Source organism: Mesoplodon densirostris, chromosome X (genome assembly GCF_025265405.1).
Source record: "Mesoplodon densirostris isolate mMesDen1 chromosome X, mMesDen1 primary haplotype, whole genome shotgun sequence".
Taxonomy (NCBI): Eukaryota; Metazoa; Chordata; class Mammalia; order Artiodactyla; family Ziphiidae; genus Mesoplodon; species Mesoplodon densirostris.
Window position 1 is genome coordinate 74,875,785 of NC_082681.1, and position 288,358 is coordinate 75,164,142.

The 288,358-nt window shown below is 37.9% G+C and overlaps 2 protein-coding genes, 1 non-coding gene and 3 pseudogenes across 3 annotated transcripts; 4 read left to right on the forward strand and 2 right to left on the reverse strand.

Moving 5' to 3' along the window:
* The first annotated feature begins 22,137 nt into the window (after positions 1-22,137).
* On the forward strand, positions 22,138-171,737 carry ABCB7 (ATP binding cassette subfamily B member 7). The gene is made up of 16 exons (XM_060086627.1): positions 22,138-22,315; positions 73,494-73,571; positions 75,584-75,670; positions 91,624-91,743; positions 125,276-125,408; positions 126,287-126,555; positions 127,171-127,259; positions 127,352-127,439; positions 128,281-128,455; positions 129,368-129,525; positions 130,086-130,249; positions 130,408-130,537; positions 151,718-151,889; positions 154,605-154,708; positions 163,211-163,318; positions 170,495-171,737. Exons 1-16 carry the CDS (start codon positions 22,148-22,150, stop codon positions 170,708-170,710), a joined length of 2,259 nt encoding a protein of 752 aa, XP_059942610.1. The 5' UTR covers positions 22,138-22,147; the 3' UTR covers positions 170,711-171,737.
* TRNAE-CUC (transfer RNA glutamic acid (anticodon CUC)) lies at positions 53,743-53,815 on the reverse strand. The gene has a single exon. It is a non-coding gene; the product is annotated as a tRNA-Glu (tRNA).
* LOC132482353 (translocation protein SEC63 homolog) lies at positions 143,087-145,777 on the forward strand. The gene is given in 3 exon segments (XM_060087624.1): positions 143,087-144,716; positions 144,718-145,168; positions 145,171-145,777. Coding segments are annotated over 3 exon segments (2,277 nt in total). The 5' UTR covers positions 143,087-143,138; the 3' UTR covers positions 145,419-145,777.
* Positions 171,738-179,420: 7,683 nt separating the features above from the next.
* LOC132481794 (tropomyosin alpha-4 chain-like) lies at positions 179,421-181,572 on the forward strand (annotated as a pseudogene).
* On the forward strand, positions 180,029-180,997 carry LOC132482578 (regulator of microtubule dynamics protein 1-like; annotated as a pseudogene).
* Positions 181,573-241,907: 60,335 nt separating the features above from the next.
* On the reverse strand, positions 241,908-243,329 carry LOC132481636 (ferritin light chain-like; annotated as a pseudogene).
* Between the last annotated feature and the right edge of the window lie 45,029 nt (positions 243,330-288,358).

The following is a 288,358-nucleotide window of genomic DNA, read 5'->3' on the forward strand; positions in this document are numbered from 1 at the left end:
TTATGTGAAGTAGATCTCAATAAGAATAAACTGCTATAAGAAAAGAAAAACCTAGTATGTGTGAAACTCAGATTTCTTGCCTAGTATGAGGATTAATTTGTGGTGTGTAAAGACATTATTAGTTTACTTAGAAAATCTGTTTTACTATATCATGTCTACATTATTTCATTTCTTTCTTTTTAATTATTTTTTATTGGAGTATAGTTGATTTACAATGTTGTGTTAGTTTCTGCTGTACAGCAAAGTGAGTCAGTTATACATATACATATATCCACACTTTTTTTATATTCTATTCCCATATAGGTCATTACAGAGTATTGAACAGAGTATTTTATTTATATATAAAATAATATATAGTAGTGTGTATATGTCAATCCCAATCTCCCAATTTACCCCTGCCCCCCTTCCCCCTTGGTAACCATAAATTTGTTTTCTACATCTGTGTCTCTATTTCTGTTTTGTAAATAGGTGCATTTGTACCATTTTTTAAAGATTCCACATATAAGCAATATCATGTGATATTTGTCTTTGTCTGACGTACTTCACTCAGCATGACAATCTCTAGGTCCATCCATATTCCTGAAAATGGCCTTATTTTGTTCTTTTTTATGGCCCAGAAATATTCCATTGCATATATGTACCACATCTTTTTTTTTTTGGCGTATAGTTGCTTTACAACAGTGTGTTAGTTTACACTGTACAACAAAGTGAATCAGCTATTTGTATACATATATCCCCTACTTTTTGGATTTCCTTCTCATTTTGGTCACCACAGAGCACTGAGTAGAGTTCCCTGTTCTATACAGTAGGTTCTAATTACTTATCTATTTTATGCATTGTATCAATAGTGTATATACATCAACTCCAATCTCCCAATTCCTCCCATCCCCCCTTCCCCCTTGGTATCCATACGTTTGTTCTCTACATCTGTGTCTCTATTTCTGCTTTGTAAATGAGATCATCTATACCAATTTTTTTTCAGATTCCACATATATACATTAATATACGATATTTTTTTTCTCTTTCTGACTTACTTCACTCTGTATGGCAGTCTCTAGGCCCATACATGTCTCTACAAATGACCCAATTTCATTCCTTTATATAGCTGAGTAATATTCCATTGTATATATGTACCACATCTTCTTTATCCATTCATCTCTTGATGGACACTTAGGTTGCTTCCATGTCCTGTCTATTGTAAATAGTGCTGCAATTAACATTGTGGTACATGACTCTTTTTGAATTATGGTTTTCTCAGAGTATATGCCCAGTAGTGGGATTGCTGGGTCATATGGTAGTTCTATTTTTAGTTTTTTAAGGAACCTCCATACTGTTCCCCATATTGGCTGTATCAATATACATTCCCACCAACAGTGCAAGAGGGTTCCCTTTTCTCCACACCCTCTCAAGCACTTACTGTTTCTAGATTTTTTTAAATAAATTTATTTATTTATTTATTTTTGGCTGTGTTGGGTCTTCGTTGCTACGTGTGGGCTTTCTCTAGTTGTGGCGAGTGGGGGCTACTCTTTGTTGCAGTGCATGAGCTTCTCATTGCAGTGGCTTGTCCTTGTTGCAGATCATGGGCTCTAGGTGCGCAGGCTCAGTAGTTGTGGTATGCAGGCTCTAGGACACAGGCTCATTAGTTGTGGCACACGGGCTTAGTTGTTTTGTGGCATACGGGATCTTCCCAGACCAGGGCTCAAACCCATGTCCCCTGCATTGGCAGGTGGATTCTTTACCACTGTGCCACCAGGGAAGTCCATATTTGTAGGTTTTTTGATGATGGTCATTCCAACCAGTGTGAGGTGATACCTTATTGTAGTTTTGATTTGCATTTCTCTAATAATTAGTGATGTTGAACATCTTTTCATGTGCCTCTTGGCCAGTTGTATGTCTTTTTTTTGGATAAATGTCTACTTAGATCTTCTGCCTATTTTTTTATTGGGTTGTTTGTTTTTTTTCTATTGAGCTGTATGAGCTGTTTGTATCATTTCTTTCTTGATCATTAGAATTCTCCACAGACTTAATTCACCTGTCATGTCTTATCTCAGTAATGGTCACTTAATTTTCTCAAATTTGTTGTATGTTATTTGATTTAGGTGGTCTGCCTTTATGTTGTATTGAATAAAATCAGACATCTTCAATAGCTATGTATAGGTTTCCTAGACAAGGCATTGTAGTAAGGATTGTGAGGCAACGTTTCTCAAGTGATACTTTGCTTTCATAATTACCAAATATTTTAAGAAGAAAAGCTTTTAAAGAAGCCATGGAAATATTAAAATCCAAACTCGACATTATCAATACCATCACCAACATTTGAGGGGCTGTATCAGGCACTAAGAATTTTACTGTAGATTATATAACACTGAATTCAACCGCTTGGACACAACTTGCAACTAATGAATGTTGGGCCCTTTATATAGTGGCAGTTATGACATAGTAGCTCTTCATGATTTAAAATGCCAAGTAAAATGAATGAGTTGTTACCCTGACTTAAATGGAAAAGGTTATGATTGAAACTTTGCAGTCTCAATTGTTTATGATTAAAGAGCTTTGAAATAGTCACTTTACTTCAGATGACAATTTCTATCTGTAGTCTCTTCTAAGACCTCAAATTCAACATGTCCTAGACCGCACTCATTACCTTCTTCAATCCCACTCTTCATAATGCACCCCAAGACCTATAACTCTGTGTTCCCTCTCTTGTTTAAATGGACCATCATCTTCCCAATCATCATGATTAGAAATCCTCTTGCTTTTTTAACAGTTCCTCTCTGAGCAGTCACCAAGGCTGTCCAATCTACTTACACAATATTAAATCTGTCCCTTCTCACTTCTTCTACCACTACCTATTACAGTCCCTCATCATCTTTCAACTAAACTATCGCCATAGCCTACTAACTTGTTTCCTTGTCTAGTCTCTCTCCCTTCCAATCCATCCTTCTCACTGTTGCCAGTTTGCTTCCTAACACAAGTTGAATTATATTTAGTCCCCTCCTCAAATGGCCTCCAACTGCTCACAAAATAAATTCCAAAATCTTTAAGTTGTAGAGCCTAGTGGTTAAGAGCACAGGCCTGTGAATAAAGTAGATTTGGTTTTGAATCTTTGTGGACCATTTCCTTGTTGTTAAACCTGAAGATGTTTACTTAATGTCTCTGAACTTAAATTTCCTCACGAATGAAATGGGACTACGAGTTAGTACCTATCCCATTAGAGTTAATGTGATGGCTGATGAAATCATACTATATGCTTAGTATAACATAAGAGCTCAGTAAATGTTAGCTTTTATTAATATTGTTGCTAGACCTCTATAATCTTACCTGTCCTACTTCTATAACTTCATCTGCTACTACATTCCTCTGACTATATTGTAATACATAGTGTATACTCTCACCTCTGTTGGTTCGTTAAGCCGAAATACTCTCCACTCCACCTTTGCTTCTGCTGAAATTCTATCCTTCAAAACTCAGTTCAAATGTTTTTTATTGTGAGACATTTTCTCTAGTCCATGCCCCTTCTCAGTCAAAATTATTTTTTCCCTTTTACACCAACATAATTTTCCTCGTGCTTCTATTTGGTAATTCTACTTTGCATTTGTTACTTGTTTACATTTCAATGTCCTTTGCTAGATTATGAGCTCCTTCAATTAAAGGACAAAGACCCATTTTTGTGGCATTTAACTTTTCACCTATTACAATGCTTTTATAATGCCACCGTGCTTTGTTATAGAAATGTTGAGTGAATTAAAGAACACATAATGTGCATTACGGAAAAAAATGAGTATTTAGATTTCCCTGTTCTTTTCCTGTTGGAGCTTTATGCTGTCTCATAATATCAGATGTTTAGAAAACCACTATGTGACACTGTCAGCCAACCTCCAAGAGGAGTGTATTGCATAATTGCTGGGTATCAAGGTCACACACACAAAAAAAGAGTCTGGTATGGAAGGTCAAGGGGAAAAAATAAAGAATAACAAGGCTAACTTTGTTGCTGTATTAGTAAACAGAAGGAGGTAGGGAGAAAATGTGTGAAATATAGAGAAGGGAGTTGAAAGACAAAGTTTTAAAAAGTCATATTAATTTTAATTATAGCACATCATGAGTACAAAAGAGAAAAAAAAGGATAAGAACCTCATTCTGGGCAAAATGATTTTAAGGCTAAACTACAGTGACTAACTATCCCACTTTGCCCAGGGCTGGCCTGGCTTTAGTATTGAAAGTCCCACAACCTAGGCAACTGTTAGTTTGTTCACACCAGGAGGTTGATCACCTTAGAACATCTATCGTTTTAATATCATAGTTAATATCAACATGAGCCCTTTATTAATTTGTTAGACTTATGTAGTTCTTGATGGAAATGACATTTTATTTCAGCTGTGGTTTATGTATTGTTTCTTCTTGTCCTTTCAGTTAAGGACCTAATCTTTACAGACCCAGAGCCATTGTGCACCTGAAGACTTAGACAATTCCTCTTTCAATTTTAGTGGAAACAATCTGTTGCATAGTAATATATGAAAACTATCTTTGAAATTATAATATTGAATGTATATGCAAAGTTGAGCATAGCATTTAAAAACTATGCAGAAGTCAATTTACCATATTTTTAAACTATTTAACTAAAATATTACTTGAACCCCTATGATAGGTGAAATAGAGAGACATATATGGTCCAGGCCATGAATCTATTAAAGAGCAATTATAAATTTGAATGCCAGAAGCTCTTCATATAATTTTAGGAGATTCAGTGTGGGAGAAGTTTTTGTAAAACATATAACCAATAAAGAACTTATAGCAGAATACCTAAACATGCTTACAAATAAAAAATACATTAAAATGAGCAGGGGTCTTGAACAAACATTTCACAAAGGAAGGCATCCCAATTGCTGATAAAAATGAAAAAAACATTCAATTTCATTGTCATAGGGAAAATGAAAATTACATAAAGAAAATATAAATCAAATTTATAATGATATCACTACACATCAACAGAATGTCTAAAATGAAAAAGAGGTACAATATTAAGTATTAGTGGAGATACATGACTCAACAATTCTGCTTCTCAGTATATTCACAGCAGAAATACAAGCAAATATACACCAAAGGACATACATAAGAATGTTTATAGCAGCATTACTCATAATGACCCCAAACTGGAAACAATCCAAATACCCACCAACAAGAGAGTAGATGAACACATTGTGGCATATTCATAGAATGGAATACTATGCACTAATAAAAATAAATTATACAGCTACATGCAACATAAATGTATCTTGCAAACAAAATGTTGAGTAAAAATACCAATTGAAGAAAATCACTATGTGATTCCATTAAATAAAATTGAAAACAAGGTAAAACTAACCAAAGTAAGGATTTATTAGTTTTCTTTTGAGGGGAAGGGAAGGTTTGTGATTGGGGGCTTCTAGGAATTTGGCAATGTTCTATTTCTTCACCTGAGTGGTAGCTACTTCCACTTTTAAAGGTATTCACCTTTAAAAGAATTCACAGAACTAGTCATTTACCTTTTGTACATTTTTATTTAAATTATTATTTTTCATAAAAAAAGAAAAAAATAGGACTGGAAAGAAGGCTATTTGGTGAGTAGAGAATCTGAGCAGAGGAATTTGAATGGCCTTAAGGAATACAAACATCAGGATATAATAATCTCCCAAAATAGGGCTTCCGTGTTGGCGCAGTGGTTAAGAATCCTCCTGCCAATGCAAGAGACATGGGTTCGAGCCCTGGTCCGGGAAGATCCCACATCCATGGAGCAACAAAGCCTGTGTGACACAACTACTGAGCCTGTGCTCTGGAGCCCACAAGCCACAACTACTGAAGCCCATGTGCCTAGAGCCCATGCTCCACAACAAGAGAAGCCACCACAATGAGAAGCCTGTGCACCACAATGAAGAGTAGTCCCTGCTCACTGCAACTAGAAAAAGCCTGCACACAGCAACGAAGACTCAACACAGCCAAAAATAAATAAATAAAAAAATTTAAAATATTAAAAATATATATCATAATCTCCCCAAATAAACAACCTAACTCTATGCCTTAAGGAATTAGAAAAAGAAGAACAAACGGAGCCCAAAGTTAGCAAAAAGAAGGAAATAATAAAGAAGGGAGCAGAAATAATGAAATAGAGAACAGAAAAACAGTAGAAAAGCTTAACTTAAACTAAGAGTCTTTTCTTTGAAAAGATGAACAAAATTTACCAACCCTTAGCTATACTAACTAAGGAAAAAAGAGAAAGGACCCAAATGAATGAAATTATAAATGAAAAAGAAGACATTAGAACTGATACCACAGAAATCCAAGGGCTCATAAAAGGCTACTATGAACAATTATATGCCAACAAACTGTACAATTTAGAAGAAATGGAAAAATTCTTTACAACCTACAATCTACCAAGACTGAAAAAGGAAGAAATAGAAAGTCAGAATAGACTAATGACTAGTAAGGAGATTGAATCAGTAATCAAAACTCTCTCAATGAAGTAAAGCCCATGACCAGATGGCTTCACTGGTGAACTTTACCAAATATTTAAACAATTAATACCAATACTTATCAAACTATTGCAGAAAAATCAAAGAGGAAGGAACAATCCAGAACTCACTTTACAAGGCCAGCATTATCCTGATCCCAAAACCAGAGAAGGACACTACTAGAAAAGAAAACTACAGACCAATATCCCTGATGAATATAGATGAAAAAGTTCTCAACAAAATTCAGCAGCACATTAAAAGGATCATTCATTATTATCAACTGGGATTTATCTCTGGGATGCAAGGATGCAAAGATGCAGGATGGTTCAACATACACAAATCAATCAATGTGATATATCACATTAATAAAATGAAAGTAAAGAATCATATGATCACCTCAATAGGTTCAGCAAAACTATGTGACAAAATTAACATCTGTTCATGATAAAAACACTTAACAAATTACTCATAAAAGGAACAGATCACAACATAATAAAGGCCATATATGACAAGCCCACAGCTAACATCATACTCAAAGGCAAAAGGTTGAATGCTTTCCTGCTAAGATCAGGAACAATTCAAGGATGCCTACTCTCACCACTCCTACTCAACATAAAACTGGAAGTCCTAGCTAGAGCAATCAGACAAGAAAAAGAAATAAAAGGCATAAGAATTGGAAAGGAAGAAGAAAAATTGTTTCTATTTGCAGATGACATGATTTTATATGTAGAAAATCCTAAAGACTCAACAAAAAAACTGTTAGAACTAATCAACAAATTCAATAAAGTTGCAGGATACAAAAGTATCATACAAAAATCATCAGTGTTGAGCAGAAGCAAGAAGAACAACAATCCTGCAGCCTGTGGAACAACAATGACATTCATAGAAAGATAGACAAGATGAAAATGTAGAGGGCTATGTACCAGATGAAGGAACAACATAAAACCCCAGAAAAAAACTACATGAAGTGGAGACAGGCACCCTTCCAGAAAAAAATTCAGAATAATGATAGTGAAGATGATGCAGGACCTCAGAAAAAGAATGAAGACAAAGATCGAGAAGATGCAAAAAGTGATTAAGAAAGACCTAGAAGAATTAAAGAACAAACAAACAGAGATGAACAATACAATAACTAAAATGAAAAATAAACCAGAAGGAATCAGTAGCAGAATAACTGAGGCAGAAGAAAGGATAAGTGACCTGGAAGACAGAATAGCGGAATTCACTGCTGCAGAACAGAATAAAGAAAAACGAATGAAAAGAAAGGAAGACAACCTAAGAAACGTCTGGGGCAACATTAAACGCAACAACATTCTCATCAGAGGCATCCCAGAAGGAGAAGAGAGAGAGAAAGGACCCGAGAAAATATGTGAAGAGATTATAGTCGAAAACTTCCCTAACATGGGAAAGGAAATAGCCACCCAAGTCCAGGAAATGCAGACAGTCCCATACAGCATAAACCCAAGGAGAAACATGCTGAGACACATAGTAATCAATTGGCAAAAATTAAAGACAAAGTAAAATTTTTGAAAGCAACAAGGGAAAAATGACAAACAACATACAAGGGAACTCCCATAAGGTTAACAGCTGATTTCTCAGCAGAAACTCTACAAGCCAGAAGGGAGTGGCATGACATATTTCAAGTGACGAAAGGGAAGAACCTAGAATGAAGATTACTCTACCCAGCAAGGATTTCATTTAGATTCGATGGAGAAGTCAAAAGATTTACAGACAAGCAAAAGATAAAACAATTCAGCACCACCAAACCAGCTCTACAACAAATGAGAAAGGAACTTCTCTAAGTGGGAAACACAAGAGAAGAAAAGGACCTACAAAACAAACCCAAAACAATGAAGATAATGGGAAAAGGAACATAAATATCAATAATTAGCTTAAACGTGAATGGATTAAATGCTCCAACCAAAACACACAGGCTTGCTGAATGGATACAAAAACAAGACCCATATATATGCTGTCTACAACAGACACACTTCAGACATAGGGACACATACAGACTAAAAGTGAGGGGATGGAAAAAGATATTCCAGGAAAATGGAAATCAAAAGAAAGCTGGAGTAGCTATACTCATATCAGATAAAATTGACTTTAAAATAAAGAATGTTACAAGAGCCAAGGAAGGATACTACATAATGATCAAGGGATCAATCCAAGAAGAAGATATAACAATTATAAATATATATGCACCAACATAGGAGCACCTCAATACATAAGGCAACTGCTAACAGCTATAAAAGAGGAAATCAACAGTAACACAGTATTAGTGGGGTACTTTAACACCTCACTTACACCAATGGACAGATTATCCAAACAGAAAATTAATAAGGAAACACAAGCTTTAAATGACACAATAGACCAGATAGATTTAATTGATATTTGTAGAAAATTCCATCCAAAAACAGCAGATTACATTTTCTTCTCAAGTGTGCATGGAACATTCTCCAGGATAGATCACAGCTTGGGTCACAAATCAAACCTCAGTAAATTTAAGAAAACTGAAATCATATCAAGCATCTTTCCCGACCACAATGCCATGAGATTGGAAATCAATTACAGGGAAAAAATGTAAAATCACAAACACATGTAGGCTAAACAATACCTTACTAAATAACCAAGAGATCACTGAAGAAATCAAAGAGGAAATCAAAAAATATCTAGAGACAAATGGCAAAGAAAACACAACAATCCAAAACCTATGGGATGCAGCAAAAGCAGTTCTAAGAGGGAAGTTTATAGCAATACAAGCCTACCTCAAGAAACAAGAAAAATCTCAAATAAACCATCTAACCTTACACTAAAGGAACTGGAGAAAGAAGAACAAACAAAACCCAAAGTTAGCAGAAGGAAAGTAATCATAAAGATCAGAGCAGAAATAAATGAAATAGAAACAAAGAAAACAATAGCAAAGATCAATAAAACTAAATACTGGTTCTTTGAGAAGATAAACAAAATCGATAAACCATTAGCCAGACTCATCAAGAAAAAGAGGGAGAGGACTGAAATCAATAAAATTGGAAATGAAAAAGGAGAAGTTACAACAGAAACCACAGAAATACAAAGCACCCTAAGAGACTACTACAAGCAACACTCTGCCAATAAAATGGACAACCTGGAAAAATTGGACAAATTCTTAGAAAGGTATAACCTTCCAAGACTGAACCAGGAAGAGATAGAAGACATGAACAGACCAATCACAAGCACTGAAATTGAAACTGTGATTAAAAATCATCCAACAAACAAAAGTCCAGGACCAGATGGCTTCACAGGTGAATTCTATCAAACATTTAGAGAAGAGCTAACACCCATCATTCTCAAACTCTTCCAAAAATTGCAGAGGAAGGAACATTCCCAAACTCATTCTATGAGGACAGCATCACCCTGATACCAAAACCAGACAAAGATACTACAAAAAAAGAAAATTACAGACTAATAAAGAAAAAAAATCATTAGTGTTTCTATACACTAACAATGAATTTTCTGAAAAAGGAATGAAAGAGATTCAATTTACAATAGCATGAAAAACAATAAAATACTTAGGAATAAATTTAACCAAAGAGGTGAAAGATGTCTACTCTCAAAACTACAAGATATTAATGAAAGAAATCCAAGAAGATGTAAATAAATGGAAAAGTATACCAATTTCAAGGATTAGAAGAATTAATATTGTTAAAATGTCAGCACTACCAGAAGCCATCTGTAGATTCAATGCAATCCCTATCAAGTGTCCAGTGGCATTTTTTACAGAAATAGAAAAACTTTCTGAGAATTTATATGGAACCACAAAGAACCCCAGGTAGTCAAAGAAATGCTGAGAAAGAAGACCAAAGCAGGAGGCGTCACACTTCTGATTTCAGGCTATCCTATGAAGCTATAGTAAATAAAACAGTATGGTAATGGCACAAAATCTAGACATATAGACCAATGGAACAGAACCGAGGACCCAAAACCTGAAGCTATGAAACTCCTAGAAGAAATCATAGGAAAAATTTCTCCTTGACATGAGTCCATCCATGTTGCTGCAAGTGGCATTATTTCATTGATTTTTATGTTTGAGTAATATTCCATTGTACATATGAACCATATCTTCTTTATCCTTTCCTCTGTCGATGGACATTTAGGTTGCTTCCATGTCTTGCCTATTGTAAATAGTGCTGCAATGAATGCTGGGGTAAATGTATCTTTTCACATTATGATTTTCTCCAGATATATGCCTGGAGTGGGATTGCTGGATCATATGGCAGTTCTATTTTTTAGGTTTTTAAGGAACCTCCATAGTATTCTGCATAGTGGTTGTACCAATTTACATTCCTACCAACAGTGTAAGAGGGAAGGAAACAACTTTAAAACTTTAGTTTTCCCCTTTAAATATGCAGGCTTCTTAGAATCTGCTTCTATAAATCACTACATTTTTTGATGGCTTCACATGCACAAGATTTGACTGTGTATTGACTTAGAATTTGTCAATTGACAGCACTGACTTAGAATTTGAAAAAGGAAGAGCTATCTTTCATTTCTTAGCCAGTTGAGTCTGCTTCTCTATGTATTGCTCAGAAACATTACATGATATATACTTGACAATGGAAGTATTGATAATTAGAACAATTTTTTTCTTTCTAAGTCATTATAGCAAATGGAGTCTGTGTTGAAAGCTCAACTGATTGGAACTGAGACCTTGGAAGGGGAGTAGGGAAACAGAAATAAGATTAAGGTAGGGCCAGTTAAAGAAATAGTATGAGTGTCATTTTGAATAATTTGAATTTAGTAGTGAGCAATACTGTGAGATACTGATCAGGAAAATCAGGTTTAAAAAGTAAGATTAATCCATCAGTAATGCACAGGAACCATTAAATGGAGGGAAGTAATCATGGAAGGAATTTTTGAGCCTAAGAAACTGTTTCTGAACCAAACTTGGATTTGCTTATCAGACATCAGCAAAGCCAATGTACTAACACCAGGCTGTGGTGAAGGAAAGTACAGCATTTATTGCAAGGTGCTCAATGTTGGGCCAAGCAAGGAAAATGGGCAGCTCATGCTCAGAAGACCCAAACTCTCCAGTGGATTTCAGGGAAGGGTTTTTAAAGACAGTGTGAGGGAGAGGGTTATGGGGTGCATGATCAGCTCATGTACATCCTTCTGATTGTTTGGTGGTGAGGTAACAGGGTGGTGTTTTGGGAGTTAACAACATCAACCTTCCAGTTCTATCCAGTCTGGGGTCTATGTACTTGTGGTCAGCAAGCAGTTAACTTCTTCTACCTGGTGGGGGTTTTAGTATCTGCAAAACAATTCAAGATTATGGTTCAGGATATTATCTACAGCCCTTGATGAGGAACTAAAGGTCCTTGACTGTGTTTTATGGCTAAACTATTATTATTTTGTCTTGCTTGACTCTTCTCCTTTGTTTCTGCATTTTCTTACTTCTCTGATTAAATTTGCTCCTTTGAACTTGAGGAAAGCCTAGGAGGCTAAAGCTTTTCTACAAACAAGAGGCAGGGGACACAGGGTGGGGGCTGGTGTTGGGAGCAGGCTCTGTCCTTGGGAATGCCCTGCAGAGTCCTGCTCAGTTTCAAAACCACTGATATTACCCTAACCCGAAATTAGAGGCATCATGAAGGAAGAACTGGCATAATTTCATGATTTACTACACTGAGATGAGTAAGGTTGGGAATTGGGGAATGGGGGATAGTTTTTTCTCTTATTAAAACTTCCCCAGCCTCTAAGTAGGACATCATGTTATCTTAAAACTTCTCATTAATATATACTTAATTATCTAGAGTGGCCATGCATATTAATAGGCATAAAAATTACTGGTATTAGTTCTAATGGAAAGCAACAATGAATCTACTGGGTATAATTAATGTACCAGACTACAAATGACCTAAGGGACTAGTGAAATGCATTCAGTACCTTAGTTTCAATTCCACAAACTGCTGAAAGTCTGATTCCTCTTCCCAGTTCCCTTTGGCTTCATTGACCTTTACTATTATTTCCTTAATGAATTTCCTGAATTTGACTCACAATTTACCTCAAAATAGATTTGTAAATTAGAGCACTTGGGTGCAAATTCTCCAGCAGCTGTGTTTGGGCAAGTCAGCTCATCTATGAGCTCAAATTCTTCTTAGTTGTTGTGAGGTAAAATAAACTCAGGTGGACATATTCTGTAAATATGTCCATTTAGTATTTTTTATTTTTAATTGTAGCAGCAGAAGCTCAGAATTTTATTATTTTTAAATAATCATAGATATATTAGTTGTTTAATTTTTGTTATGGTAGCAGAAGATACTAATATTATTATTTTTAAATAATCATGGACAAGGCAAAAATTCAGATTCCTCAGATAAGTTAAGACTTCGTAAGTTCTCTGTAATGATTTATGATACTTTCTTAAACCTTGTATTTGGTGTCACAAGTGATGAGACATTAGGATAATGATTTGAAAGTTCTCTTTTGATACGATCTTTCAAAATGTCTAAGAAAATCTCATTATGCTTGCCCTCCCTGCACCATTTTTATGAGTATGCCTCATGTCCACTGTGAATGCAGTTGAAGTTTAGATGACTTTACAGTGTGCTTTGTATCCTGTTTAAATGCTAACTTTAACATGTCTTTTATTGGTTATGGGCTCAGTTGATAATTTTTCACTTTGATCTTACTAATAATGTCTCCAGAATCACACTATAGAATGACTTATATTTCAGGAACTCTCCATGATATGAGAATACTTCCTTATTTTACATTATATTTATTATTTTTAAAACAGAAAACAATATTAGAGAACTTAAAAAAATTTGACTAATCAAAAAATTGACCAACTAGCTGTTTCCACTTTTCAAATTTTCTCTACATGAATATACTACATCTACTATTTTTTTTAAACTTAGCCTTTCCCTTTAGCATTATATTGCAAGCATTTTAACATGTCATTGACATGCCTGTCAACTTTTTCCTCTGTGATTTCATCTGCTACTTCAAACCAGATAATTGTAATCTTTGTATTCATCTTAGTTTCAACCAAAGAAAATGTTGCCTCCAGGCCCTGTTCTCTTATCCTTTCCATGACCTTTGCTTTAAACATCATTTGTTGTAGATAGACCTCAAGGCAGATCTTACTTTTAAGACTGCAGCCCTTATTTATCTCCTACATATAAAAGGATCAGAAGAGGGGCAATGGTATTTTAATTTGTGAGGATTCATGAGTAAGGGTTAAAGAAATTGTGCCTATTTAGCTTTGAAACTGAATTAGCTTACTGGTATGGGTGAGAAGATTGAGGAATTTTAAATAAAAGACTTCAAGTAGATGAAAGGAGAGGTAGTATTGAGCAACTGTTCTCCATTACTGTTAAGAATAAAAGGAAACGTACATACGAGGGCAAGAAGGATTTAGCTCTGGAAATATAGAATTGAGACCCAGCTATAAGAATTATTATATTGAGTGCTATTATGAAGACAGACTGAAAAAAGAATTAAATTGATTTGCCTTGATTGCAGAGTAACAGACTACATAATAATGATTTTTAAAAATTGTATAGCATTTTGCAATTTACAAAACAATTCCCCATAATTATATCATTTGATCCTCACAGCAACCTTGTAAAGTAAGCGTTACACCCACTGAAGGATGAGGAAACTGGGTTTAAATTCCTGAATTTCGAAGAAGTTATCAAGTAATACAACTTGATCTTGTATTAGCAGCTTTATTGAGATATAATTCATATACCATCTAATTCACCTTTATCAGGAATATAATTCAATAGCTTTTAGTTTATTCATAGAGTTATGCAACCATCACCAGTCAATTTTAGAACACTTTATCATCTCAGAAAAAAAACCCCATACCCATTAGAAGCCACTCCAGCACTTACCCCTAAACCCCATAGTTTTAGGCAGCCACTAGTCTACATTCTGTCTCTGTAGATGTCCTTATTCTGGGAATGTCATATAAATAGAGCCTTACAATATGTGGTGTTTTGAATTTTTTCACTTAGCATAAAGTTTTCAAGGTCTGTCCATGTTGTAACATATCAATACTTCATTCCTTTGTATGGTCAAATAATATTCCATTGTGTGGATATATCATACTTTGTTTATCCAGTCACTAGTTGATGAGCAGTTGAGTTGTTTTCAGTTTTTGGCTATTATGAGTAATGTTGCTATGAACATTCATCTATATGTTTTTGTGCGGACATATGTATTCATTTACAACTTGATCTTGAACCTCAGTTTTCATCATAGGCAAAGTTTAAAGATGGCCCCTAAGATTCTTGCCCCCTAGTGTACATGCCCTGTATAACACCTTCCCACTGAGTATGGGAAGAATTGGTGAATATGATGGGCTATCACTCTCTTGATTTGGTTATATTTTATGGCAAAGGTGAAGGAATTTGCAGATGTAGTTAAGGTCCCTAATCACTTGACTTTAAGTTAATCAAAAGGGAGATTATTCAGACTGGGCCTCACATAATCAGGCAAGCCCTTTAAAAGGGGATTCAGGCCTTTCCTGAAGAAAGAGTCAAAGTAAAATGGTGGTCAAATGGTACAAATTTCCAGTTATAAGATAAATAAGTCCTGGGGATGTAATATACAGCATGGTGACTATAGTTAACTATACTGTGTTGGATATTTATTTGGAAGTTACTAAGAGAGTAGATCTTTTTTTTTTTTAAACATCCTTATTGGAGTATAATTACTCTACAATGGTGTGTTAGTTTCTGCTTTATAACAAAGTTAATTAGTTATACATGTACATATATCCCCATATCTCTTCCCTCTTGCGTCTCCCTCCCTCCCACCCTCCCTATCCCACCCCTCTAGGTGGTCACAAAGCACCGAGCTGATCTCCCTGTGCTATGCGGCTACTTCCCACTAGCTATGTATTTTACATTTGGTAGTCTATATATGTCCATGGCACTGTCTCGCTTTGTCCCAGCTTACCCTTCCCCCTCCCCATATCCTCAAGTCCATTCTCTAGTAGGTCTGTGTCTTTATTTCCGTCCTGCCCCTAGGTTCTTCATGACCATTTTTTTTTCTTAGATTCTATATATATGTGTTAGCATATGGTATTTGTTTTTCTCTTTCTGACTTACTTCAGTCTGTATGACAGACTCTAGATCCATCCACCTCACTACAAATAACTCAATTTCATTTATTTTTTATAGCTGAGTAATATTCCATTGTATATATGTGCCACATCTTCTGTATCCATTCATGTGTTGATGGAAACTTAGGTTGCTTCCATGTACTGACTATTGTAAACAGAGCTGCAGTGAACATTGTGATACATGACTCTTTTTGAATTATGGTTTTCTCAGGGCATATTCCCAGCAGTGGGATTGCTGGGTCGTATGGTAGTTCTATTTTTAGTTTTAAAGGAACCTCCATACTGTTTGCCATAGTGGCTGTATCAATTTACATTCCCACCAACAGTGCAAGAGGGTTCCCTTTTCTCCACACCCTCTCCAGCATTTACTATTTGTAGTTTTTTTGATAATGGGCATCCTGACTGGTGTGAGATGATATCTCATTGTAGTTTTGATTTGCATTTCTCTAAAGATTAATGATGTTGAGCATTCTTTCATGTGTTTGTTGGCAATCGCTGATAAACATAGATGCAAAAATCCTCAACAAAATACTGGCAAACAGAATCCAACAGCACATTAAAAGGATCATACACCATGATCAAGTGGGGTTTATTCCAGGAATGCAAGGATTCTTCAGTATACGCAAATCAATCAATGTGATTCACCATATGAACAAATTGAAGGAGAAAAACCATATGATCATCTCAATAGATGCAGAGAAAGCTTTCGACAAAATTCAACACCCATTTATGATAAAAACCCTCCAGAAAGTAGGCATGGAGGGAACTTACATCAACATAATAAAGGCCATATATGACAAACCCACAGCCAACATCGTCCTCAAAGGTGAAAAACTGAAACCATTTCCACTAAGATCAGGAACAAGACAAGGTTGCCCACTCTCACCAGTATTATTCAACATAGTTTTGGAAGTTTTAGTCACAGCAATCAGAGAAGAAAAAGAAATAAAAGGAATCCAAATCAGAAAAGAAGAAGTAAAGCTGTCACTGTTTGCAGGTGACATGATACTATACATAGAGAATCCTAAAGATGCTACCAGAAAACTACTAGAGCTAATCAATGAATTTGGTAGAGTAGCAGGATACAAAATTAATGCACAGAAATCTCTGGCATTCCTATACACTAATGATGAAAAATCTGAAAGTGAAATTAAGAGAACACTCCCATTTACCATTGCAACAAAAAGAATAAAATATCGGGCTTCCCTGGTGGTGCAGTGGTTGAGAGTCTGCCTGCCGATGCAGGGGACACGGGTTCGAGCCCTGGTCTGGGAGGATCCCACATGCCGTGGAGCGGCTGGGCCCGTGAGCCACAACTACTGAGCCTGCGCGTCTGGAGCCTGTGCTCCGCAGCGGGAGGGGCCGCGACGGTGAGAGGCCCGCGCACCGCGATGAAGAGTGGCCCCCGCTTGCCACAGCTAGAGATAGCCCTTGCGCAGGGGCAAGGACCCAGCACAGCAAAGATAAATTAATTAATTAATAAACTCCTACCCCCAACGTCTAAAAAAAAAAGGAATAAAATATCTAGGAATAAACCTACCTAAGGAGACAAAAGACCTGTATGAGGAAAATTATAAGACACTGATGAAAGAAATTAAAGATGATACAAATAGATGGAGAGATATACCATGGTCTTGGATTGGAAGAATCAACATTGTGAAAATGACTCTACTACCCAAAGCAATCTACAGATTTAATGTAATCCCTATCAAACTACCACTGGCATGTTTCACAGAACTAGAACAAAAATCTCACAATTTGTATGGAAACACAAAAGACCCCGAATAGTGAAAGCAATGTTGAGAAAGAAAAACCGAGCTGGAAGAATCAGGCTCCCTGACTTCAGACTATACTACAAAGCGACAGCAATCAAGACAGTATGGTACTGGCACCAAAACAGAAATATAGATCAATGGAACAGGATAGAAATCACAGAGATAAACCCACGCACACATGGTCACCTTATCTTTGATAAAGGAGGCAAGAATATACAGTGGAGAAAAGAGAGTAGATCTTAAAAGTGCTCATCACAAGAAAAGAATTAGTAACTATGTGGGGTGATGGATGCTAACTAAACTTAGTGTGGGAATCATTTTATATATATATATATATATATATATATATATATATATATATGATCATTTTGTTGTACACCTAAAACTAATACAATGTTATACACCAATTTTATCTCAATTAAAAATGAGCAAAAGAGATTCTCTTGCTGGCCCTGAAGAAGCAACCAAGTTCATTGCCTATCAAGGGGCTCACCTGGAAAGAAACTGAGGATGCTTCTAGAAGCTGAGAGCAGTTCCCAGCCAACATCCAGCAAGAAAACAATGCATTCAGTCCGACAACAGCAAGGAAGTGATTTTTGCCAGCAACCAGGGAGCAGGGAAGAGGTATCCCACACCTCAGGTGAGATTGCCGACCTGACTGACACCTTGATTTTATCTTGGTAAGGCTCTGAGCAGAAGATGCACCTGATTTGTAACAATATTCCTGACCCACAGAAATTGTGAAATAATAAATGTATGTTGTTTTAAGCTGCCAAGTGTGTGCTAACTTTTTATGTAACAACAGGAAGTGAATACAATGTCATATAGACCCTTTTTTATCATACCATTCAGTACTGCCTCCATGTACCTGTGTTCCCTTCCTTCTCCATGATTATTAATACTGTGTCATAATTATTGCAGTTGCCTAGATAATAATAGATCTTTCTAAAAATCCAATTTTGCTAGAAAGCCTCACTCAAAATAAGGAAAGTAATGATTTTCTGCTTAGCAAGAAATCACATAATCATGGGTTTTTATAGCCAGAGGAATCTTAAAGATGTTACATCAGTAGTCTGAAAAGAATATTCATCAGGCTCAGCCTAAAGATTGATGTCATACTCAAGCCTATTAACCCCTTTGTAACCTGCCTCATTGAAATAATTTCCCAGATAACCCTCTCTGATCTTTCTATTCTCATTTTCTCACTCCACTCTGCTGGCCTTTGGATCATCTTGTTGAAATCACCACCTTCTTTTAAGGGACAGTTTAAGGTGAAAACTGAAGTGAGCTCTGAAAGATTAAAAACATCATGCTGCATACAGCTTCATCATGGACCTACATGGCACACAGAGAAGAAGACATGTTTTCACAGTTTACTGGCTCCTTCACATCAGAGTAAAACCATGGAGATATGAAACAGCTAGCTAATTAGATTTTCAAGGAGCTTGAAATCATGGTATATCTAGCAACATTTCTAAGGGATCCACTTGATTACTTTCTGAGCAATGGTATGCATAGTTCTCAGAAAGAGAATGATTCTTATTGTGCCATCTGCATGGAGTCCCACAGTCAAAGGAAAATTTCTACAAGATCATTCATTGCCAAGAAAAGTTTGGTTGCTGCTTTACAACACACAGGATTGCCCACAGTATTAGGGAGTGAAAACAGCTTTGGTATGCTCCTTAAACTCTATGGGCCTTGTTGAGAAATACATGAGGAGGCATTACAGTTTAGGTTGACAGCACAGACTTTAGGGTCAGGACTTAAGTTTGAGTTATGGCTCTGCTGCTTAATAGGTAAGTACCCTTGGGCAAGTATAGATATAATTATTGCATAAACAAAGTGTTGTCATGTGATCTGTGTCTGCAACAGCTATTTATAGCAGCTTTTATGTGTGCTCCTCTGTCTCTCTAACTTATTTCCAACACTTATGTGTCAAGTTGCTGCAGGCCAATTTGGCCTGTTGCTTCAGTTCTCCCCCAGTACACAACTCTCATTATACTTCATGTTCTATTTCTGGGTGCACTGGAAATTTTCTTTGGCTTATTTGGCTCATGTTCGACTCATTTTAGCTCATCATAGAGTAAGTACTTTGTTATTCCAACGTTATTCACATTTCTTGATCAGAGGAGTTGACTTACAATGAGACTACTTTGGTAAAAATGCTTTGATTCCCGTCCAAGACCTCACAACTGTTGTTCCATGCCAATAATGCCTGTAGGTGATTCTAATGAAACTCCTCAAAACTCCTGAGAAATCATCTGTAGGGTCAGATGTTTCAGAATTCTGAGAGCTCGCCTGATTTAAAATCTTATAATTCTATATGGCCAGTAGAGACTTTCAATTAAATCTTGTATCTGAGTGCGGGTAACATCTTTAGTGTAAAGAACAGTGGAATAGCAGCCAGAATACCATGGTTCTAGTTCTGACTCTGTCACCACATGGACCTTGGCTCTTCGAACATGAGCCAAATAAGGAACAAGGAATACACCCAAAACGCTGTGATTAAGATCCAGCAAGATAATGTGTGTGAGTGTTTCTGAAAGTATAAAAATTTAAGATATTATTTTGTCGCATTATATCTGATAGTCTCTCACAAAATATATATTGTATAGGTTCCTACATTAAAAAAAATATTTTGTCTGCCCTGTGCAGCATTTGGGATCTTAATTCCCCGACCAGGGATTGAACCCGTGCCCCCTGAAGTGGAAGCATGGAGCCCTAACCACTGGACTGCCAGGGAACTCCCAGGCTCCTACATTAAAAACAAATTAGAGCATTACTGGACACTACTTTACCTGGGTAGAAAGATTCAGTGGCAATACTCAGCCCTAATAGAAATCATTGGTAGAGTCTAGGGTTTCTCTAGTGTAAAGTGTGATAATACAGAATAGATGCTGAGTAAATATTTACTGATGATGATATAGGTAGGCATTAATGAAAGAGACCATTATTGATTTGTCAACTAGACAATAATAAGCCAGAAACATCCAATCAATCACTAAGTTCTGTCAATTCTATCTCCATAATATCTCTGGAATTGATCTACTGCCATTGCTACTGCCAGGTTCAGGCCTTTATTTTATGACTATGGCATTAAATTCATGACTCCAATCTGAACTCCTTCCAGTCCAACCTTACTACTTAAGCCAGAGTGGTTTAATGAACATACAGATCTGATCATGTTACTTTCATGATTAAAACCATTCACTTGGTACAGAATCAAGCATTAACTTCTTAAAATGAAATACAAGCCCCTTCACCATCAGGCCTCTGCTCACCCAGGCTCATCTCTTCTCTGCCATACACTCCCTAGACTCCCGAACCTGGAAATATTTTCTTTCGACTCCTTGCTGTTAAAAATGCCATTTCCTTCACATGGAATTCCCTTCAACTGGAAACATTATTCTTCTGTAAATAATTCCTTTCAAGCATCCTCTTACCCTGGAAACCTGGGGTGTAATATGAATCCTGAAACAAAGTAAAGCTAACTGCATGGGCCATGCATATCCTTTGTCTTCATCAGACTTATCATTAGTCCACGGTGCCTCTACATAAGGAGTTAATAATTATTTGCCTGTCTTGTGTGAAAGTTTGAGAACGCAGCAATGAATAGAAATTGCAAACGCATTACTGTCGCCAGGGCTTCAGGTTACATTTACACTTGGAAATGTAGTTTCCTAGATAACTGTAAACATATTTCAACATTATTTTGTTGGATGATAGTGGTGACAAAAGAATATAAACCTGTCTTTAAACATGGACTTCTCTGCATACATTTTCATTTTACGGTCCTTCAGCGAATCCAGCTGTTTTGCAATAATTAGATGCTGCAGAAACCAAAGGGAAGAGGTAGAAAGGCAAATTAGCAGAGTAAAGGGGTGTGTGTGTGTGTGTTTAAAACTCTTCCAAGAGCAAAAGACCAAAGGAAAACTGCTCCAAAGTTTGTGCAAAAAAGAACAATCAGCCAAACGAAAGCACTTACAACACAGCAAGTGACTCTCACAGGCAGTGAATCTCACAGATGAAGCCTTCTTCCTGGGGAAATCAATATCTGTAGTTTAATCTGCCCTAAGCGTTAGTACACAGGAGAGTGATAATATTCACAGGGAAAATGGAGAGAGTGGATTTTGGCACTGAGTTGGAGGCGGCAGGAGAAGAGTGAAATGATTGACAAGATAGGGTTGCCAGATTTAGCAAATGCAATATTTGGGACATAATTATACTAAGAAATGATTCATTGTTTATCTGAAATTCAAATTTAACTGTGCATCCTGTGTTTTACCTGACAAATCTAGGAAAAGAGAGAAAGACAATGTTACTCCGTTATTCCCTGCTGTGTAAATAGATAGCTAGTGGGAAGCAGCCGCATAGCACAGGGAGATCAGCTCGGTGCTTTGTGATCACTTAGAGGGCTGGGATAGGGAGGGTGGGATAGGGAGGGTGGGAGGGAGGGAGGCGCAAGAGGAAAGAGATATGAGAACATATGTATATGTATAACTGATTCACTTTGTTATAAAGCAGAAACTAACACACCATTGTAAAGCAATTATACTCCAATAAAGATGTTAAAAACAAAACAAAACAATAAAAACACTCAAAGACCGGCCCTAGAAGAAAAAAATGCAGTCGCGCTAATGCGCCCGAATCTTCAGAGAGAAGCTATTTCCGCTCTCCTCCAGGGAGTGGGGTGGGGTGAGGAGGATTAAGGTAGCGAGTTCGGACCGCCAGCGTCCCACAATCCTCTGCTCTCGGTTCCTCTCTCCTCGCTCAAGATGGCGCTGCTCGCGATACCTTCCTGGAGCTGGGCAGCTGCGGCGGTTGCTTTCGAAAAGCGTCGGCACTCTGTGATACCAATACGGCCCCTAGTCTCTGTCTGGGGCCCAGGTCCGCAATGGAGGTCACGTCAGCTCGGCGGCTCGGGAACTGCTGGAATCTCCCAGGTGAGATGCCGTTCACTTGGAAGTGTAGCGTGAAGGACAAGGGGACCTATAGGGAAAAGGTTGCCCTTGTGTCTTCAGGTCAGAGCCAGTACATAGAAGAAAGGTTGTCAGGGCTAACTTGGAGCAGCAGTAAGTGAAGGAAGTTAGGGTTGGGAATTTGAGGAAGGGGTGAAGAAAATCTTTGAGGTACAGTAAATGGGAACGGGACGGAAGGTCCCGGGCAGAGGGCACCTGGAGCGCTGGTGACTCTCGCAGGATTTAGTTTTTTTCTCTTAGTTTAGGAGGCAGGGTAGACACCATTCCCATACTGCTTTCTTTTCTAAACGCTAGGAGAACTGGGCTACTTTCCAAAGTTAGTAATGGAATTTGGGACCAGTTTGCCAATGGTTAAGATTTTACTCAGTCGGAATTAGCAATTTGGAGGGCATTGGAAGAAACAAGCTGCCTGTTAACAAGCGGCAAATTGAGTTAGCACCAGTTAGCTTCCTTGCTGACAGCGCTCCTTGATAGGCCCAAACCGTAATTATCTATGTCTCCAAAACATAGACCGCCCTAAATTCACATGTAAACACGATTATCCCTTGATCTGAAAAACAGTGTTCTTTTGTGTACACAGGTCACTTTGGAAGCCATAAGGCTACTTGTCTTTAATGAATGTAGCTTTGGCTACAGTGCATCTTAGTATTTGTGTTCATTATTATCTCTCACTTAAGAATACTGTTTTATTGTTATTTGTATTCGTACTTAAGTATATCTTTTTATTGCCTATAATTGACAAAAAGCTTAATTGGCACCCCTTGTTCGTCTTTATCGCTAAAGTGTTGTCAGCTTCATAGGAGAAACAACCTCTCAAATTTTGATTCTTTGTCAACTAATGTTTAATGTCTGCTATCTACATAGTGCTATGCTAGGTAATGCAGTACCAAGAGAAACACAGTAATATCTTCAAGCTGGACAATTTAGTTAATGAGATTGGATCTATGCATTACAAGAATAACTAAAAAACAACGTAATAGATTAAATATCAAATGAATAGTATGAATAATAAGGGCTGTAGGCATCCAGAGGAAATAGCGATAATTAAGAACTAGATTATAGAGAGGATCTCATGCTGGTGATAGAACTGGGGAGAACATTCCAAGCAGGGAGTATGACACTAGGCATGTGGAATGCTGAAGGAATTATATCCATATGTTCATTCCGTAATTATTGAACATCTTTACATCAGTGAACAGTACAAAATATACACCCTGTCCTTAAAGGGTTTAAAATCTAGTAGGGGAAATAGATAAATAAACAGGCAATTAATACAGTAGTGCAATGATGGGGAAGGTACAAAGTACTGGAAGAATATACATGAGAGGCATCAAGACTAATCTTGAGGTGGAGAAAATTGACTTGAGTAACTGATATGTAAACCAAGACCTGAAAAATTAGAAGTTAGCTAAAGAGGAAATAGGATGTACAAAGGCCCACAGGTAAGAGAGAGCATGAAACTTTTGTAGAACTGCTTATAGTTTAGACTAGTGAGGATTTCATGATAGGAGATGGCAGATTAGGGTAGAGAAGCAAATCCAGATCCTTTTATTAAGGTTTTTTAAAAGCACTTTGTAGTTGAAATTTGTAACATGTGATCTCTTGGGAGCCAGTCTTATTCTGTAGTCCTCTAATAAGCCAGATGAAGTTAAAATAAAATTTGAAGGAAATGCAAAAAAGAGGGGATGTATGTATATGTATAGCTGATTCACTTTGCTGTACAGTAGAAACTAAAACAACATTGTAAAGCAACTATACTCCAGTAAAAATTAATTTAAAACAAGATAAAATTTGTAGGACTTTCAGGCTCGAAGAATGAGAGGGAAGGAGACGTCATTAGGAGATTCAGTGGAGGTGATGACAATAAAAAGTTAGCTTTCTCTCTTTACATGAACACTATCTCCACAATTTCCTTCACTCTCTCCTACATATCCTGCCATTTCTTTGGTTACCATTTCTGAAGTATGAAAAACAAGGAAAAGATGTTACCTTTGTTTTCTACTTCTTAAAGACATGCAACTCTTTCCTCTTTTTTAAAAATGTTGATTTAACAGGGAGATTAAGGAATGATTATAAGGCTTTTAAAGTAGAACCTGGTACAACCTGAGGCAAATTTTCAGATTAATTAGTTACTTGTGGTTAAGATTACAAAATAAATAATGAATGCATACTTTCAGGACAGTCATTAGTATTTATAGCATATTTTAGAGCTGAAAGGAACCTTAGTGCAGTGTTATGAAATCACGTTAGTGGGTTGGATCCGCACTTTGTTTTAGATGAAATTTAGTAGAATAGGAAAGAAAATATCAATGCTTTTTATGTATTAAGGGAAGTATTGTTTTACGAATACATATATATACATTACCATGTGTATGCGGTTACTGGAATGCATTGTGAAATGTGTTTTTCACACAGGATTTTGCCCTAGAGCTATGCTGTGCAGTGTGGTAGTCACTAGCTTCCTGTGACTGTTTAAATTTACATTAAATTAAAAATTTAATTCCTCAGTTGCATTAGTCACATTTTAAGGGCTGAATAGCCATATAGATGTGGAACATTTCCATCATTGCAGAAATTTCTATTGAACACTACTACTTTAGAAAAGATCAGGGACTTCCCTGGTGGCACAGTGGTTAAGAATCCACCTGCCAATGCCAGGGACACGGATTCCATCCCTGGTCCGGGAAGACCCCACATGCCACGGAGCAACTAAGCCCGTGTGCCACACAACTACTGAGCCTGCACTCTAGAGCCCGCGAGCCACAACTACTGAAGCCCGCCCACCTAGAGCCCATGCTCCGCAGCAAGAGAAGCCACCGCAGTGAGAAGCTCGCGCACTGCATCGAAGAGTAGGCCCCACTCGCCGCAACTAGAGAAAGCCCACGTGCAGCAACAAAGGTCCAAAGCAGCCAAAAAAAAAAAAATAATAAATAAATAAAAATAAAGTACTCCACAAAGTTTTTTTTTTAAAGATCATATCCAGCCCTTCTAATTTTGCAGATGAGGAGAGTAAGTTCTAGTATAGATAAATGACAGCCATTAAGGCCATTCATTTGTTTATTGCCTTCTGTGTGTTAGATATTTATATAAGGGTAATTAAGACTGTGACAGACCCTAATCACACAGTGAATGTTTGTTGAATTCTAAAGATACTTATCTAATAATTACTAGACCACTATTCATAGAGGGAAACACCTAAAACAGTTTTTTCTTAAAATGGGAAGATTTCATATGATAAGACATAAATTGTAATGATTATTATATAGTTGCCTCTCTACTATACTAATTAATATTGAAAGGACTTATGAATTTTGAATGATAGAATTTTGGATTTATTTCATTAATATTGATATGGTAGAAACTGAGGCATCATATACTTAATCCATAGTGCCTTTTTTATCTCTGTTTAACAAGTCCTTGACTCTTGATCCTGACACTGGTCATATATTTTCTTCATTTTTTATATTTAAATTCTGGACATTTTACATAAATGGAATCATATAATATTTGGTCTTGAGTCTGGCTTCTTTCACTTAGCATTATGTTTTCAAGGTTCATGCATGTTATGGCATGCATATTTTGGCTATTATGAATAATGCTGCTATAAACATTCATGTACAAGTTTTATATGGACATGAGTTTTCATTTCCCTTGGGTGTATACCTAAGAGTAGAATTGTTGTGTCATATGGTAATTCTGTTTAGTTCTTTAAGGAACTGCCAGACTGGTTTTCAAAGTGACTACAACATTTTACATTAGTATTAGAAGTATACAGGGTTCCAGTTTCTCCATATCCTAGCTAATTGTTGTTATCTGACTTTTTTTAGTCTAGCCATCTTGGTGGGTGTGAAGCCATGTATCCTTGTGGTTTTGATTTGTATTTCCTTGAGGACTAAAGATGTTGAGCATCTATCCATGTGCTTATTGCCCATTTGTATATATTCTTTGGAGAAATGTCAGTTCAGATCCTTTGCCCAATTTTTAATTAGATTATTGGTCTTTTTATTTTTGAGATATGAGTCTATTCTAGATTCAAGTCCCTTATATATATGATTTGCAAATATTTTCTCCCATTCTGTGGGTTGTCTTTTTCTTTCTTGATAGTGTCCTTTGAAGCACAAAAATTTTTCATTTTGTTGAAGCCAAGTTTATTTATTTTTTTTCTTTTGTTGGTCATACTTTTGGTGTTATAGCTAAAAATCCATTGCCATATCTGAGGTCATGAAGATTTACCCTTATGTTTTCTTCTAAGAATTTTATAACTTAATTCTAGTGAGATATAGAAACATTACTTTTGCATAGTTCTAGTTCCTTACCCTGCATTGTTGTTTTACTTTTATAGATATTACATCTATAAATGTTAAAATCCTAGCAATACATTGTCATAATTATGACTTTATATAATTTTATGACTTTTAAAGAGGTTGAGAGAAGAAAGGAAGGTAAGTAAATATTTATGACTTTTTTATATTAACCTTCATATTTATCATTTCTGGTTCTCTTCATTTGTGCTCTTGTGTTTGAGTTACCATCTGGAGTCATTTCCTTATCCCAATATAGCTGTGCTCCCATCCATCTCCTTTGTGCTGTTATTGGCAAGTATACTGCATCTCTATATGTTATAGGCTTAATCATACATTATATAAATATTACTTTATACAATTGCTTTTTTTTTTTTTTTTTTTTTTTGCGGTACGCAGGCCTCTCACTGTTGTGGCCTCTCCTGTTGCGGAGCACAGGCTCCGGACGCGCAGGCTTAGCGGCCATGGCTTACAGGCCTAGCCGCTCTGTGGCATGTGGGATCTTCCCGGACCGGGGCACGAACCCCTGTCCCCTGCATCGGCAGGCGGACTCTCAACCACTGCGCCACCAGGGAAGCCCTATACAATTGCTTTTGAAATTAGTACAAAGAAGAAAGTAGAAAAGTATGCATTTATACAGTCTTTTATAATAACACAATTACCTTTTGCTCTTGTTTTTTGTGTGTGTGTGGATTTGAATTACAGTCTGAGGTCACTTTCTTTCAGGCTAAAGAACTTACATTAGTATTTCTTGTAAGGTAGTTCGGCTAGTAACAGATTCTCTCAATTTTTGTTTGTCTGGGAATGTCTTTATTTTGCCTTTATTTTTGAACAACAGCTTTCCTGGATATAGGATTCCTCCTTGGCAGTTTTTTTCTTTGAGTCCTTTGAATATGGTATCCTACTGGCTTACAACCTGTACTAGTTTCTGCTAAGGAATTAGCTGTTAGTTTTATTGGGGATCTCTTATTAGTGAGGGGTCTTTTTTCTCTTGTTACTTTCAAGATTTTCCCCTTGTTTTTGGCTTTCAGTATTTTTACTATAATGTGTCTGTGGATCTCTTTGCATGTTTCCTATTTGGAATTTGTTGAGCTTCCTGGATGGGTAAATGTTTTTTCTTTTTAATAAGCTTTGGAGGCTTTCAGCCATTATTTCATTGAGCAGGTTTTCTTCCCCTTTATCTCTCTCCTTTCTTTCTGGTACAGTCATTATATATGTATATATATATATATATATATATGCACTTAATAATGTCCTACATTTCTCTGAGAATCTGTTTATTTTTTTTCACTCTTTTTAAATCTCTGTTCTTCATATTGCATGATTTCTATTGCTCATCTTTTTTTTTTTTTTTTTTTTGGTATGCGGGCCTCTCACTGTTGTGGCCTCTACCGTTGTGGAGAACAGGCTCCGGACGTGCAGGCTCAGCGGCCATGGCTCACAGGCCCAGCTGCTCCTTGGCACGTGGGATCTTCCCGGACTGGGGCACGAACCCGTGTCCCCTGCATTGGCAGGCAGACTCTCAACCACTGCGCCACCAGGGAAGCCCTCTATTGCTCATCTATGAGTTCATTAATTCTTTGTTCTGTCAGTTCACATCTACTGTTGAGCACCTGTACTTAATTTTTCATTTCAGTTATTGTAATTTTCAACTCTAGGATTTCCATTTGGTTCTTTTTTTTATAATTCCTATACATATCAATACATTCCTATTGATACTATACCTGTGATGTGACATTGTCATCACACCTTCCTTTATTTCTTTTTTTTTGATTTTTTTTTTTTTTTTTGCGGTAAGTGGGCCTCTCACTGTTGTGGCCTCTCCTGTTGTGGAGCACAGGCTCCGGACGCGCAGGCTCAGTGGCCATGGCTCACGAGCCTAGCCGCTCCGTGGCATGTGGGATCTTCCCAGACTGGGGCACAAACCCCTGTCCCCTGCATCAGCAGGCGGACTCTCAACCACTGTGCCACCAGGGAAGGCCTTGTTGAATTTTTGAATTTTATTTTTTTATACAGCAGGTTCTTATTAGTCATCCATTTTATACACATCAGTGTATACATGTCAATCCCAATTTCCCAGTTCATCACACCACCACCCCCACCCGCTGCTGCTTTCCCCCCTTGGTGTCCATATGTCTGTTCTCTACATCTGTGTCTCAATTTCTGCCCTGCAGACTGGTTCATCTGTACCATTTTTCTAGGTTCCACATATATGCGTTAATATGCGATATTTGTTTTTCTTTTTCTGACTTACTTCACTCTGTATGAGAGTCTCTAGATTCATCCATATCTCTACAAATGACCCAATTTCGTTCCTTCTTATGGCTGAGTAATATTCCATTGTATATATGTACCACATCTTCTTTATCCATTCGTCTGTCGATGGGCATTTAAGTTGCTTCCATGGCCTGGCTATTGTAAATAGTGCTGCAATGAACACTGTGGTACATGGCTCCTCTTGAATTACGGTTTTCTCAGTGTATATGCCCAGTAGTGGGATTGCTGGGTCATATGGTAATTCTATTTTTAGATTTTTAAGGAACCTCCATACTGTTCATCATAGTGGCTGTATCAATTTACATTCCCACCAGCAGTGCAAGAGGGTTCCCTTTTCTCCACACCCTATCCAGCATTTGTTGTTTGTAGATTTTCTGATGATGTCCATTCTAACTGGTGTGAGGTGATACCTCATTGTAGTTTAGATATGCATTTCTCTAAAAATTAGTGATGTTGAGCAGCTTTTTATGTGCTTCTTGGCCATCTGTATGTTCTCTTTGGGGAAATGTATATTTAGGTCTTCTGCCCATTTAATGATTGGGTTGTTTGTTTTTTTAATATTGAGCTGCATGAACTGTTTATACATTTTGGAGATTAATCCTTTGTCCACTGATTTGTTTGAAAATATTTTTTACCATTCTGAGGGTTGTCTTTTCGTCTTGTTTGTAGTTTCCTTTGCGTTACAGAAGCTTTTAAGTTTCATTAGGTCCCATTTGTTTATTTTTGTTTTTATTTCCATTACTCTAGGAGGTGGATCAAAAAAGATCTTGCTGTGATTTATGTCAAAGAGTGTTCTTCCTATGTTTTCCTCTAAGAGTTTTATAGTGTCCAGTCTTACATTTAGGTCTCTAATCCATTTTGAGTTTATTTTGTGTGTGGTGTTAGGGAATGTTCTAATTTCATTCCTTTACAAGTAGCTGTCCCGTTTTCCCAGCACCACTTATTGAAGAGACCGTCTTTTCTCCATTGTATATCCTTGCTTCCTTTGTCATAGATTAGTTGACCGTAGGTGTGTGGGTTTATCTCTGGGCTTTCTATCGTGTTCCATTGATCTATATTTCTGTTTTTGTGCCAGTACCGTATTGTCTTGATTACTGTAGCTTTGTAATGTAGTCTGAAGTCAGGGAGTCTGATTCCTCCAGCTCCGTTTTTTTCCCTCAAGACTTCTTTGGCTGTTCGGGGTCTTTAGTGTCTCCGTACAAATTTTAAGATTTTTTGTTCTAGTTCTGTAAAAATGCCATTGGAAATTTGATAGGGATTGCATTGAATCTGTAGATTGCTTTGGGTATTACAGTCATTTTCACAGTATTGATTCTTCCAATCCAAGAACATGGTATATCTCTCCATCTGTTGGTATCATCTTTAATTTCTTTCAACAGTGTCTTATAGTTTTCTGCATACAGGTCTTTTGTCTCCTTAGGTAGGTTTATCCCTAGGCACTTTATTCTTTTTGTTGCAGTGGTAAATGGGAATGTTTCCCTAATTTCTCTTTCAGAGTTTTCATCATTAGTGTATAGGAATGCAAGAGATTTCTGTGCATTAATTTTGTATCCTGCAATTTTACCAAATTCATTGATTAGCTCTAGTAGTTTTCTGGTGGCATCTTTAGGATTCTCTGTGTATAGTATCATGTCATCTGCAGACAGTGACAGTTTTACTTCTTGTTTTCCAATTTGTATTCCTTTTATTTCCTTTTTTTCTCTGATTGCCATGGCTAGGACTTTCAAAACTGTGTTGAATAATAGTGGCGAGAGTGGACATCCTTGTGTTGTTCCTGATCTTAGAGGAAATGCTTTCAGTTTTTCACCATTGAGAATGATGTTTGCTGTGGGTTTGTCATATATGGCCTTTATTATGTTGAGGTAGGTTCCCTTTATGCCCACTCTCTCGAGAGTTTTTATCATAAATGGGTGTTGAATTTTGTCAAAAGCTTTTTCTGCATCTGTTGAGACGATCATATGATTTTTATTCTTCAATTTGTTAATATGGTTTATCACATTGATTGATTTGCGTATATTGAAGAATCCTTGTGTCCCTGGGATAAATCCCACTTGATCATGGTGTGTGATCCTTTTAATGTGTTATTGGATTCTGTTTGCTACTATTTTGTTGAGGATTTTTGCATCTATATTCTTCTGTGATATTGGTCTGTAAGTTTCATTTTTTTGTGGTATCTTTGGGTTTGGTATCAGGGTGATGGTGGCATCATAGAATGAGTTTGGGAGTGTTCCTTCCTCTGCAATTTTTTGGAAGAGTTTGAGAAGGTTGGGTGTTAGCTCTTCTCTAAATGTTTGATAGAATTCACCTGTGAAGCCATCTGGTCATGGACTTTTGTTTGTTGGAAGATTTTTAATAACAGTTTCAATTTCATTACTTGTGATTGGTCTGTTCATATTTTCTGTTTCTTCCTGGCTCAGTCTGGAAGGTTATACCTTTCTAAGAATTTGTCCATTTCTTCCAGGTTGTCCATTTTATTGGCATAGAGTTGCTTGTAGTAGTCTCTTAGGATGCTTTGTAAGTCTGTGGTGTCTGTTGTAACTTCTTCTTTTTCATTTCTAATTTTATTGATTTCAGTCCTCTCCCTCTTTTTCTTGATGAGTCTGGCTAATGGTTTATCAATTTTGTTTATCTTCTCAAAGAACCAGCATTTAGTTTTATTGATTTTTGCTATTGTTTTCTTTGTTTCTATTTCATTTACTTCTGTTCTGATCTTTATGATTTCTTTCCTTCTGCTAACTTTGGGTTTTGTTTGTTCTTCTTTCTCCAGTTCCTTTAGGTGTAAGTTTAGATTGTTTATTTGAGATTTTTCTTGTTTCTTGAGGTAGGCTTGTATAGCTATACACTTCTCTGATAAATTTGGTTTTGCTGCATCCGATAGGTTTTGGATCCTCTTGTTTTCATCATCATTTATCTCTAGGTAGTTTTTTGATTTCCTCTTTGATTTCTTCAGTGATCTCTTGGTTATTTAGTAATGTTTAGCCTACATGTGTTTACGTTTTTTTACGTTTTTTTCCTCTGTAATTGATTTCTAATCTCCCAGTGTTGTGGTCAGAAAACATGCTTGATGTGATTTCAATTTTCTTAAATTTACTGTGGCTTGATTTCTGACCCAAGATGTGATCTGTCCTTGAGAATGTTCCATGCACACTGGAAAAGAAAGTGTAGTCTTCTGTTTTTGGATGGAATGTCCTATAAATATCAATTAAATTTGTCTGGTCTGTTGTGTCATTTAAAGCTTGTATTTCTTTATTAATTTTCTGTTTGGATGATTTGTCCATTGGTGTATGTGAGGTGTTAAAGCCCCCCACTATTATTGTGTTACTGTCAATTTCCTCTTTTATAGCTGTTAGCAGTTGCCTTATGTATTGAGGTGCTCCTATGTTGGGTGCATATATATTTATAATTGTTATATCTTCTTCTTTGATTGATCCTTTGATCATTATGTAGTGTCCTTCCTTGTCTCTTGTAACATTTTTTATTTTAAAGTCTCTTTTATCTGTTATGAGTATTGCTACTCCAGCTTTCTTTTGATTTCCATTTTCCTGGAATATCTTTTTCCATCCCCTCACTTTCAGTCTGTATGTGTCCCTAGGTCTGAAAAGTGTCTGTTGTAGACAGCATATATATGGGTCTGGTTTTTGTATCCATTCAGCAAGCCTGTGTGTTTTGGTTGGAGCATTTAATCCATTCACGTTTAAGGTAATTATTGATATGTATGTTCCTATTCCAATTTTCTTAACTGTTTTGGGTTTGTTTTTGTAGGTCCTTTTCTTCTCTTGTGTTTCCCACTTAGAGAAGTTCCTTTAGCATTTGTTGTAGAGCTGGTTTGGTGGTGCTGAATTCTCTTAGCTTTTGCTTGTCTGTAAAGCTTTTGATTTCTCCATGGAATCTGAATGAGATCCCTTCCTGGTAGAGTAATCTTGGTTGTAGTTTCTTCCCTTTCATCACTTTAAGTATATCATGCCACTCCCTTCTGTTTCTGCTGAGAAATCAGCTGTTAACCTTATGGGAGTTCCCTTGTCCGTTATTTGTCATTTTTCCCTTGCTGCTTTTAATAATTTTTCTTTGTCTTCAATTTTTGCCAATTAATTACTATATGTCTCAGTGTGTTTCTCTTTGGGTTTATCCTGTTGGGACTCTCTGCACTTCCTCGACTTGGGTGTCTGGTTCCTTTCCCATGTTAGGGAAGTTTTTGACTATAATCTCTTCAAATATTTTCTCAGGTCCTTTCTCTCTCTGTTCTCCTTCTGGGACCCGTATAATGCGAATGTTGTTGCATTTAATGTTGTCCCAGAGGTCTCTTAGGCTGTCGTCATTTCTTTTCATTCTTTTTTCTTTATTCTGTTCCGCAGCAGTGAATTCCACCATTCTGTATTCCAGGTCACTTATCCGTTCTTCTGCCTCAATTATTCTGCTGTTGATTCCTTCTAGTGCATTTTTCATTTCAGTTATTGTGTTGTACAGCTCTGCTTGTTTTTTCTTTAATTCTTCTAGTTCTTTGTTAAACATTTCTTGCATCTTCTCGATCTTTGCTTCCATTCTTTTTCCGAGGTGCTGGATCATCCTCACTATCATCATTCTGAATTCTTTTTCTGGAATTTTGCCTATCTCCACTTTATTTAGTTGCTTTTCTGGGGTTTTATCTTGTTACTTCATCTGGTACATAGCCATGTGGCTTTTCATCTTGTCTATCTTTCTGTGAATGTGCTTTTTTCCCCACAGGCTGCAGGACTGTAGTTCTTTTTGCTCCTGCTGTCTGCCCTCTGGTGGATGAGACTATCTAAGAGCCTTGTGCAAGTTTCCTGATGGAAGGGACTGGTTGTGGGTAGAGCTGGCTGTTGCTCTGTTGGGCAGAGCTCAGTAAAACTTTAGTGTGCTTGACTGCTGATGGGTGTGGCTGGGTTCCCTCCCTGTTGGTTGTTTGGCCTGAGGCGACCCAGCACTGGACCCTGCCGGGCTCTTTGGTGGGGCCAATGGCGGACTCTGGGAAGGCTCACGCCAAGGAGTACTTCCCAGAACTTCTGCTGCCAGTGTCCTTGTGCTCACAGTGAGCCACAGCCACCCCCCGCCTCTGCAGGAGACCCTCCAACACTAGCAAGTCGGTCTGCTTCAGTCTCCTGTGGGGTCACCACTCCTTACCCTGGGTCCCAATGCACACACTACTTTGTGTGTGCCCTCCAAGAGTGGAGTCTGTTTCTCCCAGTCCTGTCAAAGTCCTGCAATCAAATCCCGCTAGCCTTCAAAGTCTTATTCTCTAGGAATTCCTCCTCCTGTTGCTGGACTCCCAGGTTGGGAAGCCTCACGTGGGGCTCAGAACCTTCACTCCAGTGTGGGGACTTCTGTAGTATAATGTTTTCCAGTTTGTGAGTCACCCACCCAGCAGTTAAGGGATTTGATTTTATTGTGATTGTGCCCCTCCTACTGTCTCATTATGGCTTCTCCTTTGTCTTTGGATGTGGGGTATATTTTTTGGTGAGTTCCAGTGTCTTCCTGTCGATGATTGTTCAGCGGTGAGTTGTGATTCTGGTGTTCTTGCAAGAGGGAGTGAGAGCACGTCCTTCTTCTCTGCCATCTTGAACCAATCTTTTATTTCTTTAACAGGGTTTCCTTTAGTCCTTGAACATATTTATAATGACAACTTTGAAGGTTTTTTCTCTTCAGTCTGACATCTGGTCAAAACCGTAGGCAGTTTCTTTTTCCTGCTTTTTTCCTCAGTGTATAGGTTGTAGTTTCATGTTTCTTTGTGTGTCTTGCAATTTTTTGGAAACTGGACATTTTAGATAGTCCAGATAGTCCAGTAGTAACTCTAGGTACTGGTGCCCTCCCTCCCAGGGCTTATTAGTGTTATTTACTTGTTTGTTTGTTTATTTAGGAACTGGCTGGATTTTAGTGCTGTCTCTCTCCACCCTCCCCTTGCTCCCCACCTCACAGTGTTAGTGCCTCTGATGTTGCCTCTTAAGCAACATAGCCTTACCAGCATAGCCTGGCATATGCCCACAGTCACCCTGAGAGGGCAGTGGTTTTGCTGAGGCTCTCTCTGTCTCTTTTCCAGTTATGCTCCAATTGTTGCTGGGAGATCAGCACTGTTTTTTCCAACAGTGCCCTGGGGCAGAAATTGTTTCACCGACTAAAGCCATCAGATTGGGTTCCTTTGAAGTGAAAGTTGTTGAGGTCAGTGTTTGAGGTTTTTTCTGACCCTAGGCAGTCTCCTCCTGTACATTTCCCTCCTTGATTTTCTGGTTCTCTGGGGCAAACCAGCTGAAATACAGTTCAGCCTCTATGTCCAGTGATTCCACTAGTCTCCTCCTACTTGCCTTTCACCTCAACCTCTACTATATTTGAGAGTAGCCTTGGGCTTGAACTAATCCACGTCTAGTTGTATGAAGTCACTTCCTCTGGGAAGAGATTAGGAGCTATCTGCTTCAGGGCCTTCTCTGTCCAGGCAAAATCTCCCAGCCACAGCTCTGGAGCTGGGCATAGGGGACAATGGTGGCTTCTCTGTGAGTGATATCCCCACTTTAGGAGTTGAGCACTAGATGGAGTTTGGGGAGCAGTAGCCTCAGGTCTTTTTGCCTTTCCTCTCTTGGTATGCAACTACCCTCTTATGAGTCAGGGCCAGGGTGACTGGGGCTTCAGTATTCTCAGTGGCATCACACCCAAGGTAGAGCCTCTGTCCCTCTAGTGGGGGTGTGTGGAAGAAGGGAGACCCTACCTCTTGGCCATGTTAGCCCAGAACTTAGCTTCAGCAACAGGTTGTTGAGGGGAAGGATGAGCAATGCTGATGTCCTGCCTTTCCCAGGAAGATAGTCTTTTGACTAGGAGCTCAGGGGGCAGAGGGAACACTGAGAGCAGAGGGAGCTCAGGGGGCAGAGGGAGCATTGGGAGCACCAATCTCAAGTGGAGTTTCCATATGGCTGAACTGGGAGTCGGGAGGCAGGGAGTGTGTCCTGGTTCAAACACCACAGACTCTTGCCATTCTTACTGAGCTCTAATAGATTTTCTTGAGTAAATGATATTTCATTTGCTATATGCCTCCAGGACCATTTCTAGGGACTTCAAATGGTAATACTTTATAAATTTCACCAGTTTTGTTGGAGAGTGAGTCTAAGGAGCTCCTTATGTTATCATGTCAGAAGTGGCACTCTTTTCATTTGTTTTTGATGGGTTCATGTTCTTTGGCTTACTGTGTGCAGCAAAGCAGTCTGTCCTTTCTCTTTGGTTTGTAGGAGATATTATCAGTGAGGTACTTACCTTGTATGTTCCATTTAGTAGTTCTTTTGGATAGGTACTGTTTTGTTTTCATTTATTGGCTCTGACATCATGGACAAAGGATGGGAACTTTAATTTCTTCCAGTAGTGTGTAAGTTCCCTCTTCCTACCCTCCCACTGGTGACTAGCTGCTGATAATTAACAAAGTAGATAAAAGTTAAGAGACTTCTGGCCTTCATAATAACTGAAGTGGGAATATAATAACACTAGGGAAATAATCCTCCTACTCTGCTTTTTAGAGATCCTAAAGTTTTAAGATTTAAGTTTCATAACATAAGATGCATGTCAAGAAATTACAGTGAATACTGAGGAGACACAAAATGTAATAAGAAAATGAAAAACAACTTAACAGGAAAAAATTAAGGATGTTTTCAAGTGGATTATTTTTCATGGAACTGAAGAGGGTGAGAGGTGATTCAGTTATGTTTAAAGTATCTGAAGGATAATTATTTTTTAAAAAATTAAAAGCTGTCCTTATAATAGTTCAGTGATACCTGAACGTACCTGGAATATGAGTTTATAATACAGAAATATAGACTTCAGTTGAAGGAAGAGGGATTTCATGTGCATATTAGAAGAAATTTCTTAAATAAATAATCCTTTTATTGGGATAAAAAAACAACTTTATAAATGATGTTCTAAGAGGCAGAATAAATAACCATTAATCATAACTTAAATAGATATCTTCTTAAAGATAGAACTGACTTAAAGTTATATCCTTCAGGATCACAACTCACTTTATTTTTTAAAACATTTTATTTATTTATTTATTTATTTATTTAGGCTGTGCTGGGTCTTAGTTGCAGTGTGTAGGATCTTCATTGTGGCATGTGGACTCTTAGTTGCAGCATGCGAACTCTTTAGTTGTGGCAGGCATACGGGATCTAGTTCCCCGACCAGGGATCGAACCCGGGCCCCCTTCATTGGGAGCGTGGAGTCTTACCCACTGGACCACCAGGCAAGTCCCCACAGCTCACTTTAAAGAGGATAATCTAGCAGAAAGAATATTGGTAAACCAACAATCAGAAGAGTTGGATTCTAGTTTTGGCTTTTGTGTTAGAAGACACTAGAGCAAATCATTAGGCAATAATTTGCTATCATTAGAAGAATATAAGCTATTAGGAAGCAGTCAGCTTGGTTTTGAGAAGAATAAGACATACCAAACCAATTCAGTTCTTCATATAAGAGAGTGACAGTGTACTCAGATGTACAGTTGACCTTGATTTCATTAAGGCTCAATTCCTGTCCCTTGTATCATTCTCTCTCAACAAGCCAGGAAGGAATGATATTGCATATATTAAGGAGTCTTGAGGTAGTAGTAAGTATAGCTTACTGGAGAAAATACAGACAATTTGAAGGATTTTGATTTCTAAATATTGAAGAGAATAAACAACTGGTGTACAAAGGACATAACATGCCGTGGTGGAATGAACGTTGGACCAGGACAGCTGACCATTTGAGCTCTGTTTCTACTCTAATTATCTTGGACAGATCACTTGTTCCTTTGGACCTCAGTTTCTGTAAAATAAGATTCAGCTACTTGATCTTTAAGGTTTCTTCCACTTCTGTAGTTTCCTGACTTTGATCTGTTGGGACTAGCCCTTTGAATATATACTATTGGGTTGGCCAAAAAGTTCGTTTGGGATTTTCCAGATGTTTCAAAAATGCTGAGCGAACTTTTTGGCCAACCCAATACCTCTAGTTTGAGAGCCTAGTTTATTACTGGTAGTGGTTTGCCAGGAGCAACATAGGCTACATTTCAGTTCACATGAATTTTTTAAAAAACATTTATTTATTTGGCTACACCAGGTCCCAGTTGTGACATGCGGGATCTTCAGTTGCAGCATGCAGGATCTTTAGTTGCAGCATGCAGGCTCCTAGCTGCAGCATGCAGGATCCAGTTCGCTGACCAGGGATCGAACCTGGGCCCCCTGCATTGGGAGCACAGAGTCTCAACCACTGGACCACCAGGGAAATCCCACATGAATTTTTAATGGAGCAAATTTGTATTGTTGTCTCTTATACTACTTATTGATCTTAGTGTAGGAGTAGAAGAACTGAGATTGATGGTGAGTTTAGTATTTGCTAGTGTTGGGGAGATGGAATTAGAGTGGAGGAAATGTAAGCTAGGTTCTAAAATCATCTAGGAAGGTAGAAAAGATTCTAAGGAGGTGGTGGAGAGTAGCGGCATTACTATAAATTTTTTTATAAATTAAAGATGAAGCTTACATGGGCTATAAATGGTAAGGAATGGAAATAAAAAGGTCTTAGAAACTTTTTACGTCTAAAGGTCTTCTGCCACTTGCAGAAGTGGCACTGGGGATTGAGAAGAGGAATTCAGAGGGCCCCTCATTCAGAAATGGTTGAATAAATAACATTCTCTAAACCATTGACATATTGATTTGAGTTGGTTATTGAGATTAATAGGAGGGGGAGAAAAGTTCATAATAGTGGTTCTAAACTTTCATTTCATTTAGAACAATAGGCCCTTTGAGATTCTGATAAAAGCTATGAACTTTCCCCCTAGAAAAATGCACATACACATATGCTTCATTTTGCATGCAATATCAGGGGTATCAGAGAATCCCCGATAAATATTGCAGGCTGGTGGGTTTCTAATGTAGTTTCTAAGTAGCCAGTGGCAGAGTAAAGGGCCCTTGTCACTGGGCAGTGGGGGTCGAAATGGAACGGAAACCTGTTTTGCTCATATCAAACTTTTTATTAAATGAAAAATGCAGTAACACATCAATATTCAATGTTGTGATGTTAAAGTTGTTGGTTTTTCAAAGGAGTGTGTACTTTCCATGTTGTAAAATATACAGTAGAGGTGAAATTGCCTGTTCTGTATGTGATTCTTATAGTTTTCCTTTTTTATTTTATTTATACATTTCTCTTTAATTGTATAAAATCACATCTAATAAACATGAGAAAAATACCCACAATTTCACCTCTTAAATAATTTTCCATTTTCCCCCTGAATTTCAGTTCTTATATGTACATAATTTTTACGTTGCTGAGATAATTTTAAATCCTGTTTCTTTTTACTTATAAGCACTCTTTTACTTAGTACTCAGTCTTTACCAAAATTAGGTCTTTTAATTATTTAATATTTTAGTAATTTTAATAGGTATATATTTAGCTGCCTGCAAAAGGACATTTTTGTTGTTTTGATTTTTTTCTTCCCGTTTTTAAAATCTCTCTCCCTAAAGTCCTCATTTGTGCTCTTGACACTCTTGTAAAGTTTGTCACTAGTGAGTAAATAAACTTTTCAGATCTTTTATTATGTCGTTTGATCTTTACAGTAGCCCTGTGAGGTAGGTGAACATTTCATTGTAGTAGCAATGGCCTATTCTGTCCTTTTCAGTCCCTCAACTTCTGCCCTAGTTTTAGGCCCTTGTAACTTTACGCATGACTTTTCTCACTGCCTCAGGTATTCACCCTTCCAACCCATCCCACACAAAACATCCAGATTATTCTTCCTAAAGCATAACTCTGATAAGTATGACTTTCCTGCTTGTGGACTTCAGTGGTCTCTACACCTTAGCCTGCTGTTCAAGGCCCTAAAGGATTTTCACTTAACTAGCTTGCTAGCCATATTATTAACTATTTCTCTATAAATTCCCTGCCCCTTCAGCCACCCTGGATTGCTCCCTGTTCCTTGGACATTGTGCTTTTTTGTTTTTGTTTCTTCATTTATACCATACACTCTGTCTGAAATGTCCTCTCTCTAACTCCTTTCTGTTTTTCAAATCTTAGCTCAAGGGCCAATTTATGTCACAGAACTGTTCCTTATAAGCTTATAAGACACTGATTTCTTCCTCCTCTGAATTCCTATAATACCTTTTTCTACAAGTACAGTTATCATGTGTCTTGTGGAGGAGGTAAGATTTTATGCACCTAAAAGGCAGATACATTCCAGTCATCTTTTTTATCTTCCGCATAGCTGGGCATGGTATCTCACATGTAGCAGACACTCAGAAAATATTTATAAAATGAGTGATTAAACCCTATAATCAAATCAAAACAAAGTCTAACATAAGAATAAATAATGTTTGCTTTTGTACTATACATTTGCAATAGAAGGCTCACTTTCTACATAAAGTGTATATTTCAGCAAAATCATAATCAGATTGTGGAATTATTAAGCTTGAGGGTAACCTCTTAAGTTTGTCCATTGCATTTCTGTCACTAGGTGGTACTATGGTGGGGTAGTGTCACTGAATGTCAGTTTTTGCTCAATAACCAAAGCATATATGCTTTTAAAATTTTTGAGTTACTTTATTAGTAGGCATCCTTTGCTTAAAATATGACTTATAAGATGGAGTTCTTTGAGGAATAAGATATATAAAATTTTAGTCCTTGTAGCAATTTTAACCGCAGGCTGTATTTTGGCTTATTTATTAGTTCTCTGATTAAGTTTCCTTTACCACATCCAGAGGTGAAAGAGGTGTTAGAGTGGAGAAACTATATCCTAAGAGTGTAGTTTCTCAGATACTGATGTTTTAGGAGAGTAGGCTTTTAAACTGTTAACTTATGCTTTTCAAAGCATACTAGAAAAGAGAAGTTGAGGCTTCTATTTTGGTTTACTTATCAGATTATTTTTTACTGATCTTGAGTAACTTGTATTGACTTGTCATTGTAATATATTCATATTTTTAAGTGTGTGAGTATTTGCCAAGTGTGAACTCTTTCTTCAACCATTCTTAACTATGATGACTTAACAGCTGTTTGTATGTGTGTGTGTGTGTATTAGTTTGCTAGGGTTACCATAACAAAGTACCATCGACTGGGTGGCTTAAACAACAGAAATTTATTTTCTTACAGTTCTGGAGGCTAGAAGTCTGAGATAAGGTGTTGGCAGGGTTGATTTCTTCTGAGACCTCTCTCCTTGGCTTGCAGATGGCTGTCTTCTCTGTCCTCACAAGGCCTTTTCTCTGTGCAAGTTTGTGTCTTAATCTCTTCTTATAAGTATACCAGTCATATTAGATAGGTCCCACCCTAATGACCTCGCTTAACCTTAATAAACATCTTTAAAGGCCCTATCTCCATATACAGCCACATTTGAGACACTGGGGGTTAGGACTTCAACATGAATTTGGAGGAGACACAATTCAGTCCATGCCAGTGTGTGTGTATGTAAATACATAGAAAACTGGAAGCATATACTGCAAACACGCCTCTGGAGAGGGGATGGGTTGGGAGGCCAGAGGACAGTAAAAATGAACTTTCACTTGTCATTCTAGTTTGGCATTGTTTGATATACTTGTTTTTATAATGAAAAAATTTCATATTTAAGCTTTTCAGTTGGTGGTCTGATCTTTTTGAATAGGTTGTATTAATATGTTCATTTATTGAACTCTGGTTTGTTTTGTCTACTAGTAATGCATTTTAGCATTCTTGCATATGACTTAATGATTATTTTTTGTAATGTAAAACAGTCTTTAACATGTTTAAGAAGCTTTCCTGGAAGTGTTCTGCAGCTTTTAGGTTTAGCCAGTTTTGGTTATCATTTTACTGGGGAATTGGGGGATTTTTGAAGATTGAGTCCCAGTATTTCCTCTTTATTTCAGTGGTTTCTTCAGTTTCTATGTAACATAGGTATTCTGCATATTTGATGCTGCCTAATAAAGATCTATACTCATGTTTCTTTTTTCAAAATCAAGTTCTTGTATTTACAAAAAATTTACCAAAACAGTACATACCAGCTACTGAAAGATTAGAAAACACTGAAAAGGAGAAAAGAACAAAAAGCAGTTATGCTCTAAAACTTTTTGTCTAATAAGTAAGTATAACCTATTTATTTATTCATTGGTTTTCACCAGGATCAGAAAAAAAAATAAATAAAGGCTTCCTATTGCTTAGAGCTATACTTTCAAATACAGTAGACATTAGCCACATGTGGCTATTTAAATTTCAATTAAAATTAAATAAAATTTGAAACTTAGTAGCTTAGTCACACTAGACATATTTTAAGTGCTCAATAGCCACATGTGTCTAAGTGGCTATTGTATTTGACCACACAGATACAAACATTTTCATAATCACAGAAAGTTCTACTGGACATGGCTGGCCTAGAATATAATTTTTAAGTAGGGATAATATTATCAAATTTGTTTTAGCAATATGATTCTGCCTGCAGCTTGAAGGATAGATTGGAAATAGGCAGGGATTGTAGATAGGGACATCAGTTAGGAGGATACTGAAGTAATATAGAAGAGAAGTGATAAGGGCCTGCACTTCCTGTCATGAGGAAGTGTTGTCAGGATTTGTCACCAATCAGTCTAATATCATGGAAAGATTTTGAAAGGTTTTGAATCAGGAGAGTATTACTTTGTTTTAGCTACTTTATCTTAATCTCGGTGTTTTTAGGCTATAAAATGGACATTTGAATAAGACCTATCTTCCACTATTCTGGGGAGGATCAAGAGAATGACAGATATGAAAGCAGTTTGTGAACTGTAAAGTGCTTTAAACTTTTGCCATTGCAATCTTGGTGTGTGGTTCTGTAGTAAAACACCATTTTTGGTAATGGATTTTGTGGGGTTTGCCGATAGAGCTCATGTGGTTAGGCTACTATCGTTGTTTCTGTTTTGAATACTTCTCAAGCAGTCCAGTTACATCCTAGCTAATCAGTGACAGAACTGACACTACGCCCCAGGTCCTTTCACTCATCTCTTTCCCCTTCATCTTGCTAGCTCTACTTTTTACAACTCTGATGAATTTTAGTTCTTATTTAGGATCTTTTGTGCAACTACAATCTATTGCTTTGATGAATAGCTAGAGGAAATCTATTTAAATAAACCTATTGTAAAATTATCTTTTAAATGAATTTTTATATATTACTAGCTTAGAATATGATCATAGATACAAAAGTAGCAAAATCATACTATACTTGTCTTTCTAGAGTTTACCACTGCCTGTCACAGCTTTACATTTACAAAAAGAACATGCCACCATCTTCAGCCAGTCTTTTAACAAACATTTATCAGTTACCTGCCATTTGGCAGACATTGTACTAGGTACTGGGGCTACAACCATGAACAAGGCATAGCCTTTGCCCTCCAGGGAATCACGATTTAGAGGAGAAAACAGGTAACCAACTATTCAAAATAAGGTGTGGTAAGTGCTTTAGTAGATATGTGTGCAGGGTTTTTGAGGGGAACCACCCTCAGTCTAGAGAGGTCATGGAAAACTTTCCAAACAAACAATTTATAGATGAATATTGAAGGATGTGTAGGTAGATACTGGTCTGGTGGATGAATGAGAAAAGGGCATTTTAGGGCACAAGGTATTAAATAACATGTGTTCTTTGGAAAAGCTGTAGTTTGGAGGGTGGATTGAAAGTGGACAAGATTGGAGGTAGGGAGACATTTGGTTTGAATGGAACATCAGAGAGTTTAATGGTAATATTGGTAAGAAGGGATGACAATCTCAACTAAGGCTATGACACTGATTATAGAGATATTTAGGAGGTAAAGTTGATAGGAGTTACTGAGTGGTTTGATAGAGGGTAAAGAAAAAATAAAGTGTGTAGTTCCTGGGTGTCTGGCTTAGGCAGCTGGGTGGATAGTGATGCTATTAACTAAGATGGGGAGGAACAAATTTGAGGAGTTGGAGAAGTTAGAGAAAATGGTGAGTTCAGCTTGGGATATGTGGAGTTTAAGCTATCTATGAGACATCATGATGAAAATGTCTAATGAACAGTTGTATGTATGGGGTAGGTACTCAAGAAAGAGATCTGGACTTGAGGTAAAGTTTGAGAATCATCGTGGAAGTAATTTTTTTTATAGTGGCCATGGATACCTTCTGGAGACTATTTAGAATGAGAAATAAATAGAGAACTAAGGAAGACACTCCTGAGACTGCCAAAATTTAAATGAAGTATAGTTCAAGAAGGAGAATATGCAGTGGCCAGAGAGGTTCAAGGAATAGGGATAGATAGATATCCTAGAAGCCAAGAGAGGAGAGGGTTTTAGAAAGGAAGGAATGGTTAATAGTATTATGCGACAGAGAGGGTATGTAAGATGAATACGCAAGATGTTATTGAATTTAGCAATTAGTTGCTCATTTAGTATTCCTGATAAAAAACAGAGTGGTGATATGGTGGTAGAAGCCATGTTACAGTGTCTTAAGCAGTAAAACATTAAGCTATGTCCTTTTCAGTGCATCATATCAGGGGGTACATAATGTTGATATGTCTTATTACTGGTGGTGTTAACCTCTATTGAATGGTTATGGTGGTATCTACTGGGTTTCTCCAGTGAAAAATACTATTTTCTCCTTTGTAATTAAAAAACACCTTGAGGGAGATTCTTTGAGTATATGCAAATGTCATGTTTCTCCTCAAACTTTCACCAGCTAATATTAGCATATCTACAACAGTTATTACTGTGGTGTTTGCCTGAATACATTTTTTTGTTTCCTTCATTCTGCATTTGTTAATGGGACTTCTGTAAAGAAGAGCTGTTGCCTTCTCCCTCATTTATATTTTTACTTATTTATTTATATCAGGCTGAACTCATAGATGTTAATGAACTATATTCTATGGACTACCATCTAATACTCTCAATTTTTATTTTCTTGTTCTAGTTGTCCTAGCTCTGGGCCACTGGAAGCTCCTTTAGATTGGCTCTTGTGTCCTTTGGACATGCCCCCATCCTTTTTCAGTACTTCCTTTCTTTCTGGCACCACACAGTGTTCCAGGTTCCTCTTATATTTTCCCTGACCTGGCCTTGAAATCATCCTTTTCTACAAGGAACCCTGTGCCTTTTATTGGAAAATGGTATGTAGACATGAAGATCTAGATGCTAGATGACTATACATTTTTAAAACATAATCAGTTCTAAGTTCTGGGGATTGCCAGTATCCACAAATAAATGTATTTACTGACTTTGCTAAGAAAATTTAATAAGCTTTTATCTAGGAATGCTAATTTCACATAAGACCAGCGAGGCCATTTAATTGTGATTATTATTTTATTTGATAAATTGTATTTTCAGAAATGTGCGTCCAACTTTTCATTTGTTCTGATTAAATGCCCTTGATATAATTCTGTAATAGATTACTTATTAAAAATTACTAGGTGAAATTTGTATAATATGAAAATAATAATTTTAAAGTCAACAATTCAGTGGCATTTAATATATTCACAATGTAGTGCAGCCATCATTCCAAAGCATTTCCATTGCTCCAAAGTGAAACTCCTTATCTGTTAAGCAGTTTCTCCCCATTCCTACCTTCCCCCAGCCCCCATCAGTTTGCATCCTGTCTCTGTGGATTTATCTGTTCTAGATATTTCATATGAATGGGATCATACAACACGTGACCTTTTGTGTCTGGCTTCTTTCACTTAGCATAATCTTTCCGAGGTTCATCTACATTGTAGAATGTATCAGTACTTCATCCCTTTAATGGTTGGATATTATTTCTTTGTATATGCATGTATATACCACAATTTTTAATCCATTCATCTGTTGAAGGCCTTTGGGCTGTTTCTACCTATTGGCTATTGTGAATCTTGCTGTTAAAAACAAGCATGTAAAGCTTTCGACAAAATTCAACACCCATTTATGATAAAAACCCTGCAGAAAGTAGGCATAGAGGGAACTTTCCTCAACATAATAAAGGCCATATATGACAAACCTACAGCCAACATTGTCCTCAATGGTGAAAAACTGAAACCATTTCCACTAAGATCAGGAACAAGACAAGGCTGCCCACCCTCACCACTCTTATTCAACATAGTTTTGGAAGTTTTAGCCACAGCAATCAGAGAAGAAAAGGAAATAAAAGGAATCCAAATTGGAAAAGAAGAAGTAAAGCTGTCACTGTTTGCAGATGACATGATACTATACATAGAGAATCCTAAAGATGCTACCGAAAAACTGCTAGAGCTAATCAATGGATTTGGTAAAGTAGCAGGATACAAAATTAATGTACAGAAATCTCTGGCATTCCTGTACACTAATGATGAAAAATCTGAAAATGAAATCAAGAAAACACTCCCATTTACCATTGCAACAAAAAGAATAAAATATCTAGGAATAAACCTACCTAAGGAGACAAAAGACCTGTATGCAGAAAATTATAAGACACTGATGAAAGAAATTAAAGATGATACAAATAGATGGAGAGATATACCATGCTCCTGGATTGGAAGAATCAATATTGTGAAAATGACTCTACTACCCAAAGCAATCTACAGATTCAATGGAATCCCTATCAAACTACCACTGGCATTTTTCACAGAACTAGAACAAAAAATTTCAAAATTTGTTTGGAAACACAAAAGACCCCGAATAGCTAAAGCAATCTTGAGAACGAAAAAAGGAGCTGGAGGAATCAGGCTCCCTGACTTCAGACTATACTACAAAGCTACAGTAATTAAGACAGTGTGGTACTGGCATAAAAACAGAAAGATAGATCAGTGGATCAGGATAGAAAGCCCAGAGATAAACCCACGGACATATGGTCACCTTATCTTTGATAAAGGAGGCAGGAATGTACAGTGGAGAAAGGACAGCCTCTTCAATAAGTGGTGCTGGGAAAACTGGACAGGGACATGTAAAAGTTTGAGATTAGATCATTCCCTAACACCATACACAAAAATAAGCTCAAAATGGATTAAAGACTTAAATGTAAGGCCAGAAACTATCAAACTCTTAGAGGAAAACATAGGCAGAACACTCTATGACATAAATCACAGCAAGATCCTTTTGGACCCACCTCCTAGAGAAATGGAAATAAAAACAAAGATAAACAAATGGGACCTAATGAAACTTCAAAGCTTTTGCACAGCAAAGGAAACCATAAACAAGACCAAAAGACAACCCTCAGAATGGGAGAAAATATTTGCAAATGAAGCAAGTGACAAAGGATTAATCTCCAAAATTTATAAACAGCTCATGCAGCTCAATAGCAAAAAAACAAACAACCCAATCCAAAAATGGGCAGAAGACTTAAATAGGCATTTCTCCAAAGAAGATATACAGACTGCCAACAAACACATGAAAGAATGCTCAACATCATTAATCATTAGAGAAATGCAAATCAAAACTACAATGAGATATCATCTCACACCAGTCAGAATGGCCATCATCAAGAAATCTAGAAACAATAAATGCTGGAGAGGGTGTGGAGAAAAGGGAACACTCTTGCACTGCTGGTGGGAATGTGAATCGGTACAGCCACTATGGAGAACAGTATGGAGGTTCCTTAAAAAACTAAAAATAGAACTACCATATGACCCAGCAATCCCACTACTAGGCATAATTCAAAACGAGACATGTACCAAAATGTTCATTGCAGCCGTATTCACAATAGCCCGAAGCTGGAAACAACCTAAGTGTCCATCATCGGATGAATGGATAAAGAAGATGTGGCACATATATACAATGGAATATTACTCAGCCATAAAAAGAAACGCAACTGAGCTATTTGTAATGAGGTGGATAGACCTAGAGTCTGTCATACAGAGTGAAGTAAGTCAGAAAGAGAAAGACAAATACCGTATGCTAACACATATATACGGAATTTAAAAAACAAATGTCATGAAGAACCTAGGGTTAAAACGGGAATAAAGACACAGACCTACTTGAGAATGGACTTGAGGATATGGGGAGGGGGAAGGGTAAGCTGTGACAAAGCGAAAGAGAGGCATGGACATATATACACTACCAAACGTAAGGTAGATAGATAGTGGGAAGCAGCCGCAGAGCACAGGGAGATCAGCTCGGTGCTTTGTGACTGCCTGGAGGGGTGGGATGGGGAGGGTGGGAGGGAGGGAGATGCATGAGGGAAGGGATGTGGGAACAGATGTATATGTATGACTGATTCACTTTGTTATAAAGCAGAAACTAATTAAAAAAAAAACCCAAGGAAAAGTTAAGAAAGAAAAACCCTTCCCCAACACTAATCTAAATATGAATGACAACCTCATATCTCATTGTTTTCCAAAAATGAACAAAATAGACAGGAAGGAAGGAAGGGAAAAGGAGAAAGAACAAAGAGACAAAGGAACAAAGGAATGAAGGGAGGGAGGAAGAAAAGCCGAATGTTTTGTCACTAAAAACTTTATTAAATATATGCACAAATTTTACTGAATATGTATGGAAAGAATTGTTATTTTAACATTAACACTTCTGAATATATTATCAAACAATCTTATTTTTTGTTTTGGGTGTGTGTCATTTTTATTAAAAAAATACATGCTTCTAGCTTTATAAAAAAAAAAAGAAACAAGCATGTACATGTAATATACTTGTTTGAGGACCTGTTTTCAATTTTTTTTTCTTTTTTTCCAGTTTTATTGAGATATGATTGACATATTATGTATTAATTTAAGGTATATAACATAATTATTTGATATATGTGTATATTGTGAAATGATTACCACAATTAGTTAACATCCATCACCTTACATAGTTACAGTGTTTTTTTCTTGTGATGAGAACTTTCAAAATTACTCTCTATGCAACCTTCAAATATACACTTGACCCTTGAACAATGTGGGGGCTGGGGGTGCCAACTCTCTGCACAGTTCAAAATCTGCATATAACTTATAGTTGGCCTTCTCTATAGGCAGTTCCTCCATATCCACAGTTTGGCATCTGTGGATTCAACCAACTGAAGATTGTGTAGTACTGTAGTATTTACTGTTGAAAAAAATTCTCATATAAGTGTACCCTAACAATTCAAACCCTTGTTCTTCAAGTTAATACTGTAAAATACAGTATTATTATCTATAGTCACCATACTGTAATTTTTGTTTCTTCCTGATCAGTCTTGGTAGATCTTATGTTTCTAGGAATTTATCCATTATTCTAGGTTGTCCAATTTGTTAGTCTCCTATGATCTTTTGTATTTCTGTGATATCAGTTGTAATGTCTCTTCTTTCATTTCTGATTTTATTTATTTGGGGCCTCAGTTTTTCTTGGCTAGTCTAGCTAAAGGTTTGTCACTTTTGTTTTGTCTTTTTAAAGATCCAACTTTTGGTTTTGTTAATCTTTCCTGTTCTCTTGCTCTCTAATTTTCCTCTAATCTGTATTATTTCCTTCCTTCTGCTAACTTTGGGCTTTGTTTTTATTTTTTTATTTCCTTGAGGTGTAAAGTCAGGTTGTTTATTTCAAGTGTTTCTTTTTCCTCAATGTGTATTACTATAAACTTCCCTCTTAGAACTACTTTTGCTGCAGCCCATAAGTTCTTAGAACTACTTTTGCTGCAGCCCATAGGTTCTAGTATGTTGTGTTTTCACTTTTGTCTCAAGGTATTTTTAAATTTCCCTTTTAATTTTTTTCTTTTGATCCATTGGTTGTTCAGGAATATTTTGTTTAATTTCCATGTATTTGTGAATTTTCCAGTTGTCCTCTTGTTATTGATTTCTGGTTTCATACCATTGTGGTGTGAGAAGATACTTGGTATGATTTCAGTCTTCTTAAATCTGCTAAGACTAATTTTGTGGCCTAACATATGATCTATCCTAGAAAATGTTCTCTGTGCACTTGAGAAGAATGCCTGTTCTGCTGCTGTTAGATGGAGTGTTCTATTTATGTCTTTTAGGTCCATTGGGCCTATCGTGTTGTTCACATCTGCTATTTCCTTATTGATTCTCTGTCTGGATGATCTACCTGTTATCAGGAGTAGGTATTAAAGTCTCCAACTATTGTTTTATTTCTCCTTTTAGTTCTGTTAGTATTTGCTCTATATATTGAGGTGGTCCTGTTTTCAATTCTTTTGATTATATATCCAGGAGTGGAATTACAGGATCATATGGTAATTCTGTGTTTAACTTTTTTAGGATGTGCAAGACTGTTTTCCACAGCAGCGTTTTGTATTCCTACGAGCAGTGTATGAAGTTTCCAGTTTCTTCATATCCCTTCTAACGTGTCTTATTTTCTGGTCTTTTTTTGAGGGGGGGCATTTTTGATATAGCCATCCAAGTGAATGTGAAGTGGAACCATATTGTGGTTTTTATTTGCTTTTCCTTAATGACTAATGAGATTGAGAAACTTTTCATGTGTTTGTTGGCCACTCGTATATCTATTGCCAAATCTGAGGTAATGAGGATTTCCCTCTATGTTTTCTTCTAAGAGTTTTATGGTTTTAGCTCTTCTTTTTATATATGATTTGAGGTAGGGGTCCAGGATCATTCTTTTGAATGTGGATATCCAGTTGTTACTGTATCATTTGTTGAAGAGACTTTTTTCCCCCATGGAATGGACTTGGCACCCTTGTCAAAAATCAGTTGCTGGGCTTCCCTGGTGGCGCAGTGGTTGAGCGTCTGCCTGCCGATGCAGGGGACATGGGTTTGTGCCCCGGTCCGGGAAGATCCCACATGCCGCGGAGTGGCTAGGCCCGTGAGTCATGGCCCCTGAGCCTGCGCGTCTGGAGCCCATGCTCTGCAACAGGAGAGGCCACAACAGTGAGAGGCCCACGTACTGCAAAAAAAAAAAAAAAAAAATCAGTTGCCATCACTGTGTGGGTTTATTTCTGCACTATGAATTCTATTCCACTAGTCTCTATGTCTATCCTTATGTCAGTACTGCACTTTCAATTATTGTAGCTTTGCAGGTGACATTGAAATCAGTAAGTATGTGTCCTCTAACTTCCCTCCTCCCCAACCACCTTCTTTTTCTTTCCTAATTGCTCTGGTTAGAACTTCCAGTACAGTATTGAGTAGCAGTAGTTAAAAGCTGTTGTCCATGTCTTAAGGGGAACACGTTCAGTTTTTCACCACTGAATATTATGTTAGCTGTGGTTTTTACGTGGTCTATCATGTTGAAGAAGTTTCCTTCTATTCTCAGTTCTCTGAGGGTTTTTATCACAAAAAGGTGTTGGGTTTGTCAAGTGCTTTTTCTGTATCAATTGAGATGATCAAGTGGGGTTTTTCCCCTTTATTCTATTACTGTTGTGTATTATATTAATTGATTTTCTTATGTTGAACCGCTGTGCCTTTCCTGGGGTAAATCCCACCTGATCATGGTATATAATCCTTTTAACATACTTCTTGATTCAGTTTGCTAGTATTTTGTCAAGAGTATTTACATCTATGTTCATAAGGGATTTTGGTATTTAGTTTTCTTCTAATGTCTTTATCTTTGGTATCTGAGTAATGCTAGCCTTATAGAATGAGATAGGAAGTGTTCCTTCCCTTTCAATTTTTGGGAAAGAGTTTGAGAAAGATTTAAGTTATTTCTTTTCAAAATGCTTGATAGAAATCACCAGTGAAGCCATATGGTCAAGGACTTTGTTGGGAAGTTTTGTATTGCTGATTCAATGTCTTTATATGTTGTGGGTCTGTTCAGATTTTCTATGTCTTCTTGAAATAACTTAAGTTTGGTAATTTTTATTATAATAAGAATTTGTCCTTATTATCTAGGTCATCTAATGTATTGCCATACAATTGTTTATCCTTGTTATTTCTGTAGGGCCTGTAGTAATGTTTCTCCTTTCATTTCTGATTTTAGTTATTTGTGTCTGTCATTCTAACTAAAAGTTTGTCAATTTTGTTGGTGTTTTCCAAGAACCAACTTTTGCTTTTGTTGATTGCCGTTATTGTTCTTTTCTTCTCTATTTCATTTATCTCCACTCAAATTGTTATTATTTCCTTCTTTCTGGTATCTTTAGGTTTAGTTTACTCTTCTTTTTATAGTTACTTAAGATGTAACGTTAGGTTATTTATTTGAGATCTTTGTTCATTTTTAATGTGGGTATTTAGTGCTGTAACTTTCTGAGCGCTGTTTTCACTGCATCCTATACATTCTGTTTTTTTAAATTTGGTTATTTTTATTGTACTTAAACATATGTAACATAAAATTTACCACTGTGACCATATTGAAGTGTACAGTTCTGTTGCATTAAGTATATTCACATTGTCATGCAGTGATTACCACCATCCATCTCCAGAACTTTTTCAGCTTCCCCAACTGATACTCTGTACCCACTAACTACAAACTAATTTCCCTATTAGTTTGTAGTTTGTAGAATAGGAAATATCCCTATTCCCCCGCTTTTCCTACCTCTGGCAACTACCATTCTACAGGCATACCTTGAAGATATTGCAGGTTTGGTTCCAGACCACCACAATAAAGCAAGTATCACAAAGCTAGTCACATGAATTTTTTGGCTTCTCAGTGCATATAAAAGTTATATTTACACTATACAGTAGTCTGTTAAGTGTGCAATAGCATTATGTGTAAAAAACGTATATGCCTTAATTAAAAAAATACTTTATCGCTCAAAAATCCTAACCATCATCTGAGCCTTCAGTGAGTCATAATCTTTTTTCTGGTGGAGAGTTTGAAATATTGTGAGAATTACCAAAATGTGACACAGAGAAACGAAGTGAGCAAATGCTGTTGGAAAAAATGTTGCTGATAGAGTTGCTCAATGCAGGATTGCCACAAACCTTCAGTTTGTTAAAAAACAAAACAAAACAAAAACTCTTCTGTGAAGCTCAGTAAAATGACGTGTCTGTGCTTTCTGTCTCTAAATTTGACTACTCTAGGTACCTCATATAAGTAGAATCATACAATATTTATATTGTCTTCCTGTGACTGGTATTTTTCACTTAGTATAATGTCTTTATGATTTATCCATGTTGTAGCATGTGTCAGAATTTCCTTCCTTTTTAAGGCTGAATAACACTCAATTTTATGCATATACTACATTTTGTTTATCCATTCATCTGTTAGTGGACACTCGGGTTGCTTCCACCATTTGGCTATTGTGAATAATGCTGCTGTAAACATGGATGTACAGATGCCTGAGTCCCTGCTTTGAATTGTTTTAGTTATACACCCAAAAGTGGAACAGCTGGATTACATAGTAACCCTGTTCTTAGTTTTTTGAGGAACTGCCATAGCATTTTCTACAGTGACTGCACCATTTGATACTCTCACCAACAATGCACAAGGATTCCAATCTCTCATTATCCTTCCAACTCTGGTTATTTTCTGTTTTGTTTGTTTGTTTTGTTTGCTTTTTTTTTTTTTTTTTTTTTCTTTTTGCGGTATGTGGGCTTCTCACTGTTGTGGCCTCTCCCGTTGCGGAGCACAGGCTCCGGATGCGCAGGCCCAGCGGCCATGGCTCACGGGCCCAGCCGCTCCGCGGCATATGGGATCCTCCCAGACCGGGGCATGAACCCGCATCCCCTGCATCGGCAGGCGGACTCTTAACCACTGCGCCACCAGGGAGGCCCCTGTTTTGTTTGCTTTTTGATGATAGCCACCCTAAGAGGTGTGAGGTGGTATCTCATTTTGATTTTCATTTACATTCCTCTCATATTTCATGATGTTGAGCATCTATTCATATGCTTATTGCCCATTATATATCTTCTTTGAAGAAATGTCTGTTGAAATCTTTTACTTAGTTTTTGATTGAGTTGTTTGGTTTTGTTGTTGTTGTTGCTAAGTTGTAGGAGTTCTTCATTCAGGATATTAATCCTTATCAGACATATGATTTACAAGTATTTTCTCAGTTTGTTGATTTTTTTTCCTATTGTTTTTATTTTTATTTGGCCACACTGTGTGGCTTGTGGTATTTTAGTTCCCCAACCAGGGATCGAACCTGGGTCCCTGGTAGTGAGAGCACCAAGTCCTAACCACTGGACCACCGGGGAATTCCCTCTATTGTTTCTATATCCTCTATTTGATTTATTTCTGCTCTAGTCTTTATTATTTCGTTCCTTCTGCTATTTTTGGGTTTAGTTTGTTCTTTGTCTACCCTTGAGGTGAAAAGTAAGGTTGTTTATTTGAGATTGTCTAAGTTCAGGCTGCTCCAATAAAATACCATAGATTGGTGGCTTATAAACAACAGAAATTTATTTTTCACACTTCTGAAGGCTGGGAAGTCTTAAGATCAAGGTGCCAGGAAATTCAGTGTCTGTTGAGGACCCACTTCCTGATTCATGGGCAGCTGTTTTCTCACTGTATCCTTATATGGTGGATAGGCTGAGGGATTCCTCTGGGGTCTTTTTCATAAGGATACTAATTCTGTTAATGAGCACCTGTATCTGAGCAATCACCATATCAGTGTTTATTAATCCCTTCATATTAACTTTCATACTTTAATATTTTAAGTTGGCACGTATGATAGAGAAACTGAAGAGCAAGTGATTTTTTTTTTTAGAGCTGGTGTGGTTTTTAAATGAGTATTCAGAGCACATACTATCATATAATATAACATACTAATATACTTAATTTCATTACGTGGTCTAAAAACATGTATAATTATGTAATGTAGTTGTCTTTTAATAAGTTTACTTTCGATTTTGATTTATTACTGTTTGAAATTGCGTAAGAACTTTGTGTGAGATTTTTCACTTTATAAAATTTCTGTGAATCAAAGATTTCACTCATAGTCATATGGGAAGGCCAGATATTGTATTCTATCCAAATTTCATTTAAGTAAACTTTATTTACTTTTGGATGACATTTCAAATGGCTGTTAGCTAATGTTTTAATTGCCAGCAAAGGCAGTTGCTTTTTTAAGTACATGAAGTGATTACACATGAATCATAGATTCATTGGATGTTAGCATTCAAATAGCCTTTAGGGGTAATCTTCTCCATTTTGCGAATCTTACAAATGAGAAACTGAAGAATCATATGCCTGGTAGCATAAAGAGATAATGAATGAATCAGACTTAAAACCAAAATCTCTTAATTTCTAGAATAATGTTTGTCTTACTACATCTTATGTGTTTAACACTTACTCACCTCTTTCAGGGATTCTGATGTAAGGACTCCTGAGAGAGGAAAATCAGGAAAAACACAGGGATAGATAAAGCTGTCATTTTCTCTTTTTTCCTGGGCTTCTCTGTCATCAGGACATTGAAAACCAGCTGAAATATTTTTTTAATTGAAGTATAATTGGCATACAATATTATGCCAGTTTTTTAAAAAATTGAAGTATAATTGGCATACAATATTATATTAGTTTCAGATCTACATCATAGTGATTTGATTTATATACATTTTGAAATGGTCACCATGATAAATCTAGTTATCTCTCACCATACAGTTATTACACTATTATGGACTGTATTCCCTATGCTGTGTATTACATCCCCGTAACTTATTTATTTTGTAACTGGAAGTTTATACCTCTTAATAATCCTGTTCAAATATTTTGCCCACCACCCAACCCCACTTTCCCCTGGCAAACACCAGTTTGTTTTCATGAATCTATGAGTATGTTTTTACTTTGTTCATTCACTTGTTTGTTTTTTAGATTTCACATATAAGTGAAATCATATGGTAATTGTCTTTCTCTAACTTATTTCACTTAGCATAATTCTAAGTCCAATCCATGTTGTCACAAGTGGCAAGATTTCATTCTTCTTTTGTGGCTGAATAACATTCTGTTGTGTATAGATATAAAACACATTTTCTTTACTTGTTCTTCTATTGATGGATACTTAGGTTGTTTCCATATCTTGGCTATTGAAAATAATACTGCAGTTAACATAGGGGTACGTATATCTTTTCTAAGTAGTGTTTTCTTTGGATAAATACCCAGGAGTGGAATTGCTGGATCATATGGTAGTTCTATTTTTAATTTTTTGAGGAACCCCAATACTGTTTTCTATAGTGGCTGTACCAATTTACATTCCCACCAATATTGCATGAGGGTTCCCTTTTCTCCCCATCCTTGCCAACACTTGTTATTTTTTTGTCTTTTTGATAATAGCCATTCTGACGGGTATGAGACAGTATTTCATTGTGGTTTTGATTTGCATTTCCCCGATAATTAGTGATGTCAAGAATCCTTTTTGTGCCTGTTGGCCATGTATATATCTTTGGAAAAATGTCTCTTCATGTGTTCTGCTGATTTTTAAGTTAAGTTGTTTGCTTTTTTGATATTAAGTTGTATACGTTTTTCATGAATTTTTTGGATATTAACCCCTTATCAGATAAATGATTTGGAAATATCTTCTCCCATTCAGTAGGTTGCTTTTTTTTTTATGGTTTCCTTCACTGTGCAAAAACTCTTTAGTTTGATGTAGTTCCATTTATTTATTTTTGCTTTTGTTGCCTTTGCCTGAGGAGATAAGACCAAAAACATATTGCTAAGACTGACGTCAGAGAGCTTACTGCCTATGCTTTCTTCTAGGAGTTTTATGGCTTCAGTTCTTACATTCAAATCTTTAATCCATTTCAAGTCAATTTTTTTGGACGTTGTAAAAAAGGGATCCAGTTTCATTCTTTTGCATGTACCTGTCCAGTTTTCCCAACACTTTTTATTGGAGAGACTGTCTTTTCTCCATTATATGCTCTTTCCTCCTTTGTCATAGATTAATTGGCCATATATGCATGGGTTTGTTTCTGGGTTCTTTATTTTGTTCCAATGATCTATGTGTCTGTTCTTATGCCAGTACCGTACACTTTTAATTACTATGGCTTTATAGTATAGTTTCAAGTCTGGGAGCATGATGCCTCAGGATTGTTCTTCTTTCTCAAGATTGCTTTGGCTATTCTGGGTCTTTTGTCATTCCTTACAGATTTTAGGATTATTTGTTTTAGTTCTGTGAAAAATACCATTGGTATTTTAATAGGGATTGCATTGAATCTATAGATCAGTTTTGGTAATATGGACATTTTAGCAATATTAATTTTTCCAATTCATGAGAATGATATATCTTTTCATTTATTTGTTCCTTCTTCAGTTTTGTTTCATCAGTGTCTTACAGTTTTCAGAGTACAAGTCTTTCACCTCCTTGGTTAAATTTATTCCTAGGTATTTTATTCTTTTTGATGCAGTTGTAAATGGGATTGTTTTCTCTTTCTGATAACTCATTATTAGTGTATATAGAAACACAACTGATTTCTATCTATTATTTTTGTATCCTGCAACTTTGCTGAACTCATTTATTCTAACAGGTTTTTGGAGGAGTCTTTAGGGTTTTCTATACAGTAAGTCCCCTACATATGAACGAGTTCCATTCCAAGAGTGCGTTTGTAAGTCCAATTTGTTTGTAAGTCCAACAAAGTTAGCCTGGGTACCCAGCTAACACAATCGGCTATATAGTACTGTACCGTAATGGCTTTATAATACTTCTCACACAAATAATACATAAAAAACAAACAAACACAAAAGAGGAAGAAAACATTTTTAATCTTACAGTACAATACCTTGAAAAGTACAGTAGTACAGTACAACAGCTGGCATACAAGGGCTGGCATCAAGTGAACAGGCAAGAAGAGTTACTGGCTGGAGGAGGGAGAGGAGGTTGGAGATGGTAGAGCTGAAGGATCCTCAGCAATAGGAGACGGAGGGCAAGCTGCAATTTCACTCACACCTGACGTTGATGGCACAGGTTCTGCTTCCTTGCTGGAACCAGATACACGTTAGTATCTTTGAAAGTTTGCAACTTGAAGGTTCATATGTAGGGCACTTACTGTATATAATGGCTTGTCATCTGCAGATGGTAGCAGTTTTACTTCTTCCTTTCCAAATTGGAATCCTTTTTTTTCTTTTTGTTGCCTAATTGCTGTAGCTAGGACTTCCAATACTGTGTTCAATAAAAGTGATGATAGTGTGCATCCTTATCTTGTTCTGATCTGAGAGAAAAAGCTTTCAGCTTTTCTCCACTGAGTATGATGTTAGCTGTGGGTATGTTATAGATGGCTTTTATTATGTTGAGGTATATTCTGCTATACCTACTGTGTTGAGAATTTTTTTTTTTTTTTTTTTTTGCGGTACGCGGGTCTCTCACTGTTGTGGCCTCTCCCGTTGCGGAGCACAGGCTCCGGACATGCAGGCTCAGCAGCCACGGCTCACGGGCCCAGCTGCTCCGCGGCATGTGGGATCTTCCCGGACCGGGGCATGAACCCCTGCCTCGGCAGGCGGACTCTCAACCACTGCGCCACCAGGGAAGCCCCTGTTGAGAATTTTTATCATAAATGCATGTTGCATTTTGTCAAATGCTTTTTCTGTGTCTATTGAGATGATCATATGAGTTTTATCCCTTGTCTAGTTAATGTGTATTATGTTGCTTGATTTGCCCAGAAATAAACCCAGGCATGTATGGTCAACTACTGTTCAACAAAGGCACCAGAAATACAAAATGGGGAAAGGATGATGTCTTTAGTAAATGATGTTGGGAAAACTGTATATTCACATGCAAAAGAATGAATTTAGGACCCTTATCTTACACCATACACAATATTCAACTCAAAATGGATTAAACATAATAAATAACATCATAAAATTCCTAGATGAACACAGGAAAAAGCTTGTTGACATTGCTCTTGACAAAAAGTTTTTGAATGTGACACCAAAAGCACAGGCAACAAAAGCAAAAACTAAAAATTGTCCTATATATGTTTTTTCTAAGAATTTTATAGTTCATATTCTTATAATTTGGTAATCAATCCATTTTGAGGTTTGTGTGTGTGTGTGTGTGTGTGTATGTCATTTGTGTACAGCTAAGGAAGTGGTCCAATTCATTCTTTTGCATGTGGGTATCCAGTTGCTTCAAGACCATTTGTTGAAGAGTATTTTTTCTCCCATTTGTTTTTCTTGACACCCTTGTCAAAAATAAACCAACAGTAAATTTATTGGTTTATTTCTGACTTTCAGTTCTGTTCTGTTGAACTATATTTCTGTCTCTATGCCAGTACCACCTTGTCTTTTTTTTTGTAGTTTTGTTAATTTGTTTTTACCTTGTCTTAATTACTATAGTTTTGTAGTAAATTTTGAAATCGAGAAATATGTTTTAATTTTCTTTTCAGGGACATCTGTTATTCATATGCTGGACCTTCTTTTCCTATATTCAGTTGTGTCACTTTTTCTTGAATCCTTTTGTCTCATTTATTTTGGGTTATTAATATTTTCTTCCTTTTCACCTTCTGCTTTTCTTAAGAAATTATTTGTTGTTTGTCCTTGTGTGTTTGCTCTTGTGTTCCTTTTAATTTGGGCTTTATTTCTGAAATTTAAAAAATTTCTAATTCTTTAGTTCTTATTAAATTCTCATCTTATTCCTGAGTTTGTCCAATTCTGATATATGTTCTTTCATATTTTGTGTCTGTTTCTCAAAAATTTTAGCATATTTTGAGATAATTTCTCGTTTTGATCTGTTTTACAAGCATATTTTTCTGTTGTGCTTTCCTTTTCTATAGCTGTGTCATTCTCATTCTTTTGTATTTTTTATGCTAATTTTGTATGGGGTTTGATCTTGATAGCTTTCTGTTGTTTGTTTTTATGTGAAGTTACTTTGCCTGAGCTTTTAGAAGGAAGTTTGGTTCAGCTAGGTTTTCTAACTACACAGAGCTCCATTTTGTGTTTTTTCACCTTTTTTTTCTGTGGTATCCTGTCTCCCTTCCCTACCCTTACTTTTGTCTGGGTCTTCTTTTTCTTTCTTTCTATTGTCCTTGTCCTGCCCAATTTTAATTACACTTAAAGCAGTTTGTCCTCATGGTGTCTTAAAAAGGAGCCTTTGTTAGTCAATTTTGAGAGTTCATGGGATTAGACTGCTCCAGCTCCTTTAGAACTTATTATCCCAGACTGCTTGCATTCATCCACTATTGGAATTGACAAAAGCCCTTCCAATTTCACCTACTGTTCCTAATTTGGCCACTGTGTTTTCCAGTGAGTACTATGTGTTTATTTCCTGTTCTCAGGTCTGCATATGGTATCTGCTTATTACCATAGAATTGCTGTTACCATGCAGATCATGTTGCTGTTGGTGGTTTATCTCCTTGTGGTTGTATTATGAGGTTCAAGTGGGACTTCTTATGTCTTAGTTTTGTTGTATATTTTGTTCATAAGTTCTGTTCTTTGTTTTTTATAGTTATCCTATCTGTTTGTAATGTGAGAATTCAAGATGAAAATATTATGCTTCTACTGCCCTGTTATCTCCTCCATCATGTTTTTAAACTATTTTTTCCTCTATTGTGGTTGTAAAAACACATAGCCTGAGATCCACCCTCTTAACAAATTTTTAAGTGTGCAGTACAATACTGTTAATTTTAAGCACAAAGTTTTATGAGAAATCTCCAAGACTTTTTCATTTTGCATAACTGAAACTTTATGCATGTTATCAGCTTTCCATTTCTTCCTTCTCCCTGTCCATGGCAACCACCACTTTACTTTCTGCTTCTGTGAGTTTGACTAGTTTAGATACCTCATATAAGTGGCATTATGCAGTGTTAGTCCTTCTGTGACTGGCTTATTTCACTTAGCATGATATCTTCCAGGTTTATTCATGTCACCACATATGACAAGATTTCTTTTTTCTTTTTTTGCCATGCTCTGTGGCTTGTGGGATCTTAGTTCCTCGACCAAGGATTGAACCTGGACACTCAGCAGTGAAAGCATGGAGTCCTAACCACTGGACTGCCAGGGAATTTCCAAGATTTCTTTTTTTTTTTTTCTTATGCAGCCACCATGGCTTTCTTTTTTTTTTTTAATTAATTAATTAATTAATTTATGGCTGTGTTGGGTCTTCGTTTCTGTGCGAGGGCTTTCTCTAGTTGTGGCAAGCGGGGGCCACTCTTCATCGCGGTGCGCGGGCCTCTTACTATCGCAGCCTCTCCTGTTGTGGAGCACAGGCTCCAGGTGCGCAGGCTCAGCGGCCATGGCTCACGGGCCCAGTTGCTCCGCGGCATGTGGGATCCTCCCAGACCAGGGCTCGAACCCGTGTCTCCTGCATCGGCAGGCGGACTCCCAACCACTGCGCCACCAGGGAAGCCCCAAGATTTCTTTTTTAAGGGTGAAAAATATTCCATTGTTTGGATGTATCATCCCTTCTTTATCTAGTTATCCATTGATGAACAATTAGGTTGCTTCCTGAATTTTGGCTATCCCAAGTAATGCTGCAGTGAATATGGGCATGCAAATATTTCTTCAGGTACCTGATTTCAATTCTTTTGGATAAATACTCAGATCTGGGATTGGTGGATCATGTGGTAGTTTTATTTTGAATTTTTTGAGGAACCTTCATATAGTTTTCTGTAGCAGCTGCACCAATTTACATTCCTACCAACAGTGTACAGGGTTCCAGTTCCTCCATATCTTCACCAACACTTGGTTTTTTGTTTGTTTGGTTGGTTATTTCATAATGGCCATCCTAAGAAGTGTTAAGTGATATTTTACTGTGGTCCAATTTGTATTTTTTTCCTTCTCCTTTTAATTTCTAATTTCAGTCTGTTTAGGTCAGAGAAGATACTTTGTATGATTTTAATCTTCTTAAATTTGTTAAGATCTGTTTTAACAAAACAGATGACCTAATTGGTGATTTATCTTGGAGAATGTTCTTTGTGCTGTTGAGAAGAATGTGTATTCTGGTGCTGTTACATGGAACATTTTCATTTGTCTGTTAGGTCTGTTAGGTCCATTTGGTCTGTAGTGTTGTTCAGGTTCTCTCATTTTGTTGAATGCATATATGTTTTATCAATTATTGAAAGTGGGGTATTGAAGTCTCCTGTTATTAATGTGTTACTATGTATTTCTCCCTTCATTTCTGTCAAATGTTGCTTTATATATATTAGGTGCTCTGATGTTGGGTACATATATATTTATAACTGTTACATCTTCCTGGTGAATTGAAACTTTTATCATTATATTATGTCCTATTTTGTCTCTTGTGACCGTTCGTTTTTGAGTTAAAGTCTATTTGGTCTGATATGGTTACCATTTTCATGGAATATATTTTTCTATCCTTTTCACTTTTAGCCTATGTGTGTCTTTAAGTCTAAAGTGAGTTTCTTGTAAGACAGCATGTAGTTAGATACTGGTATTTTGACACATTTAGCTATTCTTTGTCTTTTGGTTGGAGAATGTGTCCATTAAAATTTGAAGTAATTATTGATAGATAAGGATTTAGCTATTGCCATTTTCGTTAATTGTGTTCTGTCTTATAGCTCTTTTGTCCCACTTTTTTTGCTTCCTTTGTGTTTGGTTGTTGTTGGATTTTTTTGTAGTGGTATTCTTTAATTCTTTTCGTTTTCTTTTGTGTATCTTTTATAGGCACAGGCTCCCAGGAGGTGAGGTGTTGATAGTGACCTGTGCTTGCACACAGGCTTTTCGGTTGCTGCAGCAGCAGCCTTAGCATCTCATGCCTGTCTCTGGGGTCTGCTCTGATAGCCACGGCTCCCACCTGTCTCTGGAGCTCCTTTAAGCAGTGCTCTTAATCCCCTCTTCTCGCGCACCAGGAAACAAAGAGGCAAGAAACAGTCTCTTGTCTCTTAGGCAGCTCCAGATTTTTTCCCTGACTCCCTCCTGGCTAGCCGTGGCACACTAGCCCCCTTCAGGCTGTGTTCACACAGCCAATTCCAGTCCTCTCCCTGCGATCTGACTGAAGCCCGAGCCTCAGCTCCCAGCCCCCACTGCCCCGGTGGGTGAGCAGACAAGCCTCTCGGGCTGGTGAGTGCTGGTCGGCACTGATCCTCTGCGGGAATCTCTTTGCTTTGCCCTCTGCACCTCTGTTGCTGCACTCTCCTCCGTGGCTCCACAGCTTCCCCCCTCCACCACCCGCAGTCTCCGCCCACGAAGGGGCTTCTTAGTGTGTGGAAACCTTTCCTCCTTCACAGCTCCCTCCCACTGGTGCAGGTCCCGTCCCTATTTTTTTGTCTCTGTGTTTTATTTTTTCTTTTGCCCTACCCAGGTACGTGGGGAGTTTCTTGCCATTTGGGAGGTCAGAGGTCTTCTGCCAGCATTCAGTAGGTGCTCTGTAGGAGTTGTTCCACAGGTAGATGTATTACTGATGTATTTGTGGGGAGGAAGGTGATCTCTGCATCTTACTCTTCCGCCAACTTGAAGCTTCTCCCTGATTCGTTTTGCTTTATGTTATTTGGGTTTTTTTGGATTCGTTTAGAATATGTTCTTTTAGTTTGATATTCCTAAGTTTGATAGTGAATATGACGAGATGGTAGATTTTTATTTTTCCTTTTGGCACTCTGTGTACTCTTGTAATATGAGATCTTTCATCTTTAATCTTGGTGTATTTAACCTTATTTTTTAAAATATTTTTTTCTCAACATTTTATTTTTTCTTAGCATCATATTAAATAGATGTTAATATACTTTCATGTTTATTTATCTTTTGTTACATTAAAAATATAATATTGCTACTCTTTTAAAAATCCTTATTCTATGATGTACCTCCTGCCCCAGACTCTTCCTTCCTAGACTTTTATTCTTTTTTTTTAACATCTTTATCGGAGTATAATTGCTTTACAGTGGTGTGTTAGTTTCTGCTGTATAACAGAGTAAATCAGCTATACATATACATTTAACCCCATTTCTCCTCCCTCTTGCATCTCCCTCCCACCCTCCCTATCCCACCCCTCTAGGTGGACACAAAGCACTGATCAGATCTCCCTGTGCCACACGGCTGTTTCCCACTAGCTGTGTGTTTTACATTTGGTAGTGTATATATGTCCATGCCACTGTCTCACTTTGTCCCAGCTTACCCTTCTCCCTCCCCGTGTCCTCAAGTCCATTCTCTACATCTGGGTCTTTATTCCTGTCCTGCCCCTAGGTTCTTCAGAACCTTTTTTGTTGTTGTTTAGATTCCATATATGTGTGTTAGCCTACAGTATTTGTTTTTCTCTTTCTGACTTGTTTCACTCTGTATGACAGTCTCTAGGTCCATCCACCTCACTGCAGATAACTCAGTTTCATGTCTTCTTATGGCTGAGTAATATTCCATTGTATATATGTGCCACATCTTCTTTATCCATTCATCTGTCGATGGACACTTAGGTTGCTTCCATATCCTGGCTATTATAAATAGTACTGCAATGAGCATTGTGGTACATGACTCTTTGAATTATGGTTTTCTCAGGATATATGCCCAGTAGTGGGATTGCTGGGTCATATGGTAGTTCTAGTTTTAGTTTTTTAATGAACCTCCATACTGTTAGACTTTTATTCTGTCTCCTGCTTGCCCCATTAGCTGTTGCTCCAGGCATGTGCAGGTAGTATATGTACTTTATATACTTTATGTAGTTTATATACTTCCAACAAACAACACCGAACACAGCTTCATCCTGAAGAGAGTTCTGAACGTTGCAAAACGAGGTAAGCCCCTGAGCCAGGTGTTCAGGAAGCTGCCAGACAAGTCAGAAGACACAATCACAATTCTTTGAGAACAAGGCTTACATTTCCCCCTCTGGTAGCAGCCAGCCATACCAGGAATGAGAGATACCATCTATCCCCATAGCTACCTCTGATCTGGGGAATGGGATATGAGAGGTGAGTATGCACAAATGTCGTAATGCTCTCTGCTGAAATTTAGCAATTTCTTTCCTCTTTATGTACTCCCTGGTTGTTATATGTTTTTTTATTAGATTCCAGAGTTCTAAAAATTGTTTTTGTCAGTTTTTTACAGCTTAATGATTGTTTTAGTGGAGGTACACTTTTTTGGAGTTTCATACTCTGCTGCTTTTGGTGATGTCACTGTTTGTATTTAACATCACAATTGCGTTGATACTTTTACCAAAAACAAACAAACAAACAAACAACACCACGTCTTCCTTGTTAATAACAGAAAAAATTAACCTAGGCATTTCAAGTTTATCAATCAGGAAGAGTAAAATCACTAGGTCCAGTGACATTGTTCGTATTGTTAGTATTGATAATGTTAGAAATGTCCATCTCCATTCCACCGTTTACTAGCTGTATGAACTTGAGCAAGGCAGCCTCTCTGAGCCTCAGTATCTAGTTTGTAAAATGGGAATAATAATAATAGTAGATACGTTGTAGGATTGTAGTGAGAATGAAATAAGATAATGTTGTGTTGGGCAGAAGGCCAGCCAAATAATGATTGCTTAGTGAACGGTAACTGCTGTGGTTCTTACTAAAAATGATTATAGTATAGCTGCTTCTAATCCATGTTGCATCATAATGCAAAAATACCTTAGCAAACTAAGATCCAAATTAAAATATGAAAAGTGGATAAAATATTGATACTAAACTACCCTGGCCTTCAGTGAATCTGCTATTCTGTTCTGGGCTAAGCATCTCCAGAGATGAACTAAAATTGAATGGTATTTTTGGGTGGATGATGGTAGGAAGGCCGTTAAGCTATATCTTACCTTTGCATTTGCCTTGCTGTGATATTTATGCCTGCATCTGTTAGCTTTGGACTATAAACTCCTAAAACGTGAGGAACACTTATTTAATTTTTTTTGTTGTGTGCACTATGTAAGTTAAAAACCTTTTTATATTTCAACAGTGTATCCAATTTGAGAAGGTTGATATGGCAATTTAGAGCAAGGTTTGTTTACTCTTGAAACATTCTTAGCGTGACTTTAAGGCTCTAGGTGCTTCTCTTGAAGGCATTTAGAAAAAAATATACTGCTCATAAAATACTTCTAAGAGAGCTGTCAAGTTTCTTCCCAGGATTATTTGAAAACAACTGTTCTAGTCATTGTATGAATTATGGTCACCTTATGAATTTTCAAAGTGCAGTTGAAAAGAAGAGTGGATATTTTTAGAAAAAACTCGACAGGTTTTCAGGGCTCAAATAGATAAATGAGAGGCAGCAAAATTAAGACATTTTTGTGTATATATTTTTGAAGGGGCGCAATATCTTTTGAAAAGTTTCCTTTTGTTTTCATTTGAGAAACTAAGTCAATTGTTTTGGACAATAATTGTGTTACCAGAAATACACATTTGTGTTCTATATCTTGTCTCTGTTCAATAAGACCATGAGGAGATAATGGAGTAGAGGTTAGCAGCCTTCTCAGGTTTGAGTGCCATTAGCAGTACTAAACTAACAAAAAAAAAGGCAGAAGAGAAAGAGAAATCTACGAACACATAAGAAGAGAGCAAAAGGGGGTAGCAAAGAGATAAAGAGGAGTTACCCATGTTGAGGGGAGTGGCACATTGCTATCAGCCTGAAATGTGCGTGTTTACCTACCTCTGCAGCAGAAATTAACTTATAGCATGCTAGAAAGAGACTATGGATAAGCCAAAAGGAATTTAAAATGCACAAAACCAAATACCTTCTTCAAAATACCTTTTCCATCTAGTGCTCAGCAGGAACTCATTAGGTATCATTTGTAAGCCCTGGAGTTGAGTTTATGTTTATATTAGTACTTTCAGTATGTACCTGTGTTAATAAGCAAATATTATGTCACATATTTCCTACCAAAGGACTGCCTGTTACTAGATTTTGTTGGAGTGCATATAAAGAAAGCTAAAGTATTTTGAATATGACCTGCATAGGTGAGCCTTGCAGAATGACCCAAGTAAATGAAAATCCTATCTTGTACGAGTTTAGGGTAATTTTCCAGGTAATTTGGTCATCAGTGGCAATCTGATACATCTGTAAAAGGCAACAAACATAAATGAGAGCATTTACAGAAAAGTATAACTAAACAAAGTGGCAGGTCTGCTACTGATTCAAATGGTCCAGCTATGGAACTTAAAATTAGGAAATGTGCTTGAGAGTTTTCTTCTACGTCCATATTAATAAACATAAAGACTGAAAGTTGAAACTGTAAAGTAGGAAAAAAAAATAGGTCCAATTCCACTTTCTCAACTTCTTTCACATTATCTCAGCATTCCAGCTGCAGTGTGAAATGTATGGTAATGTCTCCATTCTGTGCACAAACACAATAGGGCTAGGAATCTTAGAAGCACTGAGAGATTCATACCAATTTCGTAAAGTTCTAATAAACGAGCGCAGTGAAATAATTCACTATTAAATGTGTCTAAAATATGCCCTTGGTGAATTACTCTTAGTGTGATAAGGTTCTCTTTATGCGTTTCCCCCCTAATATCATGATTTAAAATGAAATGGTTCTGAAAGATTTTTTTTTTTTTTTTTTGCTGTACGTGGGCCTCTCACTGTCGTGGCCTCTCCCGTTGCAGAGCACAGGCTCCGGACGCGCCGGCTCAGCGGCTATGGCTCACGGGTCCAGCCGCTCCGCGGCATGTGGGATCTTCCCAGACCGGGGCATGAACCTGTGTCCCCTGCATCAGCAGGTGGACTCTCAACCACTGTGCCACCAGGGAAGCCCTCTGAAGGTTTTTGTTGTTGTTTTTCTTTCTTTTGTTTTTTTTTTTTACATTTTTATTGGAGTATAATTGCTTTAAAAAGGTGTGTTAGTTTCCGCTTTATAACAAAGTGAATCAATTATACATACGTTCCCATATGTCTTCCCTCTTGCATCTCCGTCCCTCCCACCCTCCCTATCCCACCCCTCTAAGTGGTCACATCTCCGGACTATTGTAAATAGAGCTACAATGAACATTTTGGTACATGACTCTTTTTGAATTATGGTTTTCTCAGGGTATATGCCCAGTAGTGGGATTGCTGGGTCATAAGGTAGTTCTATTTGTAGTTTTTTAAGGAACCTCCATACTGTTCTCCATAGTGGCTGTACCAATTCACATTCCCACCAGCAGTGCAAGAGTGTTCCCTTTTCTCCACACCCTCTCCAGCATTTATTGTTTCTAGACTTTTTGATGATGGCCATTCTGACTGGTGTGAGATGATATCTCATTGTACTTTTGATTTGCATTTCTCTAATGATTAATGATGTTGAGCATTCTTTCATGTGTTTGTTGGCAGTCAGTATATCTTCTTTGGAGAAATGTCTGTTTAGGTCTTCTGCCCATTTTTGGATTGGGTTGTTTGTTTTTTTGCTATTGAGCTGCATGAGCTGCTTATAAATTTTGGAGATTAATCCTTTGTCAGTTGCTTCATTTGCAGATATTTTCTCCCATTCTGAGGGTTTGTGGCACATATATACAATGGAATATTACTCAGCCATAAAAATAAACAAAATTGAGATATTTGTAATGAGGTGGATAGACCTAGAGACTGTCATACAGAGTGAAGTAAGTCAGAAAGAGTAAGACAAATACCGTATGCTAACATATATATATGGAATTTAAGAAAAAAATCATGAAGAACCTAGGGGTAAGACAGGAATAAAGACACAGACCTACTAGAGAATGGACTTGAGGATATGGGGAGGGGGAAGGGTAAGCTGTGACAAAGCGAGAGAGAGGCATGGACATATATACACTACCAAACGTAAGGTAGATAGCTAGTGGGAAGCAGCCGCATAGCACAGGGAGATCAGATCGGTGCTTTGTGACTGCCTGGAGGGGTGGGATAGGGAGTGTGGGAGGGAGGGAGACGCAAGAGGGAAGGGACATGGGAACAGATGCATATGTATAACTGATTCACTTTGTTATAAAGCAGAAACTAATACACCGTTGTGAAGCAATTATACTCCAATAAAGTTGTTTAAAAAAATCAGAAAAATAAGTGGTCACAAAGCAACGAGCTGATCTCCCTGTGCTATGCGGCTGCTTCCCACTAGCTGTCTGTTTTACATTTGGTAGTGTATATATGTCCATGCCACTCTCACTCTGTCACAGCCTCTCCCTCCCCCTCCCCATATCTCCAACTCCACTCTCCAGTAGGTCTGTGTCTTTATTCTCGTCCCACCCCTAGGTTCTTCATGACATGTTTTTTTCTTAAATTCCATATATATGTGTTAGCATACAGTATTTGTCTTTCTTTCTGACTTACTTCACTCTGTATGACAAACTCTAGGTCCATCCACCTCCTTTCTTTTTTAATACTTTTTAACATTGTCATTAGTTTTTATTGCCCTGAATTTGGCAAATGCCTTGTAATTCTTTGTTACTTTATTATCAAACAGCATGGAATTTCACACCACTTAGATGAAACAAATGAAGCAGAGCACAGGTTTCATGATGACAAAAATGTGATGATAAATGAGTTTCTTATATGAATGGGGAACAAGGTCTAAACTTTCTTCACAGAAGTTGCCTAAACAAACATAAAAATTATGAAGAGTTTTTGCACAAACTGCTAAATAGGCCTTGCTGCTGGTGTTATGCCCTCAGAGATGTAAAAATTTGGTAGATTAAAGGAAAACTGGTTGAGGAGGGGGGGAATTCTGTGGATAATTTTTGTTCATGAGTTGATTTTCTATGATGGTGATGGTGGTGATTTTTTTGTGGAGGTGTTTTGTTTTGCTATGGCGTTCTCTGAATCCTTAAAGGCTGCAGGGATTTTAGAAATCATCCAGAGCAGGAGGTGGCTGTAGGGAATTTTAGAAATCATCTAGAGCAGGAATCAGCAGTCTGTGGCCATTGAACCAAATTCAGTATGCCACCTATGTTTGCAAGGCCTCTGTGCTAAGAATTTTTTTTACATTTGTTAATGGTTGGGAAAACAATCAAAAGAAGAATATTTTTTTGTGACAGATGACAATATGAAATTCAAATTTTAGTGTCTGTAAATAAAGGGTTTTTTTGGTTTGTTTGTTTGTTTTGCGGTACGCGGGCCTCTCACTGTTGTGGCCTCTCCCGTTGCGGAGCACAGGCTCCGGACGTGCAGGCTCAGCGGCCATGGCTCATGGGCCTAGCCGCTCTGCGGCATGTGGGATCTTCTCGGACTGGGGCACGAACCCGTGTCCCCTGCATCAGGAGGCAGACTCTCAACCACTGCGCCACCAGGGAAGCCCTGTAAATAAAGTTCTATTTGAGCACAGCCACACTCATTCATTTGTGTGGCACAAAAACAGCTGTGGCTGTTTTTGTGCCACAGTGACAGAGTTGAGTAGTTGTGACACAGATTATATGCCTGCAAACTCTAAATTATTTGCTTTCTGGCCCTTTAGAGAAAAAAAATTGCCATTCCCTGTTCTGGAGGCATCTAATTTTGTAGCAATGTAGTTCAACCTGATGGTTTTGTAGTTTAATGAATGAATACTTAGGTGATGCGAGCTGCCCAACATCCTTAAGCTATTTATTCATTTATTCATTCATTCAACACACATTTATTGAATATCTAACACAATTAAAGAAATCCTTTTATCCTTCAACTTACAGTTGAGAAATATAATTGCAAAACCTAAGAAGTCAGTCTAACGTTTTCTCTCCTCTCCCTCTACCCCTCTTACCCCTCAGGTCCCCCACCCACCTCACCCCTTACTTCCTCTCCTTTTCTCCATACCCCTCCCCCCACAGCTAGTTTCTAAGAAGTTGGGAAGAAAACCAAGTTTAAATAACATTTATTTCAGACTTTTAAACTTTTAAAGTAAGTTAAATGTAATTTTAAATTATAAGTTTCTCTTTAAAAATGTATCAAGAAGGGGCTTCCCTGGTGGCGCAGTGGTTGAGAGTCCGCCTGCTGATGCAGGGGTCGCGGGTTCGTGCCCCGGTCTGGGAGGATCCCACATGCCGCGGAGTGGCTAGGTCTGTGAGCCATGGCCGCTGAGCCTGCGCGTCCAGAGCCTGTGCTCCGCAACGGGAGAGGCTACAACAGTGAGAGGCCAGCGTACTGGAAAAAAAAAATATATATATATATATATATATATATAATAAAAATGTATCAAGAGCTTAATTTTAAATGTTTTAGGTTTATAATGATCAGATGATAACAATATTCATGCATGACTTGTTTGATACTGTTAAGCATTACATGCATCATGGATGGATAATTGTAAACTTAGTTCTGTTTCCAAAGCCTCAGGAATGCAGAATATATAATTGACTGCAAAATCCCTGATGGGTTGACAATTTATAAATTGCACTTTAATCTCTGTTTATTATTAGGTAATTCTTCAAGTGTCATAAACACTGAACATAACTTGTATTATGAAAGCTAACTGTTCTAAAAAAGGATGCAATCATATTTAGTAATCACTAAAGAGTTATTTAATAGGATTATTTTTAGTAAAATTGAATTTTTACCTTAAAGGAAAAATGCAATTGTAATGGAATAGGTTTTGATTTTATTAGCCTCTGATGCTTGAATCTTAGTCTCATTTACGTGGAGGTAGTTCTGTCTGCTAGATTGATGGTTTTAGTGCTGATAAAATTTTTGTAAATAGTAATTGAATGTTTACACAAAGCAAGATATTGTACCTATGCAATTGTCTGTTGAGGATTAATATTTTTATTAATTAGTGGACAGATAGTTCTGTTCTAGATAAGAGCATACATTATTATGCTTGGATGCCACAGATGACTTTTAGGTTCTTCCAGAATTTCTTCTTTTTTTAGGTAAAATAAACATGACTCTCCAGTGTTTTAACTTACATGCCTCTTCAAATGGACTGGCAGATTGTCATTTTCAGAATACTGCATTTGTATGGTATCTGAACAGTAGTCATGTCTGTTATTTTCAGTAATATATGTTTTATTTCTGTGTGTGTCTTTGGAGGGATGGTGTTATAAATAAATTCAGAGGCTAGATTTATTGAAGAAATAAACACAAGCTTCTCAGTTAAGATTTTTAAAATCCAATTAATAACTGCAGCATTTTCATTTTATTCCATAAAAATCACAGAATTTTAGAGTTGAAAGGGACCTTAGAGAGCATCTAGGCCAACCCTCTAATTTTAAAATCAAGTTTCAAAGAATTAATCATCTTGTTTTCCCTTGTTGCCCTCTTCCATTTAAGTTTTTTGTTGTTTTTGCTATAAACCCCTTCCTTCAGAGTTTTAAAAGTAGAGTTAATCCCTAACTTACAAATATATTGTGTTTCAGAAGTGTTTGTAAGTCTGTTGTTTAGAAGTCAGAACATTTTTCTCCATAGAAACAATATTTTAATTAGTGGTGGGACTAGCCCTCAAAAGGAGTTAACACATTATGTGACTGTTGTTTTTGTTTTTGCTTTTGCAATGAAAGATGTTTTAAATAATCAATGCTGATTTTCTCTGGGGAACAGGAAGGAGATTGCATTGTAGAGGAGCATGTCAGGGGCTTTCTTTTTATCTGTTATTTCTTAGGTGGGGTAGCGAATACATACTGTGTTCATTATATTGTTTTCTGAACTTTTTATATGCCTGATATAGTTCATAATTTTACCATGCTATCTTAGTAATAGAAGTTCAGTTTGAGTGTGAACATTTAAAAATTATTTATCTTGAATCCTGATGCATAATGGAAACCTGGTTTGATTAGAGAAGGATAAAGAGATAGCTAGAAATTTTGAAGGGGTTTTATGAGTACTTTCAAGTGCTTAGATTTTTTGATAAATTATCTTTATTTTGACCAATATCATTTTAGAAAGTATGTTTATGCTGTTAATTTAAGTGTGTCACCAACATTTATCTTTTACCTATTGGCCATATATAGGCAACGTTTCGAGAGAGAATAAAGCCAGGTGGATAGTCATTGTGAGATAACTGGGTAAATTTTGAAAGGCAAAGAAGATTAAATTGCATATGCATGTGCAGACATGTGCGAGATCTTGCTTGAAATATAGTTACTTGAACTGGGGGCTTATGAAAAATAGGAAAATGAGGGAGTAAAGCTTGTATGAGGTCTGAGTAGGGTGAAAGGCAGTGAGGAAAACAATTGAGTTAAGCACCAGAAAGGTATCATTGACAGTAGAAGGCTTATAGAGGTTTGAGGGTACATGGCATGTTGTAGGAGCTTGGGTTTGGCAAGACAGTGTGCAAATAGCTATTAGTATTTTTGAAATTTTTATAATTGAGGGAATGCCTTATGTATTTACAAGTATACGTAAACAGAAACCGCTACCATTCATTACATTCTAGAAAGCAACTGAGTTAATTTTCTCAGTAATTTGGTTAGCTTTTTGGTGTGTATGGAGGTTGTTTTTTGGTTGATTTAATTTTTGCTCTTTTGCAGTATGCAACATTGACTTTTATATAATGACATTAATCCATTTGTACAACTCATGTATAGCTTAGGGAAAACCTAAGTACTACCTGCCTTTTGAGAGATTCTTGACCTAAGAAGCAAATTTTTTTTCACTAAATTGATGGTGCATTTTAGAAGGATGTGTGTCCATTCTACAGATGTCTATTTTTTATTCTGCTTTCTTTCAACTCTACTTCTGGAATATTATCAAGGCAAAAAATTGGCCCAAGAATCCATCACCTGGTTACAAACCTTGGTGAAAGTGATCTTGTGACCAGTGTCTAAATTTAGCATTCACATTAAGACTAAAGAGGGAGCACACACAAGGTAGAACATAATAAAATACAGTAAAGAGAAGAGTGTTTGGAAAGAGCATAAAGCCATTTAAGAAAGAAATGGGGTTAAAGACTTCATCGGAGGCTTTCAGAAACAAAGAGAAACCTATAGAGAAAGAGGGCAAAAAGAAAGTACAATTTGACACTTTTAATGGGTAATATAATTTACTTTATATCTGGACCACACATTTTATTTTTTACCTTTTCAGGTATGTATTAGAAACATAACCATCTTTCTAATATTGGCTATGGTTTTACTTTTATATATGTTTATGGACAATAAAAGAAATCTATGAACATTAACTGTCCACTCTGAAACTTCTTCCCTCATTTTTTTTTCTCTTCTGCAGGTCTCAGAGTCATTAAGACAAACCACATGGCAGAGACTAGGAAAAGGCAATTCAAGACAGTTATTAGACGCTACAAGGGTAAGATGAAGCAGACACTTCTACATATAGCTAGGAAAAAGGTGTAAGCCCTTAGAGCATTTTCCAATTTATACTACATATTTTATATTTTCCAAATAATTTCCCTTTTTATTTTTTTTCTAAGTACTGGCAAGATGAATAAGAAGATATGTTTTTGCTACTGGAAATGGAGAAAGAAATCTTGATATTTTTCTACTCCTGAAGAAATCTGTCTGAATCTCTTGAGATCAATGCCAACTAGAGTAATGTTTTTAGAAAGCTTTTATAAATGTAATGGCAGCTTGTTGACGCTTAAATTTATCCTGGTAGTTTGTATGTGATATATGGAATGCTGTACATTTTTCAAGTGATTAAAGTTTCTTTACCTTAGAAGATGTTCAAATATCAGAATATCAAGGGACCGTAAGTTTATTAGAGCCTGTGGGGTAAAGTCATGTGAGTTTACATGTTGATTAGGGTTATTTTTCATTGCTAATGTAAGTGAAAGATGCCTTTAAAAATTCTCAGTGCTTTAAAATGAGACAAATAAATCTCCAAGATAGAAAGACTAGAAAATTAGAAGACAGTCTAAGTCCTGAGTACTTCCTTTATTTTTTCTTTTTGATTAACAGTTATTTGCCATTAAGGTACAAAGCATTGTTCTAATTTTTGCAGAAGCTGTAGAAATGAATTAGATTTTCCATTATTTAATTAAAGTTTTAAGTTAAGGTGCTCCATCTTCTCATTGTTTATAACACCACTGTATATTTATATTTTAATCTTTTGCTGTGTTGAAGACCTCATTATCTTTTGTGTTATTTACTAGACCCCTTGATGTAACATTGCTCAGTCTTTTAGAGGGAAAAAAATGTCACAAAGTGACATTGTCACACTAAATATTACCTTTTGATGTTTTCCCTTTCAACATGCTTTAAGATTGTTGATCCAAAAATCAGTAACCCATTTATGGCAATTACTTTTTTGGGTCTCAACTGGTGAGAACAAGAAGGCACTTTTGCTTTCTGTAATTCCATTTTCATAGCTTGGTCCAGAGCTGATAACTCTTAGGATTCAGTATTGATACACGTTTGTGTTTGTAAAAAACTATGCCCTTGTTCATTAATTATTGATTATTACGGCTACTGAAGAAGCATTATTATATCCATGTAGTTAAGTAATTTTTGAGGAAACACTTTAAAATTAGCAAGCCTAAATTTTAAGTCTAATCTTTACTATCTTTTCAACTATTATATTTTCTCAAATGATTTACTTTTTATATTTTTCTAACCTGAGCAGTAATCTAGGGCCTTTAAAAAATTATAATAGGCAAGATATTTGCATATTTTCAAGACTAGTTGGGAAATTTATAGATAGCTTTGTTTTATAAGCTAATTCAACAAGCCCATGTACAAGACACTGTGGTATGGGCCATGGGAGATACAAGGATAAAAGAGACTGTCCCTAATCTTAAGAATTTACCATATAGTAGTAAAGACAAAACATGTATGCAGATTACTCTAGCATAAGATAGACTGTGAAGAAGTAAATTGTACTTTGTTTCTAAATATATATATTTGTAAGCCAGAATAATAAGAAAAAGAATCAGTTATGTAAGAACTATATTAAATTGTAAAGCAAAAATGTTATACACATGGAAAACAAGTGGGATAGAATTAATTAACTGTATTATATACTTGCCAATGTTAGAGTTACGGCCTACACAGTACCTTAGTAGCAAATGACGGTAAGAAAGCTGGTATAAGTCAAATAGAAGTATATTACAAGTTAAATCTTTTAAACATTAATTTCAAAAACTATTTAGAGAAAGTAACTTCTGTATGAGTAATTTGTTATATCTCAATATTCTTTGTATAAATGTATCTGTAAGTTTATTATGAAGGTGTTTTACTTAGCTATGCTAGGCTCAAAGGTATGCCTCTGAATTTGTTGGGGGGGACATTCATTAGATCAGATTTTTAAAGATCTGAAATTGTTTAATAGCTAATGGATGGCTTGGTATCATCTTCAACTAGGTTCTTCAGGTATGGCCACTGATAGAAAAGAGGACATGTTGGCATGGTCATGCAGGAGGAGGACTCCACACAGACCCGAAAGAAGGGGTAAGAGACAATAACAAGTACCTGGAAATTCTTATAGCTGATTGGAAGATAGATAAAGATTGTTATATTACAGAATATTTTGATTGACTCATGTAACTGCAGGTTTTCTAATATAAAACCATATGAATTGACAATGGTTATATAGATGAGATTTTCTCAAGCTTAAGACAAAAAATATTGTGATTGACTAAAAAAGAAGAAAAGTTAGTTACCAACCTAAATATTTTAGTTCTTTATTTTAAATAGCATTGGTTGCGGTTATTTGTTATATAATCTAGCATTATATATAGATAAATTACATTTAGCTCTTACAAGTAATGTGTATGTGTGTTAAGGTTAATGTTTTCCCTTCTATACTCTTGGTTTAAAGAGATTCTAGAATGTCCCCTAGCTTCATGGTAAATCCTCCATTTACCTGATCCATTTATTTAATTATCCATATTCTTTATGATTATCATTATACAGACAAGCTAAACAGTAGGGCCACTGAAATCAAAAGATTTAATTGCACTACACTTTTTCTAAGTGAGTGAAACTGTCATTGGAATACTGTTATACAATTCTCCATCTGGCCCTCTTTCTCTAAGCTTGCCTTTATTTTCTTCCTCTAACTTCACCCAACCAGTATATGCATGGTATCTCTAAGTAGAAATGATATTTTCAGGTTTATTGGCAAGTGAACAAATTTTATGTAAAAGTGCTCTCTAAATTGTAGAGAGATAAATAAATTTTATTTTATTGGTGCGAGGTGATTGGTAAGAAAACCTTTCCGGGGCTTTTCTCCCTGTTTCTTTAATCCCCCATGTAGCTTCTTTCACAGAACTCAAAACACATCACATTCATGTTTCTATCCCATTTTTACATATTAACATTTGTCCTGGTTGTCTTTAGAAACAACAAAGTATTATAAAATAGAATTTTAAAAAATTAATACAAATACTGAAATTTGTTTATCCATATATTATGGATATATGGATATGGCATGATATCATATCGTTAGCATGATATTTGTCAGCTTTCAGGATTGTCACGAAGGCCTCTTAAGGATAGTTTGTAAGTAATGCTCTAAACAGACCAAAAATATGTTGACTAATACAGGAAAAGCAGTCTTATACTCAAGCAATATAAACTTCAAGTTAGATTCTTTATTCTCCAGTAAAATAAAAACAAAGCAAAAACCACTGTAAATCTTTATATTTGATCTCTTCTTTATCGTTTGTTCCCTGCCATCTTTGTGTTACTTTAGCCTCATTAGCTAAAAAGAATCATAGAATAATAGAGCATGAAGGCTACACCAGAAAAGAGGCAATATGGAGTTGAAGTTAAAAGCCTGAGCTCTGGAGCCAGACTGTCTAGATTTGAATCTTGGCTCCATCATTTCCTACTGGAATGACCATGAGCAAGATACTTAATCTCTGTATGTATCAGTTTCTTCATCTTTAAAATGGGGCTGATAATCATAGCAAAGGGGATTTGAATGAGTTAACTCTTCACACCATGCAAAGCTCTTGAATAGTGCCTGTCACACAGTAAGCAGTAAATATTAGCTGCTATTACTGTAATGTGAGATTGTTAAGTCCTATACTCTGCTCTTGTCCATTCATTTTATTTTATTTTTATTTTATTTTTTTTATTTTATTTTTTTTATTAGTTTCTGCTTTATAACAAAGTGAATCAGTCATACATATACATCTGTTCCCACATCCCTTCCCTCATGCATCTCCCTCCCTCCCACCCTCCCCATCCCACCCCTCCAGGCGGTCACAAAGCACCGAGCTGATCTCCCTGTGCTCTGCGGCTGCTTCCCACTATCTATCTACCTTACGTTTGGTAGTGTATATATGTCCATGCCTCTCTTTCGCTTTGTCACAGCTTACCATTCATTTTAAAAGTATGTATTATTGAATACCTGCGTTGTGCATAACTCTATGTTAAGTAACTGGAGATACAGTAATGAGCAAGACACAGTCCCTGCTCTTCAGAAACTTAACAGTTTAGATGACAGAATATCTAAACTACCATGTAGAAATTTTATCACTCTGACAAGTTATAGATTTTACCTTACAACCAACTGAAACTTTTACCACTTTACTTGCTATGCATTTCTACTTGTATGTTCTTAAGCATTAATAATGCTACTCAGAAGGTATTTAAATCATTTGTTTATCCAGTGTGGCTATAGTAAAGGGGTTGTGGAAAAAGAGTGGCAGTTTCAATATTTGGAAGCTCCTGTTGTTAAAATAGATGAGTTAAAATAAAGTCTTACTTGTTTTATAACAGAATCTTCAGATTTTTTAAGGATTTTGGAACTTTGCTCCTGCATTTAAACTTTATTATGTGCCTCCTTGGGAGAAGCATCTGTTAGTAAATTTAGATAATCCTGTGCTCATAATAAAAACACGAATAATGCAGAGCTTAATATAAGGACTGCTTCCTAGACTTGCTTGACATACTCTTTTTTTAATGTTAGAAACATATCCTCATTGATTAAATATTGCCAGAAGCTAGTAGTATTGAAAGAGAGATTAGCATTTACTAGAGCAATCAGAGGCTTTGATATAAATATTGATATAATCAAAGAAGTGAAACAGCAACTTAGAGTATTAAAAAAATGGAGGATTGGAGAGAAAATGGAATAATAAGCCTCCAGGCTTGTTAAAATGAGTGGACACACAGACCAGTGGACAAGAATACCTGTATGACATGGAGAGGCCATTTTTCAGCTCCGATTACATCCATCATCAAGCAGCCTTATGATCTTTATTTGATTTCTCAAATTGACTTCCCTTTGAGATAGAGAATTCACTGAGTGGCCAATGTGAATATCAGTCAACTTGGTAGTTTTTTTAATTATAAATTATTAAATTGACTGTTGGGTTCAAATCCATCTCATATATAGAATAAGCCATTTTTTCCTAGGGCCTTTTCACTGCCAGATAAGCTTTTCATTGCAGTTTCAGACCAACAGAGCTTAGAAAACAAACTTCGAGGTATAGAAAAAGCAACAATAATTGCAAAGCTTTTCCTGACAATTAATATATCTTTCCTTTCCCACCCATAAACTCATTATGCTTATATCCCCAATAATGTGGGGAAAGTTTTTCACTTACTTTCTAGATTTTTCCATTAGATATCTACTCACATTTCTTATCTTTTGACCTAGCTTTTATCAAGCCACTGTTATCCCTAACAGTATTGAAGTAGTGGTTAAAATTATTCCTTTAATTGCAGTTAGTTATCTTTAGCTTGGATTGAAGAGACAGTTCTTTGGATGGTTTGCGTATCCTTGAAATTGTGGGCATTTCCAAAGTCTCTGCTAAATTAGTTCTTTAGAGAGAAAACATTCAGCCTATAGCCCACATTTATACAAAACAAATAGCATCCAAAATTTTTTGGTATATTTTTTTTCTTCATCTCCATAAGTTTTGCCCCCAAGTAGTTTCCTTCTAAACCAATCCCTTGATTCTGTGAGTTAGAACATTTCTTGCTAGTGAAATTTAGAATGTCTCTAAAACCAGAATTCTTATATAAATTCACCTTGCAAGAAAAGGTGATTCTGCTACCTTTATCAAAAATCTTTTTTTTTTCTTACACTTTCATTTTCCTATCGAAGCCCAGTGGGCTCCACTCCCTTGAAATGAGTGGATTTTTGGTAGAAAAAATTGTTCTTGCTTTAGTGCTAAATAGCCAGTGCTAAACAGCCTTTTCTGGTGAGAAATATGAAATCACTGACTTGAGAAGCAAAATGTATTCAGTTTATCAATATACAGTTATCTTTAATATCTGAGAATTCTACCAGGTGAGCTGCTCCAGGTATGTTTTAATTTTTTACTTGTCCTTTTTGTGCCCTGTCCACATGGTTATTAGCTATAGGTATTCACTTAGAGTACTTATGACTATGAGCAACTGCATCTTTCCCTCAGGTCATGCTGTTGAATTGAGCAGTGCTGCATATAAGCAGTACAGTTTGTGGCTTTCCAGTTATACACTATTGGGTCAGGTACTTCCAGTGTTACTTTCGTGTTTGTTTTAGGCCTACTGTGCTGTTTCAGTTCCCTGTGTACAAGTAGATATTCCTTTCATTATTTTTTCTTACCTGCCCAGCCTCATAAAGCTTATTAAGCTATATATTAATACCAAATAAATAAATATTTAAAAATCCATGTAAAGTTGTGGTGACTTAATAAATCAAGCATTTAGGTGTTCCTCCTGGAACTTGTCCTCATGTGTTTAAGGATAGTTAATTCATTAATTGAATAAATATTTATTGGGCATTGTTTCTAGTATCAATCAAGTTTCTTCTCTGGTACCTGCTGTTTTCTTTTTGTCCAGCTTGTTTTCACTTACTTTCATCTCTTCTATGACAGCTCTCTGATGTCTCCAAACCTTTTCTTCCAAACTCATTTCTAGGGGGAAAAAAATTCAGTACAATTTTGTTATCATTCAGAGATCTTAGTGAGCCAATTTGAATTCCTTCTTTTGTTACTCTTGTGATTTTATTCTGAATCTAATTGCTTTCCTTTATTATGGCTAGCTAATTCCAGTATATAGTTGAGACCTTTCTAAAAACTTTTATTCCTCATACTAACGTAGTAGTAGTTTTACAGTGTAATGGGGCTTAAAATATCAGTTTCATGGTTTGAACTTGAGGCTATCTAGCTACAGCAAGAAGGCCACATTGTATATGATAGCAGAGGAGGAAAGTAGATTGACTCCTACTTTTACAGGCTTTTTAATATTTCTGTAGTGTTCATTTTAGAGAACTTTTGTTATCATGATGTAGTAATCACAGTTATGTTTTTAAAACAACTTCTAAATTCTATGTACTGTGAAAATTATAAAAGTTAAAGAATTTCATAAAATTTCATATTTTCTGTTTATGTGTAAGCAAGGCTTAAAGAAAAACTACTATGATATCAACTGTTGATTACTTCAGGAATTTTGACCCTTGAGAAAGGACTTTCTTTTCTTAAATCATTGGGTTTTCCCCCCCTATACTATAATATAATTACTCCTTACATAGTGTGTTTTCAAATAATTCAATTTCTTGTCATCCTCCTTGATCATTTCCTACATTTCTCACCTTTTCTTTAAGAATGTGATCTTAAAATGGTGTATATGCTATTTGTATTGCTTAGCCTGAAATGGAAAGATGAGTTGATGTGAAGATGATATCTGATTCAGTCTCAAGCTGCGACTGGTCTCTTTTCAGCTTTAGATAAGTCTTTTGTCTTTCAGGATTACCATTGGGTGTCCAGTATGAATTAACTGTGGTGATTTTGAAAGGGGGTATATTATCTTTGAGGATCTGTATTGAGGCCTTCAATTTTACTTTACTCTTGTGCAGCAGGAATAAGTTGGTTTAAAATACTTTAAAAATGTGCCTCAGCCTCTGAAATGCCTCTTGATTTGGCCTGCTCTTTAAAAAAGACGTTGTTTTTCAAACTTTGTAGTTTATCTAAACTATAACTGAAAGACATGTACTTTACAGACTAATGGACTCATAATGCATGATTACACAACTTTAGAACCCATTTTGTTAAATGAGGTGGTGACATTTTATGCACTATTAAGCCACCTAGAATAATTTTCTTGCTCTTAGCCATAACTTCTCTGTGTCCTTATTGAAGAAATTTTGGGGTGTGTTGTAGAAGGTTTTTGACAAGAGAGAGTGTTTCTAAAGATATGTGGAAACAGGGCCTTTTTGCTATTATTCCATCAAGAAAAATAAGACAGACGAAACTTGTGAAGTGGGGACGTAGTTGAAATGTCGCAGTTTGTGTTATAACATATCAAATTATATTTGTTTAGTATTAGTTCAATTGGAAAAGTGAATTTTAAAATTACAGCTTTATTCCCTTTTTAAAGATACCCTACCAGTTATGAGAGCTCATATGTGTGAGTGTATGTGTGTATAAAATAAAGCATTAAGAGCTATACTTTCAGCATTTCATATTTTTGCAATCCAGTGTATTTAAAGCAGCTCAAGAAGGTAGTCCTGTTTTCAGTACAATATGAACAGTTTTATTTCTGTTACTGTTGACTCAGTAAACTGAATAAAAGAGACTAGAAAATAGTTTGCTGAGCCTTGGATGGAATAGCTATAATATAAAAGCTACCCTGTATAATATAATGTGTTGTCCTGGGTTACTTATATGTTGACAGTTTCCCCCCATTCTTTGCTGTGCAAATCTACTTGAAATTGTCTAACTTTTCCCCCCAAAATAAATTAAATTTTCTTCTTATTATATGTGAACTACAGAAAACAAGAAAGCAAAAAGAATATAAAAAATCATCAATGATTCCATCTATTCACAGCTACTGATGTTAACACTTTGGGGGTATTGCTTTCCAGATCCATTTGTATGCATGTGTAAACTCATACACACATAACATTTTTTTCTACAAAAAATGTTTTGTACTCTGCTTTTTTCACTTAACATGTTTCTGTGTCACTGCATATATTTCTGAATGGCTATATTTTGCTGTATGCATTCACTGTAACTTGTTTACATGATTTTCCACTGTTGATCATTTAGCCTAAACCCAATTTTTCCCCTATTAAAACAGCATGGGAATAAACATCCTTATGGCTAAATTTTTCATCCCTTTATTCAATAAATATTCGTTATTCGTTGAGTACCTTTACTGTGTGTCAGCCATTGTGTTTGGTATTGGGTTACAACAGTGAGCACAAAACACAAAGTTACTACTCATGTGGAACTTAAATTCTAGCAGGAGAGCAGTTGTTAATCAGATAATCACATTGTTGAATATGTAGTTTATAACTGAAATGGATTCTCTGAAAGAAAAGGAATACTGTTCTGTGATAGAATATAGCCAAGAATCCTGACTGGGTTTAGGGAAGACCTCATTGAGGAAGTGCTGCTTGAGCTGGCAGTTAACTAATTGGAAGAAGTTGAGGGCAGGTTGGTGTTTCAGAGAGAGAGATTATTCCAGACAAAGTGAAAGGTATTGTGCAAAGGCCTTGTGGCAGGAGGGATTATAGTCTACTTGAGGAGCTGAAAGAAAGGTAGTGAGGCATGAACACTGAAAGCAGTAGTGTAAGACATGACTAGAGAGGAAGCTAGGGGCCAGGGCAAGCAGAGCCTCATAAGCCATGCTATGGACTTTGATCTTTATCCTAAGAGTGATAGGATGCCATTGAAGGGTTTTTCTGTTTGTTTGTTTGTTTACTTCAATTTATATTTTTATTAATTAAAATTGTATTAATTTTTTAAAAGGTAACACACTCACATGGTTCAAAATTCAAAAGGAACAAAAGGATACAGAATTAAAAAAAAAATCTTCCCCCTACCCTGTTCCCCTTCCCAGAGGCAAACATTATTACCAGTTTCTTTGGTATCTTTCCAGAGATGATCTTTGAATATAAAAACAAATATTTGGGAGTGCCCATCTCTTAACAGTTTCACCATAACAAAGCATTATCTTTGCTAATCTGATTGGATAAAAAATATATCAGAGTCGTTTTAATTTGCATTTTTTATTTTTATGAGTAAAGTTGAGTATCTTTTTATATTCAGGGCCATGTATATATATATATATATATATATATATATTAGCAATGCTTTATTTTTATTTTTACTTTTTTTGAATTTTATTTATTTTTTTATCCAACAGGTTCTTATTATCTATTTTATGCATATTATATGCATTGAAGGATTTTAAACTGAGTAATATGTGATTGCAGGCTGAACTAATTGGACCAGGAGCAGAGCAGATGCAAGGAGATCAGTTAGGAGATTGTTGCAGTGGTTTATGTGAGAAAGATGATAGCTTGGATTACGTTTGTGGTGGAAACAGAAAGAAGTAGACAAATTCAGGAGATTTTTAGGAAGTAAAATTGATTCAACTTGGAGAATATTCATATATTTATTTAAAGCATTAAGTTCCCAGAAGTGGAATTCTCAACACAAAGGGCAGAATTATTTTAAAAGCTTATGGCAGATATCAAATTGCTTTCCAGAAGGATTATTTCAGTGCACTCTCCCATTAGCAGTGTATTAGAGTACCTATTTCCATATACCTTCACCAACAATGTGCATTAACTTTCTTCTTATTTTTAATACCTTTTACAGAAATTGGTTAGATACTTCAATTTTTAAAACACATTTATTTATTTATTTAATTTATTTTTGGCCGCACTGGGTCTTCGTTGCTGCACGCGGGCTTTTCTCTAGTTGCAGTGAGCGGAGGCTACTCTTCGTTGTGATGCGTGGGCTTATTGCTGTGGCTTCTCTTGTTGCGGAGCATGGGCTCTAGGCACGTGGCTGCAGCAGTTGTGGCTTGTGGGCTCTAGAGTGAAGGCTCAGTAGTTGTGGCACACAGGCTTAGTTGCTCTGTGGCATCTTGGATCTTCCCGGACCAGGGCTCGAACCCGTGTCTCCTGCATTGGCAGGCGGACTCTCAACCACTACACCACCAGGGAAGCCCAGATACTTCAATTTTTAAAATGGGGATTATTTCACCAACTAAAATAATATAGTAGACTTCCGGGTAAGATGGCGGAAGAGTAAGACGCGGAGATCACCTTCCTCCCCACAGATACACCAGAAATACAGCTACACGTGGAACAACTCCTACAGAACACCTACTGAACGCTGGCAGAAGACCCCAGACCTCCCAAAAGGCAAGAAACTCCCCACATACCTGGGTAGGGCAAAGCAGAGAGATTCCCGCACAGAGGAGCGGTGCCGAGCGGCACTCACCAGCCGGAGAGGATTGTCTGCTCCCCCGCCGGGGCGGGCGGCGCTGGAGCTGAGGCTCGGGCTTCGGTCAGAGCGCAGGGAGAGGACTGGGGCTGGCGGCGAGAACTCAGCCTGAAGGGGGCTAATGTGCCACAGCTAGCCGGGAGGTAGTCCGGGAAAACTCTGGAGCTGCCGAAGAGGCAGGAGACTTTTTCTTCCCTCTTGGTTTCCTGGTGCGCGAGGAGAGGGGATTAAGAGCACCGCGTAAAAGAGCTCCAGAGACGGGTGCGAGTCGCGGCTGAAAGCGCGGAGCCCAGAGACGGGCGTGGGACGCTGGGGCTGCTGCTGCCTCCGCCAAGAAGCCTGTGTGCGAGCGCAGGTCACTGTCCACACCACCCTTCCGGGAGCCTGTGCAGCCTGCCACTGCCGGGGTCCCGGGATCCAGGGGCGGCTTCCCTGGGAGAACGCACGGCGCGCCTCGGGCTGGTGCAACGTCACGCCGACCTCTGCCGCTGCAGGCTCGCCCCGCACTCCGTGCCCCTCCCTCCCGCCCGGCCTAAGTGAGCCAGAGTCCCCGAAGAGGCTGCTCCTTTAACCCTGTCCTGTCTGAGCGAAGAACAGACGCCCTCCGGCGACCTACACACAGAGGCGGGGCCAAATCCAAAGCTGAGACCCAGGAGCTGTGAGAACAAAGAAGAGAAAGGGAAACCTCTCCCAGCAGCCTCAGAAGCAGCGGATTAAAGCTCCACAATCAACTTCATGTACCCTGCATCTGTGGAATACATGAATAGACAACAAATCATCCCAAATTGAGGAGCCAGGAGTCAGTGCTGTGCCTCTGAGGTGGGAGAGCGAACTTCAGGACACTGGTCCACAAGAGACCTCCCAGCTCCACATAATATCAAACGGCGAAAATCTTCCAGAGATCTCCATCTCAATACCAGCACCCAGCTTCACTCAACGACCAGCAAGCTACAGTGCTGGACACCCTATGCCAAACAACTAGCAAGACAGGAACACAACGCCACCCATTAGCAGAGAGGCTGCCTCAAATCATAAAAAGTCCGCAAACACCCCAAAACACACCACCAGACGTGGACCTGCCCACCAGAAAGACAAGATCCAGCCTCATCCACCAGAACACAGGCAGTAGTCCCCTCCACCAAGAAGCCTACACAACCCAATAAACCAACCTTAGCCACTGGGGACAGACACCAAAAACAACGGGAACTACGAACCTGCAGCCTGCAAAAAGGAGACCCCAAACACAGTAACATAAGCAAAATGAGAAGACAGAAAAACACACAGCAGGAGAAGGAGCAAGATAAAAACCCACCAGACCTAACAAATGAAGAGGTAATAGGCAGTCTACCTGAAAAAGAATTCAGAATAATGATGGTAAAGATGATCCAAAATCTTGGAAATAGAATAGACAAAATGCAAGAAACAGTTAACAAGGACCTAGAAGAACTAAAGACGAATCAAGCATCGATTAAAAACACAATAAATGAAATAAAAAATACTCTAGATGGGATCAATAGCAGAATAACTGAGGCAGAAGAACGGATAAGTGAGGTGGAAGATAAAATACTGGAAATAACTGCTGCACAGCAAAATAAAGAAAAAAGAATGAAAAGAACAGAGGACAGTCTCAGAGACCTCTGGGACAACATTAAACGCACCAACATTCGAATTATAGGGGTTCCAGAAGAAGAAGAGAAAAAGAAAGGGACTGAGAAAATATTTGAAGAGATTATAGTTGAAAACTTCCCTAATATGGGAAAGGAAATAGTTAATCAAGTCCAGGAGGCACAGAGAGTCCCATACAGAATAAATCCAAGGAGAAATACACCAAGACACATATTAATCAAACTGTCAAAAATTAAACACAAAGAAATCATATTAAAAGCAGCAAGGCAAAAACAACAAATAACACACAAGGGAATCCCCATCAGGATAACAGCTGATCTCTCAGCAGAAACTCTACAAGCCAGAAGGGAGTGGCAGGACATACTTAAAGTGATGAAGGAGAAAAACCTGCAACCAAGATTACTCTACCCAGCAAGGATCTCATTCAGATTTGATGGAGAAATTAAAACGTTTACAGACAAGCAAAAGCTGAGAGAGTTCAGCACCACCAAACCAGCTTTACAACAAATGCTAAAGGAACTTCTCTAGGCAAGAAACACAACAGAAGGAAAAGAACTACAATAACGAACCCAAAACAATTAAGAAAATGGGAATAGGAACATACATATCAATAATTACCTTAAATGTAAATGGACTAAATGCTCCCACCAAAAGACACAGACTGGCTGAATGGATACAAAAACAAGACCCATATATATGCTGTCTACAAGAGACCCACTTCAGACCTAGAGACACATACAGACTGAAAGTAAGGGGATGGAAAAAGATATTCCATGCAAATGGAAACCAAAAGAAAGCTGGAGTAGCAATTCTCATATCAGACAAAATAGACTTTAAAATAAAGACTACTAGAAGAGACAAAGAAGGACACTACATAATGATCAAGGGATCAATCCAAGAAGAAGATATAACAATTGTAAATATTTATGCACCAAACATAGGAGCACCTCAATACATAAGGGAAATATTAACAGCCATAAAAGGAGAAATCGACAGTAACACAATCATAGTAGGTGACTTTAACACCCCACTTTCACCAATGGACAGGTCATCCAAAATGAAAATAAATAAGGAAACACAAGCTTTAAATGATACATTAAACAAGATGGACTTAATTGATATTTATAGGACATTCCATCCAAAAACAACAGAATACACATTTTTCTCAAGTGCTCATGGAACATTCTCCAACATAGATCATATCTTGGGTCACAAATCAAGCTTTGGTAAATTTAAGAAAATTGAAATTGTATCAAGTATCTTTTCCGACCACAATGCTGTGAGACTAGATATCAATTACAGGAAAAGAGCTGTAAAACATACAAACACATGGAGGCTAAACAATACACTACTTAATAACGAAGTGATCACTGAAGAAATCAAAGAGGAGATTAAAAAATACCTAGAAACAAATGACAATGGAGACACGATGACCCAAAACCTATGGGATGCAGCAAAAGCAGTTCTAAGAGGGAAGTTTATGGCAATACAATCCCACCTTAAGAAACAGGAAATATCTCGAATAAACAACCTAACCTTGCACCTAAAGCAATTAGAGAAAGAAGAACAAAAACATCCCAAAGTTAGCAGAAGGAAAGAAATCATAAAAATCAGATCAGAAATAAATGAAAAAGAAATGAAGGAAACGATAGCAAAGATCAATAAAACTAAAAGCTGGTTCTTTGAGAAGATAAACAAAGTTGATAAACCATTAGCCAGACTCATCAAGAAAAAAAGGGAGAAGACTCAAATCAATAGAATTAGAAATGAAAAAGGAGAAGTAACAACTGACACTGCAGAAATACAAAAGATCATGAGAGATTACTATAAGCAACTCTATGCCAATAAAATGGACAACCTGGAAGAAATGGACAAATTCTTAGAAATGCACAACCTGCCAAGACTGAATCAGGAAGAAATAGAAAATATGAACAGACCAATCACAAGCACTGAAATTGAAACTGTGATTAAAAATCTTCCCACAAACAAAAGCCCAGGACCAGATGGCTTCACAGGCGAATTCTATCAAGCATTTAGAGAAGAGCTAACACCTATCCTTCTCAAACTCTTCCAAAATATAGCAGAGGGAGGAACACTCCCAAACTCATTCTACGAGGCCACCATCACCTTGATACCAAAACCAGACAAGGATGTCACAAAGAAAGAAAACTACAGGCCAATATCACTGATGAACATAGATGCAAAAATCCTCAACAAAATACTAGCAAACAGAATCCAACAGCACATTAAAAGGATCATACACCATGATCAAGTGGGGTTTATTCCAGGAATGCAAGGATTCTTCAATATACGCAAATCAATCAATGTGATACACCATATTAACAAACTGAAGGAGAAAAACCATATGATCATCTCAATAGATGCAGAGAAAGCTTTTGACAAAATTCAACACCCATTTATGATAAAAACCCTGCAGAAAGTAGGCATAGAGGGAACTTTCCTCAACATAATAAAGGCCATATATGACAAACCCACAGCCAGCATCGTCCTCAATGGTGAAAAACTGAAACCATTTCCACTAAGATCAGGAACAAGACAAGGTTGCCCACTCTCACCACTCTTATTCAACATAGTTTTGGAAGTTTTAGCCACAGCAATCAGAGAAGAAAAGGAAATAAAAGGAATCCAAATGGGAAAAGAAGAAGTAAAGCTGTCACTGTTTGCAGATGACATGATACTATACATAGAGAATCCTAAAGATGCTACCAGAAAACTACTAGAGCTAATCAATGAATTTGGTAAAGTTGCAGGATACAAAATTAATGCACAGAAATCTCTGGCATTCCTATATACTAATGATGAAAAATCTGAAAGTGAAATCAAGGAAACACTCCCATTTACCATTGCAACAAAAAGAATAAAATATCTAGGAATAAACCTACCTAAGGAGACAAAAGACCTGTATGCAGAAAATTATAAGACACTGATGAAAGAAATTAAAGATGATACAAATAGATGGAGAGATGTACCATGTTCTTGGATTGGAAGAATCAACATTGTGAAAATGACTCTACTACCCAAAGCAATCTACAGATTCAATGCAATACCTATCAAACTACCAATGGCATTTTTCACAGAACTAGAACAAAAAATTTCACAATTTGTATGGAAACACAAAAGACCCCGAATAGCCAAAGCAATCTTGAGAACGAAAAACGTAGCTGGAGGAATCAGGCTCCCTGACTTCAGACTATACTACAAAGCTACAGTAATCAAGACAGTATGGTACTGGCACAAAAACAGAAAGATAGATCAATGGAACAGGATAGAAAGCCCAGAGATAAACCCACGCACATATGGTCACCTTATCTTTGATAAAGGAGGCAGGAATGTACAGTGGAGAAAGGACAGTCTCTTCAATAAGTGGTGCTGGGAAAACTGGACAGGGACATGTAAAAGTATGAGATTAGATCACTCCCTAACACCATACACAAAAATTAGCTCAAAATGGATTAAAGACCTAAATGTAAGGCCAGACACTATCAAACTCCTAGAGGAAAACATAGGCAGAACACTCTATGACATAAATCACAGCAAGATCCTTTTTGACCCACCTCCTAGAGAAATGGAAATAAAGACAAAAATAAACACATGGGACCTAATGAAACTTCAAAGCTTTTGCACAGCAAAGGAAACCATAAACAAGACCAAAAGACAACCCTCAGAATGGGAGAAAATATTTGCAAATGAAGCAACTGACAAAGAATTAATCTCCAAAATTTATAAGCAGCTCATGCAGCTCAATAGCAAAAAAACAAACAACCCAATCCAAAAATGGGCAGAAGACCTAAATAGACATTTCTCCACAAAAGATATACAGACAGCCAACAAACACATGAAAGGATGCTCAACATCTTTACTCATTAGAGAAATGCAAATCAAAACTACAATGAGATATCATCTCACACCAGTCAGAATGGCCATCATCAAAAAATCTAGAAACAATAAATGCTGGAGAGGGTGTGGAAAAAAGGGAACACTCTTGCACTGCTGGTGGGAATGTGAATTGGTACAGCCACTATGGAGAACGATATGGAGGTTCCTTAGAAAACTACAAATAGAACTACCATATGACCCAGCAATCCCACTACTGGGCATATACCCTGAGAAAACCATAATTCAAAAAGAGACATGTACCAAAATGTTCATAGCAGCCCTATTTACAATAGCCCGGAGATGGAAACAACCTAAGTGTCCATCATCAGATGAATGGATAAAGAAGATGTGGCACATATATACAATGGAATATTACTCAGCCATAAAAAGAAATGAAATTGAGCTATTTGTAATGAGGTGGATGCACGTAGAGTCTGTCATACAGAGTGAAGTATGTCAGAAAGAGAAAGACAAATACTGTATGCTGACACATATATATGGAATTTAAGAAAAAAATGTCATCAAGAACATAGGGGTAAGACAGGAATAAAGACACAGACCTACTAGAGCATGGACTTGAGGATATGGGGAGGGGGAAGGGTAAGCTGTGACAAAGTGAAAGAGCGGCATGGACATATATACACTACCAAACGTAAGGTAGATAGCTAGTGGGAAGCAGCCGCATAGCACAGGGAGATCAGCTCGGTTCTTTGTGACCGCCTGGAGGGGTGGGATAGGGAGGGTGGGAGGGAGACGCAAAAGGGAGGGGATATGGGAACATATGTATATGTATAACTGATTAAATTTGTAAAAAAAAAAAAGAAAAAAAAGAAAAATATTCGGAAACCAAAAGAGTAGAGATAGCTGCACAACTCTGAAAATATCATAAAAACCATTTAACAATACACTTTAAAGAAGTGTACACTTTAAAAAGTAAAATAAAAATATGAAACTATTAAAAAAAATAAGTAAAAAATAAAATAATATAGTAGTTTGGGAATGTGTGTATATATTCTTATTTTGGCTTTAGAAAGTGTAGGTTTCATTCTTAATATTCTGTTTCTAAAAGCTGAAACTAAAACAGAAAGATTTAATTCCCGGGAATGTTGCCTCAGGAACTTGGGCAAAAGAAAAATGTAGATTTAATTTAAGTTAGATTAAGTATGACTGGAAAGTTATGTTTTTGTTGAAATTTTTGATAACCCAGCTTCTGTTGTACATAGTCAATGCCAAGACTCATACTTTCCTAAACACTGTATTGTAACTGTGCTCTGTCATGAGGTTGGACATAGGGTTCCAAAATATCTTACATAACCATACTGATAGAGGCCAAACGTATGTAAAGATTTTGACCACAAAGATGGAAATATGGAAATGTTTCTTAAGTTTTATGTAATATTTTGATAGCTTAATAGATAAGAAATAAATGTATAGATTACTTCAAATAAATGTATGGGTAACTTTTTGACAATATGAAGATGGCTATAGCTGAAAGTAAGAAATTTAGAGAAATAAGTAGCTTTTAAAAACTACTGAAATAGTTTGAGTTTAAAAGATATTGACCTTAGATTCAGAATAAAAGTTATGTTTGTAATGTTTTCATATTTTCCTCAAATACTTACATAATTCTACACTATTGAACTATATTTATTTTTGAAATGACATGTTACTCACTGCTTTTGTTCTCTCTTTCAACAGTTAAAAGATGTTGATACTCAGAAAATCATAAAAGCAATGCTGTCTTATGTGTGGCCCAGAGACAGGCCAGATCTACGAGCTAGGGTTGCCATTTCCTTGGGATTTTTGGGTGGAGCAAAGGTAAGAATAAGAGAAATTATGTATTGTTTGTTGCTATAACTAGGAAATACTATGACATTTTCTGGTAAAGAAACTTAGGCTGATATAAGTCACTTTGGGGAGTACTGTCAACATTTAGGGCCCTCGTTTATGTAACTCTCCTATGCAGTCAGCAGAAATTATATGATAATGCCTGATTTATCTATGTATCAGACTTATAACAGCCTCAACCTAATGGAATTCTTCCTGAAACCAGTGTAAGATACAGGATCTTGGGTTGTAACAAAGCATAAGGAACTTGTAAAAGAAGCTCCTCAGAGTCCTGTTGGCTTTTATTTAATACATATTTCTGGTAAGCTTAGTTTTCAGTTCCTAGTAAATTGAAAAGAGGATGAAGACATTTTAGGTACATTAATAATCATAAGTGGTAAACAGCAGTGTGACATGAAGGGAAAAATAAAACAGGAAAACTTAAAAAAAAAAAAGCCAAAAAGCTGGGCATTTTGGTACATTCAGTATAGGGACCCTCTACATCTTAGCAGCCTCCTCAGTTCATCACTATACTGTAACGCATCTTAATAAGGCAAAGTTATGATAATGACTCTGGGCTTTCAAGAAGAACTCCTTTCAATTTATTCAGATTTTAAAGTCAGTGAATTCTATTCTCTTTAGGTACAATATACAGTCATAGTACGTATTATAGTCTCAAGTCAGCCTTCCTGGGCTCTGCCTCTTACTAACCTTGTAACCTTGGGTAAATTGCTTACTCTCCGTTCCTTGGTTTCCCAATTTGTAAAATAAGGTAAAATAGGGTTGTCATAAGAATTAAATAAATTAACATATAAAAGACTTAGAACAGTACCTGGCACATAGTAAAACACTATATACGTGTTAAAATAAAAATAGATTTGGATTTCCATCAGAAATATAGTAAAAAAAATGTCTGTTCAAAAGTATAAATGAGATTTGGCTATAATTTGGTTATCATTCTATGTATAAGGGTTAATACATTGTTTTAGAACCCAGGTCTTATCACTTATTTCTTCTCTGTCTCCTGTGTGTTCCCTTTTATTTACTCATTCTTTACCCTATCCTAAAAATATTTACTGAGAACTTGTCATACAAGTATGGTTCTTGGCCCTGCAGGGTATTCAAATATGAATAAAGCACATTTTTTTCTCAAATTATAAGGATAAGACAAGTTTTACTTATGGTCATAATACAACATAGGTCATAAATGATTGAAAAGAAGTACCATTCAAGTATTGGAGGACTTCAAAGGAAAGAACCACCAATATGGGGAGTCAGGAAAGGTCTCACAGAGGAGGTGATGTCTGAGATAGGCCTGGATTGATGAGTAGGATTGTTACAGGTATAGGAATAACATGGACAAGATGAGAGAGATCATATAGTGTGAGTGGAGAAGTGAGTAGTCCAGTTTTGCTCTAATGAGGAGATAATGTTTCAGAGGAATTAGAAGTAATCTTGGAAAGGTAAATAGAATCCCTACTGTGAAATACCTTAACTGTAAAACTGTAAAATTTATTTAATCATGTTGGAAGTAGGAACCTCTATTTTGAGTAGAAGAGTAATAATGTTAGAGCTGTACTTTAGGGAATTAATTTGACTGTTGTATAAGATGAATTAGGGTGGTGAGAGACCTAAAGTAGGGATACCATTCATTCATTTTCATTTCATGCATTCATTCAGCAAACACCAGCCAGTTAGGAGGCTAATGTAGATGAGAAGTAATAGTAGTTTGTACTGGAGTGGATGATAGAGATGATAATATGGAGAGAAGAGATGCCAGGGATATTGTGAATTAAGGGAGGTAGAATCAACAAGACTTAACAATGGATGAGATATTAAAAGTAAAAAAAAGAATAGGATTCAAAGATGATGCCAAGGATGAGAGAATGATAATGCCTTTAACAGAAGTAGGTAGTAAGTCAGGAAGTCTTGTTTGGGAAGATGAAAATTTTGGTTTTGGGCATGTTAAGTTTGAGGTGCCAGTGGAACATCAAGTGGCTCATAATACAAAATGCAAGACAAGCTCAGGAAGGAGCCCAGGGCTAGAGATATTGAGGTGATAGTTGAAACAATGCAAATTAGTGAGTTCATCAAAGAAAAGAACAGAAATAGACGACAACTGCAGACGTCACTTGTGATAAATGTGTTCCTGTAGGGAAGTAAATAATAGTGGGAAAAGGGAAGGCATGATTAGAGAGTAAAACCAAAATAATTCAGTCAGACTCCATCTATTTTCTTGTCTCCTTTCTCATCTATGGGCTCTGGTGAGTACTCTCCCAGTGAACTTCCGGGGGAGAGAATTTAAATGAAGATTCTGAGCAACAAACCAAGAATCCATACTTTATTCTCTTTGTCAAGCCGAAAAGAGAGAACTGTATTACAAATCTAATTTTGTTAGCTAATGTTGAAAATTTTTAACTCATATTCATATTTAGAACAGTATTGGTTGCTGAATTGTCTTTTACCTACAAATTACTGAAGGATAAAGATTTTTCTGAGCTCCTGTTCAAGGCAGAATTAGCAAATTGCCCTTTATTCCTTCATGTGATTGTAAATACCTTGCTGACAAGTTAAAGGCAGATAGTTTTCTGGACTTTCTTTTGAATTGAAGATAGCAGATTAGAAGATGACCAAGCTAGTCAAAGGGAGGAGTCCTAAGTACTGACATTTGTTTTAGACTTTGTTTTTAGAGTGAATTTCAATCCTTCAAAATGTAAATTTTTGTTGCTTGGTGACAGGTCGATATCAGGTATAAAATGCAGACCAAGTTAACATCCATAAGGACTGAAATATTTTCAGAAGGCTAATATTTGATTCTCCTGTCAACAAATGCTGAGCACCCATAGAATGTAAAGTGCTGTACTAATCTGATATAAACTGATTACAAGTAAACAGAAATTAATATAGAGAAATAAGTTTTCCAAATGTATGTTTGATTTCTTTTGGATCAGGAAAAGGAGGAAATTGCCAGGTGTTATGATGCATGCTGGTACTTTTGGAGCATATATATTAAAAGTTTTCTTTCACTAGGTAGGAACTACACCATAGAGCAACTTTAGCAATGTAGAGCATAGTAGTAGCATTTAACCATTCCTAACACCATTTGTTCAGCTTCTATACTGTCCTCAGTTTAAAAATAATCACTCTCCCAAATCTTTAAAACCGAGTCATTATTTATTTATTTATTTAACACCTTTATTGGAGTATAATTGATTTACGGTGTTATGTTAGTTACCGCTGTATAACAAAGTGCATCAGCTATATGTATACATGTATGCCCATATCCCTTCCCTCTTGTGTCTCCCTCCCACCCTCCCTATCCCAGCCCTCTAGATGGATACAAAGCACCTAGCTGATCTCTCTGTGCTATGCGGCTGCTTCCTGCTAACTAGTTGTTTTACATTTGGTAGTGTATATATGTCCATGCCACTCTCTCACTTCTACCCAGCTTACCTTTCCCCCTCCCCATGTCCTCAAGTCCATTCTCTACGTCTGCGTCTTTATTCCTGTCCTGCCCCTAGGTTCTTCACAACCTTTTTTTTTTAGATTCCATATATATGTGTTAGCATACGGTATTTGTTTTTCTCTTTCTGACTTACTTCACTCTGTATGACAGTCTCTAGGTCCATCCACCTCACTACAAATAACTCAATTTCATTTCGTTTATGGCTGAGTAATATTCCATTGTATATATGTGCCACTTCTTCTTTATCCATTCATCTGTTGATGGACACTTAGGTTGGTTCCATGTCCTGGCTATTGTAAATAGAGGTGCAGTGAACATTGTGGTGCAGGACTCTTTTTGAATTATGGTTTTCTCAGGGTATATGCCCAGTAGTGGGATTGCTGGGTCGTATGCTAGTTCTATTTTTACTTTCTTAAGGAACCTCCATACTGTTCTCCATAGTGGCTGTATCAATTGACATTCCCACCAACAGTGCAAGAGGGTTCCCTTTTCTCCACACACTCTCCAGCATTAATTGTTTGTAGATTTTTTGATGATGGGCGTTCTGACTGGTGTGAGGTGATACCTCATTGTAGTTTTGATTTGCATTTCTCTAATAATTAACGATGTTGAGCATCCTTTCTTGTGTTTGTTGGCAATCTGTATACCTTCTTTGGAGAAATGTCAATTTACGTCTTCTGCCCATTTTTGGTTTGGATTGTTTGTTTTTTTGATATTGAGCTGAATGAGCTGCTTCTATATTTTGGAGATTAATCTTCTGTCAGTTACTTTGTTTGCAAATGTTTTCTGCCTTTCTGAGGGTTCTCTTTTCCTTTGCTTATGGTTTCCATTGCTGTGCAAAAGCTTTTAGATTTCATTAGGTTTATTTTTGTTTCTATTTCCCTTTCTCTAGGAGGTGGGTCGAAAAGGATCTTGCTGTGATTTATGTCATAGAGTGTTCTGCCTGTGTTTTCCTCTAAGAGTTTGATAGTGTCTGGCCTTACATTTAGGTCTTTAATCCATTTTGAGTTTATTTTTGTGTATGGTGTTAGGGAGTGTTCTAATTTCATTTCTTTACATGTAGCTGTGCAGTTTTCCCAGCACCACTTATCGAAGAGGCTGTCTTTTCTCCATTGTATATTCCTGCCTCCTTTCTCAAAGATAAGGGGACCATATGTGCATGGGTTTATCTCTGGCCTTTCTATCCAGTTCCATTGATCTATATTTCTGTTTTTGTTCCAGTACCATACTCCCTTGATTACGGTAGCTCTATAGTATAGTCTGAAGACAGGGAGCCTGATTCCTCCAGCTCCATTTATCTTTCTCAAGATTGCTTTGGCTATTCAGGGTATTTCGTGTTTCTGTGCAAATTGTGAAATTTTTTGTTCTAGGTCTGTAAAACCTGCCATTGGTAGTTCGATAGGGATTGCATTGAATCTGTAGATTGCTTTGGGTAGTATATTCATTTACACAGTGTTGCTTCTTCCAATCCAAGAACATGGTATATCTCTCCATCTATTTGTATCATCTTCTCAGTGTCTTACAGTTTTCTGCATACAGGTCTTTGGTCTCCTTGGGTACATTTATTCCTAGGTATTTTATTCTTTTTGTTGCAGTGGTAAATGGGAGTGCTTCCTTAATTTCTCTTTCAGATTTTTCATCATTAGTGTATAGGAATACAATAGATTTCTGTGCATTAACTTTGTATCTTGCTACTTTACCAAATTCATTGATTAGCTCTAGTAGTTTTCTGCTAGCATCTTTAGGATTCTCTACGTACAGTTTCATGTCATCTACAAACAGTGACAGTTTTACTTCTTCTTTTCCGATTTGGATTCCTTTTATTTCTTTTTCTTCTCTGATTGCTGTGGCTAAGGCTTCCAAAACTATGTTGAATAATAGTGGTGAGAGTGGGCAACTTTGTCTCGTTCCTAATCTTAGTGGAAATGGTTTCACTTTTTCACAATTGAGAACAATGCTAGCTGTGGGTTTGTCATATGTGGCCCTTATTATGTAGAGATAAGTTCCCTCTATGCCTACTTTCTGGCGTGTTTTTGTCATAAATAGGTGTTGAATTTTATCAAAAGCTTTTTCTGCATCCGTTGAGATGATCATATGAATTTTATCCTTCAGTTTGTCAATATGGTTTATCACTTTGCCTAATTTGCGTATATTGAAAAATCCTTGCATTCCTGGGATCAACCCCACTTGATCATGGTGTATGATCCTTTTAATGTGCTGTTGGATTCTGTTTCCTAGTATTTTGTTGAGGATTTTTGCATCTATGTTCGTCAGTGATATTGACCTGTAGTTTTCATTTTCTTGTGACATCTTTGTTGGTTTTGGTATCAGGGTGATGTTGGCCTCATAGAATGAGTTTGGGAGTGTTCCTCCCTCTGCTATACTTTGGAAGAGTTTGAGAAGGATAGGTGTTAGCTCTTCTCTAAATGTTTGATAGAATTCGCCTGTGAAGCCATCTGGTCGTGGGCTTTTGTTTGTTGGAAGATTTTAAATCACAGTTTCAATTTCAGTGCTTGTGATTGGTCTGTTCATATTTTCTGTTTCTTCCTGTTTCAGTCTCGGAAGGTTGTGCTTTTCTAAGAATTTGTCCATTTCTTCCAGGTTGTCCATTTTATTGGCGTAGAGTTGCTTGTATTTGTCTCTCATGATCCTTTGTGTTTCTGCAGTGTCAGTGGTTACTTCTCCTTTTTCATTTCTAATTCTACTGATTTGAGTCTTCTCCCTTTTTTTTCTTCATGAGTCTGGCTAATGGTTTATCAATTTTGTTTATCTTCTCAAAGAACCAGCTTTTAGTTTTATTGATCTTTGTTATCATTTCCTTCATTTCTTTTTCATTTATTTCTTTTCTGTTCTTTATGATTTCTTTCTTTCTGCTGACTTTGGGGTTTTTTTATTCTTCTTTCTCTAATTGCTTTAGGTGTAAGGTTAGGTTATTTATTTGAGATGTTTCCTGTTTCTTAAGGTAGGATTGTATTGCTATAAACTTCCCTCTTAGAACTGCTTTTGCTGCATCTCATAGATTTTGGGTCATCGTGTCTCCATTGTCATTTGTTTCTAGGTATTTTCTGATATCATGTTTGATTTCTTCACTGATCTCTTGGTTATTTAGTAGTGTATTGTTTTGCCTCCATGTGTTTGTATTTTTTGCAGACTTTTTCCTTTAATTGATATCTAGTTCCATGTTGTTGTGGTCGAAAAGATGCTCAGTACGATTTCAATTTTATTAAATTTACCAAGGCTTGATTTGTGACCCAAGATATGATCTATCCTGGACGATGTTCCATGAGCACTTAAGAAGAAAGTGTGTTCCACTCTTTTTGGATGGAATGTCCTGTAAATATGTTAAGTCCATCTTGTTTAATGTATCATTTAAAGCTTTTGTTTCCTTACTGATTTTCCTTTTGGATGATCTGTCCATTGGTGAAAGTGGGGTGTTAAAGTCCCCTACTATGATTGTGTTACTGTCGATTTCCCCTTTTATGGCTGTTAGCATTTGCCTTATGTATTGAGGTGCTCCTGTGTTGGGTGCATAGACATTTACAATTGTTATATCTTCTTCCTGGCTCGATCCCTTGATCATTATATAGTGTCCTTCTTTGTCTCTTGTAATAATCTTTATTTTACAGTCCTATATTGTCTGATATGAGAACTGCTACTCCAGCTTTCTTTTGATTTCCATTTGCATGGAATATCTTTTTCCGTCCCCTAACTTTCAGTCTGTATGTGTCCCTAGGTCTGAAGTGGGTCTCTTGTACACAGCATATATACAGGGATTGTTTTTATATCCATTGAACCAGTCTGTATCTTTTGGTTGGAGCATTTAACCCATTTATGTCTAAGATAGTTATCAATATGTATGTTTCTATTACCATTTTCTTAATTGTTTTGAGTTTGTTATTGTAGGCCTTTTCCTTCTCTTGTGTTTCCTGCCTAGAGAAGTTCTCTTAGCATTTGTTGTAAAGCTGGTTTGGTGGTGCTGAATTCTCTTAGCTTTTGCTTGTCTGTAAAGATTTTAATTTCTCCGTCGAATCTGAATGAGATCCTTGCTGGGTAGAGTAATCTTGGTTGTAGGTTTTTCCCCTTTCATCACTTAAAATGTGTCCTGCCAGTCCCTTCTGCCTTGCAGAGTTTTTGCTGAAAGATCAGCTGTTAACCTTATTGGGGGTTCCCTTGTGTTTGTTGCTTTTCCCTTGGTGCTTTTAATATTTTTTCCTTGTATTTAATTTTTGATTGTTGGATTAATACATGTGTCTTAGCATGTTTCTCCTTGATTTTTTCCTGTATGAGACTCTCTGTACTTCCTGGACTTCATTGACTATTTCCTTTCCCATATTAGGGATGTTTACAACTATAATCTCTTCAAATATTTTCTCAGTCCCTTTTTTTTCCTCTTTTTCTTCTGGTACCCCTATAGTTCGAGTGTTGTTGCTTTTGATCTTGTTCCAGAGGTCTCTGAGAGTGTCTTCAATTCTTTTCATTCTTTTGTCTTTATTATGCTCTTCAGTAGTTATTTCCACTATTTTATCTTCCAGGTCACTTATCCGTTCTTCTGCCTCAGTTCTTCTGCTATTGATTCCTTCTAGAGAATTTTTTATTTCATTTATTGTGATGTTCATCATTGCTTGTTTGCTCTTTAGTTCTTCTAGGTCCTTGTTAAACGTTTCTTGTATTGTCTCCATTGTATTTCCAGGATTTTGGATCATCTTTACTATCATTGCTCTGAAGTCTTTTTCAGGTAGACTGCCTATTTCCTCTTCATTTGATTGCTCTGGTGGGTTTTTACCTTGCTCCTTCATCTGCTGTATGCTTGTTTGTCTTCTCATTTTGTTTAACTTACTGTGTTTGGGGTCTCCTTTTCGCAGGCTGTAGATTTGTAGGTCACGTTGTTTTTGGTGTCTGCCCCCATTGGATAAGGTTGGTTCAGTGGCTTGTGTAGGCTTCCTGCTGGAGGGGACTGGTGCCTGTGTTCTGGTGGATGCAACTGGATATTGTCTTCCTGGTGGGCAGGACCGCATCTGGTGGTGTGGTTTGGGGTGTCTGTGAACTTACTATGATTTCATGCAGCCTCTCTCCTGATGGGTGGGTTTGTGTTCCTGTCTTGCTAGTTGTTTGGCATAGTGTGTCCAGCACTGGTCCTTTCTGGTCTTTGAGTGGAGCTGGGTCTTAGCATTGAGATGGAGATCTCTGGGAGATCTTTCGCCATTTGATATTTTGTGCAGCTGGGAAGTCTCTCATGGACCAGTGTCCTGAACTCGGCTCTTCCACCTCAGAGGGTCAGGCCTGACACCTGGCTGGAGCACCAAGACCCTGTCAGCCACACGGCTGAGAAGAAAAGGGAGAAGGAAGGAAGGGAGGGAGGCAGGCAGGGAGTGAGGGAGGAAGGAAGGAGGGAAACAATAAAGTTATTAAAATTTTAAAAAATTATTAAAAATTAAAAAGTGCTTAAAAAACAGAAAGAAAGAAGAGACCAACCAAACCAAAAAACAAATCCACCAATGATAACAAGTGCTAAAAACTATAGGAAAAAAAATGGACAGACAGAACCCTAGGACAAATTGTAAAAGCAAAGCTATTCAGACAATATCACATAAAGAAGCATACACATACACACTCACAAAAAGAGAAGAAGGAAAAATACATATATACGTTAAACAAAAAAGGGAAGAGAGCAACCAAATCAGTAAACAAATCTATCAATAATAATAAGCTCTAAACTAAAATAAGCATAAAACATTAAACAGATGCAGAAAACAAACTCCAAGTCTACAGTTGCTCCCAAAGTCCACCGCCTCAATTTTGGGATTATTCGTTGTCTATTCAGGTGTTCCACAGATGCAGGGTACATCAAGTTGATTGTGGAGATTTAATCTGCTGCTTCTGAGGCTACTCGGAGAAATTTCCATTTCTCTTCTTTGTTAGCACAGCTCCTGGGGCTCCGCTTTGGAATTGGCCCCACCTCTGCATGTAGGTCACCTGAGGGCATCTGTTCCCTGCCCAGACAGGACGGGGTTAAAGTAGCAGCATATTTGGGGGCTGTGGCTCACTCATGGTGGGGGGAGGGAGGGGTATGCAATGCGGGGTGAGTCTGCGGCAGCAGAGGCCGGCATGATGTTGCAACAGCCTGAGGTGCACCGTGTGTTCTGGAGAAGTTGTCCCTGGATCACGGGACCCTGGCAGTGGTGGGCTGCACAGGCTCCCAGGAGGGGAGGTGTGGATAGTGACCTGTTCTTGCCCACAGGCTCCTTGGTGGCTGCAGCAGCAGCCTTAGCATTTCATGCCCGTCTCTGGTGTCCACGCTGGTGTCACGGCTCGCACCCGTCTCTGGAGCTCGTTTAGGCGTTGCTCTGAATCCTCCCTCCTCACGCACCCTGAAACAATTGTCTCTTGCCTCTTAGGCAGGTCCAGGCTTTTTCTCTGACGCCCTACTGGCTAGCTGTGGCATACTACCCCCCTTCAGGCTGTGTTCACGCAGCCAACCCCAGTCCTCTCCCTGGGATCTGACCTTGAATGCTGAAGCTTTAGCTCCCAGCCCCTGCCCGCCCCGGCAGGTGAGCAGACAGGCCTCTCAGGCTGGTGAGTGCTGGTCGGCACCCATCCTCTGTGCAGGAATCTCTGCTTCGCCCCCTGCACCCCTGTTGCTGCGTTCTCCTTCGTGGCTCCAAAGCTTCCACCCCGCCACCCCCGTCTCTGCTAGTGAAGGGGCTTCCTAGTGTGTGGAATCCTTTCCTCCTTCATAGCTCCCTGCCAGATGTGCAGGTCCTGTCCCTATTCTTTTGTCTCTTTTTTCTCTTTTCTTTTGCCCTACCCAGGTACCTGGGGGAGTTTCTTGCCTTTTGGGAAGTTTGAGGTTTTCTGCCAGTGTTCAGTAGATGTTTTGTAGGAGTTGTTCCACATGCAGATGTATTTTTGATGTATCTGTTGGGAGGAAGGTGATCACGTCTTACTCCTTAGCCATCGTGAAGTGTGAGTCCCTTATTTATTCTTGAGCAGTACTGCAGGTGTGATTTATCATTAGTGTGCATTAGATGCATTGTTAGCCCTTTCATTCCTTGGCTTCCTATTTTTTTCCTCAACCTGATTACATGCTTTGGTATATAAGCACTTTGATCCAATCTATGCCCCTTTATACTCAGATCTTCCCTATCTCCTCCACATACTTCTTGGAACTTTAGGGCAGGGTTCAGGAACCTTTTCTGCTCTAATTGAATGCCACCCAGCCATCTTAGCAGTGTGTGGTGGTTTCATAACAAGGCCTAAGGCATCCATGAAGGATAAGGAAGACAGAAAGAGAGAAATGTTTAGTGAGTAGAAGGAAATGGGAGGATTTCATGGTTAACATACGGGACCACAGCATACCATCTGCTTGCTTATTTGCTTTTTAATGCTCTTTTGATTCTGAGATTCTTAATGCTGTCATTGCCTCTAACAAAGATTTTTAAGATTAACTGTATTATATAGAGATGTCTTGCAGCCCAGAAGAGGCCAAGAGGATGGATTGGTATTTCTTCTATCCAAGTTACAGCAATTCTCTTTTAGTACTGTAGAGTTCTGTATGAGGTACAGTTTAGTGGTTCTGTTGCCACAAGAGACACAGAGATAGAGATAGAATACTCTTTGCCTTCATTCCTTAAATCCCTACAGATTTTATGCAGTACCTTTTCTCATCATCCACATACATCATAGGAGTATCACATCATCATTAATCTCTTCTAAGGATTTAAAAAATTTCAGTCTTTCTATTAGTATATTACACTTAATATGTAATATAAGGATTTAAGGAAAATATAAAACACATTTACTGAAATCATCTGATTTTATAAAATAAATGTTTTAATATTGTAAAAAAGTTTACTCATATTCCCTAACCACTACCGTCTTGGAAACCACTTAGTTGACAGAGAAATTGGGGGCACAGAAAATTAAATATCAAGTACAAAAAGATAGTCTCACTAATCTGTTAGAAATGAAAATAAGCTACTTTAAAATTATAAAATAATTTCAGGGGAGAGTGTGATTTATAAAAATGTTATCAATACCTCATTTCTTCAAGAATGCATATATTATATAAAGTAATGGATAATATATGTGTCAGTCCATCTGGGCTGCTATAACAAAATGCCATAAACTGGGTGGTTCATAGATCACTGTCATTTTTTGTAACCTCACATGATGTAAAGGGCAAGAAGGGTCTCTGGGCACTCTTTTTTTTTTTTTTTTTTTTTTTTTGCGGTATGCGGGCCTCTCACTGTTGTGGCCTCCCCCGTTGCGGAGCACAGGCTCCGGACGCGCAGGCTCCGGACGCGCAGGCTCAGCGGCCATGGCTCACGGGCCCAGCCGCTCCGCGGCATATGGGATCCTCCCAGACCGGGGCACGAACCCGTATCCCCTGCATCGGCAGGCGGACTCTCAACCACTTGCGCCACCAGGGAGGCCCTCTGGGCACTCTTATAAGGGCACTAATCTCATTCATGAGGGTTCTGCCCTCATGACCTACTCACCTCCTAAAGGCCCTGCCTCCAAATACCATCATCCTGGAGGTTAGAATTCAACATATGAATTTGGTAGGGGGCAACAAACATTCAGACCATAGTAATATGTACTAAACAAACATTTGTTGACTGACTGTTGGGTATAAGGTACTGTACTTAGGCAGCTGGGAATACAAAAATGAATAAAATGTGGGCCTTGCCCTCCTGGAGTTGCTGTGTACTGAAGGAGAAGAATATACAAATAATGATAAAATATATCTATATATAACATAAACACCCAAAGGGAGTCACAAATGAAGCTATAGGGGTGTTCCAAGAATTAAGCATTTAGGGAAGGCTTCATGGAGGAGCTAGAGTTTTTCAGTAACTACTCTCTTCAAAAGATTAATGCACTTTTTGCTTAACTTTGATACTTTAAAATTTTCTGGAAAACATTTTTAAAAGTAAAACAATGCTAACAATGCTACCTGAAGCCTTTATTTAAGTTGATAAGTGTGATTTACACCCTGGAGTATTTCTTTAATTAAAAGACTTTATATTTTAGAGAATTTTTAGAATTTACAGAAAAATTGAGCTGTAAGTACAGAGAGTTCCTATATATCCCTGCTCCCAAAGCCCCCCCACTAAACTTCTTCTATTACTGACATCTTGCATTAGTGTAGTACATTTGTTACAATTGATGAACCAAGTATAAAAAAATACATTATTCTTATTAACTAAGTTCATAGTGTACATTAGGATTCCATTCTTTGTGTTGTAGTTATATGGTTTGGGGGAAATGCATAATGTGAGATACCACCACTAAAGTATCATACAGAATAGTTTTACTGCCCTGAAAATCCGAGGCATTCCACCTATTCATCTCTCTCTCCATCCTCCTGAATCCCTGATAACCACTGATCATTTTGCTGTCTCTGTAGTTTTACTTTCTCCAGAAAGTTGGAATCATATAGTATGTAGCCCTTTCAGACTGTTTTCTTTCACTTAGGAATATGCATTTCTGGGTCATTTGTGTCTTTCTTTTTATTTGATAGTTCATTTCTTTTTATTGCTGAAAAATATTTCACTGTATGGAGGTACCATAGTGTGTTTATCCACTCTCTCTTTGAAAGATATCTTGGTTGCTTCTAAATTTTGGCAATTATAAATAAAGCTGCAATAAACATTTGTGTACAGGATTTTGTGTGACTTAAGTTTTCAGTTCATTTGGGTAATTACCAAGGATTGCAATTGCTAGATTATGTAGTAAGACTATGTTTAATTTTGTGAGAAACTGCCATACTGTCTTCCAAACTGGCTGTACCATTCTGCATTCCCACTAGCAACGAACTTTCTGTTCTTCCATATCCTTGTCAACCATTTTAATAGGTGCATAATGGTATCTAATTTTTGTTGTGATTTGAAATTGCCTAGTGACACATGGTATGGAGCATCTTCTCATATGCTTATTGGCACCTGTATATCCATCTTGGTGAAATGTCTGTCAGGTCTTTTGCCGATTTTTTATTTGCGTTGTTCATTTTCTTATTGTTGAATTTTAAGAGTTCTCTGCATATTTTGAATACCAGTTCTTTATCAGATAGATGTTCTACAGATATTTTTACTCGATCTGTGGCTTGCATTTTCCTTCTCTTTACAGTGTCTTTCACAGAACAGAAGTTATAAATTTTAATGAAGTCCAACTTATCAGTGTTCATGGATTGTGCCTTTAATGTTGTTATCTCATGTCATTGGCAAACCAGTGGTCACCTAGATTTTCCTTTATGTTACCTTCTAGAAGTTTTATAGTTTTTTGCTTTACATTTAGGTCTGTAATCAATTTGGAGTCAATTTTTGCAGGTGTAAGTAAGGTCACTGTCTAGATTCTTTCTTCTTTTCTTTTCTTTTCTTTTCTTCCCTTCCTCCCTCCCTCCCCTCCTCTCCTCTTCTCTCCTCTCCTCTCCTTCTCCTCTCCCTCTCCTCTCCCCTCCTCTCCTCTCCTCTCCTCTCCCTCTCCTCTCCCTCTCCTCTCCCTCTCACATTCAGTTATTTCAGCACCATTTTTTGAAAAGACTACCCTTTCCCCACTGGGCTGCCTTTGCTCCTTTGTCAAAGATCAGATAACTATATTTGTATGTATTTGTCTATTTCTGGACTCTCTGTTCTATTCCATGGATCTATTTGTCCATTCTTTTCCCAATACCACAGTGTTTTGATTACTGTAACTTTATGATAAGTCTTGATGTCAAATAGTATCAGCCCGTCAGCATTGTTTTTGTCTTCAATATTGTGTTGGATATTCTGGATCTTTTGTTTTTCTATATAAAATTTAGAATCACTTTGCCCCTATCTACCAAATTACTAGCTAGGATTTTGATTGGGACTGAATTGAATATATAGATCAAGTTTGACATCTTGACAATATTGAGTCATCCTATCCATGAACATGGACTATCTCTCTGTTCATTTAGTTCTTAGATTTCTTTTATCTGTCAAAGTTTTATAGTTTTCCTCATGTAGATCTTGTACATGTTTTGTTAGATGTATACATAATTTTTTGGTACTAATTTCAATGGTGTTATATGTTTAATTTCAAATTGCATATTGTTCATTGGAGGTACATAGGAAAGTGATTGACTTCTGTATATTAGCTATGTACCTTGCAACCATGTAACGTGCAACCTTGCTAGAGTTGCTTATTAGTTTCAGGAGGTTTTTTATTATTGATTCTTTTGGATTTTCTACATGGATAATCATATCATCTGCAAAGATGGTTTTATTTCTTCCTTCCCAACATGTATACCTTTTATTTCCTTTTCTTGTCTTATTGTATTAGCTAAGGACTTCCAGTACCATGTTGAACAGGAGCAGTAAGACAGGACGTCCTTGCCTTGTTCCCAGTCTTAGGGGTAAAAGCATCTACTTTCTCATCATTAAGTATGTTGTTAGCTATAGGTTTTCTTGTAGATGTTTTAATCAAGTTGAGGGAGTTGCCCTCTATTCCTACTTTGCTTAGAGTTTCTTTTATCATGAATAGATGTTGGATTTTTCAAGTGCTTTTTTTGCATCTATTGATAAAATATCCTATTTTTTCTTTAGCCTGTTGATGTGATCAATTACATTAATTGGTTTTTCAATGTTGGACCAGCCATGCATACCTGGAATAAATCCCACTTGGTCATATTATATAATTATTTTTATACATTATTGGATTTGATTTGCTAATATTTTGGTGAGAATTTTTGGTCTATGTTCATGAGAGATAGTGGTCTATAATTTTCCTTTCTTGTGGTGTCTTTGTCTGGTTTTGGTACTAAGGTAATGCTGGGCTCATAGAATGAGTTAGGAAATGTTCCCTCTATCTCTGTTTTTACCAATTGTATAAGTACTTTATCCAGTTTTCTATTCTCCTTGTTTTGCCTTGCTAATCAGATCTCCCTTTAGTGCTCTTGTTCTTTCTTTCTCTCCTTCTGATCTTTTAGGGACCAGAGAGGTAATTAAACAAAGAAACAAAATTCCCTTTTACCTCTTCACATATATTGGACCCTTCTGAGCAGCACTAGTTACAGAGCCCTTAATTATCAGAGGCTGCTGTAAAAGAGATAAATTATTGAGAAATTTAGATATTAAAAGTTCTGAAAGAATTGTGTTCTTCAGGTGAGATAGACAATACTTTTATGACCAGGAAGGGAAAAGTCATTTTAAAATCTGGAATTTGAGACCCTCAGCAAACTGACCATGTTTTGGCATCATGTAGATACAGCATACTTTTGACTGTTCTTTATGGTGATTTTACTTTTTCCTTGACTCTGTTCTTCAATCAGTGTCCCAAATTGTACATTTGCATGTTAAAATTAAATGAATTCAATTCCCTAATGGTATACCAGTTTCTGTGAAAATTAAAGAGTTTAGCAGATTATTTATATATGTGATTTAAACTTTTTCATCTGTGAAAGAAAAAGGTTTTGTGAGAATAAGTCCCTTTATTTCTTTTGTACTTAAATTAATGGGTACAATGCAGTTATAGATGAAACATACCATTTGTCACATGGTTATAATCTAGTAAAAATAACCAGTTTCTCAATTTTGAAAGGAAAGGGGGTATGAAACTTCATATTGAGTCACTTTTTATTGAAATACACTATCATCTAGCTTTATTTTTAGACATTTCCAGCCACTAGGGGAGGTAGATGGGATGTGACCTGTGATACTGGCTTTATTTTTAATATACATGCAATAAAATGTACTTTTTTGATATACAGTTCTATAATTTTTAACACACGTGTATATTTGTAAAATTGCTGTCACAGTCAGGATGACACAGAAAAGTGCTATTGCCCCAGAAATCTCCTTTGTGTAACCCATTTGTAGATATACCCTCTCCAGGCCCCTAACTGCTAGGTATCATTCATTTGTCCTCTATCACTATAGCTTTGTCATTTTGAGAATACCATATAAATGGAGTCATATAATATATAAACTTTTGAGCTGGCTTCTCTAATTCAACATAATGCCTTTGTCATTCATCCAAGTCATTGACTCTATCAGTTATTCTTTTTTATTAATGAGCAGTATTCCATAGTATGGATGTACTAGAATTTGTTTATCCATTTACCCACTTATGGACATGTGGTTTCTTTCCACCCTTTGGCAGTTATAACTAGAGTTGCTATAAACACACGAGTACAGGTTTTTGTGTGAATCTGAGTTTTCATTTCTCTAGGATAAATACCTAGGAGTGGAATTGCTGGGTCACGGTAAGTGTATTTTTAACTCTATAAGAAACTGCCAAATTATTTTCCAAAGTGGCTGTTTTTGTCTGCCACCACCAATATATGAGAGTTTCAGTTGCTTCATTTCTCTTACTATACTTGGTATCATCAGGCATATCGTGGTATCTTGTGGTTTTAATATACTTTGCATGTGCTTTGGTGCCATCCATACATCCACTTTGGTAAAGTTTCTGTTCAAGTGTTTTGTCCATTTTTTATTTGGGCTGTTGTTTCTACTGTTGAGTTTAGTGAGTTATTTATATATTCTGTATGAGACCTTTCTCAGATATATAATTTGCAAATATTTTCTCCCAGTCTGTAGCTTGTTTCTCTTTCTCTAATATTTTTTTTGGGGGGGGGCGCGTTGCGTCAGGTCTTAGTTGCAGCACGCAGGCTCTTCGTTGCAGCACGTGGGCTTCTTTCTAGTTGTGGCACACGGGCTCCTGAACATGTGGGCTCTGTAGTTTGTGGCATGCAGGTTCAGTAGTTTTGGCGTGTGGGCTTAGTTGCTCTGTGACATGTGGGATATTAGTTCCCTGATCAGGGATTGAACCCGCTTCCCCAAAATTGGAAAGCGGATTCTTAACCACTGGACCACCAGGGAAGTCCTTGTAGCTTGTTTTTAATTCCCTTAATAGTGTCTTATATAGAATAAAAGTTTTAAATTTTGATATGTTTCAGTTCATCATTTTTTTTTCTTTATGGATTACGCTTTATTATGTCTAAGAACTGTTTGCCTAACTCAAGGTCATCAAGATTTTCTCCTATGTTTTCTTCTAAAAGTTATTTTTTTACCTTTTACATTTAGATCCATGCTCCATTTTGCATTAATTCTTGTATCCAGTTTAAATGAAGGTTCATTGTTTTGTCCAGTTGTTCCTGCATGAAGGCTCTCCTCTCCTCATTGAATTTTCTTTGTTTCCTATTGCTGCTGTAACAACTTATAAATTTAATAGCTTAGACAACACAAATTTATTATCTTATATTTCTGAAGGTTAGACGTCCAAAATTAGGTTTCACTGGATCAAAATAAAGGCATTTAGCAGGACTGTGCTGCCTCCAGAGGCTCTTGGGAGAGGATCAATTTCCTTGCCTTTTCCAGCTTTTTCTAGATGTCACCTGCATTTTTGGCTCAAGGCCCCTTCCTCCGTCTTAAAGCCGGCAGCATCTTCAATCTTCTTGATTTTGACTTTTGGCTTCTGTAGTCATATCTTTTTTCTTTACTTTGACTCTCCTACTTCCCTCTTATAAGGACTCTTGATTATATTCAGCCCACCCAGATAATCCAGGATATTCTCCCCAGCTCACATTCTTCAGTTTAATCACATCTTCAAAGTCCATTTTGCCATGTAAGGTATCATCTTCACAGGTTCCGGATATTAGTACATGGAGATGTTTAGGCAGCCATGATTCTCAGATAGATAGATAGTGGAATGTCATCCTTTTCTGGACTCTGCTGTGTTTCATTGATCTATGTGTCTCTCCATTCATCACCACCACACTGTCTTCATTATTGTAGCTTTATAGTAAGTCTTAAAGACAGGTAGTATGATTCTTCCAATTTCTTTTTCCAAAATTGTTTGGCTATTCTAGTTTCTTTGCTTTTCCATAGAGTTTTAGAATAATCTTGTCTGTAGCTACAAAGAAGCCAGATGGGGTATTTAAATGGATTTTTATTAAATCTCTAGACCAGTGTGGGGAGAATCGGTGTCCCTATTACGTTGATTCTTGTAGTTGATGAACACAGTATATCTCTCCATTTATTTAGATCTTCTATGATTTATTTCATATGCATTTGTAGCTTTCAGCATTCAGACACTGTACATCTTTGATTAGATCAGTGGTTCCCAATCAGGGGTGATTTTGCCCTTAAGGGGACATTTGGCAGTAACTAGAGACATTTTTATTGGTCACAATTGTGTGGGGATGGGGAGTGCTACTAGCTTGTGGTCGGTAGAGGTTAGGGACACTACTAAACATCCTAAAGTACACAGAACAGCCCCTCCCATAAGAAAGAATTATCTAAACCAAAATGTCAGTAGTGCTGAAGGTTGAGAAACCCTGGGTTAGATTTAACTTAAGGATTTATTTTTCTGGGGAGGGGTGTTGTAAATTTTTTAAATTTTTGGTTTCTAGTTGTTCATTGCTTGTATATTGATACATTAATAATTGTTCATTTGTATTGCTCATTATAATGATAATTGTATTAATAATTATTGATATATTTGGAGTTTGGTATAGCATTTTATTATCTGCTAGTTGCCTCTTTATTTTGTTACATTGTTTCACTTTTCCTGCTATCTTTTGCATTATTTGAACAGGTTTTACTATCCCATTTTAATTTATCATGCCTGTCGGTCAATCTCTTTGTATAATTTTTTAGTAGTTGCTCTAGGAATTACAATATTCATACTTAACTTTTCACAGTCTACTTAGAATCAATACTTTATCACTTCAAGTAGAATGTAAAAACCTTCCTGCCCTCTAAGTCCTTTTACCTTCCCTCTTTATGTTTACAAGTCATCTTACATATTACATCTACATACATTGAAAACCCCATCAGTCAGTGTTCTAAATTTTGCTTTTAACCATCAAACATATTTTAAAGAACTTAAAAGCAGAATATGCTACTATATTTGCATAGATATTTACCATTTCTGTTGCTTTTCCTTCATTGCTAATATTCCAGGATTCATTCTGTTTCTATTTCCCAAGTGTATGAAGAATTTCCTTTAGCAGTTCTTTTAGAGCACGTCTGCTGGTGATTAATTCTTATTAGTTTTCTTTAATCTGAGAATGTCTTGATACTCCTTTCATTTCTGAAGGCTAATTTTGCTGGTTATAGGATTCTAGGTTAACAGTTCTTTTCTTTTACCACTTGAAAAATGTTGTGCCACTTCCTGCTAGCTTCCCTGGAAATATACTGTCTTCAAATTGTTTTTTCCTTATACTTAATGTATTAGTTGTATCTAGCTCTTTTAAGATTTTTTTCCTTGTCTTTAGCTGTCAGAAATTTAATCATGATGTGTCTTGGTGTGGATTTCTTTGACTTTATCCCTATTTGGGGTTGCTCAGCTTCTTGAATTCTTGGGTTTGTCTTTACCAAAATAGAGGATTTTTTAATTTCTTTGAATACTTTTTCCAGTTTCACACTTCTATTCTTCTGGCACTCTGAAGAGGAATATTGGATCTTTTGTTATGGTCCCATAGGTTCCTGAGTCTTGTTTACTGTTTTTTTTTTTAAGTCTGTTTTCTCTCTCGTTCATATTGAGTACTTTCTATTGTTCTGTCTTCAAGTTTACTGATTCTTTCCTTTGTCCTCCCCATTCTGCCATGGATCCCATTCACTCAAGTTTTTTTTAACTTCAGCTATATTTTTCAGTTTCAGGTTTTTCATTTGTTTCTTCTTTTATGTCCTCTCTTTATTTGCTGAGACCTTCTATTTTTGTTGATTTAAGCATGTTCATAAATGCTCCTTGAAGCACTTTTATGATAGCTACTCTGAAATTCTTGTCAGATAGTTCTAACATTTGTGTCTATTTATTGTATTTTCTTATTCAAGTTGATATCTTAGTCATTCTTGGGATGATGAGTGATTTTTGATTGAAACCTGGACATTTGGGGTATTATGTTATGAGACTCTGGATCTTACTTAAATCTTCTGTTTAGCAGGCCTCTTGTGGCACTGCTCCAGTGGGGATGCCTCATTACTGCAAGTGCAGGTGAAAGTCCAGGTTCTTACCTTGGCCTCCATTTATTCCTGGGGAAAGGGACTCCTTACAACTGCTAGGTGGGGAAGGAGTTCAGGCACCTCAGAAGATGAAAGACAAGTGATGGACTAGGAGAAAATATTTGCAGAGCATATAACTAACAAAGGCCTATATCTAGAATATCTATAAAGAATTCCTAAAACTCAACAGCAAAAAACCAATCCAAATGTAAAATGTACAAAAGACACAAACAGATATTTCATCAGAGAGGATATATGGATGGCAAATAAGCACATGAAAAGATGTTCAACATCATTGCTGTTATGGAAACAAATTAAAACCACAATGAAATATCATTATACACCTATTAAAATAGTTTCAAAATTTTTAAAAATAGTGATGATACCAAATGTTGGTGAGGATGCAGAGGAACTGGATCACTCATACTTTACTAGTGGGACTATACAGTGGTACGGCCACTCTGAAAGAGTATAGCAGTTTATTAAAAAGTTCAGTGTAGACTTACCATATGACTTAGCAATTACACTCTTGGGCATTTATCCCAGAGAAATGAAAACTTATGACCACCTGTATGAAAATGTTCATAAAGTCTTCATTTAAAATAGCCCCAAACTAGAAGCAACCAAAACATCCTTCAGGGACAAGTGCTTGAATAAATTCTGTTACATCTGTGGAATACTACTCAGCAATAAAAAGAGATGAGCTATTTATATATGCATCATCCTTGATGAAGGAATATAAAGAGGTAGCACAAGGAAGTTCTTTTGTGGTAAAGGGATAGTTCTGTATCTTGATTGTGGTGATGGTTACATGGATCTGAACATGGGATAAAATTGCATGGAACCACAGAGATGACACATAAAACCACACACACACACTAACAAACATTTTAAAATGATGAAAACTGAATGAGTTCTGTAGACTAGTTGACAGTAATGTGCCAATGTATATTTTTGTTTTTGATATGGAACTACAGCTATATAAGATGTCATCATTAGGAGATGCTGGGTGAAGAGTTATGAGTCTGTGTACTACTTCTGCAACTTCCTGTCAGCTTATAATTATTTCAAAATAAAAAGTTTTTAAAAATTCACAGTTGTCTGAGGTGATTTAAGTCTAGTTCTGCTGAAAGCAGAATATTAGGGAAAACCAATATTTGCCACCCCCCATCCCCAAAATATCACAGCGTCAATGGAACCCACATGTATATACTAATAAAAACATCTACATATCCATTTCTTTCGTGTTTTTCCCTTTCTTTTAAAAATTACTTCTATGGTACACCATGATCAAGTGGGGTTTATTCCAGGAATGCAAGGATTCTTCAATATACGCAAATCAATCAATGTGATACACCATATTAACAAACTGAAGGAGAAAAACCATATGATCATCTCAATAGATGCAGAGAAAGCTTTTGACAAAATTCAACACCCATTTATGATAAAAACCCTGCAGAAAGTAGGCATAGAGGGAACTTTCCTCAACATAATAAAGGCCATATATGACAAACCCACAGCCAGCATCGTCCTCAATGGTGAAAAACTGAAACCATTTCCACTAAGATCAGGAACAAGACAAGGTTGCCCACTCTCACCACTCTTATTCAACATAGTTTTGGAAGTTTTAGCCACAGCAATCAGAGAAGAAAAGGAAATAAAAGGAATCCAAATGGGAAAAGAAGAAGTAAAGCTGTCACTGTTTGCAGATGACATGATACTATACATAGAGAATCCTAAAGATGCTACCAGAAAACTACTAGAGCTAATCAATGAATTTGGTAAAGTTGCAGGATACAAAATTAATGCACAGAAATCTCTGGCATTCCTATATACTAATGATGAAAAATCTGAAAGTGAAATCAAGGAAACACTCCCATTTACCATTGCAACAAAAAGAATAAAATATCTAGGAATAAACCTACCTAAGGAGACAAAAGACCTGTATGCAGAAAATTATAAGACACTGATGAAAGAAATTAAAGATGATACAAATAGATGGAGAGATGTACCATGTTCTTGGATTGGAAGAATCAACATTGTGAAAATGACTCTACTACCCAAAGCAATCTACAGATTCAATGCAATACCTATCAAACTACCAATGGCATTTTTCACAGAACTAGAACAAAAAATTTCACAATTTGTATGGAAACACAAAAGACCCCGAATAGCCAAAGCAATCTTGAGAACGAAAAACGTAGCTGGAGGAATCAGGCTCCCTGACTTCAGACTATACTACAAAGCTACAGTAATCAAGACAGTATGGTACTGGCACAAAAACAGAAAGATAGATCAATGGAACAGGATAGAAAGCCCAGAGATAAACCCACGGACATATGGTCACCTTATCTTTGATAAAGGAGGCAGGAATGTACAGTGGAGAAAGGACAGTCTCTTCAATAAGTGGTGCTGGGAAAACTGGACAGGGACATGTAAAAGTATGAGATTAGATCACTCCCTAACACCATACACAAAAATTAGCTCAAAATGGATTAAAGACCTAAATGTAAGGCCAGACACTATCAAACTCCTAGAGGAAAACATAGGCAGAACACTCTATGACATAAATCACAGCAAGATCCTTTTTGACCCACCTCCTAGAGAAATGGAAATAAAGACAAAAATAAACACATGGGACCTAATGAAACTTCAAAGCTTTTGCACAGCAAAGGAAACCATAAACAAGACCAAAAGACAACCCTCAGAATGGGAGAAAATATTTGCAAATGAAGCAACTGACAAAGGATTAATCTCCAAAATTTATAAGCAGCTCATGCAGCTCAATAGCAAAAAAACAAACAACCCAATCCAAAAATGGGCAGAAGACCTAAATAGACATTTCTCCACAAAAGATATACAGACAGCCAACAAACACATGAAAGGATGCTCAACATCTTTACTCATTAGAGAAATGCAAATCAAAACTACAATGAGATATCATCTCACACCAGTCAGAATGGCCATCATCAAAAAATCTAGAAACAATAAATGCTGGAGAGGGTGTGGAAAAAAGGGAACACTCTTGCACTGCTGGTGGGAATGTGAATTGGTACAGCCACTATGGAGAACGGTATGGAGGTTCCTTAAAAAACTACAAATAGAACTACCATATGACCCAGCAGTCCCACTACTGGGCATATACCCTGAGAAAACCATAATTCAAAAAGAGACATGTACCAAAATGTTCATAGCAGCCCTATTTACAATAGCCCGGAGATGGAAACAACCTAAGTGTCCATCATCGGATGAATGGATAAAGAAGATGTGGCACATATATACAATGGAATATTACTCAGCCATAAAAAGAAATGAAATTGAGCTATTTGTAATGAGGTGGATGGACCTAGAGTCTGTCATACAGAGTGAAGTAAGTCAGAAAGAGAAAGACAAATACTGTATGCTGACACATATATATGGAATTTAAGAAAAAAATGTCATCAAGAACATAGGGGTAAGACAGGAATAAAGACACAGACCTACTAGAGCATGGACTTGAGGATATGGGGAGGGGGAAGGGTAAGCTGTGACAAAGTGAAAGAGCGGCATGGACATATATACACTACCAAACGTAAGGTAGATAGCTAGTGGGAAGCAGCCGCATAGCACAGGGAGATCAGCTCGGTTCTTTGTGACCGCCTGGAGGGGTGGGATAGGGAGGGTGGGAGGGAGACGCAAAAGGGAGGGGATATGGGAACATATGTATATGTATAACTGATTAAATTTGTAAAATAAAAAAAATAAAAAAATGTAAAAAAAAAAATTACTTCTATGGGAAAACTGACAGTAATCAACATTTATCATTACAGGTAGTGCTGTGTTCTTAGCGCTATGCTAACTGCCGTTTTCCTGCTAGTGAAAACACAGGCAGATGACATTCACATTCTTTACTTATAAAGACATTCACACATTACTTATAAGGATGCTCCCAAATTTGACCAAATGCAAACACATTTTCAAAAAAAATAAAATTGCACAGTTTTCCTGGTGATACATGAGTTTCAGTCAGACTCTCTCTCTGGCAAAGATATAATGGGCTGTGTATTGTGAGAATTGCATACTAGCTATAACTATCACTTTTTCTCCCACTCAAGAAAGTATTGGAATGCAAGTGAGGGGATTTGGCCTTATATGGAAAACCTGGAATCTCTTCAACTTTATTTAGATTACTTATGCCATACTTTTCAACTGTAACTGGTTTAAGCATTGCATTTGAGAGTATCCATTTTAGGCTGCAAAAGTAATAAAATAATGTTGTCCCTACCTTATTAAGCTGCTGATATGGCTATGGTATGCAGGAAAAAATTCTGAATTTTAGGACAGACCTGGATTTTAATCCTAGCTCTGCTGCTTACTGAACAAGTCACTAAACCTCACAGAACCTGAGTTTTCTCAATTATAGGGATAATACCCATTTCATAGACTTATTTCGTTCAGCTCTTACCTTTGTGAAAGGTACCTAGCACCATATCTGAGTCATACAGCTGTTCACAGAATGTTTCTTTGCTGCAAAAGGTTTCTACTGAGTTATCCATACACATGCACCTGAAGACAAAGTGAATGATAAATATATAATAAAAATTATAAATACTGAGGTTTAAACTATAAAAACAAGGAGTTGGAAAATGGAAAGTGCCAAAAGCGCTGCAGATTTTAGAGAAGGCATCATGATGGGAATGAAATTCAAAGTGTGTTTTGAAGAACAGAGAAGTGGAGGGGTAAATTGGTAGGGAGACCATTTCAAGTAGAAGCGGAAGCCTGAGGATATATGATTATATGGGAATCAAAATTGAGAAATTTATACTACTTGAAACCTGCTATTCTATTAGATTATATTTGGGAACATAAATCTTAAAGTTTTAAGCAATTTTTTCCATAGTGTTACATTTTAAAAGTATTCCAACATTTGCTGTCTATTTTAATGATATTGAATATTAGAGTACGTGCTTGGTTGCTAAGACACTTGTATACCTTACTTTGAAATCTTGATTGGTAAGGTTTACATAGCTCCTGTCAGTTGTAGCTAAACTTAAGCTTGTTGATGATAAATTATTTCTGTTTAATAAAGGTGAATGATATAATAATGGAACATTAACAAAAGCTGGGATTTCAGTATGTTTGTGAAGTCTTATAGAATTGTTTTCACATGTTCTTAATGTATATAAATTTAATTTCTTCAAAGAAAGCTTTGCCAGTCTTCACAACTTCCTATTCCTAAATGATGGTTGGTGTTTGTAATAGCATAACGTAGAAAATGTGAAATGTGAGTGATTGACTAACTTCTCTTGAATATATGAAAGCATTGTACCCTTTATGTATTTCTTTATTAATTAATTAATTAATTAATTAATTAATTTTGGTGTATTCTCATGCAGAAATAGGTTGGTTTTTGAAAGCTTAGTTTGGTATTCATTGGGTTTTTTTTCCCTTAATATCTTTATTGGAGTATAATTGCTTTACAATGATGTGTTAGTTTTTGCTTTCTAACAAAGTGAATCAGTTATACATATACATATATTCTCATATCTCTTCCCTCTGGCATCTCCCTCCCTCCCACCCACCCTATCCCACCCCTCTAGGTGGTCACAAACCACGGACCTGATCTCCCTGTGCTATGCGGCTGCTTCCCACTAGCTATCTATTTTACGTTTGGTAGTGTATATATATCCATGACACTCTCTCACTTTGTCACAGCTTACACTTCCCCCTCCCCATATCCGCAAGTCCATTCTCTAGTTGGTTGGTGTCTTTATTCCTGTCTTACCCCTAGGTCCTTCATGACTTTTTTTCCTTAGTTTCCATATATATGTGTTAGCATATGGTATTTGTTTTTCTCTTTCTGACTTACTTCACTCTGTATGACAGACTCTAAGTCCATCCACCTCAACACAAATATCTCAATTTTGTTTCTTTTTATGGCTGAGTAATATTCCATTGTATATATGTGCCACATCTTCTTTATCCATCATCCAATGATGGACACTTACGTTGCTTCCATGTCCTGGCTATTGTAAATAGAGCTGCAATGAATATTTTGGTACATGACTCTTTTTGAATTATGGTTTTCTCAGGGTATATGCCCAGTAGTGGGAGTGCTGGGTCGTATGGTAGTTCTATTTTTAGGTTTTTTAAGGAACCTCCGTACTGTTCTCCATCATGGCTGTATCAATTTACATTCCCACCAACAGTGCAAGAGTGTTCCCTTTTCTCCACACCCTCTCCAGCATTTATTGTTTAAAGATATTTTGATGATGGCCATTCGGACTAGAGTGAGATGATATCTCACTGTAGTTTTGATTTGCATTTCTCTAATGATTAATGATGTTGAGCATTCTTTCATGTGTTTGTTGGCAATCTGTATATCTTCTTCAGAGAAATCTCTGTTTAGGTCTTCTGCCCAGTTTTGGATTGGGTTGTTTGTTTTCTTGTTATTGAGCTGCATGAGCTGCTTGTAAATTTTGGAGATTAATCCTTTGTCAGTTGTTTCATTTGCAACTATTTTCTCCCATTCTGAGGGTTGTCTTTTGGTCTTGTTTATGGTTTACTTTGCTGTGCAAATGCTTATAAGTTTCATTAGGTCGCATTTGTTTATTTTTGTTTTTATTTCCATTTCTCTAGCAGATGGGTCAAAAAGGATCTTGCTGTGATTTATGTCATAGAGTGTTCTGCCTGTGTTTTCCTCTCAGAGTTTTATAGTGTCTGGCCTTACATTTAGGTCTTTAATCCATTTTGAGTTTATTTTTGTGTATGATGTTAGGGAGTGTTCTAATTTTATACTGTCCAGCTTTCCCAGCACCACTTATTGAAGAGGCTGTCTTTTCTCCACTGTATATTCTTGCCTCCTTTATCAAAGATAAGGTGACCATATGTGTGTGGGTTTATCTCTGGGCTTTCTATCCTGTTCCATTGATCTATATTTCTGTTTTTGTGCCAGTACCATACTGTCTTGATTACTGTAGCTTTGTAGTATAGTCTGAAGTCAGGGAGCCTGATTCCTACAGTTCCATTTTTCGTTCTCAAGATTGCTTTAGCTATTCAGGGTCTTTTGTGTTCCCATTCAAATTGTGAAATTCTTTGTTCTAGTTCTGTGAAAAATGCCAGTGGTAGTTTGATAGGGATTGCATTGAATCTGTAGATTGCTTTGGGTAGTAGAGACATTTTCACAATGTTGATTCTTCCAATCCAAGAATTTGGTATATCTCTCCATCTATTTGTATCATCTTTAATTTCTTTTATCAGTGTCTTATAATTTTCTGCATACAGGTTTTTTGTCTGCTTAGGTAGGTTTATTCCTAGATATTTTATTCTTTTTGTTGCAATGGTAAATGGGAGTGTTTCCTTGATTTCACTTTCAGATTTTTCATCATTAGTATATAGGAATGCCAGAGATTTCTGTGCATTAATTTTGTATCCTGCAACTTTACCAAATTCATTGATTAGCTCTAGTAGTTTTCTGGTAGCATCTTTAGGATTCTCTATGTATAGTATCATGTCATCTGCAAACAGTGACAGCTTTACTTCTTCTTTTCCCATTTGGATTCCTTTTATTTCCTTTTCTTCTCTGATTGCTGTGGCTAAAACTTCCAAAACTATGTTGAATAAGAGTGGTGAGAGTGGGCAACCTTGTCTTGTTCCTGATCTTATTGGAAATGGTTTCCGTTTTTCACCATTGAGGACGATGTTGGCTGTGGGTTTGTCATATATGGCCTTTATTAATGTTGGGGAAAGTTCCCTCTATGCATACTTTCTTCAGGGTTTTTATCTTAAATGGGTGTTGAATTTTGTCGAAAGCTTTCTCTGCATCTTATTGAGATGATCATATGGATTTTCTCCTTCAATTTGTTAATAATGCTGTATCACATTGACTGATTTGCGTATATTGAAGAATCCTTGCATTCCTGGAATAAACCCCACCTGATCGTGGTGTATGATCCGTTTAATGTGCTGTTGGATTCTGTTTGCTAGTAGTTTGTTGAGGATTTTTGCATCTATGTTCATCAGTGATATTGGCCTGTAGTTTTCTTTCTTTGTAACATCCTTGCCTGGTTTTGGTATAAAGGTGATGGTGGCCTCGTAGAATGAGTTTGAGAGTGCTCCTCCCTCTGCTATATTTTGGAAGAGTTTGAGAAGGATAGGTGTTAGCTCTTCTCTAAATGTTTTATAGAATTCGCCTGTGAAGCCATCTAGTCCTGGGCTTTTGTTTGCTGGAGATTTTAAATCACAGTTTCAATTTCAGTGCTTGTGATTGGTCTGTTCATATTTTCTATTTCTTCCTGGTTCAGTCTCGCTAGGTTGTGCATTTCTAAGAATTTGTCCATTTCTTCCAGGTTGTCCATTTTATTGGCATAGAGTTGCTAGTAGTAATCTCTCATGATCTTTTGTATTTCTGCAGTGTCAGTTGTTACTTCTCCTTTTTCATTTCTAATTCTATTGATTTGAGTCATCTCCCTTTTTTTCTTGATGAGTCTGCCTAATGGTTTATCAATTTTGTTTATCTTTTCAAAGAACCAGCTTTTAGTTTTATTGATCTTTGCTACTATTTCCTTCATTTCTTTTTCATTTATTTCTGATCTGATCTTTATGGTTTCTTTCCTTCTGCTAACTTTGGGGCTTTTTTGTTCTTCTTTCTCTAATTGCTTTGGGTGCACATTTAGGTTATTTATTTGAGATTTTCCTGTTTCTTAAGGTAGGATTGTATTGCTATAAACTTCCCTCTTAGAACTGCTTTTGCTGCATCTCATAGATTTTGGGTCATCGTGTCTCCATTGTCATTTGTTTCTAGGTATTTTTTGATTTCCATTTTGATTTTTTCAGTGATCACTTGGTTATTTAGTAGTGTATTGTTTTGCCTCCATGTGTTTGCCTTTTTTACAGATCTTTTCCTGTAATTGATATCTAGTCTTATAGCATTGTGGTCGGAAAAGATACTTGATACGATATCAGTTTTCTTAAATTGACCAAGGCTTGATTTGTGAACCAAGATATGATCTATCCTGGAGAATGTTCCATGAGCACTTGAGGAAAATGTGTATTCTGTTGTTTTGGGATGGAATGTCCTCTAAATATCAATTACGTCCATATTGTTTAATGTACGATTTAAAGCTTGTGTTTCGTTATTTATTTTCATTTTGGATGATCAGTCCATTGGTGAAAGTGGGGTGTTAAAGTCCCCTACTATGAATGTGTTACTGTCGATTTCCCCTTTTATTGCTGTTAGTATTTGCCTTATGTATTGAGGTTCTCTTATGTTGGGTGCATAAATATTTACAATTGTTATATCTTCTTCTTGCATCGATCCCTTTATCATTATGTAGTGTCCTTCTTTGTCTCTTCTAAAATCTTTATTTTAAAGTCTATTTTGTCTGATATGAGAATTGCCACTCCAGCTTTCTTTTGATTTCCTTTTGCATGGTATATCTTTTTTAATTCCCTCACTTTCAGTCTGTATGTGTCCCTGGGTCTGAAGTGGGTCTCTTGTAGACAGCATATATATGGGTCTTGTTTTTTTATCCATTCAGCCAGTCTGTGTCTTTTGGTGGGAGCATTTAATCCATTTACATTTAAGATAATTATCGGTATGTATGTTCCTATTTCCATTTTCTTAATTGTTTTGGGTTTGTTATTGTAGGTGTTTTCCTTCTCTTGTGTTTCTTGCCTAGAGAAGTTCCTTTAGCATTTGTTGTAAAGCTGGTTTGGTGGTGCTGAACTCTCTCAGCTTTGGCTTGCTGTAAAGGTTTTAATTTCTCCATCACATCTGAATGAGACCCTTGCTGGGTAGAGTACTCTTAGTTGTAGATTTTTCTCCTTCATCAGTTTAAATATGTCCTGCCAGTCCCTTCTGGCTTGCAGAGTTTCTGCTGAAAGATCAGCTCTTAACCTTATGGGGATTCCCTTCTGTGTTATTTGTTGTTTTTCCCTTGCTGCTTTTAATATGTTTTCTTTGTATTTAATTTTTGCTAGTTTGATTAATATGTGTCTTGGCGTGTTTCTCCTTGGATTTATGCTGTATGGGACTCTCTGTGCTTCCTGCACTTGATTAGCTATTTCCTTTCCCATATAGGGAAGTTTTCCACTATAATCTCTTCAAATATTTTCTCAGTCCCTTTCTTTTTCTCTTCTTCTGCTGGGACCCCTGTAATTTGAATGTTGGTGTGTTTAATGTTGTCCCAGAGGTTTCTGAGACCGTACTCAGTTCTTTTCATTGTTTTTTCTTTATTCTGCTCTGCAGTACTTATTTCCACTATTTTATCTTCCAGGTCACTTATTCTTTCTTCTGCCTCAGTTATTCTGCTATTGATCCCTTCTAGAGTATTTTTAATTTCATTTATTGTGTTGTTCATCGTTACTTGTTTCCTCCTTAGTTCTTCTAGGTCCTTGTGAAATGTTTCTTGCCTTTTCTTTATTCTATTTCCAAGATTTTGGATCATGTTTACTATCATTATTCTGAAATCTTTTTCAGGTAGACTGCCTATTTCCTCTTCATTTGTTAGATATGGTGGGTTTTTATCTTGCTCCTTCATCTGCTGTGTGTTTTTCTGTCTTCTCATTTTGCTTATCTTACTGTGTTTGGGGTCTCCTTTTTGAAGGCTGCAGGTTCATAGTTCCTGTTGTTTTTGGTGTCTGTCCCCAGTGGCTAATGTTGGTTCAGTGGGTTGTGTAGGCTTCCTGCTGGAGGGGACTAGTGCCTGTGTTCTGGTGGATGAGGCTGGATCTTGTCTTTCTGGTGAGCAGGTCCATGTCTGGTGGTGTGTTTTGCGGTGTCTGTGGCCTTATTATGGTGTTAGGCAGCCTTTCTGCTAATGGGTGGGGTTGTGTTCCTGTCTTGCTAGTTGTTTGGCATATGGTTTCCAGCACTGTAGCTTCTTGGTTGTTGAGTGAAGCTGCGTCTTGGTGTTGAGATGGAGATCTCTGGGAGATTTTCGCCATTTGATATTATGTGGAGCTGGGAGGTCTCTTGTGGACCAGTGTCCTGAAGTTGGCTCTCCCACCTCAGAGGCACAGCACTGACTCCTGGCTGAAGCACCAAGAGCCTTTCATCCAGATGGCTCAGAATAAAAGGGAGAAAAAAAGAAAGATGATAAAATAAAGTAAAGTAAGATAAAAGAAAATAATTAAAATAAAAATAGTTATTAGGAAAAATATTTTTAAGTATAAAAAAAAACGGACGGAGAAATCCTAGGACAAATGGTGAAAGCAAAGCTATACAGGCAAAATCTCACACAGAAGCATACACATACACACTCACAAAAAGAGGAAAAGGGGAAAAAATAATCTATCTTGCTCCCAAAGTCCACCTCGTCATTTTGGGATGATTCGTTGTCTATTCAGGTATTCCACAGATGCAGGGTACATCAAGTTGATTCTGGAGGTTTAATCCCCTGCTCCTGAGGCTGCCCGGAGGGATTTCCCTTTCTCTTCTTTGTTTTCACAGCTCCCGGGATTCAGCTTTGAATTTGGCCCCACTTCTGCGAGTAGGTCGCCTGAGGGTATCTGTTCTTTGCTCAGACAGGACGGGGTTAAAGGAACAGCCGGTTCGTGGGCTCTGGCTCACTCAGGCCGGGGGGAGGGAGGGGTATGGATGTGGGGCGAGCCTGCGGCAGCAGAGGCCATCATGATGTTGCAGCAGCCTGAGGTGCGCCGTGTGTTCTCCCCGGGAAGTTTTCCCTGGATCACGGGACCCTGGCAGTGGCGGACTGCACAGCCTCCCTGGATGGGAGGTGTGGATAGTGACCTGTGCTCGCAGACAGGCTTCTTGTTGGCGGCAGCAGCAGCCTTAGCATCTCATGCCCTTCTCTGGGGTCCGCGCTGATAGCCATGGCTTGCGCCCGTCTCTGGAGCTCCTTTAAGCAGTGCTCGTAATCCCTTCTCCTCTCGCACCAGGAAACAAAGAGGGAGGAAAAAGTCTCTTGCCTCTTTGGCAGGTCCAGACTTTTTTCCGGACTCCCTCCCGGCTAGCCGTGGTGCACTAACCCGTTCAGGCTGTGTTCACGCCGCCAACCCCAGTCCTCTCCCTGCGATCCAACTGAAGCCTGAGCCTCAGCTCCCAGCCCCTGCCCTCCCCGGTGGGTGAGCAGACAAGCCTCTTGGGCTGGTGAGTGCTGGTGGGCACCTATCCTCTGTGCGCGAATCTCTCCACTTTGCCCTCTGCAGTCCTGTTGCTGCGCTCTCCTCCGCGGCTCTGAAGCATCCCCCCTCCGCCACCTGCAGTTTCCACCAGTGAAGGGACTTCCTAGTGTGTGGAAACCTTTCCTCCTTCTCAGCTCCCTCTTACTGGTGCAGGTCCCATGCCTGTTTTTTTGTCTCTGCTTTTTCTTTTGCCCTACCCAGGTACGTGGGGAGTTTCTTGCCTTTTGGGAGGTCTGAGGTATTCTGCCAGCATTCATTGGGTGTTCTGTAGGAGTTTTTCCACGTGTAGATGTATTTCTGATGTATCTGTGCGGAGGAAGGTGATCTCCACGTCTTACTCTTCAGCCATCTTCCTCAACCTCCTGTGTTTTCTTTTATACAGTGTTGGAGCAAAGGTTTTTTTTTCTGGGGCAAATAGATCTATCAGTGTTAGGTTTTTTTCCCCCTGAATGGTGAATCAGCTACAGATACTTGTAATTTATCTGCTTTTGAGATCCTTTTTTCTGTATAATTTCAGTTTTACTATTATTTTGGTGAATAAATAATTTTACATATATTTATTGAATACCTGCTGTATACAAAGCATTCTACTTACATACACAAAGAACTACAGTATTAGGCAGTTTGCTGTAAGTGTTATGAGCTCTGTAGGATTTTAGATAATGGAGAAAGCATTTTTGAGTGGATGATCGGGGTGATTTCATGGAGGCAGGAGCATTTGACTAATGCACATAGCTTATAAATGAATATTAACATGGCAGTCAGTGTGAGGTAGGAATCCTGAAATGACTGCTCTCCCACTGCCAAAGATTTTATCTTTATAAACTGGGAAAATCATTCCAATACTAGTAAATGGTTAATATCCAAACATTCCCATAAATACTAATTTAAGGTAAATATTTGTACTTTTATAAATACATAATTTGCATATGATTGATAATTGCTGCTTTTATGTTTTTAGGCTATGAATATCGTGGTTCCCTTCATGTTTAAATATGCTGTAGACAGCCTCAACCAGATGTCGGGAAACATGCTGAACCTGAGTGATGCACCAAATACAGTTGCAACCATGGCAACGGCAGTTCTCATTGGCTGTATGTTTGGTTCTTTAATCTGTCTACAGGTGTTGACTTTCTTCAAGAGGGTTTCATCATATTTGAGCATATGACCTTTTCACCACAAACACAACTTAGCATTTTGGATGTTTGTTTTATGTGAGATTTTTTTTTTGATGTGTGGTTTTTAAAAAATTCTTTGTATGATATACTTTCCAAAAATTCTGTTATAAAAGTCTTATTTTCTAAGTTCTAGAAAACAATAACATGAAGTAAGACATTAAATTCATAATAACCACTTCTAATAGTTAGGCTCCTTATAAGATTTTTTTTAGTAAGACTAGTTATTTTCTTGCTGTTGTTGTTAGCCATTGAATAGGAAATGGCTACATAATGATATACCTGTATTAATGTGTCATTAAATTATATTCAATAGCCATGACACATATCTACAATTTGTAAAGAATAGAATATGATGCTTTGTGTCCCCATGCAGTAGAAAGGATACTTTTTGAAACTCAGACCTGAGTTGGGGCATGCTTAGTCAAAGCACTTGGATTTTTCAGGATCTCAATTTTATCATTGTTATTTGGGGGAATTGAATTAGATCACAAAACCTCAACAGATACTGTACATTTATCCACAATAAGGCCTTATGGGCTGCTGTTTAGTAGAAGTATTTACTTGGAAAAATCTTTCAACATTTGGAATCTTATGGGGGAAAATAACAGTGAAAGGTTTTCATGGTGGTGGAAAGATTGATACTCAGTAGGCTAGGTGTTTTCTAGGTTTCTTTTAGTGAAAGTATTCTGTGATATATTCATTCATTGTACAAACATTTTCTGAGCCCTTGACGTTTTTATACTCCAACGATTCTAATGTTTTTACACCCCACTTTTTCTTGATTGTATTGCTAGATGGTGTATCAAGAGCCGGAGCTGCCTTTTTTAATGAAGTTCGAAATGCAGTATTTGGCAAGGTAGCCCAAAATTCAATCCGAAGAATAGCCAAAAATGTCTTTCTCCATCTTCACAACCTGGATCTCGCTTTCCACCTGAACAGACAGACAGGAGCTTTATCAAAGGCTATTGACAGAGGGACAAGGGGTATCAGTTTTGTCCTGAGTGCTTTAGTATTTAATCTTCTTCCCATCATGTTTGAGGTGACCCTTGTCAGTGGTGTTTTGGTAAGTAAAACATTTTTCATGACAAGCTTTTATCTTACATTCAAGTGACCCTTGTCAGTGGTGTTTTGGTAGGTAAAACATTTTTCATGACAAGCTTTTATCTTACATTCTTGTTAGTAGCTATTTAGTACTTGAAGCTTTTGTACTATTGCATGCTTACGATTTGAAAGCAAAATCCCATGGTGCCAGAAGGGTTATACAGTTTGTTTAATTATTTTGCCACAAGCTTCAAGGGACTGTGTCCGAAGTCTTTATCATGTTATTGTAAAGAGCTGTTCAGTTCTACACATAGGTCAGTCATTTAGCTAGTGGTTGCAGTTTTTTTGTTAACAGACATTATGGTATATGACTTTGGACTGATATGCTCAGATTATCTAGGTTTCTTTCTGTTCACCATTTGTAGCATTTTAGGCAATTTCATATTTTATAATTAAAAGTATGCATATAACTTAAAGTTGATTTTCTAAGGTATTTGTTTTCTCACTCAGCTTTTCATATATACAACTTTATACCAACATATTTTTTCATTAAAATCTTTGAGATTTGCTAATGTATATTATAAACTATTTGGCAAGAGCAATGACTGTTTCTCATTTCTTCTTTTGCCTTCTCCAGTATTATAGATGTGGTGCCCAGTTTGCACTGGTGACCCTTGGGACACTTGGTGCATACACAGCATTCACAGTTGCTGTCACACGGTGGAGGTAAGGTATTCCCCAGAAGTGAGTCAAGTTTCAGAAATTAGTTATGCTTCTGTAGCAAACATTCCATGCCTATGCAAATCTTTGTCTTACAGAACTAGATTTAGAATAGAGATGAACAAAGCAGATAATGATGCAGGTAACGCTGCCATAGACTCGCTGCTGAATTATGAAACTGTGAAGGTAATATGTTTAATTTTACCTTCCTCTTCCTTTCACACCACACTAAGGTTTGTTCTGCCATTTAATTGAATAGGTGCTGTAAGTTAGAGCTGCAGATTAGTATAGGATCTCTAGGTATGATGAAATAATAGTACTTTATTGTTTTTCTTTTGTTTAGAAATTGCCCTTTCTACCTCATTTTTTGTGTGGCACCATCAGAATTTTACCTTCTGAATTAATTTATAAGTAGTGACAGTATGGTTAGTATCTTGATTCCGAATGTACACTAAGTTCTTGACTATCCCTCGTAGTGCCTAGCAGAGTGCTTTTCACTAATTCTTCCATTTATCTGTTCATTTTTCCATTTAACAAATATTACTGAATGCCTCTTGTGTGCAAAGCACTATGCTAAGTCCTGTAATGGGGGAGGGTGGTAAAAGCAATGATTACCGTTTGATCCTTGCCTTCCCAGAATTTTCTAAGCACTGGGAGAGTTAAAGTAAAGTATGCAAGTGGCTACATGAGAAAGGCGTAATGTTGTGGGGGCAATGAGAATTGTCAATTCAGAGTCTCAGAGGATCAAGGCAAAGCTTTGTGAAGGAAGTGCCATTGACAGCTTTTTTAGATCTGGGTTTAAATTAACTAGGCATTCAGTAAATGTTTGGGGGATGAATTTTATGGACTTTTCAAATACTGTCCATTGTGGAAAACTGCAGGAGTACCATAGTCCAATATATGGAAAGTCAGTTTTTAAAATGGTGTATGCAGTACAAAATTGTATCCATGAAAAGGATACTAATCACTTAAGAGATTAAATTCCAATTATAGTTGTATGTAGTTACTATTTTTATGTATTTTGTAGTATTTTAATAATGAAAATTATGAAGCACAAAGATATGATGGATTTTTGAAGACATATGAGACTGCTTCATTGAAAAGTACCTCTACTCTGGCTATGCTGAACTTTGGTCAAAGTGCTATTTTCAGTGTTGGTTTAACAGCCATAATGGTGCTCGCCAGTCAGGGAATTGTGGCAGGTAATGGATATGTGGTTTTCACGTTAGTCAATGTTTTACTTAACCTTTATAAAGATTAATGAAAGAAATGTGTATATTAGTCTTAATTATAAAGCATGTTCAATAAGGTGCTATAACATCCTTGGAGTACTTTCGTTTTTGTATCAGAATATGTTTTCTTGATTACATGATGATGTTTTTTTTTTACTTCCCTTTGTTTAACACTACAAGTTTAGCACTGGTTCTCTCATTGATTGGGATTACTGTTTGTGGGGCTACAACCTGATTCTTTTTGGAGTAACTTTCTTTTTAGCGTTTGATATTTCTAATTTCTCTTGTAGACCTGGAAAGAAACGTAATTAATTTAATATTTAGTCCAAAGGACTAAAATGCAAGCAGTCATATATAAAAATTACTAGTAACCTTTTAATTTTTCTATTAGTTGTTCATTGCAAAACATTTCAAAAGTAAATAATATCTGTGCCTCTTTTCTGTAACCTGCTTGCTTAGATAGGATTCATTCATTCACTGAGACCTTAATACATGGTTTATCATTCCCAATCATGATATCCATTTGCTCCAATTTTTTAATTTATACTTGAAAAAACTTCTATTTTACATTACAAGGAACTTTCTTAGGATGAAAGGAGAGATTTTCAGCCTTCCATTTCTTTCCTCACTTAAACCATTCTCTTTTTCTTATATATTATGTGTAGTGTATGGGTGGGCTTTTGGCATTCCAGTTAGCATATATCTAGTTCCCTATTTTCCTAAATCGTGGATTAAAATGCTTTGGAATTTAAGTAGGTCTAAGAGTTGCTGATTATGTACATTTTGAATTGTATTCCACAGTAGTAAACTGTAAACTTCTCTGTCTTAAACTGGAAAGTTCATGACATCTAAAATTTTTTTTTCTACCAACTGCATATTAAGGTACCCTTACTGTTGGAGATTTAGTAATGGTGAATGGACTGCTTTTTCAGCTTTCATTGCCCCTTAACTTTCTGGGAACTGTATACAGAGAAACTAGACAAGCACTTATAGATATGAACACCTTGTTTACTCTACTCAAGGTGGACACCCGAATTAAAGTAAGTACTCTATTTAGTACCTTTTTAAAAGCATATAAGCATCATCTCATTAATGGTATTATTCCGGGGGAATATTTTTACATTACCATATTAGCAAACTAATTTCTCTTTTGCAGGAATTGGGACTATCATGTGTATTAAAAGGCTGTTACAGCTTTTACTTCTGTGTTTGGAAACCTTACAGTATTAGCAAAGAATATTATACCTAGAAGCTAAATTTTGTTAAGTTCAATATTTGTACTTGCACCTGATTTACTTTTGCTAATAATGATATAAAATGTGATTGCCTCTCCTCATATTCTCAACCTCCTTTCTCCCCTGCCCACCATCCCTCTTTACCCCCAAAACAAATTGATCAGAAATCAAAGCATTCAGTATTTTTACCCTTAACAGTGAGGAGTGAAAAAACATTTTTAAAAGCATGCTTAGAAGTGGTCTAACTCCACTTATAAACCTCCTCCTTTCCCTTTATTTTCCTTTTTCTCTCTGTGAATTAGAAAATTGCATAGCTGTACTCTAGGAGGTGTGTAAAGTGGCTTTTCTTTTCTCTTCCCTGCTAGGACAAAGTGATGGCATCTCCCCTTCAGATCACACCACGGACAGCTACGGTGGCCTTTGATAATGTGCATTTTGAATACATTGAAGGGCAGAAAGTCCTTAGTGGAATATCTTTTGAAGTTCCTGCAGGAAAGAAAGTGGCCATTGTAGGAGGTAGTGGGTCAGGGTGGGTAATTTAGTTCTTTATAAAATTCTGCATTGTTGATTGCTGACTCCCATTGTAATATTTTTTATGTGTCATAATAAAATGATGACGGTGGTTTAAAATAGGGGTTCCCTAATGCCAGTTGGAGCTACATAACCTTTCATTGTCTCCTATTTCAGGAAAAGCACAATAGTGAGGCTGTTGTTTCGCTTCTATGAGCCTCAAAAGGGTAACATTTACCTTGCTGGTCAAAATATACAAGATGTGAGCCTGGAAAGCCTTCGGAGGGCAGTGGGAGTGGTACCTCAGGTATTTAAAAAAAGAAAAAAACTTATTTGGGGGAAGATATATTGGGTTGGTGGATCTTTTACTAGAATCATTTGAATCCAAAGAGTCAGTATATGCTAATTAAGTTGGAAGTGTTAGACCCTACAGGCCATATTCTGTTACCAAAAGGACAAAAAAACATGAATTCAAAAATCTTCATGATGGGAAGATTTTTTTTAAGCCTTAGGAAGATAGCATAATATAGATGAAAGAACCCAGACTGGAGTCAAATAGAACAGGATTCTAAGCCCAGCTCTAACCCATATACGTTGTATGGCCTTGGGCCTCAGTTTCCTCATCTGTAAAATAAGGATACCATTTTCTTATAGGATAGAATTATTACGGAGTAGAGATAATATGTGTAAAGTACCAAGTACAATGTCCATCACATAATTGTTCAGTAAATGAAAACTATTATTTTAATTTTGAGCAGTTTTTGGCAGAGTAAATTTATAAAAATTACAAAGCAGTCTGGCTGCCAACTTCAAGTTGGTATGCCTTGTTCCCACAGTACCAAGCACAGTGCCCGACCCATAGTGAGCATTTAACAAGTATTTGCTGAGTGACTTTAGGAGGAAACATAAGTTCAGAGTAAGATCTGAGAAGATAAGAAGGAGGTAGCCTTACGGGATGTGAGTTTTTCTTATACTGAAAGCCAATAGAGAGACCTGGGAATTAGTTGCCACCTAGAATCATAACCAAGTCCCTGGGAGAACTATAAGAAAAGGATCAGACAGTTCCTTTCATGTAGTTTGTAAAAGGTCATCAAGTGATCTAACACATGCCACTCTGCCCTGTCCTCTCTTTCACTGAGAATCCCAAATTTAGTGTTCATGAGTCACTTAGGGAGATTATCGAAATTCCAACTCTCTTTCACACACCTTGGTTCTGGTTTAGGAGGGCAGTGGGGGCCCCAGAAACCTGCATTTTTTAATATGCCTCCTAGGTGATTTAGGTGATTCATAGACTATATGTTGAAAAACACTAACCTAAACCATATATCAAGTGAACTGAATTCTGGGCTGTGCCTGCTTAGGGCTCAGTGTCCTCATCCATTCTCTTGGGCTGTATAATAATCACCCTCATCGTTTTGAAAAATAAAATGTTTTATTCACTAAGGAAAAATATACATGGTCAATAAATGAAAGAAAAGATACTCATCCTCATTAGAAGTCTTAGTAATTAAATCAACAATGGGATACCATTTATCACCTATTAAACTGCTGAAAATTTTAAAATGCATAGTATTTAGTTTGGGCAAGGCTGTGTGAAATGGCTAGTCTGTTTTGCTGCAGGAAGCATACAACTTTCCTGATGAACAAATTGGCAGTATGTAGCAAGAGTCTGAAAAATATTTATACCCTATATTACAGTAATTGTGCCCCTAGGAAGTTTTAGTAAGGAAATAAACAGGGAAGTGAACAGATTTTTCAACGCTAAACGGTTCATTATAGTGTTATTTATACCAGCAGAAGTTGGAAACACTATAAAGTCCAGTATTAAGTAGATGGTTAAATTATCATCATAGAATCAAATGTCAGTCATTTTTAAATATCATGTTTGTAACGAGTATTGAGTGTCATAGATAAATGCTCAGATACAAAGGTTGTTGAAAAAGAAGTTCCAAACAAAATGTAATATCTCAATTTTATAATATTAAATGAATACATTGTAACAGAAAAAATATTGGAGAAAATACAGCAACATGTTAATAGTAGTTATTGCTGGATGGTGGGATTATGGATTATTTACTTAATTTTTGTTTTACCTTATATTTCTATTTCCCTTTTTTTAAATATCTTAATTGGAGTATAATTGCTTTACAATGGTGTGTTAGTTTCTGCTGTATCAAAAGTGAATCAGCTACAGGTATACATATATCACCATATTTTGTTCCTCTTGTGTCTCTCTCCTACCCTCCCTATCCCAACACTCTAGGTGGACACAAACCACCGAGCATATCTCCCTGTGCTATGCGGCTGCTTCCCACTAGCTATCTATTTTATGTTTTGGTAGTGTATATATGTCCATGCCACTATCTCACTTCGTCCCAGCTTACCCTTCCCCCTCCCTGTCCTCAACTCCATTCTCAAAGTCTGCGTCTTTATTCCTGTCCTGCACCTAGGTTCTTCACAACCTTTTTTTTTCTTTTAGATTCCATATATATGTGTTAGCATACGGTATTTGTTTTTCTCTTTCTGACATACTTCACTCTGTATGACACACTCTAGGTCCATTCACCTCACTACAAATAACTCAATTTCGTTTCCTTTTATGGCTGAGTAATATTCCATTGTATATATGTGCCACATTTTCTTTACCATGCATCTGTCAATGGGCACTTAGGTTGCTTCCATCTCCTGGCTATTGTAAATAGAACGGCAATGAATATTGTGTTCCATGACTCTTTTTGAATTATGGATTTCTCAGGGTATATGCCCAGTAGGGGGATTGCTGGGTCATATGGTAGTTCTATTTTTAGTTTCTTAAGGAAGCTCCATACTGTTTTCCATAGTGGCTGTATCAATTGACATTCCCACCAACAGTGCAGAAGGGTTCCCTTTTCTCCACACCCTCTCCAGCATTAATTGTTTCTAGATTTTTGATGATGGCCATTCTGACTGGTGTGAGGTGATACCTCATTGTAGTTTTGATTTGAGTTTCTCTGTTGATTAGTGATGTTGAACATCCTTTCATGTGTTTGTTAGCAATCTGTATATCTTCTTTGGAGAAATGTCTATTTAGGTATTCTGCCCATTTTTCGGTTGGGTTGTTTATTTTATTTTATTATTATTTTTTTGATATTGACTTGCATGAGCAGCTTGTATATTCTGGAGATTAATCCTTTGTCCCTTGATACATTTGCTAATATTTCTCCCATTCTGAGGGTTTTCTTTTCATCTTGTTTATGGTTTCCTTTACTGTGCAAAAGCTTTTAAGTTTCATTAGGTCCCATTTGTTTATTTTTGTTTTTAATTCCCTTTCTCTAGGAGGGGGGTCAAAAAGGGTCGTGCTGTGATATATGTCAAGAGTGTTCTGCCTATGTTTTCCTCTAAGAGTTTTATAGTATGTGGTCTTACATTTAGGTCTTTATCCATTTTGAGTTTATCTTTGTGTGCGGTGTTAGGGAGTGTTCTAATTTCATTCTTTTACATGTAGCTGTCCACTTTTCATAGCTCCACTTATTGACAAGGCTGTCTTTTCTACATTGTATAGTCTTGCCTCCTGTATCAAAGATAAGGTGACCATATGTGTGGGGGTTTATCTCTGGGCTTTCTATCCTGTTCCATTGATCTATATTTCTGTTTTTGTGCCAGTACCATTCTGTCTTGATTATTGTAGCTTTGTAGTATAGTCTGAAGTCAGGGAGCCTGATCCCTCCACCTCCGTTTTTCTTTCTCAAGATTGCTTTGGCTATACGGGGTCTTTTGTGTTTCCATGCAAATTGTGAAAATTTTTGATCTAGTTCTGTGAAAAATGCCATGGGTAGTTTGATAGGGATTGCATTGAATCTGTAGATTGCTTTTGGTAGTATAGTCATTTTCACAATAGTGATTCTTCCAATCCAAGAGCATGGTATCTCTCTCCATCTGTTTGTATCACCATTAACTTCTTTCATCATTGTCTTACAGTTTTCTGCATACAGGTCTTTTGTCTCATTAAGTAGGTTTATTCCTAGGAATTTTATTCTTTTTGTTGCAATGGTAAATGGGAGTGCTTCCTTAATTTCTCTTTCAGATTTTTCATCATTAGTGTATAGGAATACAAGAGATTTCTGTGCATTAATTTTGTATCCTGCTACTTTACCAAGTTCGTTGATTAGCTCTAGTAGTTTTCTGCTATCATCTTTAGGATTCTCTCCATATAGTATCATATCATCTGCAAGTACTGACAGTTTTACTTCTTTTCCGATTTGAATTCCTTTTATTTCTATTTCTTGTCTTATTGCTGTGCCTAAACTTCCAAACATATGTTGAATAATAGTGGTGAGAATGAGGAACCTTGTCTTGTTCCTGATCTTAGTGGAAATGGTTTCCATTTTTCACCATTATGAACTATGTTATCTGTGGGTTTGTCATATATAGCCTTTCTTATGTTTAGGTACATTCCTTCTCTGCCTGCTTTCTGGAGGATTTTTATCATAAATGGGTACTGAATTTTGTCAAAAGCTTTTTCTGCATCTATTGAGATGATCATTTGGTTTTTCTCCTTCAATTTGTTAGTATGGTATATCACGTTGATTGATTTGTGTATATTGAAGAATTCTTGCATTCCTGAGATAAATCCCACTTGATCATGGTGTATGATCCTTTCAGTGTGCTCTTGGATTCTGTTTGCTAGTATTCAGTTGAGGATTTTTGCATCTATGTTCATCAGTGATATTGGCCTGTAGTTTTCTTTCTTTGTCACATCCTTGTCTGGTTTTGGTATCAAGGTGATGGTGGCCTCGTAGAATGAGTTTGTGAGTGTTCCTCCCTCTGCTGTATTTTGGAAGACTCTGAGAAGGATAGGTGTTAGCTCTTCTCTAAATGTTTGGTAGAATTCACCTGTGAAGCCATCTGGTCCTAGGCTTTTGTTTGTTAGAAGATTTTTAATCACAGTTTCAACTTCAGTGCTTGTGATTGCTCTGTGTATATTTTCTATTCCTTCCTGGTTCAGTATCAGAAGGTTGTGCTTTTCTAGGAATTTGTCCATTTCTTCTAGGTTGTCCATTTTATTGGCATATAGTTGCTTGTATTTGTCTCTCATGATCCTTTGTGTTTCTGCGTGTCAGTGGTTACTCCTCCTTTTTCATTTCTAATTCTATTGATTTGAGTCTTCTCCCTTTTTTTTCTTCATGAGTCTGGCTAATGGTTTATCAATTTTGTTTATCTTCTCAAAGAACCAGCTTTTAGTTTTATTGATCTTTACTATAGTTTCCTTCATTTCTTTTTCATTTATTTCTGATCTGATCTTTATGATTTCTTTCCTTCTGCTAACTTGGAGGGGTTTTTATTCTTCTTTGTCTGATTGCTTTAGGTGCAAGGTTAGGTTGTTTATTTGAGATGTTTCTTGTTTCTTGAGGTAGAATTGTGTTGCTATAAACGTCCGTCTTAGAACTGCTTTTGCTGCATCCCATAGGTTTTGGGTCGTAATGTTTTCATTGCCATTTGTTTCTGGGTATCTTTTGAATTCCTGTTTGACTTCTTCAGTGATCTCTTGGTTATTTAGTAGTGTATTGTTTAGGCTCCATCTGTTTGTACTTTTTACATATTTTTCCTGTAATTGATATCTAGTTCCATAGTGTTATGGTCGGAAAAGATACTTGATACCTTTTCAGTTGTCTTTCATTTACCAAGGCTTGATTTGTGACCCAAGATATGATCTATTCTGGAGAATTTCCATGAGCACTTGAGAAGAAAGTGTATTCTGTTGTTCTTGAATGGAATATCCTATAATTATTAATTAAGTCCATTTGTTTAATGTATCATTTAAACTTGTGTTTCCTTATTTATTTTCATTTTGGTTGGTCTGTCCATTAGTGGAAGTGTGGTATTGAAGTCCACTACTATTATTGTGTTACTACTGATTTCCCCTTTTATGGCTGTTAGCATTTGCCTTATGTATTGAGGTGCTCCTATGTTGGGTGCCTAGATACTTAAAATTCTTATATTGTCTTCTTGGATTGATCCCTTGATCATTTTATAGTGTCCTTCTTTGTCTCTCGTAATAGTCTTTATTTTAAAGACTGTTTTGAGAAGTCCTTCAGGATGGTGGAAGAGTAAGATGTGGAGGTCACCTTACTCCCCACAGGTACATCAGAAATGCATCTACATGTGGAACAGGTACTACAGAACACCTGCTGAACGGTGTCAGAAGACCTCACACCTCCCAAAAGGTAAGAAACTCCCCCAAGCACCTGGGTAGGGCAAAAGGCAAAAGAAACAACAGAGACAAAAGAATAGGGATGGGATCTGCACCAGTGGGAGAGAGTTGTGAAGGAGGAAAAGTTTCCACCCAGTAGAAAGCCCCTTCACTGGCGGAAATGGGGGTAGGCCGGGGGGAAGCTTAGGAGCCACGGAGGAGAGCACAGCAACAGGGGTGCAGAGGGTAAAGCAGAGAGATTCCCGCACAGAGGCTCAGTGCTGACCAGCACTCACCAGCCTGAGAGGTTTGTCTGCTCACCCACTGGGGCTGGTGGGGGCTGGGATCTGAGGGTTGGGCTTTGGAGGTCAGATCTCAGGGAGAGGACAGGGGTTGGCTGCGTGAACACAGTCTGAAGGAGTGTAGTTCGCCACACCTAGCTTGGAGGGAGTCGGGCAATAGTCAGGAACTGCCGAAGAGGCAACACACTTTTTCTTGCCTCTTTGTTTTGCGGTGTGTGAGAAGGAATTAAGAGCACTGCCTAAATGAGCTCCAGAGATGGGCACGAGCTGCGGCTTTCAGCATGGACGCCAGACACGAGCATGGGATGCTAAGCCTGATGCTACAGTCACCAAGTAGCCTGTGTGCATGCACAGGTCACTATCCACACCTCCCTTCCCGGGAGCCTGTGCAGCCCGCCACTGCCAGGGTCCTGTGATCCAGGGACAACTTCCCTGGGAGACCATACGACATGCCTCAGCCTGTTGCGATGTCATGCTGGCCTCTGCCACCGCAGGCTCGCCCTGCCTTCGGTACCGCTCTCTCCCCCTAGCCTGAGTGAGCCAGAGCCCCATAAACAGCTGCTACTTTGATCCCGTCCTGTCTGAGCGAAGAACAGACGCCCTCAGGCAACCTACACGTAAAGGCAGGGGCAAATCCAAAGCTGAACCCCAGTAGCTGTGCAAACAAAGAAGAGAAAGGGAAATTTCTCCCAGCAGCCTCAGGAGCAATGGATTAACTCTCCACAATCAACTTGATGTACCCTGCATCTGTCGAATACCTGAATATACAACAAATCATTCCAAATTGTGGTTGTGGACGTTGGGATCAATGATACATATTTTATTTTCCTTTTTCGCTTTTTGTGAGTGTGTATGTGTATGCTTCTCTGTGTGATTTTGTCTGTATAACTTTGCTTTTACCATTTGTCCTAGCGTTTTGTCTGCCCATTTTCATTTTTTTAAAGTATAGTTTTTAATTTTTTCTTATTATTAGTGGATTTGTTTTTTGTTTTCCTTGCTATCCTGTGCCTTTCTTTGTTTCCTTTTTTAATTACTTTTCAATTTTTTAATTTTTAATTTTTTTTTTTTTGTGGTACACAGGCCTTTCACTGTTCTGTCCTCTCCGTTGTGGAGCACAGGCTCCAAACGCACAGGCTCAGCGGCCATGGCTCACGGACCTAACCGCTTCACGGTATGTGGGATCTTCCTGGACCGGGGCACGAACCCATGTCCCCTGCATCGGCAGGCAGACTCTCAACCACTGTGCCACCAGGAAGGCCCATAATTTTTTTATTTTTAATAATTATTTTTTATTTTAATTATTTTATTTTATTTTTTTCTTTCTTTCATTTCTTCTCCCTTTTATTCTGAGCCTTGTGGATGACAGGATGTTGCTGCAGCCAGCTGTCAGGCCTGTGCCTCTGATGTGGGAGAGCTGAGTTCAGGACATTGGTCCACCAGAGACCTCCCAGCTCCACATAATATCAAACAACGAAAGCTCTCCCAGAGATCTCCATCTCAACGCCAGGACCCAGCTCCACTCAATGACCAGCAAGCTACATGCCGGATACACTAGGCCAAACAACTAGCAAGACAGGAACACAAGCCCACCCATTAACAGAGGTGCTGCCTAAAATCATAATAAGGTCACAGACACCCCAAAACACGCCACCAGACGCAGACCTCCCCACCAGAAAGACAAGATCCAGCCTCATCCACCAGAACACAGGCACTAGTCCCCTCCACCAGGAAGTCTACACAACCCACTATACCAACCTTAGCCACTAGGGGCAGATACCAAAAACAGCATGCACTACAGACCTGTAGCCTGTAAAAGGAGACCCCAAATACAGCAAGTTTAAGCAAAATGAGAAGACAAACAAATGCACAGCAGATGAAGGAGCGAGGTAAAAACCTAACAGACCTAACAAATGAAGAGGAAATAGGCAGTCTACCTGAAAAAGAATTCAGAGTAATGATAGTAAAGATCCAAAACCTTGGAAATAGAATGGAGAAAATACCAGAACGTTTAACAAGGACCTAGAAGAACTAAAGAGCAAACAAAATGATGAACAACACAATAAATAAAATAAAAAATTCTCTAGAAGGAATCAATAGCAGGATAACTGAGGCAGAAGAACGGATAAGTGACCTGGAAGATAAAGGAACTAACGACCACAGAGGAGAATAAAGATAAAGAGTGAAAAGAATTGAGGACAGTCTCAGAGATGTTTTGGACAACATTAAATGCACCAACATTCGAATTATAGGGGTCCTAGAAGAAGAGGAAAAGAAAGGGAGTGAGAAAATATTTGAAGTGATTGTAGTTGAAAGCTACCCTAATATGGGAAAGGAAGTAGTTAATTAAGTCCAGGAAGCACATACAGAGACTCCCATACAGGATAAATCCAAGGAGAAACACCAAGACACATATTAATCAAACGATCAAAGATTAAACACAAAGAAAAAAATATTAAAAGCAGCAAGAGAAAAGCAATATATAACATACAAGGGAATCTCTATAAGGTTAACAGCTGATATTTCAGCAAAAAGTCTGCAAGTCAGAAGGGAGTGGCGGGACATATTTAAAGTGATGAAAGGGCAAAACCTACACCCAAGATTACTCTAGCCAGGAAGCATCTCATTCAGATTTGACGGAGAAATTAAAACCTTTACAAGCAAGCAAAAGCTAAGAGAATTCACCACCACCAAACCAGCTTTACAGCAAATGCTAAAGGAACTTCTCTAGGCAGGAAACACAAGAGAAGGAAAAGATCTACAATAACAAACCTAAAACAGTTAAGAAAATGGTAATAGAATCATGCATATCGATAATTACCTTAAATGTAAATTGATTAAATGCTCCAACCAAAACACATAGACTGGCTGAATGGATACAAGAACAAGACCCGTACATATGCTGTCTACAAAAGGCCCACTTCAGACACAGGGACACCTAACAGACTGAAAGTGAGGACATGGAAAATGATATTCCATGCAAATGGAAATCAAAAGAAAGCTGGAGTAGCAATTCTCACATCAGACAAAAGAGGCTTTCAGATAAAGATTATTACAAGAGACAAAGAAGGACCCTACATAATGATCAACGGATCAATCCAAGAAGAAGATATAACAATTTTAAATATTTATGCACCCAACATAGGAGCCCCTCAATACATAAGGCAAATGCTAACAGCCATAAAAGGGGAAATCAATAGTAACACACACATAGTAGGGGACTTTAACACCCCAGTATCACCAAGGGAGAGATCATCCAAAATGAAAATAAATAAGGAAACACAAGCTTAAAATGACACATTAAACAAGATGGACTTAATTGATATTTATAGGACATTCCATCCAAAAACAACACAATACACTTTCTTCTCAAGTGCTCATGGAACATTCTCCAGGATAGATCATGTCTTGGGTGAGAAATCCAGCCTTGGTAAATTTCAGATATTTGAAATTGTATCAAGTGTCTTTTCCAACCACAATTCTATGAGACTAGATATCAATTACAGGAAAAAATCTGTAAAACATACAAACACATGGAGGCTAAGCAACACATCACTTAATAACCAAGAGATCACTGAAGAAATCAAAGAGGAAATCAAAAAATACCTGGAATTAAATGACAGTGAAAACACAGTGACCCAAAACCTGTGGGATACAGCAAAAGCACTTCTAAGAAGTTTATAGTAATGCAATCCTACCTTAAGAAAAAAGAAACATGTCAAATAAACAACCTAACCTTACACCTAAAGCAATTACAGAAAGAAATACAAAATAACCCCAAAGTTTGCAGAAGGAAGGAAATGATAAAGATCAGTTCAGAAATAAATGAAAAAGGAATAAAGAAAACGGTATCAAAGATCAATAAAACTGAAAGCTGGTTTTTTCCAAAGCTAAACAAATTGATAAACCATTAACCAGACTTATCAAGAGAAAGGGAATACTCAATAGAATTAGAAATGAAAAATGGGAAGTAACCACTGACACTACAGAAACACAAAGGATCATGAGAAATTACTGCAAGCAACTATATGCTAATAAGATGGACAACCTGGAAGAAATTGACAAATTCTTAGAAAAACACAACTTGCGATACTGAACCAGGAGGGAATACAAAATATACACAGACCAATCACAAGCACTGAAGTTGAAACTGTGATTTAAAATCTTACAGCAAACAAAAGTCCAGGACCGGATGGCTTCACAGGTGAATTCTATCAAACATTTAGAGAAGAGCTAACAACTATCCTTCTCTAACTGTTCCAAAATATAGCAGAGGGTGGAACACTCCAAAACTTGTTCTATGAGGCCACCATCACCCTGATACCAAAACCAGACAAAAATGTCACAAAGAAAGAAAACTATAGGCCGATATCACTGATGAACATAGATGCAAAAATCCTCAGCAAAATACTAGGAAACAGAATCGAACAGCACATTAAACGGATCATACACCATGATCAAGTGGGGTTTATTCCAGGGATGCAAGGATTCTTCAATATATGCAAATCAATCAATGTGATACATCATATTAATAAGTTGAAGAATAAAAACCATATAATTATGTCAATAGATGCAGAAAAAGCTTTTGACAAAATTTAGCACCCATTTATGATAAAAACCCTCCAGAAAGTAGGCATAGGGGAAACTGCTTTCAACCTAATAAAGGCCATATATGACAAACCCACAGCCAACATCATCCACAATGATGAAAAAGTGAAACCATTTCCACTAAGATCAGGAACAAGACAAGGTTTCCCGACCTCACGACTATTATTGAACATTGTTTTTGAAGTTTTAGCCACAGAAATCAGAGAAGAAAAGGAAATAAAAGGAATCCAAATTGTAAAAGAAGTAAAGCTGTCACTCCTGGCAGATGACATGATACCATATATAGAGAAGCCTAAAGGTACTACCAGAAAACTACTGGAGCTAATCAATGAGTTTGGTAAAGTAGCAGGATACAAAATTAATGCATTCCTATACACTAATGATGGAAAATCTGAAATAGAAATTAAGGAAGCACTGCCATTTATCATTGCAACAAAAAGAATAAAATACCTAGGCATAAACCTACGTAATGAGACAAAAGACCTGTACGCAGAAAATTATAAGACCCTGATGAAAGAAATTAAAGGTGATACAAACAGATGGAGAGATATACCATGTTCCTGGATTGGAAGAATCAACATTGTGAATATGACTGTACTACCCAAAGCAATCTACATATTCGAATGCAATCCCTATCAAACTGCCACTGGCGTTTTTCACAGAACTAGAACAAAAAATTTCACAATTTCTGTGGAAACAGAAAAGACCCCATATAGCCAAAGCAATCTTGCAAAAGAACAACAGAGCTGGAGCAATCAGACTCCCAGATTTCAGACTAAACTACAAAGCTACAGTAATCAAGACAGTATGGTGCTCGCACAGAAACAGAAATATTGATCACTGGAACAGGATAGAAAGCCCAGAGATAAACCCATGCACATATGGTCACCTTATCTTTGATAAAGGAGGCAAGAATATACAGTGGAGAAAAGACAGCCTCTTCAGTAAGTGGTGCTGGGAAAACTGGAGAGCTACATGTAAAAGAATGAAATTAGAACACTCCCTAACACCGTACACAAAAATAAACTCAAAATGGATTAAAGGCCTAGATGTAAGGCCAGACACTATAGAACTCTTAGAGGAAAACGTAGGCAAAACACTCTGTGACATAAATCACAGCAAGATGCTTTTTCACCCACCTCCTAGAGAAATGGACATAAAAACAAATATAAACAAATGGCACCTAATGAAACTTCAAAGCTTTTGCACAGCAAAGGAAACCATAAACAAGACCAAAAGACAACCCTCAGAATAGGAGATAATATTTGCAAATGAAGCAACTGACAAAGGACTAATCTCCAAAATTTGCAAGTAGCTCATGCAGCTCAATATCAAAAACACAAACAACCCAATCCAAAAATGGGCAGAAGACCTAAATAGACATTTCACCAAAGAAGATACACAGATTGCCAACAAATACATGAAACGATTCTCAACATCACTAATCATTAGAGAAATGTAAATGAAAAGTACAATGAGGTATCACCTCACACTAGTCAAGAGTGGCCATCATGAAAAAATCTACGAACAATAAATGCTGGAGAGGATGTGGGGAAAAGGCAACCCTCTTGCAGTGTTGGTGGGAATGTAGATTGATGCAGCCAGTATGGAGAACACTATGGAGTTTCATTAAAAAACTAAAAATAGCTCGCGAGAGCTGGGACCGCAGCGGTGGTGGCGGCGGCGGGTCCGTGAGAGTAGCATGGGGGCGGGGAGGAGAGGCGGCGGCGGTGTAGGAGCTACGCCACACGCGGCCGGGGCGCTGGGACCCCGAAAGCAGAGTGGGGTCATGGCAGCGGTGGTGAGAAGAGGGAGGCGGAGGAGGGGGTGCCATGGCGGGGCAGCAGTTCCAGTACGATGACAGCGGGAACACCTTCTTTTACTTCCTCACCTCCTTCGTGGGGCTCATCATGATCCCGGCCACATACTACCTCTGGCCCCAAGATCAGAATGCCGAACAAAATCGATTAAAGAATATCAAAAAAGTATATGGAAGATGTATGTGGTATCGTTTATGGTTATTAAAACCTCAGCCAAATATTATTCCTACAGTAAAGAAAATAGTTCTGCTTGCAGGATGGCCATTGTTATTATTCCTTACATACAAAGTTTCCAAAACAGACCGAGAAAATCAAGAATACAATCCTTATGAAGTATTAAATTTGGATCCCGGGGCAACAGTAGCAGAAATTAAGAAACAGTATCGTTTGCTGTCACTTAAGTATCATCCAGATAAAGGAGGTGATGAAGTTATGTTCATGAGGATAGCAAAAGCTTATGCAGCTTTAACTGATGAAGAGTCCCGGAAAAATTGGGAAGAGTTTGGAAATCCAGATGGGCCTCAAGCCACAAGCTTTGGAATTGCCCTGCCAGCTTGGATAGTTGACCAGAAAAATTCAATTTTGGTTTTACTTGTCTATGGATTGGCATTCATGGTTATCCTTCCAGTTGTTGTGGGCTCTTGGTGGTATCGCTCAATACGCTATAGTGGAGACCAGATTCTAATACGCACAACACAGATTTATACATACTTTGTTTATAAAACCCGAAATACGGATATGAAACGTCTTATCATGGTCTTGGCTGGAGCCTCTGAATTTGATCCTCAGTATAACAAGGATGCCACAAGCAGACCAACAGATAATATTCTAATACCTCAGCTAATCAGAGAAATTGGCAGCATCAATTTAAAGAAGAATGAGCCGCCACTTACCTGCCCATATAGCCTGAAGGCCAGAGTTCTTTTACTGTCTCATCTTGCTAGAATGAAAATTCCTGAGACCCTTGAAGAAGATCAGCAATTTATGCTGAAAAAATGCCCTGCCCTACTTCAAGAAATGGTTAATGTAATCTGCCAACTAATAATAATGGCCCGGAGCCGTGAAGAAAGGGAGTTTCGTGCTCCAACTTTGGCATCCCTGGAAAACTGCATGAAGCTTTCCCAGATGGCTGTGCAAGGCCTTCAGCAGTTTAAGTCTCCCCTTCTGCAGCTCCCTCACATTGAAGAAGACAATCTTAGAAGGGTTTCTAATCATAAAAAGTACAAAATTAAGACTATCCAGGATTTGGTGAGTTTAAAAGAATCAGATCGTCACAATCTATTGCACTTCCTTGAAGATGAAAATTATGAAGAGGTTATGGCTGTCCTTGGGAGTTTCCCATTTGTGACCATGGACATAAAATCACAGGTATTGGATGATGAAGATAGCAACAACATCACAGTAGGATCCTTAGTTACAGTGTTGGTTAAATTGACAAGGCAAACAATGGCAGAAGTATTTGAAAAGGAGCAGTCCATCTGTGCTGCAGAGGAACAGCCAGCAGAAGATGGGCAGGGTGATACTAACAAGAACAGAACAAAAGGAGGATGGCAACAGAAGAGTAAAGGACCCAAGAAAACTGCTAAGTCAAAAAAAAAAGAAACCTTTAAAAAAAAACCCTACACCTGTGCCCTTATCACAACCAAAGCAACAGAAACAAAAGCAGGCTAATGGAGTCGTTGGGAGTGAAGCTGCAGTAAAGGAAGATGAAGAAGAATTTTCTGACAAAGGCAGTGACTCTGAGGAAGAAGAAACCAATAGAGACTCTCAAAGTGAAAAAGATGATGGTAGTGACAGAGACTCTGATAGAGAGCAAGATGAAAAACAAAACAAGGATGATGAAGCAGAGTGGCAAGAATTACAACAAAGTATACAGCGAAAGGAGCGAGCTCTACTGGAGACCAAATCAAAGATAACACATCCTGTTTATAGTCTTTACTTTCCTGAGGAAAAACAAGAATGGTGGTGGCTTTATATCGCAGATAGGAAGGAACAGACATTAATATCTATGCCATATCATGTGTGCACACTAAAAGATATGGAAGAGAACTGAAGTTTCCTGCACCAGGAAAGCCTGGAAATTATCAATATACAGTGTTTCTAAGATCAGACTCCTATATGGGTTTGGATCAGATTAAACCATTGAAGTTGGAAGTTCATTAGGCTAAGCCTGTGCCAGAAAATCACCCACAGTGGGATACAGCAATAGAGGGGGATGAAGACCAGGAGGACAGCGAGGGCTTTGAAGATAGCTTTGAGGAAGAGGAAGAAGAGGAGGAAGATGATGACTAAGCAGTACTATGAATGGACCACAATATTTGCACATGTTTGCAGATTTTTGCTGTTTTGGAAGTGTGTAATAAACCAGAAACAGTGCAGAACTGATGTTGAAGGAGCTGTTAGTTCTTTACTAGAAATGGGTGCATAATATAACTAGGCAGTGGTGGTGCCTTGGTACAGTCTGAAAAATGCTTAAGGCTTGTGAAAGCCTTTCAAGTATGGGATGGTGCATTTATTTCATCTGCAAACGATAATAAACCCTTTGTTATAACTGTCCAGAAGTGTGGGCTATGTATTATCTGATCATTTATGGTCCCAGTGAAAGTAAAGGTACATGAAAAACAATCTACAAATGAGTGACTTTTCTTTGTTTAGCTTTAGTTTTATCAAACGTTAAAGTATGATAAACACCACAAATGTTTTAAGTAACATCTGCTCAAGTTTTAATCTCTTGGTAAGCTCTGTTCACTTATTGACATTTTGCAGTGATAAAAGAGTATTTATAACAACTCCATTCATAGCTTTAAACATTTTATTTTTGCCAATCTTGGTCGTAAGTTGGCATTCTGTCACATTCCACATAATATAGAGGGCTACATTTTGGGATTTTCCTTTTTTTAATTGCCCAGAGTTATCAGATTATAAAAATGGCTTTTAATGGCTTAAAACATTTTTAAGCCTCTATTTTAGCAGATCAATACAGGATCTAATTCTTTTTATAAGCTATAGATCTAAAAATGATTGTGGGACCATATGTTCTCTGATATTGGTGACTTATGTTATTAAACCTTTTTTAAAAGGTTCATTATAAAAGCTGAAATACATTCTTAGCTTTTAATCTACCTGACTCTATCAGAAGCCTTTTAAGGAAAAATATAACATGCAAACGAGGCATTTTTTTGTATTCATTTTGGACTCCTGTCAATAAAATAGAAGTTTGACTCAAAAAAAAAAAAAACTAAAAATAGAACTACCACCATACGACACAGCAATCCCATTACTGGGCATATACCCTGAGAAAACCATAATTCCAAAAGAGTCATGTACCACAATGTTTATTGCTGCTCTATTTACAGTAGGCACGACCTGGAAGCAACCCAAGTGTCCATCGACAGATGAATTAATAAAGAAGATGTGGCATATATATACAATGGCATATTACTCAGCCATGAAAAGAAATGAAATTGAGTTATTTGTAGTGAGGTGGATGGACCTAGAGTCTGCGATACCGAGTGCAGTAAATCAGAAAGAGAAAAACAAATAACGTATGCTAACACACATATGGAATCTAAAAAAGAAAAAATGGGTGTGAAGAACCTAGGGTCAGGATGGGAATAAATACACAGACCTACTAGAGAATAGACTTGAGGACACGGGGAGGGGGAGGGCTAAGCTGGGAGAAAGTGAGAGAGTGGCATGGATATATATACACTACCATATGTAAAATTAATAGGTAGTGGGAAGCAGCCACACAGCACAGGGAGATGGGCTTGGTGCTCTGTGACCACCTAGAGGGGTGGGATAGGGAGGGTGGGAGGGAGGGAGATGCACGAGGGAAGAGATATGGGTGTATATATATATATATATATATATATATATATATATATATGTATGTATTTATGTATATATGTATAGCTGGTTTACTTCGTTATAAAGAAGAAACTAACACCATTGTAAAGCAATTATACTCCAATAAAGATATTTTTTAAAAATTTAAAGATAAAATCCATTTTGTCTGATATGACAGTTGCTACTCCAGCTTTCTTTTGATTTCCATTTATGTGGAATATCTTTTTCCATCCCCTCACTTTCAGTCTATGTGTCTATATGTCTGAAGTGGGTCCCTTGTAGACAGCATATATACTGGTCTTGTTTTTGTATCCATTTAGTCAGTCTGTGTCTTTTGGTTGGTGCATCTAGCCATTTACATTTAAGGTAGTTATTGATATATATGTTCCTATTACCATTTACTTAATTGTTTCAGGTTTGTTTTTGTAGGTCTTTTTCTTCTCTTGTGTTTCCTGCCTGGAGACGTTCCTTTGCATTTGTTGTAAAGCTGGTTTGGTGGTTCTGTGTTTTCTTAGCTTTTGCTTCTGTGAATGTTTTAATTTCTCCTTTGAATCTGAATGAGATCCTTGCTGGGTAGAGTAATCTTGGTTGTAGGTTTTTCCCTTTCATGACTTTAAATGTGTCCCGCCACTCCTTTCTGACTTGCAGAGTTTCTGCTGAAAGATCAGCTGTTAACCTTATGGGTGTTCCCTTGTATGTTATTTGTTGCTTTTCCCTTGTTGCTTTTAATAGTTTTTCTTTGTATTTAATTTTTGATAGTGTGATTAATATGTGTCTTGGAGTGTTTCTCCTTGGATTTATGCTGTGTGGGACTCTGTGCAATTCCTGGACTTGATTGACTACTTCCTTTCCCATATTTCAGAAGTTTTCAACTGTAATCTCTTCAAATATTTTCTCAGTCCCTATTTTTTCTCTTCTTCTTCTGGGATCCCTATAATTTGAATGTTCGTGCATTCAGTGTTGTCCCAGAGGTCTCTGAGACTGTCCTTAATTCTTCTCATTCTTTTTTCTTTATTCTGCTCTGCAGCAGTTATTTCCACTGATTTATCTTCCAGGTCACTTATCTGTTCTTCTGCCTCAGTTATTCTGCTATTGATTCCTTCTAGAGAATTTTTTTATTTCATTTATTGTGATGTTCATCATTGTTGTTTGCTCTTTAGTTCTTCTAGGTACTTGTTAAATGTTTCTTGTATTTTCTCCATTGTATTTCGAAGTTTTTTGATTATCTTTACCATCATTACTCTGAATTCTTTTTCAGATAGAGTGCCTATTTCCTATTCATTTCTTTGGCCTCTTGGGTTTTTACCTTGCTCCTTCATCTGCTGTGTACTTCTCTGTCTTCTCATTTCCTTAACTTACTATGTTTGGGGTCTCCTTTTTGAAGGCTGCATGTTTGTAGTTCCCGTTTTTTTTGTTGTCTGCCCCCATTGGTTGGTTCAGTGAGTTGTGTAGGCTTCCTGGTTGAAGGAACTGTTGCCTGTGTTCTGTTGGATGATGCTGGATCTTTCTAGTGGGAAGGACCGCATCCAGTGGTGTGTTTTAGGGGTTTTTGAACTTATTTTGATTTTAGGCAGCCTCTGTGCTAATGGATGGGGTTGTGTTCCTGTCTTGCTAGTTGATTGGCCTAGGGTGTCCAGCACTGTAGCTTGCTGGTCTTTGAATGGAGCTGAGTCTTAGAGTTGAGATGGAGATCTCTGGGAGAGCTTTTGCGGTTTGATAGTACGTGGAGCTGTGAGGTCACTGGTGGACAACTGTCTTGAACTTGGCTCTCCTACCTCAGAGGGTCAGGCCTGACACCCAGCTGGAGCACGAAGACCCTGTCAGCCAAACAGCTCAGAAGAAAAGGGAGGGGAAAAAAGAAACAAAGATAAAATAAACTTATTAAAATAAAAAATTTATAAAGTATTAAATATAAAGAAATAAAAAAGTAATAAAAAGAAAAAGAAACAAGAGAGCAACCAAACCCAAAAACAAATCCACCAATGATAACAAGTGCGAAAAACTATACTAAAAACAAAACAAAACAAAACAAAAAAAAACGGACAGGCAGAACCCTAGAACAAATTGTAAAAGCCAAGCTGTCCAGACCAAATCACACAAAGAAGCATACACATACAGAGCTATAAAAAGAGAAAAAGGAAATTTAAATATATATATATATATATATATATAAAAGGAAGACAGCAACCAAATCAATAAACAACTCTACAAATAATAGTACGCTCTAAAAACTAAACTAAGATAAAGATAAAACCAGATACAAATTAGATGCAGAAAGCAAAGCCCAGTCTACAGTTGCTCTCAAATTCCACCACCTCAGTTTTGGGATAATTCGTTGTTTATTTAGGTATTCCACAGATGCAGCGTACATCAAGTTGATTGTGGAGATTTAATCTGCTACTTCTGAGGCTGCTGGTAGAAATTTCCCTGTCTCTTCTTTGTTCGCACAGCTCCTGGCACTCAGCTTTGGATTTGGCCCCTCCTCTGCGTGTAGGTCTCCTGAGGGCACCTGTTTCCCGCCCAGACAGGACGGGGTTAAAGTAGTAGCATGATAGGGGGTTCTGGATCACTCAGGCTGGGGCGAGGGAGGGGTATGCAATGCGTGGTGAGCCTGCAGTGGCAGAGGCCAGCGTGTCGTTGCAACAGCCTGAGGCGTGCCGTGTGTTCTCCTGGGTAAGTTGTCCCTGGATCTCGGGACCCTGGCAGTGGTGGGCTGCACGGGCTCCTGGGAAGTGTGGATAGTGACCTGTGCTTGCACACTGGCTTCTCGGTGGCTGCAGCAGCAACGTTAGCATCTCATGCCCATCTCTGGGGTCCGTGCTTATAGCCACGGCTCATGCCCGTCTCTGGAGCTTGTTTAGGTGGTGCTCTGAATCCCCTCTCCTCATGCACCCTGAAACAATGGTCTCTTGCCTCTTAGGCAGTTCCAGACTTTTTCCCAGACTCCCTCCTGGCTAGCTATGGCGCACTATCCCCCTTCAGGCTGTGTTCACACAGCCAACCCCAGTCATGTCCCTGGGATCTGACCTCCGAAGCCTGAGCCTCAGCTCCCAGCCCCCACCACTCCGGTGGGTGAGCAGACAAGCCTCTCAGGCTGGTGAGTGCTGGTTGGCACTGATCCTCTGTGCCGGAATCTCTCCGCTTTGCCCTCTGCATCCCAGTTGATGCGCTCTCCTCTGTGGCTCTGAAGCTTCCCTCCCCCTCCCACCCCCCATCTCTGCCAGTGAAGGGGTTTCCTAGTGTGTGGAAACATTTCCTCCTTCACCTTTCCCTCCCAGAGGTGCAGGTCCCGTCCCTATTCTCTTGTCTCTGTTTTTTCTTTTTCCCTACCCAGGTATGTGGGGAGTTTCTTGCCTTTGGGGAAGTCTGAGATCTTTTGCCTGTGTTCAGTACGTGTTGTGTAGGAGTTGTTCCACATGTAGATGTAGTTTTGATGTATTTGTGGGGCGAAGGTGATCTCCACATCTTACTCCTCTGCTGTCTTCTCAATGCCCCATATTTTGTATTTTCAACATTTCCAGTTAGCATTTGTTTGTTAACTTCTTTTCTAAATGTAAAATATTTTAAAATAAGTATTTTCTGAAGTTCTACTTAAAGTTTAAGTAGAACTTTAAACTCATTACTTTTAACTACCATTTCAATACAAGAAAATTTTATATTAGTAATAGGTATAAAAATTATTAAAGTGATTTGAAATAATATCTGTAACTCTAGGGCTGATTGTGATGTTAAAGAAGATCTTAATTAATTGAGGGTACTGGTTAATGTTAATGAATGGAATCATTTTATTTCATCTTACTGTTACCTTCCATCTGTTGGATACTGAAAGAAAAGTGGGAGGTGGATGCTCATTTTAAGTAATTTAGCTTTAGTGTGCCATGTCAGAATAAGTTGAAATATCAAATGAATGCTTGCAGTGAACTTTCTCAAAAATCTATAGCGCATCAATTCTTTGTTTTCTGTGTTTTAAGTCCAATTTAAAAGCTTCTGAGAAACATATAAAAACATATTCGGCTTCATTAGTAATTAGGGAAATACTAATTTAAACAAAAAGCACATTTTACCCTTAAAAGTAGCAACAATTAAAACTTATTAATATCCAGCATTGTTGAGGATATGGAGACCTGGCACCCTGGTACACTTTTGGTTGGTGTATATGCTGTTGGAGCGTTTTTGGAAAATAGTTGGGCAATTTCTATCAAAGGATAAACATATGCTTACCTTTTAACTCATCAGTGTGCTTCTGGGAATCCTTCTTACAGAAATGCATGGATGTACATAAGTCATATATACAATGATATTTTATTTCAACATTGTTTATAGTAGCAAAAGTTTTAATTAATATCCATCAGTAGAGGAATGGATAAGATAAATATGATATATTCTTAGTATCACACAACTGTTGCAAAGAATGAGGTAGGTTTCTGTTACTGACATGAACAATCTCCAGGTTGTGTTAAGTGAAAAAAGCAACTTACAAATGAATAAATATAGTATGGCCCCACTTCTGTTGGAAAAAAAAGTGTTTGTTTAGGCACATAAATGCATCAGAAGAAGTCTAGGATTATAACACAACAAATTGTTCATGGTGATTAGCTCTGGGAAAGGAAATGGAACAGGCATGAGGGGGTGATAAAAGGAGTTACAATGTTTTACGTTTTATGCCTTTATGTCTTTACTATTCTTTGAATTGTTAAATATGAACATGTATGTCTATGTGTGTATATATAAATTTGCTCCAGGATGCTGTCCTCTTCCATAATACCATTTACTACAACCTCTTATATGGAAACATCAATGCTTCACCAGAGGAAGTATATGCAGTGGCAAAATTAGCTGGACTCCATGATGCAATTCTTCGAATGCCACATGGATATGACACCCAAGTAGGGGAACGAGGACTCAAGCTTTCAGGTAATCAAAGATTTTAGACCTGGCCCCCACTTATATACTCCCTTCACACTTTAATTTGTCAGGGCCATTTATTAGAAAATGTAATGACAGAGTACAAACATAGTGCTCATCCAGTCTCTTTTGACAAATTCCCGTTTCCTGCCTGTCACTTTAAACAATTCAACTTGCTAGAAGTAACTGTTCTCAAATCATGCAAGTCTCTTTTTTTCACTTGCAGCTGCAAACACTGTAAGTGCCTAATAGTAAGTTACTGATACATGTTGAGATCAGTGTTAACTTATTATCCATAATCTTAATATTAAAGGAAAGCCAAGGTCATTATTCACATGGGAAATAAGTAAGAGTAGGGACAAGAAATTTGATAGTAAATAGTGTACCTCCTCATAATTTCCTAGATCATTATGGGATGTTTTCAATACTTTAGACCTCCTTATACTTCCTTACAGCCAACTTCATTTTCATGTCTTTGTTGGTTCAGTGGCCAAGTAAATTTTAGGGCTTGCACATTTTAACTTAAGTGTTTAATTATGAGATGATTACTGTGTTTAATAGTGGATCATCCTAAAATGACTGAATTTTTTTGAGGATCCATAAAAATGTTTCTTTGCCCTAAATTATTTGAATTCTAAAAGTATAATGATATCTAATGCCTGAAAGTATTAATATAACTCATATAAACATACTGCATCCTGTACATTTACTCTTCATTCTAGTTTAGTTTGGGGAGAAAATGTATAGATTAGGGATGAGGGTAAGGGAAAAGAGAATGAAGAATACTCCACATGAATTTTAATGAATCCCTGTTCCTCTTCATTGTAAGCTGGCTTCAGTTATTCACAACATTGATTAGGTACATGCTATGTGCAAGCAGCTGTGCTAAGTGATTTGAGAGTTAAAAAGATGAAGCATCAAGGGACGTACTCTCAAGGAATTTGCAGTCTATTAGAAAGTTTTGATCTAGGTTTAGAAAATACAAAGCAAAGATTATTTTCAAGTTTAGGGGCCTTGTAGTAGCTATTTAGTCATTACCTGATAGTATAAGATGCCTGCTTCATTCCAGTCCACCTTTATACTTTACCATTGCTCTTCATAGGACTTTCCAATTAACTAGCCCACACCCCAGATTATTTATCCATTGGGCTAATTCTAGAGATACCCAATTTGTCACGTAATACAGACTAGCCATCTCAGACATGACTTTGCTTCAGTTAGCTATGCTGCATCCCATTTTTCAATCATTTTGTTCCTCTCTGCATGCCTCTGGGGGTAGGAATGTTTAACAAAATTTTATTCTTACCTAATACCCATTGCCTTACAACCAGGCCTCTCAAAATGAGCAATATATTATTTAGCACCTATGCAAATAATTTCAGTAGAGAACAAACAAATGTTTCTTTTCCAAATTCTATTGAATAGAATTGAAACTGGGTTGGTTTCCACTTGAAATTTGGGAAACATGTGAAAACTAGTTCTTCCTCTGAGTATCTAGTTCTTTTAGGAGCTTTCTGCTGCTGAGTTGCTAGGTGGGTAAGCAGATTGTTCTGGCATACTGCCTGTCTTGACAGGAGAATTTTGAACTTACAAAATGAGGAAGAGTGTGGATAGTATGAATATAAACGTATTCACTAATATTAGACATAAGGAGCCCCTCTTACAGGTTGAAGATAATAATTGAAGAACAGATAAAAGTGAACTAATACTTGTGAACCAGATAATCAACAGGTAGAGCTTGTTTTCTGAAGAGGTTACTGATGCTAAAAAGTACAAGTTTTTTCAGACATTGATAAATTAATGGATAATGAACAAGAAAAGAAGCCAAAAGGGACATATTCAGCAAAGCACCATCTTTTGTACTTCCAACCATAGTTTTATGTAAGATTGATGGCCTTAGACCTGCAGGAGTCCCAGTGGAGAAAGAAAGATTGCTTTCTTTTCTCTAGAATAAATTTAAGAATAATTATGGGTTTGTACATTGTGAAAGGAAGAGCATTGGACTGGGAATTAGTCGAGGGTAATTAGTCTGTTCTAGCAGATTTTGCTAGAACTTGCCTGTGACCTTGAGCAAATTACTTAACCTTCCTGGGCTTCTGTTTCCTTTCTGTTTTAAAATTCTGCTATGCTAGAGTCCTATAACAAATAACTAAGGTGAAATAAGAGGTCCTAGTTTGTAGCCTTAACTTTGAAGAGTGCTGTGAAAATAATAGCTTTCTGTCAAAAAAAAAAGTCTTTAAGAATACTGGCTGAATGGTACTTTTTTATGTTAAGAAATAAATGTAGTTATTCATAGTTTCATGTCTTCAAGTTTTCAGGCTTCAGATATTGAATTTGGTTTTGGCTTTGTTGATTCTCTAATATTGAAATTTTTCTATCTGAGGTTGCTGTTCATTGGGAAGTAATATAAAGTACATATAAAGTAACATGTCATGAGCATATTTCTGGTGAGGGAGGTAATTCTGGAATCAAAGTTGTCACCTCCCCTCCTTGTTCTTTTCGCCTGCCATAAAGTCAGAATTCAGAGTCACATTTATGTTCCAGGGAATATAGTTTGCCAAAGAATATTATATATGAACATAAACTCTTATAGATGAGTAAAATGATCAGTAATCAGTAAAGATAAATGTTGAAGGTATTATTTGGTGGTTGTAATTAATGGAAATACTAGAAATATAAAATGTGTATGTTATGCTCTCTTAAACTAAAACTTTTCTTTACTAGGAGGAGAAAAGCAAAGAGTAGCAATTGCAAGAGCCATTTTGAAGGACCCCCCAGTCATTCTCTATGATGAAGCTACTTCATCGTTAGATTCAATTACTGAAGAGGTAAATGATGGTGAAAACATAAAACTCTTTAATTCAAATTGCTTAACTTTTTTCCTTGGAAGTTTCAGTAAAATAGCTACGTTCTTTCATATTTTGAATGAGCTTCAATAGAAGGTTCTGTAGAGCCAAATACCTAGCCCTTTTTCCCAATGTAGGAAGTGTTGATAGTAAGAATGCCAGGTTGCATTATATTATCACACTGTTAAGTCCATTTGCAAATATATCTCTTTTTGAAACTGTGTGTGACACGTTATGCTCTTGTTGTATTACCTTTTCATCTTGCAAAGCTGTGGGAATCAACTAGCCTGCTGACAAAGGAAGTTTTTAGTCTTTCTGATTTTTGCCACTTAACATTAATTAAAATAGGTCTTATAAATGATTGTGACACGGTACACACCAGAAAGCCTTTCACTTATCATGGAGCAACTCACTAAGATGCAAATTAGGCACACACAGCCTGCGGTTCTGGTATCAGTTTATATTCATTTCATAACAAGTATTGTGAAGCACCAAGATGTTGTGACACTGACGTCATGGTACTACCCAGCAACTACATTAAACATCATAACATCTTTGTATTAGATACCAAAGTCTTAACAGCAATCATAATTTCATGAATGAATCCCCTTAATCTAAAACTGAAGATAGGCTGATGTAATTTGTCAGTTGCCTCCATTCACCTACGTTTTACTTGAATATATAGTAAAACCCTGTTGAAGGATAGACCTAATTTCAGCTTTAGAGCATATATGACATATTTGCATATGGAGTTAAGTTTCAGGGCACATTACTTGATCTGCCATATGTTTAAAACAGCTTAATTTCTAAGTCAGTTGTTTAGCATGAGGATTTGTTATATTTATTTAGAAAATTTTTATTTTATTTATTTTTCATGAAAAGGCATTTTATTTTAAATATAGCACTGTGTACATGTCAATCCCAAACTCCCAATCTGTCCCTCCTCCCACCCTGCCCCCATGATAACCATAAGTTCATTCTCTAAGTCTGTGAGTCTATTTCTGTCTTGTAAATAAGTTCATTTGTATCATTTTTTTCATATTCCACATATAAGCAATATCATATGATATTTGTCTTTTTCTGTCTGACTTAACTTCACTTAGTATGAAGTATAATCTCCAGGTCCATCCATGCTGCTGCAAATGGCATTATTTCAGTCTTTTTAATGGCTGAGTAATATTGCATTGGACATATATACCACATCTTCTTTATCCATTCATCTGTTGATGGACACTTAGGTTGCTTTCATGTCTTGGCTATTGTAAACAGTGCAGCAGTGAACAGTGGGGTGCATGTATCCTTTCAAAATGGTTTTTTCCAAATATATGCCCAAGAGTGAGATTGCTGAATCATAGGGTAGCTCTATTTTTAGTTTTTTAAGGAACCTCCATACTGTTCTCCATAGTGGCCATACTATTTTACATTCCCATCAACAGTGTAAGAGGGTTCCCTTTTCTCCACACCCTATCTAGCATTTATTGTTTGAAGATTTTTTGATGATGGCCATTCTGACTGGTATGAGGTGATATCTCATTATAGTTTTGATTTGCACTTCTCTAATAATTAGTGATGTTGAGCGTCTTTTCATGGGCCTCCTGGCCATCTGTATGTCTTTGGAGAAATGTCTCTTTAGGTCCTCTGTCCATTTTTTGATTAGGTTGTTTGTTTTTTCAATATTGAACTGCATGAGCTGTTTGTAAATTTTGGAGACTAATACCTTGTCTGCAAATATTTTCTCTCAGTCTGTGGGTTGTCTTTTCAGTTTGTTTATGGTTTCCTTTGCTGTGCAAAAGCTTTTGAGTTTTATTAGGTCCCACTTGTTTATTTTTGTTTGTATTTCCATTACCCTGTGAGACAGATTGAAAAAGATATTACTGTGATTTATGTCAAAGGGTGTTCTGCCTATGTTTTCCTCTAAGAGTTTTATAGTATCCGTTCGTACATTTAGGTCTTTAATCCATTTTGAATTTATTTTTGTGCATGGTATTAAAGAATGTTCTAATTTCATTTTTTTTTACATGTAGCTGTCCAGTTTTCCTAGCACCATTTATTGAAGAGACTGTCTTTCCACCATTTTATAGTCTTGCCTCCTTTGTGGTAGATTATTGACCATAGGTGCATGGGTTTATATCTGGGCTTTCTATCCTTTTGATCTATATTTCTGTTTTTGTGCCAGTACCATACTGTTTTGATGAGTGTAGCTTTGTACTATAGTCTGAAGTCAGGGAGCCTTGATTCCTCCAGCTCCATTTTTCTTTCTTAAGTTTGCTGTAGCTATTTAGGGTCTTTTGTGGCACTGTACAAATTTTAAGATTTTTTGGTTCTAGTTCTGTGAAAATGCCATTGATAATTAGATAGGCATTGCATCAAAGCTGTAGATTACCTTGTGTAGTATAGTCATTTTGACAATATTGATTCTTCCAATTCAAGAACATAGTAGATCTTTTTTGAAAATATTTATTTATTTATTTAAGCTGCACCAGGACTTAGTTGCAGCAAGTGGGACCTTCATTACAGCATGTGGGATCTTCAGTTGTGGCATGCGGACTTCTTAGGTGCGGCATGCAGACACTTAGTTATGGCATGCAGGATCTAGTTCCCGACCACGGATTGAGCCTAGGCCCCCTGCATTGGGAGCATGGAGTGTTACCCACTGGACCACCAGAGAAGTCCCAACATGGTAGATCTTTCCATCTGTGTCATCTCTGATTTCTTTCACTAGCATCTTAGAGTTTTCAGAGTACAGGTCTTTTGACTCCTTAGGTAGGTATATCCCTAGGTATTTTATTCTTGTTGATGTGATGGTAAATGGGATTGTTTCTTTAATTTCTCTTTCTGATCTTTCACTGTTGGTGTATAGAAATGCAACAGATTTCTGTGTATTAATTTTGTATCCTGCAACTTTACCAAATTCATTGATGAGCTCTAGCAGTTTTCTGGTAGCATCTTTAGGATTTTCTCTGTATAGTATCATGTCATCTGCAAACGGTGACAGTTTTACTTCTTCTTTTCCAATTTGGATTCCTTTTATTTCTTTTTCTTCTCTGATTGCTGTGGCTAGGACTTCCGAAACTATGTTGAATAAAAGTGGCGAGAGTGGACATCCTTATCTTGTTCCAGATCTTAAAGGAAATGCTTTCAGCTTTTCGCCATTGAGTATGATGTTAGCTGTAGTTTTGTCATATATGGCCTTTATTATGTTGAGGTAGGTTCCCTCTGTGCCCACATTCTGGAGAGTTTTTACCATAAATGGGTGTTAAGTTTTGTCAAAAACTTTCTCTGCATCTATTGAGATGATCATTTGGTTTTTATTCTTCAATTTGTTGATGTGATGTATCACACTGATTGATTTGCAGATATTGAAAAATCCTTGCATCCCTGGGATAAATCCCCCTTGATCATGGTGTATGATACTTTTAATGTATTGTTGGATTCGGTTTGATAGTATTTTGTTGAGGATTTTTGTGTCTCTGTTCATTAGTGATATTGGCCTGTAATTTTCTTTTTTCGTGGTATGTCTGTCTGGTTTTTGTATAACGGTGATGGTGGCCTCATAGAATGCATTTGGGAGTGTTCCTTCCTCTGCTATTTTTTGGAATAGTTTCAGAAGAATTGTTGTTAACTCTTTTCTAAATGTTTGATAGCATTTGCCTATGAAGACATCAGGTCCTGGACTTCTGTTTGTTGGGAGTTTTTTAATCACATTTTTCAATTTCAGTACTGGTGATTGGTCTGTTTATAGTTTCTGTTTCTTCCTTGTTCAGATTTGGGAGATTGTACCTTTCTAAGAATTGTCCATTTCTTCCAAGTTGTACATTTTATTGGCATACAGTTGATTGTAGTAGTCTCTTATGGTCCTTTGGATTTCTATGGTGTCCATTGTAACTCCTCCTTTTTCATTTCTAATTTTATTGATTTCAGCCCTCTCCCATTTTTTCATGATTAGTCTGGCTAAAGGTTTGTCAATTTTGTTTGGCTTTTCAAAGAACCAGCTTTTAGTTTCATTGATCTTTTCTGTTGTTTCCTTCATTTCTATTTCATTTATTTTTGCTCTTTATGATTTCTTTCTTTTGCTAACTTTGGGTTTTGTTTGTTCTCTTTTCTCTGGTTGCTTTAGGTGTAAATTTAGGTTGTTTATTTGTGATTTTTCTTGTTTCCTGAGGGAAGATTTTATTGTTATAAACTTACTTCTTCGAACTGCTTTTACTGTGTCCCATAGGTTTGGGATCTTTGGGCTTTTGTTTTCATTTGTTTCTAGGTATTTTTTGATTTCCTCTTTTCATTTCTTCAGTGATCCATTCATTGGTTGTTTAATAGCATATTGTTTAGCCTCCACATGTTTGTATTTTTTACTTTTTTTCTTGTAGTTGATTTCTAATCTCATAGTGTGTAGTCAGAAAAGATGCTTGATATGATTTCAGTTTTCTTAAATTTACTGAGGCTCACTTTGTGGCCCAGCATGTGATCAATCCTGGAAAATGTTCCATGTGCACATGAGAAAAACGTGTATTCTGCTGCTTTTGGATGGAAGTCTCTATAAGTATCAATTAAGTCCATCTGGTCTAATGTGGCATTTAAGGCCTGTGTCTCCCTGTTGATTTTCTGTCTGGATGATCTGTCCACTGATGAAAATGGTGTGTTAAAGTCTCCCATTATTGTGTAACTATTGATTTCTCCCTTCACGGCTGTTAGTATTTGCCTTATATATTGAGGTGCTCCTATGTTGGGTGCATATATATGTACAATTGTTATATCTTCTTCTTGGATTAATCCCTTGATCATTATGTAGTGTCCTTCCCTGTCTCTTGTAACAGTCTTCATTTTAAAGTCTACTTTGTCTGATATGAGTATTGCTACTACAGCTTTCTTTTGTTTTCCATTTGTATGGAATACCTTTTTCCATCCCCTCACTTTCAGTCTGTATGTGTCCCTAGATCTGAAGTGGGTCTCTTATAGACCGCATATATAGGGATCTTGTTTTTGTATCCATTCAGCCAGTCTGTCTTCTGGTTGGAGCACTTAATCCATTTACATTTAAGGTAATTATTGATATGTGTGTTCTTATTACCTTTTTGTTAATTGTTTTGGATTTGTTTCTTTAGGTCTTTTTTCTTCCCTTCCTCTTTTGTTCTCTTGTTAATTGATGACTAACTTTAGTGTTGTATTTGGATTCCTTTTTCTTTTGTTGTGTGTGTATCTATTGTAGATTTGTGGTTTGCAGTTACCATTAGGTTTTGCTATGGTAGTCTGTATATGAGCAAGGTTGTTTTAAGTTGCTGGTCTTTTAATTTAAAATTCATTTTCAATACCCTGCATTTGTTCTCTCCTCACTAATTGCTGATTTTGATATCATATTTGTGTACAGATGATTTCCTTCCTTTACTGTATGTTTGCCTTTACCAGTGAGCTTTTCCATTCATAATTTTCCTGTTTCTAGTTGTGGCCTTTTCTTTTCCACTTAGAGAAGAATCTTTAGCATTTGTTGTAAGTCTGGTCTGGTGGTGCTGAATTCTTTAGCCTTTACTTGTCTGTAAAGCTTTATATTCTCCGTCAAATCTGAATGTGAGCCTTGCTGGGTAGAGTATTCTTGTTTGTAGATTTTTCCCTTTCATTGCTTTAAATATATTGTACAACTCCCTTCTGGCCTACAGAGTTTCTGTTGAGAAATCAGCTGATCACCTTATGGGATATGGGAGTTCCTGTGTATGTTTTTGTTGCTTTTCCCTTGTTGCTTTAATATTTTTTCTTTATCTTAAATTTTGTCAAGTTGAGTACTATTTTGTCTTGGTGTGTTCCTCCTTGGGTTTATCCTACCTGGGGGTCTCTGCACTTCCTGGGTTTGAGTGACTGTTTCCTTTCCCCTGTTAGGGAGGTTTTCAGCTATTATCTCTTCAAATACTTTCTCAGGTCCTTTCTCTCTTCTCCTTCTGGGACCCCTATAATATGAATGTTGGTGCTTTTAATGTTGTCCCAGAGGTCTCTAAGACTGTCTTCATTTCTTTTCATTCTTTTTTCTTTATTCTTTTTCATGGCAGTGATTTCCAGCATTCTGTCTTCCAGGTCAGTTATCCATTCTTCTGCCTCAGTTATTATGCTATTGATTCCTTCTAGTGTATTTTTCATTTTCAGTTATTGTATTGTTCATCTCTGTTTGTTTGTTCTTTAATTCTTCTAGGTCTTTGTTATACATTTCTTGCATCTTCTCAATCCTTGCCTCCATTCTTGTTCCAAGGTCTTGAATCATCTTCACTATCATTATTCTGAATTCTTTTTCCAGTAGATTGCCTTTCTCCACTTCATTTAGTTGTTCTTCTGGGGTTTTATCTTTTTCCTTCGTCTGGGACATATTCCTCTGCCATCTCATTTTGTCTAATTTTCTGTGATTGCAGTTTCCATTATGTAGGCTGCTGGATTGTACTTCTTGCTTCTGCTGTCTGCCCTCTAGTGGATGAGGCTGTCTAAGGGGCTTGTGCATGCTTCCTGATGGGAGAGGCTGGTCCCTGCCTACTGGGTGGAGCTGGGTCTTGTCTCTCTGGTAGGCAGGGCTGTGCTCAGGAAGATTTTTGGCAGCTTCTCTGCTAATGGGTGGAGCTGTGTTCCCACCCTGTTGGTTGCATGGCCTGAGGTGTTCCAGCACTAGTGCCTACAGGCTGTAGGGTGGGGCTAATGGCAGCCTCAGGGAGGGCTCACACCAATGAGTACTCAACAGATCTGCTGCTGCCAGTGTCCTTATCCCCACAGTGAGCCACTGCCACCCCACACCTCTGCAGGAGACCCTCCATTACTAACACGTAGTTTGGGCCCCATCTCTTATGAGGTCACTGCTTTTTTCCCCTGGGTTCTGGTGCACACACGATCTTGTGTCAGCCCTCCAAGAGTGGAGTTTCTGCTTTTCCCAGCCCTGTGGAATTCCTGTGATCAAACCCTACTGGCCTTCAAAGCCAGATTCTCTGGGGCTCCTCCTCCTGTTGCTGGACCTCCAGGTTGGGAAGCCTGACGGGGGGCTCAGGACTTTCACTCCTGTAGGAGGACTTCTGTGGTGTAACTGTTTTCCAGCTTGTGGGTCAAGCACCCGGCGGGTATGGAATTTGATTTTATTGTGATTGTGCCCCTCCTACTGTCTTGTTGTTATTTCTTCTTTGCCTTTGGATGTAGGGTATCTTTTTTGGTAGGTTTCAGTGTTTTTTTTGTCAATGGTTGTTTACCCGTTGATTGTGATTTTGATGTTTACATAAGAAGGGGTGAGCTCACATCCTTCTACTCTACCATCATGAGCTAATCTGAGGATTTGTTATTGATATATTTAAAGGGAACCTTAAGCTGCACCAGACTCCATTCATATGCATAGTAGGAATCTGCTTACAAGAACTTTGTACCTAAAAATGTGTCATCCACATTTATCACAATTTCAGAGTCCTAACAACAGTCATTATTTGAGTCACGTATCTTTATTAGCTCACCGAGCATAACCCATTAATTGCTAGCAGAGAACACTCCCCCTTGAGGGAATGAGTTACCGGAAGATTTGGTAAATTTTAATCAACCTTTTAAAAAGGTCCAGAGCATCAGTAGGATGTGAGAGTTTAAGTTCTGGAGGGCAGGAAAGAGGAGTCCTCCCCAGACATCACAATTTTTCTTAGAATTGACCCTGTGCTTGATTTTAAGTCTGCCATAGTAAAATATAAGGTCTTCTTTTCCTGGGTAGCCATCTAGTCATGATAATTTTATTTCTTTAATAAATACAGTGACTAGAGATACCTGTAGAAAGCCATTGGGAATATCCCCATCCCCCACACTGCTATTTCCATCTAGCTAGCTGTACTTAGACCCAGGTTTCCAAGTATAGTTAAATATATATACAGTTGCCTTACACTTTACAGGCAGTAAACAAAAATGTATTTTCCAGAATGCCTTAAGAAGTCAGACTGCTTTTGAAAAAGAAGTTTTCTCAAGTTAAACATGCATCGTTGTCCTTGTCACCCTTTTCATCCTCTTTGTTTGAACTGAGGAAAAGCAAGTGCTCCTGTACCCTTTGAGTTTCCTATCTTTCTTGATTTTTTTTTGTACTTCTCCACATCCTATCACTTGAGTCCCTCCTCATTTTGTTTTTGCTCTCATTGTCCAGATAAACATATCTGGCTATACTCCTGATATCAGTGGATTCATCATTGTTATTGTTTGTTTTTATGTATAGAGAATATCTACCTTCTCCCAAACTTTATAATTTAAAGAAATATTGCCTATCTTAAAGCTAATTTTTTCATAATAATATGGTCATATTCACCTTCCCTCTTTGATTTTATTCTCTTCTTAGTAATTATTAGTTTAGGTAAAATATTTGATAGTGGTATAAAGTTTATATAATACCAAATTAACTAGCATTTTATATATTCTTTTCAGAAATACAAGAGTATTTTACTATACATTTACCTAATAGATAGATCTTTTTTTCCCCTCCTAATGTTCTTGTTGTCAAACTTGCAGACTATTCTTGGTGCCATGAGGGATGCAGTTAAACACAGAACTTCTATTTTCATTGCACACAGATTGTCAACAGTTGTTGATGCAGATGAGATCATTGTCTTGGACCAGGTAAGAGTTTGAACTTTAATGTTTAGTGTTTGAAGAACATTAGAAATTGTTACAAACGCAAGCAACTTAAATATTATTTCTAAAGAAAGTTATAGAATTTTGTGTTATTTGAGTAAGATTGAATCCTGATAGGATTCCATTTTTACCTCCTTTTGATAGGAAATAATGCATGCCACTTCCAAAAATGAATAAACTGTATTAACTCACTCTATTAAAGTTTTAAAAGCAAAGTTAGATGAGAAAAGCATTAAATCCTAATATGGTAGAAGCAGTTTTAAAGGGTATGTATTTAAAATAATTTTTCTTTATTCATTTTTGCTCTGTACAGAATCTTTGCTCATTGTCTTCACTGTATTTTATATTTTCATTTTTCTAATACCTGCACATACCCTTGATGTCTAAAAGAAAATTACCGTAAAATAAAGTCATTTTCATGCATGGCCATTTTTATTTTATCTTTTTCCTCATGAGGAAAGTAAGAAAAAGGACAGCCTGCTTTATTTCTCTGAGGGAATTACTATAAGTGTATACTGTCTAAATGTTCTGAACAAATCAGAGTGCCACTATTGCGACTGGTAGATTTGAAAATTATAATAGTTTTTCTTTCCTCCTCTCTGTAGGGATATCTTACTCCCACCCCCCTTTGTACTTGATTATTTCTAACAGTGTTTTCTATGCTTATTTCTCCCTTCTAATACATAAGCCTTCAATTTTTTATCATTTTGAAAGCCTGAGTACTGGGAGTTAAGAGAGAAGAAGCATTCTCTTGTACTGTCTATACTGAGAGATAATATTTCATGCCACTAAAATTTCTTATGTGATATTCAGTTCTGTGATATATATATTATTTCTTTTATGTGTTACCTGTTCACTTGCTACCCTAGGTCTTTTTGTTCATTTGTTCAAAAATGCTAACGTTGACTAAAATGTAAACTGATTTTCTTCAGTATGCTTGTTCCAGAGTGTCTTAAATGGGAAGTTTTGTAAATATACTTTATTATCTCATTGATGTTCAGGTATCTGAAATAAAATCTGCTCTTTTGTGCTTTTTACTAAACTTTCCAACTGTATGCAGTCATGTACATAGAGCCTTTTCTTGTAAATATAAAATGTTAAAAGTACTTTAACAAGCATGTGCTTACCTACCTCATGCCAGGAGGTTCACAGTATCTATACAGTTATATCATAACATTGCCACTTGGGGTTTGGATTATAATTGGAACTAACTATTGATCATACCATTTGTATCTAAAATCTCTTTATGTTGAATTTGATGGTTCTATAATTGCTTGATTATGAAGATCAGAGATTTTCATTTTCTAGTGAAACTAATGTGACCTCATGTGTTCCGTCAACAGTCTCTGGTAGTATTAATATTAAGTCTTCATAACAGAGTTCCCAAGGCCCTTCCTCACCCTCTTGCAGCCTGGTGATTACCCGTTCCCAGCCTTGGCAAGAGACTGGGGGTTTACTTGTCAGGAAATTGAGTCAGAGAGGCTCTGGACACAAGAAAATTACCAAGCACATTAACAGAGATGGGCGAGATTAACTGGAAATCAAAACATACTGAAGAATAAGACCACAGACCCTCCTGTGCCACTGGCTGCAAGAACCTTGCCAACCAATTATTTATTTCTACTGTCACCACTCCTTCCCTCACCAGCAGATGATTAGAGGATTCTTCTCTAGAGAAACAAAAGTAACCCCATAAAAAAACATGTTCATATTTGGGGACCCCCACAAAATGACCAGATACCCATGTGATCATCCTACAATGAAACCCAACAGCTGAGAAGCCCACTCCCATGCACATAGAGCTTCCAGTCAGCTTTTTTTAATAGTGTATTTTTAAGTGTCAGTGGATAATAAAGGAAGGCCTCCAAAGCAAGCAGAAAAAAATTCAGTAGAAAATGTAGACAATGCAGAGAGCATAAGAAAACTTAAAAATATAATTAATATCATCAGAGGTCATGGAAAATATAGCATTTTAAAATAAGGGGGGCCTCCCTGGTGGCGCAGTGGTTGAGAGTCCACCTGCCAATGCAGGGGACACGGGTTCATGCCCTGGTCCAGGAGGATCCCACATGCTGCGGAGAGGCTGGGCCCGTGAGCCATGGCCGCTGAGCCTGCGCGTCTGGAGCCTGTGCTCCGCAATGGGAGAGGCCACAACAGTGAGAGGCCCGCGTACCGCAAAAATAAATAAATAAATAAATAAATAATAAATAAAATAAAATAAGGGCAAATGCTATTAATAAAAAAAATAAAGAAGACTTACTATTGCATGAGTTCCAGGATACAGTGTTAAGTGACAGAAAGCTGCAAAAGAGTATATAGTATGCTACCTTTTGCAAGGAGGATGTGGGGGAAACATACGTATATTTACTTGTTTCTGCAAAAAGAAACCCTGGGAGGATAAACTAGAAACTAGAGACATTGTTTACCTGCAGGATGGAGACAAAAAGGGGTAGAAGACAAAGGGGAGGGAGTAAGACTTTGCTGATTATACTTTTTTGTATTATTTTTACTTTTGAACCATGCTAATGTTTTTATATATTTAAAAATCAACAAGGATGGGGCAGAAGCAGGAATTGAATACAAACAGAAAGAAGTAAAACTAGGTATATAACGAATTAATAACATAACTATGTAGAAGAAAAATATCATGCAGAATTAACCCAAATAACTTTTGAACACATTACTCTGATTTTTTAGCCTTAGTGGAATATATTATAAGGATAAAAATAACTCAGACTTGAACTCAGTAAGTTTGTTTTTGGTAGTAGCATGAGAATAGCTGTTTTGAAACTATTTTGTGTATACTGTAAGACTGAGCATGTGAGTAAATATACTGATGTTGAGAAATAGAGGTCTTAATTGGGAGAAGAAAGATACAGATATGGAATGGGAAAAGAAGAGGAGCCTTGTGATGTTATATTGGAACAGAATTGTCAATATCAGTTCATGATGAAAAAAAATATTCCTAACTTTGTTCAGTGAAAAGCCCTAGAAACAGTGAAATTCCAGTAGTAATGAGTGTAACTAGCACGTAGATCTTGGACACTAAATACTGTTCCTCACTAAAAGGAACCAAGACTCCTTGGAGAAATGACTGATTCCATATTTATTTGGAGCAGGGAAATTAATGAAGGCATATCACAAGGACACCAGAACCATTTTGAATGGGTTCCCACTGGCCAAGTGTGGGATGATTTGAATGTCAAAAAAAATGATACTAATGAATTACAACACATTGAATAAAAAACTAATCTATAATTCCATAATTGTACTTAGAGAAAGCTCTTTTTTAAAAATGAAATCTTGCCATTTACAGCAGTGTTAATGGACCTGGAGGGTATTATGCTAACTGAAATAAGTCAGAGAAAAACAAATACCGTATGATTTTACTTATATGTGAAATCTACAAAGCAGAGCAAATGAACAAACAAACCAGAAACAGACTCATAAATACAGAGAACATACTGGTAGTTGGCAGGGGGGACGGATGAAATAGGTAAAGGGTACTAAGAAGTACAAACTAAGTCATGAGGATGTAATGTACACATAGGGAATATAGTAAATAATATTTTCATAACTTTGTATGGTGACAGATGGTAACTGGACTTAACTGAGGTAATCATTTCATAATGTATAAAAATACTGAATCACTGTTGTACACCTGAAACTAATGTAATGTATGTTAATTATAACTCTGAGAAAAAAATGCTAACACATACAAGGAATGATAAGTTTACAGAATCATATTTTGCAACCACCATTGTAATAAATGATTCACATAAGGATCATCATTGTTTGCTAAAACCATATGGTGAAAAACTATTGGGGAATAGAATATTCACAGAGTTTGAAAGCATAACCCATAGATTAATTATTGATTACAAAGAGAAAAAGTGCCTTTAAAATAGAGAAATCTGGTAGACACTACCTTAACCAGTGATCAAACTGAAATCATTAACTGTGGAGCAAAATGACATCATGTACCTCCTAATATGATACACTGAGGACATATCACCTATATTGTATTGCAACAAAAATGTTTAGCCTGGATCTAAGAATCAGGAACAACTAGACAAATACAACGTGAAGGGCATTCTTTAAAAAACAAGCCTGGGGCTTCCCTGGTGGCACAGTGGTTGAGAGTCTGCCTGCTGATGCAGGGGACACGGGTTTGTGCCCTGGTCCGGGAAGATCCCACATGCCGCGGAGCGGCTAGGCCCGTGAGCCATGGCTGCTGAGCCTAAGCATCTGGAGCCTGTGCTCCACAATGGGAGAGGCCACAACAGTGAGAGGCCTGCGTACCACCAAAAAAAAAAAAAAAAAAAACAAGCCTGGACATTTTAGAAATGTCATTGTCACATTCACACAGAATAGGAAACTTATAAATTCAATGTGTTGATCCTGATTGGATCCTGGATGGAAAAAATATATATAAAGGATATTATTAGGATAATTGGTAAAATCTAAATATGAGCTATATATTAGATAAATTTCTTGGGTGTGATATTGTTGTATTCTAGTCACATAGGAGAATGTCCTTGTTTTCAGGAGATACATGCTAATGAAATATTTAGGGGAGAAATGTAATGATGTCCACAACTCATTCTTAAATGATTTAGCAAAAAGTAGTGTAAATTTAGAGACAGGATAAAGTGAGAGAAAGCAAATGTGGAAAAATTAACAGTTGCTAACCTAGGAGAAGCATATATAGGCATTCATTTTTACCATTCTTGCAACATTTCAAATTTAAAATGGGGATAGTAAATAAATAAATGAACAGCTAGAGAACGAGAGATTTTGAAAATGAAAATAGTCATTGCTGAAATAAAGTCAAGGAAATCTCTAAAGAGTAGAGCAAAAAAAGAGAAAATAGAGGAAAGATAAGAAAACAAGAGAATTAGTCTGAGAGGTCCAACATTTGACTAATGGTTGTTCTAGAAAGAGGGGATAGGAAAAAGGGAAGGAAATAACTAAAGAATAATACCCCAAAAATGTCCAGAACTTCAGAGCATGAGTTTCCAGATTGAAAGTGCCTACCAAGAACCCACCACAATAAATGGAGGAAAGAAAAATAAAAGTCAAATTATCATAAAATTTCAGAATTGAGCATAAGGAAAATAACTTAAAAGCTGTGAGAGAAACATCTCCGGGCAGGGTGGGGACTGAATAATAGATTACCTAATATAGTTGATTATGAGAAAAATACTGTTCAGACAGGCTTAAAGTTTAGAGAGAATTATCAATAGTGACAGAGAAAACTAAGCAAATGAAAAAACAAAGCAGTTACTATGTCCAGGAAGAATAAAAATTTATGAGAAAATATATATAAAATCCTAGTACTTCACTTGGCTCAACAGATAATACTTACATAGTCATAATAAAGTACACATTGTGTATTAACTTAAATAACATTTATGATATAAGCAATGTTATTAGGAGAGTGAAGAGTGAGGCATTGGGAATGTGGAATAGTTAAAAGTGCTGAATCTCATTAATATGTATATGTGTGTGTAAATGCCAGAAGAAATAGCTACAGATTTGGAGATAAGGAGATATTCAAGTGTGGAGGAGGAGGAGACAAAAGACTGTACTTTCTGTTATAAACTTTGCAATTATTAGTTGACTTTTTAAGGTGTGTACATTTATACTTTAATACAAACAAAAATAATTTAAAATATAATATACATTTTATAGCAGGATAATTTTTTGTGATTTATTTCATTGGTTTCCTGCAAAAATAATTCCATTTTTTCTAATACTTTTTTTTTTTTTTTTTTTTTTTTTTTTGCTGTACACGGGCCTCTCACTGCTGTGGCCTCTCCCGTTGCGGAGCACAGGCTCCGGATGCACAGGCTCCGCGGCCATGGCTCGCGGGCCCAGCCGCTCCGCGGCATGTGGGATCTTCTGGGATCGGGGCACGAACCCGTGTCCCCTGCATCGGCAGGCGGACTCTCAACCACTGCGCCACCAGGGAAGCCCATTTTTTCTAATACTTTTTGATGCAGTTTTCATTGAGGATTTCTTTAATTGAAGTGTAGTTAATGTACAATATTGTGTCAGTGACTCAGTTTTTTTTTTTTAGGTTATATTCCATTATAGGTTATTACAGAAGATTGAATACAGTTCCCTGTGCTATACAGTAAATCCTTTTTGTTTATCTATTTTATATATAGTAGTTTGTATCTGTTAATCCCATACTCCTAATTTGTTCTTCCCTCCTCCCTATCCTCTTTGGTAACCATAAAAGTGTTTTTTATGTCTGTGCAGTGAGATTTTTATTTTGTTTTTTTTTTTACAGTGGTAAAAAAATATAAAATACATAACCATGGGGACTTCTGTGCTAGTGAAGTGGTCCACAGATACCAAAGTTGAGGACTGCATTCAGGATCCAGAGTTCAAATAGCTGAGTGAAATAGTTCCTAGACTGACCAGCCAGCAATCAAGGAGAAGCCTTAAATTTAACCACTCAGAAGTGGGCACACACAAATTTCAGTTATTTTGCTTAAGGGTATACTTGTAAACGTCCTCTCACCAGGAGTACCAGTAAAAGTGACAAAATTACTTTTGTCTCCCAACATGTTTAGCAGTAGCTGTCCAGAGACAGATTAATTTTAGATAAGAGTTAGGAATCAATACCAATTCTATGCAATCTTAAGGTTAATAGCCAGTGTTAAGAAAAATAGTTACTGGAAGAAATAAACTTTTCATGGGGAAATATTTTTTATTTCAAAGTACACATAGGATTTTGGGATATTTTTTTTAAAATCCTTTAAATCTCTATAAATAACAGTGCTTTTGATGTAAATTTGATTTAAATTTGATTTACTGATTACAGAAAATACCACCTTTAGAAAGTCTTCACCTTCCTTTTCTGCTCTTCAAAATGAAAAATGAAACATTCAAATTTTATTTCCTTTAAGTGAAATGGTATATGGTATATGGAATTTCATAGCTTTTGGTTTGCTCACTGGACTGGTAACTCAACAGTAAATGAGGCATTTCTACCCCAGTTTTTCCCATTTGTACTGTAATGAAGAATTGGGAAAGGTATTTTAATGAATGCAAATCTTTCAAAATTCTTGCTTAGAAAGTATTATGTATTTTCAATTGTTATCCTAGTTATATGACTTTCTCTACGTTTCTCTTGTTTTTGCTTATTAGGGTAAGGTAGCTGAACGTGGTACCCACCATGGTTTGCTTGCTAACCCTGGCAGTATCTATTCAGAAATGTGGCATACACAGAGCAGCCATGTGCAGAACCATGATAACCCCAAATGGGATGCAAAGAAAGAAAATGTGTCCAAAGAGGAGGAAAGGAGGAAACTACAAGAAGAAATTGTCAACAGTGTGAAAGGCTGTGGAAACTGTTCCTGCTAAGTCACATGAAACCTTTCCTTTTCTTCTCTTTTCTTCTCTTTTCTTTTCTTTTTTCTCCCTCCCTCCCTCCCTCCCTTCCTTCCTTCCTTTCTCTCCTCTTTCTTCCTTCCTCCCTTCTTCCTTTCTTTCTTTTTTTTCCTTGACTACACATTTGCACTAAAGCAGAATTATTTTATTAAAAAAAATCAGGGCTCGGGTATTGGGTTCTACTCGGAGCGCAGGGAGAGGACTGGGGCTGGCTGCAGGAAGAGAGCCTGAAGAGGTTAGTGCACCACGGCTAGCCCGGAGGGAGTCCGGGGAAAAAGTCTGGAGCTGCCAAAGAGGCAAGAGACTTTTTCTTCCCTTTTGTTTCCTGGTGCGCGAGGAGAGGGCATTAAGAGTGCTAATTAAAGAAGTTCCAGAGATGGGCGCGAGCCGCGGCCAAAGGTGCGGACCCCGGAGACGGGCGTGGGACACTCGGGATGCCGCTGCTGCCGCCACAAGGCCTGTGTGCGAGCGCAGGTCACTGGCTACCCCCCGTTCCGGGGAGCCTGTGCAGCCCGCCACTGCCGGGGTCCCGGGAACCAGGGACGGCTTCCCCGGGAAAGTGCACGGAGCGCCTCGGGATGGTGCAACCTCACGCCGGCCTCTGCCACCGCAGGCCTGCCCCGCACTGCGTGCCCCTCCCTCCCCTCGGCCTGAGTGAGCCAGAGCCCCCGAATCAGCGGCTCCTTTAAACCCGTCCTGTCTGAGCGAAGAACGGTCACCCTCCGGCGGCCTACACGCAAAGGCAGGGCCAGGTCCAAGGCTGAGACCAGGGAGCTGTGAGAGCAGAGAAGAGACAGGGAGATCTCTACAGCCTCGGAGGCAGCGGATTAAAGCTTCACGGTCCACTTGATGTGCGCTGCGTCTGTAGAGTGCATGAATGGACAGCGAATCATCCCAAATTGAGGAGGTGGACTTTGAGGACAAGTTTTAACATGTTTCCCCTTTTCCTCTTTTTACAATGAATTATCCGAAATTAAATAGGTGGAATTTGAGAGCAAGATTTTCGATTTTTTTCTCCCTGTTCTCTTTTTGTGAATGTGTATGGATATGCTTCTGTGTCCCAGGGTTCTATCCATCCGATTTTATTTTCAATAATTACTTTTTTATTTTTAATAATGCTACTGTATTTTATACTTTATTCTATTTTATCTTCTCTCTTTTTTTCCTACCTTCCCTTCCTCCCTCTGCCCCTTTCATTCTTTCATTCCTTCTTTCCTTCCTCCCTCCCTCCCTCCCTCCCTCCTGTTAGCCTTTCTTTCTTTCGTTCCGTCCTTCCTCCCTCCCTCCCTCCCTCCTTTCTTTCTTTCTTCCTTCCTTCCTTCCGTTCTTTCCTTCTTCCTTACTTTTTCTCTCTCTTTCTTCTACTAATTCTTTCTTTCTACATTTTCTCCCTTTTATTATGAGCCGGGTAGATGAAAGGCTCTTGGTGCTGCATCCAGGAGTCAGTGCTATGCCTCTGAAGTGGGAGAGCCAACTTGAGAACACGGGTCCACAAGAGACCTCCCAGCTCTGCATAATATCAAGTGGCGAAAATCTCCTAGAGATCTCCATCTCAACACCAGCACCCAGCTGCAGTCAACGACCAGCAAGCTACAGTGCTGGTCACCCTATGCCAAGCAACTAGCAAGACAGGAACACAACCCCACCCATTAGCAGAGAGGCTGCCTAAAAACATAATAAGGCCACAGGCACCCCAAAGCACACCACCAGACGTGGACCTGTCCACCAGAAAGACAAGATCCAGCCTCAACCACCAGAACACGGGCACTAATCCCCCCCCACCAGGAAGACTACACAACCTACTGAAACAACCTTAGCCACTGGGGACAGACACCAAAAACAACGGGAACTACGAATCTGCAGCCTGCAAAAAGGAGACCCCAAACACAGTAAGATAAGCAAAATGAGAAGACAGAAAAACACACAGCAGGTTAAGGAGCAAGATAAAAAACTACCAGACCTAACAAATGAAGAGGAAATAGGCAGTCTACCTGAAAAAGAATTCAGAATAATGATAGTAAAGATGATCCAAGATTCTATTTCCAAGATCCAAAATCTTGGAAATAGAATAGACAAAATGCAAGAAACAGTTAACAAGGACCTAGAAGAACTAAAGATGAATCAAGCATCACTTAAAAACACAATAAATGAAAAATACTCTAGATGGGATCAATAGCAGAATAACTGAGGCAGAAGAACGGATAAGTGAGGTGGAAGATAAAATAGTGGAAATAACTGCTGCAAAGCAAAATAAAGACAAAAGAATGAAAAGAACAGAGGACAGTCTCAGAGACCTCTGGGACAACATTAAATGCACCAACATTCAAATTATAGGGGTTCCAGAAGAAGAAGAGAAAAAGAAAGGGACTGAGAAAATATTTGAAGAGATTATACTTGAAAACTTCCCTAATATAGGAAAGGAAAGAGTTAATCATGTCCAGGAGGCACAGAGAGTCCCATACAGAATAAATCCAAGAATAAATACACCAAGACACATATTAATCAAACTGTCAAAAATTAAACACAAATCATATTAAAAGCAGCAAGGGAAAAACAACACACAAGGGAATCTGCATCACGTTAACAGCTGATCTCTCAGCAGAAACTCTACAAGCCAGAAAGGGGTGGCAGGACATAGTTAAAGTGATGAAGGAGAAAAACCTGCAACCAAGATTACCCAGCAAGGATCTCATTCAGACTTGATGGAGAAATTAAAACCTTTACAGACAAGCAAAAGCTGAGAGTGCAGCACCACCAAACCAACTTTACAACAAATGCTAAAGGAACTTCTTTAGGCAAGAAACACAACAGAAGGAAAATACCTACAATAACGAACCCAAAGCAATTAAGGAAATGGGAATAGGAACATACATATCAATAATTATCTTAAATGTAAATGGACTAAATGCTCCCACCAAAAGACACAGAGTGGCTGAATGGATACAAAAACAAGACCCATATATATGCTGTCTACAAGAGAACAACTTCAGACCTAGAGACACATACAGATTGAAAGTAAGGGGATGGAAAAAGATATTCCATGCAAATGGAAATCAAAAGAAAGCTGGAGTAGCAATTCTTATATCAGACAAAATAGACTTTAAAATAAAGACTATTAGAAGAGACAAAGGACACTACATAATGATAAAGTGATCGATCCAAGAAGAAGATATAACAGTTGTAAATATGCACCCAACATAGGAGCACCTCAATACATAAGGCAAATGCTAACAGCCATAAAAGGGGAAATCGAGAGTAACACACTCATAGTAGGGCACTTTAACACCCCACTTTCACCAATGGACAGATCATCCAAAATGAAAATAAATAAGGAAACACAAGCTTTAAATGATACATTAAACAAGATGGACTTAATTGATATTTATAGGACATTCCATCCAAAAACAACAGAATACACATTTTTCTCAAGTGCTCATGGAACATTCTCCAGGATCACATCTTGGGTCACAAATCAAGCCTTGGTAAATTTAAGAAAATTGAAATTGTATCAAGTATCTTTTCCGACCACAATGCTATGAAATTAGACATCAATTACAGGAATAGATCTGTAAAAAATAGAAACACATGGAGGCTAAACAATACACTACCCAATAACGAAGTGATCACTGAAGAAATGAAAGAGGAAATAAAAACAATACCTAGAAAGAAATGACAATGGAGACACGATGACCCAAAACCTATGGGACGCAGCAAAAGCAGTTCTAAGGGGGAAGTTTATAGCAATACAATCCTACCTTAAGAAACAGGAAACATCTCAATTAAGGAACCTTACCCTGAACCTAAAGCAATTAGACAAAGAAGAACAAAAACACCCCGAAATTAGCAGAAGTAAGGAAATCATAAAGATCACATCAGAAATAAATGAAAAAGAAATGAAGGAAACGATAGCAAAGATCAATAAAACTAAAAGCTGGTTCTTTGAGAAGATAAAATTAATACACCATTAGCCAGACTCATCAAGAAAAAAAGGGAGAAGACTCAAATCAATAGAATTAGAAATGAAAAAGGAGAAGTAACAACTGACACTGCAGAAATACAAAAGATCATTAGAGATTACACGAAACTCTATGCCAATAAAATGGACAACCTGGAAGAAATGGACAAATTCTTAGAAATGCACAACCTGCCAAGACTGAATCAGGAAGAAATAGAAAATATGAATAGACCCATCACAAGCACTGAAATTGAAACTGATTAAAAATCTTGCAACAAAAGTCCAGGACCAGATGGCTTCACAGGCAAATTCTATCAAACATTTAGAGAAGAGCTTACACCTATCCTTCTCAAACTCTTCCAAAATATAGCAAAGGGAGGAGCACTCCCAAACTCATTCTATGAGGCCACCATCACCTTTATACCAGAACCAGGCAAGGATGTCACAAAGAAAGAAAACTACAGGCCAATATCACTGATGAACATAGATGCAAAAATCCTCAACAAAATACTAGCAAACAGAATCCAACAGCACATTAAAAGGATCATACACCATGATCAAGTGGGGTTTATTCCAGGAATGCAAGGATTCTTCAATGTACGCAAATCAATCAATGTGATACACGATATTAACAAATTGAAGAAAAACCATATGATCATCTCAATAGATGCAGAGAAAGCTTTCAACACCCATTTATGATAAAAACCCTGCAGAAAATAGGCATAGAGGGAACTTTCCTCAACATAATAAAGGCCATATATGACAAACCCACAGCCAACATCGTCCTCAATGGTGAAAAACTGAAAGCATTTCCACTAAGATCAGGGACGAGACAAGGCTGCCCACTCTCACCACTCTTATTCAACCTAGTTTTGGAAGTTTTAGCCACAGCAATCAGAGAAGAAAAGGAAATAAAAGGAATCCAAATTGGAAAAGAAGAAGTAAAGCTGTCACTGTTTGCAGATGACATGATACTATACATAGAGAATCCTAAAGATGCTACCAGAAAACTACCAGAGCTAATCAATGAATTTGGTAAAGTAGCAGGATACAATATTAATGCACAGAAATCTCTGGCATTCCTGTACATTAATTATGAAAAATCAGAAAGTGAATTCAAGAAAACACTCCCATTTACCATTGCAACAAAAAGAATAAAATATCTAGGAATAAACCTACCTAAGAAGACAAAAGACCTGTATGCAGAAAATTATAAGACACTGATGAAGGAAATTAAAGATGATACAAATAGTTGGAGAGATATACCATGCTCCTGGATTGGAAGAATCAATATTGTGAAAATGACTCTACTACCCAAAGCAATCTACAGATTCAATGCAATCCCTATCAAACTACCACTGGCATTTTTCACAGAACTAGAATAAAAAATTTCAAAATTTGTTTGGAAAAACCAAAGGCCCCGAATAGCCAAAGCAATCTTGAGAACGAAAAACGGAGCTGGAGGAATCAGGCTCCCTGACTTCAGACTATACTACAAAGCTACAGTAATCAAGACAGTGTGGTACTGGCACAAAAACAGAACGATCAATGGAACACGATAGAAAGCCCAGAGATAAACGCACGCACATATGGTCAACTCATCTTTGATAAAGGAGGCAGGAATGTACAGTGGAGAAAGGACAGCCTCTTCCATAAGTGGTGCTGGGAAAACTGGACAGGGACATGTAAAATATGAGATTAGATCATTCCCTAACACCATACAGAAAAATAAACTCAAAATGGATTAAAGACCTAAATGTAAGGCCAGAAACTATCAAACTCTTATAGGAAAACATAGGCAGAACACTCTGACATAAATCACAGCAAGATCCTTTTGGACCCACCTCCTAGAGAAATGGAAATGAAAACAAAGATAAACAAATGGGCCCTAATGAAACTTCAAAGCTTTTGCACAGCAAAGGAAACCATAAACAAGACCAAAAGACAACCCTCAGAATGGGAGAAAATATTTACAAATGAAGCAACTGTTAAATAGGCATTTCTCCAAAGAAGATATACAGACTGCCAACAAACACATGAAAGAATGCTCAACGTCATTAATCATTAGTGAAATGCAAATCAAAACTACAATGAAATATCATCTCACACCAGTCAGAATGGCCATCGTCAAGAAATCTAGAAACAATAAATGCTGAAGAGGGTGTCTAGAAAAGGGAGCACTCTTGCAGTGCTGGTGGGAATGTGAATTGGTACAGCCACTATGGGGAGCAGTATGGAGGTTCCTTAAAAAACTAAAAATAGAACTACCATATGACCCAGCAATCCCACTACTAGGCATATACCCTGAGAAAACCATAATTGAAAAAGAGACATGTACCAAAATGTTCTTTGCAGCCCTATTCACAATAGCCCTGAGGTGGAAACAACCTAAGTGTCCATCATCGGATGAATGGATAAAGAAGATGTGGCACATATATACAATGGAATATTACTCAGCCATAAAAAGAAACGCAACTGAGCTATTTGTAATGAGCTGGATAGACCTAGAGTCTGTCATACAGAGTGAAGTAAGTCAGAAAGAGAAAGACAAATGCCGTATGCTAACACATATATATGAAATTTAAGGAAAAAAATATCATGAAGAACCTAGGGGTAAAACAGGAATAAAGACACAGACCTACTTGAGAATGGACTTGAGGATATGGGGAGGGGGAAGGGTAAGCTGTGACAAAGCGAAAGAGAGGCATGGACATATATGCAGTCCCAAACGTAGGGTAGATAGATAGTGGGAAGCAGCCGCAGAGCACAGGGTGATCAGCTTGGTGCTTTGTGACCGCCTGGAGGGGTGGGATGGGGATGGTGGGAGGGAGCGAGACGCAAGAGGGAAGGGATGTGGAAACATGTATATGTATGACTGATTCACTTTGTTATAAAGCAGAAACTAATAAAAAACAAAAATAAATAAATAAATAAATAATCATACATTCCCATTTTCTATAATCCTTCTTTTAGATAAGATTTATTTTGAAAGGGATTTGAGTTTTACATCTATCACCATCTATTTAATGTGATATTTATATTATCCCCAAATTATTTTCTTGTTACTGCCTTAGTTGTGGTCAAAGCATAATTTTTGTTACTATTTGACTTTACCCTATTTTCATTTTTGAGGCCTGATAGCCATTTGCTATCCATAACCAGATGAATCATATTTGTTTCCAAATTTTTTGTAGTTTTTCAAACCTCCTTTATGCTGACAATTTAGATGGAAAATGTCTGTTTCTTAAAAATTTTTAAGAAAATAAGAGAGTGTAGGTTCATTGTTTCTCCTCCCCTTCCCCCATTGAAGTACTTCAATGATAGTTAACTATACTTACATTTTAAAAATTATATGCCACTGTATACCTTTAAGAGGAAAAACCTTGACTCTCATGTTGGTATGTAGAATGTTCATCATTAACCAGCATTGTAACTGTCATCTAGCGGTGGAAATTTTATTTTTCCACCAAATGAGGTGTTGCTTTTGTTTTGGACCAAAATTTATACATTTCTTTTTAAAGACTCATAAACCCTGATGTAATTTGAGAGTTACCATACTGGGAGTGATCTAAAAAGCTTAGAAAGTTAATTGCCTTTTCTATTTCCATCTTAAATGCACTGCTTTTGCTCTCTGAAGTTATACAAAGAAACAACCAAATGGGATGTGTGCACGCCTGCATGTGTATAAAGCAACATCTACTTAAAAATTATTAATGACCTTTAGGCAAATAGGAGAGGATTTCACATACATTTACATCATCAGGACTCTAATCTGTGTTGACAGTTCAGAGTTACTTTATTACCAAGTCTTCCCTTCCTTTTTCAGTAGTTTAATGAGTTCCTTTAAGCTTGAAATAACAAGGAGGAGCCCAAACAAGATAATCAAGAAATAATTAATAAAATGTTGGTATATATTCACTTAGAAAGCTCCTCTCCCTTTCCAACTGGAATTTGCTTTAATTTGTTTTGTAGTAATCATTCAGCTTGAAAAACTTGTGTGTCATGACCAGCCACATAACTCTATAATGAGGCTTTATTTCTCAGAAAAGGTCTTAAAGTATTTGTCTATGGTTTTATTGTCTTTTAAGTCATAATTTGGTATGGGTGAGATTAATTTTTTTTCTGATTTGTATTGTCATTAGTAGGTAGATATCTAAACTGATTGGGTCTGCAGTTTTGTTATATAAAGGTGATTTGATAAGTAGCTTGAAGCCAGTATTTTGTGGTTAGTCTTTGAAAGTACAGTAAGTGGTGCAGGATCTTGCTTTTGGAGTTGGAGTTATCACTGAGATGCGTAATCAGCTGAAAAATGGAGGGGTTGGGACTTTTCTTACTCTGAAGCCATAGACGTGATTGCTTTTCTGAGGAACAACAACAACAACAAGTCCTTTGAATAACCCAGCTGCATTACTAGAAATGTGGTTAGATAGAAATTTTGCTTCTGTTAATTCCTCCTATACATTTCCAATGTTGCTGATGGAAAATATTTAGCTTAGTTGCATAACCAAACTAAGATTGAAGTAATCATTAGTAATATTCATTTTGAATGTGAATAGTGGTATTCAAAGTAAGTGATTTTGTGATATGGGAAACATATAGTCAAAGGATAGGACCTGGTGTAGGCAAAGGGTTGGGGGCTGGGGCGCAGCTGCTGCAGCTCTCGCTGGAGCCAAGGTAAACGCCCACCACTGCCCACTGCCCACCACCCGCTGCATGCACCTCCACGCCATGGCTGGCCTCAACTCCCTGGAGGCAGTGAAACGCTAGAACCAGGCCCTACAGCAGCAGGCGGACGAGGCGGAGGACCGTGCACAGGGCCTACAGTGTGGGAGCTGGATGGCGAGCGCGAGTGGTGAGAGAAAGCTGAAGGTGATGTGGCAGCTCTCAGTTGACACATCCAGCTCATTGAGGGGGAGTCGGACAGGGCTCAGGAATGACTGGCCACAGCCCTGTGCAAGCTGGAGGAGGCAGAAAAGGGTGCAAATGAGAGCAAAAGAGGAATGAAGGTGATAGAAAACTGGGCAACGAAGATGAGGAGAAGATGGAGATTCAGTAGATTCAGCTCAAAGAAACCAAGGACATTGCTGAGTAAGCTGACCACAAATACAAGGAGGTAGCTCGTAAGTTGGTCATCCTGGAGGGTGAGCTGGAGAGGGTGGAGGAGCATGCCAAGCCATCTGAACTAAAATGTGGTGACCTGAAGCTGTGGGGAAGAAGAGGAGCAGGGCCGGAAGCCGGCGGACACTGCTTTCTGTGGAAAGACTGGGGTGCCTTTCACTCTGCGCCGCTTCTTAGCAGCCAAAGGGGTGAGGGGTCAGGCCTGCAAGCTGCAGATCATGGCACTAGCCTTGCGACTCTGGCACTCCCTTCCTTTGGGACGTATCACTGCCCCAGGACCTTGGCTCCTGATGGGTGCTGCTGGCAGCTGCGAGCAGTTCATTCTTTGGTGACTCCGTGGCACTGAGGTGATGGGAAACCCAGGAGCTTTCAAAATAAGTCTTTTATTCTCTGCCTTGTCTTATTTGGGTTTTGAAACTTATCAAGTCATTTCCCAGGCTGCTGTGGTTCATGCCACAGCCAGAGTCTTCAGAGTTGAAGAAATCCTTGAACAAGCAGACTATCTATATGAAAGTGGAGAAACAGAAAAACTTTACCAGTTGCTATCCCAGTACAAGGAAAGTGAAGATGCAGAGTTACTGTGGTGTTTGGCATGGGCATCATGTGTTATAGCTCAACTCAGTGGAACCTCAGAAGAGGAGAAAAAGATTTTGGTGTATGAAGCCCTAGAGTAGGCAAAAAGGGCACTAGAAAAAAATGAATCAAGTTTTGCAGCTCATAAGTGGTATGCAATCTGTATTAGTGATGTTGGAGATTATGAAGGAATCAAGGCTAAAATTGCAAATGCCTACATGATCAAGGAGCATTTTGAGAAAGCAGTTGAACTCAACCCTAAAGATGCTACCTCAATTCACCTTATGGGTATTTGGTGTTACACATTTGCTGAAATGCCTTGGTATCAAAGAAGAATTGCTAAAATGCTGTTTGCAACTCCTCCTAGTTCCACCTATGAGGAGGCATTAGGCTACTTTCACAGGGCAGAGCAAGTGGATCCAAACTTCTACAGCAAAAACTTGCTTCTTCTAGGAAAGACATATTTGAAACTACACTACAAAAAGCTTGCTGCTTTCTGGCTAACAAAAGCCAAGGACTATCCAGCACATGCAGAGGAGGATAAACAGATACAGACAGAAGCTGCTCAGTTGCTTACACGTTTCAGTGACAAAACTGAGAATTTTTCAATGTAATATCTAAGAAGCAGTGCCTTTTCATCAAATTATAAAGATAATAAATACATTAACCATTAAAATAAATAAAATAAAATAAAATGTGGTGACCTGGAAGAAGAACTCAATGTCACTAACAACTTGAAGTTGCCAGAGGATGCATCTGAAAGGGAGGATGAACATGAAGAAGAAATTAAACTTCTATCTGACAAACTGAAAGAAGCTGAGACCCGTGCCAAATTTGCAGAGAGAACAATTGCAAAACTGGAAAAATCGATGAGCTAGAAGAAAAACTTGCCCAGGCCAAAGAAGAGAATGTGGACTTACATCAGACACTGGATCAGACACTAAATGAACTAAACTGTATAGAACCAAAACAGAAGAGTTTTGTTCCAACAAAAACTCCAGAGCTCCGTGTCTTTCTCTTCTCTTGTAAGGAGTTTCTTTTGTTATTGTCTCTTTGCTTTGCAGGAAATGTCAAGCAAATTATGAATACATGACCAAATATTTTGTATCAGAGAAGCTTTGAGCACCAGTTAAATCTATTCCTTCCTTTTTTCAAATAGCATCAGGTTTTTCAGCTCTGTTTTTATCCTTAAATTTCATTTATTCCTGAGGTAGGCAGGGTATTTCATATTGAGCATACTCTCAAGACTGAGGGCATTTGGTTCCTGGGAGAATAGACAACCCCACAGTTTTAAAACACAGATTCCGATGTCTAGTCATGGGTCAGTTTAAAAGGTTGTAGAATATCCACTGTTGGTCACACTATAGGAGGCCAGGGACCATCACATTAAAATGGGTGGGAATTTTCCATCCAGAGCAAAAAAGGGGAGTGGGGGTGGGGTTACTATGGGAAGTCATAAACCACACAGAGGTTAACCTAATCATCCTGGCTCTTTTCCACACTCCACCATGCAGAACAAACATCCTCTGAGCAGCCAGCATGGGAATGCTTGGAAAAGAGTCATAATAATTACCCAAATGTTTTCTAGATAGATCCTTGATATGCTCTTCTCTATGCTTCTTTCACTCTAAAGTTGTTCTCTGAGTAGCTGATGTCTTATTCCAATAATGACCCATGCTTATCTGCTCTGATATGAGGCCATCCACTCAGCAGGAATGAATGTTGTAGAATTCAGTCCTATTCAGAGAAGCTATATCAAAAAGACTGCTAGCCATCAATAGTTGAGTAAGACTTTCCATAAACAAATATTGGACAGAATAGCCCTCTCTGACAGCAAAGTAAGGATGAAAAAGTAATTGGCCTAACTTCATCTCCTCTATACTCCAGGGACTGGCAAATTGGAGATTTACTTATCTGGAATTTTAATTCCTTCTTCAGGACCAAGTTAATAAAAGACCAGGGAACTCCTGATTAAACTGGATATGGAGTATTTTGTAGACAGGGCTGCACAGTTTGGCTTTGTTAGCTTTCTGCTCTCTCAGTTAACATCTCAGAGCTGGAATATTCCACATTCCCTAGCAGTGTGGGGGTCAACTCAAGTTTACAATTCTGACTAAAAATTACCCTGCTTCTAGTTTATCCAAATCCTCTGCCCCTCACTCCTATTTATTAAGCATCACACTACCCAGGAAATACACTAGCAAATTGTGCAATTGAATGAAACCCACACTTTTCATTTAGATTCTTGCAACAGTGTCATATGTAATAGTATCACTTTTCTACATTTTGGTCAAATAAATTTTTACATAAACTAAAAAAAAAAAGATAGGAATGTTTTTAGGGTGGGGAAATTTCCCCACTAAGAAATTTGAAGCTGTTTTCATATGATTGGCGGTGGTCTCTGGTGGTCTCTAGACCACTGGGTCATTGTGGTCATTAACCAGTATTTTCAGCTAATAAAAAATTACCTGAAAAACTCAGTTATTGTAGGGGCCACAACTAAGTCAAATATTTTTTTCTCTTAACTCCATCTTAGAAAGGTGGTTCTATACAGTGACATAATAGACAAAAGCTTCCTAAAATGATTCATTCAGAGGAAATGCCAAGAAAAGGGACATTTATTATAATGTACTAATTTTACATTACAATATTACATGCACAAAAGTACAAATTTCTGAATCAGTGTTGCAACAATGTTTTCTTAATGTCTTGGGATAGATAAGCTACAATTTTGGAATATGGGCTCTGAAAATGGCGCAAGGGATAGGGTTTTGTTTCTTAATATCTCTTTATTTTTGAGATTGAAAATTTTACTTTCTTCCTAAGGGAATCCCAGTTTACAAAAATTAAACTGAAACCAAGGTAATTTGGGATCGTGAAAACTGGGCCACATGCCTTCCTGCAGGTTTTTAACATAGAAATATCTTGGTGAGCAGATGGGCTCATTTGGAAATTTTTGAATAGCTCAAGTCTGAGGGTCACTTGTGAGAATCAGAAAGAGGCCTTAACATTTGGATAAACTCAAAATACACATTTACTTCTCCTGTGCAAGGATTTTCACCTTTTCTATACCTTTAGTTAAATATTTTGCCTTTTCCCTTAGACGCTGACAAAGCTCAGTTTGTGAAGATGGCCAGTTTAAAAATATGTTTTGCTTTTAAAGGCAAGATATTTAAAGATTATATGTTTCCTTATTTCTGGATCACTTTGTGCACACTGCCATCTTGCTCCTATCCTTCCTTATTGCTGGATGTCTCAGGGAGTAGCAACTTTTACCAATGTATATTCATAATCCTCTTACCTTGTAGGTTTATCATAGGATATTCTGTTGTGGATTAGTAGTTGAAAGCATTTAAATATGTTTGCAATGGCAGCTTTCTTAAATTATAGAAAGGCCCCTTCTCTCCCTGCATTGAGTATATAGATTTTGAATGTAAACTGTATAGTAAATGATAATATGAAGTCAAATAAGCTGGTTAAAACTGATTAGTTAAGACAAAATGACTCTGTGAGGGAGGTTCTTTACCAGATTTATTGTTATAACAATCTGTGCAGATAATCAGTACTAAATAAACAATATGTCTTTGTGACTAGAAATGGGTGTCCCATTGAAGCAACTCTTCTGCGATGCATAGGGAGAATTAGTATTTTGCCATTCACACACTCCAAATAAGTACAGATAATTTGATAGACACTCTGGGAGTATGGCCTTACAGCCTTATGCAAAAGGTGAAAGCTTGAAATTGTCTCAGAGAGGAAGTAATTGTTTGCAGTGCTCATAATATGGGTAAAATGGTAGCAGATTGTAGTGCTTTCACTTAGCATTAAGATGTCATACTTTTAATGACCAATCAGTGAAAGGCAACGTTTTGTTGCCCCCAGTTTCTCAGTTCTGTTGATTGGGAAGGAAACCTTTGGGGTGGAAAAATGTCTTGACTGCAAACCACACATTAAACTAGTATCTTGATTAGCTAGGTAGAGTTGGAAATGAAGTACATGCTCTAATTAGAAATAGGTTGGAACATTTTTGGTTAAAAAAAGGCAGTGGATTGTTTACATACTTCCTGTTCTCACAGCTACAGTAGAATATTTTTCACTTGTGACTTCCTGTTCCAATTCTGTTTCATAAAGTCATTGGATTTTAGAGTTGGAAGGAATGTAGAGGTCCTCTAATACAATTTCCTCAATTCTACAAATGAGGAAACTGTACTTCAGGAGAAGTCACTGAGCTTACTGTTAGCCAAGTTGGGATGAAAATTTTGGGTCCTGACACCCAATCCATTTCTCTTTTTGCTGCATGACATTTCCACTCAGAAGTTATGTTCAAAAATATATTGACACATCAAAAAAATCTACAAACAATAAATTCTGGAGAGGGTGTGGAGAAAAGGGAACCCTCTTGCACTGTTGGTGGGAATGTAAACTGATACATCCACTATGGAGAACAGTATGGAGCTTCCTTAAAAAACTGAAAATAGAACTACCATATGACCCAGCAATCCCACTACTGGGCATATACCTGGAGAAAACCACAATTCAAAAAGAGTCATGTACCACAATGTTCATTGCAGCTCTATTTACAATAGCCAGGACATGGAAGCAACGTAAGTGTCCATCGACAGATGAATGGATAAAGAAGGTGTGGCACATACACACAATGGAATATTACTCAGCCATAAAGGGAAATGAAATTGAGTTATTTGTAGTGAGGTGGATGGACCTAGAGTGTCACACAGAGTGAAGTAGAGAAAAACAAATACCATATGCTAACACATATATAAGGAATCTTAAAGAAAAAATGGTTGTGAAGAACCTAGGGGCAGGACGTGGATGTAGAGAATGGACTTGAGGACACAGGGAGGGGGAAGGGCAAGCTGGGACAAAGTGAGAGGGTGGAATGGACTTATACTACCAAATGTAAAATAGATAGCTAGTGGGAAGCAGCTGCATAGCACGGAGATCAGCTCAGTGCTTTGTGACCACCTAGAGGGGTGAGATAGGGAGGGTAGGAGGGAGATGCAAGAGTAAGGAGATATGGGGATATACATATATGTATAGCTGATTCACTTTGTTATACATCAGAAGCTAACACACCATTATAAAGCAATTATATTCCAATAAAGATGTTAAATATATATATATAGAGAGAGACGGGTGAGACATCCAGAATGGTAGAATAAGGGGTTCAGTAGACCCTCTCTAACAAAACAAAAACTTAACTGGTAAAAATTATTTTTTAAAAAAACAATCATTTCAAGTATCTAGAAATTATCCAAGTGGCATAAAGCAAATGGAGAAACATTCATTTGAGAGACTTAAGTCTCAAGACAGCAGGAGTCTGTGGCATTTGAGGAATTACCCACATACCCTCTACCTCACCAGGTCTTTGTTACAGAAGCTCTACCCTTAGTGCTCTATTCTCTTCAGGTGTGGTGAAGATGTTAGGGAAAGGTAGGGCTCCCTCTCTCCCCAACTCCTCTGGGGCTACAGTTTCACCCTGGCAAAGTAGCTGCCTACATTTACCATCTCCCCATCACTGTGTTGTAAAAACCATTCCAAGTAGGCACAACCAAGAGTACTGGAGATCCCTTCCACCAGCCAGCCCCCACTCTTAGGGTGGAAGCACTACTCCATGCACAAGCTGAGTATACTGGGGCCCTGATTTTTTCCACCTCAGCTAACTCAAAGGTTAGAGGTTTCACTCAGAGAAAAACCGAGAGTACCAGGGACTGCTACCATGCCCTGGTGCCCACTCAGCATGTCGGTTTCACTCTGGGGCCCCTGCCCCTAGCTCTGGTTCAGTGATGCAGAGTTTTTTTCCAAAGGGAAAGACACTCAATGAGGACAAAAGAGTTCCACAGGTCTGCCTCAGAACACTGACTTCATTGAAACAGAGCATGGAGAACTCCATACCTAAGGGCATTGTTAAAAACAATGGAGATCTTGGTGGAGAGCAATTAGGAGGAGCTGGTGCAAGCAAAGCAGCAGAGGAGCCAGAAGTTTAATAGAAACCAGAGGGAGCCCAGAGGAGTCCTCCTGCGAGTACAGTCAACTCGGGATTGAGAAGACTGTGCATGTGCTGGGCTGCACCCACTCAGGACAATCAGAGAAGAACGTGGGACAGACTTAAAAGCATTTCCCAATACATGGAGAACCATCAACACATGGCAAAAGCTTGATTGGCACAAGGAACTTGACCAAATACTGACTGAACAAAAAGTTGCTCTGACCCTAGGAGCACAGGCTTAAAAATAAAATCACATTCATTCCTGGCAATCTGGAAGACTGTATGTCAAAGGCTGTGCCCTCTCAGAACAGAGAAGGTACCTCCAAGCTACTAGTCCCTGGCTGAACATGGGTCAAAAGTAAACTTTATGAACTATGATAGCATCCTCCAAGCACACACATATCCGATGGTAAAGGGTAAAAATCTTACTGACCAGTAATTGCTTTATGCCAAGCCAGGGGCAACCCTTAGGTAGCTAAACTAAAAGATAGAGAAAGGTGATATCAGACTGCGTACTGCAGGGGAAATAACCAAGCAAGTAAGAATCCCCCAGAGGAAGAAGGTCATTATCCAGAGATGATATAAGATACTACATAAAATGTCCAGTTTATAACATTTATAAAATATGCAAAGAAACAAAGTTACCCAGATGCACGGGGGTTGGGGGGGAGCAGGCAATAAACATTGCCTTAGAAAGGGCCCAGATGATGGATGTAGCAGACAAAGATTTGTCAATAAAGAAATAGAATTTTAAAAATAAAAAAACAAATGGAAATTCTGGAGTTGAGAAATACAATAAATGAAATGAGAAATTTACTAGAGGAGCTCAATAGTATAGTTGAGCTGCCTGAAGAATCAGTGAACTTGAAGATAAATCAATAGAGATTATGCAATCTGAAGACCAAAGAGAAAAAGTAATGAAGAAAAATAACTTCAGAGAAATGTGGAACACCATTAAGCATACCAATGGGAATATGCATAATGGGAGTACCAGAGGAGAGGAAAGGAGCAGAAAAGCAATATTAAAGAGATGGATGGAAATGCCTAAATTTGATGAAAAACATTAATCTACACATCAAAGAAGCCCAACAAACACCAAGTAGGATGAATGCAGAGATCCCACACTCAGATACACGATAGTCAAATGTTGAAAGCTAAAAATGAGAAAACTCATGAAAGCAGTAAGAGAAATGACATCACATATGAGGAAACTCCAACATGATTAACAGGTTAAGTTTCATTAGAAACAGTGAAAGCCAGAAGACAGAAGGATGACATGTTCAAATTGCTGAAAGTAAAAAACTATCAACCAAGAATATTATATTCAAAACTATCATTCAAAAATAATGTGGAATAAAGATGTTACCAGATAAATAAAAAGAAAGTCCATTGCTAGTAGACCTATATTACAAGAAACATAAAGGGAAGTATTCAGGCAAAAAGCAAGTGACACCAGGCAGTAATTCAAATCCACATGAAAAAACAAAGAGCACCAATAAAGGCACTCATATAGGTACTTACTAAAGATAGTATAGTTGCACGTTTTTCCTTTCTTAAGAGACTTAAAAACTTCTTTTGACTTAGAAAACAACCACATGAAATAATATGTGTATCATTCTTCTGTTGGGGGTGGAAACAAAGCTGTCTTGGAGTAAGGAAATGATAGCAGATGATACCTAGAATCTACAAGAACAAATGTAGAGAGCTAGAAATGATATATAATATGGTCAATATGACAAACTGGATATATACCTGCACTCCTCTTAGCTGTCTTAAAAGATATAAGATCATATAAAGTAATAATTATAGCTATATATTTAGTTTGTAACATATATAGATGTAATATATATAATAATAATAGTACAAAAAGGTTGGTATGGAAAGGAGCTATATAGGAGTGAAATTTCTATATTTAACTGGAATTAATCAGTGTAAATGAAGTAAATTCTGGTAAGTTAGAATGTATATTGTAAGCCCTAGAACTACCACCAGGAAAATAACTCTTAAAAATACACTTAAAATATTAAAGGGATCAAAATATTACACTGAAATATATCCACTTAATACAAAAGAAGATAATTGAGGAACAGAAAAAAAGACATGAGGCATATAGAAGAAATTTAAAATGGAAGACATATACCCAGCCATATCAATAACAACATTAAATATGAATTAATTAAATTAAAAGGCAGAAATTGCAGATTGGATTTAAAAAATCAAGATCCAACTTGATTCAACAGATATGCTGTCTATGGGAAAAGCACTCCATAGTCAAAGATACAAATAAGTTGAAAGTAAAAGGATAGAAAATATATGTATATACCATGAAAGAACCAACCATAAAATTGTTGGAGTAACTATACTAATATCAGATGAAATTCACCTTAAAACAAATAAATGTTACTAAAGAAAAAAAGGGACATTTCACAATGATTAAATATTCAATCTGTCAGGAAGATATAACAATTTAAAACACATATGCAGGGCTTCCCTGGTGGCGCAGTGGTTGAGAGTCCGCCTGCCGATACGGGGGACACGGGTTCGTGCCCTGGTCCGGGAAGATCCCACATGCCACGGAGCAGCTGGGCTCGTGAGCCATGGCTGCTGAGCCTGTGCATCCAGAGCCTGTGCCCTGCAACGGGAGAGGCCACAACAGTGAGAGGCCCACATACCGCAAAAAAAAATATATATATATATATATATATATATTATATATATATATATATGCACCTAAGAACCTATCAAAATAGATGAAACAAAAACTTGACAGAATTAAAGGGATAAATAGACAATTCAACAATGATAGTGTGAGATTTCAAGGCCCCACTTAACAATGGATAGAACAATTAGGCAGAAGATCAACAAGGGAATAGAATGGAAATACACAATTTGCTCAAGTGTGCATGAAACATTCTTCATAGGCCATATGCTGGGCCATAAAACAAGCTTCAATAAGTTTAAAAAGATTGAAATCATACAAAGAATGTTCTCTGACCACAATATATTAGAAATCAGTAATAAAGGAGAAAAACTTAGGGACTTCAGAAGGAAATTAGACACTTTAAATATGGGTCAAATATTACAAGGCAAATTAGAAAATACTTTGAGATGAATGAAAATGAAAATACAACAAAAACATATGGGATGAAGGTAAAATTGTCATTGGAGAGCAGTTTATAGCTGTAAATATCTATATTTAAAAAGAAGGAACATCTCAAAACCATAACCTAAACTTCTGCCCTAATCTAGAAAAAGAAGACCAAACTGAACCCAAAGCAGGCAGAAGAAAAGAAATAACAAAGATTAGGGCATAAATTAGTGAAATAGAGAATACAAAGTTAATAGGGAAAATTAACAAAATCACAAGTTGGTTCTTTGGAAAGATCAACATTTTTAGCTATTAACTAGCCTCACCAATAACAAAATAGTGAAGACTCAAATTAGTAAAAGAATGAAAGAGAATATCACTACTGATCTTATAGAAATAAAAAAGACTGTAAAAGACTATGAACAATTGTGTGCCAACAAAGCAGATAACTTAGAGGAAATGGGCAAGTTCTTAGAACGATACAACCTACCAAAACTGACTTAAGAAGAAATAGCCAAGCCGAATAGGTCTATAAGAAGTAAAGAAATTAAATTACTAATCCAAAACTACCCAAAAAGAAAAACCCAGGCCTAGATTGCTTCATCACTGAAATCTACCAGAGATTTAAAGAAGGATTAATACCAATACCTCACAAACTCTTCCAAAAAAAAAAAAAAAAAGAAGAGGAGGGAATTCTTCCAAAGTCATTCTGTGAGACCTGTAACATCATGATACCAAAATAAAAGACATCACATGAAAACCGCAGAACAATATCCCTTATGTGTATAGATAACAGAAGTCTTCAACAAAATACTAGTAAACAATCCAGCAACTTTTTAAAAGGATTGTAGAGCATAGCCAAGTGGGAGTTATCCCAGGAATACAAGATTAATAAAACATCCAAAAATCAATGTAATACACTATTGTAATAGAATAAAGGACAAAACCCATATGATCATTTCATTAGATGTAGAAAAAGCATTTGACAAAATCCAACACCCTTTCATGATAAAAATGTCTAATAAACTAGGCATACAAGGAAACTTCCTCAAACTGATAAAGGCCATCTATGAAGAACTCACAGTTAACATCATACTTAATAGTGAAAGACTGAATGCTGTCCTCCTAACATCAGGAATGAGACAAGAATGTTTGGTCTTACCACTTCTATTCATTATTGTACTGGAGGTTCTAGCCAGGGCAAATAGGCAATAAAAACAAAGTTGGAGGACTCTCAACTTCCAAACTGTAAAATTTACCCCAAAGCTACAGTAATCAAGATGTGTACAGTACTGATATAAGGATAGAAATATAAATCAGTGGAGTAGAAATTGAGAGTCCAGAAATAAACCATTACATTTATGGCCAACTGATTTCTGACAAAGGGTGCCAAGATGATTCAATGGGGAATGAACATTCTCTTCAACAAATGGTGTTTTGACAACTGGATATCCACATGCAGAACAATGAAGGTAAACTCCTTTACACCATATATAAAAATTAAGTCAAAGTAGGTCATAAACCTAAATGTAAGAGCTAAAACTATAAAACTCTTAGAAGAAAACATAGTAAATCTTCATGACCTTTGGTTAGGCAATGGTTTCTTAGATGAGACATCAACAGCACAAGCAGCATAAGAGAAAATAGATAAATTGAACATCAGCAAATCAACAGTGCAACAACTTTTGTGCTTCAAATGATGCCATCAAGAAAGATAAAAGACACTTAGAATGAGACGAACTATTTACAAATCATATATCTGATAAGAGACTATATCCAGAATATAGAAAGAATATATAAATATAATTACAACTCGATAATTAAAAAATCTAATAACCCAATTTAAAAATGGGCTGAAGATCTGAATAGAAATTTTCCAAAGAAAATATACAAATGTCCAATAAGCACATGAAAAGGTAGCCATTAGGGAAATTCACATCAAAACCACAGAGATACAACTTCACACTGACTATAATCAAAAAGACAGAAAATAATAATGTTGGCAAGGATGTGGAGAAGTTGGAACCCTCATACATTGCTGGTAGGAATGTAAAATGGTGCAGCTACTATGGAAAACAGTCTGACAGTTCCTCAAAAACTTAAACATAGAGATACTATATGACCCAGAAGTTCCACTCCTAGATATAATGCCCGAGAATTGAAAACATATGTCCACACAAAAACTCATACATGAGCATTCATAGTAATGTCATTCCTAATAACCAAAAAAATGTAAACACCTCAAATGTACATGAACTGATGAATGGTAAATAAAATCTTTTCTATTCCATATCCATGGAATATTTGACAATAAAAAAGAAAAAAGAAAAAATCCATGTTACATATGGATGCTTCCATTCTAGAACATGCAAATCTATAGAGATAGAAGGTAGATTAGTAGTTGCCTAGAGATAGGAGTGTGTTGTGGGGGGATGGGAAGTTACTGCTAATGGATACAGGATAAGTGTACTGACTATAGCCTGTATTTTGTGGTTCATGATACAAGATGTGTTTTGTACATATGCTGACACTGTAGTATGTTGTTGCTAGTATTTTACTTCTGTATTCCAAATGATGCCATTGAAGTAAGAAATCGGTATCCTCAAACAGTTTTTCTTCTGGTTTCAATTATAGGAGTCTTCAACTGCTATTTCCAAAGGTTCATTCACCTCACTTGAAACATTTTTGATGATGATATAAAAAGAAAGAACAACAATAAAAAACCTTTATAGATGATGCCTTTAACTGTAGTCATGAAACATGAAGAACAAACCCTTCTTCCACTAATAATATTAGATGCCAGGTTGTCTATAAAGAAAAGCCACTGCATAAATTAGATACTGCAAGTTTATAAATAGGATGCAATTGTAAGTTAATAATTTCATTATTAACTTAATAATTTCATAGTTGTATAGATTATCAGAATTGGAAGAAATCTCAGATGGTTTAGTCCAGGATTCAGCAAACTTCCTGTAAAGGGAGTATCTAAATACTCCACAGTCCTGAAAGTTTCTGATTTTTCCCATGTTTGGCTCCCTTAATTTAGTTTGTAGGTTTTCTGGCCATTCATGTTCCCTCCTTCTGCTTATTTTTCTTTTAATGCAACACCTATCACTCATTTATACCACAATAAATAACTGGCACTAAAACAATGAACTATTAGCTAACTTCATGGTGGTCAGGAATTCTCAGAAATACATGAAATTCATAAAAAATTGTTAAGTCCCATTTCAATTTCCTATCCCCCAACCAGATTCATTAACATATGAAAATCGGTTACTTACCCTTCCTTTTATCTCACTTTAGCCCACTCATAATGGGGGAATGGCAAGATGACCAAAGTTATAAAATACAAATGAAGAGGAAAGTTTAGGTGTTGATAATCTGAGAATCAAATTTTCAGCTATGGAATACTTAGGAATTAATTAAGTGAACCCTTGGTTAAGCCAGTTGTTCTCCCAGCTGACTTCCCCTCCTGATTAAAACTCTGGTGTTAAGGCTTTCTTAAGAAGAGCACACAAAATAGAACAAAGAAGAAAAAACAGCTTTCTAGACTTGTTGCTGAGTGTCCTTTTCAAAAATAATATTTCAGTTCAGGATTTTGCTTTTCCTGAGGTCCTGCCATTTCTATCTGTGTTTAGGAAAAAGGAAAAATGAAGAGTAATATAATCAAGTGAAGCCTTCATAGTAATTTCAAATGGTTGCGCCCTCTGTAAGGTCTCAGAGGTATTAACACTCCTCTTCATATTTTAAGATCACGTGAAATCTATTAATGTATCATTTAAACTCTAGCTCAATACAGCTTGTTTGTGTGGTGTCTGCATCCAATTGTGTAGCCATTCTAATTTAATATTTGAAATTATAGTTAATGTTCTAAGATGGATGATTAACACGACCAGCTCTAACACAAGTATGGTAGAGAATTTCAATGAACTCTTCCTGGTTAACAATAAAAAGTTTTCAGGCCCTGGTAAATAGGGTTCGTGTGAAAGATTTCATAGTAATATCACTCACTGAATAAATACCATGGCAGAAAAATGTGAAAATTCAAGGACAGACACAAGGAGATCACAGCCATGTGATGACAGAGTCAAAGATTGGGTTGATGGCATCCTCAAGCCAAGGAATGCCTGGGCCTACCAGAAACTGGAAGAGGCAAGAAGGTTTTGGAAGGACATTGACCCTAATAACACCTTGGTTTTGAATGTCAAGGGTCCAGAACTATGATGAATTGGAGGTCTCAAGTCATTGAGCAAAAAGCCTAGTGTCAGCCAACTGACAACAAGCAGAGCTAGGGTCTGCTCCACATCTCAGCTAACCAATGGATCTTCAGTTATGTTGGAGTCAGGAGTGGTTCTCTACTCCTTCAATCCTGTATAAAGGTTGAAGAACCTAGGCCTAATGGGTGATAATTTCCAAGGATGGGGTCAAGGTATAAGCAGAAACCACTGGGGGATTCTATTTTCAGTCCATTCAGAGAGCATCATACTACAAAGCTAATTAGGGTGCATAATGACTACAATAAGAGACCATCAATTAAAATGGGCAATTTAATGTCTTGTGTTTTATTACATTTAATTCTTTAATCCAGTCACTAGTCTATACAGTTTTGCTGTCCTAAGACAGTAAAGCTAAAAACAAAACAAAACAAATACCCAGGCTTTCCAGATGTTAGGTTAAATCTAAGATTTACTCTTAGTTAAATCTAAGAATTACAAGGATTCATCATACTACATATTTGTGGAAGATTCGAAATTTATAATAAGATTTATATTTGTCAATTAGCCTAATTAATACTAATTGGCCACTTCTATGTTCAGGTTTGAATATGGGTTTGCTAACCAAGCCCATGGGTTTTGTTTCTAAGAGTCAGGGGGACACTTCTGAGCAATCATTTGCTAATCAGGAGCTAAAGAAGCAAAATTAAATTATGAAAAAATTTAATAGAAAAGTACACTATATTTGCTTTCATTAACTTCCTGAGTCAGGGATAACTGATATACATATATAATCAATTATTTCATTCAATAAATATTTTTGAACACTACACAAATTACATCCTGAAGTACAAAAACTGATATGGAATAGATCCTCAAAGATTACATTCTCATTCTTTTCCTTTCTATCTATGCCTTACTTGTAGATTGGAAGCAATGTATTTACTTTCAAGAGAATTTTATCCTTTGGAAAAACTGGATGCACAGCTCACCACTGATTAGAAACAATTAACTTATTTCTATTTAAAAGACATTAGGGACTTCCCTGGTGGCACAATTGTTAAGAATCTGCCTGCCAGTGTAGGGGACACGGGTTCGATCCCTGGTCCAGGAAGATCCCACATGCCATGGAGCAACTAAGCCCGTGCACCACAAATACTGAGCCTGCACTCTAGAGCACACGAGCCACAACTACTGAGCCCATGCACCGCAACTACTGAAGCTTGTGCACGTAGAGCCTGTGCTCTGCAACAAGAAAAGCCACCACAGTGAGAAGCCCATACACTGCAATGAAGAGTAGCCCCCACTTGCCACAACCAGAGAAAGCCCGCATACAGCAATGAAGACCCAATGCAGCCAAAAAAAAAAAAAAAAACCAAATAAAAAGCCACTAGATAGAAGCAACCTAAATGTCCATCAACAGACGAATGGATAAAGAAGATGTGGTACATATATACAGTGGAATATTACTCAGCCATAAGAAGGAACAAAATTGGGTCATTTGTAGAGACGTGGATGGACCTGGACCATACAGAGTGAAGTAAGTCAGAAAGAGAAAAACAAATATCATATATTAACACATATTTGTGGAATCTAGAAAAATGGTACAGATGAACTGGTTTGCAAGGCAGAAATAGAGACACAGATGTAGAGAACAAATGTATGGACACAAAGTGGGGAAAGGGTGGGTGGGATGAATTGGGAGATTGGGATTGACATATATACACTAATATATATAAAATAGATTACTAATAAGAACCTGCTGTATACCACAGGGAACTCCATGTCACTGTACAGTAGAAAATAACACAACATTGTAAAACAACTATACCCCAATTTAAAAAAAGAGAGAGAGAAAAGCCATTAGACTAACACAAGAAACCTGAAGAAGAGCAATGCAGATCCCAATATATCAACAAAGTATAGTAAGACCTATTAATCAAAGGAAGTGACAATAATGCTTATCCATAAAGCAGTAATGTACTTGTTAAAAAAAAGGAAAGAAAAGAAAAAAAAAACCTTACTGACCATATACTTCCTTATTCAAAGAAAAGGAACCAGACTCATAAAGGTCAACGTGTGGCAGTGTGACTGTGTCCAAATATCAGTGAATGGTAAATGTGAAAGCGTAAGGATGAGTTCCATTAAAAGTAAGAAAAGAGCAGGAAATAAAATCAGTACTCAAAATTACAGTTTCTTGCAACAGTGTCATTCAATTAATCACACTTTGAGACTTTGTTATTTTTTGTATGTAATGGGACTTTTCACTCATATAAACTAGTAATAAGATTAAACTCTAGAATGATGTTTTGAAGGAGGTAGTAGAATCTCTGTCCCTAGAGATTTTAAAGAATTGGACTGACATCTGTCTTATCTAATTAAGTACTTTAGGAAATTTAACTCTACAGCAGAGAATTTTATGAGTTGACTTCTTGAATTTACTTTCAATATTAAAAATTTAATTTTGAAAATATATGATAAAGTCCATTAAAGCTTAACAAATACGTTTTATTGTTGTTGTTGTTGTTGTTTTTGAGTGGAGGAAGATTCATTCCTGGGAGAGGACATATCATTGCTTCTTCTGAAGGCAAACCTCTCCTTAGGATATTAGAAGTATACTATCATTCATCAGAAAGAACTTTGTTCATTTTTTATAAATGGCACAAAAAAACGAGTTTGTAACAAAAGACATCCTGCTAACTCACTTATATGAATGTCTGTGTGTAGGAATGCTTGAACTTCAGGTTTTCTTTTTTCTTCCTGCCAGAAGAAATGTTCTTTGACTTTAAAGAAAGACTGCTTTTGCTAGTGTTTACACACTAGATATTGTCTTTGTTAGTTATAATGCAGTGCTATTAGTAATAGAAAATTTTATAATGATGTTAATAAAAATTTTATGCATTTAAGGTGTACAACATGTGGTTTTGATATATATATATACATCGTGAAACGATGACTATAGTCAAGCTAATTAACATATCCATCTCCTCACATAGTCAGTTTTGTGTGTGTATGTGTGGTGAGAGCACCTGAAATCTACTCCCAAGGCAAATTTCCAGTATACAATATGGTACTATTAACTATAGTCACCATCCTGTAATTAGATATCTACAGTATATTTATCCTACATAACTGCAACTTTGTACCCTGTAACCAACATCTACACATTTCCCCTACCTCCCCACCCCTGGTAACTACTGTTCTACTTTCTTCTTTTATGAATTTGACTTTTTTATGTTCTACATATAAGTGAGACCATACAGTATTTTTCTTTCTGTGTTTGGCTTATTTCACTTATAATGTCTTCCAGATCCATCCATCTTGTTGCAAATGGCAGGATCTTTTTCTTTAAGACTGCATAATACTCTGTGTTTGGGTGTGTGTGTATACACACACACACACACACACACACACACACATATATATATATATATATATATATATATATATATATATATTTCACAATTTCTTTATCCATTCATCAATTGACATACACTTACGTTTCCATAACTTGGCTATTAGGAATAATGCTGCAGTGAACACCAGGAGTACAGATATCTCTTTGAGGTACTGATTTCATTTCCTTTGGATGTATGTTCAGAAGAGGAATTGCTGGATCCTATGGTAGTTCTATTTTTGATTTTATGAGGAACCTCCACACTTTTCCATAGTGTCTGCACCAATTTACATTCCCACCAACAGTGTACAAGGGTTCTCTTTTCTCCACATCCTCTATAACAATTATTATCATTTGTCTTTTTCATAATAGCCATCCTAAAAAATATGAGGTGATATCTCATTGTGGTTTTGATTCACATTTTCCTGATCATTAGTGATGTTGAGCACCTTTTCATATACCTGTTGGCCATTTGTATGTCTTTGGAAAGGTGACTTTTTAGGTCCTTTTCTCTTTTTAAAATCAGGTTCTTTGGGTTTGTTTGTTTTGTGTGTGTATGTGTGTTTTAACTATTGAGTTATATGAGTTCCTTGTGTATTTTAGATATTAACCTCTTATCAGATATATGGGCTTGCAAACACTTTCTCCCAATCTGTAGGTTGCTTTTTCATTTTGTTGATTGTTTCCTTTGCTTACAGAAGCTTATTAGTTTGATGTAATCCCACTTGCTTATTTTTGCTTTTGTTGCCTCAGCTTTTGGTGTCACATCCAAAAAGTGATTGCCAAACCAATGTGAAAGAGATTTTTCCTTATGTTATCTTTTAAGAGTTTTATGATTTCAGGTCTTACATTTAAGTATTTAATCCATTTTGGATTTATTATTGTGTATAGTGTAAGATATGGGTTCAATTTCATTCTTTTGCATGTGGCTATCCAGTTTTCCCAGCACCATTTATTAAGGGGACTGTTTTCCCCCCCATGGTGTACTCTTAGCATCCTTGTTGAAAATTAGTTGATCATATATGCTTGTGTTTATTTCTGGGCTCTCTATTCTGTTCCATTGGTCTATGTGTCTGTTTCTATGCCAGTAACATACTATTTTGATTATTATAGATTTGTAATATAATTTGAAATCAGGAAAAGCTTCCAGCTTTATTCTTCTTTCTCAATTGCTTTGGCTATTTGAGGTCTTCTGTGGACCCATACAAATTTTAGGATTGTTCTATTTCTGTGAAAAGTGCTATTAGAATATTGATAGGGATTACATTGAATCTGTAGATTTCTTTGGGTGGTGTGGACATTTTAACAATATTAATTCTTCCAGTGCCTGAAAACGGGATACCTTTACATTTATTTGTGCCTTCTTCAGTTTTGTCACAAGTGTTTTGGTTTCCAGTGTACAGATCTTTCACCTCCTTGGTTAAATTTATTCATAAGTATTTTATTCTTTTTGATGTTATTGTAGATGGGATTTTCTTCATTTCCTTTTCAGAAAGATCACTGTTGGGGTAAAGAAACCCAACTGATTTTTATATGTTGACTTTGAATCGTGCAATTTTACTGAATTGGTTTCTTAGTTTTAAGAGTCTTTAATGGAGTCTTTAGGGTTTTTCTACATATAGGATTATGTCATCTGCAAACAGGTAATTTTCCTTCTTCTTTTCCAATTTTGATGCCTTTTATTTCTTTTTCTTGTCTGCTTGCTCTTGCTAGTACTTCCAGTAATATGTGGAATAGAAATGGAGAGAGTGGGCATCTTCACTTTCTGTTTTTCCCCATTGATTATGATCTTAGCTGTGGGATTTTCATAAATGGCCTTTATTGTATTGAGGTTAGTTACTTCTGTAAATATTTTGTTGTGAGCTTTTATCATGAATGAATGTTGAACTTTGTCAAATGCTTTTCCTGTATCTATTGAGATGATCATGTAGCTTTTAGCTTTGATTCTGTTAATGTGGTGTATCACATCGATTGATTTGCATACGTTAAACTAACCTTACATCTCAGGGATAAATCCCACTTGGTCATGATGTATAATCTTTTTCTTAAAAAATATTTATGTATGTATGTATGTATGTATGTATGTATGTATGTATGTATGTATGTATTGGCTGAGCCAGTTCTTAGTTGACCAGGGATCGAACCTGGGCCCTCTGCATTGGGAGCATGAATCTTAGCCACTGGACCATGAGGGAAGTCCCCATGATGTACAATCTTTTTGGTGCATTGTTGAATTTAGTTTATTGGTATTTTATTGAGAATTTTGCATCTATGTTCATCAGAAATATTGGCTTGTAGTTTTCTCATGGTGTCTTTTTCTGGCTTTGGTACCAGGGTGATGCTGGCCTCATATAATGAGTTTGGAAGTATTCCCTTTACTATTTTTTGGAATAGTTTAAGAAGAATTGGTATTAATTCTTCTCTGAATGTTTGTTAGAATTCAGCTGTGAAGCCTTCTGGTCCTGGACTTCTCTTTGTTCAGAGGTTTTTGATTACTGCTTCAATCACCTTATTTATTATTGCTCAGTTTATGCTTTCTATTCCTTCTTGATTCAGTCTTGGTAATTTGTATATTTCTAGAAGTTTGTCCATTTCTTCTAGGTTATGCAATTTGTTGTTCATAATAGTACCTTATGATCCTTTTTATTCCTGAGATATCTATGGTAATGCCTCCTCTTTCATCTCTTTGATGTCTGATTTTGTTTATTTGAGCCTTCTCTGTTTTTTCTTAGTCTAGCTAAGGGTTTGTTGATTTTGTTTATTCTTTCAAAAAAATCAACTCTTGGGACTTTCCTGGTGGTCCAGTGGTAAAGAATCCGCCTTACAATGCAGGGGATGTGGGTTCGATCCCTGGTCAGGGAACTAAGATGCCACATGCTGAGGGGCAACTAAGCCCACGTGCCACAACTACTGAGCTCGTGTGCCTCAACTACAGAGCCTGCATGCCACAAACTACAGAGCACATGTGCTCTGAAGCCTGCGTGCCACAACTAGGGAAGAGAAAACCCGCACACCACAACTAGAGAGAAGACTGCGCACCACAATGAAGAGCCTGTGAGCCACGACAAAAAGATCCCACATGCCTCAATGAAGACCCTGCATGCCACAACTAAGACCCAATGCAGCCAAAAATAATAAATAAAATAAATAAATCTTTTAAAAAATCAACTCAACTTATTGATTTTTTTCTATTGTTTTCCATTCTCTATTTGACTTATTCTGCTCTGATCTTTATTTCCTTCCATCTCAACTTTGATTTGTTTCTGCTTTTTCTGGTTCCTTGAGGTGTAAAGTTAGGTTGCTTATTTGATATCTTTCTTCTTTTTAATATAGGCATTTATCACCACAAAGTTCCCTCTTTGTACTGATTTTGCTGCATCCCATACATTTTGGTATGCTGTATTTTCATTTTTGTTTGTCTCAAGCTCTTTTTTAAACTTTTATTTCCTACTTGACCCAGTGGTTGTTCAAGAGTATGTTATTTAGTTTCCAAATATTCATGAATTTTTCCATTTCTTGCTGTTATTAATTTCTAGCTTCATTCCATTGTGGTTGGAAAAGATACTAGGTAAGACTACAATATTCTTAAATTTATTAAGACGTGTTTTGTGACATAACATGTGATCTATCCTGGAGATGTTCCATGTGCACTTGAAAAGAATGTGTATTCTTCTGCTGTTGGGTGGAAAGTTCTGTATATGTCTTTTAGGTCCATTTGGTCTCTAGTGTTGTTTAGGTCAACTATTTATTTTCTGTCTGGCTATTTTATTCATTATTGAAAGTGGGTTATTGAAATCTCCAATTATAATTGCATTGCTGCCAATTTCTCCTTTCAGGTCTGTCAATGTTTGCCTTATATACTTAGGTGCTCTGATGTTGGGTGCATATATATATACATTTGTATTTTTTCCTTTTGAATTGACCCTTTTATCATTATGTATTGATCCTTGTTTCTAGAGACAGTTTTTGACTTAAAATCTACTTTGGTGCAATTATAGATGCTCCTGCTCTTTTTTGGTTACCATTTGCTAAGAATATTGTTTTCCTTCTCTTTACTTTCAGCCTATGTGTGTTCTTAAATCTAAAGTGAGTTCCTTGTAGAAAATATACAGTGGGATCTTGATTTTCTATCCATTCAGCCACTTTGTATCTTTTTATTGAAGATTTTAGTCAATTTACATTTAAAGTCATTATTGATAGGAAAGGATTTACTATTGTCATTTTGTTTAAAATTTTCTGTTTGTCTTGTAGGTCTTTTATCCCTCTTTTTCTCTTTGCTGCCTTCCTTTGGGTTTTGTTGGTTTTGTTGTTGTTGTTTTTGTATTGATAGGTTTTGATTCTTTTCTCTTTTTCTTTGTGTAACTTCTATAGTTATTTTATTTGTGATTACCAAGGGGCAGTAGTAGAAATTTTAATTGTTCATGACACTTAAGGACATTTTTCTGTAATTATTTTCCTGTTCCAGAAACTGATTTGTCAGGGGAAAAGGAGGGAAGGATTGGAAACTCTGTTGCTTGGGGAGAAGATGTACAGGCTAGCTTTTCTCTGACTGCTCTGTTCTGAATACTTTACTTTTAACTGGGGAAGTCATTATCACCAAGTTTCAAGTGAATCATAAGCATGATCTAATGGGAAATAAGTGTAAACCTGGGGAGGCTGAAGAATAATAATTCTGTTAATCATTCATCTTCCTATCTGAGAATTGTAAGCAATTTCAGAAGGTCGCCCAGTCTAATTTTCCTTTGTCTTGCCAGTAAGAAAACATGTAGAAATTGATTAATTGAGTAGCTCCATGTCATATTGGGAAGTGGAAAATCTAGATCAGAGGTCCTCAGAATGTGGTCTGGGGGTTCCTAAGATTGTTCAGAGTCTCATTATTTGCCTTTGTCATTTTCATTCTCTTGTAAGTATAGTGTTTTCCAGAGGCTACATGATATACAATGACATCGTTGTTCTGACAGTTAATGTGTATGTTCTTGTGTTTTCTAGAATTTTCTAAGGTAGTAGTTTTAGGGTACAAACATGGCTATGTTCACTCACATACAAATAACTCAGTTTGTTCTCAATACTTATACAGTTTTCTTACTGGCTATCTATGGCTATACCTTCAGTAATCTCTGTAATCTCCTTATTATCCACCAAGTAGTGATTTTAAAATTCTAGAATTTCCCTACTGCCTATGTGGAAACACAAGAAGTAAGTACACTTTATTTTTCTTGTTTTGTAGTTAAACTTTTTTTAATTTTCAAAAACTTCTAAATTTTTACATTTTACCTAAACCTTATTATACAATTTAATAATATTTATACTACTATAAAGTCATATTTATATTTTTCTTATTCTTAGAGTTAGATCATTGGCTTATAAAAGGGAGACTAGGAAAATCACTTTCTCAACACATAACTGCTCCAACCATCTCTAGAGATGCTGAAAATCATTTTTAGCTTGAAGCTGACATCACAATAGAGTTAACAGAATTTTTTGACTCAAGGAAGGGAAGAATATACTCCAAAGAAACTAGGCAAAACTGTAAATTAAATATGATGAAAACTATTTCTCTTGGCTTTATAGATGTTAGTAATTTACCCTATTGTGTCTCCTGTGACAGAACATTTTCAGGTAGTATTATGGTACCAGTTAAATTGCAACAACATTTTGAGTTCAATTACTCATTAATTATGGAAAACAGAATTCAGTATTTTAAACATAGATGGATAAGCTCTTTAAATCCAAAAATTGTTTGTTACAGCTTTAAAACAAAATAAAGCCACCAAAGCAATGTATGGGTAAATTATCATAAATTGGCTAGAAAAGCACACACAGTAACTAAGAGACTAAGCCTTGTACAGTTGACATTGCTTAATGAATGCCTACCAAATTTCTTCAGTAGAAGAAATAGTGGTACAGACACTTTATAATGATACAGTAACTCATCTAATTAAATATTTAGCTGCAAATATGAAGAGTGACTTATTATTTCATCCTCAGAATTACACCTTTGCCTTACAAATGGCTGAATCTAAATGCGGCTGAAATTGATGAGAATGCATAGAGCCACGTACAAGTATTGATAATATGCAAAGTGCTGAATAACTTTTTTGAATCTCATGGTTTATCCTGAAACAACCATGTTGACATTTGCACTGATGGTGCAACAGCATTAGTAGGTAAAACTGCCAGTCCCTTAACATGAATCAAGGCAGTGGCACCAAACTATACCTAGTCATTGTATTCTTCACCATCATGTACTTAAATAAATGTGCTAGTTTCATTTAAGAATATCCTTAATAAAGTCATAAAAGTTAGTTTATTAACTTGACCCTTGAGCACAATTTTTAAAAATATTCTATAGGATGAAATGGAAAGTATACACAAAGCACTTTCACTGTATATTGAAGCATGACGGTTGTCTCAAAGAGAAGCACTTGTACATTTTTTTGAGTTGAGAGCCGAATTAGCTACTTTTTTTCATGGAACACCACTTTCATTTTAAAGAGGGACTGATAGAACTATGGCTCTTCAGATTTGAATATTTGACAGATGCTTTCTCAAAAATTAATGAAGTGAGCAAGGAAAGAAATGAACCATATTTATTACCAATGATAAAATTTGAGTTTATAGTGAAAATTTAGAATTTAAAAAACTTGTATCCACCACTGTAAGCCTGACAGCTTCCCAATACTTAGTGACTTTTCTGAAGAGATATGTGGTGATATTAACATATGTGACATTCTGGATGTTTTTGAATGGAATGCATCAACATTTGGAATACCTGCATAATTCAGTGCACTGGTATTTTCCATATGAGTGATGTTACAAAATCATGCATAGGTAAAAGATACATTCAAAGGGCAAGATAGACCAATGGATATCAGTGTAACTGAGTCTAAAAAATTCGATATGGTTTCAGATTCTACACTGTGCCAACTTTAAGAAACCACCACTTGTCAAGTTTTGTTGTAGAATCAAAAAAGAATATCCACAGTTATCTGAAAAAGCTGTTAAAATACTCCCCGCTTTCCAACTATATATCTGAGTAAGGCCAAATTTTCTTTAAAACAACATATCACAGTAGATTGAATACAGAGCAGATATGAGAATACAGTTATCTTCTGTTAAGCCAGACATTAAAGAAATTTGCAAAACTGTAAAACAGTGCCACCTTTCTCACTAATTTGTTGTAAAATATACTATTCACTAAAATGTTATATTATTTCTGTCATATAATAGGTTTATAATTTTAAAATAATAAACAGATATATTACATGTTTTATCAGATTTAATTTCCAATGCAGTAAATATTGATAGATATAGCCCATATGGACAAAAGCTATTTGGGGTCCTCAATACTTTTTAAGAGTTCTAAAGCAGTACCGAGACCAAAGCATTTGAGAAGTAGTCTACATATAAGATTTGGATTCATGACTTGAAGCTCCAAGCATTATTAGAAATGTGGCCTCTTGGGACCTCCCTGGTGGTCCAGTGGTTAAGAATCCGCCTTCCAATGTAGGGGACGCAGGTTCAATCCCTGATTGGGGAACTAAGATCCCACATGCTGCGAGACAACTAAGCCCAGGGGCCACAACTACTGAGCCCGTGAGCCTCAACTACAGAGCCCACGTGCTCTGGAGCCCATGTTCTGCAACTACAGAGCCCTGCACTCTGGATCCCACACACCACAACTAGAGAGAAGCCCACGTGCCACAACAAAGAGCCTATGCGCCGCAATGAAAGATCCTGCATGCTGCAACGAAGATCCCACAACTAAGACCCGACACGGCCAAAAATAAAATAAAATTTAAAAAAAGAGAGAGATGTGGCCTCTTGTCAAACAAGGAAATTGGTTTCTAGACAGAGAGGGAGTCATGGTCTCAACTGTGACTTGGAATGAGCTATATGAATTCCATGCAAATTAAGTAAGTTAACCCTTGAAAATAGGTGTGGGAAAAAAACAAATTGTGGTATGTGCTATCTTTGGACAAAGCATATACTCTTAACATTTTTTACAGTGTTTTGCCATTAGCAAAGCATTTTCACACTCATTATCTCTTTTCTTCAAGATTAAAAGTGCTTTGGGCTTCCCTGGTGGTACAGTGGTTGAGAGTCAGCCTGATGATGCAGGGGACGTGGGTTCGTGCCCCGGTCTGGGAAGATCCCACATGCCGTGGAGCGGCTGGGCCCGTGAGCCATGACCACTGAACCTGCGCGTCCGGAGCCTGTGCTCCACAACGGGAGAGGCCACAACAGTGAGAGGCCCGCGTACTGAAAAAAAAAAAAAAAAAGTGTTTTTAAAGATCAAGTCCCAGACTTTCATTTTTATAGATGGAAAAATTCAGGCCCAAGAAGAGATGTGATTTACCTCAAGTCACACAGTATTGTTCACCATTGTATCCCCAATAACTAGCACAATGTAGACACTCAATAGGTATTTGCTGTATGCATATCTAAATGAGTGAATAAATGAATGAATGACAGAGCTTGTAGAGGCTAGGACTCCTCATTATGAGTCCTGTCTTTTCTTACTTTTGCATGGGCTTCTCATATTATTTTGCAAAACAAGAGCAAATGTGTTTCTGTTAAAGAAGGAAAGACTTAGATTATTCACAGTAAAGAAATTTTTGGCAATTTAAGACTCGTCCTGGCACATAAATACAATGGATTACTAGTCAGCCATAAAAAGCAACGAAATTGAGTTATCTGTAGTGAGGTGGATGGACCTAGAGTCTGTCATACAGAGTGAAGTAAGTCAGAAAGAGAAAAACAATTACCATATGCTAACACATATATATGGAATCTAAAAAAAAAAAAGTTCTGATGAACCTAGGGACAGGACAGGGATAAAGACACAGACATAGAGAATGGACTTGAGGACACGGGGAGGGGGAAGGGTAAGCTGTGACAAAGTGAGAGAGTAGTATTGACATATATACACTACCAAATGTACAATAGATAGCTAGTGGGAAGCAGCTGCATCGAATGGGGAGATCAGCTTGCTGCTTTGTGTCTGCCTAGAGGGGTGGGATAGGGAGGGTGGGAAGGAGACACAAGAGGGAGGAGATATGGGGACATATGTATATGTATAGCTGATTCACTTTGTTATAAAGCAGAAACTAACACACCATTGTAAAGCAATTATACTCCAATAAAGATGTTAAAAAAAAAAAAACTCTTCCTAGTCTTTTATCTCAATCAAGATATGGAGTATAACCCCCATGACTTTTAAGAACAGGAGAATTTGTACTTTATCCTCTTCAAAACCCTATTGGCCTTTCTTACTTGGAATTATAGATTTTCAAGTAGAGCTAACATTGTTGAGTTCAGTTTTATTCCCACCTGCATTACAGATCCCTTTTCATCAGAAATAGCATTTCAAGTATACTTATGTATGTACCTATATATATATATATATATATATATATATGTATTTGTGTATATACATATACATGTATAGCGTGTGTATACATTTATGTAGACATGCAAACACAAACACAAATTGTAACCATCCACACACCACATTCAAGAACTTACAACCTAAAGAAAGAAGGAATGTTTGGTAATCTAGATCTAGGTTTCCAATTTCTCTTTGCTTTCAGGCATCCTGGCTCAGCTATTACAAGAAGGTGAAATTCTAATTTATGTCATGCCTAGCACATAATAGGAGCTCAATGTGTTGTTCGACTGACTAATCTTATAGGAACATGACTTAAAAAGGCATCTGGGTAGTGGTAATTCCCCATATCAAAATAGGCTCCAGTTTTTAAGGGAAAGTAGCTACTAAGCTCAGTTTTTGCTCTGCCTTTTGGTGAATTCACAGGGAATATCACACATCTCAGAGTTTTAAAAGTCCCTGTTAATGGTGGGATTTATTAGGAATTCAGTCTACAGATCCTGCCAAGTCTGCCTAGATTTAAGAATACATCTCCAATAAATTCCAGTGAAATGTCTTTAAAATATTTCCAGGGCCTAAGATTTAGAATGACCGAAAATGTCATAAACAAATTATAGTTGACAGTACCTAATGGAGAGGATTTTACTTCACTATTTTTTAAAGTATCATCTTGGGAAGGAGTGGAGTTTAAATGAGGGGAGATTAGAGTGAGAATTAGGAAACCTACATTCCAGTCCTTGCTCTGCTATTTATTGTTGAAGAATCTTGGAGAGATGACTCCACTGCATACTCTGGATAATGTCTGTCTCCCTGTACCTCACAGGAATGGTATAGGAGAGTGAGAATGTATGTGAAAACACATGGAACTCCTTAATATAAAAAGTTGAATGCCACAGCTAAACTTAAGAATAAAGTTGTCTTTTATTTTCCAATCCAAAATGCCCATTTCCACTCCACATATTTTGAGAGCTGTTAAAGTGTAATGTTTAAGGCATGTTACAAGCCATGGACCCTGACAAAAAAAAATCAGGTGGGCCAATATAAAAACAAATATGTTTTTTTTCTCACCTCTACTAAGCACTAGCCACCCTTCCAGTTAGTTACTCAGGCATGTGCACACTGTGATTTTTTTTCTTATCTATGCCACACTAGGCTGTACCTCCTGGAGAGCAGAGACCATTTTGTCTACCTTTGTAACTCCCACAGCGTCTAACAAGGCCCTCACTTATTGCTCAGTAAGTGTGTGTTAAACGTAATAGATTCTGTTTAACTGGTTATAGAGCTTCTCACTTTTAATTCTTGTTAAGTGCCTTTTAAGTGACCTCCTTACCTCCACTGAACAAATTAATGCCCTGAATTATTTTTCCACTCCTTTAATTCTTTCCAGCCAATTCTCCCCATTACTGTGTGAAGTTAAGAGGTCATCAGACTTTTATTATCAAAAATTTAACTAAGAAATTATTCTAAAATTATATTTAGACTTTTAGGAAAAAGTCTCTGTGCAAATGAAAGATAAAAAGTTCAAGGGAGGGGCTTCCCTGGTGGCACAGTGGTTGAGAGTCCGCCTGCCGATGCAGGGGATACGGGTTTGTGCCCCGGTCTGGGAAGATCCCACATGCCGTGGAGCGGCTCGGCCTGTGAGCCATGGCTGCTGAGCCTGCCCGTCCGGAGCCTGTGCTCCGCAACGGGAGAGGCCACAACAGTGAGAGGCCCACGTACCGCAAAAAAAAAAAAAAAAAAAAAAAAAAAAAAAAAAAAAAAAGTTCAAAGGAAACCTAAGAAATGCCTAACTTACACTAGTGTGAAGCTTGAGTTATTTTAAGCTCTAGCATCTACTGTTCCTCCATCGATTGCCCGAAGACCTGCTTGGAACATATCCGGAACTCCCCAAGCAACGTTTCATATCAGATGCATGAATGATTCACAAAGCAACTTCTTCCTTTATTCTTTATTTTGTCTAAAGTCAGACACCGCATCCTAGTCTCCTAGCGATGTCTTCAGAATCCCTCAAAAAACAGTATTTTGCCAAATAACATTGATTTACCATTGCTTATTTATTCAAACAACAGAATTTGCTCCTAGAGTAGCTCCAGTTTTTCTTTCTTTGTTCTCATTGCACTTCCCTAGATTAGGCTTATTACCTCAAACATCCAACCCATTTCTTACTTTCAAATGGAGGTTGTAGCACCCTAAGTGGTCTGTACCTCTACTTTCATCTCCCCTCCAGTTCATTCCTTCCCATCCCCAAGCTATCAGAATTATCTTTCTAAAACACATGTCTATACTTGGGCTCACTTCTTAATAAAATCCTAATTCCTCAGACTGGCATTCAAGACCCTCCACATGTTTTACTTTTACCTTTTGACCCTTGTTTATTACTTCTTCACTAAGTACTCTTGTAACTTGCCTCTCAAAGGTTTATTCATTCCTCAAAGAAGGCCCAGCTAAAATTATGCATCCTTCAAAAAACTTATGTTTCTATCCATAATTGAAATTAATCTTTCCTGATTCCATACTTCCTTCACACTTTGGACTTGTGGACATAAGTATTTGTGTCCTTCTTTACTGTAAGCTTCTTTTGAAATTTTCTCATTTACGATTGCTCCACAGCACCACCCAGCACAATACTTTGCATCTAATATAGATAGTATCATTCAGCTTGTGGAGTCTTACACTTAGTGTAATGTTTTTGAAGGTCATATCTGGGCTAGTATGTACCAGTTGTTTGCTCCTTTATATTACTGAATAGTATTCTATTATATGGGTATACCCATATTTTCTTCATCCATGTACAAGTTGATAAAATATTTTGATTATTTGCAGTTTTTTGGCTGTTATGACTGCTATTTCTCTGAAGATTTCCTGGGATAAATCCTACTTGATCTTTTTTTTTTCTTGGAAGTTAAAACGTTTTACTTTTATTTATTTTAGATTTTTTTTGTTGAGGTAACATTGGTTCATAACATTATATGAGTTTTATGTGTACAGTTGATATATAACCCTCTGAATATGCTGCTGGATTCAGTTTTCAGTATTTTGTTGGGGATTTTTGCATTCACAAGGGAACTGGTGCACATAGTTTTCTCTTCTTGTGGTGTCTTTATCTGGCTTTGGTACCAGAGTAATTCTGGCCTCATAGAATGAGTTAGAAAGTATTCTGTCCTGTTCTATTTTTTGGAAGAGATTGAGAATACGTGATGTTAATCCTTCTTTAAATGTTTGGTAGAATTCACCAGTGAAACTATCTCTCCCTGGGTTTTCCTTTGTTAGGAAATTTTTGATTATCAATCCAGTCTGTTGACTTGTATATAAGTCTGTTCTGATATTCTATTTCTTCTTGAGTCTATTTTGGTCTAGTTCATGTATTACTAGGAATCTGTCCATTTCATCTAGGTTATTGTAATTTGTTGTCATACAATTGTGCATAGTATTCTCATAATCTTTTCTGTTAATTTCAGTAAGTTAGACAGCAATGTTCCCCTTTCATTCCGGATTATAGTAATTTGAGTCTTCTCTCTTTCTTACCTTAGTCTATCTAAAGTTTTGTCAGTATTTTGGATCTTTTTTAAATGACCAATTTTGGTTTTTTTTTAAATTTTCTCTATTGTTTTTCTATTCTCTGTTTCATTTATCTCTAATCTTTATTATTGCCTTCCTTTTGCTAGCTTTGGGTTTAATTTCCTCTTCTTTTTCTAGTTCTTTAAGGTGTAAATTTAACTTATTACTTTGGGATCTTCTCTCTCTCTCTCTCTTTTTTTAATACATGGGCTGTTTTGTTTTGTTTTGGTTGTGCCTCGCAGCTTGCGCGATCTCAGTTCCCTGACCAGAGATTCAACCCTGGCCCTCGGCAGTGAAAGCCCAGAATTCCAGTGACTAGGCCACCAGTACTCCCTAGGATCTTCTTTTTTAAAGTAGGGATTTGCAGCAATAGATTTCTCTCTGAGCACTGCTTTTTCAGCATCCTATAAGTTTGGCTATGTTTTGCTTTTGTTTTCTTTTTTTTCTTACAGATTGCAAATGATATAATACTCTTTATGTGTTTTTGTTTTCATTCATTGAAATATATTTTCCAGTTTCCCTTGTTATTTACTCTTTAACCCATTAACTAAGAATGTGTTGTTTAATATCCACATATCTGTGAATTTTCCAGTTTTATTTCTGTTATTGATTTCTAGTTTAATTCCACTGTTGTTGGAGCACATACTTTGTATGATTTCAGTCTTTTGAAATTTATTCAGACTTATTTTGTAAGTCTGGTCTATCCAGGGGAATCTTCATGTGCACTTGAGAATAATGTGTATTCTGCTGTTGCATGGAATATTCTGTATGTTTCTGTGTCTGTTAGGTCTAGCTGGTTTATAGTGTTGCTTAAGTCCTCTATTTACTTATTATATTGTTGTTCTAGTTGTTCTATTCATTATTGAAAGTAGATTATTGAAGTCTTCAAATACTATTGTATAAATGTCTATTTCTCCCTTCAATTTTGTCAATTTTTGCTTCATATATTTGAGGTCTTTCTTGTTAGATACATGTATGTTCATAATTGCTGTACCTTCTTTATTGACTTATCCTTTCATCAACATATAATGTCCTTCCTTGTCTCTTACAGCAATATTTCATTTAAAGTCTATTTTTTTCTGATATTGGTATGGCCACCCCAACCCTTTTTTGGTTACTGTTTACATAAGATATCTTTTTCCATTTTTCACTTTCAACCTATTTGTGTCTTTGGATTTAAGTGAGTTTCTTGTAGGTAGCATATAGTTAGTTGGCACAGGTTTCTTCCTTTTAACTGCACAGTTTAATTTATTTACACTTAAAGTAGCTACTGAAAAGGAAGGACTTACTTCAACCATTTTGCTCTTTGTTTTCTGTGTCTTACGCCTTCTATTATTCCTCAGTTTCAACATTGTCTTCCTTTGTATTTAATTGATTTTTGTATTGTGACGTTTAGATTCCCTTCTCTTTTCCTTTTATGTATTTTTAAAGTTATTTTCTTAATTATTACCCTGAAGATTACAATTTATATCTTAAATTTATAGCAATCTAGTTTTAATTAATAGAAACTTTGCTTCAGTCCTATACAAAATTCTCCTCCTATACAGCTTCTTCCCTCCCCATTTATGTTGTTATTGTCACAAATTACGTTTTTATGCATTGTGTGTGCCCATTAACATAGATTTATAATTATTACTTTATACATTTTCCATTTTAATCATATAAAGGGAAAAATTCAGTTTAATTTTAATGTTCATAACACACAAATCTTGGGTAGCATGTCTGTATTCTAAATAGCACCTTGCACATTCAAGTCGCTGCTAAGTATCACAGTGTCCTTGTCTAGAATAGAGAGCTGTCAGATCTAAGTTCTTAGCACATTTCATATTGGTCTGAATAGCTTGTTTAGATCTTCCAAAAGCACTGCAGTTCTTTCTGACCTCTTTCATGTTAAGCACACATAGAAAAATTCTAATATTTGCACGGCTTCCTGAGATATGTGACCAAGGCAGCTCATAGCTTGAGTCCACTAGGCTTAGGGGCTCATTCACCTCAGGTTCAGACTCATCTTCCCAAAGACTGAAGGAATCAATATTTGGTTTTACATATTACCTGTTCATGGCATATCAATTGAGAAGTTATGCTATACATCATTTAGCCTTCATTCTGGATGGAGAATTAGCCATTCAAGGGAAATTAAAAAGAAAAAGCAGTGTGTCCTGTTGTAGGTGGGATTATAAAACATACCTCAAGGGCCTCCCTGGTGGCGCAAGTGGTTGAGAGTCCGCCTGCCGATGCAGGGGATACGGGTTCGTGCCCCGGTCTGGGAGGATCCCATATGCCGCGGAGCGGCTGGGCCCGTGAGCCATGGCCGCTGAGCCTGTGCGTCCGGAGCCTGCGCATCCGGAGCCTGTGCTCCGCAACGGGGGAGGCCACAACAGTGAGAGGCCCGCATACCGCAAAAAAAAAAAAAAAAAAAAAAAAAAAAAAAAAAAAAAAAAAAAAAAAAAAACATACCTCAAGATTTCCCTCTCCCTGGTGTGCATGTCCTGCACAATCCCCAGGACTGTGAAAATGATGCATTTTTTGCCTATGATTAGGTTATGTATGTCCTATGGCACACTTGATCTTAAATAGGGAGATTATGTAGTGGACCTGTCCTAATCACATGAGCACTTTTAAAAGTAGAGAGTTTTCTCCAAGGAAGAAGTCAGAGAGTGAATTCCAACTGGTCTGGAATAAAGCAAACATCCATGTTGTGAACTGCCAATGGAGAGGGGCACCTTCTAGTAGCTAAGAGCATTCCCCAGTCAACAGCTAGCAGGGAAATAGGGACTTCTGTCCTGCAGCTTCAAGGAAATTAATTCTCCAACAACCTGAATGAGCTCAGAAGCAAATTCTTTGCTAGTCTCCAGCCAAGAGAATAATTTCAGCCTTGTGAGACTCTGAGCAGAGAACACTGCTACACCATGTGTGGACTTCTATAGAACTGTGAGGGAACAAATGAATTTTTTTTAAGCAGCTAAGTTTGTGGTAATTTGTTACACAGCCATAGAAAACTCATATAGCCCTTTTCCCTGATGAGTTCAGGTTTATAGGGAAGACCCTCTTAGAGACAAATGTGTGAGAACATACTCTATAACTCTGAGTGATGCTATGGTTACTTTCTGGGATTCTGTAGCAAGAGATCTTAAGGCTTTATGCTACTACTACAAGCATACCTCGGAGATATTGTAGGTTCCATTCCAGACCATAGCAAAGTGATTATCGCGATAAAGCGAGTCACACGAATCTTTTTGTTTCCCAGGGCATATAAAAGTTATGTTTACACTATACTGTAGCCTATTAAGCGTGCAAAGCATTATGTCTAAAAAACAATGTATTTACCTTAGTTTTAAAAAATACTTAATTGCTAAAAGAATGCTAACCATCATCTGACAACGCAGGGTTAGCAAAACCTTCAATTTGAAAAAAACGCAATATCTGCTAAGCAGTAAAGCAAAGTGCAATAACATGAGGTATGCTTGTATATTACTGTTTCAGGGTCTCACCTGAAGGATGAGAATATTAGTTGTATTAGTGACCAATCAGTTGTGGATAAAATGTTAGATGGGAAACTATGAGTGGATGGTGATAAAGGCTTAGGGATATGGGTACTTGGTGGAAGAAAGGAAAATAAGGAATAGGTAACAGGAAATACATTGACTCCTGCTATATGGAGATTTGGAGAGTGAGTAAACAGTCAAGGTATCTGGGAAGTTGTAGTAGCCACTGCCTAGGGGCTGAAGCACAAGTAGCTAAGGAGACAGAATAAAGCATGGGATATGGCTTAAGAGCCTTGTAAGCAAGTTAACTAGTATGGAATTAGAAACAAGTTTTTTTGAAGCTTGATTTTGTGTGTGTCTTGTACTTCTTTATTTCCCTTGTGTTCTTCCTTCATTTTTTTTTTTTTGTCTTTTAAAAATTTCAGCCTTTTACAGCTGTGCTAAGAGAAGCCAAGCAAAGAGGAAATTGTTCACACTTGTGCCAGAGATTTAATGAGAAAATAGTGCTCCTCTGGAGGCCAGGCATGGCAGTTCGATCTGGAAGAGTCTTTTCAGGAGAGTATTTCCTGACAGAGGCTGCTTCAGAGAGGTTAAAATTTAGTTAAAACTGAACACTCCTGCTGTGACTGACTATAAAAGGGTAACACAAGGGAACTTTTTTCTGGTGACGGAACAGTTTTGTATCCTGATGGTAATGGTAGTTTACATGTGATAAGATTTCATTTAAAAATACCCAAAGAAATGAATGCATGTAAACTTGATGAAATCTGAATAAGGTATGTATGTAATTTATAGTATTGTGCCAATGTCAGTTTTCCTGGTTTTGATAATGTACTATGGTTATATAAGATGTTATCACTGGGGAAAGCTGGGTGAAGAGTACAAGGGAACTCTCTACTATTTTTGCAATTTCTTATGAGCCAACTTATTTCAAAATTTAAAATGATTAATTGAAAAAAAAACACCCTTAGATTTCTGGCACCAGCCAGAAACTGCTTCCTGAAATTGCTAGCCTGATCCAGACAGTGAAACAAGTGAACAGTGTTTTTACAAAGTTGTAACAACCATGAGACACCCATTAACCCCAGCCCTGTGACAGAATCACAAAGCACCTGGACATAAGAGGCTCTGCCTCAGGCTGCTCTGTCAATATCAGGGCTGCGAACACATTCTAAAGAAATATTAACCATGTCTTTCAATCCTCTAACTCTCTCTTCACCTTCCATCCCTAAACCAGCCAACTCTCCTATGGGAATTAATACCCAGAAGTGAGGAGCAGAGTGTGTTAAGCAAAGGCCAACAACACCGTTACCGAGCTGATTGCAAGCAAAGCCCTCAGGCCTCTGACTTACTGTCCTGCTGGTACATGTTATACACCACATGGCTTTGCTTATTGTCATCTCTCTTGTATCTCTATGTGACTTGATAATATGATGCACTATCTCAAAAGCGAGTGTTTGGCATAGAATCATTGAGAGAAGCAAGTAGCAGAAGGCCTTGTATGCACTAAGCAGCTGTTCATTAGGGCTACCTCCCTCCACTGAGAGAATGCAGGCACCTGACACGTTAGCTTCCTGTTTTACCATCCAAGCACACCAGTTTTTGCAGACGTCTATATTTTCTTCCTCCCTATCTCCCTTTGTGTCTTTAAAAAAAATATCCTTTCTCTTCTTTAAAACCCAGGCTTGAAGAGCCCCCCAAACTATGCCATGCACCCCTGGTTTAAAGCAAAGGGAAAAGAAAATGCAGTTTAAAGGAAGACAACGGTGATATAATATATAAGAACCCTTTGCCTAGGCTAGTATTGGTTTAAGGTAGTTTTTTTAAAAAAAAAAAAACAGCTTGAGTTCTAAACTTAACCAGATGGAAATGTGTGCCTGCTGAGAGTTGGACCTAATTCAAAAAAGATTGTTAGCCAATAGACAATCCAATTTAGACCAGCATGTGCCAAAAATGGTCAATCAAGTTGTCGAAGTGTGACTCCCCCATAGCAGATGTCACTGTCTCTCTGAAGGCTTTTGAGTGTCATCCTTTAACGTAGAGGTGGGTTTTATACGTGCACACATAGACATAAATAAAACCTTGGTCTGTAGCCACGCTTTATTTTATTGCACTGTGGCCCCATCACTCTATCAGCAAATAGCATAAGCCCTCTCCCTCTCTTAGGGCTTTTAAATGAATACAGATTTTACAAGTCAAACAAAAGCTATGAACATACACAATTAATTCCAAGCAACTATCTTTACTTTTCTCATTTTTATGTTCTTCTATTGTATAGCAACAGAAATCTGAGACCACAATTGTCCACATTCTCATCACCTAATAAAAGTCAATATTTTTATTTGTCCATGTTACTTTCTATTCCTTGTCCTTCTGCTTATTCAATTTTGACATTTTCAATTTTCTTTAATATGGATCAGGAATGAAAATTTGCCCTCCTAAAAACAGGTACACACTAGAAGGGCTCTGCTTTCCCAAACCTGGACAATAAACGGATATCCAAATTACAATTATGACCTTTACAGTACTTAATGGTTCAAAAGCCCCATTCATATCCATTGCTTCATTACATCCTTATGACAAGCTTGAAAGGCAGACAGGACTCTAGGAAACTGAAAAAAAGTAGAGGTTCTCTTGTCATCCCTTCTCCCTGGTTAAACCAGAATACAAGCCCTTCCTAGGCAGAAGGCCAGTGTGAAGAGCTTCAGAAGCATAGAGGAGGCTGAGGTCATTTCTAAGTGACCTGAATGACATTTGAATGGGGTATTGAAGGATGGGTAACATTTAGACGTGAGATGCCAAAGGAGGGAATAGAAGTTAACAGCCAGAGCAACAAGTTAGGAAAGCATGTGACATATTCAGCAAACTGTTTGCAGGAGTGCAAGATACATGAAGATGAATCATAGGAAACAAGGCTGGATAGATAGGCTGCAGCCAAATCATAGAAGGTCTTGAATGCCATATTTAAAAGTTTATATTGTTTTCAGTAGGTAGTATGGGTTTTTGAAGGAAAAATATGCCAAAGATTTCTTGCATTATTGGGGTCCTGTTATTTTCTAATCAGGTGATCTTGGGCATATTAACCTCTTTGTGCTTCAATTTCCCCATCTGTAAAATGGGTATAATAACAATTCCTACTTCAGAGGATTATTGTAAAGATTAAGTGAGATAATGCATGTAAAGCACTTAGGACAGTGCCTGGAACATAGTAAGCAGTCTGTAAATGCTAGTTATTATTATTATCATGTAACAGTTCCACCATCAGGCTCTGTTTCCTCAACTGTAAAATAAGGAAGTTGGACTATTTAATTTCTAAAGCCCCTTCACATCTTCAACACTACTTATAATCTTCATCTTCTTGCTCCCTCTTGTACTATGCTATCCAAAAGCCACACTTCTGAGATGGTGGGACTTTTGGCTTTTTATAAAGAGAAAGATTAGAAAAAGTGATCACCAGGCCCTAAAATATTTCATCCAGATGAGTAAACTGCAAGTGTTTAACTGAGAACCTGCAAGGTTTCTTTAGGATAATCACACCCAACTGTGATAAAAAAAAATCAGTTTGGATGAGCAGTTCCAATAATTGTTAGATGCTCTGGGCTGGAGAAGACCAGCTTGCCCTCAAAAACAAAATGACTCCCCAACCCACATGCACACAATTGTGTGGATTATGAAGCACTTTCTCATTTCAGCCTCACACTAACTCTGTGAGATTATTATTACTATCATTTTTACAGATGAGGAAATTAAAGCACAGAGAGGGAAATGACTCTTCCAAGTCATACAGCTGGTTAGTGGTAGAACCAGTACTCAAACCCAGGTTTCTAATATTGTTACCACCACAGATCACCACGTCTGCTACATCAGTGAGAGGTCTAGAAACCTGTTAACTTGCTCAATTTAATTCAAAGAGGCAGACTGAGCCTACCAGAGAAATGGCACCCCATTTAGCTCTCAGTAGAAATACCAATAACAGTATTAACACCATAACTTTGTGACAAAGCAGTTGGAACCATTACAAAAAAGTGAGATCTCCTGATTATGTGAGAACTTTCTCCCCTTCCCCACTTGCTTGGAAAACTGAAGTTGGAACTAAGCTCTGTTTTTGTTGAGAACAAGTAGATGGAAGCAGATTCTGGATCTTCAGTTAAGAAACATGGATTAATGTTTTAAATGAATAAAGAATACTGTTATGGAGAACAGTATGGAGGTTCCTTAAAAAACTAAAAAATAGAACTACCATATGACCCAGCAATCCCACTACTGGGCATATACCCTGAGAAAACCATAATTCAAAAAGAGTCATGTACCAAAATGTTCATTGCAGCTCTATTTACAATAGCCCAGAGATGTGACCACTTAGAGGGGTGGGATAGGGAGGGTGGGAGGGAGGGAGATGCAAGAGGGAAGGGATATGGGAACAGATGTATATGTATAACTGATTCACTTTGTTATAAAGCAGAAACTAAAAAAAAAAAAAAAAGAGTCATGGACCACAATGTTCATTGCAGCTCTATTTACAACAGCCAGGACATGGAAGCAACCTAAGTGTCCAGCAACAGATGAGTGGATAAAGAAGATGTGGCACATATATACAATGGGATATTTCTCACCCATAAAAAGAAATGAAATTGAGTTATTTGTAGTGAGGTGGATGGACCTAGAGTCTGTCATACAGAGTGAAGTAAGTCAGAAAGAGAAAGACAAATACCGTATGCTAACACATATATATGGAATCTAAGAAAAAAGAAATGTCATGAAGAACCTAGGGGTAAGACAGAAATAAAGACACAGACCTACTAGAGAATGGACTTGAGGATATGGGGAGGGGGAAGGGTAAGCTGTGACAAAGTGAGAGAGTGGCATGAACATATATACGCTACCAAACATAAAATAGATAGCTAGTGGGAAGCAGCCACATAGCACAGGGAGATCAGCTCGGTGCTTTGTGACCACCTAGAGGGGTGGGATAAGGAGGGTGGGAGGGAGGGAGATGCAAGAGGGAAGAGTTATGGGGATATATGTATATGTATAACTGATTCACTTTGTTATAAAGCAGAAACTAACAAACACACCATTGTAAAGCAGTTATACTGCAATAAAGATGTTAAAAAAATACTGCTATGTCAAGAGATAATGTTTCAAGGAGTAGTAGAAATTGACCACACTTTGTGCTAATCTATTTGCACTCAGCACATTGGTCCTTGCTTTAAAATTATGTTTTCTAATTACAGGCCAATATCTTTGATGAATATAGATGCAAAAATTCTCAACAAAATATTAGCAAACCGAATCAAACAACACATAAAAAAGATCATACTCCATGATCAAGTGGGATTCATCCCAAGTTCACAAGGATGGTTCAACATACACAAATCAATCAATGTGATACACCACATCAACAAAAGAAAACACAAAAACCACATGATTATCTCAATAGATGCAGAAAAAGCATTTGACAAAATTCAACACCATTCATGATAAAAACTCTTACTAAAGTGGGTATAAAGGGAACATATCTCAACATAATAAAAGCTATTTATGACAAACCCACAGCCAAAATAATACTCAATGGTGAAAAGCTGAAAGACTTCCCACTAAAATCTGGAACAAGACAAGGATGCCCATTCTCACCATTTCTCTTCAACTTAGTCTTGGAAGTCCTAGCCACAGCAATCAGACAGGAAAAAGAAATAAAATGTATACAAATTGGAAGGGAAGAGGTAAAATTGTCATTATATGTATATGACATGATACTATATATAGAAAACCCTAAGGATTCCACACAAAAACTATTAGAACTGGGGGCTTCCCTGGTGGCGCAGTGGTTGAGAATCTGCCTGCCAATGCGGGGGACATGGGTTCGAGCCCTGGTCTGGGAAGATCCCACATGCCGCAGAGCAGCTAGGCCTGTGAGCCACAACTACTGAGCCTGTGCGTCTGGAGCCTGTGCTTAACAACAAGAGAGGCTGCGATAGTGAGAGGCCCGCGCACTGCGATGAAGAGCGTCCCCTGCTTGCTGCAACTAGAGAAGCCCCTCGCACAAAAACGAGGACCCAACACGGCCACAAATAAATAAATAAAGGAACTCCAAAAAAAAAAAAACTATTAGAACTGATAAATGAATTCAGCAAGGTAGCAGGATACAAGATTAACATACAGAAATCGGTTGCATTTCTTTACACTAATAATGAAATATCAGAAAGGGAATGTAAAAAAAGCAATACCTTTTAAAATTGCACCAATACCTAAAATAGTTAGGAATAAACCTGACCAAGGAGGTGAAAGACTTATATGCTGAGAACTATAAAACATTAATAAAGGAAATTAAAGATGATTCAAAGAAATAGAAAGATATTCCATGCTCTTGGATTGGAAGAATTAATATTATTAAAATGGCCATATTACCCAAAGCAATATACAGATTTAAATTGATCCCTATCAAACTACCCATAACAGTTTTCAGAGAACTAGAAAAAATAATCCTAAAATTCATATGGAACTATAAAAGACTGAAAATTGCAACAGCAATACTGAGGGGGCAAAAAACAAAGCAGGAGGCATAACCCTCCCAGACTTCAGACAATACCACAAAGTTACAGTACTCAAAACAGTGTGGTATTGGCACAAAACAGACATATGGATTAATGGAACAGAATAGAGAGCCCAGAAATAAACCCATGCACCTATGGTCAATTAATCTTCAACAAAGGAAGCAAGAATATAAAATGGGAAAATGTCTCTTCAGCAAGTGATGCTGGGAAAGTTGGACAGTTACATGTAAATCAATGAAGTTAGAACACACCCTCAAACGATGCACAAAAATAAACTCAAAATGGCTTAAAGACTTAAATATAAGACAAGTCACCATAAAACTGCTAGAAGAGAACATAGCAAAACATTCTCTGATATAAATCGTACCAGTGTTTTCTTAGGTCAGTCTCCCAAGGGAATAGAAATAAAAACAAAAATAAACAAATGGGGCCTAATCAAACTTACAAGCTTTTGCAAAGCAAAGGAAACCATAAACATAATGAAAGGGCAACCTATGGAACGGGAAAAAATATTTGCAAATAATGTGACCAACAAGGGCTTAATTTCCAAAATATACAAACAGCTCATACATCTCAACAATGAAAAAAAACTAAACGAAAAATGGGCAGAAGACCTAAATAAACATTTTTACAAAAAAGACATACAGATGGCCAATAGGAACATGAAAGATGTTCAACATCACTAATTATTAGAGAAATGTAAATCAAAAGTACAATGAGGTATCACCTCACACCAGTCAGAATGGCCATCATTAAAAAGTCTACAAATAATCAATTCTGGAGAAGGTGTGGAGAAAAGGGAACCCTCCTACACTGTTGGTGGGCATTAAGTTGGTGCAGCCACTATGGAGAACAATATGGAGGTTCCTCAGAAAAGTAAAAATACAATTACTATATGATCCAGCAATCCCATTCCTGGGCATATACCTGAACAAACCTATAATTCAAAAGATACATACACCCCTATGTTCATAGCAGTACTATTCACAGTAGCCAAGACATGGAAACCTAAATGTCCATCATTAGATGAATGGATAAAGAACATATAGTACAGAGCCTACCTGGGCTCTTTGGTGGGGCTAATGACAGACTCTGGGAGGGCTCACTCCAAGGAGTACTTCCCAGAACTTCTGCTGCCAGTGTTCTTGTCCACATGGGGAGCCACAGCAACCCCCCGCCTCTGCAGGAGGCCCTCCAACACTAGCAGAATAGATTCCTAGCTGTGGGACTTCCAGATCAAAAACTCTTCCCGAATTTCTTTCTGAAAAGACAGTTTCACTGTATTCTATCAGAGATATATAGTCACTCATAGACCTTTGAATGCCTCCCTCAAATATAACAACAGCCCAGTAACAGAGGATTGAGGGAAGATGGCGGAAGAGTAAGACGCAGAGATCACCTTCCTCTGCACAGATACACCAGAAATACATCTACATGTGGAAAAACGCCTACAGAACACCTACTGAATGCTGGCAGAAGACCTCAGACCTCCCAAAAGGCAAGAAACTCCCCCACGTACCTGGGTAGGGCAAAAGAAAAAAGAATAAACAGAGACAAAAGGATAGGGACAAGACCTGCACCAGTGGGAGGGAGCCGTGAAGGAGGAAAGGTTTCCACACACTAGGAAGCCCCCTCGTGAGCGGAGACTGTGGGTGGTGGAGGGGGGAAGCTTCGGAGCCACGGAGGAGAGCACAGCAACAGGGGTGCGGGGGGCAAAGTGGAGAGATTCCCGCATAGAGGATCGATGCCCTCAGGCACTCACAAGCCCGAGAGGATTGTCTCCTCGGCCACTGGGGTGGGCGGGGCTGGGAGCTGAGGCTCCGGCTTCGGTTGGAGTGCAGGGAGAGGACTGGGGCTGGCGGCCTGAATACAGCCTGAAGGGGTTAGTGCACCACAGCTAGCCGGGCGGGAGTCCGGGGAAATGTCTGGACCTGCCGAAGAGGCAAGAGACTTCTTCTTCCCTCTTTGTTTCCTGGTGCACGCGAGGAGAGGAGAGGGGATTAACAGCGCTGCTTAAAGGAGCTCCAGAGATGGGCGTGAGCTGCAGCTAAAAGCGCGGACCCCAGAGACGGGCATGAGACGCTAAGGCTGCTGCTGTCACCAAGAAGCCTGTGTGCGAGCACAGGTCACTATCCACACCCTCCTTCCGGGGAGCCTGTGCAGCCCGCCACTGCCAGGGTCCTGGGATCCAGGGACAACTTCCCTAGGAGAACACATGGAGCGCCTCCAGCTGGTGCAACGTCACACCGGCCTCTGCTGCCGCAGGCTCACCCCGCACTCCGTACCCCTCCCTTCCCCCAGCCTGAGTGAGCCAGAGTCCCCGAAGCAGCTGCTGCTTTAACCCCGTCCTGTCTGAGAGAACAGACGCCCTCTGCGACCTACACGCAGAGGCGGGGCCAAATCCAAAGCTGAGCCCCGGGAGCTGTGAGAAAAAAGAAGAGAAAGGGAAATCTCTCCCAGCAGTCTCAGAAGCAGCGGATTAAAGCTCCACAATCAACTTGATGTACCCTTCATCTGTGGAATACATAAATAGACAACGAATCATCCCAAATTGAGGAGGTGGACTTTGAGAACAAGATTTATTATTTTTTCCCCTTTTCCTCTTTTTGAGAGTGTGTATGTGTATGATTCTGTGTGATATTTTGTCTGTATTGCTTTGCTTCCACCATTTGTCCTAGGGCTCTATCCATCTGTTTTTGTTTTTTTGTTTGTTTTTGTTTTCTTTAAAAAATTTTTTTCCTTAATAATTATTTTTTATTTTAATAACCTTATTTTATTTTATCTTACTTTACTTTATTTTGTTATCTTCTTTCTTTCTTCCTTCCTTCCTTCCTTTCTTTCTTTCTTTCATTCTTTCCCTCCTTCCTTCCTTCCTCCCTCCTCCTTTCTTTCCTTCCTTCTTTCCTTTCCTTTCTTTCTTTCTTTCTTTCTTTCTTTCATTCTTTCCCTCCTTCCTTCCTTCCTCCCTCCTCCTTTCTTTCCTTCCTTCTTTCCTTTCCTTTCTTTCTTTCTTTCTTTCTTTCATTCTTTCCCTCCTTCCTTCCTTCCTCCCTCCTCCTTTCTTTCCTTCTTTCCTTTCCTTTCTTTCTTTCTTTCTTTCTTTCTTCTTCCTTTCTTTTTCTTTCTTTCTTTCTTTCTTTCTACTTTTTCTCCCTTTTATTCAGAGCTGTGTGGGTGAGATGATCTTGGTGCTCCAGCCAGGAGTCAGTGCTGTGCCTCTGAGGTGGGAGAGCCAACTTCAGGACACTGGTCCACAAGAGACCTCCCAGCTCCACATAATATCAAATGGCGAAAATCTCCCAGAGATCTCCATCTCAACACCAACAACCAGCTTCACTCAATGGCCAGCAAGCTACAGTGCTGGACACCCTATGCCAAACAACTAGCAAGACAGGAACACAACCCACCCATTGGCAGAGAGGCTGCCTAAAATCATAATAAGTCCACAGACACCCCAAAACACACCACCAGACGTGGACTTGCCCACCAGAAAGACAAGATCCAGCCTCATCCACCAAAACACAGGCACTAGTGCCCTACACCAGGAAGCCTACACAACCCACTGAACCAACTTTAGCCACTGGGGACAGACACCAAAAACAATGGAAACTACGAACCTGCAGCCTGCAAAAAGGAGACCTCAGACACAGTAAGATAAGCAAAATGAGAAGACAGAAAAACACACAGCAGGTGAAGGAGCAAGATAAAAACCCACCAGACCTAACAAATGAAGAGGAAATAGGCAGTCTACCTGAAAAAGAAATCAGAATAATGATAGTAAAGATGATCCAAAATCTTGGAAATAGAATAGACAAAATGCAAGAAACATTTAACAAGGACCTAGAAGAACAAAAGAGGAAACAAGCAACGATGAACAACACAATAAATGAAATTAAAAATACTCTAGATGGGATCAATAGCAGAATAACTAAGGCAGAAGAAAGGATATGTGACGTGGAAGATAAAATAGTGGAAATAACTACTGTAGAGCAGAATAAAGAAAAAAGAATGAAAAGAACTTGGGACAGTCTCAGAGACCTCTGGGACAACATTAAACGCACCAACATTCAAATTATAGGGGTTCCAGAAGAAGAAGAGAAAAAGAAAGGGACTGAGAAAATATTTGAAGAGATTATAGTTGAAAACTTCCCTAATATGGGAAAGGAAATAGTTAATCAAGTCCAGGAGGCACAGAGTCCCATACAGAATAAATCCAAGGAGAAATATGCCAAGACACATATTAATCAAACTGTCAAAAATTAAAAACAAAGAAAACATATTAAAAGCAGCAAAGGAAAAACAACAAATAACACACAAGGGAATCCCCGTAAGGTTAACAGCTGATCCTTCAGCAGAAACTCTGCAAGCCAGAAGGGACTGGCAGGACATATTTGAAGTGATGAAGGAGAAAAACCCACAACGAAGATTACTCTACCCAGCAAGGATCTCTTTCAGATTTGATGGAGAAATTAAAACACTCACAGACAAACAAAAGCTGAGAGAGTTCAGCACCACCAAACCAGCTATACAACAAATGCTAAAGGAACTTCTATAGGCAGGAAACACAAGAGAAGGAAAAGACCTACAATAAGAAACAAAAACAATTTTAAAAATGGGAATAGGAACATACATATCAATAATTACCTTAAATGTAAATGGACTAAATGCTCCCACCAAAAGACACAGATTGGCTGAATGGATACAAAAATAAGACCATATATATGCTGTCTACAAGAGACCCACTTCAGACCTAGAGACACATACAGACTGAAACTAAGGGGATGGACAAAGATATTCCATGCAAATGGAAACCAAAAGAAAGCTGGAGTAGCAATTCTTATATCAGACAAAATAGACTTTAAAATAAAGACTATTAGAAGAGACAAAGAAGGACACTACAAGATGATAAAGAGATCGATCCAGGAAGAAGATATAACAATTGTAAATATTTATGCACCCAACATAGGAGAACATCAATACATAAGGCAAATACTAACAGCCATAAAAGGGGAAATCGACAGTAACACATTCATACTAGGGGACTTTAACACCCCACTTTCACCAATGAACAGATCATCCAAAATGAAAATAAATAAGGAAACACAAGCTTTAAAGGATACATTAAACACAATGGACTTAATTGATATTTATAGGACATTCCATGCAAAAACAACAGAATACACATTTTTCTCAAGTGCTCATGGAACATTCTCCAGGATAGATCATATCTTGGGTCACAAATCAGGCCTTGGTAAATTTAAGAAAATTGAAATTGTGTCAAGTATCTTTTCCGACCACAACACTATGAGACTAGATATCAATTACAGGAAAAGATCTGTAAAAAATGCAAACACATGGAGGCTAAACAATACACTACTTAATAACGAAGTGATCACTGAAGAAATCAAAGAGGAAATAAAAAATACCTAAAAACAAGTGACAATGGAGACAACACGACCCAAAACCTATGGGATGCAGAAAAGCAGTTCTAAGAAGGAAGTTTATAACAGTACAAACCTACCTTAAGAAACAGGAAACATCTTGAATAAACAACCTAACCTTGCACCAAAATCAATTAGAGAAAGAAGGACAAAAATCCAAAAAGTTAGCTGAAGGAAAGAAATCATAAAAATCAGATCAGAAATAGATGAAAAAGAAATGAAGGAAATGATAGCAAAGATATATAAAATTGAAAGCTGGTTCTTTGAGAAGATAAACAAAATTGATAAACCATTAGCCAGACTCATCAAGAAAAAAGGGAGAAGACTCAAATCAATAGAATTAGAAATGAAAAAGAAGAAGTAACAACTGACACTGCAGAAATACAAAAGATCATGAGAGATAACTTCATGAAACTCTATGCCAATAAAATGGACAACCTGGAAGAAATGGACAAATTCTTAGAAATGCACAACTTGCCAAGACTGAATAGGAAGAAATAGAATATATGAACAGAGAAATCAAAAGCACTGAAATTGAAACTGTGATTAAAAATCTTCCAACAAACAAAAGCCCAGGACCAGATGGCTTCACAGGCGAATTTTATCAAACATTTAGGGAGGAGCTAACACCTTTCCTTCTCAAACTCTTCCAAAATATAGCAGAGGGAAGAACACTCCCAAACTCATTCTACGAACCCACCGTCACCCTGATACCAAAACCAGACAAGGATGTCACAAAAATAGAAAACTACAGGCCAATATCACTGATGAACATAGATGCAAAAATCCTCAACAAAATACTGGCAAACAGAATCCAACAGCACATTAAAAGGATCATACACCATGATCAAGTGAGATTTATTTCAGGAATGCAAGGATTCTTCAATATACGCAAATCAATCAACGTGGTACACCATATTAACAAATTGAAGGAGAAAAACAATATGATCATGTCAATAGATGCAGACAAAGCTTTTGAGAAAATTCAACACCCATTTATGATAAAAACCCTGCAGAAAGTAGGCATAGAGGGAACTTTCCTCAACATAATAAAGGCCATATATGACAAACCCACAGCCAACATCATACTCAATGTTGAAAAACTGAAAGCATTTCCACTAAGATCACAAAGAAGAAAAGGTTGGCCACTTTCACCACTCTTATTTAACATAGATTTGGAAGTTGTAGTCACAGCAATCAGAGAAGAAAAAGAAAATAAAAGGAATCCAAATTGGAAAAGAAGAAGTAAAGCTGTCAGTGTTTGCAGACGACATGATACTATACCTAGAGAATACTAAAGACGCTACCAGAAAACTACTAGAGCTAGTCAATTAATTTGGTAAAGTAGCAGGATACAAAATTAATGCACAGAAATCTCTGGCATTGCTGTACACTAATGATGAAAAATCTGAAAGTGAAATCAAGAAAACATGCCCATTTACCATTGCCACAAAAAGAATAAAATATCTAGGAATAAACCTACCTAAGGGGACAAAAGAACTGTATGCAGAAAATTATAAGACACTGATGAAAGAAATTAAAGATGATACAAATAGATGGAGTTATATACCATATTCTTGGATTGGAAGAATCAACATTGTGAAAATGTCTCTACTATCCAAAGCAATCTACAGATTTAATGCAATCCCTACCAAACTACCACTGGCATTTTTCACAGAACTAGAACAAAAAATTTCACAATTTGTATGGAAACACAAAAGACCCTGAATAGCCAAAGCAATCTTGAGAACGAAAAACAGAGTTGGAGCAATCAGGCTCCCTGACTTCAGACTATACTACAAAGCTACAGTAATCAAGACAGTATGGTACTGACACAAAAACAGAACAATAGATAAGTGGATCAGAGTAGAAAGCGCAGAGATAAACTCACGCACATATGGTCACCTTATCTTTGATAAAGGAGGCAGGAATGTACAGTGGAGAAAGGACAGCCTCTTCAATAAGTGGTGCTGGGAAAACTGGACAAGTACATGTAAAAGTATGAGATTAGATCACTCCCTAACACCATACACAAAAATAAGCTCAAAATGGATTAAAGACCTAAATATAGGGCCAGAAACTATCAAATTCTTAGGGTAAATCATAGAACACTCTATGACAGAAATCACAGCAAGATCCTTTTTGACCCACCTCCTAGAGAAATGGAAATAAAAACAAAAATAAACAAATGGGACCTAATGAAACTTCAAAGCTTTTGCACAGCAAAGGATACCATAAACAAGACCAAAAGACAACCCTCAGAATAGGAGAAAATATTTGCAAATGAAGGAACTGACAAAGGATTAATCTCCAAAATTTAAAAGTAGCTCATGCAGCTCAATAACAAAAAAACAAAAAACCCAATCCTAAAATGGGCAGAAGACCTAAATAGAAATTTCTGCACAGAAGATATACAGACTGCCAACCAACACATGAAAGAATGCTCAACATCATTAATCATTAGAGAAATGCAAATCAAAACTACAATGAGATATCATCTCACACCAGTCAGACTGGCCATCATCAAAAAATCTAGAAACAGTAAATGCTCGAGAGGGTGTGGAGAAAAGGGAACACTCTTGCACTGCTGGTGGGTATGTGAACTGGTACAGCCACTATGGAGAACAGTATGGAGGTTCCTTAAAAAACTGCAAATTGAGCTACCATATGACCCAGCAATCCCACTACTGGGCATATACCCTGAGAAAACCATAATTCAAAAAGAGTCATGTACCAAAATGTTCATTGCAGCTCTATTCACAATAGCCCAGAGATGGAAACAAGCTAAGTGTCCATCATTGGATGAATGGATACAGAAGATGTGGCACATATACACAATGGAATATTACTCAGCCTTAAAAAGAAATGAAATTGAGCTATTTGTAATGAGGTGAACGGACCTAGAGTCTGTCATACAGAGTGAAGTAAGTCAGAAAGAGAAAGACAAATACCATATGCTAACACATATATATGGAATTTAAGAAAAAAATATCATGAAAAATCGAGGGGTAAGACAGGAATAAAGACAGCAACCTACTAGACAATGGACTTGAGGATATTGGGAGGGGGAAGTGTAAGCTGTGACAAAGCGAGAGATAGGCATGGACATATATACACTACCAAATGTAAAATAGATAGCTAGTGGGAAGCAGCTACATAGCACAGGGAGATCAGCTCAGTGCTTTGTGACCACCTAGAGGGGTGGGATAGGGAGGGTGGGAGGGAGGGAGACACAAGAGGGAAGATATATGGGAACACGTGTATATGTATAACTGATTCACTTTGTTTTAAAGCAGAAACTAACACACCATTGTAAAGCCATTATACTGTAATAAAGATGTAAAAAAAAAAGAACATATAGTACATATATAAACAATGGAATACTACTCAGCTATAAGAAAGAACCAAATAATGCCATTTGCAGCAACATGGATGCAACCAGAGATTATCATATTAAGTGAAGTAAGTCAGAAAAAGAAAAACAAGAGCATATGATATCACTTATATGTGGAATCTAAAATTTGACACAAATGAACCTATCTATGCAGCAGAAACAGACTCACAGACATAGAGAACAGACTTGTGGTTGCCAAGGTGGTGGGGGGCAGGGATGGATTGGGAGTTTGGAGTTAGTAGATGCAAACTATTACATATAGTATGGATGGACAACAAGGTCCTACTGTATAGCACATGAACTATATTCAACATCCTGGGATAAACCATAATGGAAAAGAATATTAAAAAGAATATATATAATATATATATACACATATATATTCTTATATATGTGTGTGTATATATATATAATATATATATATATATATATATATATATATATATATATATATATATAACTGAGTCACTTTGCTGTGCAGGAGAATTTAACACAACATTGTAAATCAACTATAATTCAATTTAAAACAAAGTTATGTTTTTTTTTACTGTACCCAATGAACTGTAAGCTCCTCAAGAGCAAAGAGGGCATCTTCCTCATCTGCGTCCCCTATAGTAGGAATTTGCCTTGAACTTTGCACATTGGAGACACTAGATAATAACTACTTGTTCAGCGAATCTATCAGCTCTTTTATTGGCTACAACTTAAGCCAATGATTCTCATCCTGTTTCCTATTTTGTGAAGTGGAATGAAAGGCTATCTTGTTCCCTCCCATAGTGAGAAATCATTAAGTGAAATTAAGTTTGTTAATCAATGTGAAGAGCTAAAATCTCTAGCCACCCTCACTGGCTCACATTTGTGATCTTTAAAAGTTCCTGCCCTTTTTGTTTCTCTCTTTATGTAAGAAAATAAAACAAAGTTTTATGGAACGGCAAAAAGTAAAACAAAACAATGAAGATGTTTTTAATTAAGAAAGCCCTACATAGTGGGGCAGCTCTAGCAGCTCTAGATGCCAATGATCATTTGCGGGCTGTGCCCTAATAATAACAACCATTATTGATCAGTTATTTTTGGAAGAAAGTTATCTCACCTAGTACTTATTACAACCCATTTTTTATCTGGTGAAACTTCACTTCAGTTAGTTTAAGTTAGATAACCTATGATCACAAGGGATCTGAATCCCCAAGACTGATACTAGAGCCAGTGATCTTGACTATGTTATATTCCTCTCAAAGCCTTGCTCTAGGTTTTCTACATCTGGAGGAAAACCATCATGTGGGAAAATTGACCCTAAAAGAAATAATGAGATAAACAATGATCTTTAAAGTTAAATGTATCCTGATTGTATCAAAAAAGATTGTAACTTTAAATTATAAGTAGATCAACATATTAGTTAAATAAAAATAGACCAGTAGTTTGTTATTTTAAAAGGATATTTACTAGAGGTAGTTAGTTTCTGATCTTATGTTCATTTTTCTAATGTAAAGCACTATTTATACTTTTTGATTTGTACTCAGAATTGTTACTAACACTTTATCAGAAAATGACCTTCCCCCCCACTTAACTGTCATTTTAAAAGACTTCTTGCATACTTGAGTGTGTGCTTTTAAAATTATCATTTGGTCCCAATTTTTCCTATTATAGAAGCCCATCTCTGGTTTTGTAATGAAAGACATTGAAAATGTGATTTGATTAACAAATGTGCTTTGTAGTAAGGCAGATTTTATTTAAAGTAAATATATTTAAATCACAGGTTAGGAAGACTTGATTTCATAGAACCATAAGATACTGGCTTTGGAAAGGAAATTAGAGGTCACTCAAACCAACCCTCTGTCTGACTCATGAATCAGATTATTAACTACAACATCCCTGACATTTTTCTTGGAAAAGTGCTTTCTTGTTGTTTGCTATAGCCTTAATGCAGGTTCTTCAACTCAGCAGTAGATGTAGGCTTCACTTTAAAAGGTACACAGTAATACACTTTAAAGCAATGACTCATTTTTTTTTACTCTTTTCAGATTGATTTCGCATCTACATAAGGAAACTAAATAATGAATTTTTTTATTTGAGAAGGCTAATTGAAGTAGATACTTGTGAGGTCACTAGGAGACAAGTCATTTACTATTCAACAGGTTAATCACGAATATTGGTGAGTTATTTTTTGCCAGGCTGTATTAAAAAAGAGAATTAAGGTGTTTTATTTTAACAACAACAACCAACTTATTTTGGTTTTTTTCCTTTGCTAAAACACATATAATTATTTTAACAAGGCGTGAATATAAACTCTCAAATTGTTTACTTAGTGATTTGCGTTTGTCTGTGCATGTAATTAACCATAATTTTAAACAAAAATCAAGGCCTTTTCCATCCAAAAAACTGAAAGTATTTTGTGTAAAGAACGCAGTTTTCATCTTCAACCATTCTAATTTTTTGTACACATGAAATATTATTCTTTTAAAATATTTTTCAAAATTCTTCATAAAAATGAATTTGTCTAATGGGAGAAAATAATCCCTTTTTATCTGTATAATAAGCTTTCTCATATTAAAAACCTAGATCTATCACTGTGACCATCTGAATCCAGGTATTTATAAGGTTTCTATCCATTTGCCAGTGTAACTTTGCTGAAAGTCTCAATAATAAGACTATATTGTTGAAGGATTGATCATTGACAAATATTTTCTGAGTGCCTGCTTTGTACCAAGTGCTGTGCTAGAGGCTGGGGATGTAAACTTGATTCCAACCTAGACCCAGTTCCTACCACTGAATTTAGTGGGGGAGTCAGAGATGTTAGAAAAGCAATGGCGCAGTGATTGAGAGTCCGCCTGCCGATGCAGGGGACACGGGTTCGTGCCCCGGTCCAGGAAGATCCCACATGCCACGGAGTGGCTAGGCCTGTGAGCCATGGCCGCTGAGCCTGTGCGTCCGGAGCCTGTGCTCCACAATGGGAGAGCCCACAACAGTGAGAGGCCCGCATACCACACACACACACACAAAAGCAATTATAATGCAATGTGCTTATAACAGAGGATTGTACACAACATAGAGAACAAACTAGCTACCTCTGCCTTGGGAAGTCAGGGAAGTCTTCACAAAAGGACTGACTCGTGAATTGGACTGATAGATAAATAGGAGTTCACCATGCAGAGAGTATGGGAAGGAGATGGAATAAGATGTGCAAAAGCATGGGATATGAATAAGCATGACATGTTAGGAAAATTTTAAGAAGGTTGGTATGACTGGAGGGTACACATGTGGGAATTAAGCAGTAGGAGATGAGGCTGAAAGGATAGATAAGATATAGGTTGTGAAAAGCCTTGTATGCTAAAGATGTAAGGATGCTTTTCCTGTCAGCAATGAAATGCCATTAATGGTTTTTAAACAAGGGAATGATAGGATTAGTTTTATATTTTTTAAAAAGATCATGCCAGTTGTGATATGGAAAATTAAGTAAGGTCAAAAAGAGCAAAGTAGCAAAACTGATGAGGTTTCTATAATAGCTCAGAATGAAGGGTTGACCTAGAGCAGTGGCAGTAGGAGCAAAAGGACGGGGGGCATATTCAACAGAGATTTCTGAGGTAGAATAGATTTGGATGAGGGAGAAGCGGAAGACAAGGATGACTCTGAGATTTCTAGGGGACAGGGTGGAATAGTAGGGAAGGTAATAAGTTCATTTTGAAGTACCTGTAAGATAGCTAGGTAGAGAGGGCATGTTGGCACATTTATGTAGTTCAGAAATATATCCCAGATAGTGTTATCACAGGATGCTTGCTAGACATTTGTGTCAGATTCTGTCTTTCAGTTCTGGCCAGGACCAACTATTGAAAATTCTCTCAGAGAGAGACAGAGCCACATGCTCTAGTATGAAGGTATTTGTAAACTTTTGAGACCTATTGATCAGCTGAGAAAACTTTTCTAAAATGTTTTACTCTATGTAATTAGAAAATATAATTTCTATTCCACATGAGTCTCAGAATACAAATACATTGGTTCCCCAGTGCCTATTGGTTAAGTGCCTACTTTCCAGGTCAGGCCCTGAGCTAGATGCTGGGGATAACAGGATGAGTAACCCAGCCCTCCAAATGCTCAGGGCCTAGTAAGAAATATGTAGAGGCTTTTCTGGGATTCCCTCAAACTTTGAAGTCATCTCCCTGTTCTCTTAAGTTTAACTGAGATTTAGGGAGAAAGTGGGTAAGCTTTGAAAAGAAGAGACGATTGTCCTTCTAACATAAAGTCATGCCAAGATAAAATTCTCACACAGAGAGACTTCAGCTTCATCAGCTATTGCTTTACAATTTTACCACAGGAAGTGGGCTGTTGGTTTGGACTTAGAAATGTTTGTGTCATATAGATTTTGCCTCCAGTTTGGGAGAACAGAGTTCTGCTTACAATGGCTAAAACACGAAGGTCATTAAGGCAGTTAATTTTTACCACACTGATTATATTTTTCCTCACATGTGTACTTTATTTTTTCTTTCTGTGTGAGTAATGGAAGCCCTCAAACCAAAGTCCTTTAAGAATGTGCCTTCTGAAACAGGGACTTAGGTTGTTGTGCTTTCTCTTATACCAGGTAGTGTCTATTCTTTTCCTTTCTTTTTTTAAAAAAATAATGTTTATTATCTCATATTTCTTTTTTCTTTTCTTGCATTTTTGAATTTCATCTCATTAGACGCAGAAAAAGCATTTGACAAAATCTAATATCCTTTCATTAAAGAAAACCTCAATAAACTAAAAATAGGAGGGAACTTCTTCAACATGATAAAAGCCATATATGAAAAACCCACAGCTAACATCATACTCAATGGTGAAAGACTGAAAGCTTTTCCCCTAAGATCAGGAACAAGAAAAGGTTGCCCCCTCTCACCACTTTTATTCAATATTGTAATGGAAGTTCTAGCCAGAGCAATTAGACAAGAAAAAGAAATAAAAATCATCCAAATTGCAAAAGAAGAAGTAACACTATTCTTATTCATAAATGACATGATCTTATACCTCAGAAAACTGCAAAAGTCCACAAAGAACTATTAGAGCTAATAAATTAAGCAAAGTTATAGGATATAGCAGGGGTCTCCAACCCCCAGGCCATGGACCAGTCCTCGGCCTGTTAGGAACAGGGTGGCACAGCAGGAGGTGAGCAGTGGGTGAGCAAATGAAGCTTCATCTGCCACTCCCCATCACTCCCCATCACTAGCATTATCACCTGAATCATCCCCTTCCCCCACCCCCATCTGTGGAAAAATTATCTTCCACCAAACTGGTCCCTGGTGCCAAAAAGGTTGGGGACCACTGGGATATAGAATCAATGCACAGAAATCATTAGTATTTCCATACAGTAGCAATGGATAATCCATAAATGAAATTAGGAAAACAATTCCATTTATAAAAGCATCAAAAATAATAAAATACTTAGGAATAAACTTAACAGAAAAGTACGAAACTTCTATTCTAAAACTACAAAATATTGTTTTAATAAATTAAACATACATAATTGAAAAGACATCCCGTGTTCATGGACTGAGAAATTTAATATTGCTAAGATGACAGTACTCCCCAAATTTCTCTATAGGTCCCTATAGAATAGGTAAATCTATAGAGACAGAAAATAGATGAGTGATTGCCTAGGCTCAGGGGGAGATTGGGGGAAATGGAAAATTACTGCTAATGGGTACAGAACTTCTTGTTTCTTTTGGGGGAAACAATCGTGTTCTAAAACTAATTGTACAACTCTATGAATATACTAAAACCACTGAATTGTACACTTTAAAATGGTGAATTGTTTGGTATGTGAATTATATCTCAATAAACCTGTTATTTTTAATAAAAAACATAAGTTGAAAACATGGGGAGAGAGAGATGTGAATGTTGCTGAAAATTGCTGACATGACTGGGGCAGCTGAGCCTAGGTGGTCCCTGCTGATTACCAAAGGAGAGAGAATATCCCAGAGTTGGCAAAATAAATTCTACAAAGTAAATTACTGGACAGGGGTTAGAATATTGTAACCTAATTATGTTTAAGTGTTGCCAGGAAATGTGCTCACAATCACAGTCCTCTCAGCTGAAACTTGTCTTCCACCATTTTCTTCTTCCCTGTGGCACTTAACTGCAGGTCTCTTGTATTCCAGAGCTTCTGCAGCCACTGCTGCCATCGCTGCCACCACTGTCAATGTCTGCCAAAGATGGTGCTACCACTGGGAGCTGATGTTAAGGACCTTATTTTCTGTGACATGGGTCTTCTTTTAGCCAGGATATGCCTCCATTTTTAAGCTTCATTTAATAAGAAAGCTCCCAAAGCTGGGCTGCCTCGTGTTTTTTAAATCTGCCCTATTTTTGGCAAAAGAGCTGTCACTGTTCTTCCTCCTGTCACACACTTTTTAAAACTCAGGCTGGAGTGTCCCAAGACCTGGGCCAAAGAACAAACTAAGTGGTAGACACAGCAACTGGTGCTCTATTCAGTTTTACCTTTCTTTCTCATGCTATCCATCCAACCCTGTCAGCCTCCATTCTTTTTTCCCATAGGATGAATTCTTTCCCAGAAGTCTCAATCCCTCATCTAAATAGATCACTAAAGAGACTACCCCACCACTCCTCTAGACATGTCTGAATCCTATGCTAAACAGTATGTGCTTAAGCTGAGACCCCCTGCTCTATCCCATAACTGACACAATTTTCATTCAGTCATTCATACCTTATTTACTAAGCACCTCTTACATGTCAGGCCCTATTCTAGACACTGAGGATACAGAGGTGAGCACAGTGCAATCCTTGCCCTCATGGAGCTTCTGTCTTGAGGGGGACAGACAACAAATAAGATATTGTATAATTTGTTATTTAATTGCAATTGTGCTCTATAGGAAAAGTATAGGCTGTGGTAACAAGATTTGATAGGAGGATCCAACCAACATTAAGGCAGCAGGAAATCTTTCTTGAGGATGTGATACTTCTGCTGCATTCTAGAGACTGTGGAAGAGTTAATCAGGTGAAGGGGATTGAGGCAGAGAGATGAGATTTTCAGACAGAGGGAGCAATAGTCATCATTCGTTCATTCATTCATCCCTTCCTTTGTTCAACAAATAGTTATCGCAGACTCACAGACATAGAGAACAGACTTGTGGTTGCCAAGGGGGAGGGGGTGGGAGAGGGATAGATTGGGAGTTTGGGGTTAGAAGATGCAAACTATTATATAGAGAGTGGATAAACAGCAAGGTCCTACTTTATAGTACAGGGAACTATATTCAATATTATGTGATAAACCATAATGGAAGATAATATAAAACAGAATGTATACATATGTATAACTGAATCACTTTTTTGTACAGCAGAAACTAACACAACATTGTAAATCAACTATATGTCAATAAAAAATAAATAAGTATAGGATATAGCAGGGGTCTCCAACTCCCAGGCCATGGACCAGTCCTCGGCCTGTTAGGAACCGGGTGGCACACATCACGCACACAAAATAGTTATTGAACACCTACCATGTATCAGGCAAGATGTTCCAGGTGCTATGATACAATAGTGAAAAAACAAAGAAAATCCATGTTATGTTGCTTACATTCTAAAGAGAGAGGGGCCAAAAATAAACCACATAAAAATGTAAAACAATTGATATGTTAGATGGTAAGTGCTATGGAGTTCAGAAAACACCAAAGCATGATAGGGAGTGCTCATGATAGGTATTGGGAAGGGGGGTAGAGTGCAGCTTGCAAAGATCTAAGGTAGGGATGCCCCTACTACTTTCCAGAAGCTGAAAGTAGGTAAGAATGGCTGTGAGGCCAAGAGTGGATGCTTGTACTGCTCTCACTACTAGTACTATCTTCTATTTATATAGCTCTTTGTTTTCATGTACATCATTTCACACACTGCCCAGTCTTGCCCAGTCCTTGCCAACACAGCATAGTTGACCCTTCTTCACCAAAAGCTTTGATTCAGTGTTTTGTGGGGACCGTTTCCATGGGAACACGCCTTCAACTTTATAATGGAAGTCAAGAGAGAATTAGAATTTTCTTTACAGAAATGTGTTTTTAGCCAACTTTGCTGGGTTACAAGCGTGTTTGTGGAAATTAATATTTTAGAGCTTTAAATTCTAGCTGATTAGGTCAGACAAAAGTGAAAGCATGTTGGCAGGATGACCAAATGTGCAAAGGAAGAGAATTCTGATTTCCAGGGGAAGGCAATATTCAATGACTTCTGCAAAGCAGGGAAGCGGTGGATCTAGCTTTCATAGTAGGTGATATGTAGCTGAATGTTCAGAAGTCATGTCTTCTCTAACAAGTAGTCAAGTCAAAGCCCATCAGCCTGTCTGTAGAGAATGAGTCTATATCGCATTTCCAGAATGAATTCCTGGCACACCTGACACACTGCATGGCATTCAAAGAAAAGCACTGAGAAATAGTGTAGGTATTAGGGTTTAAAGTGGAGGAGAAGAGGGAGACATTAAAGCTTCTGAGCAAACACCTTTTAGTCTGGGCTTTGTCATTTACTACCTATATGAGTCTGAACAAGCCTAAGCCTCAGTTTCCTTACCTGTAATATGAGAATGGAATACACCTTTCACAGGATATTGTGAGAAATAATTAGGATGGTGAGTGTGGAAAGTATTTTAGGATAACAGGTGAGTGTGGAAAGTATTTTAGGATAACAGTAGGTACTTTTTTTGAGATTTTAGTATCGATCAGAAACAATTTTAAGCATTTGACATAAATTAACTCATTTAATCCTCACAACAACCCTAGGAAATTGATACTATTATTATTCCTCCCACTTTACAAATGGGGAAACTAGGGCTCTGAATTGTTAGGTAATTTACTCAAGGTCACACAATAAACCAGGATTAAAACTCCAGAGACCATGCTCCTACCTCTTATACTACACTGCCTAGGTAGCAATTCAAAGGGTGACAGAGTTAATTTCTCAGAAGGAGAATATGAAATCTAGCTAGTAAATGGCAGAAATAGGATTCAAACCTTGGTCTGTCTCCAAAGTCTGTGTTTTTTCACTATGCAGCTTCCTGAAAGCACATAATAATAGTAGCTGTCATTTGCTGACTGTCTATTTACCAAGCACTTTTTGTATAGTCCCACTAATCTTCCTAAGGTAGATAACCCTACAAGGTAGATATTATCCTTATCTGAAAGATGAGGAAAATGAGCCTCAGAGAGTTATTCTTTGCCCAAAGTCACACAGTTCAGGGTTTGAATACATATCTGCTTCACACCAGAGCCTATGTCAACTGTACCTTGCTACTATCTTTGCAAAGTGTAAAGGGCACAGGTGTTCATTGTTAAAGTCAGAGTGCATGACTAGAACTCAATTGATATTATTTTACATGAGGATGGTACCAATTAGCTAATGCCTACAATATCCACCATCTGATTTAAGGTGGCACATCTGCTTATTTCTGGTATCCCTCTCACTCCTAGTTTTCTCTCCTCTCCAGCATCTTTCCCTCCTTGTCTTCCTTCTCTTTCCTTCCCTACTGTCATTTTTTCTCTTCCTGTTTCCATTCTAACCTCCTCTCCCTCTCTATGGCCACCTAAGTTCAGGCAGGGAGACATGAGGGCATCTTCTGTGGGATGGGTTATCTTCAGGGTCGCACCAATCCTGGAACTGAACCTCTTGTAGAGACGGTGGTCCCGGTCAGGGTGACCTCATATTAAATGAGGAGCCTGGCGATTAGCCCAACCTCATCCTGTTTTTGATAAACATGTTGACTGACTGAGCTAGGCTCAAGAGGGAACCACCTTCTTTGGAGATATCCATTAGGAGCACTCACCTGTGGGGCCATGGCTGGTATAAAAGTATACATAAAATCTTCAGCTCATTCACTTATTTAGACATTTTATTCTTCAAATGTAAATGCCTAGCACTGTGTGAAGAATGGAGAGACAAAGAGAAGGAACTAAGGTTCCTGCCTTCAAGGAGATAGGAATTCTCAGTTCAGTGTGAGAGTGGACACATGCCCAAGTATTTGTAATACACCATGATAAGTACTTTAATAGAGATTTATACTATATTAGGTACTGTAAGAGCTCAAAGGAGATAGCCACTCATTCTTTTAGGGAAGGTACGAAGAGTCAGGGAGGCCTTTGGTAAGGAGGTGGCATTCAACTAGGCCTTGACAGGTGAGCAGCAGATCACCAAAGAAGGAGGGAAGGCCATACCAGGCAGAACAAAGTACTCTTGCAAAGACATAGAGGCATGAAAGAACACACAGCTTCTGGGAATAGCAAGTAGTTCAGTATTTCTGGTAAATGTTCAACTGCATCACTTACCAACTATGTGACTGGGCCAAGTCACTTGCCCCTCTTGGCTTGGTTCTTCTTCTGTTAAATGGTAAGCATAATGCTAATGGTCATTTTCTCCACTAAGATTGTATGAGAGGCAAATGAAATGGTTAATATGGAATTCTGGCAGCATGAGGAGGTGTGAATTTAGCCATTCTTTTCAACCTTTAAAGGCTATGTGATAGTAGATGTGAAATAAATTTATAAATTGTAAAGCACCATACAAGTGTGCATTGGTATTATTATAAATCTCATGGGCCAAAACTGCAGCACCACAGGAAAGCTCAAGAGTTTAGTTTTCTCTTTCTGACTTACTTCACTCTGTATGACAGACTCTAGGTCTATCCACCTCACTACAAATAATTTTGTTTCTTTTTATGGCTGAGTAATATTCCATTGTATATATGTGCCACATCTTCTTTATTCATTCATCTGTCAATGGACACTTAGGTTGGTCCCATGTCCTGGCTATTGTAAATAGTGCTGCAATGGGATAGGGAGGGTGGGAGGGAGATGCAAGAGGGAGGAGATATGGGGATATATGTATACGTATAGCTGATTCACTTTGTTATACAGCAGAAACTAACACAATACTGAAAAGCAACTATACTCCAATAAAGATGTTAAAAAAAAAGAGTTTAGTTTTCAATCACAGTGTTCAGCTACCTGACTCCAAGCCCTCCTCCAGTTAGTTTGTTGCTGGGACTCCCCACTCCATCCCCTCACCCCCCCATGGCTACTTTTTATTAGTTTATGTGAGGGGATATGTGAGCAGTACTATTTCCCTGTACCCAAACTCCATCCTATTCTTACCTTCTTAGCTTTTTGCCCCTGGGCCCCAAAGGGGAATATATATCCTTCCACTTTCCCCTCCTTACTCCACTCTCTGCTACTTCATTCTAGGAGTTTCAGGCAGCCTTTAACTCTATTGCTTTATTCAAGCACCTTAATTGCAGCATCTGGGACCCAGGATTGTAAGTTCCAGAGTCCTAGTCACAGTGCCTCCCAGGGTGGGGGTGGTGATGTGTGTCCAGGGGACACCAGGCAAACAAACTTCCTGGTGGTCTGCCTTAACCTCCTGGGATTTGTTGTAGAATAAAGAGTTGGGTTACTCTTGTTTTTTAAAGGGTTGGTAGTTAGATAGAATTTGCTAATCAGGCATGTTTTATTCTGATCCGTGAAATGGGCAGGATATATGTGCCCTGGGTAATTAATATTGTTTCACAGGAAGCCCAAAGAGAATGAATGTTTCTGGAAAAAATGGTAGGATTTCTTCGATGAGTCCACGCTTCTAAGTTCTACTGAGGTAATGGACTCTTTAACTTATCTTTGGCAGTAGTCTTTCAGTCACACCTACCTGCAGATGGTTATATCTGACCCCATAAATGTCATATGTATATGTTTCCTTTCTGGATAGACGCAAAGCTCATAAAGGGCAATATCTATATCTTGTGGGTTTATGTATCTCCAGACCAGGCCTAGCCTAGCATTTGGCACATACGGGGTCAGTTAACTGAATGAATGAATGATAGATAGATAGGTAGATAGATAGATACTTGAATAAATCAGTAAATGCCAAAAGAAATGCTAAGGGAGAAAGTATAGCTTGAATTGTTGGTAATTCTCAAGAAATCCTTGCTGTTTGGATTAAAATACTACAAGGAGTAACAACTGCCTCCTGGTGAAAGGGGAGCAAATACTTTCCCAGAGGCAGGCACTTATTCTAAATCATAACTCTGATAGTTAGGTAGCACGTTGTTGCCCCAAGCCTGCCTTCCACAGCTGCTTCCCTCTATGCCAGAAGTAGAAAGTGAATCAACCATTTTAAAATGTCAACAATAACCAACTGAATACCTACTATATATCAGTCACTGGGATAAGTAATGAATTACACAAAGATGAATAAGACATAGTCCCTGGCATTCAAGAATTTTCCCTCTGGTAATAGAGACAGAACTGTATTCATAAACCTCTAATATAGATGGGAGAATATGCTGTGTAAAGTCAAAAGAAGGGGATATTAATTTGGTCGTAGAGCATGTAATGGGTTGAATGGTGACCCCCCAAAAAAATGATATACCCAAGTCCTAACCCCCTGATACCTGCGGATGTGAATTTATGTTTATGTTTATGTGGATAAAGGGTGTTTGTAGATTTAATTAAGTGACATATCTCAAGATGGGACCATCCTGGATTGACCGGATAGGACCTAAATCCAGTGACGGGTGTCCATATAAGAAGATGAGCAATACAGAGATACAGGCAAGAAGGTCATATGAAGATGGAGGCAGAGATTGTTGTTATGCTGCCACAAGTGAAGGAACACCAGGAGCACCAGAAATTGGAAGAAGCAAGGGAAGAGTCCCCCCCTAGAGCTTTGGAGGGAGCATGGCCCTGCCGACACCTTGATTTTGGATTTCTGGCCTCCACTGTGAAATAATGAGTTTCTATTAAACCACCAAGTTTGTGGTAAAGTGTTGCAGGAGTCCTAGAAAAGTAATACAGGGGGATTAAAGAAAGGCATTAGAAAGGACATGACACTTCGAGGACCTTAAAGGAAGAGAAGGATTTTTTTTTTCTTTAGCTGCTGCAAAAAGCTTTATTGTTTCCATTTGGTCCAAGGCTTGGGAGAGGGCTCCAGGGTGGTTAAAAACTGCCTGGTGGCTGCAGAGACGGGCTTCAGGCAGAAGCCCTGACACCAAAGGGGCTCCTCAAAGGCCACTGGGCTCCGGAGGCTCCTAGTCATACTTGACGGTGAGCCTTTCAAAGAGATACTCGCCCAGCCCAACCTGGGGACCAGCCAGCCTGCAGAGGTTGGTCAGGTGGTCACCCATCTTCTTGATGAGTTTCACCTCCTCATCTAGGATGTGGCTCTCCAGGAAGTTGCAGAAATGGGGGTTTGCACGGGCAGAACCCAGGGCATGCAGATCCAAAAGGGCCTGGTTCAGGTTCTTCTTCATGTTAATGGCGGCTTCCATAGCATCCTGGGTTTTACCCCACTCATCCTGAGATGGCTTCTGCACATTCTGGAAGAGGGCGCGGCCGCTGTGCTGGTTTTGCCTTTTGAAGAGACGCTCGGCGCCCTCACGCTTCTCTTTGGCCAATTCGCAGAAAAAGTGGCTCACACCCTCCAGAGCCACATCATCGCGGTTGAAATAGAAGCCCAGAGAGAGGTAGGTGTAGGAGGCCCGCAGACACATGTTGACCAGGTGGTTGTAGGTGGCCTACACCTCAGTGGAATAATTCTGATGAATCTGGGAGCTCATGGTTGATCGGTAATAAGGAGTTAAGCTCAAAAAAATGGTGTTGGCTGGTCCCGGTGACCAAGGATAGCTGAATGGCTGGCTCCGAAGGTTGCGACTGGAAAAAGGGTTGGAGGGTGGTCAGAGGCTGAAGCAAAGGGCATCCCTGGGTCTGTTCTGTCCAAACACTGTTGAAGCAGGAGACAGATCCGGGGGACCACCGAGCGCACTGCTGAAGAGAAGAATTTTGATATGCAGAAGAGCACAAAGGGAATTCCAAGCTGAGGGAACAGCATAAGGAAAGACATGGACATATTAAACGGAGAATGTCCTGTGGTTGGAGTGCCAGCTATGTAGAGCTGGAAAGATACTGGAACTATTTCATGATTATTAGCCTAGGGATTTTGACATTTTGTTATTCAGACTTTAGGAAGCCATTGAAGATTCTGAAGGTTTGAAGTAACGAGAGAGAATACCCTGTTATTTAACAAAGCTGAGGACACTCGTTGACTGCTCTGTGTGTGTGTGTCGACTCCACATTTCTTAGATGCCAATGGATTGGTTTGTATGTAGCCAAAGAGGGTGCTCAAGGAGCATTTGTGTTACATGATGGGAACATATCTTTTCTTGCCTTGTTCTGCACTTGCTCTTTTGAAACACATCCTCCATTCTGGGCAGGATCTAATTAGGACCACATATTTTGCTGCGTAACCCCCAGTGAAATGTCCTTGGGGATTTGACATGATTGCCTATATGGATGGAGCTGGAGAGGTTAGTTCAGGGAAGGCCAGGCCTCAAACTCAACCAGAGCTTCTGTTTCCTTCCTATAGTCATCTTTTCTCACTCTCCTTTTACCTGTATTATTTGTTCCATGATCTGAGACAGTCATTATTCACCACATTACACTATCACCATCACCATCATCACCACCATTATCAACATCAGCAGTAGGAACAATAGTTAATGAACAGAGTAAAAGGAAGATACAACAGGAACTACTAGTGTGGATAGAAGGAAACTCATGCCTTCATTAATGACTTAGGAAAGTTTTCCTGCAGAAAGGGAGCTTTCAGGAACTTCTGGAATACATGCACAAGCAGACATATTTATTTTATGCTTGCATATGCCAAGCCTTTTGCCAGGTGTTTTCATACACCTTAACTCATGAACTTCTCTCTGTGAGGTAGAGATTATAATTGTTAGCCCCTTTTTACAAATGAAGAGATTGTGGCTTTGAGAAGACTCTGTAAACCATCTAGGATTACACTAGTAAGGGGCAGAACCCGAGGTCATTTGATTCAAGTCCAGTGCTTTTCTACTACAACACAGCTCAGCTTGCTTTCCTCTGCCTGGGTTGGTGGCGGTCAGGGAATGAGTTACACTCTGGGGTACTGGATCTTATATTAAGAGGAATCCTTTAAGGTCCTTTCCTTAAAGGAGAAGAGGGAACCATGTCCAAGAAGCCTTGAACCAGATGTTTCTAAGGCTAGTTGAGCTCAGTCTGACTGGGTCTCTTTACTCTAAGGCTACTGTTCAAACCACAAGACTACATTGCAGTTTCCAACAGTGTACATTTGGCACTACTAATACCTCCCACACTAAATAAGGCCTGTGAGTCCATGCCTGAGAGGGAGATCACACTGTGCAGGGTAGTCAGATGGTGCCCAGCACAAGGAAGCTCAAAACCCACATCACACGTTCCATACGTTATCCGCAGAACACAGAATGCAGAGCCGCATGATGGAGAGCTGCATTTCACTGTGGGATCTGGTTAAAGATGCCTGCTGATCTCTGTCCATGGTCCTGCTCTAAGTCTGGACACACTCACCACCCACCAACACCCCTACTAACACCTTGCTTAGGCCCTCCTCAGTGCTGCTAGGCCACAAACATTTGGCCTGTGCCTTCATCTGGGGCTTCTTCAATGGCCCTTGGCAACTGAAGATGAAAATGGTTTTCTCCAGACCTCAGTTCCCTAACTTTGAGTCATGCAGCCTGTCCCAGCATGTTTCAAAGGCTCATCCTGAGAAAGCGCTCAGTAGGAGAAGCTGTCCTTGCCTAGGCTGGCTTTGAACACAGCAGCCAAGGCATCTGAGCATGCTGAGAAAATGGGGGCAGGACACCCCAGACACGCTTAATTGGAACCAGCACTTCACTCATTTGGCTTTGATTTGTGGGCCCAGATGTTACAACTCAGCTCTACCTTCAAAGAACAATGAACTCAAGCAAAGGGTTTGGTTTGTTTATTTGTTTTAAGGCTTCAAGGAAGGGAATGTCCACAGTGGGGCATTGTTTTTTAATAGATTGTCATGAACAAATGACATGATGTATGTGAACGTCCATCATAAATCACAAATGTTCATCATTGCTATCATCTAAACACTAAGGTTCAGTGCCTCATCTAGCTACCTAATATGTGACCATGACCTTTATTTTCCACGTTTATAAAGTAGAGAGTGAGAATTCAAGGGTAAAATGTCCTAGAGCTCCAAAGCTTTCCCAGTATGGCCCCATTCAACCCATCCAAATTTGGCTTCCTCCTTGGAGCAAGCCCTGGCTCCAGCCATGATGTTCATGTCACTGATTCCCAAATACATTGCTCACCATTCCTCTTCAGCACTTCCTAAGCTCATGCTCTTCCCACTGCCTAGCAAGTCCTACTTCTCCCCCAGGGCCACCTCTACCTGGCACATGCCCTGGGGAACCCCAAACTCCTTTGGTCTCCTGACCAAAAAGGCCCTGACTTATTCTCACCTCTCACTCAGCCCTCATTCTGCACTGCCTGAGAGTACTGCTCTCCTGTGTTTCCATCCCTAGGCTAATAGACTTTAGGCTTCTTTGAGGTAAAGACTATGTCTTTAGTTGTCTCTGTTTTCTCCTCCTGAGACCTAATACAGGGTCCCAACAAAACACTAACTGAATAACTCATAAATGAATATCCCCTTGCTCCTTCTAGGACTGCTGAAAGAAAAAAAGTGACATGTCTGTCTATTGTCAGGAGGGAGAGAGCTATAGTTTTGTAATGCTATTTACGACAAAGGAGGGAAGTATTGAGGCAATTTGTCAGTTCCATTATATTTAATGGGAGCCCTCAATGTGCTGGGTGCTGCCCCTCAAATATTTAATGGGAGCCCTCAGTGTTCTGAGTACTGCCCCTCAAACACGAGGAACAGCTAATGCTGGTTTCAATTCACTGCCCTCTCAAATCTGGCCCCCCCTGAGTTCCTTTGGTCCATTCTTTGGAATTTGCAAGGGAAAGGTGCCATAAAGTCCCAGCCAGAGGCCATTGTTATGATGGTTATATAGTCTCTGGGCACAATGGTGGTACATTATATGAAAAATAATATGGTAGTTTCCTCCCTTGTATATGCATGTGATACTGCGATAATGTTATTCTGTCATTCACCTTATTTTATCCCTGTGGGCTAAGGTAGAAAACAAATTTGAGCTGAAAAACATCCTATGTCTGTCCTCAGCATAATGGAGAGAAACTTTCTGGGTCCAACTCCAGGACAGAAGCACCTCTTATGTCCCCCAAATTTCCAGACACCATAGTTCCCTTCACTGGAAACAGGCTGAATTGTGGGACTGTTAGGGAGTATGGCAGGCTAAAAAATAACAATACCCATGGCACTTGCTTGGCATCTGAAAGGCTGTGACCATTTTGGAACACCAGTTCCAGAGGCTAAGAATCATCCAGGCATGCAACATGGAACTAATGGAGGAGTTAAATATTTTCCCCAAAAGGAAACTCCAGTAAACTCTTTTTAATCTTGCTATCAAGCTCTATTAGCCAGTGAATAAAGAGATTATGCTCTCCATTTCTGCCATAGAGAAACTGAAAGTCAGAGAGGTTCAGTGCTTTGTTGAACATCACACAGTTTGTCAACAGCAAAATTAAAGTCAAAACCAAAGATTCTGGGTCCTAGTCTCATACTCCTTCATTATTCCACTTTGCCCCAATGGACATGTTACATTTGACTGCTAAATAGCAGGGGCCAGTTGTTCCCAAATGGCACCTTCTTGTATTGAAGTCTTATGGTGACTCTCTCCTTTAGATCTACCTTATAGGGAGAACACTATGTAAGAGATCCTTTGTTAAATTTTTGGTCGATAAATCCCCAGGGAAAGGGGCAATGTGAGCTAAGACAAGGCAGCTAAGACAGCTGCCTTGACCTGAGTTCCACTTCAGACAAGGCAAAGAATGTAGTGGAAATCTGATCAATGCCTTATATTCACTGCCTCTGTTGTGCTAGGCCCTGTGCTCAGACATGGGCAACAAAGTTATAAGTACCTGCTTTCAAGTGAAATCAGTATATTGAAGATATCCATGTTCATTTCAGCATTATTAACAACAACCAAGATACGGAAACAACCTAAATGTCTGTCGATGGATGATTGGATAAAGAAAATATTACACACACACACACTCACACACTCACACCTACACATTCACGATGGACTATTATTCAACCTTACAAAAGAAGGAAATCCTGCCACTTGTGACAACATGGATAAACCTGGAGGACATTATCCTAAGTGAAATTAGCCAGAAACTGAAAGACAAATACTGCATGATCTCACTTACATGTGGAATCTAAAAAAGTTGAACTAAAAAATGGAATAGAGTGGTGTTTGGTAGGGGCTGGGTGTGGGGGAAATGGGGAGCTATTAGTCAAAGGGTATATAGATTCAGTTATACAGGGTGAGTAAGTCCTTAAAATCTAACGTACAGCATGGTAACTATAGTTAATAATACTGTATTTTATAGTTGAACTTTGCCAAGAGATTTTTAAGTGTTCTCACCACACCCAAAAGAAAACAAAATCGTAACTATGTGAGGTGATGGATGTGTTAATTATCTTGATTGTAGTAATCATTTCAAAATGTATACATATATCAAAATATCACATTGTCCACCTAAATATATACAATTTTTATTTGTAAAGTTTAAAAGTACCTGCTCTCCCCTTTATAGGTGAACAGTCTAGAAAGGGAAGAAGACACATAAGAAGACAGCATCAGTATCATATGCTGAGTATAGTAATTAAGGTAAACATGGGTGCTGTGGGAGCATAGAGGAGGACACTCAGGCTAGCCTACAGGTAGGAAAGGAGCGTCAGAAGTTTTCTTGGAGTAAATACAACTAACAATAGTGCCTGGCCCATTGAAAGCACTCAATAAAAGTTATTTATTATTACTATGGCAATAGACATTATTCCTGCCCTCAGGGAGCTCGTAGTCTAGTAAGAGAGAATATATCAATACATAACTATAACTTCATGCTAAATGGTCTGCTTGAGAAGAGAGAAATGGATAATAGCTCATATTCAATGAACGCCACCTATGTGCCAAGCCCTGTTCTAAGGACTTTATGTATATTCCTCCATTTAGTTCCCACAACTACCCTATGGTTAATTCCATTTCCCTCAAGTATAGGTGAGGCAACTGAGGCACAGAGAAGTAAAGTAACTTGCCTAAAGCCAAGTTAGTTACAACTAATGAATGGCATTAAGTAGTCACATACGAAAAAGGAAAAAAAAGCAGCCCCTTACATCTGAAAGCTGGCCTGGCACTCACAGGTAGGACATAAACTTGTTCTCCTGCTGGACATAAACAATCTCACAAAATACCCACAGCAGACAATGTTACTCTGAAAACATCATAAAGTGAGACAAAGCAAAGCTGCTTCATAATTTAGTCTAAGCACAGACAAAAACAAGGTCACTGTGCCACCCACAAAAGCTTAATTCTCACTTTAGTCTTCCTACCTTATAGATAGGATTTATTAAGGTGCTCAGTCATAGAACTGCCCTTCCTTTCTGATAGCATTCAATATAGAATGAACTCCTACTTTCTTAGACTCTCCCCCAAATTACCCAACCAAAGCTCAAATCCTGTAATAAGTCCTTTCTATCACCCTTTTACTAAGACACCTCATAGTTTCCTATTGTATTAGTCTCCTAGTTCTGTCATAACAAAATACCACAGACTGAGTGGCTTCAAAATATTTCTCACAGTTCTATGGAGGCTAGAAGTCCAAGATCAAGGTGTTGGCACATTTGGTTTCTCCTGAGACTTCTCTCTTTGTCTTGCAGATGGCTGCCTTCTTGCTGTGTCCTCACATGGTCTCTTCTCTGTACTCATGTGCCCCTAGTGTCTCTTTGCGTGTCAAAATTTACTCCCTTTATAAGGGCACCACTCATATTGGATTTCGGCTCACCATAGCCACCTCATTTTAACTTAGTCACCTCGTTAAAGACCCAAACACATTTTGAGATATTGGGTGGTTAGGGCTTCAATATATGAATTTGGGAGGGGTTCAGCAGTTACCCTTATTTTTCTTCACATTTATCCCAGTGACTGAAAGATGCAAATGTATTTGCACAGGGCCTGACACATGCAAGATAAAGAAGATATTGCTTTTATTCTCAAGATATGTATATCTAACTTGTTTGTGGCTCATTTTTCTCACCTGTAAAACAGGAATAATAAAATTGTGTTTGTTGTGAGGCTTAAATAAAATAATTGATGTAAAGTGCTTAGCATAGTATCTGACACATAGTAGGGATGCAAAAAATTCCAATTACTTGAAGATGAGCTATTGTTTATAAATGAGTTTCACAGATATAAATGAGAAGGAGAAATACAAACATATGCAGGCTAAACAATACACTGCTTAACAACCAAGAGATCACTGAAGAAATCAAAGAGAAAATTAAAAAAATACCTAGAAACAAATGACAGTGAAAACATGATGACCCAAAATCTATGGGATGCAGCAAAAGCAGTTCTAAGAGGGACACTTATAGCAATAAAATTCTGCCTTAAGAAACAAGAAAAGTCTCAAATAAACAACCTAACCTTACACCTAAAGCAATTAGAGAAAGAAGAACAAGAAAACCGCAAAGTTAGCAGAAGGAAAGGAATCATAAAGATCAGATCAGAAATAAATGAAAAAAGAAATGATGGAAACAGTACCAAAGATCAATAAAACTAAAAGCTGGGCCTTTGAGAAGATAAAATTGATAAGCCATTAGCCAGACTCATCAAGAAAAATAAGGGAGAAGACTCAAATTAATAAAATAAGAAATGAAAGACGAGAAGTAACAACTGACACTGCAGAAATACAAAGGATCATGAGAGATTACTACAAGCAACTATATGCCAATAAAATGGACAATCTGAAAGAAATGAACAAATTCTTAGAAAAGCACAACCTTCCAAGACTGAACCAGGAAGAAATAGAAAATATAAACAGACCAATCACAAGCACTGAATTTGAGACTGTGATTAAAAATCTTCCAACAAACAAAAGCCCAGGACCAGATGGCTTCACAGGCGAATTCTATCAAATGTTTAGAAAAGAGCTAACACCTATCCTTCTCAAACTCTTCCAAAATATAGCAGAGGGAGGAACGCTTCCAAACTCATTCCATGAGGCCACCATCACCCTGATACGAAAACCAAAGATATCACAAAAAAAGGAAACTACAAGCCAATAACTCTGATGAACATAGATGCAAAAATCCTCAACAAAATACTAGCAAACAGAATCCAACAATACATTAAAAGGGTCATACACCATGATCAACTGGGGTTTATCCCAGGAGTGCAAGGATTCTTCAATATACGCAAATCAATCAATGTATTACACCATATTAACAAATTGAAGAATAAAAACCATATGATTATCTCAATAGATGCAGAAAAAGCTTTTGACAAAATTCAACACGCATTTACGATAAAAACCCTCCAGAAATTAGGCATAGGGGGAACTTACATCAACATAACAGAGGCCATATATGACAAACCCACAGCCAACATCATTCTCATTGGTGAAAAACTGAAACCATTTCCACTAAGATCAGGAACAAGACAAGGCTGCCCACTCTCACCACTATTATTCAACATAGTTTTGGAAGTTTTAGCCACAGCAATCAGAAAAGAAAAAGAAATAAAAGGAATCCAAATCGGAAAAGAGGAAGTAAAGCTGTCACTGTTTGCAGATGACATAATATTATATACAGAGAATCCTAAATACACTACCAGAAAAATACTAGAGCTAATCAATGAATCTGCTAAAGTAGCAGGATACAAAATTAATGCACAGAAATCTCTTGCATTCCTATACACCAATGATGAAAAATCTGAAAGAGAAATTATGAAAACACTTCCATTTACCATTGCAACAAAAAAAATAAAATATCTAGGAATAAACCTACCTAAGGAGACAAAAGACCTATATGCAGAAAGCTATAAGACACTGATGAAAGAAATAAAAGATGATACAAACAGATGGACAGATATACCATGTTCTTGGACTGGAAGAATCAACATTGTGAAAATGACTCTACTACCCAAAGCGATCTACAGGTTCAATGCAATCCCTATCAAACTACCAATGGCATTTTTCACAGAACTAGAACAAAAAAATTCACAATTTGTATGGAAACACAAAAGATCCTGAATAGCCAAAGCAATCTTGAGGAAGAAAAATGGACCTGGAGGAATCAGGCTTCTGGTCTTCAGACTATACTACAAAGCTACAATAATCAAGACAGTATGGTACTGGCACAAAAATGGAACTATAAATCAATGGAACAGGATAGAAACTCTAGAGATAAAGCCATGCACACATGGTCACCTTATTTTTGATAAAGGAGGCAAGAATACACAATGGAGAAAAGACAGCCTCTTCAATAAGTGGTGCTGGGAAAACTGGACAGCTACATGTAAAAGAATGAAATTAGAACACTCCCTAACACCATACACAAAAATAAACTCAAAATGGATTAAAGACCTAAATGTAAGGCCAGACACTATAAAACTCTTAGAGGAAAACATACGCAGAACACCCTATGACATATATCACACCAAGATCCTTTTTGACCCACCTCCTAGAGAAATGGAAATAAAAACAAAAATATACAAATGGGACCTAATTAAAATTAAAAGCTTTTGCACAGCAAAGGAAACCATAAACAGGACAAAAAGACAACCCTCAGAATAGGAGAAAATATTTGCAAATGAATCAACTGACAAAGGATTAATCTCCAAAATATACAAGCAGCTCATGCAGCTCAATATCAAAAAAAACAAACAACCCAATCCCAAAATGGGCAGAAGACCTAAATAGATATTTCTCCAAAGAAGATATACAGATTGCCATCAAACACATGAAAGAATGCTCAACATCATTAATCATTAGAGAAATGCAAATCAAAACTACAATGAGGTATCACCTCACACCAGTCAGAATGTCCATCATCAAAATATCTACAAGCAATAAATGCTGGAGAGGGTGTGGAGAAAAGGGAACCCTCTTGCACTGTTGGTGAGAATGTAAATTGATACAGCCACTATGGAGAACAGTATGGAGGTTCTTCAAAACACTAAAAATAGGACTACCATATGACCCAGAAATCCCACTACTGGGCATATACCCTGAGAAAACTATAATTCAAAAAGAGACATGTACCACAATGCTCATTGCAGCTCTATTTACAATAGCCAGGACATGGAACCAACGTAAGTGTCCATTGACAGATGAATGGATAAAGAAGATGTGGCACATATATACAATGGAATATTACTCAGCCATAAAAAGAAACGAAATTGAGTTATTTGTAGTGAGGTGGATGGACCCAGAGTCTGTCATACAGAGTAAAGTAAGTCAGAAAGAGAAAAACAAATACCGTATGCTAACACATACATATCGAATCTAAAAAAAAAAAAAGGTTTTGAAGAACCTGGGGGCAGGACAGGAATAAAGACGCAGACCTACTAGAGAATGGACTTGAGGACATGGAGAGGGGGAAGGGTAAGCTGGGACCAAGTGAAAGACTGGCATGGACTTATATACACTAGCAAATGTAAAATGGATAGCTAGTGGGTAGCAGCCACATAGCACAGGGAGAGCAGCTCGGTGCTTTGTGACCACCTAGAGGGGTGGGATAGGGAGGGTGGGAGGGGGATGCAAGAGGGAGGAGATATGGGGATATATGTATATGTATAACTTATTCACTTTTTTATAAAGAGAAACTAACACACCATTGTAAAGCAAGTATACTCCAATAAAGATGTAAAAAAAAAAATGAGAAGGAGAAAGGACAAGAGTGTTCCAAGCAGGTGGAATGGCAAAACGCAAGGCATGGAGATGAGGAATTGTAAAAGGGCCCCGTTTACCGCTCAGTGATGAAAGACCCAAGGAGAGTGTCTCAAACGTGAAAAGGCAACCTAGACCTTGTTGGCAATGAGACATTTAGAAGTATGATATTTCATACTTTGCCAGGGAAAGGGAAACAGACCCCTCCCAACCTGTGCTATTCCTGGGGAAGGGTTGTGTGACAGGCCATAGAGGTTCTGTTTAGGGTGACTGTGAGAGTTGCACATAACAGGTCGCAAAGCCTGAGCTTTGGCAGCAAAATGAGGCTGCAGCTGTGGCAGCAGATAAATTTGAAATTGGGCCCTGCCAGACTGGAGATGCTGTGCTGTGGTAATGGCTTGCTGGAACAAGTGCACACAAAGTAGCTTAGTTTCACCCCTTCTGTTCTAGCACTAGCCTTTCCATCTTTTGTCCTGGCTCCTAGTGGTGGTGACTCAGGGGATTAGGCCCCAACATTACACCCAGATCTCCAGGAGTGCTGAATGGTCCCTTCTAAGTTGCTCTCAAATCCCTTGCTGTTTCCTGTTGGGTTCCCAGGAATTCTGAAGGAAAATGACCACCTAAGGGATTTCTCTATGACAGCAGTCAGGCACATCCCATATCCTTCCAGGCACATTCACGTTTCCTTCTTCTCTCCTTCTTTATTCCAAAAAACCCCTCACCCTTCTCCAGTTCTCTGGGGAATGTCCCTTCATCCAACCCTTCCAACACAACCCACCCTACTTGGGGCCTAGACTCTGAAGTTAAGGGTAGGTAGAGGTTGAATGGTTAGACGCTTGGTGGAAGAAGCCATTGCAATATTCTTCCCCAAACTTCAGAGCGCCCTCTCGGTACACATAACTACCCTAAAAGGCGTGGGAGAGTGATGTCCAGCTGCGTGTCTGCTGGGGGTAGAACGCGTCACTGGCGTGGTGGACTAGGCTGGCTGCAAGAATGCGGGGTGGGGGGTGGGGGTGGGGGTGGGGAAGGGGGTGCGCGCCCTTTATGACAGGTGGCCGCGCAGTGCGCGCTCCCGGGTGCCTGAGGGGAGGGAGGGACAGACGGACAAAGTGGGAGGGGGCACATGGGAAGGGACCGTAGAGAGGGTAAAGAGAGCGCGGGAGGAAAAAAGAGGGCTGTGGTGGGGAAGGGAGGTAGAGGGGGGATCGCGTCCAGCAAGAACAGCCCTGTTGGAGGAAACAATGGCAGGGGCAATAGCGATGGTGGCAGCCGAGGCAGTCCCACTCTGGGCACCTTTCTGAATGGGCAGAGGCAGATCGGGGAGAAGAGGAGACCAGGCAGCGCCCGCAGAGGCTCTGAGAAAAGCGGCGCGGGAGGAGAAGGGGGAGGAGGAGGAGGTGGAGAAAGGCCGGGAGGGGGAGGAGGAGTGGGCAAGAGGCAGGGGGAGAACCCGGGAAGGAAAACCAGTAGCATCAGCAGCAGCAGCAGCAGCAGCAGCAGCAGCAGCAGCAGCAGCAGCAGCCACCGCCACAGCAGTAGCAGTAGCAGCAGTAGCAACATTTAGCAATAGCTTTAACAGCGATAGCGACAGTAGCAGCCGCCCTCCTTCTCTCTCCTTCCCGCGGACGGCCACAGCGACCGCACTGAGCAGGGCTCCAGCGCCGCGCGCGCAGCCGGCTGGTGAGATAGCTCCGGCCCGAGCAAGCGGAGGTGCACGCTAAGAGCCGACTCCAGGAGCAGCCGGCGGCCGCTGAGGCGCTGAGTTTCAGGGCCAGAACCTGATAGCTCTGAAGCCATCTAGCACCGCCGCAGCGGCGGCGCCTGAGGGAGACAGTCGCGTCCACCTGGCGGGCCCGGCGCATGGAGCTGAGGCAGAGGCGGCGGCGGCGGCGGCAGCAGTAGCAGCAGCGGCGGCGGGGGCAGCTCGAGCAGCTGCGGCGACGGCGGCAGCCCAGCCTTGACTGCGGCTGCTCTAGCCCCAGCGCCCGCTGCCTGAGCCCGCCGGCGACGTGCACCTCGGGAGTCGGCCCGGGAGGTGAGTATGAGCGCTGCCATCCAGCCCCCTGGCCTTCTCGCCGGCTTCCCGGTTGGTGCAGGGTGGCGGCGGCAGGGGGTGGAACGGATTGGGGGAAGCCGAGCGAGAAGAGGAAGGGAAAACAGAAGGGAGGACGTCTGTGTGAGAATGGCGTGCGTGTGTCTGTATACGAGGGAGTGAGGCCGCGAGGGCGAGAGATCCCGGCTAGCCCTGACAGGCACTGCAATCTAGGAAAGGCCTCTGTGCTTGCGCCGGCGTGTGTGTGGGGTGGGGGGTGGGGGTGCGGGGGGAGGGGAAACGAGCGGGCCGGAGCCGCCGGGCTCAGAGCCGGGCGGCTGGGGCCAGCTGAGTGCCGCTTCCCTTCGGGCCGGCTTTCGGGAGATCCTGTCCAGGGAACGGGCACTAACACTGCACGCTCCGGCGGGAGCGGGCAAACGCACGCGGCGGCGGCGGCGACCGGGGCGTCAGGGCCAAAGCGGCAAAGGTGCGAAGCGCGGTCGCCGGCGGCTCCTGTGCGCGCTGGGCTGTCCTGGCGACCACAGAGCGCCCCTGAGCACGCTCCACCCGACCAAGGCCGCGGGCGGGTCTAAGTTGGGGGCCTACCGAGCCTCACCCGGCTTGTCACCTTTGCGTAATTGGCCCGCGGCCCCTTCCCGCTCTCGGTGGCAGTCGAATCGACGCTTTCCTGCGTGGCTTCTGGCGCTTCGCTCTGCCGCGCCCCGCAGCACACGTCCGCTCCGCTCTCGCACACCCGGTGGGGCGGGGAGGCCGCGAGCCCGCTCGGAGAGCGGGGCCAGGCTCCGGGAAAGTGTGGAAAACGCGCCGCTGAGTTGGCGCCGTTCTGCTGAGGAATCCAGTGGTTTCAGCATGACTGCTTCTGTCTGTCTGATCCGTGAGGGACCGAATAACCCGCGCAAGGTTTTCTGTCTTTTTTAGAAGTTAAAAAAAAAAAATTGGCATACCCATTAAGACACCAGCACATTTGATTTTCTTTGAGCTTCTGCATTTTGGAATAAGTGGGTTTCATATTTTGCTTCTGGGTTTTGGCTCCCAGCATATTGTTGAATTCTGTGCACAACAATATACTTAGCTCTGTGGCCTTTTCCTAACATTCCATTTTCTACACTGTTATCTGAAAAGACATGATTTGTGTGTAGGGCTTCCAGGGCTGTTTTTAAAAAGCATCTAAAGCACTTTAACCTGGGATTTGAATATCTCCTCGGTTGTTTTTGGTGGAGGAGCAGGGTGTGCTGATAGTTGCTGAGATATTTTGCTTGGTGAGAAAAGGTGCTCCATGGTTTTCTGTGAACTATAGAGATCATTTAGGTTTCGGGGAATGAATCTCCCTTACATCTTTTACACATAGGGTAACATGACCAAACGTTTTATTTACAGCCATGACGTTCTCATGGCCGAGGAGAATTTACACTTATTTAAAACATATTTTTAGAAGGGAACAAAAAAGGCCTAAGTAACTGTCATTTTACATATTAACTGGGAAACCGGCTAATCAAATGAAACTGGCTGAGTGTCTGAAACTCTATCCCAGTGAAATATGTGGCTGTGAATATAATTAACCATCTGTCTAGTGAGCAATTTAAATTTGGGCTGGTACATTTTTATTACAGTGTCTAATTTCTGGAAGACTTGGACATTTTACCCAACAGTAACAACAAAAACGTAGTCACTTACTAGGTCAAAGATTCACTTGTGTGGTGGTGGGATTTCCCTTCCTCTTTCCCACACCTCATCTCTACTAGTCCCCATACTCTCTGACCTGTGAGGTCAAAACAAACCTCTTGCTTTTGCAAATGGCATATTTACAATAGAGGAACTCAAACTAGGCATGGCAGCTAGTAATTAGACATTTTTGTTTCTTGGAAATATCTTCCAATATTTTACCTCCCACAGAACCTAGATAAATTGCATGCATTTGAGTTGAAAAAATATAATTCTTTGTGCACATGTGTTCAGATGGAGTGGGGTGATTCAACAAAATTTGTCTTGAAATTTGATTCTGTTTACTTTCTCTTATTCTAATTATCCACCTAGCTCTCCCCTAGCTGTCCCAACTGCCCTTCCACACCCCACAGACACACACTCACATACAAAAAAAATATATCCTTTTGTCCTTATAGCCAGTTTTTTAGGTTAACAATATTCAGATCTGTGATTTTAACAGTATGTTGAGAAGCTGCTTTTTTTTGGGGGGGGGGAAGTCAACAGTGTAAGATAGCATAACATGAAAGGACATCGTACATATTTTTTAAATGTTCCCTATGATGTGATTTTAACCAAAAATTTATTATGACGGAAAAAAGAAACAGGTTTTGGGTAAAAAGAAATAGATTTTGGGTGGAGATGAAATGGCCCTGGGAATATTAGATTTCAGAGACCTCCACCAAATAGCTGTTGTTAACACAACACAACGTAACGTAACATAACATAATTAAAATGAACCACGGATTGATTGTGCAGTGAGCTAGAGAAAGCCATTTAAAGGAAAATGCTTTTAAAACAAATATTTGGCTAAATAAAAGCTCTGATAAATGGGTAACAATTATGTAAGCACATGGTAGAATTTGACATATGTCAAGTCTGTTAAATAAATCAACCTGTTCAGTGAATAAATATTCGATGCATCAATTCATTTTAAAACACGCACACACACACACAAGCAAACCTATTACACCCTGTTGCCAAAGTCAAACAAGTGCAGAACACTGCCGCTTTCTCTCTGTTTTACCCAATCTGTCTCTCTTCCCTTTTCCTTTTTTTCCACAATTGTCTGATTACCTGTAAACTACCCAGTGAGCAGAGAGAGCTAAAGATGTAGTGGTGTTGCCTGTGTTTAGGAGGTGGGGAAAGAGAGATGAGAAAAGTGATAAGGGCTGGATTTTAAACACATATGCTCATGGCTTTCTGACACAATCAACGGTGGAGATCCCAATCTCACAGAAGTATTTGCTTAGGAGACGGACTAGCCTAACCAAAGAATCACTGATTGCAGTTTCTGTGCTCCTAAGTCCAGTTCTAGTGAATACTTTCTTTTTCTCCAAACCCTTTGCTAGGGAATGTGTTCCTTTTGGTCTCATTTTATGTAGATAAGCACTATGGCTTGATGTCTCTCCCCCTCTTGTTCTCTGGTGGAAAAAGGACTGATGTCTTCAGGACCAACTACTATGCACATAATATTAATTTTTCTAAAAGGAACTTCAATACGTCATCTTCTCCATCTTCAGTAAGATGATTTTGATATAAGCAATTATCTACTATTTTCTCAAACACCCCAAAGTCCTATTTAAAAGTTATACCTCTCTCCCTCAGTAGCCCACTTTAAGTATTACACAAGTAGTCTAAGCAAGAAGTTGCTCCTAATGTTTAACCTGAGGAGGTTTAAAGGTTAGAAACCAAGATTATACTGTGGGCCTGACTACTAGAGTAGTGCCAAGCTATCTTCCATTGACAACAGGCATAGAGATTCATTTTGTTTAGGGGAAGTTAAAGCATTTCCTCTAAGTTAAAGCATCCTAGTAAGTAGGATGGCCATATGTTGTGGTTTATACCTGTTGTCCCAGCATACTTATTTCACTCTCAACTGTCCCATTTTGGAGAAAAAAAATTCTGTGGTCACCCTAACTATGTCACCTTTAAATCAAACTGTACTTCTTGACTTGGGGAGATGGTTATATATGTAAAACTTGCATGAGCTTTGAAGGTGTCATAGTCCCTAATCAGCTCAGTCTATCTTTTTCCTAGCTAAGAAGTCTTTCTGGAGGTAGAATCCCAGAAATGATTCAGGCTTTGGGCTTGATGGAATTGGATTATTGGGCCTAAAGACATGCCTCCAAAATGCATTTGTGCATACACACACACACACACACACGCACACACACATACACACACAGAGGTGTTGTCTGCATGCTAGAGAGTGGCTAATCTTACTTTCATGAAAGACTGGTAATAGGTTATAAGCTTAAAGCATATCAGGAGGCATTTAGGTTTAGAAAGATCATCCTGAACATAGTAGTTCTAAGACAAAAGAGGGTGGTACCAATTGAGGTGTGAATTCTTCTCTTTTTATTTTTATTTATTTATTTATTTATTTATTTGCCATTCCACGCGTCATGCAGCATCCTAGTTCCCCGACTAGGGATCGAACCCAGGCCCCCTACAGCGGAAGCATAGAGTCCTAACCACTGGACTTCCAGGGAATTCCCTGAATTCTTCCTTTCTTAAATTTTTTTATTGGAATATAGTTGATTTACAACGTTGTGTTAGTTTCTTTTTAGAACACGTTTTGAGAAGTACACAGGTAAATCTCTGTCCAGAATAGTTTGCATGTGGTCTTGTCAAATATACAAATAAAATTTTAATATACATATTTATATTACATATACAGTAAGTCCCCTACATACGAAACTTCAAGTTGTGAAATTTCAAAGATGTGAACGTGCGTTCGCATGTCCAATCACGTAAGTTAGTTTACGTGTCTGGTGTACATTGTCACGTGCATGCATCCTCTACAAGTGGTTGTGCTTTTGTGTACTTTACTGTACAGTACTGTATAGAGTACAGTAGTACAGTATCTTTATTTCAAGTCCAGAAGCAAGCGTAAAAGCAGCGGTGATGTAGCTGGTACTGCTAAGAAGTGGCAGGCGATAACGATGGAAACAAAAGTGAAAATAATTGAGAGAGTAGAGAGACAAAAGGAAGAAGTAACTGAAGAACCAAAGAGATTCACGAAGCAGGAAATGGCAAGGGGATTTTCTTTATTTGAGGAGGCACTGTTAGCTTTGAGGCACAAGACCCGAATGTAGAATGGTACACAAAGGTTGCAGCAGCCGTTCAGAATGCAATCCAGTGCTACCGTGTCATCTACGACGAGAAAAGAAGAGCTACTACCCAGACATCACTGGATCGTTTTTTCAAGAGGGTAGATAGAATTGAATCCAACAAGGAACCAGAACCTGTGCCATCAACGTCAGGCCTGAGTGAAATTGCAGCTTGCCCTCCATCTGCTATTGCTGACGATCCTTCAGCTCTACCATCTCCCACCTCCTCTCCCTCCTCCAGTCATAACTCTTCTTGCCTGTTCACTCCGTGCCAGCCCCTGTATGCCAGCTGTTGTACTGGACTACTGTACTTTGCAAGGTACTGTACTCTAAGATTAAAAATGTTTTCTTTATTTTTTTGTTTTTTTAATGTATTATTTGTGTGAAAAGTATTATAAACCTGTTACAGTACAGTACTATATAGCCAATTGTGTACCTAGGCTAACTTTGTTGGACTTATGAACATATTGGACTTACGAACGTGCTCTTGGAATGGAACTCGTTTGTATGTACGGGACTTACTGTATTATGTATATTTCCATTTGCCTTTTGTGGAATGGACAACATGACTTTTTAAACTGTCTTCCAGTCTTAAGTGTCTGTGATTGGCTTTCATTGATCTAGGGTTAGAGTCAAAAGAAACTATGACCCACAGGCCAAATCTGGCCTGCTATGGAAAAAGAAATAATGTAGACAAGAAGAAAATGTGAAGCCATTTAGAATTGCTTTTACAAATGTTTTCAAGCTTCCTCTTCATAACTGAGCTTTACTTAGGCCAGTGTTAAAGTGAGTCCACATTTCCTGAACACATGTCTATCAGCTGATATCTAGTGTTTGGGAGATTGTCCAGAACCTGGTGGGGTGACAGGGGGATGACCCCAAAAGTGAAATCCACATGTGGATTTTGTTTGTTTGAGTCAAAATGTCAATAGTGATCTTTTCTTTCCTGCCTATTGCAGTAAGATTTTGTGGTGCTAATAAATTCTTCCTGTCTTCCTTTCCAATATTTGCCATGTCATTCCAGGCATCCATGTGATTTATTAACCCAGAGACCAGGTCTCAGCAACTTGCTTGAACAGAGACCTGCTGTCTTTTTAGTTACTAAATAACTGGAACACATTCTGAAGAAGAGCTTTACTGAGTAGGGGAGTAGAAAAAGTAGGCCATCACTGTCTAGCTCGGTGGTTCCTAACCCTTTTTTTTTTTGCCATGAACCCCTTTGAAAATATGATGAATGCCAAGGATTTCCTCTTCAGAAATGTCATTTAAATATATGACACTTTCATACACTTTCAGAAAGTCCAACCATGCATTGTGAGTTAAAAACCTCTGCACTAGTCTTTGCCCAGTTGTTACAATAATTCCTGTTGCATGGCTGTCATGGTCAAGGTAACTTGAAATGGAAGACATGAAAATGACTCTTTCAAAAAAGGCTGTTATTAGTATACTTGTGGTTCACAGCTACTGTTATAAGCATTTTTCTGAGTAGCCTTCACAGGCATTTTTTATTATGAAAAAGAGTCACTTACACTCATTTTGACATTACTATTCTCACCAAAAACAAATCAAGTCTAGTTTCTCCAAATCCTTGACTTGTCAACTTTCAGATTCTTAAAAATGTCTGTTCAGCACTCACCCTCCACAGGTTCATTATTAATATATAAAATACATTACATAAAAGCTCACTCATGCTCACCTGCCCCCATCTCTCTCTCTTCGTCATCTCTCGCTCTATCTCTATATATTCCTCTTAGCCAGTGGCCTTGACAAAAATAGGAAACTCTTGTTAGCACTGATTTTTAAGTACAGTGATGGAGCCAGAGAGGGAGGTGGTGTCCATATATCTTCATAAGGATGACCCTTGGGACTCATGGGCCTTTTGCAGTATTAGCCATCCTGGAGATCTAACATCATATATTAAAGGCAAAGCTCCTTAACCTCTGCAAACATGAATATATGTCACATCTGTGCCATGCAGTTGTGATGGTAGGAATATGTGATATTCCTATCCATGAATAAATGTTTCTTGCCTGTCTCTTTGCTTCCTTTCTTAGCAGTTTGGGGTATGGCAGAGTATGAGGGCTAATGGAATTCTAAATCTGGATGGATCTATTAATGATCATTTCTAATTCAATTCAGCAAACATTCATTGAGCATCTACTATGTGCTAAGCACTGGGATACTGGGGAAGAGAAAAGAATAAAACAGATTCTCCTGTCTTATAGAAAATTAGTTTTGTTTCTGGCTGGGTCTTTTTACCATCTTTATTAATTTACCTTACCCTTTTTCTAATTTAATGCATTTTTCTATTATTTCTACATTCTCCCTGTTAGAAAATAGGTATAAATGTCCTCTTTTCTAACACAGCAGGAAATTCCCTACCAAACAGTCACCTCTAGCTAAGTTGAGACAAGATTTCCAGCCTCCATGGCACAGATGTTTCTGTTCTTATTGCTGCATTGGCTTAGCAGGCCCCATTTAATAGGGAGTAACGTGTTTCTTTCCGTGCAATTCTGAGGCAAGATTTCTATCATTGATATCATTGGTGATGTGGAATTGCAGATAGCATTAGCCATGACGTGTTGACCATTGACTCAAGATTTTAGTCCTTAGTTATTGACTTCTGACTAATGAATTGAATGTACTCTGCAAAAAGTCGGTTGTCCATCTTTGAGTGGGTTAGTTTTTAACTCCTAGTTGGTGATTATATTAGTTTTCTATAGCTGCGGTAACAAATTACCAAAAACATAGTGGTTTAAAACAACATAAATTTATTATCTTATAATTCTAGAGGTCAAGAATCTGAAATAGGCCTCACTGGGCTAAAATCAAGGTGTGAGCAGGGCTGAATTCCTTTCTGGAGGCTGTAAGGGAGATTCCATTTTCTTGTCTTCCAGCTTCTAGATTCTGCCCACATTTCTCGGTTCATGGACCCCCCTATATTCTCAAAGTTAGCAATGGTGGATTGATTCCTTACATTGCATCACTTCAAGCTTGCTTCCATCATCACACCTCCTTCTCTGACTCTCAATCTTCTGCCTCCCTCTTCCACTTTTAAAGACCTCGGTAATTACATTAAGTCTACTTGGATGGATAGTACAGGATTATCTCCCTATCTCAAGGTTAGTTGATTTGCAAACTTAACTCCATCTGCAACCTTAATTCCCTTTCTGCCATATAACCTAACATATTCACAGATTATAGTAGTGACCCTACTTTGGAGGGTCATTACTCTGGCTACCACAGTGACTTGATTTTCTTTCTTTCCATTTGGAAATAATTATAGATTCAGAGGAACTTGCAAAGACAGAGAGGTCCTATGTACTTTTTACCCAGTTCCCCCAATAGTTATATCTTACATGACTATAGTATAAGACCAAAACCATGAACTTGATATTAGAACAATGGGTTTGTTTAGTTCTGTGTCATTTTATCACATGTGTAGATTTATGTACCACTACCACAATCAAGATAAAGTACTATTCCATCACCAGAAAAGATCTGTCTTGTGCTATCTCTTTATTATTTTTTATAGTCACACTCACCCCCCCTCACCTCCACTATTCCTAACCCCTGGCAATCACTAATCTTTTTAAAATATAAATCTATAGTTTTATCACTTCAAAAATGTTAATATAAATGGAGTCATAGAGTATGTGACCTTTTCATGTTCGCTTTTTTCACTCAGCATAATGCCCTTGAGATCTATCCAAGTTGTCTTCTGTATGAACAGTACATGCCTTTATAATGTTGAACAGTATTCCATGGTATGCATGTATCACAGTTTGTTTAACCATTTACCTGTTAGGGACATTTTGGTTGTCTCCAGTTTTGGGCTATTACAAAGAAAGCTGTGCAAGTTAGTGTACAGTTTTTTGTGTGAACATGCTTTCATTTCTCTGGGGAAAATGCCCAGGGGTGTGATAACTGGGTCATATGGTAATTATATGTTTAGTGTTTTTATTGTTTGTTTGTTTGTTTTGCGGTACACGGGCCTCTCACTGTTGTGGCCTCTCCCGTTGCGGAGCACAGGCTCTGGACGCACAGGCTCAGCGGCCATGGCTCACGGGCCCAGCTGCTCCGTGGCATGTGGGATCTTCCCGGACCGGGGCACAAACCCCTGTCCCCTGCATCGGCAGGCAGACTCTCAACCACTGCGCCAGCAGGGAAGCCCGTATATGTTTAGTTTTTTAAGAAACTGCAAAACTGTTTTCCAGAGTTCCTGTACATAACTTATCACAGTCTACTAGTATCAACACTTTACCTGTTTAAATAAACCTTACCTCTCTTTAAGTCCTTTTATCCTCCCTCATTTATAATATTATAGTCCTAGATATTTCCTCTCTATATATTTAGAACTATATCAGACAGTGTTGTAATTTTTGCTTCAACTGTCAAACATAATTGAGAGAACTCAACAGGAGAAGCAAAGTCAATTGTATTTATTCTTACTTTTACTCTCTGTTGTTCTTCCTTCCTTCTTGAGGTTTCAAGATTCCTTCTTCTATATTTTTCTTTCTGTTTAGAGAACTTCCTTTAGTCATTCTTTTAGTGGAGGTTTGTTAGCGGTGAATTCTCTTGGTTTTTCTTCATCTGAGAATTTCTTGATTTTTCCCTGCATTCCTGAAGGATATTTTCACTGCATATAGGATTCTGAGTCGACAGTTCTTTTCTTTCAACTCTTGAAAAAGGTTGTGCCACTCCCTTCTGGTCTCCATGGGTTCTGAAGTCTGCTGTCAATTGAATTGTATTTTTCCCCTGTTAGTAAGATATCATTTCTCACTGCTTTCAAGTTCTTTTTTAAAAAATGTCTGTAGTTTTCAAAAGTTTGACTCTGATGTGCCTTGGCATAGATTTCTTTGGTTCATCCAGTTTGGAATACTCTTAGCTTCCTGAATCTGTAGGTTTATGTCTTTTGCTAAGTTTGGGAAGTTTTCAGCCATTATTTCTTTGAATACTTTTTCTGTCCTGCCTTCTTTATCCTATTGTTCCAGGCCTCTTGTAATGACAGGAAAGTTAGATATTTCTTTATAGTCCCATAGAGACCCTGAGACCCTGTTCGTTTTTTTTAATCTAATTTTCTTTGTTGTTCAGATTGGATAATTTCTATCATTTTGTCTTCAAGTTAGCTGATTATTCCCTCAGTCCTCTTCATTCTATTGTAGAGCACATATATTGAGATTTCTAGAAGAATTTTAGTTATTGTATTTTTCATTTCTAAAATTTCCACTTGGTCCTTCCATATATCTTGTATTTCTTTGCTGAGACTTTCTATTTTTCATTTGTTTTAAGAGTGTTTGTAATTGATTATTAAAGCATTTTTATCATGGCTGCTTTAAAATCTTTGCCAGATAATTCTAACATCTCTGTCATCTTGGCTTTGACAGCTATTTGCTTGCCTTTTTCATTTAGCTTCAAATATTTCTGGTTCTTGGTATGATGAGTGATTTTTAACAGAAAACTGGACATTTTTGTAGTACATTATGAGACTCTGGATCTTATTTAAACCTTCTGTTTTGGCTAACTTTTTCTGATACTGCTTCACCAGGGGAAGGGAGTGTGCTGCCTTTGTTACTGCCAGGTGGAAGTGGAAGTTCAGGTTCCCCACTCAGCCTCTGTTGACACTTGGAGGGCAGGGCTTCTCATTACTTCTGGGTGGGGGTTGGAATTCAGTCACATTTCAAGTGCTTAATACCCATATGTGGTTAGTGGCTACCATATTGGACAACACATACATAGAACACTGTCATAGGAAGACAAGGGGTGGGGAAGGGAGCTTGGTCCTATAAGAATTGAGGTTTGGGGTTAGATACTGTGGCACAGGTAGAATACGACAAAGACCTAGTTATTGGATTTGAGGTCTATGGCTGGGGTTTGTTTCCAAAGCCTGAGGTGCTATGAATACTACAGAGGTACGGGTACAGGGGACTTAACTGGGTGTTATCGACCCAGTAGAGTTGATAGAAACTATAGCATAGTATAGACCAAGTTTCTTCCTCTCAATCCTTGTAAGAGACGTGGGGTGACATGTTGCAGATTCCTATACCATTCCATTTGATTAAAGGGAAATTCTCCCCTATTGGGGAGAAGTTTGTTTATTCATAGCAACAAACCCCACCTCCATGACTGAAGTAACCATTGATTGAGGAAATATTAACAGAAAAGAGTAGGTTATGAAAAGGGTATTCATTTGATTTGTAGAATCTAGGGTTTATTTGGCATGTTGGTGGCCCCTGTGTTCTGATACTTGAGGCTTCCAGCATGCTCAGCCAGTTGGGAGCATTTGTGAAAGAGCTCTGTCCTTCACAGAGCTCCGTGTTGACTTGGCACTTTTTTTGTCCAAGGCCTAGAGAGTCAGTAGACCCTGTTACACAGCTTCTTTGTGCACTGGCATAACTGTTGCCTTCTCAAATCTCTCTTTGCTTAGACTTGTAGGAGTGTCCTTAATGTAGAGTCAGTGTTCACAATTTCCCCTAGGGGTAGTTCAGTAACATTTTCCCTTATTGGATCTCTATATTTGGAAATACATCTTTTGAGTGTTTGCTTTTATGGACTGCCTATGTACTTTATCTCTCAGCAAGGGAAGGGGTGTACCCATTGTCTATTGAATATATGTTATATGTATGGTATATAAGTCACATTGCCTTTTCCCATAGCAAATCCTATATATGTAAAGCTGTGGCCTTGACATGTTAAGATGTTTCATAAATGACGCAGTCAAACCATTTGGCTAAATAAGTGAAAGAAAGGGAATTGTGCAGTGCTACAGTGAGTTTTTCAGATTTATGTGGTTTGACTTAAAGCTAAACAAAAATGCATACTCATCTGAGGGAGAAGCAGTTTGGAAGTTAGGCTGTAAAGAGAGAGATAAGCATACTTTATAGCCCAAGGTCAAGGTATAGGTTGTAAATCCAGGACTGTGGCTCACCTAGATCCTTCCATATGTGTATTTGTGGGGAAGAGGTGAGTATTCCTGGTTTGTTACTCAGAGATATGGAGATAATATAGTGGGAGCAATCAAAATCCTGATTAGTTACTTTGCCTTTCAAGAAGGCTGCAAATACACCACTTAATTTTGAAGACAATGATCACTAGTTAAGCAGAGGGGCCAAAGGACCAGGATGCTGTTATACAGATCTGGGAAGAGAACCTGGAATCAGCCTTCCTTGCCATTGATCTCACCCTTTTCCTATAAGCCACTGTTTTTGCCCTATTTCAACAAGGCTTTGGTAGCTACACATACATATATTTAGCACCTGAATAAATGGAAAGACCCATTTGTTTAGATAAGGTGGTAATGTCATGATATTTCTGACCCCAATGACTCATGATTCATCAAGGACAAGTCACCTCTAACCAACCACTGAGAGATGCTGGAAAGCAGGTAGGTGGACTAATCTCTCCTTTTTGATTCTCACCTCTACCATTCTACCCTCAGGTATGACTTCGATATCTTCCAGCACTGAGTACCATTGGTTAATGGAAGCCTAAAATGGATGCAGCTAATGCCCGGAATGGGGTTCCTTTATTTTCTGAAAATTCAGTTTATTAGCAGAGGACTTTTGTTTGTTGGAAGATGTTTAATCACAGTTTTGATTTAATTACTTGTGATCAGTCCATATTTTTTATTTCTTCCTGGTTCAGTCTTAGAAGGTTGTACCTTTCTAAGAATTTGTCCATTTCTTTCAGGTTGTCCATTTTATTGGCATATCGTTGCTTGTAGTAGTCTCTTAGGATGCTTTGTATTTCTGTGGTGTCAGTTGTACTTCTTCTTTTTCATTTCTAATTTTATTGATTTGAGTCCTCTCCCTTTTTTTCTTGATGAGTCTAGCTAAAGGTTTATCAATTTTATCTTCTCAAAGAATCGGATTTCAGTTTTATAGATCTTTACTGTTTTTTTTCATTTCTATTTCATTGATTTCTGCTCTGATCTTTATGATTTCTTTCCTTCTACTAATTTTGGGTTTTGTTTGTTCTTCTTTCTCTAGTTGCTTCAGGTGTAAGTTTACGTTGTTTATTTGAGATTTTTCTTGTTTCCTGAGGTAGGATTGTATTGCTATAAACTTCCCTCTTAGAACTGCTTTTGCTGCATCCCATAAGTTTTAGGTCATCATGTTTGCATTGTCATTTGTTTCTAGGTATTTTTTAATTTCCTCTTTGATTTCTTCAGTGATCTCTTGGTTATTTAGTAGCATATTGTTTAGCCTCCACGTGTTTGTGTTTTTTACAGGTTTTTTTCCTGTAATTGATTTCGAATCTCATAACACTGTGGTCAGAAAAGATGCTTGATATGATTTCAATTTTCTTAAATTTACCGTGGCTTGATTTGTGACCCAAGATGTGATCTATCCTGGAGAATGTTCCATGTGCACTTGAGAAGAAAGTATATTCTGCTGCTTTCAGATGGAATGTCCTATAAATATCAATTAAGTCTATCTGGTCTAATATGTCATTTAAGGCTTGTGTCTACAAATTCAGTGCAATCCCTATCAACTTACCAATGGCATTTTTCACAGAACTAGAACAAAAAATTTTACATTTTGCATGGAAACAAAAAAGACCTTGAATACCAAAAGCAATCTTGAGAAAAAGAAAACAGACCTGGAGGAAACAGGCTCACTGACTTCAGACTATACTACAGGGCTACAGTAAACAAGACAGTATGGTACTGGCACAAAAACAGAAATATAGGTCAATGGAACAGGATAGAAGGCCCAGAGATAAACCCATGCACATATGGTCACCTAATCTATGACAGAGGAGACCAGAATATACAGTGGAGCAAAGACAGCCTCTTCAACAAGTGGTGCTGGGCAAACAGGACAGCTACATGTAAAACAATGAAATTAGAACACTCCCTAACACCATACACAAAAATAAACTCAAAATGGATTATTTAAATCCATTATCTAAAATCCAAAATCTAAATGTAAGGCCAGACACTATAAAACTCTTAGAGGAAAGCATAGGCACTCTTTGACATAAATCGCAGCAAGATCTTTTTTAACCCACCTCCTACAGTAACGAGAATAAAAACAAAAATAAACAAATGGGACCTAATGAAACTTAAAAGCTTTTGCACAGCAAAGGAAACCATAAACAAGATGAAAAGACAACCCTTAGAATGGGAGAAAATATTTGCAAAAAAAGCAACTGACAAAGGACTAATCTCCAAAATATATAAGCAGCTCATGCAGCTCAATGTCAAAAAAACAAAAAGAAAACAATGCAAAAATGGGCAGAAGACCTAAATAGACATTTCTCCAAGCCAACAAACACATGAAAAAATGCTCAACATCACTAATTATTAGAGAAATGAAAATCACCACTTCAATGAGATATCACCTGACACTGGTCAGAATGGCCATCAACACAAAATCTGTAAACAATAAATGCTGGAGAGGGTGTGGAGAAAAGGGAACCCTCTTGCACTGTTGGTGAGAATGTAAAATGGTATGGTCACTATGGAGAACAGTATGGAGGTTCCTTAAAAAAACTGAAAATAAAACTACCATGTGACCCAGCAATCCCACTACTGGGCATATACACTGAGAAAACCATAATTCAAAAAGACACATGCACCACAGAATTCATAGCAGCACTATTTACAATAGCCAGGACATGGAAACAACGTAAATGTCCATCAACAGAGGAATGGATAAAGAAGATGTGGTGCATATATACAATGGAATACTACTCACCCATAAAAAGGAACGAAATTGAGTCATTTGTGGGCACATGGATGGACCTAGAGACTGTCATACAGAGTGAAGTAAGTCAGAAAGAGAAAAACAAATATCGTATATTAATGCATATATGTGGAATCTGAAAAAATTAGTATAGATGATCTTATTTACAAAGCAGAAATAGAGACACAGACTTAGAGAAAAAAATGTATGGATACCAAGGGGGAAAGCAGAGGGTGGGATGAATTGGGAGATTGGGATTGACATCTATGTATAAAATAGATAACTAGTGAGAACGTTCTGTTTAGCACAGGGAATTCTACTCAGTACTCTGTGGTGACCCAAATGGGAAGGAAATCCAAAAAAGAGGGGATATATGTATATATATAGCTGATTCACTTTGCTGCACAGTAGAAGCTAACACAACATTGTAAAGCAACTATACTCCAATAATAATCTAAAAAAAAAAAAAAGAATCCAGAGGCCTGCCTCAGACAACTGGGCCACATACTAGACAAGAACACCCTCAAATTACTCTTTTAAATGAAAAGCCATTTGGCATAATATGCACTGAAAGGAAACGTGTGATCCTAGGTATGCTCTTTATTTTGCCCTCTGTCCTTTTGGTCTTCCTCAGCCTTTCTCTGGTCTTCATTGCTCTGACTCCACTTCCAAGATCCCTCTAGAAGGCCCTTAGTAATGAGCTTCTCCCTTCTCCATGTGTTTTACTTATGGCACTGAAATCCTGGGTGTCACACAGTGTAAGGCAGCATTGGCTACAGTGACCTCAGAGGAGGATGCTGGGACTACCAGCTGTTTCTAGACCCTCAGATAGAAGGAGTGCTTAGGCAGCTGGGATAGCCTGAGGCGGGAGAGGCAGCAGTGGATGATAGGGCAGAGAGCTGCTGTCTGGGCTTGTTGCTGAGATGGCCAGCTGAGAGAGACAGCTGTGTGTTCAGTGGTCCTGAGGAAGTAAAAACTAAGATTGGTATGTCTTCTTTAGGAGACAGTTATGTTAAGGGACCATAGGCACTAAAGCTGCCAAAAATAACACTTTATATTAATTCTATACACCCTCTCTTCTAGAGGATTCAAAGGACTACTATGTTTTATTTCATTTGACCTCACAAACAACCTCATGGACTTAGGAAAGGTAAATATTGAAGACCACATAGGACAAATTGCTTCTCCTCCCTGGGCCTCAGAGTTTTCAAACTGTGAAATGAGGGCTTGGTCTAGAGCTAATCTCTAAGGTCTTTTCCCCCAGCGACAGTTTCCACAATGGTAACTTTTTCCAGATGGGGAAGTTGAGTCTCAGATACTTTAAAGTGAATTTCCCAAAACCACACTGTAAATCAGGGACAGAGTGATAACTACAGACCAAGCCCCGATTCCTTCCCTTAGATTGCCCTATCAGTGGTCTCTTTGAATAGTGAGGCAAAGGGGACTTTCACTTCCGAACACATGAAGCCTGTGCTCATCCATTCCATTTAACACTCTCCCTCGCCTTCACAGCCCACCCCACCTCACTTATCAGCAGAGCCTTTAACCTTCCACTTGATGTTGCCCGGGATCCATATCTCCTTTGACTATAGCTGCTTTCCTGGCATATTGTGTAGCTGGATGCAAGGTCATTGCTACCCTTAGAGAGCTAAGTGTGGAGCCAACACTTTAGTTACATCAGCCAAGGGAGGCTATGGTTCCTGGGTGTGGCAGAGGGTCAGGGTAGGAAGAGCCATTCAAAAATATATTGTGAGGTGCCCACAAAAAGCAAGGAGGGCTGCCAGAAAAGGGCTGACAGAAGGGGCCATGGGGGAAATCAAGAGACAGTGAGTTGATAAAAGCAAATGGATCCAATTATCAATCAGAATGCAGCAAAGAGCCGAGATGACTGAGATTTCTTCAGAGTTGGGGGATAAAGTGGCATTTCTGACTGTGACGAGGATTTAGCTTGGGGAAGGGCAGTAGGGGAAAAATGAAAAGCTTTTATCTTCAGCAGGTTCAGCTTTTGTAGTAAGACATTTAGTTTAAGAAATGTTGTGTGCTGAGTACTGTGAGGGAATAAATTCAGAGAGCCATATTTCCCACATGATTCCTGGAAACCAGTAGGACTTTGGCTCAAGAAGGGATGGCAGAAGGTGATTTGTGGTGTTGTAACAGCCGCCTTGGAAGCCAAGATGGAAAATTTGTCCCTGAAAGGCTAGGTAATTGGAGGAGACTCACTGAAAGTTTCTGTCTGGAGAAAATCAATGAAACACAGTAGGGTTTTAAATACATATGGTGGGGGATGGGGGATAGAACACCCAAAAGCACCCATCTTGCAATGGGTTCATTCATTAAATCTTTGGCTTATAGAGTTTGTTAGTTTTGGGCCAAAAGTTCCTGAGGCTCCCAGGGCCTCTCTGTATCTCATCCTGGTGACCACCTCTTTCATTTTTCTTTGTCCTGTTACTTTTTTCTCTTTTCCATTTCCCTAGTTTTGAGATTAAATTCACTTACCATTTATCAAAATAATCCATGAACATTTCACAGATTGTGAAAAATATGGAAAAGTAATAATCAACCTTTTGCTTTTAAAAATTACTTACATTTTATTTTGAGTGATTAGAAAAATACTGAAGAACATTTAGAATCAGTAATATAACAAACACAACTGGATCTTTACTCAGAATTGACAAACTTAACATTTTTTTTATTGTGGTAAGAACATTTAACATATCTACCACTTAACAAATTTTTAAGTTTACAGTACAGTATTGTTAACTATAGGCACTATGTTGTACAGCAGATCTCTAGAATTTATTCATGTTGCATAACAACTGTTACCATTTTTAATATAAAGTTTGCTTTAGATTTTTTCCCAGTGGGAGAAATAATACACTAGAGACAAGTTAATTTCTGTCCCCTATTCCTCTCCAGTCATTCACAGAGGCACAGATGAATTTGGTATGTGTCCTTCCATATAATTTATATATCCATAAGCAGTATATAGAATTGTCCTGTTTGTTTTTCTTAATTTACATAAATAATATTTTAATGTATGTGTCATTCTGTAGCTAGCTTTCTTTTCCTTCATTCAACATCTTGTTTAGGGATGTATTCCATTTTCCTTTTTACATTTCCTTTTCCCACTCTAACTGTACTGTAGAGCAGTGGTCCCCAACCTTTTTGGCACCAGGGACCAGTTTCATGGAAGACAGTTTTTCCACAGATGGGAGGAGGGGGGACGGTTCAGGTGGTAACACAAGGAGCAATAGGGAGTGGCAGATGAAGCTTCGCTCCCTCACCTCCTGCTGTGCAGCCAGTTTCCTAACAGGCCACGGCCTGGTACCAGTATGGGTCTGTGGCCCAAGGGTTGCGGACCCCTGCTGTAGAGCCAATTACATGTACCTTACTTTTTCATGATATTTTTCATGATAAAATAATATCTAATCACATTATAAGAAAATTGGAGGGCTTCCCTGGTGGCGCAGTGGTTGAGAGTCTGCCTGCCGATGCAGGGGACACGGGTTCGTGCCCCGGTCCGGGAAGATCCCACATGCCTTGGAGCAGCTGGACCCATGAGCCATGGCCGCTGAGCCTGCGCGTCCGGAGCCTGTGCTCCGCAACGGGAGAAGCCACAAAAGTGAGAGGCCCGTGTACGGCAAAAAAAAAAAAAAAAAAAAAAAAAAAAAAAAAAAAGAAAGAAAGAAAGAAAAAGAAAATTGGAGAATCCAACCAATTGATAGCTCTTAGTACCAGAGAGCAATTTGCAAAGGCTTTAGGCAGCTCAGCCAGCCCAGTGATTTGGGCTATAAAACACTGAAGAGCAAAATTGGAAGGGTCTCTAGGGACACCACCTTGTCAGTCTCCAACCCCATTTTATGAAGGAGTAATAGAGGCCCAGAGAAGGAAAATTAGTTACAAGGGCACACGTCCTTTTAATATTGTACTTGAGACCCCTGGCTCCCTATCCTGTACGTGAAAACTTTCCATGGCAAAAAAAGAGAGAAAAAAGAAACCTAAAACTGAAATTGTTTGTTATAAAGGCAATCCATTTTAATAAAGTGTGGTAAAAACAGAAGAGTATAAAAATGAAGAAATCAAGGACTGCCCAATTTAATATTTTTATCTTCTAAACTTTTTTTCCTGTATGTTTTTAATGTTTCTACGGTTGCACCTTCCCTTGCTTTTTTCCCCACTTAACATTGTAATGTCATAATGTACAGTTTTCAAAAGACAGATTTGTACATTGAAATCTTGCCAATGAACAATTTTTAAGGCACACTTTTGCTATGTAGCCATTAAAATAGCATAGGCAGAGACTTATGTAGAGAAAGAAACAGGACCATGCTATATCCCCCAGCAAGTTTGTTCCTGTCCTTTGACCATATCTTGTTCTTCTAAACAACAACAACAAAACCTCGACTGACATTTTCAGGGTTCCTGCTCCTGAATTATTCATACATAACAGTTAGATTATGGTCTGAAATGGCTTGAGGTATGACCAAGTGATACCCTGACACACCCCTCCACCTCCAAACCAAGGATAAGAGGTGCCTCTGAGGCCCATGGGGAGCCAATTCTGGGGCTTCCAAGCTCAGAGAAGCCACCCCGAGGAAGAGACAGTGGTTTGTTTTCTTGTTCTGTGGGGTGAGATCAGGTTCTCAATTTTTCAAAGCTGGAGCACAAACAGGATAACAGTGTTTAAAACTTCCTCAGTATTTATGTGAGAGGGGCATCCATCCCTGACAAAGTCACACCACTTCTACACACACACACATATATATAGTTAGAACTGTTGAGTACAATTTTGGTTGTATTCATTGTCGTATATGCAAAACTACATTCAACTATCAAAACCTGCTGGGAGAGAGGTGATGGTTTATCATTCTAGACAGTTCAATGTGTTTGAAACAATGAAGCACCAAGAGATTAAGCTACTCACTCAAGGTTACACAGCAAAAAAAAAGCAGGATGCTGAGATTAAAAAATAAAATAAAGTGAAATGAAAGCATCATTATTCCTGGTCTTGGGTCTTGGAAAGCCAGACCTTAGCCCACTGAAGCTCACCACGCTTCTGCTTTAATCAGTTTAATTCATTGCTATCTTGCCCTTGATGCCTTTGATTCTCTTTAGATGGGCCAAACGTCAAATCACAGTAGTTGTTCAGAAGCACCTGACAGTTTCAATTTTTCAGTTCCAGGCTCTGTTCTTTCACGCAGGGCTGGAAAGCCAAGACTCACGCTAGTGGCTAACTGCATTTCTGCCTCAAGCTCTCTCAGGGCTGGTATGTGTGCATGTGTGTGTGTGTGTGTGTGTGTGTGTGTGTGTGTGTTGACGAGTGAGTGTATGCCTGCAATTAGTGAGGACTGCAAGATTGGAAATGTTCAAGATTTTAAATTGAAATAATTAAACAAATTCCTCCAAAAAGAACACTCTCCCCAGCTAAAAGATTTTATTTTTAAAGATACTTATTTCTGCAGTTGATTGAGGTTTAGAAATAGGCAGGATGAGACTCAGCAAACGTGTGTTTTGGTGGGACATAGGGTGCTCTTGTTTCCAGGTCATAGAAGACAGTGTTGGAAAAAGTCCCAGCTGTGTTTACCCCCAGATTCAAGTTTCAATTCAAGGGAGCTTCTTTCCACACCCCTTTCCCCTCCCCACAGCAAAAGCTGCAGAGCTAAAGCTGCCTTTATAACAGGGAGTGGCTTTAGGCACTGAGGAGCATTTCCCCTTCAAACTGGGCAGACAACTTCTCTGTGGGAGTCTGAACCTGCCACACCTATCAAAGGCTTTGGGAAATGAGAAGTGGCACTTGCTGCATCTACAGTGCAGTGAACTTGCCTGTATGCTGACCAGCTTGGCTGTGGGAAATCTTGCTTTTTTTTGTCTATCCAAAGGCCCCCACTTAACCAATCAGGTCTCAATGCATGGACGTAGCAGGTATAGGGGGGCTGCAGAAATTTCACAACTGTCCTCAGACCCTAGGAGGGTGGCAGACCAAGAAGTCCATTATTCATCTGTTTCCAGTGTCTCAGGTAAGTGAAGATTGCAGTCCTTACTGGGAAAGACAAGAGAGGCAAGTAGATGTGGGAGCCTGGAAGAGTTGTAAGGGACCTCAGCCACAGATAAGTGAGATCAGTGCTTCCCAATATTTTCATGCCCTCCCAAACCCTTCCTTTACCTTTTTTCATAAGGCCTAATGCTTCAAAGAGATTTTTTTTCTCCTGAAAAAGCTACATTTATTAAATAATAGCTTCTCTGTGTTCATACACAACACACACGTGTGTGTCAGAATTTCTAATCAGCATGGACAACCAATATTATTGTGCTTGGTTGCTGTAATTCCAGGCAAAAGCAAAGAAACTTGGCATTTAGATAACTGGGGCAGCTGTATGGATAATTAAGTGCTCTGTTTTCTTTAAAGTTCTGAAATATTGAAAATGACTTGAGGATCCCAGTGATTACCTTTGTGATGTTAAGATGACCAGGGACCTCAGGTTGGGAACCACTGATTTAATTACCCCACCCCCACCTGCCATTTTTGAGTTAGCAAGTAAGTCTTTGGCCAAATAGAAAGTTAATCGCTGAGCTGGAATTAAAACTGACCCAATTGGGAGCCAGTTTGTATCCTTATACTTGGCTTCCCTTATGACTCTTCTGGCCTGTAACTTTGACTCATCTGTGATCATAAAATCTGTATTAGGATTCTCCAGAGAGACAGAATCAATAGTCTGTCTGGCCTAAGGACCAGGAGAGCCAATTGTGTAAGTTCCAGTCCTAGGGCTGGAGAAGACTAATGTCCCAACTCAACAGTCAGGCAGAGAGAGACCTTAATATACATTAAAGGCACATAGGGTGGTTTGGAACTGCCTTGGTATTTGAGACAGGCCCTCAACTTCTGGGAAGGGTATTAAAGGAGCGCTCTCAGTTCATTTATCTGAAACTCAAAGTCATTCATAGATATGATATACTTAAAGAATACCTACTAAATATAGGATACTATAGCTGGGACAAGGGAGGTGGTTGGAGTAATAATGGAGGCATAGGTGAGTAAAATACCCCCCTGTTTCAGGGAAACTGTTTTATTAGGGAAGAGAGATGTGCACAGGACTATTTCTAAGGCTAGGCATAAGATAGTCATGCCTCTGGGGGTTGTAAATTGCATTTGTAATACTTTCTTCAGCAGGATTTCCTGGGCCTGAAAGATGTATAGTGGAACCAGGTAAACCAACAACTGCACTATTCCTAACTGCCTGCTAACAGAAGACAAATGTTGTAAGTTGTGCCTCACTGGTGCTTTGTGAAGCAAATCACAACAAAATTTAGAAGCACTACCACCCTGGCCATCTGTATGCTTACTCATTAAGCCTCACATTGACATCTTGGCCACAAGTGGTTTTTGCCTCTTAGAAATAACTAGGAAGTCATCTAAATATTGAATAATTTTTATCTGGTACCTTAATCATTTTTTCTAGATTACCTTGCCTAGATATATCCATGGACAAGCAACTACCTCCAAAGGCAGTCCATGCCAGATGCTCATTCTTTTTATTTTATTTTATTATTTTTAATTGTGGCAAAATACACATAAAAAATTTGCCATCTTTAACCATTCTTAAGTATACAGTTCTATGGAGTTAAGTACATTCACATTGCTATGCAACCATCACCACCATCCATCTCTAGACCTCTTTTCATCTTGCAAAACTGAAACTCTGTACTCATTAAACAGTAACTCCCCATTTCCACCTTCTCCCCAGACCATGGCAACCACTATTCTACTTTGTCTCTATGAATTAGACTATTCAACGTTCCTCATATAAGTGGAATCATACAGTATTCACTTGTCCTTTTGTAACTGGCTTATTTCACTTAGCATGAAGTCCTCAAGGTTCATCCATGTTGTAGCATGTGTCAGAATTTACTTCCTTTTAAAGGTTGAATAATATTCCATTGTATGTTTATATCACATTTTTTTTTATCCATTCATCTGTCAGTGGACATTTGACTTGCTTTCACCTTTTGGCTATTTTGAATAATGCTGCTATGAACAAATATTGCTTTGAGACCCTGCTTTCAAATCTCTTGGGTATATACCCAGAAATGGAATTGCTAGATCATATGGTAATTCTATTTTTAATTTTTTGAGGAACTGCAATACTGTTTTCCATAGCAGCTGCATCATTTTACATTCCCACAAACAGTACGTAAGAGTTCCAAATTATCTACATCCTTGACAACATTTGTTATTTTCTGTTTTTTAACAATAGCCATCCTAATGTTTGTGAGGTGGTTTTAATTGCATTTTTCTAATGATTAGTAATGTTGAGCATCTTTTCATGTGCTTATTGGCTAAATTGTAGGAGTTTTTTATATATTCTACCTATTAATCCTTTTTTAGATACAGGATTTGCAAATATTTTCTCCCATTCCATGAATTTTCTTTTCACTTTGTTAGTAGTTTCTTTTGTTCCACAAAAGTTTTTAATTTTGATATAGTTCAATTTATCTATTTTTTTCTTTTCTTGCCTGCTTTTGGTATCATATCCAAGAAATCATTGCAAAACCCAACATTATGAAGCTTTCCCCCTATGTTTTCTTCTAAGTGTTTTATAGTTTTAGCTCTTACATGTAGGTCTATGATCCATTTTGAATTAATTTTTATATATGGTGTAATGTAAGGGTGAAACTTCATTCTTTTGCATATGGATATCCAGTTTTCCCAACACTGTTTGTTGAAAAGACTGCCCTTTCCCCATTGAATGGTCTTGGCACCCTTCTTGAGAATCTTTTGGCCATATAGTGAAAGTTTATTTCTGGCCTCTCTATTCTATTCCATTGGTCTATATGTCTGTCCTTATCCCAGTACCATTTTTTTTTTAAAAATTACTGTAGCTTTGTAGTAAGTTTTGAAATCAGTAAGTGTGCTGCCACCAACTTTGTTATTCTTTTCAAGATTGTTTTGGCTATTTGAGATTCCATATGAATTCTAGGATGGATTTTTCTGTGCCTGCAAAAAATGTCATTGGTTTTTTTTATATAGATTGAATTGAATCTATAGATTGTTTGGGGTGGTTTTGACATCTTAACAATATTAAGTCTTATAATCCATGAACATGAATATCTTTCTGTTTATTAGTGTCTTCTTTAGTTTCCTTCAGCAATATTTTATACTTTTCAGTGTACAAGTCTTTCACCCCCTTGTTAAGTTTATTCCTAAATATTTTATTATTTTTGATGCTAGTGTAAATGGGATAATTTTCTTAATTTCCTTTTTGGCTTGTTCATTGTTAGTGTATAGAAACACAACTGAGTTTTGCATGTTGGTTTTGTATCTTGAAACTTTGCTGAATTCATTTATTAGTTCTAGCAGTTTTTTGTGGAACCTTTAGGGTTTTCTATATATATGATCATGTCATCTGCGTACAAAGATAAATTTATTTCTTCCTTTCCAATTTGGATGCCTTTTATTTCTTTCAGAAAGCCTATTCTTAAGCTGAGATGAAATATGTTTTCTTGTAGCTTTCCCTGTTTTTTTTTTAAAGAAACTTCATTTCAGAACAGGTTTAGATCTACAGAATTATTGTGATGATAGCAGAGAGAGTTCCTATATACCCCACACCCAGTTTCCCCTATTATTAATATCTTCCATTACAATGGCACATTTGTCACAATTAACAAACCAATGTTAATACATTATTATTAACTAAAGTCTATATTCGTATTTCCTTAGTATCCCCATAATGTCCTTTTTCTGTTCCAGTATCCCATCCAGGATACCACATTACATTTAGTCATCATGTCTCCTTTGCTCCTCTTGACTGTGACAATTTCTCAGACTTTCCCTTGACAGTTTTGAGGATTAGTGGTCAGGTATTCTGTAGAATGTCCCTCAGTTGGGATTTGTCTGATGTTTTTGTCATGCTTAGATTGAGATAACCTGTTTTAAGGAGGAAGACCACAGAGATAAAGTATTCTCATCACATCATATCATGGGTACATACTATCAACATGATTTATCACTACTGATGCTGACCATGATCACCTGGCTGAGGAAGTACTTGTCAGGCTTCTCCAGAGTAAAGTTACTTTTTCCTCATTTCCATAATGTACTCTTTAGAAGGAATTACTTTGGGCAGTCTGCACTTTAAGACTGCGGCATTATGCATCACTTCCTTGAGGATGGACTATCTACATAAATTCTTTGGAATTTTTGTTCACTGGAGATGTGTCTATTCTCTCCCATTTATTTATTCAGTCATTTATTTATATTAGTATTGGCTCATGGATATTTATTTTAAACTTAGGGTTATAGTCCAATATTACTTTATTTATTTTGTTTCTCAAATTGTTCCAGCTTTGGCCATTGGGAGCTTTTTCAGTTGACTCCTGTGTCCCTTTGACAATACCTCCATCACTGTAGGTTAATTTTTTTTCCTTTTGAGCCTGGTTGATTTTTGTTCTGCCTTCTGCCATGAAAAAAAAACCTTAATCTCTCTTGTGATAGGCCTTCAGATTTCTGAAAACAGTCATCATTACCTCCTCTAGTCTGCTCCAGACTAAACATTTCCCACCTGTTCATTCAGACATTCCTCATGTGGCAGATTTATTGACTCCTCTCTCTCCTAGTTTCTTTCTTCTGGAAACATTACATTTTGTCAGTTACTTGAACTACCTTCTCCCACTCTTCTTACCCTTCACAACTTTGCATTATAAAATCAGAGAGAGGGCAGTCCCTGGAGGTCCACTGGTTAGGACTTGGTGCTTTCACTGCCATGGCCCTGGGTTTAATCCCTGGTCAGGGAACTAAAATCCCACAAGCCACACAGAGTGACCAAAAAAAAAAAAAAGAAAAAAAAGATCTGTATAATAAAAAAAATTTGAGAGAAATCAAAAGTAGTTCCACATCTGGAATCTATTTGTGATAGTACCTAGTACACAGGCTTTATCACTGAATGAATACATGACCCTGTATAAGAATGAAGACCCTTGGGGGAAACATAATGCTTCTGCTTTGTGCAGAGCTTAATATTTTTCAAAGCCATTTAGAAACTTGTTTCTTTGACCCTTCTAATCCCTTTGTGAATCAGGTAGGGCAGGTAGCGATATGCCCAGAAAACAAAGTCTCAGAGAGGGTGCCTTGTCCAAAGTTGCCATATGAGTTAGACCCAGTTCTCTTGACTCTTACTCCAGTAACCTTTACATTTTGTTTAAACTTTGACTGTGTAGGCTAACACTTGTTTGTCAGACCTTCATCCTTAATCAGAATTGTCTACACATTTGCATATGGGCTGAACTTAACCTCCTGATATAAAATGAAATATGAAAGCTAAGTCTGAAATGCAAATGTTTATGAAAAGTTTTAAAAATAAAAATTGTTTTAGTATGCTAGTAGATATCGATTGGGTGGTCAAGCCAGAACCTAGAAAGCATATGGTTAGCTTTGGGAATAGAAGTGTGAACAGAACAAAAATGAGGGTTTTCTAATTGTCCTTGCTTGCTGAGGATATTAGGCAGCTAGCTTTGTCTCTTTTTCAGCACCTATCAAATTCTAATGGGAAGGTGCTGAGGTGCAGCTAATCTTGAACAGTGTATAATCCCCAAATAATTTATACAGCAATATTTTGTCACACATGCACACCCTAGTGCCCAGTCCCTGTTCTTCTATGTCGGAGGTTTCAGAGACTGTACTGGGAGACTTGGCTAAAGGCACCAATTTTTATTCCTGGTATGTCTCTGTTCATTCACAATGAAAGCAAGAAGATAGTAAGTCTTGTCATGTGGGCTAGAACTGAGATGTGGTGAAAAAAGAAAGCTAGAAAACTTTTCTCTCTTTCTACCTGACCACTCCCTCAATCTTAAAACCAGTTTGTACAAACCAGAAATTGTGTTGTATACAGAATATTTCAGATCACAACTCTCCAGAATGAATGGTTGCTATACCCAAAAAGCCTGCTGCCTTCAAGGAGTCATCAGTTGAAAAGAGTGTGCTAGCTGTCTGCGGTGCCACCTACTGGCCAGAGTGGGCTGAAGGAAGTAATGTAATATTTGGAAGGCAGTGGTCTGAAGTTTGGCTGGCAAATGGGAAAGGCTGAGTTTCAGGGCTGAGGGAGAGGGAGTACCCAGAGAAGGAGGAGGGCAGCAAAGGGATTGAGAGCTAGATTTTTCAACTCTGGTGATAAAGGACGGAGGCAGGGAGTACGTGGGTGTAGACATAAATCGCTACTCCAAGAGCAGAGCTTGGTGAGGATGATCTCTTAGCTTTAATATTTTATGGATCTCTGAGATGGAGGGATGATAGAGGAACCTGGGAAGCATGACTAATTGGTTGTTCTGCTATAGGAAAAGGGGAGATGGGGCTGGCTTTAATTATTTGAAGCTATGAACTTTGCTACCTGAAAGAGATTCTGAAGTAAACTGAGTGAGGATTATGAATTCTGCTGATATGATTCTTTTTACTTAAGGAAAAACTAAGTCCTTTGGAAACTTGAACTTTTAAATGCTCCTTTACCCCCCAAAGTATTAGTCAATGTAAATGCGATCAATGTGCTCCTTCCCTGCATAGGGGTATCTAAGTTAATGGCAGAGCCAGGTAATGACTCCAGGTCCAAATGGCCCTGACTAACCCTGGTGGTTGGGCAGCTTTGAATAAATGTAGGAGATAAGAATTTCTGCAAAGGGTCTGATGAGCCCAAGTTAAGACTGAGGAAAAGCTTCCACACCGTCCATAGATGTTATCCGATTGTGTGTACATGGGTGCTGGATATTTTTTAAATCCTCCAACTTACCTGAACCCAGTCTTGCCATCTCTGTCTTGGGTGCCATGTCTCCTCATTCTCTCATCTCTTCTCTCTCCCATGTTTGTTGAATGCACAAGCTTAAGTATAATAATGTTGCACATAGGATGAAATGCCATGTTTAGCTGTGACTTTAAGGCCAGGTGTAAGATAATCTATGTAAGTCTTAGCTCCCTCATTAGACGAACTCTTTTAAGTCTTTATAAAAACGTGCGGGTGGGAAACAAGAAAACTTTTAGATTATTATTCTTCCATTTTGTTTTGCAGCCTGAGGACTTAGAGCTAGGTGACAAAGATAGATAATAAACTTTAAAAAAAGCTAAGTCCCTTTTCTTCCTTGTGCCTTAGCTTCTTGAATGATAAAATGAGACATATTCAGTTTTCTATTGTCTAAAGTCATTTGCTTTGTGGATTATTCGGACTCTTGTTTCTTCATCCTTCAGCTGTTCAGTGTCACTTCTACCAAAACATACATATATATGGGATTTTTTTTTCTGATTTTACCAGAAGAGCAGTGCCAGGCTTAGGCATGTAGGGGAAAACAGAAAAAATGTGGGGGCAAAAATCAGTCCACTTTCTAATACTTCCTTCATACTTAAATCAGCATCTTTACTTTAAAAAATAACTGTCTAGAGCTTCCCTGGTGGCGCAGTGGTTGAGAGTCCGCCTGCCGATTCAGGGGATACGGGTTCGTGTCCCGGTCCGGGAAGATCCCACATGCCGCGGAGCGGCTGGGCCCGTGAGCCATGGCCGCTGAGCCTGCGCGTCCGGAGCCTGTGCTCTGCAACCGGAGAGGCCACAACAGTGAGAGGCCCGCGTACCGCAAAAAAAAAATAACTGTCTAGTTCTTCCTCCTTGCTCACCCCTACTCCCATGCGTACATAATCTTCTCCCTTTCCCTCTCCCTCTCCACCTCTCCCTCCTCGGCAAATCTGGTGGAGAGACTAGTCTGACGCCTCAAAAATACTCTAATTCTAAAAAAGAAACTAAACTCTGCCTCTGACATTCCATTCCCCCTATGATTTTAATTAGGTATAAATTCTCCTATGCTTGCTTTGAAACGTGCCTCAGGATCTTAGGGAGTTGGCAGGCAGATGGGGTATTAATGCAGGGTGATGTTTCTCTCTTCACGGTGCCCATGCAACATTTATTGTCATTAAAATAGTGTCATTCAAATGAGGTGGCTGATGTTGGAAAATGAATGCAAAGTTGATCATTGTTCTGCGGATTCGAGCTTTGGTGAAGAAGCTGAATTAGAGGCAGCACTTCAACTCTGCTTATGCAATATGTATCAATATCTGTATCACTCAATAGTGAAACCCTGGAGACTCTGACAGCAGGACAAAGCTTCTAAGGTATATTAGGGTGGTGGGAATAAAAATACTTGCCTCTCCTATTTTATCAGGCTGTGGGGAGAATGAGGAATATACTATGTGTACTGTAGCCTAAGTGCCTAGAAACAAAAATGTAGATGCTTTATTAGCCCTGTGTAAGATCTTTGGTTAATTCCCCAGAGCCCTGTAGAATCCTGGAAGCCTTATAACTAATTTCTCTTTTCCCTTCTCAGGTTTTTGTTTTCCCCTGGTGCCCAAATTTAAAAAATAAAAAATGATTCCTTTCTATTTTGTGTTTAGCTTTTCTCCCTCTGCATTGAGGCTTTGAATTCAGAAAACCTCTTTGGTATGGCTGTCCACTGATGGTTAGGCTTAAACATTAAACAACCTTACAGAGCTAATTAGGTTTTATGGCCTACAGCCCAGTCAACTAATTTTGCTTCAAAGAATTTCTGAGAGAAAAAAAATACGTATTTAGGACTTGGTAAAACTTCCCTCAAAATAGCTTCTTGTAGATGCAAGTATTGCTGACCCTGGGGAAATGACTTGTATTAGCCCAGCTTGCAAACATGCAGCTTTCTGTGCCGTATTCTTTACTACTTCACTCCAGGTTGAACTGTGAAAAGGTGAGGGGAACAGGAGCCATTTTGGGGAAGTAGAATAAACTGAGTTCAAATGTCTAAAGAACACAACTTGATTAATTCAAAGCGGAAGCCATAGACTCCCCAGTCTTATGCTCCACAGCAATAATTTCTCCTTGGCCAGAGGCCTAAACATCTTTGTCCAAATCTCATACTCTTTCCTGGACAGATTCATCGAGTCAAACCTCTAGTTGCTTGGGGTTTTTTTTCTGCATCATCCCATATTTAAGTTAAGCTTTAAAATGAGAGCTATTAAATAGTAAAACAAACAAACACACAACAATAACAGAACATTATGTCCTGGCCCTCAGAGGTCAATTTAATGCGGTTAGTGACATAAAACTTCACAAAGGCTTTTGCTGGAGGATTACCAGAAACACCATCATTCAATACGTTACCACGCGCTGCCATTCTTCCACTTTGGCATTATTTATTGATGTAGCAGAAGCACAATACTTGTAGCTATTAAATCTTTTAGTTTCCTTTCAGCTTTTCCTGAGTAAAAGTGGAACAGCACCATTATTGTTAAACCCTTCTCAAGGCCAAAAATTCTCCTGAATATTGTTTACATCCCTGGTTACAAAGGCGAGTACTGAGGCAGAGCTGCTCTGCCTGCTTTGATTCATATCAAGGGTAACACTGTGTGTGTGTGTGTGTGTGTGTGTGTGTGTGTGTGTGTGTGTGTGTTCACAAAGGAGTGGGTAGTGAATGGAACAAGAGTTTTAAGGAAGGAGGAGGAGGGTGCTGGAAGGAAAAAAAACTTTCAATGAATTGAAACTGCATAATGAAAAGATTCTGAAATTTAATTACAAAAATGGCTGTGTTTTTTCTCTCACCTCCTCCTCTTTCTCCTTTCTTCCTCCCCACCCTGCCCAAAAGCACTGAAGTAAAGTGAGACTGTCAGATTGAAGCCACACACCCACTCTAGGTCTGTTTTGAGAAAGGGAGTTTTTTTTCTCCCCTTATTTACTTCGTGGCTCTGGCAGAATGGATACTGCACGATGCAGTTACGGTGTGGAGACTTGCCACTGTTTGGCTTGTTCCCCTCCCCTGTGCTGCTCTCCGGTCTGGCAAGCAGGGTCAAAGCTTAAAAGGCTTGCTGTGGCCAAGTTTCTCACCATCTCTTGTGGTTTCACACTTGGTCACTGAGTATTCAGTCACTGTCCCTCTGCCACATGGCCTGAAAGAGTTGGAGATTTAGTTTCCAAGTTTGGAAATCCTCAGGTGTTGCAATGGAGGGTGGGTTTGTCCTTGTGGCTGCAGGTCCTGTTGAGAATTTTTGGAAAAGGAATAAAATGCCTTTCTAACCAAGTAATCAAGAATATGTTTGTGAACATGTATGTAATTCAAATGATGCATTTTGGGGCACAGCTACATTGTTTAATATTGGGGTTTCCCTTTTTAATTTTTGTCTAGGACTCTATTTAGAGTGCCTGTACCTGACTCCCTTAATGTTTTTTTTCAGGCTAGTTGTCAATTTCCAACTGCTCTAAAATGTAGCTTCTGGATTTTCTTGGTCTCTCCTGGCTTCTATTCTTCTACAGTTTGTGTTCTTTCCTCAAAATAAAATTGTACCTAATTAACAAGGGTAGATAGGAATTCAGTTTTAATACTGTCCATGAAACCCTGTCTCCTACACCCACTCTGTTAAGAATATCTTCCTCACATGCAACACATACCTCTCCTGTAGTTGGTTGAGAGAGACATGTAGGTCTAGGATTAAAGACCTAGGATAGGATCAGAGTCATCAGGCATGCAACCGAGATGGGGACAAGGATCTATGGGACAAGAACTGGAATGTATAGTGTAGTGAGCTGTGGACCGGAGGAAGAAACTAAGTACAAGTTTGGTGGAAGGAGAGAGAAATTAAGTCAGGAAGCACCTGCAGCAGGCAGACAATGAGAAGGAAACTAAAGCAGACTCAGGGCTGTGTCTTTGGTTATGGCTGTTCATTGAACACCCCTTGTTGCTCCCTCTGTTCTTATTAAGTTACCCTTCAGCTATCTCTGAGATGTATACAACGTAGATCTTTCAACTGATTCCTTTAATGAATTTTATCACTTTCATGGTCTTTTTTAGCTCTCTCTTTTTCATGGCCTTTGGGAGCCCAGAACTAGATGTGCTACCTCAGGAAGAATTTGATCAGTGCTCTGGGAAGATGGATTTACCATCCTGGCTTGTATTTTTATACATGCAATCACAGGTACACTCAACAACCACCTTTCTGACTTATTTTCTTTATAGTCTATTCTGATCCTGAAGTCCTTAGAGTGTTACATTTCTCAATCTGATCTTAACAGGGAGATAGATAGATAGGACTCTCAGGTCAAATATGTTTAGGAAATAATTGATTAAACAAAATAAAACAATTTCTTTACTACATGTCTTCCCACAGTCTTTCTGTTCATGTATATTGTGACTCTAAGATGCAACTTCTCCCAAACTCATTTGCTGAAAATACCTATTAGCATTTTGAGAAATGCTTGTGTTCCAAGGCACACAGTTTGAGAAAGACTATTTTTGAAATTTAGAGGACGTGAAGCTTTTAAGTCAAATGATGTTTCCTTTATAATTTTGGTTCCCATGCCCATTTGGTCTTTGCCACTTCTGTGCCCTAACAAAAGGAAACATTTTACCATCTGATGTTAGTACTTGGCATCCTTCCATCTCACTGTTGTTTTCATTTTCAAAGCCTAACAAGTTGTTTTCCCATCCCATTCCATTCTTTTCTGCCTTTCCACTTTGGTCCTGGGAATTAAAATATCCCATCCTTCCCCTCACAGCTTATTTCTTCCTCTCAGTTTTGCAGACCTGGACATTAACGGAAATAATAAAACATCTTCTAATTGTATAGTGCTTTCTATTTTCAAGGTACTTCCACATTCATGATTTCATTTTATCCTCTCCACACCTCAGTAGGTAAGCAAAGCATGGATTATTACCCCATCATGACCACACAGCTAACTAAGGATAGAGACCGTAAGGTTTTTTAGATGAATAAATACCACTACAGTTAACCTACCATCAGTTCTCTAGTCTAATTCCTTTCTTGCTATTTTTGAAAATGGAAAATATATATATTCACATATATATGCATTGGCTTGGCAAGTATGAAAATTTGCTGAGACAGCAAATGTGAACAATTGTTTGGCAGGAAATCACACGTGGAGGGGCCCAGCTGGGTCACTTGGTACTTGAACACTATGTGGGAAACTATGTCAGAAGGAAGCCAAGACAATCCTAGATTAGGCCGTCATAGGGAAGACTCATTACTAGGTGGCAGGGATACTTTCCTTTTATTGAGAGGGACTTCTGGTTATGAAAATCTCTGACCTCCTCTCTGACTCTGTACTAAAAGGATTGACTAGTTAAACTTGCATCTATTTTTGTAATGTGGCAATTTGTGCACTGGTTGGAGTCATTCTGGGCAAACCCTTTAGGTCTAAGTCAGTTTCTTCAAGGGGAAAGAAGAAAAATGTTCCCTTTGGGACATTTAGCAATGTCTGAAGACATTTTTGGCCACAACTAGGTGGAGGGGTTGCTGCTGGCATCTAATGGGTACAGGGCAGGGATGCTTCTAAACTTTCTACAGTTGATGGGAGAGGCTTGCCACTGCCACCACCCTCCAGCCCACGACAAAGAATTATCTGACCCACGATGTTAGTAGTGGCCAACTCGAGAAACTCTGATCTAGGTGAAGAGCCTGAGTCCCATAGAAGTTGTTTTGATTTGGTCTCTGCTTTTCCTCCCTTACTTTCTCTGTGTATGTGTGTGTGTGTGCATGTGCACTCATCTGTGTACGTGTGTGTATGTTGGGGGTTATCCATGTAAGTAAATATAGGAAAGGCTTTCAGAGCACTTGAATACTATCACTGTACTGTGAAGATATCAGTGCGAATCATGGTGAACTTAAGGGGACATTCACTCGAGATATTGGGTTCCTCTGGGATTGTAGGTACAGTACGCACACCTGAGGACACAGAATCATCTGCCAACACTTGCCTGGACATGTCTCTTTGTCTATCTGTCTCACTTTTGACTCTAGCGATTCCCAGACTTCATATGCCTCATTTCCTACCTGTAGAGCAGGCACGAGGGGCTGCTATCAGTTTTAGGATGCGAATCTGGCCGGAAAAGCCTAGAAGCTGTCTGAAGAGGTGCTGCTGGGATTTGAGGATGGATTGGGTTCTTTCTCTTAGGTTGAGATGAGAGGAAAAGTGAGAGATGGCACTTGTGATGGTTGCCTAGGCTTTTCTCCAACAGTCTTATGCATAAAAAGATACTGTGATGAACCCAAGCACTGCAGTTGTGAGCATGCAGGATCCAAGAAGAGAGCAGCGCACATGGGAGGAAGGGGTGCAGCCATTTGGTGTGCAGAAGGGATGCCTGAGCATCTGGGTATGTGTTTGTTGTTTTGTATGTGGGCTTCAATTCAAAGCCCTTTCATTTGTGTGATAAATAACTTCCTATCTGCTCCTAATTTCCATTGACTAATGG

What these genes read in the sequence shown, in the direction of transcription:
- ABCB7 (XM_060086627.1), top strand. Translation starts at nt 22,148, where the DNA reads ATGGCGCTGCTCGCGATACCTTCCTGGAGCTGGGCAGCTGCGGCGGTT. An exon ending in AGGTGGACACCCGAATTAAA is followed by an intron (nt 129,526 to 130,085) that starts GTAAGTACTCTA and finishes CTTCCCTGCTAG; the next exon opens with GACAAAGTGATGGCATCTCC. An exon ending in CAGTGGGAGTGGTACCTCAG is followed by an intron (nt 130,538 to 151,717) that starts GTATTTAAAAAA and finishes AATTTGCTCCAG; the next exon opens with GATGCTGTCCTCTTCCATAA.